Consider the following 278,154-nt stretch of genomic DNA (forward strand, 5'->3'; position numbering starts at 1 on the left):
TGCATCCTTAATTTTAGACCACGTTCATTACATACAGTGGATGTTGTAAAAAATGTAACCATTAACATATAACCAATACAAATAGTAAAAATAATTTTGTTCGATTATTTAAAGGAATATATGCAAAATCAACAAAAATATATTGCCAATTTGGCCATGAAAGACCAAAATAAAAGGTTAAAAGGTCACTGTTATCTCAATCCATGTATTTAACTTGCTGTAACGAGTATTACTAGGTGATTGGCTGTGACTCTAGTGAAATTCACTTATTACCAAATATATTTGACAAGCTTAAAAAATGTCATCTTTTTAACATTATTCTTATTTTTTGTTTTCTTTATTTCTTTTTCTTGATTTAAAAAAAAGCGCTTTCAATTTTGTCTCTCTCATTTTTCCTTGTTATTATCAAGTCAATGTGTTCAATCTTGTCTCATTTTTGCAATAATTAATGTTTCCTTGATCAACTCACCGTCCCTCGACTGCAATTTAGTGGATATAATATATAGTTCTGTACCTATCACTTTACAATTGTGGGCTCCATTTAATATGGGTAAATTAATAATGAGCTTTGGATATAAGGAGATTCATCCTTCATAAACTAAACCAGAATTATGAACATATTTATTGATCTAAACCAAATTTGCAATTAATTTGCTTCAAGCATATGATTTGTGTTTAACATTTCATTACAAATATATAATACAATCCTACGATATTATGAAAGGCTTGCACTCAATATGGGGAACTTGAGAGTCTAGAAACTATTAGTGTCACTAAATCAAATAATCATTAATGTTTCTTGCAATTAATGCATCTACTTGATCGTTGAGCGTTGATCATATACATGTTGTTAACATAATTTTTCTGCAACAAGTGCTATATTATGTTCATCTAGGAAACACCATAAATGTTGTGCAGCATGGTAATACAGTAATTTTCCTTTTTTTCCACATTATATTTGATTTTGATGATAGTATTTCATCAATTGATTGTACAACTAAAATTCAAATACAGCTCACAATTGGACAAATCAGCTAAATCCAATGCTGCAATACAAGAGTGCACTTGGCCCTATTATTTTTACAATTATTTTCAAACCAACTTGACTAATTGGATGGAATTAAGAACATTTCTAGGTGTGCCCGAGCATCCTATTTCTGTGATACAAAGAAGAACCTTTGAATCTTTTCTTGTTCTGAGATGCAGAGGATGAGATATAAACAGAACCAGGCAGGAATGTGTAGACAGCAAGTGGGGCCCTCACCTCATGGATCCCATCACTCAATACAATTGAGCCAGATATGATTGGCTGCTGTGAAATCTTTGGACCAGTTACCTTCACAGTAAATGATTTCTTCTCACCAACAGAAGAGAAAGAAAGGGTAGATGGTGAAACAGAAACTGTGATTGTGGAGAGGGGTGAGAATGAGGCAATTATATAAGTTGAGTTTGGTGAGCCAACATTGGTGACTGTTCTTGTGAACTCAGCTTTGATCTCTTGGCCATCTTCAAGTTGAAGGGAGAATGAGGGGTAGTTTAGATCCCAAGCTTTGCCTGGCTTTGTGCTGCCACAGCTGCTGTTCTTGTCACCGGTGATGATCCTCAATGTGGTGCTGTTGTAGCCCTGTTTGCAGAGGAAATTTATGTAGTCTGCTTCCGATGCGTCGAAGATGAGGCCAGGTTTTACTGCTTTCATAGGATTTATCTGACCAGACCCGTAAGCGAATTCGAGGTCTGCGTGTTTCTTTGAATCCAGGACAGCAGCTGTTCACGAGGGAGAAAAAACTAAGGGTAGTTTGATAGAGAGATGAGACCTAGGACTTGAGCTTGTGCAGTTTTAGGACATAAAATTACTCTATTAGTCCATGTAGTTTGTTGAGTTTTCCCGTAATATCTCTAGTTTAACTTTGTAAAATTACTAACTTTGTCAACAGAGGTTGATGAGGTTGTCATCCCTCAATTCCCATGTTTTCAAAGTAAAAACCCTCTCAAATCCATGTTGGGAGAGGCTTCAATGGCACACGAAATGACAAAATACCCTCACTCGTGGGAAGCACGCAATGCACGGGTTGCGTTTTTTAAACTACTGGGACGAAAGTGAAAATCCGAGCAAACTACAAGGACTAAAAGTAAGGCACACTACTCATAATTAGAAGAGGAATGCAGTGAAAATGAGTACAAGTGTATGTAGTTAGACTGTTGATACCTGTGGTCATGAGGGCAGATTTGATTGCAGCAGCAGACCAGCTTGGATGAGCAGCCTTGAGATAGGCAGCAGCACCACTAACATGAGGGCAGGACATGGAAGTCCCTGAGATTATGTTGTACTTAACGCTCCGTGTGTCCTTGTAGAAGGTCTCGGATGGTGGTGCCACAGGAGACCAAGCAGCAAGTATATCCACACCAGGGGCAGTGAGATCAGGCTGTGTACATCAATTAATCCACAGCCTCAACATATACACATATCTATAGGAAAATGAGTAATTGAGATTCATGGAATTCATATTTTTTTTGTCACCTTGAGAATATCTGGGGTCAGAGGGTTAGGTCCTCTAGAAGAAAATGATGCAATGGATGGTGCCATGACATCCTTATCATGCTCAGGATCAGAAACCAGAATTGTTGCAATGGGGTTCCTGAAACAGGTTGGTTTCACTCTCCATTCATGAAAATGAAACTTAGGACATGATTTAGAGCCAAGTAAAAGATAACAATGCTTACTCTGTTGATCTTATATAGTTCAAAATTTTCTGTCCATCTTCTATTGTGATCTGTGTTGAGGGTAAGGGGTAGTTAAATGCAACATCAGTGGGAAAGTCGACCATAATCGTACCCACTCCGCCGGCTCTTCGAATGTCAGAACCATCCGAGAAGGAATCACAGTAAACAATCTTCCCCTTGATTTTGTCTGATCTCAGGGTGTCAGGTACACAATCGCCTGCAAACTCTGAGCTTGCACCTTTGGAGATGTTTGCAGCATCTCCTCCCCATATTAAGGGATATGACTTTCCATTTAGGTCGAAATTATTAATCGAAAATCCCTTCATTTGGAAGGTATGTTGTATTAGTAAGATGATACAGCAGTAAGTATTCGTACCATCTCAACTAACCATCTAGTATGCGTCTCGTCTTTAGTACCGTACATGGTCAGTTGAGATGGTACAAATATCTATCAGTAATGTAATTCTAGAGTTTCAAACTCACAGAGTAAACTTGTCCATTCCCAAGAACTGCTTTTGCAGTAAATCTTCTGTCAATGGTGCTGGCAGCAACAGTCAGAATCCAAGGTGCATAATTGCTAACAGTTGCCGGATAAGGCCCCCTGTTTCCCGCAGAACTTGATGTCAATATACCGTTTTTCATGGCGTGGAAAGACCCGATCGCTATCGGGTCTTTTAGGTATTGGATGGGATCATCAGAGCCAAGTGATGTTGATATAATGTCAACTCCATCAGCTATTGCATCATCAAATGCTGCAAGGATATCTGCAGCAGCACAATCTGACAACCAGCAAACTTTGTACACAGCGATTCTAGCACCGGGGACACCACCTCTTGCAGTTCCATTAGCAAGCCCAAAGTAACTTGCTGCCACCTCCCGGCCTGCAGCAGTCGAAGCAGTGTGGCTTCCATGTCCTATGGAGTCTCTTGGTGAATGGAACTCGCTGCTGTCATATTCGCCTTCGCTATTGTAGAACCGGGCTCCAATGAGTTTGCTGTGGCATTTTCAAGTGTTACATTAGTTGTCTTGTGATCAAAGATGAGCCAAAGAACAATCAGCTGCACACAAGAGCGCTTTATGTTTATTATGTCAAGATCTCTAGAGACTCCCTTTACGTAGTGCTCGAACTCTCCTCGAGTAGTGCTCAAATCCCTTCGAGGGTAAAAATTTCCAGAGGAAAAGAAGGAGGAGGAGCAACAACCGGTTTTATAACGGGACAGCTGATGATGTTCAATGCTATGTTATGCATGAAAATAAATCTTTTCCGGAGCAAGAGAGCTCACTTGTTGCATGTGAAGTTGGGGCCTTGGCATACACCCTTCCATTTTGTAGGCGGAGGTCCAAAGTCTTTGTCACTGAAGCTATCAGATTCCGGCCAGATTCCTATGAAACCGAAGACAATTAGAAGGTTTTGGAATTTTTCAAAAGGAGATGATTGTGAATTTTTCTTTAACTTATCTCTCAAGTGTTACCTGTGTCTATAACCCCAATAATAACTTCTCCTTCTATACTTGCTCCAAGTTGGCCTTTGCTGAAACCTATGAAGTCCCATGACCTTGTTGTGTGAAGCTTTAGCTTGTGGTTTGGAATGACTGAAACTACACCTTCCATTTCTGCAATCCATATGTTTCATATTTTTCCTTCTTAGCTTTGAAAATTGAAATGTCTTGAGAAAACAAAAATGCTCGAGAACTTTCGAACACATTTTCATTCCTTTTGTAGCCACTTGTTTTTGGTAATCTTACCTGACAACTTTGCAACTTCTTCATCTGATAATCTTGCTGCAAATCCATTAAAGCTCTTCCTATAACTATAGATCAGTGACTCTTTTGCTGACAAAGTGCTGCAATTGGGGAAACACAAATTCTCAAGATATTTCAAAATGTATGTGTGTTATGACAAAATATGCCACTTTGAAAAAAACAAAAATAACCAACTAGCATTTAATCTAGTGGTATGTTTCTTGCCAACATTGAAAGAAGTTTCAAGTTCGAATCTCTCCTCCCCAACTTATCAAAAATTTAAAATTGAAGAAAAAAAAACACCCCCAATTTGGACTGAACTTTAAATAGTGATGTTAATAACCTTCCAAGTGCTCTTTGTAGCATTGAATGGTGTGTTGAGGCAACAGAAAAGCCTCCCTGAGGCCGATCTCCCATGTACACAATGTGAACCTATACACAAATAAATACAAATTTCATCAGAAAATCAATCAAAATGCAGTTCCAATTCTCATATTAAAAATAATTTGTGTACCTTTCTCTCTTGGCCATGGCAAGCTACCACAAATGCTGCAAGCAACAAAGCATATGGAAGAAAATGCAGCATTGCCTTGGCCATTTGGGGCCAACTAACTCAATGTGTACAAAGTTGATATGTTTGATAAGATCCAATTAGTTTGGTATTTATATAAGCAAAAACATTTGAAGATTGTAATGTCCACAGGCGGCAGATTCCCCTTGTACGCACAGCTCAATTAGCGAAGGCCAGTTCTTGCTAGTTCTGTTTTTTACAGTGTTGCCAAATGACGGTTAAAACTACAATGTTTGAGGAAGCACATTTGCCTTGCATTGCAGCTCACAAAGTACCCTTCAAGAAGCACATTAATTATAAGGCAAATGATGTTTACCTTTTACATCAATTATCAAGGCAAGTTTTTAATTGACACATGAACTAAGGGTCACTTTGCACCTCTCTGATTTTGGGTTAGTGATAGTTTAGTCCCTATCTTTTAATATTTGACAAAAACAAAGTTATGAATCCTTACATCAATTGACCTAGTTTTCACTTATATGAACGACATATTGATGACACGTAGATTAATAATTTGATAGACAAATGTGTTAATGGCATAATAATTTGGAGCTTTAAGGTTGTTTCTCCAATTGGAAAAAAAAATAAAACAAAACAAAACTTGTTACATTAGCCAAATGACAAGTGAAATTGATCCTTTGTTTAATGTTGCCAAAGAACATACCCCTGATTCCTTTGCATTATCCTGTTAAGATTGTTGTCACTTGGTCATAAAGAATAATATACAGATGCTCTCTCTCTCTCTCTCTCTCTCTCTCTCTCTCTCTCTCTCTCTCTCTCTCTCTCTCTCTCATATTTTCCTTTGTTATTACCACTTCCTAGTTTTGACCTTGTTTCATTTTTTTCTTCTTTTTGCAAGAATCTGTCCTTCCTTAGAAATACAGCGACCCTCCACTGCAACGTAGTGGATAGATAGATCCCTACCATTTACTGAGTAATATATTGTGGACCCCATTGAAGAAGGGTGATAATAAACTTGGGAGACGAAGAAAAGCAATTTTTTTTTTTTTAGCCCAAACTTCCTTTTGAGAAAATGTGATTTAGTAGTTTATTGAAGCTACTTGGATTATTGTATACTTTTTATTTTTCTTTAGCTATTTGACAATCAAGATTTGTAGTGATCTAAGGCCTCTAAGAAAAGTTATCTTGATCATATCCAATGTCATACATGGAGATGGAGTTATCACAACTTCTCAACCTTTTGAAGGAGGAAAACTTTGCCCCCTTTCACGAAACAAATGTCTCAAAAATGTTACATCATGTAAGTGGCACATGAGCCATATTTGAGACACCGTGTTTCATAAAATGAATATGGACAAGTTTTTCTCCTTTTTTTTTTTTGGTTACAAGGATGACAGAAGCCAAGGAAGAAAAGCTAAACAGGCACAGCCCTATCATAGGCCCTCCCTAGTTCATCATCCCGCAAAGTGCTGGTAAGATGATCAGGAGCAGAATCATAGTGGTGTATACCCAAAGGGAGCTCATGCCCCATATTGGCAAGGAGGTCCGCAGCTCTATTTTGTTCCCTGTAAATATGAGAGATGTTGCAACTCCAGTTGCGACGCATTAATTCTTTGCAGTCCTCAATCAAACAGAATAAAGGGTGGGATTGCTCACAGGTTTTGGTTATCAAGGTGACAGTTGTCATTGAATCACTCTCAATCTCAAGGGATCTAATGTTTTTAGCCCAAGCCATTTGCAAGCCTCTGAATAGACTCCATAACTCAGCCTCCAAAATAGTTCCAAACCCGATGTTAGCTGAAAAACCACAGATCCAAGTTCCATTGGCGTTTCTCAGCAGCCCACCAGCGCATATTAAACCAGAGTTGATTTTGCAGCTACCATCCACATTCAATTTAACATTTCCAAGGGAAGGAGGCTGCCAAAGGACTTGGATAACCTCTCTAGCATGAATAACATTAATCACCTTATTGATGTCATACCAATCACAAGCAAACTGAAGAATAACCTGCATGAGGTGGGGGGGAGCTTCATAGCCAGTATTGAAAGTGGAGCAGCATCTCCATTTCCAACAGTGCCAAAGAGCGGTGGTGAATACCAAGACCCAAGGTAAGTTGTGAGAGACTTTAATCTTGCTCTTGAGATTGATCATAATCCAAACATCAAAGCTAAGATAGAAGGTATGAGCCAACGAAAGGGGTATTTCAATGGAGTTCCAAACCTGTTGGGCATGCTGGCAGTCTTTGAATAAGTGCTCCATAGTCTCAGGGAGGGACCGGCATCTATGACAATTTGGATCAGTAGTCAACTTTCTTCTCTCTCTCTGGACATTAGTGAGGATTTTGCCATGACCAATAAGCCACAAAAAGGTCTTTATCTTTGGTGGCAGATGCAGTTTCCATATGAAATCCCAAGCCCAAGGCGCAGAATTTATCTCATCAAAGAAGGATAAATAGGCAGATTTAACAGAGAATTAGACAGGCCCCAGATAGTACTATCTGGTCTTTGAGTCTCAGAGCCCGTATGAATACTGCAAATTCTGCCAACAATTTCACTAGGAAGCAGTTGGTTGAGCCAATCAATCTTCCACCCACTTTCAGACATAAAGTCCCGCACAGTCCATTGTAACATGTCTTCAGAAAGAGGGATTATGGAAAGGCCCTCGAGAGGGCCACAATCAAGCCAATTGTCCTTCCAAAAAAGGATGTCATTACCTGCTCCGACTCTCCATTTTAAACCTTTAGAGAGAATTTGAGTGCCAAACAGGATTCCTCTCCAAGTATTAGAGCAAGCAGCTTGAACAGCTTTATTAATATTCAGAATATGGTTGCTCTTAATATATTTTTCCTGCAAGACTTTATTCCAGAGACCTTGGCCCTTTTGCAAAAGTTTCCAGCCCACCTTAGCAAGTAAAGCTTGGTTCATTAAATGGGTTTGTTTCAGACCAAGACCACCCATGGACTTAGGTTTACACACAGAATCCCATTTAACAAGATGAACTTTGGCTTTTTCCTCATTGTGCCCCCATAAAAAGTCTCGATTGAGTTTGTCAAGTTTATCACAGATACTGATAGGAAATTGAATCGTTTGCATGGAATAAATAGGAATGGAGGAAGTAACAGATTGGAGATACACTAACCTTCCTGCCATGGAGAGGGTGTGACTTTTCCAAGAAGCAAGGCGTTGTTGAACTTTTGAGACCACATGACTGTAAGTGTCTTTGTTCACTCTGGAGTGGACAAGAGGGACTCCAAGGTAACTTCCCAGAGAAGTAGTAAGCGGGGAGCCACTGATGGAGGCAATTTGGCCAGCAATCGCAGGGTCAGTGTTAGGGGAACAGAAAATCTGGGATTTTTCAAAATTGACTTGTTGTCCAGATATCCCGCAGAAAGTTTCCAGGCATAGGTGCATAATGGTGGCTTGTTGGGTATTAGCTTCCCCAAACAAGATAAGATCATCTGCAAAAAAGAGGTGTGAAATAGCAGCTCCTCCTCTAACAACTTTGATTGGCTTCCATTTCTTAGAATAGATGGCACCGTTAATGATGTGAGACAACTTTTCCATGCAGAGAACAAAAATATAAGGAGAAATAGGGTCTCCTTGTCTAATCCCACAGGCTGGCTTAATACTCCCAGTTCTTTCACCATTAAGAATGGCTTGATACTTGACAGTTGTAATGCATTGCATAAGAAGCTCCAAAACTTTACCTCTGATACCAGCTTCCCAGAGCACATCCTTGATAAAGTGCCATTGAAGTCTGTCGTAAGCTTTGGACAAATCAATCTTCCAAGCAATGAAACCTTTTTTGGCTTTTGAGTTCCTGAAAAAGAAAGTAGAATATGGATCAATCATACTAACATGAAAAAGAAAGTAGGTTGGATTAGCGTCAACACATGAGTGCCGCGATTTTGGCATGATAAATTTTTGAACTTGTATTTGTATGGAGAAACTGTCTTTTTCATTTTCTACAAGATTGATTATATTGTAATTGAATTTGAATCAACAGAAATTGATATCAAATTTATTATATTTTAAAATAAAATAATAAAAATACTAAAGTCAGTCATTCACGTATGTAATTAAATTTACTTAAATTATTTTTGAATAGTGAGTTCTCCATGCATTAATGATCAGCATTAAGCCACGTGTGTGCGCGAAGACTCATGTTCAATCAAACATTAAAAACAAATAAAATATTGAGATGGGCCACCAGATATGGGAACCGTCCATGGTAGACGTACAGCTGCGGGCCCACACGAATATGGAGCCCAGTCTTTTCTTGTGCCTTCCCATCTCGATCGGAGCAACCAACCCAACTTGGGGACTGTGGGGAGTGCAAATGTGGGCCCAATCCAAACATCAAATCCCCCCCAAGTGTTAGCCGGTGGACCCCACAACCTCCACCACATCCCTCGGTGCACGCGACCTCATCGCCCAGCCATTGACAGCTTCAACGATGGCCCACCCTCCACGGGGAGGGATCACATCTTTCTCGTTGATGCCCCTACCCTCATCAACGCACCCACAACGAGCGTGGCTTCCACGTCCGAAACAGAAACGCGTTGACGAGGGGAGTACTGCCGACGTCGTTTTGAAGAGGGTGGGGGAGATGCGAGGGTTTGGATAAACTACGGGTTTGGGCCCACCATTTCTAGGTGGACCACACCACACACAAACATAGCCCCAGCCAGCCAGGCTCAACGAACTCCCTGCCTACTCCGAACACGTAACACGTGTGACCTTTCCTAACACGTGTGCGTACGGTCCGACCCGGAAACAAAAGGTACCCGAAAAAGAGTTTCACGCAGTTAGCTTCCACCACCTCCGCCAGTAGACTACTACACTCTTCAACGCCATCTATTTGCATGAAGATAACTTTATCATGCATTATTTTATTATTTGGTTTTTATAAAAATTATTTAATCAAAAAGAAAAAGAAAATGGTGGATTGGGTTGAGGCATACAAGTTTTGAGAGAGGAAATCAGAACCAAATAAACGAAGGGGACAAAGCAAAACAACAAAAACCCAATAATAATATTTTTGTTTTTCTTTTCTAAATTCTTTTTTTATTTTGAATTTGCAGCTGTTTCATCAGCTCTGATCAAATTCGGAACACTAAGAAAGAGCTCGCTCAACTCACTTCACTCACTCACTCTCTCATGGCGGTTTTGCAATCACTGGGTTTGATGTTGATGATGAGTTGTTGGCTGGCCGATGGGTCGACCCATGAACTGCAACTCCTGCTTGTCGTAAATTTCAAGAGAAAAATCTCTCAGCATCTGAGCCTTGCTCGCGCCACTCCCGCTACCGTTACTGTTGTTACTCGACGAGCTCACGCTCGGTGCCATTGTCGTCGACGACCTCTTCGCCGCCCTCGACCCCACCGTGCTCGTACTCGCCGCCGAGTTTGACAGAGCCGGCGACGGAGCCCGAACCTCCACTCCTCCTCCGTTATTCGCCACAAAACTCGATATGGGCCGGGTAGCCCCAGCCACGTTGAAAACCGGCGTCACTGTCGGCGACAGGGCCCATATCTGCGGTTGTGGGCCGGACGGTCCCGCACCCGAGCCCACAGGGCCCATCCAGAACGCATTCGCCGGGACCATCAGCCCGGCGCCTCCCACGGCCCAGACCGGAACCAGGCCTTGTGGCGCCGCGGGCCCTACCGGAGCCAGACCCGACGACTGCGAAACGGCATCGTTCTTCACGTCCACGAACTCAGAATTCGAGGGGCGTTTTCGCTTCTTGGCTGTGGAGGAAGGCGAGGAGTTGTCGTCGGCCGAAGTGGAGGCCGTGGTGGGGATCTTGAGGGTCCCACCGACGGAGACGGCGATGGCGGGAACGGTGCCGGTGCCGGTGGCCTCGATGATGGCTTGCTCGGCGTGTTCTAGGAGCCACCGGACGGTTTCGCCGTCGGACTTGTGGCCGAGTTCCCGGGTCAGCTGGAAGATCCGGGCCGCGCACGTGGCGGGTATTCTGATCCTCCGCCCGCGTCCCTCGACTTTCGTGTGGCGGTCCTTGGTGGAGGCCCGTCGGGTCGGGTTGGAAACGGGTACATCCACGGACATGGGCATTTGCATCGCCACTGGGACCATGCCGATGGAGTGAGCCTGTGGCGGAGGGTCGGAGTCAATGGGCTCCTCCTTCAGCTGCTGAAACGTCGTCGTCTCGTCGAAGTCGGGTTGCGTCGAAACGACCCTGTTTCCTTTGTTGTTGTTGTTGTCTTCGGGGTCGCCGGTGCTGGTGCTGAGATCGGAGGTGCCTCCGTCGTCGTCTTGATCCTCCAAATACGACGTCATTTTCGGAGACCAAAAATAACAAAAAGAAAAGAGAGTCAGTGACGCAGATGGGTTTTCAGTTCGAAGAGGGAGAAGAATTGGACCGTTTGGTTCGAGAGAATCTGCGGGAAAATGATTAGGGTTTTGATCAGCTTCGTGAGTTTTGGAGAGACGAAGTGAAAGGCGAAGGCTTTATCTCCATAATCCATACACGGGACGGTAGAGAAGGAAGCATGAAGAAATGAAACTGTGAAAATATAGTAATATAACGGAAAGACAGAAATTAAAAAAAAAAGAATTGGGGATGAAATAACAAATAACAATAAGGGAGCCCCACTGCCCCACTATTTGGAATTTTACAAGCACAATGAGATCATGATGATCGTAGGGTGGAGGATGGGGCCACGTTTTAGGGACCTATTTGGGTGGGCCACGGCTAATGACGTGTCCCAATCTGTGGTGGTGGACCACTGAGGCCCCAGCCAATCGGATCAAAGAGATGGAGTCACTCAGAAAGGTCTGGAAAAATGCTTCAGTAGATTTCATTGGTTATTGGTTGGCACTTAGCAATTTGGCCTCATCGCCCCATTTACTGTGGTCCATCAGCCTATTAGTATTACAAAGCCTAAAGTCCTTCTTGCCTTTTTTAAATTTTCCTTTTGAGCCAAATGTTAGAAGGACCATAATTACTTTCAACAAAATAATAAAAACGACCACAATTAAATATATTTTTATTATTATTCATCAATGGAAAGTTGAACTCCAACTAAGACAGACATCTTTTTAATATTAGAAATCATAAACCAGCTTCTCTAAACGTTAAAACTATAAATCAGTTTCTCTTTACATTAGAAAGATAAATATTAGTAAATTAAAAGTTAATTAGCGTATAATAATTTAGAGATACGATATATATCGAAAAATAAATCACTCCATCTTTTTTATTATTTATAAAAATGATAATTTAAACTGTAAATTAATCTAATATATTAAGAGAGAATTTAAACTTAATGCGAATGAACAAATTCACTACACTTACCAACTAGTCTATACCATATCTGCATTACCACTCCAACTTAAATATGTCATTTGAGTCACAAAATATGTTAGACCTATTCTTTGGCAAGATGGAGTAGTGGTCGAATGGGTAGAGCCAAAAGTGGGATTTTATTTATTGACCGTTAAATCTGTTTGAGTGACTGTGTTGACTTGCCGGCCAAGAGTCAAGTTGATGAGCTCTCTTTTTATCCCCCCCACACCTAGTTAACATTGTTTTCAGTGATTAATACGCTAATTACATTTCTTACCCCTTTTAGCGGCTCACAACGCCATCATAAATTCATAATTTTCCCAGAACGGAGTATATTCATAAGCTAATTGTGCACAAATCTGGTTCCTTTGTCAGCGTCGCCATCCCAACTCTTGGGCTCTAGCAGTCTATTGACATTAAAATGTCATTTTGTAAGCTTCAGACACAGTGATATTTGACCACACTGCCACGGCTTTGACTGGCCTCATCATATTTGTCTCATACCCTTCCATTCTCACAAGTTACAAACACAATCCGCACAAGGTAAGGTGCTTCTATTAGAAAGCCCCTTAGCTTCACAAAATCGACTCCGCAAAAGGTGAGAGGATTTCGCTAACGTCAGTTGTCCACACATAGAGTTTACCTGTCGCACAGGATATATCCCATTCCTGTTACATAGAAACTTTTCTACCACAATACATCAACATGCATCAACAGCCAAGAGCCGACCCTCTCACACATAAACAACTGACTCGAGCATCGCTCTAGGTAAGCTGGTTGTGTGCAAGACTCTCTCAACTCTCAACCCTAGACCATAACTCGTAATCATAATGAAATAGTATACTTTTCATCAGAGTCGGTGTCAGCCCTCTCCCTTTTCAGAGATGGGCTTATGTCAATGACTTTACTCTGGTACAATCTGATAATCATGGGTGATGGGGGATGAAGATGCTCAGTTTGCTCACAACACTTTCTTGGTTTTTAACAATCGTGAAACTAATTTTTATTGAACAATTTATTATCAAAAAGAAAAAAAATAACAATTTTAACCTGTCAATACTTGCTGCGAAACAAACTATTTGCTTTTAACATACAAACTTAATGGAAGCCGGAGATGTAAGATGTTCTGCTTTACGAGTTACAACTGACATCTAATAACATAAATGCCTACTTCTTGGCATTTACAGACTTGGATATGTTCATCAGTGACCGTTGGCAACCACTCCATTCTCATTGGAGGTGACGGCGGCAGTACAGCCTCCTTCCTTCTTGGCATAGAATCTACGGTACTTAGAGTCAACTTCAGTAAGATAGTATGTGCCTGGAAGTAGAAGGCTAATGTCCTGGTTTGTCACAAAGTCTTTGCCACCATACCTGTGCTCCATGATCTTCATAACTTCAACAAACTTCTCGGGCGGGAACTGCATCAAAGACACATGTAGAATAAATAAATTGCATCCCACAGTGACTTTCATGTGATGAATTTGCGCGAAGCCCCAGTGGTATTATGCATTGCATCATCATGACATGCACCTATCTTCAACCCTGATTTTACCTCCACTACGATATTACCACTTATACCCAGGCAAGGTGATGAAGCAAGCTAAAGGTTCAGGGCAACGGAAAAATGATCTCCGTGTTCCCAAGGATTTTAAATTTTAATATAGCAATTTCAAAACCGAAGTAGCAAGTTGTATAATTTGTTGGAATCACACTGTAAATCCGGATTATGATTTAAGGAGGCAAGCATTTATTTGAGAGCAAACAAGTTTGTTCGTCTCTGAATGATATGTCATGAAACTATGCTTATGGAAAAGGGATGAAGAAACAAGTACCTCATGTCTTGACTTCAACTTTTCTCCAACATTCAACACTGCTGCAATGTTCTCCAAGCTAAAGGGATGTTGACCGGCATTGAGGCGCAATGAGAACATAGTAGCAGTTGAGCCACTTCCATAAGAGAAGAGTATCACCCGCTTGCCATCCTGTTATCAAATACAATTTATGAGACCATATATTTTCAGGTGAAGAAGTCGAGCCTTTTGGATAAGAAATTTAGGGCACTTACCAATGAGCTGTGCTTATTATGGAGGAGCGATACAAATGCCGCATAAAGAGATGCAGTGTACATGTTCCCAACTTGCTTTGGTACCAAAGTTGTTGGTTGCACCTTAGCATCATATAGGGGCTTTGCAACTTGCTGGGATACCTGTATTTAAATATATGAAATAAAGATCATCAGCAAGAATTTAAAAACTATGCTAGCAGTTAGTTTGGTAGCTCTATAAGAAGGTTTTAACTATACCTTTTCAAGATCCCGGCTTTGGTAGCTCTCATCACCAGGTAGGCTCGCAAATGGGGCCAGCTTTTCTTTAGCGGCCTCATCAATGGAGCTGCGTATGGAAGGAAATGAAATAAATCACCAAGCAAACATACATTAAGAATAAATTTCCAGAAGTAAGGCATTGTGATTTTTAAAGAGATCAAGGAAAAACAAGAAACCTGGCATTCCTCTCGGAGTCATTGAATACCAAACGGGCAAAGCTTTTTTGTACAAGCTGCAATAAGTCATGGAAAAAATTATTTTTTTAATGGAAAAGAAAACATTCAAGATTTCAATTGTAAACCAGAAAGAGGGATCAGTTGCAATATCTGAAGTCCTAAGAAACTATACCTTGTTATAAGGAGAATGAAATACGAAATACTCAGCATCAGCCAGAGAAAATTGTTTGCCTTCCAATTTCTCATACCTATAGGAGGCAAGAAAACAATTAGACAATTACATAGGGACAAATAATAGAAAACACAATGAAACAAATTAGAATCAATTCAGTATTTAATAGGAACTCACTTTTTACACAATTCCTTGTAGCAAGAATCGAGAGCCTTCAGATAACATGTTTGAGAAAGTTTTCCATCAACAACCTGCAAATATGAAAATTTTATGATTATATAGTGATAAAAAGAAAAGTAAGGCATCGCTCAAATTTAAATATTGCTAGCCCTAACTCAATTTGGATCCTAAGAAACAATCAGGAAAAATAAAATAAAAAAGCAACATATGACTCATGTATATGTCAAAAATAGTAGCAAGGATTACCGGATATTCACTAGCAAGGTCGGGCTTGTAAAAATCATAGACATGAGCCATATGACTTCCCCTAATTTTGCTTTCAAAAGCAATAGGAGCATCAGGTCCAATCAGCAAAGCAATAGCAGCTGCTCCACCAGTTGGTCGGGCCGGTCCTTCGGCATAGACCTGATAGATAACACCTCCAATAAGATAAATAGAATAAAAACTGACATAAATGGCTGTCTAACTCTGATGTTGAAGTGAATCAGTATCTTGATTTGTATTGCACATACAACACGAGTTTGACTATCAAAATTAAGAAAACAGAATTGCATCTCTGATTCAGAAGTATTTGCTGTTATTGACATTAGCCCAAGGTAATGTAAATGTTCATACCGCACTGTCAGTGCACACGACAAGCCCATAGCGTCCATCCCACGAGCTACTCTCCACCCAATTCACACAGTTGAATAAAGCTGCAGTTCCCCCATAGCATGCATTAGTTGAGTCGACACCTTCAATGTCAGTATTTCCATGTTTCTGCATGTTTAACATGAGAAAGAACGTGTCAAAAAATTTCATGGACATCAGCTCCAGATAAGGCATAAAATAGCATACCAAACAAAACTCTTATTAAAAGCAGAATAATGACAGAACATACAGGTAAACCTAAAAGGTGGTGAAAAACAAGCATTGCGTTTTGAACCAGGAGCCAAAATCCACCCAAGCTAGTTGTAAGTTGTTTTGGCCAACTATGCCTTTCACCACTTGATAAAACCAATTTTTGCCTTCTAATCTCAGTTTCCATATACTAAAAGGGTTGACATATTTTGAGCCAACGTTAACTGTTTGAATAATGTTTATCACTTGTACCTCATCTGACATTCTAGTCCTCTAACATATTTAACTTTTCACTCATCATACTCCATCCACAGAAAAACAGAATCAAGACAAAATGTATCTAAAATCACAAGGACAATACCTCAAAAATTGTCATCAGGAAGGTCTTAATAGATTTGCTTTTGTCTATGACAGTTTCGCTGCCTACTTCCAGCCGACCAATTTGTTTTGGATCAATCCCATATTTCTCAAGAAGGGAGGTAACCACTGTCAAACTGAAAATTCAAACCCAAAAGTTAATGAGTATAGAGTCTCAACAAGATGCTCCCCGGAAAGGAATTGATAGCAATTATGATCATCATGTCCAAACTGGGTTAGAAGGTTCCCATTGTTAATGCAGGTTTTCACTTTGAATCATCAGCTTTCCATGGTTGAAGTCAGACAGTTTTCGTATCGGTGTGCTCTTAAAACCTTCTAATTAATACTAAATGAAATGGCAATGAGGGGAGTAATACAATGTGTTAAGTTACAAAAATATTGATGATTGGATGTAGAACTAGTACCTCATGGAGATGACATCTTCCACCTCTGAACAAAACGCCATGCAATCTTGTCCAAGTCCGATAGTGTACTTTCCTTTGCTTGCACCATCGTGAGCCTCCAAGGCTTCCTATTTTTCATAAAGAATTAAAAAGTTGATTAGTTGATGGAAATCTAACTAGTTTGGTTTACAAGACTTCATGATGCACATATCAATATAAGCACTGCAGGGAATTGTAGCTTGGAGTAAGATAAGCTTCTAACACCCTACTGCTCCTTGTGTTTGCGTATGTTGGCAACTGAGATACTATAAAATGTTCAAATAATTTCTGGAAATTCAAACCCAGAAAGAAAAATCTCTCACTTGAAGTTTTTTTTTTTTTTTTTTCCAGAAAAAGCATGGACATATCTAGACCTTTTCTTTTTCTTTGTTAGTTAATGCATGAGCAAATTCATTAGTATATATATTTTCCTTTGGTTCAGAAATTAGTAGAATTAGATAGTCTACAAAGTAGCCTCTGTTTCCAATCAGAGCACACAAATGTACAACAAACAAAGCTAAAAAACATTACGCAGATCATCAACATACAGTTAAGTTATTAAATGAAAAGAAGAATTTAAACAGAGTGTAATTTTTGTCCTCCAATTCCAGATCAAAATGTCTAATGATAATACTTCACACGTTAACAGAAAAAGAAAAACGGGTCCAGAATACTTCGAAATTAACTCTAAGAAGATCATCAAATTTTCTAGTAGCTCAGAATCGTTTTTTCTTTTTTTCAAAACAAATAAAACAACTACTTAACCAGCTGAGCTCTTTTCTCTCTCTCTCTCTCTCTCTCTCTCTCTCTCTCTCTCTCTCTCTCTCTCTCTCTTTTCCTGATCAACAAAAACAAGCGAATAACAAATCCAAAACGATTTTTTATTTCCATTTCCTGATTTTCTCACTTCTCCAAGCAACGAAAACAGAAATTCCACAAATAAAATATATATATATAAAAATTGAAAATTTTGAAAAAATAAAAATTGAAAAAAAAAACGAAAATATAGAGTGTGCGAGGGATCGTCACCTGCTGAATACAGGTAGGAGGGAAGTAGATGTCGGCGGCGAGAATTCCAACGTTCTTGGCCATTTCTTTCTCTGGTGCTTCTTCTTCTTCTTCCTCGCGAGTCACTTCAAATGAAATCCCTCACCAAAATATCTGAGAGATCCCAAAATGCCGTCCGCTGTCTCTAGCTGTTGGTCAAGCTGAGGTTAGGAAGAGAACGAGAGAGAGAAATGGGAGTCCTGCACAGAATCCAAGGAATTCGCAGAGAGAGAGAGAGAGAGATGTGTGGAGGAGTGGAGGTGCTTTACGTTTGGGAGGCTTCGCTGGGTATATATAGGGAAGAGACCTCGCTCTCTCGCTCCCTCTCTCTTCAGAGTTGCCAAAATGCAGACTTCGTGAGCTTCGTGCACATTTGATGAGATGGAGGGCGCCTTCTATCTTTGACCGCCAACTTTTGTTAAATTTACTCCCCTTGCCCCTATGTCACGATGACAAACGGCATCCCACGGTGATTTTTGATTTTGTTAATTCACAAGGCCTCCTCAAATCATTTCTCACCCCAAATGGCTTTTTTTTCTTTTTTCTTTTCAAAAAAATACAAAGTAACTCATATGCAGATAATCACTTTTTTTAAAAAAAAAAATGGGGGATTAACCCCTAAACACATAAAAATTAAATGACAGAAACTGTACGAGTTTTAGAAACTCTTAATAAATCATCATCAAAGGTAGCATCAACGTAGCTAGGAATCTCACCAAGCACTTGAGTTACAAATTTCTTATCAATTTTTCTTTATTTTTCTTTTAACAAATTGAAACGAGCTGCAAAGAATTTTTTAACTCGAGCAAATTAGAGAATTTACCTCTGCCAACGAAATTAAGTGTCCTGCCAGGAAAGCCGCTAGACTATCACCAATCTTTTGTAACTTTCTTCCAACTTATTTTCAACTTCAACATTTTTCCTTTTTTAAAAAGACAACTGTAACTTCTAAATATAGCCAAAGTTGAGAATAATGGGAAGAAGTAACAAGTTGGGGGAAGAAATGTTCCAACATTGTTAATATTATAGGACTCCAAGGGTCCCCAAAAATAGTTGTTGCTTAATAGTTGTCAATGTCATGACCTAGCCTCAACCCAATGGAGGCTCCATAAAAGCACATTAAATACCAATGGGTGATACGTGTTTGCAATGCATATGTACTCATTCCTTTAACTCAAAGCGTATTATCATAATTTTTCTCAAAACTTAACATGTGTAATGACTTTTTCATAGTTTTATTCTCTATTTGTAATTATGAAAATAACCTCTCTTCTTTCCTTGATTAATAAATCCCTTTTTTCACAAATTGAAGACCATACTGAAGTTTATCATTAAAAAATTAGGCCACTACTTCACACACCTACGGGATGACACCCAATTTTGAGCCCATTAAGTTGCCTCCCTCTCTTTTCCTCTTCCTTTTCCTTCCATATATTTTGGAGAAAAACATCTATATACCATACTTTTAATGTCATGTTAATAGTATCTTAAATCAATCATTCAGTGTTACGTGAGAAATTTAAAATACATGTAGCGTCTGATTGGTTCGAGATACTGTCAACTGCTGACATCCCAAGTGCATGGAAATTCTTCTCCCTCTTTAAGTTGGTTTTGTGGTTTATGGAAAATTGAGTGCACATAAGATATAGGGAGACAATGCAATTCACATTCAAACATTTTGGAACCAATGACAATGGAGACATTGTACCTGAATGCACTGGCACAACTACTCCAATGACTTAGGTGGGCTGTAGCACAGTGAAGTTTTTGGAGAAAAAAAAAATCAAGCCTATATAAATGAGTTGTTTTAAATATAGCCCACTATTTATTAATCTATTAAAATTTTAAAAAAGTCAAATTCTTTATCAATTGAGTTGTTTGTGCCAACTAGACCCATTATACACCTGGACTTCCATGTCACCAACTCGTCCCATTGGACACCTGGGCTTCCACGTCACCAATCATGGTATCACAACCTCTAGTATTCATTACACTGTAGGAAGGGTTTGGTGGACAAAATTACCCTTGTGTCCTTTAGTGTTTTTGATTTTTTGTGTGAAGATTTATTTGATATTTTCATTGACTCGAAGATTTATTTGATATTTTCATTGACTCACATGTGGCCAGCCAAACTTTTTTGTGCCTGACACCTCCGACTGTAGACAGAGACACCCTCAAGTCTCAACTACCGCGCTGGATTCCCTGGACCGTCGGATTGTGATTCCTCCCAAAACATGCACTATTTGCACAAGGAATTAAACTCTTTTGGGCGATTTGTGTCATCATAAATTAATAATCCTAAATTCCAATCAAATACATCATTACATGGTATGGTGGTCCCCACAAAGTTGTGATTCATTTACATTATTAAATCTGAATGGGGTCTCCGCCGATGATCTTGTTGGTTGTCCACATACCAAATATAATATCTTTGGGCTTGGCCTACTGCGATTTTTGTGCAATAAACACTAGTGTTTGGTTAGACAACCAAATTTGACTATTTATAATCATAAAATAGATGATACAATAAAATGATCTGTTTTATTTTTATATATAAAGCAAAAGATAGAAAATGGTAAAATTTTCAAAAATATCCTTGGTTAATGCAAACATTAAGAATTGAAATTATTAATTAAATGAGGTTAATATGGTAAATTCACACTTTTTCATATTTAAAATATTAAAATTAAAAGAAAAATCATATTGTTATGGAACACAACTACCCATTATCTTTTTTAATTCTAAAATAAAATAAAATTTTTTTAAAAAAAACCTCTCACAGGCGCTGAAGCGCATGCGAAGAGGCTAGTAAATTTATAACGTGCAAGAGGAGGAATTTTTCAATTTCAACTTGCTCTTTTATTTATTTATATAACAATAAAACTCATTTGCCTTATTACTTAATTCTAAAAATTATTATAATATTTTGTTCCACTTCCATCATCTTTTGGAGTATACTTTCTCTTTATCAAGATATCTAGTTCTTCAATTTCGGCATGTTTATCGGGAAGCAAACTCTGTAGCAGATGCTTTGGCAACGTTAGGCCATGATCATCTGACCCAACCTTCCATTTGGTTCCCTAATTTTTCTTTTTCAGGTGGTTTGTAAAGTTTTATATAAATCTTCGAAGTTTATAAATTCAATATGTGAATTCTTGTTCTATTTTTTTCTTTTCTTTTTAAATTCCAAATAAAGTAGTTCCTAATTCGTGGGAATCATGATGTGATTTACTTGGCTTTTGCAACCGCGGGACAGTGACTTAGTGCCAATTTGTACGTCCTCCTTGGGTCCTGGCTAATAATCCACCGTTGGATGAGTAAAAAAGCGATTAATTATCGGGTGGGGCCGTCCCCATAGTAGTTGGACTGGGCATCAGAGCACGTGGGTGTGCAGATAAGTGACCCGCTGTCGTACCACGTTTTTATTATTCAACACAATATAAACAATTTATAAATAAAACAGGCTTTTAAAAAAAATTAAAAGTTGTTAAATAATTATATCGAACAAATAAAGACACTACATACGTGCATTATTAATTGAAAGTCCCTCATCATATCTTATATCTTAATAGTATGTGTGAGAGAAACTCTCATATTTTATAATTTAAATTATAATTTATATTTTAAAAAATAATATTCAATAAGCTAGTGTTTGAATATTGTTAGGGACTTATCACAAAAACTCTTTTTCCAGAAAAAAAAAGATTCAACAAGGCTATTTTGGGATCCCGAGTCTCTACATTTAGCATTCGTACATTTACACGCATTTAAAGAGATGTTAACCATTAAATTGATCTAATGAATTTTAATAAGTCCACATCATCATAATTGTATTATACCAAAATTCACCATTTGCACCTTATTATATGTATATCTTTAAAATTAAAAACTCCCATCAAACATCAACCACCTTCCTCCCTAACCCAACCCCCTATACTGCCTGCCAATTGCCGCTACTTCTCACTCTCTTTTCTTCTCTCTCACACACACCTTCACTAGCACCTTTAGGACTTTCAATTGCAGTTTAATTTTTGAACTACTTGCTTGCTGTTGAGATAATAATTCCATGTTAAATACTACGATATGACTATATATGGCGTAGAGAGAGGTGGTGGCCATGGATAGCAGCAACCGGTTGGAGTGGTTTAGGGTTCGGCCGAGTAGGGGTTGGGTTGGGGGCTGAGACTATTATTTTGTACTTTTAATTATATTTCAAAGGTATTAGATACACATAAGGTGTAAAAACATGCTGAGATGTGGGCTTGTTAAAATTCATTGGGTCAATCTAATGGTTAACATCCCTTTAAATGCGTGTAAATGCACGGATGCTAAATGCAGGGACTCGAGATTCGTTATTTTGATATGAAAAATAGTAAGGAGAATGCTAGCAACTTTCTCTCTAACCTTCTCCCTTTTCCTAAGAAAATGTGGCACTTCTTTCTCACTCAAAACAATATTTTTAATTTTAAAAAAAATATTAAATTGAATTTTCATATATGCCCTTGATAGAAACTAAAAGGTCAAAAATCCTTTGAGTTTTCACAGCCCGATCCCAAGCCACCCTGCCCCACCCACGAGTCACGACACAGCCCAACATCTCACACTCTCTCTCTCTCTCTCTCTCTCTCTCTCACATTTGTGCAATGAGAAAAAAAAATCCAAGATTTTTGGTCTCTCTCTAACCTCCAAATAAGGGTAAATTTGAAAAACAAAAACTAACTTATTTGATTATTAATGACATTGTTTTAAGTGTAAATAAAGTGACATATGTCATGACAAAAAGAGAGAAGATGTAAAAGAGAAGGTTGCTAGCATTCTCCAAATACTAATGTTTCAATGTTAGTTTGTAATTTCATAGCTTGGAAGAGTTTATACCATAATTTGCTCAAATTCATCAATATATATTTATCATAAAAACCCATCATATTAGTTCATCATCTTAACCATTACCAATTTACCAACGCACCAAGTTTTTTTATTTTATGTTTTGGTCAAAAGTCTTCCAATGCTTGTGGTCGTATATGGTGGACTGACAATCACATATATATAAGTGCTTCCATGAGAAATGAGACCCCATTGTCTGCAATAATATACCTATAAACAGATGGATAGATGCTTTTGTTTTTTCTTTATTAAAACCTCTAAATTTGATTGAATAAATAATTATGCACTATTCCATCTTTTGCATTTTGTTACTTGGCATATACCCATCAATTTCCGTGTATATAATAGGCTTTCTTAACATCAATTAAGTCGAGTTCACATGTAAAACGGAAAGTTTGGGCAAATAAAAAATCTTTTTTGCTCGATAGGGACAAGTAAAGGAATTAAATGATGTGAGTCTTATAACGAATCTCACACAAATCAACGATTTACAATCATTTACGATCTTGTTTAACGAAATTCTTCATTGATAATACAAATTACCGCCATTTTTTTTTTCTCTCATGAAGTCACAAACTCAATAATCTTTTAAACTTACATGATATAATTTTTCTTGTTTAACATGTACGCCTGTTAAATATTGAAACAAAAGAATCATTCGGATGCTCGATTTCAACCTTGTTTAATTAGATCATAGAAAACCAATATTGGTTTGGTGATTATAATTAATCAAGCATGCCAAAGTTGATCAAGTGAAACAAAGAAATGGACATCTTCCTTCCACAAGGATCCAAAAAAAAGGTTTCTGTCTAAGTTGGTAGGTAGGAGGAAATCAATAAGAAACTTAGTCAGAGTGATACTGCTGCTGCTGAGAGTCTGGGACTGGTTCACATACAGTGACGACTTTGACGCAAAACTAAAACGGCTGGCTTTAATGATTTGGTTGGTAAAACACGAGAGAGAGAGAGAGCTTGCTAAAAGTCCACCTTGCAAGCTTTCTATTGTAACAATATATAAGTTAAGAGTAGATAGTCAAGACAATGTGTTTGGCCCTTGAGCAAAATTTGAGAACAGATTGATCGCTAAAGTCACCAAATTAATTGTTTTTTAATCCAAGGTGAAGGCAATGAGTAAGGTGCAATCTCGATGAATTAGATAATAAAAAAATCTTCAAGTATTGGGTCTGATATCAGGCAGGTTAGGCTTAAAGAATAAAACTTGAAAACGTGCACGTTTGAGATGCTTTGACTTCATCAGTGTGATATCATATCATGCTTGAAGGGTAAACAATGGAGGCTGGTCACGACTCAGTGAGTGTAGCTGACTTTAACACTAATTAATCATCTAGTTGGACTGCTTCCTTTTTCTTAATTAGTCTGTCATTAATTTACTTTAATTTGGTTCGTAGTTAGGAGTTTATAGTGATATGGTAATATGATATTTGTGATAATAATTTAAAAACGATTTTAGATGTATATATATATTTTTTAGAATAATCGATAGTAATTATTGATAATAAAAAAAACAAAGCTACTAAGCAATTATGGTATCAAGTATGGGTAAATTTTATCCAGTAACTAAGCGCAACAAGAAGTTAAATTGATATGAAGATAATCACACACAACACACCCCAGAAAAGATTAAAAGTACATTTGAATACTTTATTAACCAGTGTGTATCTTAGTGGGTTTATACATAATAATCGGACGGTTGCTCAATTATTTAAAGTTTTTAGAAATAATTAAAAGAAACTTAAAAAAATAAAGTGTTTCAATTGCCCTACATGTGATTTTGGGTTCTTAGCTTAGTAAACAATTGGAAACACGACAAAAACAAATGCATAATATTGCATATGGCATACCAAAACAAATTTCGACATATATCTAATTATTTAAATATGTAAATTTCATAGTATAAGGCCATTTGGAAACGACTATCTATGCCAGATCTGTCGTCACTCCTGAAAGTTATATAAATTAAATTAGAAACATATTTTGTGGAAAACTATGTGTAATTACTGTTATTATTTTTTGTTTATAGCCACCTAACCCATACTGAAATTTGGTTTCCAAGTCAAAGCATGCATGCTCTCCACGACTGAGCAAATGCCTTACGAAGCATAAGTAATTGTGATGAAATTACTAATACATGTTGTAGACGTCACAAATGACTGCCCTTTTGTTTTCTTTTTCTTGGAAAGTTAGACTAATGCCACCCGAATTATAGGTATAGGTGAAACTTGGCGACCATAAAACCATCTTCAACCATGGGGTTAGAAACAAGAACGGACTCAGGATTTGAAAATAGTATGGGCTAAATTTTCTTTACGTACAAATGTATTGAAAACTCGAAGGTATCAGTGAATTTTATTAAAGACAAAACAAAAAAACAACACCATAGACAAAATGAGCCTTGCCCCTCAAAATGCTAGTACATGTAGATAAAAACATACTTAAATAGTTAATTATCTAATCAAAATCCAAAAAATGTCATCAATTGTAAATAAGAAACTAGGCCTTTATCACATCTTCAATCAACATGTTAACATCTAATGAGAGAGAGAGAGAAAGAGAGAGAGAGAGAGTCCCTGGTTGGAAAATGAAATTTTGACATTTGAGGTCAAATTCCATCATCCATGTATTTGGCGAGGTGGAAATTTGGGCCAAGCAATATCTTGGGTAGAATTTCAATCTGGATATTGCATGGATTGGTAATTTTTGTTTTGGATATTACATGGACTGGTAATTTTTGTAAAGCCCAACATGCCAATAATGAAGGCCAAATGCAGAGCAGGTCCCACGTGAAAGATTTTTGTTCGCCACTCTTCTCCTTCATTCCAACATGTGGAAGGCTCACATCAAAGGGACGTTGGAATCCAACGGCTCCCTTTGAACAACTTGTTCTTTTTTTGCTTTTTGAACCAATGCTGCAAATATTTTTATTAAACCAATGTTTTAATCGTTTTCCAGCTTAATTTTTAACTTTAAGTGAAAAAAATACCATGTTTATGAAATTTCAATTTTTTAGGTTAAAATGTTTTTGAAAATTAAATCATTAAGTTTTAAACAAAAATAATATTAATAAAAATTAATCACAAAAAAAAATTAATTAAGGGTTGACCATTCTTAAACAATTTAATAAAGTTGCAGATTCATTTGAATCTGCAAGGTTAGAGAAAAAAACAGTTTGAGTCTTGAAAATACATAAATTGTTGTATTTTAGAGGGTAAAAATTTGAGTTTAGCCCCATTATGATTGGAGATTGTTGGAGTTTAGCCCTAATATGATTGGACATGATTGAAGATGAAAACGAATACAAAAAAATTTAAACTCAACCACAAGTTTATAATTAGAAACAAAGATTCTAATCGTCACACATATCGTATATTTGTGAACGTAAAAAAAAATTAATTCAACGGCAGTGAGTTGGCTATTCCCTTTGGTGCATCAAATATCATGATTCATTCTGGAGTGTAAGAGTATACAATTCATGAGCCCCACTATAAATATTGGGAGCAAAAGATTTTTTTTTTTTTTTTTTTTTGGTCTGAACCATGAGGTGGTCCTGGATAGGCCCCAATTATGGGTGGCACCTTTAAGCCTTAACCACAACCCAGACTAATCCCCACTTACACCGAGTCGGCCTGTAAGGGGTAAAGTGTTGGCCAAAGTAGTGACTCCGTACGAGAGCAGGGATCGAACCCCTGACCTCTCTTAAGGAATGAGAGTGCCGAACCACTCACACCAACCACCTTGGTTAGCAAAAGATTTTATGTATCACAAGTTAACATAAATATTTATTTATTTATTTATTTATATGAATCGTCCTTTTCCTAATATTTTCTTTTTAATTTTTAATTATTTCTTGAACGTCGTTTTCCTAAGATTAGGTGAGGGGGTAAAGGTTCACATCATTTCATGATGATTAGTCTTAAAAGTCTTTTATTTATTTTCGTCCAGAAAAAAAAAATCTTAAAAGTCAAAAATAAATTTATGGTGAAAAAGTCATGTGTAAATTCAGGAATTAAATATGGGTTTCTGAAGTGTCGACGTGTTTTCTCATGCTTGACCCAAAAATGATAAATTTATTTACTTGGAAAATCTTTTTCTTGAGACCCAATATCTTGAAAAATTGAGCGTAAGCCTACACTCGGCCCAGGCCAAGTAACTTTTCCTAAATCCAACCCAAATAGAAATATGGCCCGACCCATTTCAGTGCTATACCCACAAATCAATAGAGTACTTGTTGCAAAGCCCAGAACATGTGGAGCTCTTCTAGTTTTCCCAGCTTCATCATTTGATTCCTAACAATTGAATTCGATTTGAGTTCAGGTTGTGCTTTACATAGCTAGCCCCGACACCACGAGCGATCTTCTCTTGCCATCTCGCTAAACAATCTGATGTATTATGTTGTCAAACTATTAGTCGTTTAATAACCGGACATGTCACATTGTCTACCACTCCTCGTCACATAAATGAACAAAAGAATTAAGTAAAGTTTACTTTAAATCTCAACAGTCCTTTGATTGAGAGCCATGTATCTCCATCTCTCCTTCTCCACAAAATCTGCATCCGAAAACCTTGAAACAAATGCCCAGAGCCTGTAAATATCTTCAAAGTTTGTCAAAAACCCCAATGCAGCAGTAACCACACTAATCCCAGAATGGCGTTCATCTTTTCTCTTGTTTACCACATTGCTTCCTTCCACTTGATCACTTGCACATGTCTCCAACTTTGTTTCCCTCTCTTCCTCATGCTTGTCTGAGAACCCAATGTGATTCAAAATGCCATTACTCAGAGAAATATTGTTTCGATCAGCGAGCTTCTGAACGATCAATGGATCAATCTTTTCTCCTTTCCAATCAAACACATTGAATGCCAGACTAGGCCCCCGTTCGAATTTTATCTTTGGTCCATATATTCTGACCAATTGATGCCCATATTGTGAATGTGGATGCTGCAGGCTCATCAATGCATTCACCAGCCAGTTGATCAAGTACCTTGCTCTGCTACTAATGAGTACTAGGCCTAATGAGTCTGCATGATCCAAGCCCCTGCATTCGATCTCTGCGCTCTTAGGTTGGCTAGACTCAAAATGATCTCTGTCTAGTTCCATGATTTCTGAAAGTGATAGTGCCTTTTGCTTTATGGAGACTTCTTCAATTTCATGGGACTTTGAGTTTTCAAGTTTGGACTGTTTTTTATCAGTTTCTATGTCCATAGAAATTGAGTCCTCTGAGTATTCAGATGGTTTTGATGCTGGGACAAGGCTCACAATTCCTATGCTTGAAGCAAATGTTGAATCCTTTAACACTGAAGCACTGGATTTCTTGACAAACAAGCAACCAAACCCAGATGGGTTTTCCCCCAAAACTTTGAAGAAAGAGCAAATGAGAAAATCAGGCTGAAATAGAGAGAGGCCTAAAGTGTCCATGTCCTTAGGCCCCAATGAACATGCATCGAGCAACACATGCCACCCATTTTCCTGTGCTATGCTCATCCACATATACGAATACCGGGCTCCGGTCATCCTTGACTGAAGTGGGAAAACAAACAGCCCCTGCTTCTTCCTCGTCTTCTTCATATTGCCAATCCGTTTCCTCAATTTTCTTGACTGAATTCTCATATTAGGCCATGAGAACTCCGCGGACATGACCCGCCCTCCCCTTTTCTTGGAGCTCTCTGTCATCACATCCACTGCCTCACACTTGTAGTCATAAACAGTGAGAAGACTTGGATTTTGCTGGAAGGGATAACAGTCTGCTAGAAGTTTGAAAGCTGATGATTGATTGGCAGTGAAGACCATGGTGTAATCACATTCAGAAATATTCATGTAACCCATGATTCTTTTCCTCATTTCAAACTCCACCTCTGATTCTTGTCCTCCATAGACAACCTGGGTATGCAAGTTTACTGACTTGTATGAAATGTCAAAAAAGATGGGCTCAGGAGAGTGAAGCAATTGAGGAGGAGGAGGAGAGGATGATGTTGAAGCAATTGTAGGTGTTGGGTAATTATATTGTGTTTGTTGCTGAGAGTATGAGAAGAGGCCATGGCCAATGTAATCAAGACACACATGATTGGAGAGGGTGAGATGGTAATATTCATGGGCTCTGATGTGGTCTGCTTGGTCAGTTTGGGAGAATTGTGGGTAGGCTTTGATGAAGTAAGAATATGACTCTTGGAGTGAAGGGAGGGATTCATGATTGGTAAATTGGGTGTCAGGGCAGAGAGAGGAAGCTGTTGCAAGAGTGAAGTCATACCTGAAAGTGGTGACTACTGTTTCTGTAGACTTGGGAGTTGATGAAGGATTGGAGGTGGAAGACCCATGATTGCCAAGAAAATTAGGTGCTGGACAGCAGCCATGTAAGCAGGTCTCTGGGGCTTCTCTAATGCAAGGTGAGAGCATTTTACCTCTTTTTCCTTCCTGGCCCTTATTTGCTTCTGGTGCTTTCTGATGGGTTCTTCACATTCATTTCATTGGGTATTTTTCAGTGTATAAATGGGAAAAAGTCTTGCTGATTGTGTGGGCTGTGGACACCTTGTCTAAGAAGGCATTCAGTGGACAAGTCATTGCATGCACTCAATTGACCTTGTCTTCCTGATTTCACTTTCGCTGCTTAGAACTTATGACAGAGTAAGACTTTCTATTATCTTATCACACCTATTTTGATCACCTATAGAGTTGCAATATCGGTAGTTGAGATTCCAATTAAATGGTTTGAGATGGTAGGGTTGAATCTCAAATTCAAAGAATATAATAGCAATTCAATTGACCATGACATCTTTGTAGCTCGCTTCTTGAAGTTGGAAGATTGTTTCAAATTCGAATTTTCTCACCCCCACTAATAAAATAATATAATAAGACATCGTTCATAACATTTAAACTTACGATTTATTTTCAACAAAATAGAAATTAAAGGCTTGTTTGGAAGTGATTCTAGAAGGACCAAATGCCTCTCTATAGAAGTGATTATTGGAAAATCTAAAATCAATCTCAAACGAGCCCTAAGTATCATTGGACTAAATGCATAATTGATTGACCGTCACAATCTGGTTACACCTTTTTCTTTTTTTCTTTCCATAATGAGCCTAAAGTTTGGGTCCCTCCTAACGAAGAATGAAGTGGCTGTGGTGGCTCCCTAAGAGATAACGGATATCCTGGCATTCATCAACATTTTGTCCTTTGAGATGCTGGAAATCGAAAGCAAACAAGGAAAAGAGGGCAAGGGAAGATTAGCTTTGTGATTGTGGCTGGCATCGCAGGCCGGGAGCTGCTTTGAATTATTCTGAGTCAGAGCCGCCACCTAATAGCTTATCAATACATTGTAACCAACAACACTACACTACTACTAGTCGTTGTTGTACCTCTTAAATTGAGTGATATTTTTCCAAATTCTGCCATGCAATGCATTTTCTAGTGTTCCCACCATCATGCCAAATTGTCATCTGTTCCCATCAATAGAAGACTCTCAAGTCTTCGAGTATTTAGTTTTTGGATTTATTTGAGAAGGCCTATATGTTATAATATACTCGACGACTTGAAGTGTCAGAAGCTAAACTGGGAGTGTTAATAGTATTACCGTTTGAGAATTTACGAAGTTTCAGAAGAAAAAACAATAAGATAACTTTGGGAGAGGATGTTGAGGTTGGATTAGCAAAGTTGATTAGTTTGCTTAAGAACACTATATATATTAAACAAGGACTTTATTGTTTAAGAAAAAAATTAAAAACGATTACAAGTCTTATCACGGCATGGATCTGTAGATTTGCTTTGCTGGTCAAACTTTGGGAGGAACAAGAACAATGGACGACGTACGATTGACGGGGATGGATGGATATATAGAAAGTTGGGGAGGCATATTTATATTGCATTGCGTGGAGTTGTGTGTAATGCGTTATTAAATCATCATCCTTATTAAACTGCCTAATAAGATGAAATAGACGTCTATTTTCTGGATTTGTTATCTCAATCAGGACACTGATGTGATGACCTATTTCTAATTAATCCAATTCATGCTGCTATGATGCTCTTAGACGCCAATGTCCAGGCAAAGACAAAATTGGACTTGTTGAGAGTTTTGTATTTGAACCCGAACCACACCCAGAAACCTTAATCTGGCTGTCACTGTAGCATGCAAATGGGCTTTCCTCAAATATACGTACTTATTACATATTTCTAATACGGGCACTAAGTTTTCAAATAATGTAGATGAGTTTTTCTTCTTGTGCTTGAAAAGTGATTATTCTAGACATCGAATGTCCTATTTTCTCATTCATCTTATCTTCAAAATTTTAATTTTTTTTTTTACCTCTTTATAAATAAGTCACACTCCCCCAATAAAGTGAAAAGAAGAAACTTCGAAGAATCAAAAGGAAATCCTAAAATGAAAATGAAAAAATAAATAAATTTCAAAGTTTATTCGTCTGTATGTGTGTTTTTCTTTTTAGAGACGAAAAAGAAAAGAGAATTTCAGTACAATAGTTTGTGAAATGGAAATTAAGAACCGTTTGAAATTGTTTTTAATTGTTTAGTTACAAAATAAAACTATCCATCCTAACTTCCGATCCAAAAGAACCATTAAGAACTATTTTGGCCCAACTTATCATTGATGCTTTTCTTAAATAGGATTAAGGTGTTTGATGAAATGCCTCAAAGGTGAGGTATAAGGAAGAAAAACTTCTAAATCTACTAGCCACACTCTAGTCTCCTTTCTTCTTGCCAACAACCAACCACAAGGAAGCTAAGGGGGGGAGGTGGCCACTACCCCTCCTCCCCTCCGCCCATCTTCCCCTTTCTCACCTCATCTCCCCTTCTTTTTCTCCCATCTTTTCCCTTCCTCTTATCTCCTCTTCTCCTTCCCTTCCCCTCCCCAGATAGTCTAGATCTGTTTGGATCTAGGTCTGTTTGTCTATTTGTTTTGTTTGATTGTTTTTGCAATGTTCTAGGTGACTGGTGTTGTCTTTGTCTTAGCGGAGGCGACAGTAGTGACGTTGGATTGTGTCTCTCCTTGGGAGAGTTGTGATACCTGGTGGCTGATGTTTTATCTCTGTTTTAACGACGGTAGCAGCAGCGACGCTGGTAGTAGTTGTTGGGATATGGTGCTCTTCTTTACTTTGTGCTGACCAAAGAACTATGCTTGGTCATAAGAGGTTTTCTTTGTCAGGTTCTGAGTTGAAGTGTAGTGCTTCTCATGGGTCCTTTTACTGTTGTTTCTGTGTTCCTCCTTCGTGTTCTCTCCTGGTTTCTGCTATGGTATGCCTTGCAGTTTGTGTGGGTGTCAAAGGACTATGATTTTGCTCATAGAAGGCTTCTTTTGACAGTTGAGATATTCTGTGATCCTCTCCTGTGGGTTTACTATTTGGAGTTTCTATGGTCTTCTTATGTGGGTCTACTGTGTTAGCCTCTAGTTGCGGTTCTCGTCAGAGGTCTTTGTGTTAGTTTTCATTTTTGATTTGTTCTTTTATTGTAATGGTCCAAAGTGGCCTGAATTGGACTCTCCTGTTAGTCCATGACATGTGTGGTGCTCTTTCCTCCCTTGGGGTTTGTCCTAGGAAGGTTTTAATGATGCCACTGTATCATGTCGCTCTTTGTACGTCTTTGGTTTTATGAATGAATTCTCTTTCTTTAAAAAAAAAAAAAAAACTTCTAAACTGCCACTATCATTCTTGAATTTGATCAGTATGTGTGTGAACACGTATGCAATTAACTATATGCTTTTGTTTATTATCAGCAGGATTGAGTCACAGGTATTCTGTGTAAACAGCAGTAATTGCTATCGAACCTGAAGAAACTGTTCTCTGACGTCTTCAATTCTATTTATCTGCTTACTCTTAAGTGCATATATTTGCACATTACAATCAGGACTGCGATAAATAAAACGATATAATATTTACAAGTTTATTTTTACACTGGTTATATAATTCAATCACAGGCTATATATCCAACAACTAGGTATTAACCTTACCACAAATATGTATAGTTGTCACATTTGTGAGTCGAATCGAATATGAGTCTTTCTCCAACTGGTTATACTTAGGCATATAGTTTTCTTTAAATATCTTTGCATAAATTAATCTAGCCACAGAATGGTTAGACACCAAATCAAGTAAAAGAATATTTTACATCAATCAACTATATGGCATACATTAATATACAAACAAAAAAGCAAGAAAAAAAATTACGAAAGTGTAACAGACACGTTTTGTTTTGTTGAGAAGATGATGGATTTCATTAGAAAATCAGAGTATTACAAGGATAAAACATGTATAGAGTGGCATCGTTAAAACCTCTTCGAGTGGGACAAAATCCCAGAAGAGGAAAGAGTACCACACATGGCGAGACTACAAGAGAGTCAAGCAATAGTACACTCAGAAGAGTCCTCATTTAGACAATCCTGGAACCAAGTGTAACAGACACTTGAATTGAATTGTGAGTCTTGTGTTATCAAAACGGTAAAATTATAGCCTTGCACGCAAAAGTTTCTGTTTGGACATGATATTGTTCCTACTGTGTTTGGTCCCACTTTCTCCTCCGGCGGTGAACAATTTCTTAAGGAACCATATGTTTGGTAAACTCCTTGCGTTAAATTCAACAATGTTAATTTAAAGCAAATGACTTTCACCGCGCATCTGTTAAAATGGTTAATATATCTGCGTCAAGTTTGGTGTTCATATACTCTTTCTTTTGGCATAAATTTTGCTTGAAGACTCAAGCAAATTGATATATGCATATATGGCATTTTTCACAATAACAATATTATGAGAAGAAACTAATTAAGCTTTGGATGGGAATGGCGAGAATCAAGCTCTCGTTGTCATGTCTGTTTGGGTAAGTTCTCTACCACTTAAACTATGAACACCACAAAAGAAGTATCTTTAATTAGGTTCAAACTCTCCTATACTAGCAATTAGATAGCAGAAAACATCCCAATTTTACACAAAAAAAAACTAGCTGGTGGTGGTGGAGAGACGCCTAGTGGACAAACGGATACATATGTGTAATTCATAAAGGGTTCACATAAAGTTGGCATTTCTGCGTTCTTTAAACTATAATTAGGCGACTCACACATGCATGCACTCACTCGCAATTGCCAAGGTAACAAAACAAAACAAAACAAATTCAGATAAAGAAATTAATAATTAAACCCAAAATTCAATCACATATATTGATTCTGTTTTCTAAGCCATACCTTCCGAATGGAACACTATCTTTGGACCGTCAGAAGATCAATCACATTGAGCAGAAGCAGTCGAAGGGCAACTCTCCTTTGGCGGGTCATAACTTAAAAGAACACAAAATCCATGATTAATAATATTGCCTGCCAATGGAGAGAAGCCCTACAACTAATCCGCTCATTGTCTTCTTCACAAATCTACACCAGTTGACGACTGACTGAGTAAGGGTGCAAGCTGCTTTATATACACCTCTTCTTTCCAAGCTTTTTCAGGCTTTTCAGGCTCAGGCAATGGAACAAGGGCACAAAAAATAGCATATGCCATGGATATACTTCTGTGCGCCTCCTTTTATCTCAAAAAATCTTTTTCTTACTCATGTTTTATAGATTCTGTTTGGCTCTCTCTCTCTCTCTCTGTCCATTATTTCATGTTTTGGAGATGGAGATGGAGGAAGAAAAAGAAGGGTCGTCAAGAGATGCTTTCTTTTTTGTTTGTTAGGCTGAAGCAATACCTGGTCATTGAGGTATATCCTATGTTATATTCTTTCGATATTTATTTTCTTTTCTGGTTTTTTCTTTTTCCCAAAGGGTTTTCTTGGTGTTTAAAAATCCATATAAGCATCCGACAGAATATAATTCCCAATAACTTATGTTATCTCTAATTGACTAGTTAATCAATAAGTTTTAGAGTACTGCTAAACGAACCCTAAAATTAAATGAGTACACCATATGATCTAAGTACACCCTAATATTTTAATCAAAATGTAAAATTAACTAAGTACACCCTATTTAACTACAAAAAATATCCCTGATACACCCTAATACAATCTATCACACAACACCCTAATACCAATCCTAAACAAGATTTCTCTTTTACATGAATTCGTGCCCTCTTTTCAGATTTTGAGTTTGCATCAAATCTTTAATTTCATAAGTTGCTGTAGATTTACTAGCTCCTCAATTCAAAGCTTCATCATCTTACTTCTATTTTCAGCGGAACACCATATCTTTCATCACCAATCATCTTTTGTTTCTTTATTTTTGGTCGAAGGTAGATGTGATTTCATAAAAGGCAGAAAGCCAATGAGGAGATACATCTAATGATAAGCAAATACCAAAATGGAAAGGCAAGATAAACAATTGGAAAGAAAATGGGGCTACAACTCCAACCAGTGAAAAGAAGAGAGGGCCAAATTGATTTAGAGAGAAACATAATCAAAGAAGTGACCCCAATAAGCCAACGTCAGTCTTCAAACCAAAATACAGTTACAGTTCTTGAGGTGGACATGGAAGGCCATCATTGTTAAGCACTAGTAATCTTGAACGAAGGAATTCGATGAGAAAATCTATATAGCTCATTAGGTGGTACTTGAAACAAGATAACCCCCATGATTCACTTTGCTGAAACAAGCTAACAAATCCTTTTACTGGCACCAAGCAACACGAAAGTTTATTTGCGTTTGATTACGGTTGAATATGGTGAGTAGGGTGTATTTATTAAAATTATTTTTGTTTCACAATTCAATATATCCTTTTTGGTCATTTTATATTAGGGTAAATTTGTAATTCAATAAATAATTTGATAGTAAGGTGTACTCAGTTAATTTTAGGATTCGTATAGCAGCACTCTAAGTTTTATTTTGGGTCTACTATTTTTAATAGTTATTTCCTTGAAATTTTATTTATTTATTTAAATATTGAATTGATTAGATACAAGCAATGGTTTTTTTTTTTTGCCATTTTTTTTTTTGGGTTTCTCAAAGTATCCCCAGGCATGACCTAGGCCTAATCCTCCGAGGTATTGTCGGGCGCATATGCGCGGACCTCTCCCAAGAAAGTTTTCTGCATCCACAAGGGCTCGAACCTGAGACCACTTGCTTATGCAACCAAAGCCCCTTCCACTCTGACCAATCTTCATTGGTTTTGTTGCAGAATTTTCAATTGTATGTTTAAAGAAAAAAACCGAAATATACAATATTATAGATATGGCTAACTATGTTGGGGACAAATGGGAAGTCCCTTTGGTATGCCAATCATACATATATAATAAGACCCAATCGATCTGCATGCAGTCAAACAATGCTGTAATAAGACCCAATTGATCAATATCCATCGCTAGCAAGTCTCTCATCCAGTATTCTTTTCCCCATGTACCTGCACCGTAAAAAAAATAATACATAAATACCATCCATTAGGCCTCAACATAATAACTCCATAACATAATTAGATTGAGTCTTAAGTAGTAGGGACTACTTTTTAAATGGTTAAAAGCGTTTTTTAACAACAAAAAGCACTTCTAATGACGTAACTTAAAAGTGCTTCTAGGTTTTTAATAAAAATCTCAATGTTCTTCTAATAGAAGCGACACTACTCGAAAAAGCACTTACAAGCAGAAATGCTTCGTTTAAAAGTAGTTTTAATCTGATTATGAACTGAAAAAAATTAAAATTAAAATTACCTTCCAAGCATCATTACGGTGGCTTGAGGATTGGTTCCGGGGGAGTAAATAAACGTCGAACCATCAATAACACGAAGAGCATCGATGCCAAGAACCTTGTACTGATCATCAACAACCCTCCCAACTTGGCAGCCTCCATGGTAGTGCCATATGGTCATCACAGTGTCCTTGCAAAACTGATCCAAAGACCTTGAGGCATTGGCATGCTTGGGCAACAAGTTAACTGGGCTGTTTGCTGTAATGTTGAGCAGAGCTGCTAAAGACAGATATCTGAATTTGGAGAAGGGCTTTGATTCAATTATTTTCTCTATGGTCTCAATGCCCTGGATACATCTCTCCAAGTCTAGGGGATCTTTGAAATAGTTGAATGTGACTGATGGGTTGTCGTTCGGGTTTCGGGTTCGGAGCTCCAAATGGCCCGTGGAAATTGGGCCCATGACTTTCTCGAGAATGAACCCTCCCGTGAAGGCTGGGGCTTCAAGACTGTTCATATATTCCACTGCCTTGGCTAGGGCTTCTGGGGTCCTTTGCTTTGGTGGCACTGTTGACAGCTGTCCAATCTGCCAAACATGGGCAAAAAAAATTATCCACAACTATAAGAATTTTTATTATTATTTATTAATACACCCAAAATCTTATCAACACTACTCAACATCCAATTATGCTTTTATTGAAAATTAAAATATAATCCAAAAGAAAGGGAGTCTGCGACCTGATCAGGGATACCCCAACCTCAAGGACAAGAATGCAACATGGGTGTAATTCAGGGACCATTACTACAATTTAGTTTTTATTTTATTTTCAATCAATACAACTAGGGGTAAAATTGGAACTAAAAATTAGGAGTTGGGTGTGCTGATCAAATTTTTCTGTATATGAATGAGAGAGAACTTGGGCTTGGCATGGCCCAATTGAATTGAGAATTGATATTATTACCTTGGGAGAGAACATTCCAAAGTCTCTGGTTGCAGAAGAGCCAGCGAAGTTTTCACCACTGGCAGCTTCAATGTAGCTGCCAAAGTGGGTGATGCCAACCACTTGGATGAGTGACACCTCGACGGGTATGGGTGAGGGCACGAAAATTGCGTTCATCGGATTGTCAGACATGCCTTGCCCAACCAAGGGCTGATCCACCACCACTGTGATGTTGTGGGCCCTGAGGTGCTCTGCTGGGCCCACCCCACTCAACATCAGAAGCTGTGGGCTCCCAAGTGCCCCAGATGATACAATGATCTCGTTTCTAGGCCCACTCTTGAGGTAAGCTCTGTGCTTGTTCCCTGATGCATCTCTAAACACCACCCCATGGGCCAACGGCCTTGATTTTCCTGTTCAATATTAGACATACAAATCTAAAACCGTAATTTGCAGGAATGATGAGGTTCTTGGTAAGCAGTATCCTTTATCATTTTCCTAAAAATGGAGAAAATTAACATGATAAATAAAAGAAGGGAAAATAGGCACAAACCCTTTGTTCTAAAGAGGATCTTGTGGACAGTGGCATGCAAGAGCACAGTAAGTCCTGTGGGGTTAGCGTACTGTAATAAATCTGCGGCAGTGTGTCTATGTCCCTCGAGATCAAATATGGTCCCTCCAACTTTGGTCCCGTAGATATGGTCATAAGTGAACCCGTTGTAGGGCAACACCCCGACTTGCACCAGACCATCACGCACAGCTGACTGCCACGCCTGCATTGGTGGCTGAAACGCCACGAGCCGCTCCACCCATTGGTATGATTCGTTTACTAACCGCGTATCCCATCCTGCTTCCCTGAAAATGGAAAACATAATTCTTAATCGTTCGTTATATTAGAGTTCATGTGAATATGTCAATGTTGAAGATTGTAATAAACTTTCTTGCCATTTGTGTCTTTGCAATGAGCACATCAGAGATGTTATCTGTACCCAATTGTGTCTTGGTTGGCCAATTCTAGTAGTTTATTTTTCAAAAATTTTGTAACTTTTTTTAAGAATACAGGATAATCAGAATAACAAAATGTAAGAATTATGAAATTAGAGTAGAATTACGGTACATAATTAAAGAATGGGCATCGATCTTAGTTAAATGAAGTATGTGTGAGCACACAATTAATTTCCTTTTCCTATTAATACTAAGGGCATAACAATAAACAATGTGTCAAGAAGACAAGTGAATATCATATATGTACATAGACATCATAAATTATACGTATATTTATACCTGGCGTAGTCAGTGGCAGCCCGTGAGTAAAAACCGGCATTGAGGCAGCTTCCGCCACCTAACACGCGGGCCCGGGCGTTAATGACACCGTCCTCAGAGATGAAGCGCTGGGAAGGGGAGGTGGGGGAGAGGTCAGAGAGTGCACGGCCAAAGGCTGACAAATTAGTAATGTTGGGGTTGCCATACGGTGCGCCGCCTCGTTCAAGTAGCAAAACGCTGTAGTTTTGGGATAGAGTGGCGGCCAAGGGGCAGCCGGCAGTGCCACCACCCACTATAATGTAGTCATAGTATGATATGTCCGGAGCTGTGGTTGCATTGTGCATGAAGCTGAAGTCTGGAGCTGTAATTACAGAGAATAAAGATTATTTACCTACCTTATAAAATAGTGTTACATATTTGGCTCTTTTACTAGTGGAGCTAGCTCAGCTAGGGGTCAATTTTATCATTTTTTACTAGTGTATTTATTTAAAATATTTTTGTTTACTGTTCATAAAATACAGGTTTTTTTAAAGCAAATATATTATTCTTGTATTTATACACGTAAGTATGTACACATTTTCTCGAATATTTTGTAACAGCACACGTATTATATTCGAATTATATGTATTGTACTTGTTTTGTATTTTACTAACTATACTCATTATATTCCACAAACAATTAATGCCAACTTTTTTAGGTACCCGCTTTTATTTCTGCTCAGTATGTGCAGATGGATCAGGTAGGGAGGGACTCATTGTTGTAGAACAACAACTGCAGAATCCATGGATCTCTATTATCACAGTCATCACAAACACAGAGATCATTGCTTTCATTTCATGCAATTACAAGACTCTTAATTAACTAATGAATTTCACAATATTCACAAATAATTAATAAGAAATAAAAATAATAAACTGGTATACCTCTTTCAGCTCCACAAAAGCCATGAAAGAAGAGAATCCCAACGAGGGCAGCACCAAACAATTTCCACCACCCAAAACCCATTATGTATAATGTAATATATCCCACTTTCAAAACAACTCCTACCCAAAGAGCTTTTGTGTGTTTATGTAAATGGGCTTGCTTGCTTTGCTCTACAAACCTTAAGCAGTTCCTTATATATATATATACACTACAAGTTTCAGGGCTCAACGATCTCAGCAGCGGTAAGTACTGAAAGAAGCTCACAAACCCAATGATGTGCAGAGAAAACGGAGGAGATCAAAAAAAGATTCAAGAAAATGCACAAGATTGTGATATAGGAGCTAGAAATTAGCTCGGTCAATTTATAGACCCAAAAACTCGAAAGAGAAAAAAATGTGAGCAATGTGGTAACACTGGGTGTTGAAATTTGGGCTAGAAATTTGGACCAGTGTCTGCTTGCTTTCAGCGAAATGTACTATTTGCTGAGATGTAGAGTGTTTTGGGGGGGGGGGGGGGGAGAGAGAGAGAGTAGAAACGGGGAGGGAGGAGGGCAGTTGGGTTTTGTTTAATTGCACCAAACAACTGCTGGTGGACTCAATTCTGGGGCCTTTTTGAACTGAAGTGTTGCATTCAATAGACGGCAAAAGAAAACGCTAGAAAGCTACAGATCAAGAGGGTCCAGCCACAAACGGAAACAGCATGGTGCCCAAGGTTAAAAGCCAACTACATTTAACAGGGGCCAAAAGCAAAACACTGCTAGTGCCAAAGATAAAACAGCTAAAGGAGTTACATGAGCATTGTAGTTTTCAATTTTGTCAATTTTATCCTTGTAGTTTTCAATTTGAAGCAATTCAAAGACATATTTCAATTTCTGTCAAAATTCCTCTCAATTTTGTTAAGTTTTGACCACACGTAGCTGGGTATTTTAGTTAACTCGAGTCAAATTTCTCCCAAATTCCATCCAATTTGCCCTAATTTCAACCCAAAAATGTAAATTATTTTGAAACCCTAAGCCCCAAAATCGTGCCTAAAGTGAATGGGAAGAGCTCCAAGTTGTGTTTTATTGTTATATGGCTCGAGTGAACCTCCACATGAGGGGCACATGATCAAAACTAAATGAAATTTGGAGGAATTTGACATAAATTGAAAAATATATTTGAATTGCTCAAAATTGAAAACTACAAGGATAAAATTGACAAAATTGAAATTACATGAATCAAAGTGCTAAAACAGACAAACTATAGAGACCAAAAGTAAACTTTTGCATTTTCTAACTTTTGCCTTTTCTTATATGGTACAAGTGATAGTCTAAACAAAGGAGAAGAGAGGTTTCTCACACACAAACATAACTAAGACGCCATGAGGTTCGACCTGAGATCTTTAGTCTGCAAGTCAAGACCCTTTTCACTAGATTAGACCCTATTGGCGCAACTAGCTCATTTTTGTGTTAATGTTTGGGAGCACTTTGAAAACAATGATAGTGCCATTTTTAATTTCGCCGATATTTTAGTTAACATCATTACTTAATTAATTCATTGTCTATATACTATAACTTTTATCGACCGACCTCCTATTTTCATAAGATTGGAAAGCAAAAGTAGCAGTCGCAGTTGCAATCACTGTGGAATGACTTCAAATGCCAGAGTGGCTTTTTGAAGATGATCAAATAAAATTGAGAGGGATCATGGGGACTTATTAGCCTGACAAAGAAGTTGAACTACTACTTGTACACAAGTAGTTGAATCTTAATGTCTCATTTAAGAGTTTAGAACTACAACATATTGGTACAATCGACTAAGGAATTGACTGACCCAGTCGCATAGACACCGGCAGGTGAAGCTTAAATGAAAGAAAAATATGACCATAGAGAGCGATGAACTCATCTGACGCCTGGGCAGGTGGATTCGCTCCTACCACCACCCTACCTTAACAAAAGCTAAGTCGCATACTGAATTACTGCTTCGCTGCCTGTGGAATGGAACCCCGTACCCCACTTTCACTAGTACATTGCTTATAATGATTAATCATTTAAAAATAATTAGATTTGACTCCAAAACATCGGTTTTGGAGTTTATTAAAGAAAAAAAGAGAATCCAACATTTGCTTTATGTAAACAAACATAGTACTAACATGCACACCAATTGGTATAGTCCAGTTACAAATGATTTTGATTTACAAACCATCAGTCTCATATTCGAATCACTATGACATCTTGGTAATGTGTGCGTGAGAAACCATCTCATGTATCGCTTGTATTTAGTAAGTGAGAGCTTCCACTTACTAACATTTTTTGGACTAGTTTTCTTCTCGACTCTTCTTCTCCTCCCAACCCAAAGCCTACACAGATATGCATTTCTCCTTGGTTCCAGGGGACCCCCTTCGGTTAATAATCCGGGCCTCTCTCCTCACCATTATGTTGTGAAGAGGTTTTCCCTCCCAACTTTTGTTGGGTTTTGTCTGCTCCTTGCTATTGCAAGGGTTTATTTCTTCCCTCTATTCTTGAGGGTTTGTTTCCCAGTCTTTTGGGGCTGGTTTTTGGCTGATCTTGCTAGGTTTGCTACTTGTGTGGTAGATCTAGTGTCGATCTCTCTGTTTTGGAGGTGGAGCTACTGATTTTGGTGGATCTACTTTTATTGTGCTTGGGGATTAAGGGGGATTAGGAGATGCTGTGATATTCTTTGGAATATCCTGGTGGAAGTTCAGCGGTAATGCCCTCCACTCTTGGGGTATTTTCTGTCCCATGAAGTTTGAGAGTTTGTTCTCTATCTTGATTTCTCTTAAGCACTGGTTGTTGCAGAAATAGGATCCTCATCATCTGTAACTCCTTGTTAGTTGGGTTTAAAGTTGTATATTTTTTTTCTATCTTGTAATACTTGAGCTTAGTTGGTGTTGTTGTTACAATCTGTATTGCAAGAACCTCCTTCCAGAGCTGTGTTCTTATTGATGTAATATGGGTTTGTGCCCTATTTCTTCAATTGAATTGCTACTGTTTCACCAAAAAAAAATATAGATATATATATATTTTTTTGAAGTGCACATTTGCCACCGTTGAAAGGATATGGACCATATAAAACCGTCTCCAATGGAGGTGTAAACATGAAGTAGGTGGATATTTAATAACCACATTTTTTCTTGGTTAATTTATGCCGAAAAAAAGCAGATCATGTGGTGATTTGTTAAACATCCATCTGTCTACAAATGAAATCATGCTTGCATAAACAGAGATTTTTATACAAGAGTTTTCCGAAACAGAAGGAAGAAGACTTTAAATGTCGAGAGCCCTAAGAAGAATTTTTATCTTCTTTTTTTTTTTTTGGGTTTTTAAAGGGTTATTTTTAGTTAATTGGGTAGGTTTGGAGCGATTGACAAGAACACATAATTGCATCATCGTCAAAGGACCCCACATGCATACCATATTTTCCGGTGATTTATTAGCAGTGTTCACTTTGGATGAGCGACAAAGAAGAAAAGAAAGTCCATTTTTTTCGATGGCTCTTTTCTTCTTTTTCTTTTTCAAACATCCCTTCGAGAGAATCTTATATGAATCTTATAATATAATAGACTCTCACCACGTGTGTGTGAGAATTATTCTCATTTTTAAGATGAAAATGGCAATAAAAGGGTAAATAATTCCTATGGGAATACTTTATACATTTACTCTTCATCTTTTTGTGGCTGAACCAATCATGGCCTAAAAATGTTGTACCAAGTTGATATTTTAAAAAAAAAATGGGATCACCAGGAGAAGATTCTTCAATCATTTTTCATTGGTAACCCTTTTCTTTCCTAATTAAGCATTTGCCCTTTCAGACCCAAAATAAATAAATTAAATTCCCTTAAAATAGTTTCTATTACATCCTGTAAGCATTTCACGTGATTGCAAGTATAAAAATGGGGGAAGCGAGTACAGTAGGACACAATTGGGTTTTATAGAAATTGGAGACCATAAACAATGACCTAGTTTTCTATCAATATACACGCGGCTGAAATATAATAACACTTCGACGAAAAAATTGAGGGGGTTTTGAATTGGGAAGAGATTGGGCATTTTTCTGATGCCAATAAAGATGAATCAATAGAGAGTGTTGTATGTAAAGCAGGTGGCAATAATGGAAATAACGCAAATGAAGAGGGAAGGAAGTAGGGTGACATTCAGGAGCTTACTCTCCCCCAAGTATCCAGCCAGAGTTATGGTGGCATCTGCAACTACTCGAGCGAGCGTCCCGGCTTCTGTTGAAAGTAATCCACCATTGTAAGTTCCGCGGGAAAGCCTCGATGACATGACCCTAGAGAGAAGTGACAAGTTGACCCCTGCATAAACGATGGTTGCACATATGAGTGTATGAGAGAGGACTTCTTATGTGCTGCATAAACCATTTTGGAAAAAAGATTTACTGACGAAATTTAGTGCATTTGATATTACTTTACATGTTCTAAGGAGTTTTCAGAAAGAATGGTTCTTCGTGAAGTCGTACTGTATGCGAATCTCAAAGAAAAGGGGCACAATTAATCCCTTAAAAGGCGAGCATAAGGGGATATTGTCTGATAGTAAGACAACAGCTGAATTTTATTACTACTAAAATCATGAAGGTTTTAGGCAATACTTCTCCAAGTGAGAACAGAAGAATTGTATGTGTGACTCCTGCTACATAAAGACAACAGCTGAATTTTATTACTACTAAAATCATGAAGGTTTTAGGCAATACTTCTCCAAGTGAGAACAGAAGAATTGTATGTGTGACTCCTGCTACATAATAAACGTTATTCTTCAATTGCTAAGAGCTCGTTTAGTAATATCTCTGTTTTCTGTTTTCCATTTTTCGTTTAAATTCAAAAAAACAAATATAGGGAGACAGAGAAGAGGAGGAGAGAAATTAGAAAGGTGAGGAAGAGAGGAGGAATTTTAAACTAAAACGTTAACAAAAAACATCATTGTTCGGAGTTTTATCTTTTATGTAGCATTTCCCTTCATTTCTATAAACCAAAAAGTAATTGAATTGAATAAAAATATATCACCTTCCAGTACTTCGGCTGAAACAAACATGATGAGCCCTGAGCTGACATATTGTACCACAGAGTATGGATTAAACATATGGAAGCTCATAACTATGCCTATGCAAACCACTATTTCAGATGCTAATAAAATTTGCCTGCAGTCAGGTCAACAAGAACAAATCCATCAGTGAGCAGGACAAATATTTATGGAACTTTCAACTAGCAACTATAAAAGAGCACTGTACGTAAAGAAAGATTGAAGGTATTCTTCCTGTGAAAAATTACCTGTCTTCAAACATGTTGCTGATGTAGCTCCCAACAAGAATATTTACCGGAAGAACGGTTAGCCCAAGACAGAAAAGAAAAATTGCGACTTTGCTAGTATTCCAGCTAAAGTAGTATGTGGTAATAACACTAGATTCTGAAAGTAAAATCTCCATTGCATACTTGAGCATGAAATATATCAACAATTGAACCTGTTGAAACCACAGAAAAGTAGAAAGGGTTTATGTCCCAGAGATTTAGCAATGCAGGCAGAAGTGGAGATATAACATTTCAAAGATTTAGCACTAAAGATAAAATAACAAAATACACAATAAGAATAAAAAATTGAAAGCATCAACTAGAGTTAGGTGAAGGCAGACCTCCAACTATTTTCATGTTAACACTGACGTCAAAGATTCAGATACATTTAATGGAATAATTGAGCTGTGAAACTCATTGAAACTCAAAATCAGTGAGATACCTTCACAGAGGGTGTGAGTAGTCGATATGCTGATAGAAAAGAAGTGGCTGGTCGACGGGTCTCCTCCGGTGCTTCTTCACTTTCATCTATATCTTGGTCACCGTCTTCATCTTCTTTCTTGTCATCAGAACTAATGAGCAATGGTTGTTTATGACCTTTCTCGAGTGCATCGTTTTCTGTTGTTCCTGTCAATTACATGACAGATAATTATTAGCTCCCACAACTGCAACTACATGGTTTGCATCCGAGAGATGCAGCAGGAAATGGCTCATCACTACTCTCATACAGCATAATTCACAATCATGGGTACGTGGAATAGACCCCCTGTAAATCACACTTATGTCTCGGTAAAATTATAATTATAAGTCTCATTGACCCACCATAGATTTTGATACTGAAATCAACAAACTTGAGTTCAAAGAACTGCCCACTTATCAAGGTCTAAACGTCTGAGTCGGTGCCACAGACCAAGTCAACACCAAACTTAACTAACATTTTTTTAAGGGTCTGAATATGTCAAGCATGTTGAAAACAGTAATGTTCAAGGATATTTATTATCCATACCAGCTTATGAAAATCAGTAGCAGCAACTTTCTTTCCTATGCACTAACAATATGATTACTTTGAAGCTTCAAGGTTTCCCTCAAAAGTCAAAAGACCTATATCCTTATTATATAAAATTTTCTTTCTAAAAGAAAAAAGACATCATTCACTAGACTTATTATTGTCAGAAGGACACCAGAGTGATAACTGATAATGTGTTTGTAATAACATTCTCAATACGACAAAAGAATGTTTGCCGAAATAAAATGAGAACTATTGCAGTCAAATTAGATTAAATCTATTGCCTCCTAAGAAGATTAAGATTTATGGAAAAGACACAAAAAAGCATATGTTCAAAAGATAAACCAACCACTGATATGAGTCAACATACCACGACTTGATTCCTGTTGTATCACTTCATCTTCACGAGAAGGTTCTTTGAATGAGATGCACAACCATATCAAGTATAAAAGCCAAGCTATAGCCATAACCCAGCCAGGCAGAGTGTTTTGATTGAATGTAAGCTTGTAAATCTTGAAATCAGTTTGAAGTAAGCCAGCCAGGGCAGGACCACATGCCATTCCAAGGGCACTAGCACTAACAAAAGCTGCTGAGGCCTGCATACGGATTTTCAGTGGTACACAATCACTGATATAACGCCTGTTAACAGCTCTAGCAGAACCGAATCTGAAATATAGAAAGCACAAAATTTTCAATTTATCTGATTATGTACTAAGAAAAAAGCTTCAAAGTCTTATTGCATTACACGACTCCTAGTTCAAAGTTCAATCTGAGTCCTCAAATCATAACATAATGATCTCTCATTTTTCATCTTTGGGTCACAGAAATGAGCTTCAGGTCTCCTATAAATCAAGAAACATCTCAGACTTCTTGGCCTAGGCAACAAACAAGGTGTTGTATGTAAGATTGTAACAAACAACAATCAGCTCTAGCTTGTTTGGTAACAGAAAATCCAACCCTGTCCAAAGAGTCCGCAAAATGAAAATTTGCCTACTAGACCTCTTTGTTTTATTTTGTTCCGTATTTCATGTAAAACCAAGTGTTCTTTTTGGTTTGCCTGATCAATCTACCACCTGACATCAGTAGACAATTCAATGGGTGGACATGTCCAGGCCTCGAGTCTTAAGACATTTTATGTTTACCTTGAGCAGTTAGTACATCTAAATCTATAAAAAAAATAAGTCACCCTTTTTATACATCGAATCTTGCCTCAATTCCATTTGAAAGCCTTGTCTACTTCCAGAATTAAACCAAGTTCACATAACCTATAACAAATTTTTAGACATTGCACATGCTTCCAGAAAAGTCTACTTTGATCTCAAATCGAAAGATGGAATACATCAATATTTCTCCAAGTGACCAAGAAGCCAGAGGGAGAGAGTTAAAATACTAAAACCTATGTGTCAAAAGAACAGAGCTAGAAGAAATTATACCACAAGACTAAAATCTGACCACGTTTTGTGACAATTGTTACTGAGTCAGCTAGCGTCAATTTCTACAATTGAAAATGAGTAGAGGAGTTGCAAGTTTAGGTTTTAATCGAAGCTGAGCAATTTAAAACTTCCTAAACCACCACTTTCAATGAAATACTATTGCCATATTCAAAATAAGAATCAGAGGAAGAAGTAGAAGAAGTAGAAGAATTACTTACCCACACAAAAGACGACCGATCAAAAGAACCCATATTGAATTAAGATCATAAGCCATAGCATACAAGGTATTTCCCGCAAAGAGAACAATACTGCTAAATACAAGGGGCTTGAAGTATGACTTATTTGACCATGCACTAAAATACACTGAAGAAAACACCTGTGCAACAGCCATCGCTCCAATCACAACACCACAAACAGTTGCTGCAGCTCCAAGGCTCAATGAGTAGTCATCTGCTGTAGGGACAATAATATATGTATTGACCATATAAAGAAACGTGTTCACTAAGTTTAAGAGAAGTGACATAAAATGGTATCTCTGATCATCAACACGCTCCTCAACAGGAGTAGGCAGCTCATCTTCCTGCACAATCAGTGCATGTTGTCCCAAAAAGCTTAGGAAGTTTGTTGAATGGGTTAACCTGTCCACAGCTGCTCTTACTGAATCAATGACAGGATCCTGCAAGTGAACCCTAGTAAACATTATCATATATTACCAACATCTTGATTTCTTCTGACTCAAACAATAACATCAAGTTTCATGCATGAAAACATTAAGAAAGAAAGAAGAGATCAAGGCATCAACTATTAATGAAACCTGGAGGGGAAGAGCAGCCTGATCGTATATTGATAAGTAGCTTCCCTGTCGGTCCTGAAGTTCATGAAGATTACGAGATATAGCTCCCACAACAGCCCCTATTCCCTGCAAGATTGTTAGACAGGGAGATATCATTTACACAGAAACTACAAGTTTGCAGTTGCTAATAATATGCTGAAAGTAAGTTTTTAGTCGCTACGTTATGTATTGTCATTCTTTCATGCCCCCAATATTCTAGAGCTGCACGTAAGAACTTACATAAATGGAAATGGCAAGAACTGCATCTAGAAGCCTGTTCAAGTTTTAAAAGTTCAAAAGGAGAAAGGGGGTGAAAAGGCCTCTGATTAAACATATTACCACATGCTTGAACACTTGCTGCAGCTGTGAGTAAGGATGATTAGCACGAGTTTTGACATAGTAGTTAGTGAATCTATAGCCAAACCGTTTATCAAACTTCTTCAGTATCTTACGCAGACCAGTAGCATTAACGTCAACAAAAATGAGAAGCTTCAAAAGATCACGGGCCACTTGTCTATAACCTTCTCGTAGTTCAGATATTTGGGATATATCAGGTTGCTCCTGAAGAGCGTCATGCCGTTCTCCAAGCTTGGCTATTCTGCTCGCAAGTAGCCCTTGTTGTTCCAACAGGAAAAGGACGATCGTCTCAATCTGATATTGTAATAACAAACAAGAGAAACACATTTGTTATTCACCTCTCCTGAATAACAGCAGAACTCAGATTGTCCAGAATAAAAAGACCATATAATGCAATGAACTTCCTGGTGATACATACATGTACATATCTATTGATCATCCAAAAAGAGGACATGGATATATGTGTATATTTATAGAGAGTGCCCAGGTGGATTATAACAAGGACACAAATTATCTATAGTTTTTAAAAAAAAAACAGATGCAGATATTGACTCTAAATGCGATTGTGAGTGCTGGAGTACAGACATATATTCACCATTATAGTATTCATAAACAAGCATGGATGACCCACACACCTGATTATCCAGCATTCTTGAAAAGTCCTTTAGGACATGCCTCCGGTCTAGTGTTCCATCTTGAATTTGTTGACCATAGTGTTTTACTTTCTTTTTCATAAGTTTATAATTGATGTAATACCTGGATGAAACAAGGTATGGGCAGACAACCATAGGAATTTAGAATATAAATGGAGAAATATTGTACAATGGCATTGACATGATAGGCAAATCTACACATATTCATGTACAATACCAATCCTTTTTTATTAGTGATACCATATATATATATATGACACATATTGTTTCTTACCATATTAATGGTACCATATATCTGGGTAATAGATATGCGACACCATCCAAAAACACAAACCCCAATGCTCTCTAAGTCGTTTACTGTTATTAATGATGACACATATTGTGTGTATGAGTGTGTCAACCAAAAGAATCTATATGCCCACACAGATTACCCCCATAAAATCATTTATCCTCTACACCATTGGTTATACGACAGATAATCTAATGGTCTAACAACAAGAACATCCATAAACAAATAACATATGACGTATTAACGCTTATTTAACAGCACTGCAGGATTTTCAATTAAGAATCAGGTTATAACACAACAACATGCTTGTCATCAAAGATTGCCATCATTTAGACCCTTTCTTTTATTCCTTTACCCCTTCCACAAGAGAAAACTCAAAATTTCTGTCACAATGAATCCTATACTAATGATGCATACTTCAATAAGTGAGAATAGACCAAACATACCCCTGCCATTCTTGAATTTGTCTTTCCTTCAGCTTTTTCCCAAAGGCAACCATTTCTGACTACAAATTAATAGCCACTTGCATTAGCAAAACAAGAAGATGAAGTGAAAACTACCACAAGAAAGAAAGGAGAAAGAATACAACTTCTCTGAATTCAATAACAAGTTGTTTCATTTTAAAAGAAACAAGGAAGATAAAAATGCTAACAATTATAATTATTATTGTCCACCAGAGAGGTTGCCTATACAACCAGCATTTTTCTCCCAGCCTGAGCAATGCTAATGAGGATTGTACGTTAATTCTTCTGGCTCCAAACCCAAGTGATAGGCCAATAACTTATATACATCATTCAAAACAAAACAAAAAAACGAAACTTTTTTTATATTGTATAATTTGAAGTATCATTGTCATACTAATCTGAATGCAGTGGAGCAACTAAACTCAGCTCAGCTCAAAATATGCACATAATATATATGTATATATAGATGAGTCAAGAAAGATTTGTTCCACGGAAATATAGATTAGACCACACAACATTTCCACATAATTTCACCTGACCTCTCATAGGGCTATTCTCTTTCTGTTCTATTTTTTTCAATCATATATCCCCTCTTTTAACCGCATATCAGAGAATTCAATCGCCTTGTGCCTCTGATAAGGTGCATGCATAAGCCACCCAGACATAATTTACAATAAACCTAACATTCTTAGAGTGCTTTAAGAAATTTTCATTGACTCTAGTGTAGATTATACTCTCCTCATGCGCACCCTATTATCATAGACCGCCCACTTTGACCAAGTCTACACTCCACACAAACAAGCCTACGGCCAACTTTAAGTATCAGGACATCAGCTGATACGGATGTCACCAGCTAAACTTAACTTATCAAAATAGACAAACTAATAATAATAATCACAATAACTAATTTTCATAAAAAATCAAGATAATATTGAATGATTTATACTACTTCCAGCAGAAAAATTAAGCTTCTGAGTGAGGAACAAAGAAAAGATAAGCGGCTCTTCTAAAAGAAATCTCAGAAGCAACAATTCCAACAGAATAATGAAAAATATATATATATAGCAGTACAAAAAAAATATTTTAAAAAAATTTCAAATAATGCTCTGTTTGATTGCCTACAAAAACTCGTAAAAGAAAGGAATACAGATTCGAGCTCAACTCCAGCAATCTCAGCTTCCAGGCTCCGAATAAAATCACAGCGAAACTAATTCACCGAGCGAAGTATAACACATGGCTTCGAATCTCATTTCGCTCGTATTTTCTTCCGGATTCTCGGCAACCAAACAAAGCAAGAATCCAGGAATAAAAATACACATATATACAAGTTCATATAATACATATTGCGAGAAAATAGAATTACCGAAAGTGAATTTCGAACACCGGTTGATGAAGAAACTTAGATGACCATCAACGAACACCGCCTTGAACAGAACAAAGCGAGAGCGCCTAGCACGGCATGCTTCGGACGCAGAAAGCAAGTACAGAGCAACGAAAGCGTTTTTCGAGTGGTTCGAAATCAGAAAGATAAGAGCAATGAAAAGCAAAGTGGAGAAGATGGAGAAAGCTCGGAGAAAAAACTCTGCGAGAGAGAGAGAGAGAGACAGAGAGACAGAGAGACAGAGAGATGCGTATAGGTACGGGAGAGAGTCGTGTATTACACAGAAAGATCGGATCTTTGTGAATCATTTGGGGCATAATTGTAATTTGAGAATAATAGCAAATGGGTAGAACACATAAAATAATAATAAGTGGCTGCACTTGCACAGGGTGGTATTGGATTGGATGCATGGAGAGCCCAAATTTATTTCTTTTTCTTTTTATTTTCTTTGTCGGAGGGGCCAAATCTAGGAATTATTGTTTGTACTATTTTTGTATTTCAATTTATAATTATGGGAGTGATTCGGATTGACTCATTTTAATATTATGTATATTATTATTATTTTATAAATATATATACGTGGATGTAATAAATAAAACAAATAAGATTAATGAACTGTAACACCACTTGTCAGATCATGTTGATGAATTTTCGTATTTTACCTTTGTGTGCTCTAAATGCTCTTAACTAATTGAGCTAATAGTAAAACAATTCAAAGGATTTAAAAATTCAACGCATATATATAATAAGACCATCCATATTTTAGAATTTTCAATGTACAAACAATTGATTCTATTTTTGTAATTGTCATGTTTTGTCCCCATTGAAAATATGTGGTCATAACCAAGGTGGTTGGTGTGAGTGGTTCAACACTCTCATTCCTTAAAAGAGGTCAGGGGTTCGATCCCCGCTCTCGTATGGAGTCACCACTTTGGCCAATACTTTATCCCTTACGGGCCCATCCGGTGTGAGCGGGGATTAGTCTAGGTTGTGATTAAGGCTTAAAGGTGCCACCCATAATTGGAGCCCATCCAGGACCACATCATAGTTCAAACAAAAAAAAAATATATGTGGTCATCAGTTATCATTTTAGGTGTCATTTTTTTCCGTACGTTCCCATTAATTTTGGTCCTTCTATTTCCTTGCAAGTTGCTTAAACAATAATGATGTGAGATTGGGTAGAAAAATAATGGTGTGACATGTTTTTCCTCGTTTTCCTGCATAATATAATCTCAACATTTTCTTCGCCAAAAGGCATAAAGGACATGTGACATGTAGTAGATAAGAGCCAAACCGATTCATGTGCAGAAAACTCCCCACCAATTATTTTTTTTTGGGTATATAGGCTCAGGCCACCGAGTGTTTTTGAGCCCATGATGAAATATTTCTGTTTAAGTTTCAAAACGTTATCTGGTGTTATTAATATTGCATAAATTATAATAATTATATATATTAGTCCCGATCTCTTGGACTACAGGGGTCCAAAAGATTTATGGTCACTAACCGTTGGATGTAAATTCAACGATTCACTCACTCTTGCACTCATTTTAAAAAACTTTTTTGAACTGTTAGATTAATATCCAACGATGGGTGACCACAATCTCTTGGACACCTGTGGTCCAAGAGATCGAAACTGATATATATATTATCATAAGTCCTTAAATATTACTAACATTGTTCATATTATATAATATGTGTATTTATATTTAAATGTAACACCAACAAATAGTGTTAATTAATATAAATATATGTCGTTTTTTAGAATATCAACTTAATATATGGTCACACTAAAAAACTCATCTTGATTTGATTCATTGCAAGCCCAGAAAAGGCAAATGATATTAGGGGAATGCTAGCAACCTTCTCTCTAACCTTCTCCTTTGGATCTTCTCCATTTTTTGCTTGACATGTGTCATTCTCCTTACACTTAAAACAATGTCATTAATATATTATACAAGCTAACTTTTGCTTTCCAAGTTTACCCTTATTAAATATATTCAATTTATCCAAAAAAAATTCACAACTTTCTTACCATCTTATTATTATTTTTTTCACGTAATTTTTTTTTTTAAAAAGAAAATGTCTGCTTTTAAAAAATAGAGGAAATTTCCCTTTTTTTTCTTTATTTTAACACAAAGGGTTTAGATAGAAAAAAAAAAAAAGTCTAAACTTGACGTTAAAAAAAAGGGGCATTTTCTCTTTTTAAAAAAAGCAAACATTTTCTTTATAAAAAAATAATTAACGTTAAAAAAAAGTTAATAAGATGGTAAGAAAGTTGTGAAATTTTTTTGGATAAATTGAATACATTTAATAAGGGTAAACTTGGAAAGCAAAAGTTAGCTTATATCTATATTTATATATATAAAGCAAAAGGCAGAGAATGGTGAAACATTCAAAATACCAGAAAATGCCCTTAGTTAATGCAAATATTAAGAATTGAAATTGTTAATTAAATGAGGATAATATGATAAATTCACACTTTTTCATATTTAAAAAAATAAAAATAAAAATAAAAATCAAATAATGGATCCTATTTTTATGGAACACAACTACCCATTATCTTTTTTAATTCTAAAATAAATTTAAAAGTTTAAAAAAAAAGCCTCTGCAGGCGTGGAAGCGCGTGTAGAGAGGCTAGTAATATATTAATGACATTGTTTTAAGTGTAAGAAGAATGACACATGTCAAGCAAAAAATGGAGAAGGTCCAAAGGAGAAGGTTAGAGAGAAGGTTGCTAGCATTTCTCATGATATTATAAGAAAGTGGAAAACAACGTGGCAAAACGACAGCATTTGCTTCCCTACTACCACTTTTAGCCATTTCCTCACGTGCTCTGCAACATAAGACGTGCAATATTTTGAAAAAAAAAACAGATATGCAATAAAATAGTAATAAAAAAAAGATAATGATATGCTTGCCATTCCCAAAAAGGGAATTTTAAAAATACACATATACTTACAAAGAAAATGGGATTTATGGACCAGCAAATAGTGAAAGAGGAGGAGGCAATTTTATTTTTTCTTTATTTTCAAGCTTTTAAAAAAAAAAATTAATTAAAGAATAGTAAAAATTGACGTTTAGCAAGTTAGTACAAAAAGGACTTCTTTCATGCGTTTGCACTGTAGTTTACTTTACAGGGCCGTTTGGTTCATGGGAAATGAGGCTTGGAAATGGGAATTCAATTGCTTTCCCATGTTTGGGAAGTCCAGGCATGGGAAACGGATTCCTAGCACATGGGAAAGTAGGGGGGAAAGTGAAGCCCCCTTCTTAACTTGGGTTTTGTTTTCCCTCTTCATGGGAAAGTTTGGGAAAATGAGCCAACATTCAATGCACAATTTTCATGATTATTTTGTCCCTATGAACAATTTATAATTACAACGTATCATTAAATACATTCTTTTTTTTATTTGATTTAATATGGGTATAATTGGAAAATTATACAAATTTAGTTTTCCATTCCTACTCAAAACAAACATGGGAAAGGAAACAAAGTGAAATCTCCCGGTTGCTTTCCCAACATTACCAAACGCGGGAAAGGAATCTTTCATTCTCATTCCTTGGGAAATGACATGGGAATTGATTTCCCCTCAAATCCATTCCTTGAACCAAACGGGCCTACAGGCATATGAATTTTTAACTATCTATTAGTGAACGATAGTCGTTCTTTTCTGGTAATTGATAATCACAAGTGGAGGTTTTGTTTTTTAAAGCAGAGATAAAGTGGAAGTTTGGCACAATTGTCTTAAAGGTAAAGTTATGATTATTACGATTATTTTATCTTTTAAGTGGCTCATTAAGACTTTCGTAAGTATTGTCATTATGAGGGCTTTCCCATTTGGGATTGCTTTTTTTTTTTTCTCGTCAAAAATCTGCTTCCCTTTAAAGTTAAGCATTTTAGGATGATTGGTAAAAATATAATATCCCGATTATTTTAAAAGCAATGACCTTTTAACAGCAGCTTTTAGATGTAGGCTCTATGTTACTTTTCAAAGTTGTTTTCAAAAGAATGAGATATGAGCCTTTAATGAATTTTTTTAATTCCCAAAATACCGTCATTCATTTTTCAAAATGACACCACCTCCACCTCCACATCCGACTCCACCACGTCCACCACCACCTTCACCACCACCACCACCACCACCACCACCACCATCGCCATAACTGCCACCACCATCACTATCACCACATGATTAACGCATAACACTTTCAACATCATGTATATTTTAGTCATTACTCATAATTATAACAGTTTTATACTAAAATTTACCAAACGGTTTTAATATTACTTTTTGTACTAACAGCACTTTAAAAATATTGTTTATCCAACATGAAGCTGCTTTACTTTACAACTAATTATTTTCAAAGCACAATAAAAGTAACTTTTTTTAAAAGTGATAACAACCCCAAACTAACCCTTATAATTACCAACCAAACCAAACTTTTGGTCTTTTGACAAGTATGACAAAGGTTAGCAGCCTTTTGTTTTTTCGGATTGAAGGTTAGCCGCCTTTTTGTATGGAAGTATCATTTGGAAAGAACTTTTTTTTGGTTGAATTCGCTAATCAAGTTAATACATTATCAATATACTTTGTTTGACCTATTACACAATTTTTCTTATGATATGAACGGTTTACTTTTTAGGTCGTCATTGAAAAATCGTTTATGCAAATTTTCACTCAAGTTATCTAACTATGGCCAAATAAATAAACGAACACAATATTTTCAATAACAAAAAAATATTCTCAATAATAATTATGTGGCTAAGCTATTTTTGATTTGGATGAAATTTTATATGAATGATATTTGAATGAGCACCTAAATATTGAACTGGTCTGGATTATGAAATTACATCGTTGAGTAAGCTCAAATGAGTAATAAACAATGTATTAACTAACTAGTTAGTTTTATATATATATGTGTGTGTGTGGGATTTCCCATTAAATCAAACAAACGTAGTAAACCTAATTAAGCGTCCTCCTTTCTTGTTCTTTTTTTTTATTTTTTATTTTTACAAGTTAAAAAGTGCCCACCTTTGTAGGCATAGGTACATATTGTATTGTGCCTAGTGGCATGTATGTACATAGTTAGATAGCTAGGTAGACCAATTCAAGATGAAATTGGGGAGTATGGATGTATATGCACAACTAGAAAGGTGGAGTCTAGAGATGGAAGGAGATGGAGCTGATATCTATTTGATTCAGTTCAGTTAAACAATGGGGAGAGAGAGATAGAGTAAATAGTGAAAATTCATATTTACAGTTACACCCATTCAACTTGAAGAGGTCTTTAACCAATTTAAATTTGGAAGGAATGTAGCCAAAAGGGGCAATGAGAGGTAAGCTACCTTAACATTATCCATAAAAAAATTTCTGTAAGAGCTTTCGAGCTCGATCATTAGCATAGCATATAAGTATGTTGTGTGGTATTCATAGGTGAACCCGTAAATGTTAATGAAAAAGATTATGATGGATTGGCGACTACATGATAGGTGGACCCTAAGTTAGCCTTGTGTTAGGGTAGTTAGATCATCTATAATTGACTCCCTAAACCACTTCCTTAGACAAAATTTAGGGAGAAAGTTAGAAACCTCACCTCCAACCATGCTCCCTATCCAACTCCTAAAATAGGGAGACCTCTAGGAGCTCCTAAATCTGAGGAGAGAGAAAGGACTCTTAGTGGCTCCCTATAATTAAATGCTGTTTTACTTTAATGCTATTTTAAGTATTTATTTAATGTCAACTATTTATTATTATTATTTTATATAAAGAGGAAGCATTTATGCTAAACTAAAAAAAGAAATAAATCATTTATGATTCTCTAAACTAGAGAGCATGGTTGGAGTTGAAATTTTATAAGGAGCTCCTAAAATAGCTTTCTAGTGTTTTTAGCTAAATTTTAACTAAAAAATAAGGAGCATGATTGTGGATGCTCTTAGAGCTTTACTCTATAGGGTGAGAAGGCCTTTAGCTAGCATCCGCACTGTTTATGTTTTTTCCATTATAGCCGCCCAATACTGAATAATGAAGAAAACCATATTATTATTGCTGCTTAAAATTCAAGATTGTTGCTTCTCAGGTTGTGTATGGATTCTTGCATGGCACTTAAAGTTAATTACCAGAGCCGGTTATGGGTTTTCTTTTTTTTGGTCTAAATCATGAGGTGGTCCTGGATGGGCCCCAACTATGGGTGGCACCTTTAAGCCTTAACCACAACGCAGACTAATCCCCACTCACACCGGTTATGGGTTTTCTTTGGTCCAGGGTAAATTATCAATTAATTAATTTTATTAAAATTATAATAATTTACAAAAAGATAAAGAAGAACACTTTGAGGCCCGTTAAAACCTTATTATATGGATGGAGCTTCTGTAGGAGAAATTATACAATAGTACAGTACTACCACGTGGCACTTGACAGGTGGTAGTACGCACCTATAAGACGACGACATATGGACAACAACTCCAACAAAGATAATTAACGTTTTGTTTTATATCAACGTTAACGTCACCGTCCATGAAATGAAACTTCCCCATCTTTATCCATCACCAGCGGCTTCCATTTCTGCAAGATTCATTTGACTCCTTGAGGAGTGGCTATGTTGGTGCTGGTGCCATCAGATTTTCATAAACCCTCTTAATTTCTTCTCCGTTTTTTTTATTTCATAAAATTTTAAGAAATTATTTTCTTCCCCCAGTTTGTTCTTGGGTGTTAGTAAAGGAAAACATTGAATTTCTTTTTCTTTCCAGGCAAACGGGGGTTAATTTTAGGATCTTTGCTTCGAATTTGTTCTTGAGTCCATCGTCTTTTGCAATTGCTTGGGTTGGTGTTTGTTAAATGGTAGGCTCAAACAATATGGGTTGCGATTTTATGCGTGTATAATTAAAAATCTAAAATAAATTTTTATGATGTTTTTTATGTTGAAAGAAATTATGAGAGTTAATGGTTTTTTGAGAGATCCCAGTGGGTTGAACGAAAAACTCCATAGCCATGGCTTCTCGAGAGATCCAAAGACGGACGAAAGCTATGCAATATTTGAGGCAAAAAAGACAGACCATAGAAGCATCCAGACCAACATTAAACGGACGTTAGTTCCGCTTTTTTTCAGTAGTTGTTATCTAAGTGTCACCATATTATAGGTGCGTACTACCACCTGGCAAGTGCCACGTGGTAATACTGTACTATTGTATAATTTCTCCTTCTGTAGGTGGGGATTATCTTGGTGGGGGTAAAAATCTTTGTAGGTGACAATTATTGATGATGTAGACTTTAGTTCATGTTATTTAAATATGCATCACGTGATTAATTGATAAGACGTTGTTTATAGACTGAAAGCCTTCAAAGGTTTCAGATCAAGATTTGCTGCATAATTGAAATTTAAAAAATAAAAAAATAAAAAGCCACACAAAAGAATCCAACGTTGCAAATATAATATATTTAATAAACTAGCCACTTGCAATTAGAAAATAGTAATAGCCATGTTGTTGTTGTTTCACAAATAGATCAATATACTGGCCTTCAACCTGCCTTTCTCAACAAATAGATCAATATAAAGATCTAATTACAATATGGTGCATTTTTGCTCACCACTTTAACCATAGGTGTACCCTCACCATCCTCCTCAATGCTTGACACGTGTCCATAAACATAACAATAGTTAACTTTTGCTTTGTATTTATGGAATCATAGTTATGTCTATGGACACGTGTCAAGCATTGAGGAGGGTGGTGAGGGTACACCTATGGTTAAAGTGGTGAGCAAAAATGTTCCATAATATAGGTATATATTAAAGGTGCATGGGCTGGTGTCATCGGATCTGAATAAAGTGTGAGTCGAAAGCTTAAGCCATTATTAATTACATGAAAATTCCCACTAAGCATATAAATTATAATATTAATAGCACATTAGTATTAATAATAATCTTTTTTTAATTTTTAGTGAAAGCGATAATATTTTATTAAAAGAGGATAATAACAAGTACAAAAACTGGACTATGGATTAAGTGAGTGTCTATACACCAATGGGCTCAGTCGTTGGACTAACTAAGTAGCCTTATCGCTCACTAAGTAGTATTAATAATAATCTTAAGATAAGAAGAAGCACCTATTTGTTGTTTTGCAATAGGTAAGTAGTATACGTTACGTTGTTTATTGTACCTGTCAATTTTGATAGGCAAAGTGCAATTTGGTGCCTTACATTTAGAGCCAGAATGTTACGCAAGTAGGCACCATCGCTGTCCAGCCAAATAAAAATATACTCAAGGAAATACGACCTTTCGCAGCCACCCTGTAGGTGGTGAGTAATTCTTGATGCGTTATTTTTTTTTGGGGGTTTCATGATCCTCTGGGATTTGGTAAATCATACACAAAACCCACCTACTGACTCACAAGACTGAAATTAATTAACTAAATCAAGACGTGATGATTTTTTTTTTGGGTTTCATGATCCTCTGGGATTTGGTAAATCATACACAAAACCCACCTACTAACTCACAAGACTGAAATTAATTAACTAAATCAAGACATGATGACCCACAAATTGAAAGAGCATGGCAAATTGTTCATGTCATGTGGTTGAGTTTAAGTTCCAACTGTGAAGTTTGCTTCATCATGTGTCGTAATATAATTTATTTGACATTCAACTTTGATGGCTGGAAGGACAGTGACAGGATTTTCTGAATGCTCATTTTTATCGTTCCCCCTCCCTCATCATTTTCTTGCTTCTCAAACACAAATGGTCATCAAAGCCAGAGCCAATCTCCAACTATCCCTTTTGGGCCAGAATGCGAAAAAGACCAATTAAATTATGAAATACAAATTTAAGAATTGTCTTGCTTGATTTAGAGTTTTATTTATGAGTGGTGCTAAACGAACTCTAAAATTAACTGAGTACACCTATCATCTAAGTACACCCCCTAGCTAATATTTTCATCAAAATATAAACTTAACTATGTACACCCTATTTAAGTACCAAAAATACCCCTAGTAAACCCTAATACACTCTATCACACAACCCTAATACTATGTATAACTCTTCAACATCACACATATCTATAATTAATTTCCCAATAAGCACCCATGTTCATGTTATAATTCTGAATATCGTAATAAATATTTCTCCAGGGGATATCTACTATGACCTACCATTTTTAAGGACACAAAATTATGGATTTTTAAATCCCAGCAATATCTTTCTGTGTCTAAAGAAATTCTATGTAAAACCACTATAAAAGAACAGTTGGTAGTTCCATATGGCACTTGCCGCTAGTCCAAGAAAGTTACAAATTTACTAGGACCAGTTACTTCACATTTTGATGTTGCTTGGCTTCATCCACAATGTGTTTCAGACCGGAGACTTGCTCAATGTTGTGGTCATTCTTTTGGAATTTTTCATTCTCTTTTATTCCAGCCATCCTACTTGCAAATATGCAATTGCGCCTCTGTCAGTGCTCACTGGTCTGTTTATTGTATGAAAACTTCTCTACGTTTGATTAGTGTTGAATATGGTGAGTAGGGTGTACTTATTAAAATTATATTTTTTTTTTCACAATTTAATATATCCTTTCTAGTCATTTTATATTAGGATAAATTAGTAATTCAATAAGTAGTTTGGTAGTATGGTGTACTCAATTAATTTTAGGGTTCATTTAGCAGCACTCTTTATTTATTTATTTAATACAAGCGATATTAGGGGAAGAGGAAAATCAGACTTGGGAGCAAAAACTCTGAGACAGAGAGAGAGAGAGATGCGTATAGGTACGGGAGAGAGTCGTGTATTACACAGAAAGATCGGATCTTTATGAATCGTTTTGGGGCATAATTGTAATTTTGAGAATAATAGCAAATGGGTAGAACACATAAAATAATATTAAGTGGCTGCACTTGCACAGGGTGGTATTGGATTGGATTGGATGCATGCAGTGCAGAGCCCAAATTTATTTCTTTTTCTTTTTCTTTTCTTTTGTCGGAGGGGCCAAATCAACTCAGGAATCATTGTTTGTACTATTTTTATATTTCAATTTATAATTATGAGAGTGATTCGGATTCACTCATTGTAATATTATTCTCATTAATTTTGTTCCTTTGTATTTCCTTGCAAGTTGCTTTAACAATAATGATGTGACTTTTGGGTAGAAAAATAATGGTGTGACATGTTTTTACCCCGTTTTCCTGCCAATATAATGTCATCATTTTCTTCGCCAAAAGGCATAAAGGACATGTGACATGTAGTCGATAAGATCCAAACCGATTCATGTGCATAAAACCCCCACCAATTATTTTTTTTGGGTATATACGCTCAGGCCACCAATGATGCAATATTTTGATAAAAAACGAACAGATATGCAATAAAATAGTAATAAAAAAGATGGTGATGATATGCTTGCTGCCATTCCCAAAATGGAAATATAAAAAATACAAACGTATACTTACAATGAAAATGGGATTTATGGACCAGCAAATAGTGAAAGAGGAGGAGGCAATTTTCTTTTTTCTTTATTTTCAAGCTTTTTTAAAAAGACTTCTTTCTTGCGTTTACTTTACAGGCATATGATTTTTTAACTATCGATCAGTGGAAGGTGGTTCTTTTCTGGTAATTGATAACTGGATTTTTTTTAATTTTTTTTAGCAGAGATAAGTGGAAGTTTGGCACAATTGTCTTAAGGGTAAAGTCATTACGATTATTTTAGATTATTTCATCTCCAAGTGGCTCATTAAGACTCTCGGAAGTACTGTCATTATGAGGGCTTTCTTATAATTACCAAACCAAACCAAACCTTGGTCTTCTGACAAATATGACAAAGGTTAGCAGCCTTTTTTTTGGGGTCGAAGGTTAGCAGCCTCTATTTTTTTGAGTCAAAGGTTGGCAGCCTTTTCGTATAAAAGTCTCATTTGGACAGATTTTTGTGTATGACCCAAAAATGAAGAAGCTTTTTGTGTGTGGTTGAATTCGAAAGTGTAAAGCTCAAGCGCTAATCAAGTTAATTAATATAATTTGTTCGGCCTATTATACAATCTGTCTTATGACATGAACCATTTAGGTCGTCATTGAAAAATCGTCCTTGCAAATTTTCACTCAAGTCGCAAAGCGTTTAGCTATCTAATTGTGGCCAAATGAATAGACGAACGCAATGTTTTCGATAACAAGAAAATTTTCACAATAATAATCACGTGGCAAAACTATTTTCGATTTGGTAGGCATAGGTACAGATTGTATTGTGCCTAGTGGCATGTATGACATAGTTAGGTAGCTAGGTAGACCAATTCAACATGAAATTGGGGATTAGGGATGAACACGCACAGCTAGAAAGGTGGAGTCTGGAGATGGAAGGGAAATAGAGCAGATATCTGTATGATTCAGTTAAACAAAGGAGAGAGAGAGAGAGAGAGAGAGAGGGAGTGTATGGTAGCGAAAATTCACATTTACAGTTAAATCAATTCAATTTGAAGAGATCTTCAATCCGTTTAAATTTGGAAGGAATGAGGCCGGAAGGGGCAGTGAGAGATAAATAGAACTACCTTAACATTATATATCAGATTTTTTTACTGTAAGAACTTTCGGGCTCGATCATTAGTATATAGGTCTATTGTGTGGTATTTATAGGTAAACCCGTAATGTTAATGAAAATGATGGTAGTTGGACTGGGTACTCCATAATAGGTGGACCCTAAGTTATATTATGTTGTTGGTTCCTAAGTTATTAGGCTTGACACTTGTTTACCACTCAGGTTGTGTATGGATTCTTGTATGGCTCTTAAAGTTACATGATGGTTGGCACAATTCTTCTTTCCATGAATGGAGTTTCTGTAGGTGACAAAAGCAGGTAGGTTGGCTGGGGATACAGATCCTTTTGGTTGACAATTATTGATGTTATTTAAATGTGCATCACGTGATTAATTGATGATGTACACTTAAAGTTCAGGTTTGCTGCATAATTGAAAGAAGAAAAAACCACACAAAAGAATCCAACGTTACAAATATAATATATTTAATAAACTAGCCACTTGCAATTACAAAATAGTAAGGAAAATGCTAGGGAGACTAACTTGGGATACCAACTTGTGTACCAACTCTCTAATAGAGTGTGGGACCTATTATATTGGTGAGCTCCACCTCTATTAGAGAGTTAGTACACAAATTGGTCTCCCTAGCATGACCCAGATGGTAATAGCCATGTTGTTGTTGTTTTAAAGGTACATGGTTGTCGGATCTTAAAAAAGCATGAGTCGAAAGCTAAGCCATTATTAATTACATGAATATTCCCACTAAGCATATAAATTATAATATTAATAGCACATTAGTACTAATAATAATCTTAAGATAAGAAGATGCGTCCATTTGTTGTTTTGCAATAGGTAGGTAGTAGTACTATTTTCTCGTTTCACACTAAAATTCTCATGTTTTCTTGAAGCATTGCACCATATATAAGTACGTGGAATTCATTATTTATAATCAGTCATATATATTTTTTATTTTTTATTTTTGTGAGAGTTCGATTATTTTTTTATTGGTATAAGTCTAGAGATCATTTGTAGGGACGTTTTTTCCCCTGATACGTTACTTAGTTTATTGTACCTGTCAATTTTGATAGGCAGAGTGCAATTTGGTGCCTAACATCTAGAGCCAGAATGTTATGCAAGTAGGCACCATCGCTGTCCAGCCAAAGAAAAATATACTCAAGGAAATTCGCAGCCGCGTTGTTAGCGGTGGTGAGTAATTATTGGATAGGAATTGCCCAATCTTGATGATATTTTTTTGTTTTTTTGTTTTTGTTTCATGATCCTGTGGGATTTGGACAAGACTGAAATTAATTAACTAAATCAAGACATGATGACCCACAATTTGAAAGAGCATGGCAAATTGTTCATGTCATGTGGTTGAGGTCAAGTTCCAACAGTGAAGTTTGCTTCATCATGTGTCGTAATATAATTATTTGACATTCAACTTTGATGGCTCCCCCACAACCCACGCCCCCCTCATCATTTTCTTGCTTCTCAAACACTGAAATGGCCATCAAAGCCAGAGCCAATCTCCAACCATCCCTTTTGGGCCAGAATGCAAAAAAGACCAATTAAATTAAGAAATACAAATTTAAGAATCATCTTGCATTATTTAGAGTTTTATTTATTTATTTAATACAAGCGATATTAGGGGAAGGGGGAAATCAGACTTGGGACCTCGGATGTAGTTTTGGATCACAGAGCACAGCATCCTAGCAACAAGGAGGAAATGAAAGGAAAACCTAATCAGAAGCTTAGCAAAATGACCATATTGAATTATCAAGAAAACTCAAAAACAAATTTATAGATGATTAATTTGTCACAACATCATTCTTTTATCAAACTACATTCAAGAAAAGGGGTTGACCAATGCCAGCTTCCCCTTGCTACTTCCACTGGAGCTTTTCTGCCTGGTGTAATAAAGGCAAACAAGTTCCAGTAGAAGTAGCAAAAGGAAGCATAAAGCATTGGAGAGACTAAGCTAGGTAAGAGAAACTACAAAAGGACACTTATTGCAAGAACCCTAAAAAAAATTGGCTGACTTTGTCAAGCTCAAAAGATTCTGGTTTTTTACAAGTTGTACAGCTTTGATAAGGTATGAGAACTCCAAACACCGTCTCTCTGAGATGAGTCACTGCCCTTTGTATAGTTAGAGAAGCAAACTTCATGTATACTAACTTTATCAGTCAGCTGCCCAACAACCTAACCTTGAACCAAAATTACCTAGGGTAGAAAGCAGGGTTCAGATTCTACAATCCACAGGTAAATCAAGATTACTTCACATCAAGGGTCCATTTTGAAGACCTTATTCCCCCAATCTACACCCACTGTACATGCTTGGACACCAGAAAATATACATGCATAAGAACCAGCTTACTCAGGTAAATGGTTCATCCATTTTGACCGGTAGCTTTTCGCCCTTTCAGGAGCTACAATCTCGAGAGCACCCAGTACACACTTGTGGTACGAAAAATCTTCTTCTGTCCTGTCTATTCGTACCAACATAAAGCAACGTGCATTCTCATGCTTCGGGTGTTGCCCAACCTATAAAAGATGAGAAAGAAAAGCATCATGGAACTGTATAGGGGCAAAAGGATGGAATAATTTATTCATATCTTATGTAGAAATTATGCTAACAACGGCCATGTATTTATCAAATAATTTCTGTCTGAGTTGCCTTCTTTTAAGTCTTATCCATTGGTGCTTAAGATGCATTGCCTGGAAAATGTCAATGCTCTGAATCTTTCCATTTAAGAACCGCCAACAGATAATTGTATTTGGTGAGCAATGTTCGCATTATCAAGCAATTAATATCCGTAAGATTGGCTAGACATACATATGGACATTTAAATCTAGTTGAACGCTCAAAGCAGACCAAAAAATAATGTTTCTTTTTCCAAGTACCTTGCACCATGAAACAAATGTATAGACAAATTCAAACTTAAGGTTCATACCAAATCAATGATACTTTTCTTTTTTCAATATAATGTACCTTTATGTCTTGAACTCCACTTCCCATCTTATCAACTTTGTGAGGATGAAAATGTAATGCCATCTTCAAGATTGACTTGTCCCCTTCAGTTAAACTTTCATTGATGTCATACCTACATCACACAAAATACATACATATGAGCAACTCCACTTTTTTCCTTCTTTCATTTGAAACCGCTGGATTCCATATAATTCAGTGTTAATATGAGGTATGCTCTTAAAGATTGCAAGTTGGCAAACAACTTCATGGGGGTTAACTTACTTGCGCAAAATACGCTTCAATGTCTGAGACCACTTCTGAATATCGTTGATAGTCAAATACTTTCTTATGACTGATTTGAAGACGCTCTCTGACTTCTCAAGCCCAATAGATGTTACATCACATTTGTCTAGTGTATTGTTCCAAGCTTTAGACGTTTCAAATGCATTCTCGCTACTGGAACTAATTTGGCTGCCCAGTAGGTCGTAAGGATTCAATGGCTTTGATAGATTGAGCCCCTGATGATAAAGGAAGGGTTTGAGAAATATAAGACAAAGTATCCATATGAAGAAATTGATAACAATCCAAACATATTTAAAAAATAGATTGATACAGAGAAAGTGCTAAATTAGATAGTATGTTGCTTTATCATATTAAAGCAAATTGGGGACTAAAATATAACTTAAAAATGAAGATTATTAACATGAACACTCAACAAAGCATGCCATCAAGGCCTCAATATAAGATGTTTAGCATCACTGGGAAATAGAAAATTAAGGCATCAAACTAAATTACTGAAACCTTTAATTTCAACCATAGTTAAAACTCTAGAAGTTTGGATAACTTCACAAAGTCCAAAAAAGCAATGCATAATTCATAAGTCATCATTAAAATGCGAAGAATGGACGTGAAAATAAAGCTAGGTGTCACTTTAACAAGGCATATGGTTTTATAAATCAAGGATTCTGATTGGAATAATAGACAAGAAATTTAGGGATTAACAAACGGTTTTCAAGATGTGATTATACTGTGTAATAAATAGCTCAAAATTATACCCTATTATCCTCTGCTTTTCTTGAACCCAGGCCAGAAATACAAAAAAAAAAAAAATTAAAAAAAGTTCCTCAAGACGCCTTAGTTGGCAGAGCTACTTGATTTTTCACAATTAATTATAGCATAAAAATAGTAAGAACAGTCTAAAATCTACCTCCTTAGAATATAATATGTCGAACTGTCTGCCAGTCCCTGAAGGAGGAGTATTTCCCCATGCCAATGCTTCCAAACTCCCATGAAGTTCATCCACAACTCCACCCTTGGCAGCTTTTATAAAGCAAGCACCAGGACTCTACACGAAATTCCAGAATGATTCCATGAATTATATGGCTAAAAGTGGCCTTATTTAAACAAAATCAAAAATTACATAGATGAATAAAAATAAGCATGATACTAACTGAAAAACACGCTTGCACGAATGGCGAGGATACAGATGCGTGTCCTTTCTGTTGGGCAATGCCTTTGGCATTTAACCCAACAAACTCGCCGGTTGCTGACAAACAATCAGCTACAAGAATCAAATGTTGAGGAAGTATGTCCTTTCCAATGTCATTGGCTGCGGTCTCTAAATTCTGCACTTGAAAATGCATTAAAGTAATCAATATATGAACATATCCCATTAAATGTTTCCAAAGGAAAGCAAATAAACAGAGGAAACTCACATTGAGAAAATATTTCCACCCAGCATCTATTCCATACGCTATGCAATAATCATGGACATTATCTGGATGACTTCGTGACCAATCAATCAAATCCATAATCTGGAGACAGTTATCCATAAGCATACTCCAAAGCCTTCTCCTGCCAGTCTTTCCCGACATAGAAACCCTTAAGTAGAGTTCACCAGAAGAACCATGAATCTTTTTTGATACCCTGGGGTGATCATTCCATAAAATATCCACCTTTTTCACCTCCAGGAATCCTAAGGAACAAAAAGAATGAGCACAACCACAAGAAGGGCATGTCTGTACATAGTATGTTTAAGAAATTCTAGACTATATCCTCACCAATTTCTTCAAGATTCAACCATATAATGTCCACACAAAAAGTACTGCAGTTGCTAAAAAAAATTATACAGAACGGCTATGCTTTGAAGATAGCTCTATTTTCTCCAAGAGCCTAAATGTTTCAAATATAACCCAAGCTTTAAGTGATGCATGCCCCAGAATGGCCTCAAATTTTTTAAAAGGATTTTGGATTACTTTTTTTCCTATGAAAATTTTCTAGAGGCAAAGGCATTTCCTGTCATTTTCAACTACAAATGATGCATTTAGAGAAATATAACTAAATTCATGCAAGTTATCAAGTATGAAAATATGTAAATGTAAAGCAGGATGAAGAGGATCCTTGGTGCACAGCCAACCTTTAACAACTGTTCCAAGAAGGAAAGGTATCACCAAGTCTCGAGCTATATCCAGCTGTTCAGAAGAATTTTTGGAGTTTTCTGGCATAGTGACAGTGATGCAAAATGTATCGTCATCTCCATTACATGTCTGAGCTGCAGAACAACCCCTGCACCATTTATTGGCCAAGTTAAATGGGCCAGTGAAGCTCCATGAGATGGATTCAGTTTTAAGACATAGAAATTGCACTAGTATCGTTACAAATAGGTGTGGCTAATTCAACTCCAGATCATGCCTAGATTAGGTATCTTGAGAAGTATTGGTTTCTGCCTAATGTGAGGCAAGATGGAGAGGGCATGCTGCTTATGGCCAATGGATAATGATGGGACAACATTGTGCACACCATAAATTGATGTTCCATGATAGGATCTTAATCTCCATTGAAGGTTACTTTAATTGAATGCCTTTATTTGGGGACATTACTAAAGAATCCTTTCAAGGTTCCAGTAGTGCTAGATGTGTGAGCATATGTTCAGATCACTTATTGTCATACACTATTGTATAAAACAGCTTAGATAGCATTAAACTTTATGGTACTTGGCAGAAAAATGTTATCTTAACAAATTTCAGAACATGCATGAAGAAAAATAAAGAAAACACAAAAATGCAATTTGGGATGAGATTATATCACATATCTTTCTTTTCACATCAGATAAATTACCTCTTTGAAAATGGCAAAAAGAAGTTATCCTAACTGAAATTTAGAATCATTCATAATTCTATTTAGTGGTTCCAGCTAGTCAGAGGATTGTCAGGGGCTTGCATCATCTGAAGATATCATTGATTGGTACAAAAGTCATACAACCATTAAATGAGGACGGCATTTGTCTTCAGGAAATGTGTGCATCCTAGTATCTCAAATCTAAGCAGTAACACAGAAGGAATCCATATAAAAACTGTAAATGCCACCCAGTTGTAAAAGCAAGTAAAAGACCTAGAAAATCAACAGCTTACTTGCTTGTAATCAGCAAACTGCGAAGAACAACTTTTAATTCAGGTCTGGCTGAATTGCACCTTGCATAAAGGGAATCAACAACGGAATGCACCTTCAGCCTCCTTTTCCTCACAATTTCCTGAATGGAAACAATGTTATACCACATAATGGAGCAAGTAAAAACTGAACAATGTTATGCATTACAGTTTATACTACCTTGCATATATGAAAGTGGGTAACCCATGGGCTGAAACGCTTTTGGCTATTACTTTGTGAGGAGAAGCTGATAAACACATAATACAGCAGTTAAAAAAAGTAAAATATTATATATATATATATATAAACAAAACCAAACAGAAAAGGAGAAGCAAAAAAAAAAAAGCAGATGGAAATGAGTGGTTTCTAACATTATCATGACAGTAGAAACAATGTCGGAAAATGTCAGTCCCTCCAAATGATTCTTAACTTCTAAGGCTCCATACTCAAAACCATGCCTCCGTCTTCCAAGCTTCTCAGATAAAAATAGAGACATAGTTTGCTTAGCACTACTTTTCTTTGAACCACATTCCAAGATGTTCTGTACAATTAAATCAGCTCAGAAAAGTCAGGTATTTCCAATGACAGTACAGTTGAATCAGTGTTGATTAATTGTCATTTTCTAAGCATGGTTGTATTATGTAACTAAAAATAACATACTCCGGGAAAAAAAAAATTAAAGCAATTAATAAACTAACTGTTGAAAAAGAGAAGGGATAGAATAATTTGCTTCAGAAAAGGAGACCTAACTGTTGTCTTTCTCCTAGTGTATGCAGATCATTTATTTGTTCACTGTCCAGTAGCTTATAATTGTGGTTTTTATTATTCAAAGAGACTGGAAGGAGTTGGGTAATTCCAGAAGTCCCATTCATTGCTTAGTGAATGTTTTGTTGCTTTTGGTAGAGGTAAGAAGGCTAGTGTGTTGTGGGGTTGCTGCAGGATGGCTGTTTTGTGGGTGATACGGATGGAGAAGAACAGGAGGATTTTTTTTGGTTTTTTTGACAAATATAAGGGGGAAGGGGGTAGAAGAGCTTTGGGAGAGAGCAAGGTTGTTGTCGTCTCTTTGTTCTTCAGTGTCAACAGAGTTCAGGGATCTAACATTCTTTTCTATTTTGCTAAACTGGAAGGCTGCTATAGGATAACTTGGTTGTTTTAGTTTTTGGTTGTCATTCTCTTGTATAGAGCTGCTCTTTGATTCTTGGTGGATTTCTTGTTCACCCACTTTATGTACTTTTGTTTGAATAAATTTTGTTTCTTCTCAAAAGAAAAAAAAAAAAAAAAAAAAAGGATACATATACGCATAAGGGGGGAGGAAGCACCTTCAGATTTAGCAATGGAGAAGTTTCAAGAAGACTAACTGGTTGATCTAAAGCACTGTATGCAGCTTCAGACAGGGCACAAGCAGACAATGAGCCGACAGGTTGGCCACCTATACCATCACAAGCAGTAGTACTCTTGGCATATGAGGTACTGGTGCTATCTGATTTGTCCATATCAATATCATAGGAGAACTGAACAAGCTGGTTCCCATATGCATTTCTCACCGTTCCATCATAAGCAGTGTACAAATCCCGCATTAAAAACATTAGCTTTCGAGTCAAAGTCCCTGGAAGATCAGCATTACCACTAAAAGAACTATCTCGACTTGTAACGGAATGAACAAAACATTCTAACGGATTTAAGCCTGTCAAGAAAGAGCTTTTAACCACGGCAGATGGGATGTAGGACTCAACACATTCATAAGTTCCCTCAACCTTCTGAATTAAACTGCATGCCTTTTGATTATTCCATGCAGCACATGAGAGCTGGTTCGGAATTCTGAATGATAATGGAATCAGTGAGTGTTGCAAACCAAGGCACATACTGTGCTGAACTAATTTCTGCAAATTACCCTTGCTTCCAGCCTTAAGCATAGTCAGCAAAGAGTTGTCCTTACCAGCATATTTGTGTGCTAAACTTTGAATATCCCGAAAAATGTGTTTGAAAGCATCATGAACAACCTGACTAAGGGCAGCAGATTTCTGCTTCTCATGACAAAAGTATTCTGCATCAAAAGTCAGAGGACTTCGATTCTCTTCTGCACATCCCATGAGAAATTCCTGACAATTATCCACCAACAACTGTTTAAATATACACGCCTGCTCCGCTTCTTGCAACCCACATAAGATTTCCTCCATCAAATTATTCCTTGAACCTGAGTCAGAAGCAAGGTACAGGTCCGCGAGAGAGACACTCAAGCCCCTCATCGACAACCACTCACAAAGAACTTCCTGAGCAGCAAACAAGAAGTCAAGTACCTGACCCTGGAAATGATTAACAAGGCTCTGAAATAGATTGCCACCTGTGTCTCGCAACCAAGAAGAACCTTCAGAAGATAACAGCTCCCCATTTTTAATATAAACACCATCTGAAGCAAAATCGTAATCAAAATCTGAAGGTAGGAGCATGCTGAATACTTGCTTTCCAGTCCAAGCATGGCTATTAAGTGAGGGTGCTTTAATAACTGCTGGTGATGGCAGTACATCCCAGCAGAACATTTCCAACTGTTGCATTTCAAGTAGATTCAAGAGAGTGCCATCCTCCATGATCAAATGGGCCGCAGTTAAGCTATCCTGACTAAGTGAGAGCAGGTTCCTACCACTCTGCCCATTAATCAATTGCTTATCTAAAGCAACAAGCTCTCGAAGCTCAACTCTGGCATCATTTGATTGAGGAATATAACCATGAAGGCAATCACCATCAAAATCACCACGAAAAGGAGAGCAACAGAGTGGGTTTATTGATACAACAGAGGTTATTGGAAGGATCTTGACGGATAAAGCTATTAGGGAGTGTTGATGTATTGATGGAGGCCTATTTATCAGCACGATATCTCCATCACTCAAAGGCCGGTAAATAGTATCTCCCATCTGCAATTCATCTGTTCGGCGTACCCAAACCAGACTACCTTTTCTACGCACATGCATCTCGCCTTTCACCATAAGGCGTAGATTGCAGGAGGCATCCAACTTTTCGATATTCCATCTGTTCAGATTCTCAGAAATCTGCAGCCTCTCTGCAATTTGACATGGTATGCCAATTTCACTGAGCTTGATGTTTGGATCACCAACAACAACTGTGCGGAAACAGTGGTCACTTCGCTTCCCTAGAACAACATCTTTGATCCATCTCAAGCCAGACGTTTTTGAAGGATCGTCTTTAATATTTTTTTGCTGAGCAGAAATAAAATCTTTGCTTGGTTTTTCTGAGTTTAGCTGCATGTTAGAAGTATGACCATAAGCAAGAACAGTTTTGCCTTATCTACACAAACACAGGGAAAGAAAGAAAAAAACTGAGTTGCTTGCCTTGGAAATTTTCAGGCAGTCCAAAACACGAGAACCCAACTCATTAGCTACACCTTTGAAATCAACAAGCTTTCTATAAGCCCTGGTCCGTTCATCCTACAAATTCATACAAGCAGACATAAGAGGAAAGCAAAAACAAAAGTCGTGAATAATTTGGTAATATATTAACTAAATCAACAAAGACAAGTACAGATGTGAAAAAGACTCACAAACATCAACCGCTGCCCATTAGAAAAAGAATGCATAACTTCTGTCACACGATGACAATTTGGAGTTACAAGGAAAGAACCCATAGAAAGTGAGTTTGTCTTTGGTACAATCTTTTCAATGAATTTTGGATCAACATCCTTCAACAAATAATGAACCTGAAAGCCAGAAAGAGAGCATCATGTTTATAAAATATCTGTATAAGAACTACAAAGTGCGACACTAATGTTACGCCCATCTGCTTGATATTAAAAAAAAATGGTACTCTAGAGAGAGAGAGAGAGAGAGAGAGAGAGAAACTTGAACAAGTATGGTTTGGAAATGAATGAAGAGAAAAGGTAAAAAACTGAAATACTCTATTTGGTTTGCAACATCTTTTAACTAAATGATTAGATGCTGTGTTAATATCAAGTGCAAAGTTGAAGTCTTGAAGCACCATTATTGAATAACCACTAGCAACAGTGTGACCATTACAAAGAGAACAAAAATTATTTCTGGAATTTGTAATCTGGAGATAGATTGGTATGTTTACTTCAGAGGTTCTTATGGTAACAACTGTGGTATAACATTTAGTTAAGATGCAGATCTCCCATCAATTTGATTTTAAACCTACATTGCTTGCTTAAGCATTCCAGAGAAAAAATGACCTTGGGTTTTTATTTCTTACAAGGAATAATATCTTAAGGAAGAGAACCTGATATAATAACAAACAAGTCAAGAACTTGATAATTCTGTATCCTAACGGTATACCTAAATGCTCTAAAATATACTCCACCAAACAAAGATGTAGGCGTGCGTGCATGCATTACATACATTTATGTAGGTTTACATAGGTACACATCATGCAAATGCATGCATCCAACTGATTTCGGAGTTTGATGAATTAAAGAAGAAAACAAAATCTGAATTTAAAGAAACTTTATGATTGAAACAACATAAAAATATGCACATCAATGTTATTTTATAAGGTCATCCAATTAATACATGCATGTATAAAAAGGCCAAGATACCTGAGCGTGAGATAGAACTCTTTTGTTTGGTTTCATGCAACTTTCATCTTGCTGTGCATCTTTTGGAATAAAGTCCCAATAGTCAGCAGGTAATATTCCATTTGCTTCCGCAATTATTGCACTTCTTTTAAAGAGTTCCCTCGTAGAAACTTTGAATTTCATTCTTGGATAGTTTATCGAACTTCCCTATTAATGGAAAAGTTCAATGAAACTACAATGGTGCAGAAAGAAATTTAACTAAAAGAGACAAGCAAACTCACAATACAATATTTGCAACCCTTGAGCTTCCTATGACCAACTACAGAACCAGCACCCTGATACATGCATAATAGGAGATAATAAATAAGTGATTAAATAAATACTATCAACAACAAGCAGACAACAGGCACTCTTGCATAGCTTAGAGTAAATTTCATATTACAACAGCATATATCAACATTTATGATATGTAGCCATGTCACCTCTGAATGGTGTTTTCAAACGTATCATGATACATTTTCCAACATTTTTTTGTTCATAAGAAATCCCCTTTAACCTTGAGTAATTTCAACAAACTCCACAACAATATTCAAAAGTAACCAAAAAAATCGCCTTTAACCATTTAACTATTAAGGAATATAAATTGCCACAAATGTTCAATAGGGCTAAATTACAAGTCACATTTATTCAACAATCTCAAGGATCAACACAAAGAGTGCGGTAACTGACCTTGGCCCTTAGATTTTGCCTGATAGATTTACATCCTGGGCAAATCTTGTTTAAAATTTGGGCAACTTCTGAAAGATAATAGGGATGGAGAATTGTGCATGGAAACTTGATATCCCCAAAATGACCTAGAAATTAGAATAATTGATCAAAACCAATTCCAATGCTGGTAACAAAGATGACTCATCAGGAACTATGTTAAATGTCCATCCACACCTTCACAGCATTTTAATTTTTCAGCACCACAAGTAGAGCACTGAAAAGATGGATTCGGAAGTCCCAACTTAGGATCAGTGACCTCGGTGACTGCATCAATTTGTTTAACAGATATATTCTCCTGTTACAGAATTACAATATTAAAAAAAATTATCTGATATAGCAAATGCATCACGCTGTATTTGAACTATGAAACTAATAACCCCTTCACACTTATACTGATTGACGCATATTAATGACATGCTAAAATGTTCAAAAACAACATTCCAGAAGTAGAATCCGTACATTAAGAATGCCTATGAATATGAATAATGCTGGACAACATAAAAATGGAAGTTGAAGGCATCATATAATAAGAGTTTCACTGTCAATGCAGCTTAATGAGATGATAACATAGTTCAGAGGCTTTCCACAATGTCCTTATTGTAATTAAAGTAAAGACATACTATTTATGGGCTGTAATCCTATGATCAGAACCGTTCAGGTTTTCGGTTCTCTTTCAAATATTATGCATGCAAAAAGTCAAATAAATCAGAAACTGTTTAGTGATTTGATTATCCACTTTTTTGTTTCAGTTTTATCTAACGAACTGCGTTTGTTTGCACATTTTAGATGACCAAACAACTTCCGATCAAGTGTAGAAAGAACAAAAAAACAAGCTTATAATCTTAAAACAAAATACAATATTTTTGGAAAAGGGTTTGTCATCAAGTTAAGTTGTATTCATACTCTATTTGGTGTCCAAAGTATGTTTGTCATCAAGTTAAGTTGTATTCATACTCTTATTTAATGCCTTCAACTTTCGTTTTAATGTAATAATCCTGCTTGTGGAAGAATAGATGTGTGTGTGCGTGTCAATTTTCTTCCTATATATTTTCTCTTTTCAGACCAACAAAAGAAAATACATCTAAGGAAGCACTCAAGATAGGGAAAAATGCTTACTATATCTTCCTGAGTTGAAACATTTAGATGTATGCCAGTTATGAGACCAGATGGCACTCCTTCTTCTTCATACAATTCATTGTCCATGGGGCTTGATTAACTTTATAATTACAAAAAAGAAAGTTGTGAACCTGCATAGATAGCCAAGAGCGTTAAACAAAGACAAGTAGATAAGAAAAAGAAAATGTAAATAACCATAAAATTTTACTAATAAGGAAAAAAGGCTTAATGTGGAAATGCACAGAAATCCCCCCAAATCCCCTTTGTCCCTAACTCTGTATTCCAGTACTTCTACACATAGTTTAGGTAATAACAGTGTGTTCATTCACAAGTCAACCGGATTTGGGGGGGGGAAGTAATATGCCTTTATCTTTAACTGTGTGTTACATACATAATAAAGTATCAAAAGACAAGCTTTTCGAGAAATAAAGGCTGATGTCAACAAACAGGCGCTTCAGTGGTCTACACACCATGTATTTCACAATTTGAAAAAAGATTTTCAATGCTACTGTTTTGCACCTAGGATATATAGATATAGCAGTAATTAGAGAAAGTATAACCAGCATTCTAGGAAAATGATGATGGCAATGATCCAATTTGGAATTATCCTGTAAGAAACGTATATGTGGGAAACATATAGCAATGCTTAAAACAGGTAATAAGAGAACATCAATAAATAATTTGGTCTGCTTTGCAGACACATTCCTATTAGGGGGGAAACAAGTTGCACAGACAAATTAAATTGGATAGCATCCATGTCAGACACGAAATTGAATAGAATCCTATATAATGCACTGAAAAAAGAAAAAACAAGAAAAGAGAAATAACGGCTGCCATGCAAATATATTCTTTTAAAACACCATGCTTATGAGTTCATGGCTCATGAGCAACATTTAGCATTACATCATCAATGCATAGATGCTAATTTTAAAAAAATTGCAAGGCACTCAAACTCCTAGACATGTCCAAGTCCAGCACTACACAATGTGTCATGGAAAACTCAAAAAACGAAAAACACGTGGAATTAGTAGCAAACTCAGATAATCAGTTGGATAACAACTGCAACCACCAATGAACCGACACAACGCACATCCTGCTTTAGTAACCAAACCATAATAAATAAACTATTGATCAGATAAAAGACAGATCATGCATAAAATTCTATTTTTAATATGTTCAGAAGAATGCATTACAAAAACCATGACACCGTTAGAATTGTAAGGATCATTGTAACCTCACGAAACATTACCCCGAAGAAAAAATAATAATTGATCAGAACATTGACCGCATACGATCATTAACCTATAAGCAATAGCAGAACAGAATACCTTGCTTTCAGTAGCTTATATGTATTAGGCACCAGTGACTGTATCACAAATCCAGCAACCAGTGACTGTATTAGGCACCCTAAAATCTAGCATTCTATCAATGAATCTTAAAAAGAATCTGAACTTGGCTATCAAATAGGGTTGGTTTTCCCTACTTTTTGAATCTGACTCTGAATGTGCAGTGTCTCTCTACTAACCCTGATCATCCTCTCAAAAGCTTGCTCATGAGATGTAGGGAGATGATGAGAAACAATGATTTCAAGCTAAGCCACATATACACGAAGAGAGAGAGAGAGAGAGAGAGAGAGAGAGAGAGAGAGAGAGAGAGAGAGAGAGAGAGAAGTTGTGTTGCTGAAAGTTTAGCCACTCTTGGCCTAAGCATGAATTTGGGATGCGCTATATTGGATTCTCCTCCTAGATAGATAGGAAAACTCTTGTTTGAGGATATGTGTAGGGTGCTTAGACCAGAATAGTTAAATTTTTCTTTTGTTTGGGCTTTGGCCCTCCTTAGTACCAAACAACAACAACAATTTTTTTACAAATAACATAAGATTTCAATCCACATTGTGCCAAGGTTCATTGTTTTCCCCCTCCCCCATGATCAAACACAACATGCAGAGCACCAAAGGAAAATTTCCAATGCACATTGCCAAAACCATTAAATTCCACACAAAAAACCCATAACCCATGATGTAGAAAAGGCAAGAGAGCACCTAAATCACCCCAAAGAAAAAATAATCAGACTTGTATAAAAGAAGAAGAAGAAGAAAAAACCAACAAAGTTGATAAGATAAACAGACTGGCACTAAAAAACCATGAAAAAGAACATGATCATCCACAGACAAACATGTAGCAGCAATCCCGCAATAAACCATGAACACAACTCTAAAAAGTTTCAAAATTTTCACCGGCTTCTTCTGGTAAAGAATGTGGTCTTTATATTTCAGCTGAGGCGCCTCAGTTGGGGCGAGTGAAGCAGAGAGAGGGCAAGCAAAACTGAACCCAATGGTTTGCTCTGGAACTCAAGAAGGCACCAAAGAAAGCTGTGCCAACAGAGCCAAGAGCAAAAAAGGCAAGAAAGCGATGCAGGGGAGAGGACGAAAAACGCTTAGCTTACTCTATTCAGAAACGCCGCCGGTTCGCTTCAACCAACCAAAAGACACAACGCCGAGTTCAAGGACTTGAAGGAGACCGAGGCCGACTGAGAGGTTTTTGGCTTTCTGTCAGATAACAAGCCCAACGTTTTCTCAGTGAATTACCACACTGACCATGTTCTTTTATAAACCACTATGCTCCACTATCTGACAGCAAAGACCCGTCGGAAATTACCATTTAAAGTCAATTTGTTTTGGGCCAAATTCCTTAGAAGGTGAGGATTTAGATTGCATAGTAAACTTGAGTTTAGTTTATTTTTAATTTGAAGTCAGGGTATTATGAATTTAAGAGTTTCTCGCAATGGCATGATTTAGGGTTTAAGGTTTAGGGTTTAGTAGCATAACTCGAATTTTGAGCCTGACTTTTGGAAGTGGATCACCCGCTATAGGTTTTCTTTTATTAATAACGGTTTTCCCTTTTTTATGTCGGATTTCGCATTTGAAAGTTTTCGGTTTCTGAACAAGCGTCCGACTCTTTTCACGGAGTCAATTAGGCATGTATCGCATGTCTAACACACATAGTCAAGTGCGGCATGTGTTTTGAAGTGAATATATTTTCTTGACAAAGATTATCGAATGTGTTTGGCATATTGTGTTGGACAATTGTAGACAAAAATGTGGAGTGTCACTGCTTTTTTCTTCTTCTTGCGAATTCAATATTGCCCTAGAGGCCAAAAAGAATCTCTTATCTAGTGTGTAGTTACAAAATAAAAGATAAGAATACTTTAAGGTCAAATAATAACCAAGAAAAATATTGTTAATGACATTAAAAACATAAATTTAATTAATGTTAAATTGGAAAAGACACAAAATAATTACCAAGTTTTTATTTAAATGTTATTCCTCTTGTTTGGTTGAGCTTATAGTATCATGCCACTATCTATGCCTTTTGATGTGAGGAGTAAATTCACTTCTCAATATGCTCAATATGAACCATCCAATTGAGCCAACGTGACTCAACTATTAGCTAGAGTTGACAATTATTATACTGTTTAATTTAAGTGTTGTCCTAATCCATGACAGAAAAGGCAGCACCTCACCTATCACAATTGCCATACGAAGGCTGCTACAATTTACAATTGCATCCATAGTTAATATTTTCCTGGCATTATGAAATATGAATACTCAAAACATCAAAGTTTGATCCATGTTGCTAAATGAAGCATGGAACCATCGATTTTTCCTTTTGCTGGTAGATAAATAATCGAAGTTTTTTATTTATTTATTTATAGAATAGCGATAGTGTTTTATTGAGGGAGGATAAATAATTAGTGCAAAAATCGGACTACGTCATTGAGAATTAGATATACATGAGAGCTCAGTTGTCGGTCTAATTAGGTAATCTTACCCTCTCAACCATAAACGGGAAAAGAAACATTGCCTGCCATCGATAGATTACCCCCATTCCCATGTTGAATAAAACAACAGTGTATCACAAGTTCCCACCACATTTTTATCATGACACAAGACACATTAATTATTGTAAAGAATTTATTGTGTCAACATTGAATGCTCATATTGAATAGAAATAAATGAAATTAAATCATTTAAAACTAAATTCAATGCATTGCAACCAACTTATTGAAGAAATCTTGTGATACCCAAAAAATAAAAAATAGAATAACAATATGGTATAAATAAAATAATCAGCATTTGTGTTTAAAAATAATTTTAAAATGCTTCTTATTTGTTTAAAAATAATGACAATGAAATAGGATGCATGTTATAGAAGTTTGGTAGATTTGTAATTTGCAACACAGGAAAGGGCAACTCTGGTTGATTTAGGTCGTATGCCACGGGAGTTAAAACTTAAAAGACAATAGTCAGAGGGCAAAGACGTCAATGCACGTGGCAGTGAGGTTCCACGCCATCAGTGGGCCCCGGCAGTACTTTCGTCATAAATTAGATTTTTTTTTTTAAAGCATACTTTTGCGATGAAAGTTGGCTTCTGAAACTGAAAGGGCCCCTTCGACCAAAATAAAATAAAATAGAAACTGAAAGGGCCCCACACGCACGTTTTATATTGCAACTCCATCCTAGAAGACATTGAAAATCTAAATAATAAAAAAAAGAATTCAGTAATAAAAAATTAATAAAAATATTTATGGAGAAGTATTAATGACAGTTGGAAACGGTGGTCAGGGCTTCATAATGACCCAACAGAAGAAGGTTGAGACGGCCAACAAGGAAAATAACGAAAGTTAGCCACGTGGCGATCATGCAGTGGTTACAGATATAAAGAGGAATCCTGAGGGCTCAGGTAGGTGCAAAGCAGATAATCTTCTCTGCTATAATTGGCAAGGCCTTTTTAGAATTTTGTCAGACAATTATAGAGGGTAGATTTTATTAGAAAAGCAAAATATAGAAAAAAGAAAGAGACATGAAATTGAAAGATTTGTTTGTCGATACTTTTTGTTCTTTTTGTGAGCAGATTTGTGCGAACTGTTGAGATGCTTCTTGTTAATTAGGTCAGTTTTAATGAATTGCACATCATATTTGGAATTTATTTACCATCAAATATTGTGAAATACTTTATTTCGCATGAACATTACTCAAGTTGGTTAGAGCGAATATACTTCTCATTGTGCACTCGACTTCGAATTCCCCTCCTTATAGTTTATATTATATTAAAATAGAATATCATTTATATCAAACAAAACAAAGAAACTTTATTTGACTTCCTTTTTTGGTTAAATTTGCCTTTCTTATTTATTTATTTTTGAAACAAAGGGATAGTATTTATTGAAGAAATGGTGTCAAATGAATTGTACATTCCTAATTAGTCTAAGTCAACTATTTGATTCTACAAGATTATACGCTCATAATTACATTCCTAGAATGGTTTCCTAGACTTTGTATATATATATTCTTCCTATTGTTATACATTGGGATATCAATGAAATATTATTTCGCCCAATCTGAGATGGTATCCGAGCATTCGATCATGACTGTCTCTTGACCTAACCCTAGCAATCACTTCCGCAACAGCAGTCGTCATACAAACCCATCACTAACCTTCGCTCCAAACATTGAATGTTCTCACGACATGGCCATCTAAATGTTGAGGTTCACATTGATCTACATATGGATTCTTTACCTTTGTGGGAGGCAATCTAGTCTTTTGGAGAAGTAAAAAAACAGAAAGTAGTGTCAATATCAAGTGCTGAAGCAAAATATCAAAGTATGGCACATGAAGTATGTGAGCTACCCTGGATAAGGAATTTGTTGGGGGAATTTGGGTTCAAACCCAAACATGACATGCAACTGAATTGTGACAACAAAGCCGCAATAGACATCGCACATAATCCAGTGCAACATGATGGAACCAAGCATGTTGAAGTTGACAGACATTTCATCAAGGAGAAACTCGAGGCAAAGATTATTGAGGTACCATTTGTTAAATCTAAAGATCAACTTGCAGATATCTTTACTAAAGCAGTCACATGCTTGAGAAATACAACATAGTACAAAGCCACAAAAGTGTTGAAATGGGTACAACATCTCCACAAAATGAATTGATCTCGAGAGAATTAGGCCAAAATTTGCCATATTATTTCTTGGCACTAATGGTTTATAACTAAAATATGTTTTTATGTGATACTGCTAGTATGTCACGGCCCGACTTAAGAGTAAAGAATATTCCTAAACTAGGTTGTGAACCATACCATAATTATAAGAATAAAATCCAACAATCATGATATGAAGAGAAATAGATACACAAAGAATACAAATTTACTTAATAAAACATAATTAGAGCCGCAATACCTCGGAATTAAATATACACTAAGATTAAGAAGATGAAGAAATTTTTTTTGAAGAACGTCCCAAAATGTACCATGCATATAAACTTGAGAAGGTAGGGCCAAGGATGTCTACATTTGTTTGGACCAAATAAAAAAGATGTCTATATATGTAATGTGTTGTACGGTTTAGTGCTGTGGAAAGCTGTGCACGCACCAAGAAGAACATGGAAGACGTCAAGGATCTATTTTGTTGTTTCAAAAGTGCCAAACTTTTCTTCTTCTGCTTTTTTGGTTTTAAAAAGAAGTGCCAAACTTGGTTGGCATACAACCCTCTCACTTACCAAACATGCACGGGGGAACATAAGGACACAAATATGACAAGAGACCAAATTGTGTTAGTTTGGCCTCATACAAAATATTTGTTAAATGGCACAATTCACATGCTTACCTTATTTTGATAGGGCTAATTTTTGTAATTTGCTAAGTGAATTTTGTGCCAATCAATGAGAATGACATAATATGAACATGATGCATCATCTTAACAAATTAATTATGAGTTTAGCGATATATTTATTTCTAAAATTGAACGTGTCAGTTTTATATATTCTTGTGACTTGTTTGTCCTCATTTCAAAATTGTCATCCTAACTTAGATGCAATTGCATAATAGGGAGCCAATTAACCCCAACTTGTAGCTTTGCTGGGTTGCCCTTTCAACATCCTTCTTTTCCTAACTTCATCTTCATGTGCCTCCATATTCACCAAATAAAATTGGCGATGATTAGTCATTCCCCCAAGTGCCACAAAGAAATCAAGGAGTTTCACTATTATGTCTAATATAAGGGCCTAAATTATAATTTAAAAAACCCTCCATGAAATGGACTTTAGAAACACACAAAAAGTTTATTTACAACATAACAAAGAGGCTTCGAACATCTTATAAATTACAAAACTACCGTTAATTTATTAAAACAAGCCCAACCCTAAAATCTCATAAATAAATAAAAACTCAAAACACTCAATAGGGCATCAAAGTGATGTAGAACAAATGACTGAATGAATTGAAGAAGAATTGGAGTGAAGAGTGGAAAAAGAACGCAATAGGAATTTACATATTTGGTGTTCGAGCTCCAATCGGGGGCGCATGATACCTCGGAAAATGGAATGACACTACGAGTCCATTGGTGGATTTTGGGCTTCTGAGATCATTTGGGCTTTCCAAAGAGCATTTAAAAGTTATGGTTAATTTTCAACTTTTCGTGTATTTACTGTTTATCTTTCAATAACTCCTCAGTGCAGTGTAAAGGGTGAGATTGATGTATTTAGATAGCCTTCGTGTATGGTTGGTCTCAACTCATCTTTTATCAAATAATAGTAGAATTTTCTTGTGGATTCCAGGTTTATGTTCTTTCCTAGGTTACGCTTGTAACCTATTCGCTTGTTCTACTTCACAAAGTAATTTAATAATAAAAATTAAATTCAAAAGGACCAATTGCCCTTTTTTGAGTTTGTTTATTAAAATTAAATAGTGTAAGATTTATTTATATAATTAATGCTAAGAATGAATATATAAATAAAGAAACAAAGGAAATTTAAGAAGAAGAAAAAATAATTTAATAACATGTAATAATGACCCTCTCCGCATTATGTTTTGCAGCTTGTCTTTTTGATGTGACCAAACTTCGTTAAAAAATAAAAAATTGCAGTCGACTTTAGGTCAAATTAAATGCCTTGAATAGCATTGACTCACAATTTATATTTGTTTATATCAATTTTATATAGTTTTATTTTTCTTTGATAGTTCACTTTTACATACTTTGGCCATTTTATATGATTTTAATTATAGTGTTAGGTTTCTCGAGCTCTTAACTTACGGCAGAAAAGGTTGTTCACATAGGCATAGAGCTCATCTTTACTTTGTTTAGGTCACCAAGAAAAAAATAACAATTAAAATAAAAAACAATAAACATAAACGATTCCTCCACATAGACACGGGACGGGAGAGATCGATTTCAATGTTTTTTTTTGCTTTTTTCTTTTTGTTGATGTCAAGATTGACTTGGTGTTTTGGCGTATTCAAATGTGAAAAAATAGAATATAATTCAATCCTCAAACCTTGACAAAGATGACCAATTTGTTTACTTATAGTTTGATGCCGGGTCAAGCTCCAAAAGTAGAACATTCATGGTAATAGTTCAATTCTTCTTACTTTCAATCACGATTTAAAGAAAAAAAAAAACTATTTATATGTCAAATACTTGACATTCTAATCCAATTATTGCTAAGGCATAATCTTATTACAAATTTGAGTTATGAAAATCTTAACCCTAGGTTTTTTGGGGGAATCTTTCCTGGCTCATACAACTTCTATTTGCCACTTTTCAACTTTTCCTTTCCTTTTATTTTCCAAAACATTGACTTGATTGCAAGACAATCTTTGGAAAACATTCATACAGAGTTTCCCTCACGCTAATAATTTTGATATTCTAGATGCATTTTCTTCACATTTGAAATTCCAAGTTCCAAACCTATTCAAAGTGAGGCTGTTTTGAAGTCCAAACACATTGGCCTTGGTCAACTCTTTTCTTTTTTAACTTTGTTGTGATGGTATTATTATCCATTTCGAATATAAAAAAAGCTACAGACACCAACTGGTTTTGTGAAACACAATCCTCATCCAAACAAAAAAACACCTTATAAAAACATTGATAATATGAAAAGTTCCATTTAAGGCAAAGCCCATATACTCGTGGGTGGACAGCAAATTAACAGCTTAGATTCTTCATTCTTCTTCCCTTCCTCATCTACCAACATAAATTCCCGTAAATAATATGGGACCTGAAACTTAGATTTGCTACACTCCATACATACCCTACCTACCAAACCCACTTGGGGGGCATAATCAAATGATGTATGTTATGTGGTTTGGTCTCACTGTCACCAAATGCTCCATGTTATATTGACAACATCATTTCCATCTGGCCATTAGATCACTTGTGGGTCCCCCCCTGCTGGTCCATCTGATACCTTCAAATCCAACCCTATTGCCCATTATGCCTCCTCTCCCACTAAAATATTCCACTTTCACAATCGAACTTATATAAAATAATTATAAATTAAAAAAAAGTATCAAATTATTCAGAGAAGCTTCCTTGCATTAAAATATAGGGCAAAATGCATGTAGGGCAAATGCTGTCTCCACTAAAATATAGGGCAAATGCGTGAGAGCTTATCAATTGGCACATGATAGTGTTTGCTCTGTGTAGGGACATATAGGTAATTATAAGATGTCTTCCAAGGGACCAAATTGAAATTCAGGGACACGTGTCAGCTGCCTGTGGTGAAAGGTGTAAACTTTATTTGGCTAATTATTGTGGGAGCTTAGCGTAGATGCGTCTGTTTGCTTTTAAAAAGGGAATTTTGCATACTATTTTACTTACTGAAATCAAAACAGGTTTTCCCGGTTTCCGGTTACACAGAAAAAGGTGAACTTTTGAAACAAGTGAGAAGCCGAGAAACTGGTTTGGACTTTGGAGATTTTTGCTGTAACGGGCAGTTCTACAGTGGCTCTTCAACCAGGTAACTCTCTCTCTCTCTCTCTCTCTCTCTCTCTCTCTCTCTCTCTCAGTTGCTGCAAAATGTGAGTTCTTTCATGTGTTTTCTTTCTTGTTAGTGTTTCAGAAAAGCTTGAGCTTGAGCTTGCATGGTTGTTTTGGTGGGTTTGTTGTAGTGTAAAATTTTGAATTTTTGGGTTATGGGATTTATGCTTATACATGGGGTTCTGCTTTTCTTTCGTATCTTTTTTCTTGGGCTTTCAATTTTACTGGTCAATACATATTATGCTTCGTTTTGAATGGTTAAGGTATTTTGACTTTGGGTTAGAAAACATATAAGGTGGTGGATGAGCCTATGCCTGTTTGAACTGTAAATTCATTTCTCGATTGTCAAATTTGAGAGGTGGACTTGTTTCAATAGCATTGATGCTTAACACCCAACAGAAAGAAACTTCATGTGGGATTAATGCCCAGAACTAAATGGGATTTCAGAAATTTATCTGAAATTTGATCAGTTTATGTTATGCAGTAGGTGATTGATGTCGAATGTTGTGGTTTGTGCGAAGTAAAGAGCTTATGATCTGAAACCATATCGTGCATCATGAGTATATGACTATATGACGTGGGAAGCTTCTTTTGGATGTAGATTTTGAGCATGGGTTTTTGCCAGAGGACCCTTTTGCAAAGGGTCTTAACTTTGTTCTAAGAACCAGGCTAATTACTATGCTGAATTGTGATATTGAGAGTTAAGGATACTATTGGGTTATGGACACAGTCAACAACAACGATACTAGCCAGCCTTCAAACCAATTCTGCAATTCTTACAGAGTGGCAAGCCTTTTTGACACAATTCTGGAAGCATCCCAAGTGGCAGATTTGAAAGACCGGTATATTCTGGGTGAGCAATTAGGATGGGGACAGTTTGGTGTCATTAGGGCATGCTCAGATAAGTTTACTGGTGAGGTTTTAGCTTGCAAGTCTATTGCCAAAGATAAATTGGTCACACATGATGAAGCTCGCAGCATCAAGCTTGAGATTGAAATATTGTCTAGGTTGTCTGGGCATCCGAATGTTGTAAATCTCAAGGCAGTTTACGAGGAGGAAAATTATGTGCATTTATTGATGGAGTTATGTGCTGGAGGGGAGCTTTTTCACCGCCTTGAGAAGCAGGGAAGATTCTCAGAAACTGATGCTCAGGTTCTTTTTAGACATCTGATGCAAGTTGTTAAGTATTGCCATGAGAATGGCGTTGTTCATAGAGATTTGAAACCGGAAAACATTCTCTTGGCTACAACTTCTTCATCCTCACCAATTAAGTTGGCAGACTTTGGTCTTGCAACCTACATCAAACCTGGTGAATTTTTTTTCATCTCATCTTCTTACATTTTTATATTTAGGTCTTTCTACCAGACTTACATATCTATATCATTTTTATTCACCTGGATGTTTTGTATCAACAGGGAAGAAATTGCATGGGACTGTTGGAAGTCCATTTTACATAGCTCCTGAGGTGCTTACAGGAGGTTATGACCAGTCTGCAGATGTATGGAGTGCTGGAGTTATTTTGTACATTCTTCTTAGTGGGATACCTCCTTTCTGGGGTAAGACTAAGTCAAGAATATTTGATGCTGTAAGAGCTGCAGATCTATGGTTCCCTCCGGATCCTTGGGGTCATATATCTGTGTCCGCCAAGGACTTGATTGCTGAAATGCTTTGCGTCGATCCTTCCAGGAGGCTCACAGCTGCACAGGTTTTAGGTACGTCATTGTGTCATTGTTAAATTTTATAGTCTGTACCCTGTATCTGTAATAATCACTTATGGTGTGTTTGGATGAGGAAAATAAACTTGGAATTTTGATAAAAATCAGAATTTATGAAATGACATGTGCTAATTTCCTTGTTTGGGTTCGTAAACATAGACATTAATAAATTCTATGTGGAAATAAACTTGGAATTTGTGGCTCATGAATTCCAACTTGAAATTCTACCTGAGAATGTGTCATTTCCAAAATCCCACAATAATGAAAGGTTTTAAAGATAAACTTTAGATTCTGTAATGAAATTCCATTATGATGCCTAATAGTTTTCCCAAACAAGAAAGTTTATAAATCTAGAACTTTGAATCTCTTATTTTAAATTTCATCTTTTAAACATTCCTTAATACTCTTAAACTCCACAGATCCAAACACACCGTAAAAGACTCCATATCATTTCTCTGTATTCAGAAGCTAAACTTGTGGTTTAGGATATGATTAAATAAAATTTGCTTTATAATTTGAAGTTGAATTTTTGGACAGTAGCGACACAATTATGTGCTTTGGACTCTAGTGCTTATCATTGATATTATTGTTAATTTTTTAATTTTATTTTACAGAGAGGGGGGAGTACGGTTATAATCAACTTTCCTGCAAGTTATTAAATTTACAAATTCGTCAATCTTGAGTTTACAGTGCATTTAAGCAGTTTATTTTTCAGTTTGATTAATCCAACACAAGAATTTAATCCTCTAGAAACTGTCCATGAAAAGTCCACATCTTCACATTGCTCGAATATTGATTCTAGACCTTTATTCCAAGTTCTGTTCTTAATAGTGTTTGGTAATGCAGCTCATCCATGGTTGCAAAGTTGTGCATGTGCGAGTAAAGAGACGTACAAGCAGGACAACCAAGTTTGCAGACAACTGGAAGTGGGTGGAGGTTCTTTCTCTACCCCATTTATTGATAGGAATCAGGACTTTAGCTTCAGTGATGGGTCACCCACAGCTGGTGATGTGGAACTGTGGCAATCACCTGCATTCACATGCAAATCATCTTTCTCTACTTTCCTAGTAGGCAATAGTAGTCTTTGCCCTGCATCTGGAGGCTTTTCTTTCAGCAGCTGCTATGAACCAAGTGCAGCTGAGTTTTCTTCACCAGTTCCATCAATGCCAAGCTTTACCTTCTTCAGTCCAAGTTCTTCAGTAGCGCAAGGAGATATATCATTGAGATTTACAACCAATATGTCCATGTTGGATGCAAGTTATGGAGGTAAACATTTCCTTTTTCCTGGCTCATTTGTTTATTCAAGAAGGCTGGCTATAATAGCAAAATAATAGATTAATGCTGATAGCTTTCGGCATGTCTCATTGTTGTCTTAATGCAGTACTTATTCAAAAATCTGCATTATATATTTAGCTCCCTTGTTTCGGGAAACTGATATATAGCTATCCTTTAAATCTTTCATTGGTTTCTTTCTGTTTGGATATGCAGAGTCAAGTGCAGAGAAGCTGTTAATGCTGTCAGATTGCTCGCCTGTTAAGCATGACGGTGAAGAAATAGAGCGCAAAGAATTCCGGAGAGGTGGAACAAATGGGTCGTCTAGGGTTGCTGGGATCCACAGTAAGAGGAACCACACAATTGGACATGGTGAGCTTGATCAGCTAAATCTTGTTATGACCGAATCAGTCATCCGCTGGGCGTCATGCACACAAATTCCCACAGTCCCATCTCTTAGATTGTCACTTGTCTGCTAGAAGACCGGTTCAAGTGTCTAGACCAGCCATGAGGGGCACATAATTTATAACATAATGATATGCCTAATGTAAAATGGGACATACACAAATTCGTGAAGGTCTGTTTGATCATCAATCTGAAGAGCTGAACTCTCTGGTGTATGTATAGAGGCATCTTTGCCTTAAATTTTGTGGTGCAAAAGATAGGGTGATGATGCTTTTCTAATTTTTAAAGTAATTGATTTTCTAAATGTTGTGTAGAACATTCAAATGTATGTGACAGACTATAAAAAGAAAAAGAAAGCAAAAAAGTCAAATGGCCTCTGATTAGTTATTCAAGAATATTTAAATTTAAATTTCAGTCTAAGTACATACCATTTGGTTTAGTAGGCTCACTCAAATGTTAAAACACAATTAAGAAAGAAAAAAAACAGAAGATCTTGATATATTAATTTATGCTGTGCTCGTTAACAAATCAAGCAAAAATTATAAAAATATGCGTCTGCCGGGAGTCGAACCCGGGTCTATTGCTTGGAAGGCAATTATCCTAACCGTTGGACTACAAACGCAATACAGGAAAACAATCCCCCGTTTCTTATATAACTGACAACAGGTTAAACTTCAACAGCCTAAACAAGCTATCAGATTTTCCAACGCTTAAAGGTAAAATACCTTACCCAAACCTTAAGAAAATTAGTCAAACAAACACCAAGAAGTTACAATTTTCCTATATTTATGTTTCTTCAGTTTTATGACAAACCAACCACAGTAGTAGCTTCAAAGGAGATGATGGGTTCAAGTTCAAGCGTTTATATATATATTGGGCTCGTTTAGTGTCTAGGATTGGATTGGATAAGTCACTTAATCTAAAGTATGTTGAAGGAAGAAATGAAGGTATAAATGATTTTCCATTTTAGTGGGATATTTTTTTGGGCAAATCATTTTGGTGGGATTAAGAGGGACAAGTTATAAGGTGGTGTTATCCAGATCCAAGTTTTTTTCATGAGTTTCCATTTCTACCTTCAACTGGGTCAAAAATTTTCATTTCTTCCTTCAGCATACTTTAAACATAGGGAGTTATCCAATCAAATATTAGGCACCAAACGAGCCTACGAGGAACCCCTTTGCTTCCTTCTCTCTAATAAGCGCAGTTGGCAAGTCGAAAAAACATTTTGCAGAAAAGAAGAGCACCAACCTTGCACATAGACTTAAACCCACAACATGCATAACAAGTATGGAGAGGGTACATTCAAGGACAAAAAGTTGGCCCAGTAATCCAGCAATTGATAAGTAATGGAATAAAGAGCGTAAAATATAGCTTTGCAGCAACACATGAGCACTATCATTCTTCTCTTATGGTACAAGATTGGTAGCCCCTTAAAGATGCACACTAACTTTATTGAGACTAACATGAAAAACGACCCTCGGCTCGATTCGGAGCGTCAGGAAAAGAGCCAGCTAACAAAGCTGCCCTTGCAAAATTCAAAAATAGCAGTGAAAAAAAAATATTTGAATCCTTTCTAGTAGTACGCTATTACATTGTTGTAGCTCACAGTACGGTACTGCAACTCGCTTTCAGGATGCAGGGGCATATTCTTGGATTGCTGTGGCAAGTTTGTTTCTATCCTCCTCTGTTTTCAACCTAATCAAGAAGGTACGCGCCACAGCACTACCATCATTTCCATCACTTTCACCCTACAAAAGCCAAGAGAAATTGCAATCATTGTTGCCTTACATGAATTACAAGTTGTGCACAAGTCAGTTAAGCCCCACTACTGACCGAGACAGGATGATCTATTTTTGTTTTTAAAGATTTATTTCACATATATGCAGGTTAAAAAGAATACAATTCTCTAAAATTCTTTAATCAGACACGTACAATGGTTTTTTTTCCTTCCCAAAACGAATCAAAAACATAACACTGATACACAAAAACAACTATTTCAAATTTCCCTACAGAATATGTGCGTGTGTATTTCTCTCAGATCTACGAGGATTAAACCTAATCAACGGATCAGCTAACCACCCCAGAATCCCAGAGAAAAGCAATCAAGAATAACTCCTAACTGCTACTCCGTGTTTTTCCCTTTTTGCAGCCAAACAGCTTATAATGGCGTTTTTTGAGAGCTAGGTGTTTAATCCATAACCCTGCCTTACTTTTTTTCTTTGTACAGTTAAATTGACCAAACATTCTAATTGAATATCCAAATACGAGCATTGTATTACCATAGTATGGAATATTGCAACAATGGAATTCTTCTGTAGATTCGTCTTGATGCCTGAATATAACAAAGCATTAAGCTGCACTTTCCCCACCTGCCATCGTAAATAGTATACAAAGTGAAACTTCAGTTGAAGACGAACTTCTAATTCAAGGAGTTCATCATGACGCCATTAGATAAATAATATGCCATACTACAAACAATGAAAAGGGGACAACAGAAATAGAAAAAAGGTATGCTATTTACATGTGTTCAAGGAACGGGAAAGAATTTCACCAAAAAAAAAAAGGAATGGGAAAGAAAGATATAGAAATGAAGATTCCTTGCTTTCTCAAATCAAAGAAAATCTACTAACTAAACACCACACTCACTTCCTAAAGCACAGAATAAAATTAAAAGAACAAATGTTAAAGTGTCAAACTGCATTTTAATATTTGAAACCATATATGTGTATAAGGAAACATACATCATTTCGAACAATGATTGTTGGTTTTGATTCTTTTGTACCCTTGCTGACACCCTCTTTGCATTTAATAGATAGCTGCCCCGTGCCTTTATCTTTCCATGCATCTTTATCTGCTGGATCACTTGACTGGACATATTCAGAAGAAAAAGGGTATTGAAAAAGTCAGTGGAAATGTGAAGTTACAAATGGTGCTTGGCACATACAATGTCAGAATGCCAGATTTTAGAAAAAATGTGTTGCGGCAATCAAGAAGATAGCCAAAACATTGAACAAAAAACACCATCAAAGGTATCGTGCAGATGTGAAATAGACATAAATAGCATCACAAAAATTTCCAAAAGATGGAAGTATCTCAGACCACAAATACAGCCAGTTAAGCTTGCACGAGAAACAAATGACATGCATAATTATTTTAATAACTTCACATGAGTACATACTAAAATTCCTAACACATTACCATATACAAAAACTTACAAAACGTTCTAGGGTTGCTATGTAACTTAAATCAATCATCATGATGCATATTAGCCTGATAGGAGCATTATAGTTGTTGACCCAGGCAACATAGCCTCCGATACATGAAGACAGACTCATTTTGTAAAGGCTACAACTGTTCCTCCTTTTTATTTCACAGCGACAGGTAGAACTTAATTTTGGAAAATAAGCTATGTCCTTATTCCTTTTTTTTTTGGTGGGGAACACAGTAGAATACTGATGCCATACGGCACAAATTAGCATTGCTAATTGCAACCCAACAGTTTAAATTATTTATAGCAGCCAAAAACTTTAAGGATGAGATATTTCACCCAAAACTAGGGACAGCAAATACGAAATGCATAACTTAGTCCTGATGCTGCAATGCACATGTGTAAGTCTACCAAAGCGTATTGTTTAAAGGCCATATTCTGCACATATGGATGTCTTAAATGATAACACCTTCATATACCTCATACTTGGAAAATCTGAAAGAAGTATCAATGGACCGATACCAGCACACATTATTATAAACTTTGAACAAAACAAAGACTACATGTTAGATACAAGAAAAAAAAAATTCAATACGAATATTTGGAAATCACTCCAAGTAAGAAGTTTAATTAGTCCCAGCATACAAAATAGTTAAAATAATTCTTATCACACATACTGGGGGAGAGCATGAATAATGAATAGAGAACAATACAAAATTTCATATCCACACCTTCACATAAAGTTTGCACTTGACTTCATGAACCAGGACAACACCCTTTTCTTCAGACTTTTTCACAGATGGGCTGCTAGGTTGCTCCAAGTCATTTTCTGAACCAGAAAAAGAACATTCAATACTTACACAGAATCAAGAAGACCATATCCAGATAATTCCTACAATTATCAGTGAAGGTAACCTTCACCATTAAACGTTAACAGCTATAAACATGGCGGGTGTAGTACAATGCAAACCCTATATGTCCACAAGCTTGGACCATGAACCTGACTAAAGACATCCACCATAGTCATGAAAAGCTTCTTCATACTGTAAAAAAAAATCCAATAGAGCAGACACAAGCATTTGAATATGATATGTAAACTCCTGACATTGCAAGAGTTTCCTTTGTCTGTTGATAGTCTTCAAAACTAAGAAAAAAATATGATTGTCTCAGGTTTACTAAATGAGGTGGCTATTCCTTTTCTAATTGGGTGCCCACGAAGCATGTCAGTGTTGGAGGGCTCAATGCGTCCAACAAAGACATTGACTGACCGGTCTCCAAGCTTCAAATCACAGGTGCACCAACTTAAAACATATTTTGTTTCACCTCATGTTGCTGCCCTTCGAGTTTACAAAATTAATTGACAAATTAACAACTGATTAAAATGCTGAGCCCTGGATAAAAAGGAACCAAAAATGAGGTGGCATTCAGTAATCACAAATATTTATAGCAAACCAAATCCAAACCAAACATTGGAGGCTTAAAAGCTTCACTCAGAGAATGTTTCTATATAACAAGTTGAGAACTTGTTCATCAAGAAAATAACTACATTTGGATAAAGATAAAAGAGCAAAAACTTTATTGTCTCACCAACATCTGCTTCATCTGACGCATCATGCTTTGTGGGAACCGAACTTTGAGTTCCTGGTATCAAATAACCAAAAAAAAGAAGTCAAATACACATCGAACTCACAGATGTAACACTACTCTACTCAAAAAGAGGACGGCTGGTAAATATTCAAGGGTGTCAGTTTTTCCTTAACCTTTTAATTAAGATGCAATATGTTCATAATACTACCAACAAATCAATGACAGGCAGAAATCAAGTAATGAATTAAATGATATCAAGCTACTTGCAGCCATTATCAACTGAAGACATAAATTTCTAACTTTATGAGGCTTTGGAATCCACAAGTTTATCATAAAACTCCGGAAAAAGCTGTAAAATTGCAGCGTTCTCTCCAGGCGGGCATAACCTATATTACTTATACTATGTTATTTCTATGCATAAAAATGATTCAACTGCAATTTGAACTCCTTGACTTGGGTTTCTGCTGTAAATCCACATACTTTTTTAGCACTGAAACATTATTTTAGCACATAATCTCAATTTATAATTGGATCTACTACTAAAAAAATCAAGACCATTAGCACCCTAAATGAAAAATGTCAATAAAACACCTACCAAACAAGGCAGGGGGCTGACTGTTGGAGGACAACCCAGAGCTTTGACTGTAGGAAAATAATCCAAAACTGGGAGTGCTGGAGAATGTTGCAGAACTTTGACTATTGGAGGACAACCCAGAGCTTTGACTGTTGGAGAATAACCCAAAACTGGGAGTTTTGGAGAATGCCACAGAACTTTGACTATTGGAAAATACTCCGGAGCTTTGTGTATTGGAAAATATTCCAGAGCTTTGAACACTGGAGAAAACTGGGGAGATCTGGCTGCTGAATACTCCCGAAGAGCTTTGGCTGTTGGAAGATACTCCTGCAGAACTTTCGCCAGTAGGTAGTTCACCTGTTGAGCTGTGGTTGTTGGTGAAGACTCCAGTAGAACTTTGGCTGCTGGAGAACACTCCAGAACTCCATAAAGCGGGTGAGCTCTGGCTGCTGAATACTCCCGAAGGGCTTTGACTGTTGGAAGATACTCCTTCAGACCTTTGGCGGAAAGGGTATTCTCCTGTGGAACAGTGGTTGTTGGAGAAGACTCCTGCAGAGCTTTGGCTGTTGGAGTATAATCCAGAACTTGCAAAGTTAGCAGTTGTACCAACTGGTGCGAACAGGGGTTTTGGCTGAAAATATTTATCCTTATTCGTGGACTCGGGCACCATTTTCTTTTCAGCAGTTGGAGCCCCTGCCAAATTTTCTCCTTTTCCAGCATTTACTTTAAGCCAGTTAACGACGTCACTGAATTTTTCCTGAAATAAGAGGGTGAATACACAAATAATAAGTGGACAAAACTAACTTTGACATACATTTACTTGAAGATAGCCTTTTTTCTTCAGAACAGGAGAAGGGGAAGGGAACTGATGGTAGTACAAGAGGAAAAAAGGGGCATGCAGATGAAAACCTTTGCCATCACCACCCAACATGCCAAAGGAAAAAATTAGGAGGGAAATAGAGGTCTTGAACAAGCAATTATCAAATATGGTCCAATTGGCTTCTGTAAACCAACTCTGTTTAAAGCATCATATGCTTGCTAAGAAGGTAGAAGTACCTAAACTGGATACATAACCTTCCAACAGATATAAAGTTCTAAGGAATTACCATAATGTTTGAAGCATGAGCTAGGTAGTCTCGGAGACCATCTTCCCAAAGTTCATCAGGATGATTTTTCAGTTGCATTTGTACCCAACTGTACAAAATGAGGCATACTTTTAGAGAGAACATTTTCAATTCCGAAAGGTCCACAAAACATAAGACAATCTGACTATCTGACTAGCAGAAATAATTTCCAAGAACAAATAGGACATTTAAAAACTGTAAAAACTTCAATATAGAACAAAGCATATCAAGTCACATTGATATAAGGAAATACATACGCCATATCTGATAAAGAAGAACAGCGCCAACAAAAAGAAACGAATTTAGTTGGAACCATAACAAGAAATTTTAACATAACTACATACTATATGATGAAAGCATAGTTGTAGAAACAGAAATAAGGTGGACCTTGCAAATTGGGTGTTGAGAGCTCTCACATGCTGCCGTGATGACGCAGCCCGATGTGCATTCAACACAGGTGTATCTATCGACTGCTCTTGAGAAGGCTCTGCCCTATTAGCATCACATGAGGATCCTGCCATTATCCTTTTATTCCGGAACTGCATATTGTTGAAAGAGAAATATAATAAACACCAACACAACAACTGACATTCCAACAGAAAGCCTAACTTATACACTTCCCATAAATACAGATTATACATATTTTCCTATTGAAAGGGGAAACTTTAATATTACTACAAGTCAAAGTTAATAAGCCTGACATCAATAAAATCTGCTCCCTGGTCCTTCTAGTTCTACCATAACCATGCCATCCTTATTCCCCTCTCCAAGCCTCAATAAACAGAATGGAAGCACAATTGTCTTTCTAAAGTCTGCATGTCTCCCACATCCTTTTCTTTTTTTCTTTTTTCAATTCAGCTTACTGTCTTCACGCTTACTTTGAGACAAAATGAAGGCAGCACGGTGGAAATTACATGGTAATGACCTACTGACCGCTAGGTTCTATTAAAATTCCAGCAAGACCAGTCTCTCATATAGGTTAACTAAATACTGTAAGCACCCCCCCACCCTCCTTCCGGTTCTGAGTTCTGAATGGTCACTGATTATCGAATTCTATTCAACACTAAAAGCCTGAAAGGGTACTCGAGGCAGAATATGCAACCCAAAAACCTAACCTAAAACTATTATACACCAACTAAATAGATAAATAAAATCCTAAATCAAGTGAGAAATTTTATCTGCTTTATTGTCTTGATACCGCTTAGTTTTAATTTACTATTCTTGCTTTGTCACTTTTTGTAGCCCCAAAATCCTTGGTCAGTTCAGTTATTGACCAAAAGTGAAAATATTTAACAAATAATATCTTAAGGCAATCTGAAAAACTGATAAAAATCCCATAACTTAAACTATAATGCAAACACTATAAGCTAATTCCACAGAAACTGCTCTACTTTAGTAGCTTAAAATTTAAAACCTTTGAAATTTATTGACACAAAAAGAAAAACCCAAATACACATGGCCTCCAATATGCTTCAATACGCAAAATAGAAACTCGCAATTAGGGTTTTCAGAACCTTTTAATAAAAACGAACAAGAAAACAACAAAAGGTGAAATTTTTGAAAGGAAAAGTGCAACTCACGGCCGAGTCAGGATTGGAGTCCGATAAGGCGAAACGTTTCGTCCCTTTCGTCATCATGATTCGGGCTTTCCAAGTTCAAAAGCGAAATAGGGTTCTTCAAAAAATTTCTGCTTTTGTCTCAGACTAGACTCTGCAAGCAAAACGAGAAAAACAAAAACCTTTTCCTTCTATTTTTTGTTCCTTCAGTAAAAATATTTTAAAGAAGAAAAAAAACTAAAGCTGGTTAGAGCCTTTGGATCAGGTGGGGAACGAACTTTTAATTGGGACCTTTGGATTGGGTTCCCACTATAGCATTTCACGTGGGTCTTTGTTTCGATTGGGAACTCTCCCATCTGTTTGCTGTCTTTTTTTTTTTTTTTTTTGGCTTATTATCACAAAACGTCCCTGACGTTTGCGAAACTATTAGATTGCATCCTTAAAGTTTTTTTGTATCACTTATGGTCCCTAACGTTAATATAGGTGCTCTTAAATAGTCCCTCGGTCAAAAAGTCTGTTAAATCCAGGGATATAATGGTCAAATCAATCCAAAATTATAAAATATATATATATATATATATTTTTTTTTATTTCCTTCCCTTCTCTCTTTCTCTTCTTCTTCTTCTTCTTTCTCTCTTTCTTTTCTTTTCTTTTCTTCTTTCTCTCCGCCAAATTCCTCATCTCTTCTCTCTCTGTCTTCAATACAGGAATATCTTATCCGCCATTTCTTGAACTCTCAAGTTTGAACCAAAAGCTGCCAAATCTCTTCATCTTCACTTCTTCTGCATCTCCAAATACCACATTTGGAATATAGACTCTCATTTCATTTTAGTTTAATGGGAAGTCATAAGGGCATTTAACATTTGGGGCCATATCCTTTGCAGGGTTGCCAAAATGAGCCAAAGCTAATGGGTTCCTCCCCTCTAGAATGTTGCCCCTATTTCCCAGTTGCCTTTGATCCAAAGGCTTACTAAGGAGTTTCCAGAACTGGTCTGGACCTTTCTCGCCTCCCTGCATATTAGGCCTGATTTCTGGTACAGTTAAACCATCCCAAAAATCACATGTTTCACCCCCAGAACCCCAAGGTTGTGCATTGATCACAGTCCCGTCAACTTTACAAAAGAAGACGAATACAATATTACGGTGGGGGTTTTTTAGTTATCTTTTTTCTTCACGCCACGGGGGAGAAATAACAGAGGGGATGGGGGGAGCGAATGGGTCTCTGTCTGGATTTTTTTGTTCTCTTTTTCTTCAGCTTTTTTCCAAAATAAAAATAAAAATTGAACAAAGGTGGAAGAAGAGGCCAATAGAAGCTGACGTCGTGACTTTTTGCCCCAAACCAACCCCAGCACATTGTAGCCAAATCATTCTCAGATAATGAAGAAGAAAAAAAAGATAGAGGAGAGAGAAGGGGGAAACGCCCAGTTTTCCAGCTAAGAGAAGAAGAAAAAAATCACCCATGACAAGAGGAAGAAGAAAAAAAGAAAGAGAGAGAGAGAGAGAGAGAGAGAGAGAGAGAGAGAGAAGAGTAGATATCTGGCGGAGAGAAAGAAGAAGAAGAAAAGAAAAGAAAGAGAAGCAGAAGAATAGATATCTGGCAGAGAGAAGAGAAAGAAGAAGAAGAAAGAAAGAGAGAAGGGAAGGAAATTAAAAAAATAATTTTGGATTGATTTGACGATTATATCCTTGGATTTAACAGATTTTTTGACAGAGGGACTATTTAAGAGCATCCATACTAACGTTAGGGACCATGAGTGATACAAAAAAACTTTAAGGATGCAATCTGATAATTTCGTAAACGTCAAGGACGTTTTGTGATAACGGCTGCTGTCTTTTTTGTAAGCAACTCGAATTCAATTGCAATTTCACTCTTTTATGCATTTTGTGCTTTAAAAACGTCGTTATTGAAATGAATAATAAACATATTAACTTTGATAAATCGGGCACCTTTAAATTCCTATATTTAGGTCAAAATTGAACAAAGAAATTACAGAATACTACGATAGTATGATCACATCGTACAACATGTACACATATTATAATATAGATAGACGACATAATGGAGGTATGAATATAACTTAAAACTCGTATTCAAAGTTTAAATATAACTTACTATTTTGGACCTAAATATTAGAATTTGAGTATGAGATTGCATTGGAAATGGGTGGTGTGGCAATGCTAAAATGTAGCTCTTTCAACTTCTTTAATGTTGTGCTACTTTTTTGTTTTTTTATAAGATATTTACAAACATACTTTTTACAATGAATAAAATTAATAATCAAAATCAGATATCAAACTCATAACAAATATATATCATCATTGCCTCACATGCTAGAACTTGTACTAAATATCACACTACAAAATGATTTTTTTTTATAAATATGTGGCATTTGTGAGACTTTTGATATTAAGAGGTAAAATATTCATCACCATATGAAACACTTAATGACATTGATAGATCCCTCGATTTTTTTTTTCTTGTCCTTCTATGCTATTAATTAAAATCAAATGAACCATTGGAGTATGTACCACACTATAGCTTATTTAACTTTGGGTGTCTAAAAATAAAGAATTTGCGCACCCACCACCCATTGGTGTGCTCTAGATAAAGAAAATTGAAATCATATAGTAACACAAAATCATAAGCAACAATATCTTATGAAAATTTGATTCAATTTCTGAAATGCTTTGAACTGGTGAAACCATTTTCACCACAAAATTTACATGATTTCTAGAATGGTATTCCTGGAAATTAGTTTCCTCACCCAAAACAGAAAAATGCAAGGTACATTTTCTACCACTATTGTGGCTTCAACTCATTATGTTTTGGAAGAAACTAATTCCCCATCCATTCTAGTTGTCCCCAGCACAATTGTCATGATTTTTCTCCCTTGATGACTAAACTAGCCAACATTCCCCTCACTTTCTCTTGTTAAGTTGTTACCTTTCTTGTATCTTCGAGTATGCGTGGAACTATTTTTCTATAAAAAAATATGAAAAAAAAACCTAAAAACGTGAAGAACAAGAATAAAGAAAATGGCAGCCTTCATGTTCACACCAAAGACCTTTCCTCTTCAACTTCTGATCTTTTTTCGTTCGGCACTGGACTCTTCCCTGCTTTCAAAGATCTTCCATGTTTGGCAACACCACTTCTGCCAGGGGCTTTGTGTTCTGGCAACATCTTCATCATGATCCCCATGGCTATAAGCAGCAAGCCTGTTCCATGCTGGTCTGTCAAGGGCTTTGTGAATATCATGTATGACAGCAACAATGTGACTGCCTTTCTAGCAGTTGTAATCTGCATAACACATATATGAAGGGTATTTGAAAAATTGAAATCATGAACTTAGCTGCAGCTGAAAATTACCATAATAGATATTTAGACTTTAAGAAGCTTAGGAGGAGAAAATTACCATGGCAGTGGTGGCAGCTCCAAAAAGGGCAATGAGAGATAGGACAGATACTTGGCCGACATATGTGGCCATGGCTTCGAACACTAACACGCCGTACACATAAGGATGCTGCAAAACATTGACAGAAGCATAATAAATATAAGAAACTAGATATAGTCAACAAAGATTAGCCTTCAATTGGACAGCATAAAGAGTATTGGCAGTCCAGATGCAACACTAATATTATTTTTTACTTAACCACCATGTGAAGTTCATGTGTGGATTTTCTATCAGAGGGAAAGCACTTAATAATGTGGTACAATTGTGATTGATCCATATTTCTTAACAATTTTCGCCTTGGATCAAATCGAATCATCCGTCCATCATCTCAAAGTAAAACTTTAGTTCAAAAAAACCTCAATGCAAATGAGAGATATCCCATTTGATACTCCCCATATTATATATGTATGATCAATGTCAGAATTATATACGTATGATCAATGTCAGAGAATTAATCTGAGATTCGTCAACTATCAAGTCATGGATCTCCATGATGAATTCCATATTAGATGGGCATGGTGGGCATGCCATTAATGACTTGACTACAATACTACTCTTTGTGAAATCAAGATTAAGTGAAGATTAGACATCACTTACCTCATAACAAGAATTCCAGGCCTTAAACAGTTCTCCTGTAAGAATCATGGGTGGAAGTAGAAATGGCAAGCCAACAACTGTTGAGCAGAACAACATCTCTGTCTGTAGAAAGCAAAAAGTATAACAGAAAATTATAAAGACAAAAAGTTAACAGTTTTATCCAAAATTTTATATGCATTTGACGAACCATGAAATGACTTAACAGGAACTGAAGATCACCTGTGAGGTATCCGGATTTACGGTAAAGATTGCTTCTTGCAGGTTACCCAAAAAGGCATCCATGACTAGAGAACCTGATATCATTATCACACCAGCCATGCTAAAATTAGGAGATGTTTGTGCATCTGCTAAGGTGAAAAGGATCAAACCAATTACTAGAAACATTGCTGAGATGTATTCATGAATTGCATATCTCCTTCTCAATCCAGGAACAAATGCACCCATCAACATCACAGGCAGTACCTGAATTTTCACAATCACAGTATGTCATAAATTAGGGAGGCCTAATTGACTTTGCAAAAAATTAAAAAGGCTCACAAAGCAGATCATGTAGATTTATTGACAGTTTACCTTTGTTGATTTGAACATTATCTGTGCAGGATAATTGAGCCAAGCCAACGATCCCTTGGTCAATCCTTGAGAACCCATAAGAACGGCCGAGAGCTTCACATATGTCTTCCATGGGTTCACCATTTGCTTGGTGGTGAAACCTTGGAGGTATATGAGCGCGATATACACAAATCCTTGTACAAAGGTGAAGTACCATCCATAGCTGCAAAATTGGAAAAGATAAAGTTAAGTATACATAAGACCAGAGACAGATGAAACAACAGAAGAAAGAAGCACCAAACAGATTGGGATATAAGATTGAGCAAGGCCACTAACCTGAATTGGAGACGATTATACACGTATTCCTGAGATTAAGGTAAACATGTTAATTAATATATAAGAAAGATAAAGGCTGTTTTTCAAGTTGGAAAGAAAGAAAATCCATGAGTATTACTATTAATTCTTTCTAAAAGCAGGACAAGGAATTTAAGACCACCCAACAGAGAACAGGAAAAAGACACTTGAGAGGCATAACCAGGAAATGGCAATGAAGGTTCGTATTTACCAAACATTCTACCAAACTTTGTTTGGTAGCAGAGAAAAGTCTATGACAGAAAAAGGAAACTAAGATTTTTCTTTTGCCTTAACATTTCTAAAGATAAAAAACCACTGCAGAACCATTCAGAAGAATATACAAACATGACGTCTAAGATTGTAAATTCCAATTAACTTTCTTTCCCAGGATCTCCTAAACAATCACAAACTTTAACAAAAAGAAACTTAAAAAGAAATAAAGCAGATAGAAGAATGTTTAGAGTCCAGCCAAGAACAACCACAAACTTTAAAAATAGAAAGAATTAATTAATCTCAAAACAAACAAAAATGATCAAATGAAGTTAAAACAAACCTCGCAAATGCCATTAACGAGGTAACCAAAGAAGAACCCAGAAGAGCAAATGAGGAACTGTTGCCACCTGGGCCTATCAGAGAGTGAAATCCCAAACAGGAACCTAGCTTGATCCTGGTTCTTCATCTTGTCGAAAATCAACAGCACCCCACAATCTAATCAAAACCCAACAAACTTCAGACACTGATCAAAACCAAAAACAAGAGCTTCCAGCTCTGCATGCTGTTCTTTACTGCAAAGCACAACTTTTTATGAAAAGGGTCGGTTTCTTACACGAAGAAGAAAAGTATCAGAGGCAGAATTAAACCCTTTTTCTAAGACAGAGAGAGAGTTCGAGATTTTTTTAATGGGGTTTTAACTCTCTATTTCTCTCTCTCTCTCTCTCTCTCTTTGATAGGGAAGGTAGCCACCTAGCAATGAAGCTCCAGAGGCTTTGAAAGCAGGAAGGTATTAATAAGCAGCCTTTGGATTCACACCACCAATCACGGTATAATTGGAAGATTTTATAGTGTTTGAGTTTACCGGCAATTAAATATCTTACGGAGAAGTTGGGTTGGATTTGATTTGGTTTGGTTTTTGGTCACTGGTTTGTTATTAATTTAACAGAGGTGGCATTGGTGGGTCAACTTGTAAAATTAACCTGACGGTTACGTTGAGAGCTGGAGCAAAAAAGACCAATGACTAAATGGGGGTTAATTTTCTTGTCCCTTTACCTAACCAAAAAAGGTGCTCAGTCATTGAAAAATATGTGTTCACAGGTCACCAGTAAATCACTTTATCTGTTAATATCTTGTTAAACATGGGTTTCAGTAAGCATAAAAAAATATTAGCGTATTATTTGGTGAACAAAATTCTATAGGATTGTGTGGCTCGATACAGGTTGGATGATTCACCGCTAATAGGGTTAATGACCTAAATGGTCCCCAAACTATTGCTCCAGTATCATTTTGGTCCACCAACTAAAATTTTCAATTCAAACGTCCTTAAACTTTTCATAATGTACCAATATGGTCCATCCGTTACAGATTCCGTGACTTCTGATCACGCGATGGCCACGTGACTGAGTTTTTGAAGGGTATATACGACTTTTTGCGAAGCTAACACAAAACTCCCGGGTTATTGATTTCAATGGCCCCCCAACTATTGCTCCAATATCATTTTGGTCCCCAAAACTCCCATTTTCTTCTTCTTCTTCCTACTCCCTCCCAACTGCCACTAAATTGTTGCAAGATTCATTGTTAGCAATTCAGCAAGTTTCAGTCTTTATGTCGGCCATGGATGATGGCATTCCAAGCTTCGCAAACATACACGAATCACATAAAATCTTTGGGCGGAAGCCGTAAAAGAATGTCGAACACAAGCTCCGGTGGAATGTATAGGGTGGTTGTTGAAAGCTTGGGTTTAGGGTTAGAATTTGGGGCCATTTCAATTTGTGCATCAATGGATTCAACACTCAACATACTCTTAGAGTCAACAGAAAAATCTAATTTCTTAACAGCTCTCCACCTATAACAAGAACCCTAACAATCAAATTCAATTTATTTTATTTATAAATAAAGAAGAAAAGAAATTAAGCACAATAACAAATTGATACATTATGAAACGTTTAAGGACGTTTGAATTGAAAATTTTAGTTGGTGGACCAAAATGATACTGGGGCAATAGTTTGGGGACCATTTAGGTCATTAACCTTTTTACATGATGATACTCACCTAAAAATACGGTTTTGTCCCTCGATTTCACGGAATAATAAACAGACTTTGACGAATGGACCATATTGGCACATTATGAAAAGTTTAAGGACGTTTGAATTGAAAATTTTAGTTGGTGGACCAAAATGATACTGGGGCAATAGTTTGGGGACCATTTAGGTCATTAACCCCCGCTAATAATACTTTAAGTTTTTTAAGATAAAATCTCACCTTAATGGTTTGTAACTTAATTGAGTTTGCACCAACGTTATTAGATTTTGTCGAAAAGAGGGAAACATAATTAGTGATGTGTTTACGCTAATTAGCTATTTAACAAATTGGGTAAATTACTCAAATGGTCCCCAAACTTGTACGCGATTTACATTTTGGGGCATGAATTAAATTTTTCGTTCAAATGGTCCATCAACTCTATATTAATTACTCAAATGGTCCCACCGTCTAATTTTCTGTTAGATTTAACCAAATTTTAGGGTAAATAATGACCAATTTGCCCTCATATTTAACGGAAATATTGACAGAATGTAACGGTGGGACCATTTGAGTAATTAATATAGAGTTGATGGACCATTTGAACGAAAAATTTAATTCAGGCCCCAAAATGTAAATCGCGTACAAGTTTGGGGACCATTTGAGTAATTAACCCTTAACAAATTTTATCTTTTCAGCTAAAACACAATATCACATTATCAATCAAGGTAGAGGGGACATCCAAGGGCTTTAGGAAAACAAAACTATGTTCATCAAAGAAATTACTTCATTAGAAAGAAGAGAATCCAACCCAAACTAAAAAGTGCACACAATATCCAACAAAATGGGCAACAGAGGGAGCAACTTTGTTGCAGGATCGAGTTCTCCATCGACATGTTGAGAGCATGAAACAACGAAAAGCAGCCATTTGACATCTTCTATCAACACATAATTAAGTCTTTAAGTGACTCTTATAAGATAATTTTTCTTTTAATTGCAACACAGTGGATTATTATCATATCAGATAAACAAACAAACTTACATAACATTTTTCTTTCTGTTTCCATAAAACTGCATTTGAACAGAGAAAATAAACTTAGGGTAAATTACTCAAATGGTCCCCAAACTTGTACGCGATTTACATTTTGGGGCCTGAATTAAATTTTTCGTTCAAATGGTCCATCAACTCTATATTAATTACTCAAATGGTCCCACCGTCTAATTTTCTATTAGATTTAACCAAATTTTAGGGTAAATAATGACCAATTTGCCCTCATATTTAACTGAAATATTGACAGAATGTAACGGTGGGACCATTTGAGTAATTAATATAGAGTTGATGGACCATTTGAACGAAAAATTTAATTCAGGCCCCAAAATGTAAATCGCGTACAAGTTTGGGGACCATTTGAGTAATTAACCCAATAAACTTACACAATATTAGTTTTTCTGTCAACTTTCTTTCGATTGAGTGGTAGATGTGTCTCCCCTTAGTAGAAGGAAGACTCACGCTTTGATTCATATGGAGTTGTCCCCTTCTATTGAGGGATCTCTCAAATAATTTTATTTGAGAGACACTTTTATATATGATGAGTTTGATCTCTAATCAGCCTCGTTGTGTTAACATAATATAGTAATGGGTGTATAAACCGGTTATAAAAATAATTTTGTACATATCGTATTGTTTGTTAACTTAAAAGAAAAATTAAAAGGTCGTTACATCTTTTTCCCATGTTGCCTAACAAAAAATTAAATAATTTTGCTTAGCCTATTCCTCAATATATATATCTAAAACACCCTTAACCTTATCCATCTGTTTGTGTTTTTTTGTTCTGTCATGCATGTTTGAGACACACAAAAGAAAGAAAAGTGGGTAAAAAATCGAATTTTAAATAAATTTTAAAAAATGATATTGATCATGATGAAGAGAAGGACATAATCCAAACAGTTGCCAACAATTTCAAAATTTCATTCTTCTTTTGTTCCATGAATATGGTTAATTTTGGAAGAACCAAATGATATATGTAGTTCCTTCTTGTCCTCAATCTATATAGTTTCCTTCCACTCGAGCTGGTTTTAGCCATTCTAGCCAATGACCTCCATGCTTCCAATTGACCAAACAACCTCCCATTCATCTAACTGAGTGGCGATTTTCACACTCCCATTTTATCTGTAGGTTTTCCTCGGTCTCATTAACGATTAAAGCATGAAACAAGTAGAGGAGCGTTAAAAATTAAAATGGAAGTGTGAAAATCGCTACTCATAACAATCTAGATTAAGATATCAAGTAACAACTCTTTCATCAAAGAATTCCAAACCTCAACTTCCAACTCCAAACCCACCTCTTGTTTCTCTTCCACCAACTCCCTCCAATTCCCACAGTACTTGTCCATATCATTCACGTAAACTTTCCTACCATTTTCCACCTCCCATCCCAACAACAACTCCTGTGACTGCCCATTGATCCAATCCTCTGCCAACTTCATCACCACATTTTCGTCGCTGTTTTCAACCATTCGATCTCTGCACAAATCCAGCACCAACTTCTCTACCTTCAAAGTTACCGATTTGTTTGATGGGGCACTACTTGATTTGATCAGCTGCACCAGCTCTCCTTCTTTTTCTTGGGTGCTGTTAACAATTTGGGCTCCATGGTTATGTTTTGCACCCACCAAGGGTGATGTGGGTGCTTCGTCTTCCACCTCTGAGTCTGACATTATTTCATCCATTCGCTTCTCTAAGTCCACTGGTTCCAATTGAGCTAGGCCTTCAAACCGCCTGATCTTTTGCATAAGTTTTTGTTGGGTACCTGCACATTCATCATTTAATAATCATAACTAGTAAAACTAAGCACTTCTACATTTTCTAACATAAGTTTTAAGCATTTCTAACCATAAGACTTTCCACACCGTCAGCTAATGGGTCATTTTTGTATATCTATCTTTCTTATCACATGAACATGTGACGTTATGCGAAAGATAGACATATAAATGCTCTAAATCCATCGATGGATGTTTTTTTTTTTTTGGGAAAAGGAGAGAAGAAATGACATACCTTGCATGCGGGCAAGGCTACAACTGAAGGGTGAGCTAGTCTGATCATCTTCGTCTTCAAATGGACAATCTAGTACGGACACTGGACTAAACTGTTCCTTCTCCTCTTTAATATTCAGCCACTCCTGTAATTTTGTTACAAAAACAATGTATTAGAATTAAATAGAATATTTGTGCTCTGTGATGTTACCACATATTCTGGCCCAAATTCCTCTTGCCCTTTTATGGTGACCCAAAACCTTATTTCAAATTAGAAAAATGAAAATTTTGGAGAAAAAAAAAACCATTATTCATTTTTTTTTTAGTAAACCTTGACGGAACAAGGGAAACTTTATTGATAAAACGAAGAATTACAATAGGGGGTACAAGATGCCTGACCCTGCCTCAACAAATCACATAATAGGACGTCCTGAATAAGATATCAAGGGGCACCCCAAACCAAATAAAATTGTCTACATTATGCAGACCCTAAACCATTATTCATTTTTTTTTTTTATATAATATAAGCTACGGAGAATTTCTCACACACATTATCAAAGTACCAACTATTATTCTAATTCTTCTTGACCGAGAGAGCAAACCATAATAAATTGTCTCACCAAATAAAATTAATGAATATATAGTGCCTACCCAACAGGAACAGGACATAAAAATAATAATGGCAGTTAGATATGCCCAATATTCCGCCAACCCAACCAAACATGACCAAACCCCTTTATCACCGACGGGCGGACCCTAAAATCCCAACCTACCCATGCGAGTTACAATTACTCCGCCCACCAACTAGTAAATTACATAAACCTCGTTTTAAATTGAAGAGGTGTGATCTAGTAACCCGTGTAGCACCATACTAGGTAGTCTCGCGCTTAACGACGCCGTATATCCCGCTAGTCGACAAGAAGAGCGGGATCGTAGGCGTCCAAAATGCTCGATTTAGCAATTTAATCCCATAGCTATGAGAAGCACCTGATTCAATTCCCTAGATATACCTCACACGTGAAATTCACACAAAACGCAATCCCTAGGCCCACCCAACTGAGCCAGCTCCGTATTTTCCCGCTTTACCAACAATTTCAAATTTCCCACCCCGTCCTTCACTAATCACTAATACCTCCCAGCATCTTATGACTTATTACTTAGTGAGCCCGTCCCCTCAAACCGAAATTATATCTGCATTTTTGTAAATTAAATTAATTACTAATTTAGACTAGTTTGTATCAAATAATAAATTAATTCATATAGTTAGCAAATGTTTGCAATCAAGACCCTCACATCCACTGTGAAAATGAAATTTACTTAAAATTCTAACGTGGCAAACATCTATGGAACCACGTGGTTCTCACAGGTTCGGCCACATCAACCACCAGCCGGCAGAGAGAGACAATCCATGGAGTATTTTATACACGCGAATCATTAAATTAAAACCCGTTTGGGGAACGTACCTTTGCGTTTTGAGGTGAGCAGGTGGTGGTGGTTGGTCTTTCGATGGAAACGGAATCCTCGCCAACTCTCTCGCTGACTTTGTTTTTAACTGAACTCGTCCTTTCACCCTGCACGACGTCGTTTCCGCTCGAACTCTCGGAGCCTAAGGTAAATTCACTCTCACCCCAACTGCTACACTTACTGTTACTGTGGCTGTCAGTTTTACTCTCACTGCTTCCGGTACTGGTGGAGAGTCTAGAGCCTGTGATCGCGGTTGTGGCTGTAGTTTGATCGGAAGGTGCAGATTTTTCCTGGAGAAATTCACGGAACAATCTCAACCGTCCGTTGTGCTTCTTCTCCGCTTGTTTTTCTTCCTTGCTCTGTTTTCTCCAGAAGCTCTTTCTCCGCAGCCGCCGCGAGAGGCTTCGCGGGAGAAGCAGCACTCCTTTTCTCACGGACGGGGAAGGGTGCTTGACGGAGTGAAACGGCAGGATTTTAACGGCGTTAATGACGGCGTCGCAAGCGGCGAAGGCTCTGGAACGGCTTCTGTTGAGTTTAGGAGTTTGTTGGTTAATCTTGCGAATGGACGGCTGACATGAGGATTTGAGATCCATGTCGAGGAGGAAGCGGAGGGTGGTTGTGCAGCAGTGGCGGCGAGGGAAGGATTTGAATCCGTTGGATGAGCAGGAGCTGAGATCGTCCATCAGATAGTCTTTCAGAAGCACCGGCTTCTGCTGGGTCGTAATGGATTTTCTGGAACCCATTATTAATAATATGATTTTACGAAGAAAAAAAAGAGAAGATGGGTAGCTTTATTTTTCGATAACAGGAAATGGGTAGCTTGGAAATTCAGAGAAAAAGAGCCAGTGAAGCTTGAAATGGTGCTTCTGAACAGAAGAAACAAAGGAAACCAGAGAGAGATGAGTATCGGAGAAGCTAAAAGCTATGGGGGTAAGAAGTGGGTTATATAGTGGGTGAAGAAAGAGAGAGGTAGGTTCTGATTTGTGAGGTGAAGATCTCAAGGTGAAGGTGGGGGAGACAAAGGATCCAGAAGAGAGAGAGAGTTTTGCAGCAGATGAAGAGGAAGAGGGAGAGGAAGAACAAATTGAGAAGGAGCTTGGATGGTTCTTGGGGTGAATTTGAATCTAAGTTTGGGGTATTATATTGCTATGAAGTTTTGAACTTGAATGGGCAGTGAATAGTTTATGAGTATTTTTAGATGTGGAAAATTAAATGCCTGCTGCTTCTGGTTTTTGGGGTTTGGACTGGTATGAGACCAGAAGTTGACCTTGTAATGATTTTGATATTCTATTCTGTCTTTGATCTTCCATGGCAGAATTTGTCTACCTCTTCACACGCTTTGCCACTTGTCCATCCCACGTTCACCCTCTCTAATTTGTTTTTGTCTTTCTTATTACGGTAATCAGTGTACATATAGCTTACAAAAATCAGAAAACGCCTAATGAGATAGAAACCGCACAAAGTTAAATATCATCGTGTGAATTTGAATATATATATATACTGTTCGAACAAAAAATAAACTTGAATGTATACAGTAGCGCATGCGTAATATAAAAAAATTATCATGCACAAAATACTTCACTCGTTATACTGGTATGACATTATAAAATAGATAGTATGAAAGAAATATAATACATACCACGTCAAGTACCTTCTAATCAACGGAGTCGACAATTAGATGGTACTAAATTCAAAGTCCTTTAGGCACAAGCCACCTAATTGTAAATCCGTTAAGTATTAGTTAAGCTTTCCTATAATGTATTATGTTAATCAGTCATAATTGTTGGCCTTTAGTTACAATTGTTTGGATTATGATGTTTTTCTCCATTTTTATAACCAAATTAGAAGGGAACAAATTTTGACATTCATCATAATCCTAACCCAAAATAATGATAATACAAATCATATGTGGCTTTTGGCTGTGACAATGGGGCAAACAAAAAATTAGAATGCAAGGACTTTGCCCTTCGAGTGTCGAATTGGAAAATATTTAAAGTGGCTTTCCTTGTACTGAAAAACTGATGGGCTAACTAACTGAAAATCGACACAACATAAGCAATGACTGGGTAAATAATCTGGAGAATGAGGTGTACACGTGTGTGTGTGTGTTTGGGTTTGATTTAATTGGTCGACGCACGCGTGCTTGGTTTGGTGAGGATGATTTCAAAGTCAACTTTGAATTCAAACCAAATAGAAAAAACACCCAAAGGTCAGTTAGCTTAGCTGTGTTGTGTGAGTTGTGGAGTGAGTGACATTTTACCCAGTAGAGTAATGGGAGATATTTATGAGCTCTACTGACGCCAGCTGCAGCTCTTTGCAACTATCTTTAATGACCCAATAGTCCAAAAGCGTGACAATAAATTTTATGAAATTGAGTATGATATATGTTGGATCAAAATATGAATAGTATTACATTGAAAACGATATTTGTTTATAAAGAGATTAACTAAGTGATAACTCTTTTTGAATTGTACTGAGATATTTTGAGGTAAAACATCATAATAATAATAATGGATATTGAATTTAAATGGCTAAATTGAGGATAATATCGGTACAACTCACCCGGCTATAAATTGAGGAAAAATACCACACGACCAATTGGTTGCTAGAAGATCCTCGGTGTTCTCCAGTTTTTCGCGGATATATGTCGATCTACTTCACTCTTTGCAAACCTATTGTCCCTCTGAATCTTGCACTCTCGGTGAGGCAAGTATTTCCACCACCATAACGTTCTCAACTTCACTGTTGACTCTCTCAGTGAGGCAAACAACTCCTCATTTAGAAAAGTTTTAGCTAAAATCACATTCCTCAACAACTTCCATTTTTGCACTAAGGAAGCTCAAATTCGAATCCAAGCTTCCAACATTCTCATCACCATTTCATAAACATAGTGTAAGTATATGAACAACTACCTATAGTTTTTTTTTTCTCACCTTAAGAATGGATCAAACATGAAAGAACACCATATTCTAGCCCATCGCAACAAGCTCCGATATGTAGTTTCTTCACTTCTACAATTCGCTGGTATAACATAAGTCATATTCTTCTAGTTCAAATTATGTTAACAAGTCATATATGCCACATAACTAGGCTAGTTTCGGTTGTGCCCCTCATTTTGTGGGATATTGCGCTCTGAGATGTTGTTGCTTGGTCATGATAGATATACTGTTCATTGATGCATTGAGATTGTGGAGTGACTAAATGACAATCTCTTTGTCATATCTCGGAGAAAGATTAAAAGAACATATGTCGCATGATACAACTTTGATAAGATTTGACCTACTCATATTTTTCCTCAACTATAGAGTTGAGATGTACAAAATCTGACTAAACTGTTGACGAAATATTGTTTAAAAAAACAAAATCTCATTTTGAAACCTTATTTGTGAAGATAATAAACTTAAAATTTTGAAACTAAGAAAACGAAAAACAAAAGAAAACTCTGATATATCCAATCCAATCTAGTCCGCTAAGCATGACCTAAGGGTTTAGTGAACATGTGGACCGGCTGTTGCAAAGGTGGAAAAAGAAACAACCCCAGCCTACAACAGTAAAAATAAAATAAAAAATAAAGCACAGGGTCAATTAATCCCAAAAAATAACAGCACCAAAAACAAAAAAGTGGAATAGCCTAGAGCCGAGGGAACAGAGGAAAGAGAAAGCAACTCAACTGAGAGAAGGAGAAAGGGAATACATGGACTGAGCAAAGTGACACGTATTGGTTGGTACAATGGAAGGCAGCTCACAAAAGAAGCACACATACCAGGAAAAAGAGGTCTCCATCAAACATTAGACATGATGCTTTCTTTTTATATTAAGTAATTCCAAATTAGGTAAACTTTTGTACAACCTAAATATCTTTCATACCAAAAATATCTACAACACACCAAAAATATCTTATCTAGAGCCACAGTAAACATTTCCGCTTAATTAAAATCTTTATGTCCGACTCACGCATGAACAAATAAATACATATGAATCGAACAAAAGACACGCTAAACCCTATAGAGATTGACTAAAACAAAAACATCAATCAGATTGAGAAACTCCACAATTTGGGATCAGCTTCAGTTTCCATGTCATCCCAATTCAAGTAGCCAGCTAAGCATTGAGGTGGAGAAAGAAGAAGCCCTTCAGCCATGTTGTCAATCAACCTTGGCATATCAAACATTTCCTCCTCATCCAAATAAAACAAGTTTAATCTGCTGCAGCTTTTTCCCATATCCACAATAGCCTGCTTCTTCTTCTTTTCTTCCACCACAACCATTCTCTCCTTCTCATCACTGCTGTCGCTGGAAACTCCACCAAACTCCACTGGCCTGAACCCTTCAGCGGCTTCCGCAGCTGCCCTCTGGATATCCATGGCATCCATGGATGCCGCCACCGGCAGACGCCAACCCGAGTCAGCAAAGTTGAGGCAGGCAAGCTTCCCTTTAAAAGCCAATGCAGCCACGTCATGGGCACGAGCAGCCATCTCAGCCGTAGGATAGGTCCCGAGCCAAATCCCGGACTTCTTCTTGTTGGGCTGTCTCAACTCACACACCCACTTGTTGTTGTCCCTCCTCCTCACACCCCTATAAACCGGGTGCCTCGTCTCTTTGAAAACCTTCCTTCCCGCGCGCTTCTTTGGCCTGCTCGACGCCAGTATGACGTCCGAAGTGCGCAAGGTGGTCACGCTTGCGTCGGATAACGAACTCGACTTGGGCTGGTCGGCCGAGTCAGAAAGCTGGGCGAAGATCATATCCATGAGAGAGTGAGCTGAGCTGTATATTTGAGTGGTGTTTCTGAGAATGAGGGAGAGGGGGATTTTATAAATTAAGGATTGCGGGGCAGGTGGGGCCCAAGAGTCGGAGGCGCCAGGTGGAAGCGTGGGGTGGGCTACTGGAGTGGCAAGTTCCCAAAAAAAAACAGACGAAGGCGATTGGAGCGAGAGAAAGTTTGACAATTAAAATGCCAGGTGGGAGATAAACATGAACTGAACTTACTATATAAAAATGGTGCTTGGCACACGTGATCTTTATTACTAAAATTGGCATTTAAAGTTGAGAACAAAAATGACGTGGGGTGTTGCTCATCGAGGCAGCTGCTTTTGGGTCAAGTCTAATTCAAGTCTTTTTTTTTTTTGGAATATATACAAGCAACCATCGTAGGATATTTTCCAAATAGAAAACGGACAAAAAATAAACAAAATATCATTTCGAAACCTTATTTGACAAGATCATAAACGAAACGAATAAATTTACTATTTTAAAAATCTCCAAATAAACTTTACAAAGGACTTTTGCATAATATTTCATATTAGAATGAGTCACTTTCTTAAAAACAAGCCTGCTACCTGGATGAGATATATTCCACAATCCCATGATCATATTCCACAATATTTTTTTTTATCTAAACTTTGCACACGACAAATATGGACCACCCATATTATAGGAACCTACAAGTGGATAAGACAACAAGAGATACGGATTTTAAAGAAGTTACCCAAACCAAATAAAAGAAAAAGAAATCAGAAAAAGCAACAGGAACTTGTGGATGGCAAGTCACAGGTCTAATTAACCCCAAAAATAACACCACCAAAAACAAATTGAACACTCGCAACGGTCATAATCAACAGGAACAAGGAAGCCAACAAAGTGAACATCCAAGTAGAGGTGTCAAACAGGCTGATAAACAAGCCGAATTCAGTCCATTGAGTCTGGCACGAGCGCACGATCCTAGCCTAAATTGTGGAAAATAAAGTTAAAATATACGAAAATGCTTAAAGTTAGGATTTAGGGTTTCCACCTTCAAATCGATTGAGAGAGACGTACAAATAATGTGGTTCGAGTCTGAACAAGGAAGTTGAAGTAGAGGATTCAAAATCTTGGAACGAGTGCGAATATTATACCTCAATGACGGTACCAAGAGAACAAGGCGGTAGGAGCATTTGGGTCAAAATTAGGAGCGTTGTGGTCTACATAATTGTCAAAAGATTTGTCATCCTTCTCCAGCAGCAGTCCTAATGTTATAGCCTTTCAGCCACGTGTTTAAAAGACTAAAATAGACCTGCAACATCAACAAAATGGACAAAATCAACAATAGAGATGACGGTAAGGACTAAGTGGAACACCAAATCTTAATCAAGGAGGGAAAGTTGGTCACTTTGACTTTCGAAGGGTAATATAGAATTTAACCGTAGTTTCGGGAGTACTACAATAAATTAGCCTAATTTTAAAATAAAGAATGAATAAACCAAAGAAGAAAACAAGGGTCGACAAAAAAATAAGAAGAAGAAAACAAGGGAAAACCCCCCCCCCCCCCACCCCACAACAATAAAAAAAAAATCAACAACAGGGTCAATTGGCCCCAAAAAAGAAATAACAAAAAAAGTGAATAGCCAAGGGCCAAGGGAACAAAGGAAAGAGAAAGGCAAAGAGAAAGCAACTCAACTGAGAGAAGGACCATCGTCCACGTAAGTTAGAATACAAGGACTGAGCAAGTAACACGTATCGGTTGGTAGGCAGCTCACAAGAGTAACACACATAACATGAAAGAGTCAAAACTTTCTCTATCAAACATTAGATGCTTTTTATATTCAATAATTCCAAATTAAGAAAACTTTCGTACTTTTTTTTTTTGGCTCTGAGGAGACTTTGTTCATCCTAAATATCTTTCAAACCAAAAAAAAAAAAACCCTAAATATCTATAACACAACTAAATATCTATTAGAGCCACAGTAACATGCTCTAATTTACAAATAAATACATATGAATCGAACAAAATACACACTAAAACTCTAAAGATTGTAACAAGAAAAAAAAAACCCCCTACAATCTTTATCAGCGACTCACACATGAACAAATAAATACAGATTGAATGAAAAAAAACATCAATCAGAAAGAGAAACTCCACAATTTGGGATCAGCTTCAGTTTCCATGTCATCCCAACTCAAGTAGCCAGCTAAGCATTGAGGTGGAGAAAGAAGAAGCCCTTCGGCCATGTTATCAATCAACCTTGGCATATCAAACATTTCCTCCTCATCCAAATAAAACAAGCTCAAGCTGCTGCTTATTTCCATATCCACGCTAAAATTCTTCTTCTTCTCTTCCATGACAACATTTATCTCCTTCTCATCACTGCTCCCTCTGGAAAATCCACCGAACTCCGCTGGCCTGAACCCTTCGGCCGCCTCAGCAGCTGCCCTTCGGATATCCATGGTATCCATGGAAGCCGGCACGGGCAGCCGCCATGCGGAGTCAGCAAAGTTTATGCAGGCAAGCTTCCCTCTGAACGCCAATGCCGCCACGTCATGGGCACGAGCAGCCATCTCAGCCGTTGGATACGTCCCGAGCCAAACCCTTGACTTCTTCTTGTTGGGCTCTCTCAACTCACACACCCACTTGTTGTTGTTCCTTCTCCTCACGCCCCTGTAAACCGGGTGCCTCGTCTCCTTGAAAACCCTCCTCCCAGCGCGCTTCTTCGGCCGGCTCGACGCCAATATGACGTTTTCGTCGGAGGAAGAAGCCGGTAGGGTGGTGACGCTGGCGTCGGAGAAAGAACTCGACTCGGGCTGGTCGGGGGAGTCAGAAAGCTGAGCGGAGAACATGTTCATTAATAGAGTGATGTGTATATTTTGAGTGGTGTTTCTGAGAGAGAGGTGTGTGTAGAGCTAAAATTGAGAGTGAGGGAGAGGGAGCTTTTATAGATTGGGGATGGCGTGGCAGGTGGGGCCCAACACTGGACACGACGACACGGACTGTGTGGAGGCGCCACGTGGAAGCGTGGGCTACTGGAGTGGCAAGTTCCCAGACAACAGAGACAAATGGGAATGGAGCTTCATAAAGTTTGACTTCAAAATGCCAGGTGGCAAGTAAACACGTAGTGAACTTACTAAGTAAAGTTAGTGCTTGCCACACGTGATCATTATGACTGAAATTGGCACTGGCACATTTTGTTGCGTCCACGTGGCTCCCACTCCGAGCTCAGCTCACTGAGAGACTGGAGCTTCTGCAGTATGTTTTTTGTTTGTCTTTGTTTTGTCGTGTCATTTAAAAGTCAAATGATTAAGGAACAAATTGAAATTCGCACGAAATTTATAGGGTAAATTTACACGATAACAACTTTGAATTAAATTTGAGTTAATTTGCTAAGATACGATTACTTAATTTGTTGAGCTTTGGGTTAACACGCTAACTCGTTTGTTAACCTATTGCAATAACTAATTTATAACTCGTCATATTTAACCTATCTATTTTTGTTTCTTTAAATTTTTATACAGTTAACATTAAGTTTGTCTTTCTACAAAATGTTTTTATATCAAATTTTTATACTCGTTTTGTCATTTGAAATAAATATGGGAGGACACTAAAAATTCTTATTTTACGCATCTTTTATTACTAATTCAAATTTGAACTTTGTATTGCGGTCATAACCCACATTTAACACGAAAAACAATCGTCAAGAAACAATTAACAATTGAATGTAGTTGATACTTGCAAGCAATGGCGGACCTAGGAATTTTTATAAAGGTAGGCTAAATTTGTTTATTATAGATGAGATATATTATAAGCCTTTTTTTTTTTCTCTTGAAACAAAAAATGTAAATAAAATTTTATAAATCAAACATGTTCACATTACAAGCAAATATAACATAAAGAAGTACAAAATATAAATAAATACCAAATCAAACACATTGTCCAACTTCAAAAATCATATATGCTAATTAATAATTCAAGTTGCAAAAATAAAATATATATCAACAGTCTCCAAAAGTTTTCACCCTAACCCTAAATCATAAAAACTTAACAACAACAATTAAAATTGAATATATAATAACAATATAATAATAAAAACTTACCAAGATTGAAGAACCCACTAAACATAGGTTGGTACAATTTTTTAAAGGAGGAGAGCTATTTCCTCTAAGCTCTCAAGGTTCAAATATGACGTTTTGGGTGGCTAGAAGAAATTTTTTTATGTTTGCTCTCTGTGGGTGTGGCCCAATATCAGTACGATTAGAATAGCTCAAGTTGGTAGAGCCATAGCATGAATTCTGCTTTTAAATCAAATTTATATAGGTTTGAGTTGATGTTATTATTTCCTATATGCTGTAGGAGTGGGCTAATATTTATTAGAGTAGGAATAAAGCTTATAAAATTTAAACCATGTTCAATACTTTATAAATCTACCCCTAGGCTGGAGCCCACTTCAGACTAAGCTTAGGTCCGCCCTTGCTCACAAGTCAATCACTACTAGAACAGCCCAATATAAGCCATGAATACACCCATAACCAGTACTACTGTCTGCCATAAACAACCCATGGCCAAAGGGCATTGATACAGATTGACCACATATCATGTCTACCTTGCCATTACTTTTTTCCACATCATAGGCCAATCTTTGGCCAAATTTCAGGTGGGTCCCACTACTTACATCTTGTCCTTTTGGCAAGTTATAATGCTATTTGTACCACATTTACTGACCACCTCCAATATATTGGTGGACCCCACCAGTGTATGTAGGACCCATCTTTATTAGAGAGATGGCCAACAATTTGGCCAATAAATGTGGTCCAAATAACAACACCCTAATAATATTATTTTCAATTTAGACCAAGAATTCCCCACTGTGGGCAAAATGTGTACTTTTTTATTTTAAAAAAAATTGATGAAAATAAACACGGATACCAATAACAAATATCTTCTTTTGCTGGATGAACAAAAGGACCCTCTATAAAAACAAAAATAAAAAATAAAAAATAAAAAATAAATCCCTGAAAAATGGAGCATCAAATTCCTGAGTTTAATTTTCATAAAAAATAGGCGTCATTTCACAATTTCCATAATGTCATTTACAAAATTCGATATGCATAAATCTAAACACTAAAATCTTCAATTGCTAGAAATTGAAATGATAGAAGTCTAAATTCTATCATTAATTCTATGTAATTTTCAATTCATTCATCCAAACACATGACAATATATATATAGGCGAGTGAACCTTGAATCTAGAAAAACAAAAAATAAATGATTAATTAAAAAATATAAACATGGGAAGATAATACAAAATATGGGATAATGACAACATTATAAGTCATAACTAATTAAGTCACATCAACCCGGCAGGATATGTGATCAATTAGATAAAAAAAGAAATCAGAAATAGCAACAAAAACTTGTGGCTAGCAAATTTTTGTTCTTATTAGGCGGAAAATCCATAGACCACGAACAAGTTGAAAAGCAGCCACAGATTTGATTGACGCCAAAATGAAATTGAAGGCTCACAACGGTCATAACAACCGGTAACATGGAAACCGACAAAGCGAACTCAGCCAAGGCCCAAGCCAATCACCATCAACAGCGAATATTTCAATCCACAAACGTAGTTAGAATCCCACCATGCAATTATAACTTTGAGACAGCCATTTTCTTTATCAATAATTCGAATAATTCCAAATGTAGTAAACTTTTTCTACACAATTCTATAAATATCTATCTCCATCGAAAATATCCAAACACATAATTGTGATATTTTCATTACTAAACTATTCACGCTAGTCTTTTTCGTTACAAATAAATACATGAAAATTAAATAATAGACGCATTTAGATTTTAAAATACCAGGTGGCAGTTAAACACGCAATGAATTTACTAAGTTTGGGTTTGGTACGTGGGTCCCACTCCCAGCTCAATCTAATATATATATATATATATATATATATATATAGGCGAGTGTCTCCACACTAATGAGCAACTAGTACATGAACTAGGCTATGTCATCGGGGGATTAGGCGAGTGTCTCTACACTAATTGGTTAAGTTGTCGGGCATTATCAATGAATTTCTTTGTACTTTTAAATTTCCTCATCAAAACACACATAGAAAAATGACTCCCTTTAATTTTTTTTTTTGTCTAATTCAAGTCTCTTTGTGGAATATATGCAAGTGTTACAACGTTGAATGGAAAAATTAAACAAAATCTCATTTTGAAACCTTATTTGACAAGATAAACCAAAATTTTCGAAATAGAAACGAATCCACTAAAAAAACAAAAGGAAAATAAAGAATATCGGTGTGAACCCTAACCAAGCAACAAGACTGACATGTGAACCCTACTCAACTAATTTAAAGAAGAGAACAAAAAAAGAAATTGCAACAAGAACTTGTGGCTAGCATTCTTTTGTTCATAACAGTTCAAACCAACGGCAGCCACAGGGTTGATTAACCCCAAAAACAAATTGAAGACTCACAACGGTCAGAACCAACAGGAACAAGGGAAGCCAACAAAGTGAACAGCCAAGGGCCAAGGAACCCATTAAAGTTAGAATCCCACCATTTAATTACATCTCTGGACTTCAGAATTGACTTGTACGAACAAGGTTTCTCTATCATCAATTACATTTGGATACCTTTTATATTCGGTAAGGATAGGGTTTAGGATATTGCTTAACTTCTTCGCGGTAAGAAAATGCTCATTTTTTATGCAAATCACAATTTGACATATATGCAACAATAATTCACTAAATAAAAACTTATGCACTGATATCACACCATTATTTGCTTAAATGTAGGAGCTCCTACATACATTTTAAAGAGGGAAGTATTTTCCATTCAGCATTTAGTTTTAAATACTTTTAAAATTTTAAAGTAAAAATTAATTATGGTTATCTCATGTCATGAACATATGTTAATTTTTTAAAATGGTGATAATGGTACACCTTCTCGATAGGAGAAATTATACAATGATACAGTATCACCACGTCAGCTTGTGATACTCCCACTCAAGATCTACCATGTGTCCTTTTTGAAAAGAAAATTAAAAAGAATTTACACCTGGACTTTGTCTTACAAGTTTACCCTTCAACATTAATTATCCTAACCCCTCTCCCCCCTCTTCCCTGTGCTATTGACGCCACCTAGCCGTCTAAACATCTCCCTCGCCACCCAGTCGTCTTCCCTCCTCCCTCACCACCCACCCGGCCTTTCCGTGCCTCCCATTCTTAGTAAAAAGTTAAACGTATTTAGAAAGCCCAGAAATTTTGAAAATCAGTGCAAACCCATTAACACATAAAACAAAAATCTTCAAAATCTCCTATGACGACAACCCACTAGTGAAAGAAGGGTATGTTTGATGTTGATATTATTGGAGGGGGACTGCAGCCAAGCGGCGGCAGTGCAAGGTAGGTAGATTGCCGAAAGGGGAAACTGCTACAGTCTTCTTGTTTTCTTTTTCCTGTTTTTACAGTTCTTATTTTATTTTATTAGGGGTAAAGTTGGAAGATAAAGTCTAACAGTGAAAAAAAGTTAATTTTCTTTTCAAAAAAGACACGTGGTAAGTTTTGAGTGGAAGTATCACCAGCTGACGTGGTGATACAGTATCATTGTATAATTTCTCCTTAGGTTAAAGTGATGAGAAAAAAATGCTCTCACCAAAAATATCTATCTCGACCACAAAAATCCACAAATTTATTTCCAATCTGTCCTCCAACAACGAACGATGGACGTTAATTTTTTTTCGTTACAAATAAATAAATGCATCAGAATCAAACACTAATCGCTCGCACAAAATAATCGACTAAAATAAACGTCGATGATTAAATGGAGAAACTCCACAATTTGATATCAGCATCGGTACCCATGTCATCCAAATTCGTGTCGCTGTCTAAGCGTTGCGGTGGAGAAAGAAGAAGCCCTTCAGCCATGTCAAGAAGCAACCTGGGCATGTCAAACACTTCGTCCTCATCCAAATAGGAGAAGCTCAAGCTTCTGCTTCGTTCCAAGTTCACACCACCCTTCTTGCTCTTCTCTTCCACCTGCACCACCATTCTCTCCTTCTCATCACTGCTGCCGCTGCACACTCCACCAAACTCCACCGGCCTAAACCCCTCAGCCGCCTCCGCGGCCGCCCTTCGAATATCCATGGGATCCATGGAAGCCGGCACGGGCAGCCTCCACGCGGAGTCAGCAAAGTTGAGGCAGGCAAGCTTCCCTCTAAACGCCAATGCGGCCACGTCATGGGCACGAGCAGCCATCTCCGCCGTCGGATAAGTCCCGAGCCATATCCTGGACTTCTTGTTGTTGGGCTCTCTCATTTCACAAACCCACTTGTCATTGTTCCTCCTCCTCACACCCCTATAAACGGGGTGCCTCGTCTCCTTGAAAACCCTCCTCCCGGCTCGCTTCTTCGGCCGGCTTGACGCCAATATGACTTCCCCGTCGGACCAAGAAGGCCCCCGAGTCTTGAAGCTGACGTCGGACAAAGAACTCGACTCGGGCTGGTCGACCGAGTCGGAAAGTTGAGACACGTCCATTTGAGTAAGCTATATGCAAGAATGGTTTGGTGCTTTAGCTTTGTTTGAGTTTTTTAAGCTGAAATTGGGAGTGAGGGGGAGAGGGAGAGAGGCTTTTATAGATTGGGGATTGCGTGGCAGATGGGACCCAAGAGTGGACACGACGACACGGACTGTGAGGAGGCAGGTGGGGCCAGGTGGAAATGTGGCTTATCAAGCTCCAACCACAAAACAGAGAACAGACAAAGGGGGATTGGGGATGGGGTTAAGCAAAGATAGATTTCACCTGGCTCTGCCACGTGCCGGGTAACACACACTGAGCTACTAAACTAACAAAGCTAAGTAAAGTGGGTGCTATTGGCACGTTTTGTCATTCACGTGTGCGGTACATGGCTCCAGTCCAAATCCCAGCTGGGATCCTGCAATCTTTTTTTTTTCTTTTTCTTCTTTTGTCTGACTTACAAGAGACCGGATTTTTTAGCCAACATTACTCATTTAACTTTCAAAAAAAGAGAAGATAAAAAGGCAAACACATGATTTCCGATGAACAATGAGAATATTCTCAACAATAAGTAAAAGGTTAAAGGATTTCCAATTTGGCCCCTTTTCTTTTCTTTTTTTTCCTTCTGCGGAGATGTTCCTTAAATAATGAGTTAAATAAATAAATAGTTTGGATCACTTAGTTGACATAGTGGAGCCTAGTGCTTGAGTGCTCATATAAGTTTATTTAACGGATCGGTTGTGAGGTTACTCAGGAATTTTTTTTTTGTTCTGAAACCATGAGGTGGTCCTAGATGGGCTCCAACTATTGGTAGCACCTTTAAGCCTTAACCACAACCCAGACTAATCCCCGCTCACACCGGGTCGGCCCATAAGGGGTAAAGTGCTGGCCAAAGTGGTGACTCCATACGAGAGCAGGGATCGAACCCCTGACCTCTCTTAAGGAATGTGAGTACCGAACCACTCACACCAACCACTTTGGTTTGGTTACTCAGTATTTTACTTTAAGGGATGAACCTGTTTTTTTTTTTTTTTTTCATTTTCTAGACAAGTAAAACTAATCAAAGCTTGTTAAGTTGAATTTTGGTTTCGCATGGGTAGTTAACTTGAATTATCAGAGAAATTTTGATTAAAATTAATAGTAATATGGGAAAGCCATTGCATTGACAGAAATCCCTTTTTCTCTTTCTTTTCATAACAAGTACTCTAGTTTGGATTAGAGGATCTCGATCTAAATTCATATTTTGAAAAATAGATTTTCAATCAATAGATTTTCAATTCTATTCATTTTTCAAATGTAAGGATAGAATACTTATGACGCCCTTTTGGGTTTCTTGGGTTTTGGTTACTCACGAGTCCCGACTCTCTTGAGGAATATGTAAACATTTTTATTTATGAATGAATTCACTTCTACTTTTGAAAAAAAGAAAAAAAAGTAACAATGCATAGTAAGAGTAAAAGTTGAAAAGTTGAAAAGTTGAAAAGTTGAAAAGTTGAAACGTTGATGGTCTACAGAGGGGGAGAGACTTCCATGGAAAGTAATAACACTTTTTGTTGTGGTCCAACAATGGCGCAATGATATGCGAGATAACATTGTATTATTGGGCAGGAATATCAAAATGGTATTATCCCTATCACAAGAAAATTTTCCTGATAAAAATGATAGAGAGTGAGAGAAGGTGATGATCAGACCGAAGGCTATAGGAGAGAGAAAAGGAGGTGAGAGAGTAGCATTTAGTCACACCAAAAGTAAGTAGGGTATAAAACACAAAAATATTTCCATTTAAAAAATAAAAAAGCCTACACAAATCATTCTGATTTTACTCATTTTATGACTACATATAAAACAAACGAAAGGTGTCTAATAATACAAACGTCGACCAAATAGAGAAACTCCACAGTTTCAAATCAACAGCAGTTCCCACGTCATCCCAATTCATGTAGCCATCTAAGCATTGAGGTGGAGAAAGCATAAGCCCTTCAGCCATGTCATCAAGCAACCTTCGCATGTCAAACAATTCCTCCTCATCCAAATAAAACAAGCTGCCGTTCCCCTCCATTCCCGCACAACCCTTCTCCTCACTCTCCACCGCCTTACTCTCCTTCTCATCAAAACTGCCGGAACTCTGCTTGCCTAAATGCTTCAGCCGCCTTCCTAATCTCCACGTCATCGGTGGAGGCGGCACACGCAGCCGCCAAGCGGAGTCAGCAAAGTTAAGGCAGGCAAGCTTCCCTCTAAACGCCAATGCAGCCATGTCATGGGCACGAGCCGCCATCTCAGCCGTCGGAGACGTGTGTGGTGGCCAGAGACATGTGAGGGACAGTGAAGGGAGAGACAGAGGGCAAGGGAGAGAGGTAATAAACCATGCAATGTAAATAAAATAACCCAATATCGTTAGAATCCCACCATATCGGTCATGGATGTCCGTGGCTTATATCGAGCTTTTTTAGTAGCGATTGACTTTGTACGTATCAACTACATTTAAATGTCAATCGTTTATTGACGATCTTTTTCATGTTCAATGTGGGTTAAGACTGCAATACAAAGTTCAAATTTGAATTAGTAATAAAAGAGATGCGTAAAATTAGAATTTTTAGTGTCTTCCCACATTTATTTCAAATGACAAAACGAGTTTAAAAATTAGATATAAAAACATTTTGTAGAAAGACAAACTCAATGTTAACTCTATAAAAATTTAAACTTAAAAAAAATAGATAGGTTAAATGTGACAAGTTATAAATTGAGTTTTTATCAAAAATAGCTAAAATTTAACCCATACTTTCATAAATGTATGTTATTGGAAGAAATTTTGGAGCTCTTGCATACATGATAAGGAGGGAAGTATTTTCCATTCAATAATTCTAAATTTAGGAAACTTTTGTGCAGTATATAACCCAAAATATCTATCTCGACCACAAATATCCAAAAATATATTTCCAATCTGTCCACTTACAGCGAACAACCAAGGTTAATCTTTTTTGTTACAAGTAAATAAATGCATAAGAATCAAACAATAAATAAATTCTAGTAATCGACTAAAATAAACGTCGATTATTAAATGGAGAAACTCCACAATTTGACATCAGCATCGGTGCCCATGTCATCCAAATTCATGTAGCCACCTAAGCATTGCGATGGAGAAAGAAGAAGCCCTTCAGCCATGTCATGAAGCAACCTGGGCATGTGAAACACTTCCTCCTCATCCCAATAGGACAAGCTCAAGCTTCTGCTTCTTTCCAAGTTCACACTACCCTTCTTGTTCTTCTCTTCCACCTGCACCACCATTCTCTCCTTCTCATCACTGCTGCCGCTGCACACTCCACCAAACTCCACCGGCCTAAACCCCTCAGCTGCCTCTGCGGCCGCCCTCCGAATATCCATGGTATCCATGGAAGCCGGCACGGGCAGCCTCCACGCTGAGTCAGCAAAGTTGATGCATGCAAGCTTCCCTCTAAACGCCAATGCGGCCACGTCATGGGCACGAGCAGCCATCTCCGCCGTCGGATAAGTCCCGAGCCATATCCTGGACTTCTTCTTGTTGGGCTCTCTCATTTCACACACCCACTTGTCATTGTTCCTCCTCCTCACACCCCTATAAACCGGGTGCCTCGTCTCCTTGAAAACCCTCCTCCCCGCTCGCTTCTTCGGCCGGCTCGACGCCAATATGACGTCCCCGTCGGAACAAGAAGCCCCTCGAGTGGTGACGCTGGCGTCGGACAACAAACTCGACTGGGGCTGGTCGACCGAGTCTGAAAGTTGAGAGAAGAACATGTCCATTAGACTAAGCTTTATGTATGAATGGTTTGGTGTTTTAGCTTGTTTGAGTTTCTTGAGCTGAAATTGGAAGTGAGGGAGAATGGCTTTTATAGATTAGGGATTGCGTGGCAGGTGGGCCCAGGTGTGGACACGATAACACGGAGTGTGAGGAGGCCGGTGGGGCCAGGTCGGAATGTGGCTCAGCAAGTTCCCTTCACAAAACAGACAAAAGGGGATTGGAGGAGAGATGGAGGAAAAGAAAATAGATTAGACTTGGCTCCGCCACGTGGCGGGAAACACACACTGAACTAACTAGTCTAAGTAAATTGGGGCGCAAGTTTAAAAAGTATAGTGGGGGGCAAGTGGGGTTTTTAGGTTCAATATCACCATAATTTTGACCCTATTTGTATTTTGATTCCTTAATTTTTAAAATTGTTTCCATGATTTTCAATTTTAGTTTTATTAGGAGAAATGGTCATGTTGTCAGTTTTGTTAATTTTTTATATTAAATACAGGTACAAAATGGTTTTTTATTTTTTGTATTAATTTTAATTTTCACAATCTGACTATTTCAACAAAGTCATGGTCAATCTCTACCCGACACCGAGCCAAATAACCCACCACCCCCGCAACAACTGATGGTGCTCTCACAACCCATACCCCCGCTCAAATCATACCCACCATCCAGTGATGGCGAGGATACGAAGAAGGTTTTTCAGTTTTTATTTTTATTTTTTTTAATGAAAGAAATATTCTGATGATAAAAATTAAAAATAATATAAAAATACTATTTTGCCCCTGCATTTAAGTGCTTCTGAAATGTGATATTTTATTACTGTAACTGGCTCCCACTCCCAAGCTCAGCTGAGGTCCCACAGTGCTTACTCATAACTCAAAATCTTATCAACAAAGCAGAGAGAGAGAGAGAGAGAGAGAGAGAGAGTAAAAGTCGAAAAGTTGGTGGTCTAGAGAGAAGGAGGTGAGAGAGAGTGGTAGTCACAGCAAAAGTAAGTAGGGTCTAAAACATAAATATGTTTCCATTTAAAAAATAAAGTAAGTAGGGCCTACAAATTACAATCATTCTGATTTACTATAGAATGTGGGATTTCTATAGAGGTCGATCAAATAGAAAAACTCCACAGTTTCAAATCGTCAACAGTTTCCACGTCATTCCAATCCATGTAGCCATCTAAGCATTGAGGTGGACAAAGCATAATCCCATCAGCCATGTCATCAAGCAACCTTGGCATCTCAAATATTTCGTCCTCGTCCAAATAAAACAAGTTGCTGCTTCCCTCCATTCCTACACAACCCTTCTCCTCACTCACCACTGCCTTACTCTCCTTCTCATCAACACCACCATCCTCCGCCTGCCTAAACGCTTCAGCGGCCTCGGTGGCCGCCCTCCTAATCTCCGCGGCATCGGTGGAGGCAGGCACAGGCAGCCGCCAAGCCGAGTCAGCAAAGTTGAGGCAGGCAAGCTTCCCCCTAAACGCCAATACAGCGACATCATGGGCACGAGCCGCCATCTCAGCCGTCGGATAAGTCCCGAGCCATATCCTGGCCTTCTTGTTGTTGGGGGCTCTCAGCTCACACACCCACTTGTTGTTGTTCCTCCTCCTCACACCCCTATAAACCGGGTGCCTGGTCTCCTTGAAAACCCTCCTCCCCGCCCGCCTTTTCGGGCAGCTGGACGCCAGTATGACCTCCTCATCTGAAAGAGAAGCTCGCCGGGCCGTAACGCTGGCGTCCGAAAACGAAGACGTATCCGGGTTTTCCATAGAAGCTAAATCAGAGAGCTGGCTGTAGATCATGTCCATTTTTGCAAGCCCTTAGTGTAAAGCTTTCCGACTTTGTGTTTTAGTAGGGTTGGGTTTTTTCTGGGCTGAAAATGGAGAGAGTTCGAGTGTGGTGGTGGCTTTTTTATAGATTTTGGGTTGGGCCATGTTTATGCGAAGTGGACGCGCGAACACGGAGCGTGATGATTTGGCGAGACGCCACATGGAAATCAGCGGCCTAATGTGGGCGTGTTCACACTGGAAAGCAAAGAGGATTGTAGAGAAAATAGATTAATTTGACTTTGGCTTTGGCTTGACTTACTAAGCTAAGTAAAGTGGGTATTTAGCACGTGTGATTTTTTGGTTACAAAATTTGTCACGTTTTTTAATGCAACGTGTGCAATGTGTGTGAGGTGGTGCCCAACTCAAATCCTGCAATAAATTTTTCATCGTCTTCTTCGCTTTTGTTGTCTCACTTAGAGGAAATCACAAGTATTTGTATATCTTCGAATCGAATGCATTCTCCTCTTTTTGTTCTGTGGAAAGGACGGCGGTATATGTAAAATCATATACTTCAAAATAGAAAATGGCAAGGAAACTCTTTTTGGGGTTAGTTTATGTATCGTAAGGAGGCTAGGTCAAAATTTGTAAATATAATTTCGATTACAATAATTATTTTTTAGATATAAACGATAGTCAGGGAGAGAAGAGTCGAACTTAAAATCTCATATGAATGAATAAAATAGTCTTAACTACTTGAACTGCAAGACCTTACTTAATACAATATCATAAACTTGGGATGAAAATTTGAGAACTCGGAGGAAATATTCAGATAATTTTTTAGGCAATAGAAGAAATTTACTTATTATCAAGGGCTTGTCCAATATAGGTCCCTACAATTTATATTTCCTAGACATATACCCATCATTCTATAAATCTATGTGTAAAACCCAATTTCAAACTTAAATGACCAGTAGGATATAATAGGTCATAGTATTCCTATGTTTTTACATACTTGCCATCTGACTTCATATTTTATTTATAATTTATTCCAAGCATTTCATTAACTGCCATAATTGTAATTAAAACTCCCTATTAATAGCATAGCAATCACCCCATTTCTTTTTGTTGCCATTCCCTCTAACATGTCGCCCCCTCAAATTGCAAACCAAAAAAAAAATATGTAAATTACATATAATGTACATATAAAAAATATAAATATAAATATATATGTATAAAAATATAGGTATATTATTTACCAAAAAAACAAAACAAAAATAGGTCAGTTACTTTGTAATTGAAATTTCTGTACATTTTTCATAAATTATAAATAGGTACACAATAATTTATAGAAAATAGGTATGTCGTATAATTGAAATTTATGCACATTTTTTATAAATTAAAAATAGGTACATTATTTAGAAGAAAAAATAAGCTCATTATGCTAGGTAAAATGTTTTACTAGATATACATTATTAGAGAAAAAAAAAATAGGTACATTATTTAGAGAAAAATATAGATACAAAATTTAGCAAAAAAATAGGTTCATTGTACTAGGTAAATTGTTTTACTAGGTATATTATTAGAGAAAAAAAAAGGTACATTATTTGGAGAGAAAAAAGTAGGTTCATTTTAAAAAAAAAAATTTCATAAACCAAACAATAAAAAGATGATCAAATTAATGTTTTTCAAAAAATAAACAATAAATAGATTATCAAATTATTTTTCAACATAATTAGAATGTACACTATTATTCATAAAACTATAATAAACTAGAATACTAGTCGTATAATTCATAAAAGGAAAACAACATTAATTCTTAAATTTAATATTGAATTTAAATTACTAATAAATTAAATAGATTACTAGTCGTAATTCATAAAAGGAAAACAACATTAATTCAAAAATAGATTACTAGTCGCAAAATAGATTACTAATACTTTAATATGGAATTTAATATTTAATTTCAAATAAGTTTCTAAATTAATTCCTACATCCATTACAACTATTTGGAGATCTTTCCAAATTCAACGTGTGTCATTAATTACACCCCCTCATAACATATTAACTTGTAAATAGGGGTAGTTTTGGAATCTGAAAAAATACAATAAATCAGATTTTAAGTTATATTAGGTAACTTGCTTAGTTGGATCCTAGTCATCGGGTATTATTTGAAAAAATTGAGTATTTTAAATAGAAAACTAAAGGAAAGGGTTGTAGGTGATTTAAAATGAATTTTATGGATCTAAGCTCAATTTACTATATTATCAAATGTAATTTCCATAAAAAAGAATGTAGAGATTTGTTTGTGGAGTAAGAAGTTTATAAAAAAGCCCAAATATCTTTAATGGGAAATAGGAAGCAGCGGGCAAGTGCATTTCAAGTGGGAGACAGTAGGGACCCACAAACCGTACTAAACCAAAGAAAACTTCACCACGAAGGAGTTAGGCCGGTCCAGTTCAAAGTCGGAGTGACGTCATCCTAGTAGCACGACTTGCATAATACGAGGACAGCTGTATGGTGACGTCGGTAAATCGGTTGACAGCTAAACGAGACCTTCGGCCACGGGACACGTGAACAATGTGGATATTTTCAGATATATTTGGGCTTTGGGCTGAAGTCTATAATGCCACCTTCCCCTTCATCCGATGGGTTGAGAGGAGAGAGAGAGAGAGAGAGAGAGAGAGAGAGAGATTTTGGGCCTTTTAAATCAATTTTGGTTGGCTTTAACTAAATTTAATTATCGTTTTACTTTCTTCAGTGATATACATGAAAGGGGGAATTCAAACTCGGGCTAAAACAAAATTGGCAAGAGATACACCCTTTAGATAAAGAGTGTTTATGTTAATTAACCAACAAATCAAAAGAACATAATGATGCAACCGCCTTTACAACAAGAAAAAAATAACACACAACTTTGATGTGATAGTTTTTACAAAATAAAATCAACAAACATTGAAAGCTTTAATATGTTATGGCAAGAAACCATGTATTGCCTCTTTTAATGATCAACATGTTTTTCGTTTTGTCTTTGGGAAAGATTCTTAATCTAATAGCTTGTAATAATTTTTTCTTCCTAACATTCTTCTATTTTATGAAAGAAGATGGGGTATTCAAACTTGAAATCTCTTTCAACGTTAAAAAAGAAAAACTTCTAAACTAAGAGCTACTAATATCCAAACATTTACTTAAGTTGTTCTTTACTTAAATTTTATTTTTTTATTTTTTTGTCAAAGTCGAAAGATTGTATTCATAATTCAACCGTGAGGACGGTCAGCCACAAGGGTCAATACAAATACAATAGTCATAAAGGTTTATATGGAGCGGTCAAACGGCAACAGACATCCGTCCACTCGTAGCCACGCATAATGAAAGAAATTTGGGGAATGCTAGCAACCTTCTCTCTAACATTCTTCCTTTTTTGCTTGACATGTGTCATTCTCCTTACACTTAAAACAATGTTATTAATATATATATTTTTAACAATTTCACAACTTTCTTACCATCTCATTATTTTATTTTTTTAACGTCAATTTTTTTTATAAAAAAATGTATGCTTTTAAGAAAAAGAGGAAATGTCAATGTTTTTTTTTTTTTTTATAAACACAAAGGGTTTAGATAGAAAAAAAGTCTAAACTTGACGTTAAAAAAAAATTAAAAAAATGGTAAGAAAGTTGTGAATTTTTTTGGGATAAATTGAATACAAATTTTTTGAGCAAGTCCAGCAGTGGAGGCTGGGCTCGGGCTGGGGGGGTTTGGGTGAAAAAATGATTTCCAGCAGCGCAGGCAGGAGGTAGACCCCATCCGACTCGGCTGGCCCGAGGGGGAGTTCAGCCTGAGTTCAAGCTCGAGTTTGCTGACGTTAGAAACAAATTTTTTTAAAAAAAATCTTAAATTTTTTTTTTAAAAATTCAGATTTAAAATAAATAAATAAATACTTAGTCATATTTTTCACTTCATACATCAAAACTTTGTACAAATTTATCTCCTCATATCTTATGTGAATAGTTGTTGCCATGGAAATTGGTGGAAACACCACAACTTTTTGCAAGGGCAGCCACTATTCACATGAATAGTAGCTGCCATAGCCCCCCCTTGCCATGGCAAAGGGTTCACTTCTGGAAGTGCTCTAATATATTAATGACATTGTTTTAAGTGTAAGGAGAATAACACATGTCAAGGAAAAAAAAGAGAATGTCCAAAGGAGAAGGTTAAAGAGAAGGTTGCTAGCATTCTCAAGAAATTTTAGCATAAACACCAAAGGATAGCAACCTTCTCTATTTCCCTCATGACATGTGTCATTTTATTTACACTTAAAACAATGCCAAACAACCTACCTTTTGTTTTCCATATTTACCCTTATTTGATGTATTGAATTTACTTTAATTTATTAATTTTTTTACAGCTTTCTTAATACTTTGTAAATAATTATTATATTAATTTATTAAATATTAAAAAAATCAAAATAAAAAACCTATCCCAAGTCGTGCCCACCTTCTTTTTTTGGTGAAAACCAAGGTATCCCCCGCGCGATTGCGGGGACTAACCGTCGAGGTACTGTCGGGCGCAAAGCGGGGACCTCTTCCAACAAAGTCTGTTCTATTCGCAAGCGCCTGAGATCGAACCCAGGACCTCTTGTTTAAAAGATCCAAGTCCCTTCCACTTGGACCAACTCCTGTTGGTGTGCCCACCTTCTTCACCAAAGCCCAACAAAATCAATCCCTCAAAGAAAACCCAACTGCATACACCAATTGTACTAATAATCAAATAACAAATTTCCATGAATCAGAAATCTTTCAGCCAAACCAACATATAAACCCCAAGCTTGGCATCTCCTAAAATTAATTGAAGTAGCGTTTGAACAAGGCGCAAAATGAGACCAGAAGCGATGCTCTGACAACGAATCTGTTTGCAGGCAAAGAGTAAGCCGCTCCAGCAGTGGCGGAGCCAGGAATTTATGTGTTGGGGGGCCAACATATATTCCAAACAAGACATTAAAAAATTTCACTTTTTCAACCTTAACAATGTTTGGAAAAATTAAAGGCAGAAAATAATTGTTTATTCAATTAGGTATCAAAATAACATTCGTGTTCTTTCATATCTCGAAAACCATCTATAATTGAGTGAGTGCTAAACTTTTGAAACTTTATTTGTTTGGCTGTTTTTATTTTTTTATATTAATATATTGATGGGACATTTAAAAAACCAAAACTGGCATATGGATTCACACCCTTCAGTCAAGTGGTGAATATTATATATACTTAATTTGGGAAGAGAAACACATCTTGAGGGGGCCACAAGCAAAATTATTATATATAATTCCTAAAATCTGTAGGAATAGAGGACCAAACATCAAATATTATCAAACTTTTGGGGGCGGCCCAGGCCCCTTAAGGCCTTCAAATACCTTCGCCACTGCGCTCCCGCATCCATCGGGGACGGCGCCGGGACGCTCCCCTGAGCCGAGACCATCGCAGCCAAGACCAGCATCTGGACGAAGAAAAAGGCTCCGGAGATGCTAACTTGCGTCATTGGTGACTTGAACTTGGTAAATGATTTTTTCTAAAGTAATGAAGGAGGCTTTGAGAGCGTTTATGCATTGTGAGAAAAATGGAGTAGAGGTGCTAAGGAGATAGTAGTCAAGATGGAGGTGCTGCGCTTTGGGGAAGAAGGTGGGGACGACTTGAGATAGGTTTTTTATTTTGATTTTTTAAATATTTAATAAATTAATATAATAATTTTTTACAAAGTATTAAGAAAGCTGTAAAAGATTTAATAAATTAAAATAAATTAAATATATCAAATAAGGGTAAATATGGAAAACAAAAAATAGGTTCTTTGATATTGTTTTAAGTGTAAAGAAAATGACACATGAAATGAGGGAAAGAGAGAAATTCCAAAAGACTAGCATTCCCCAAACGCCAAAAGCCTGAAAAAAAGAAAGAAAAGAAATAAGTAGCAGTTGTAATCTGTAGTCAGCTTGTTTTATGTGAAAAGCTGTGTTGAAAGAAAGAGAGAGAGATTTCACCAAAAAAATAGAAAGAGAGAGAGAGAGATACGTGGGCCATACTTGTCTTGTCTCCCACAGCAAAGAATTTTACACTTTTTTGCTCCATTCAAAATTTAAATAATGTTCCAAGGATTTCAACTGTTTGTTTTTGCTAAGAAACGATTTTTTTATATTTATTTTGGATTTTAATGTTTATGAATTAAAGTTACCCAAGAAGACGACAGATATTTGCTGACTTGCAACCACGTGGCCGACTTGCAACCACATCCTTCATTTCTCCTTTTTATAATTTGGATGAATCATGAGCCACGTATTTAGTATACATTTTTATATTAGTACCAAGTTTCAGTGGCACTAGTCTAGAATAGTGTCTAATCACCATAGTTTAGTTTATGGATAATTTCTTTGGGTTTTCGATTAAAATGGTCTCTTAATTAATTTAATATTAGATGTTATGTAGTGTTACTTTTTTTTCTTGATCAGATTTTCTTCCATTCGGGAGGTTTTCAAAGACAAGGTTTTAATAAAGCCACACTTGTTACATTACTAAAATTCAGTTTTTCTTTTTTTACTATGACATTGTTATTTCAATGAAGTTATCTCACTTTAATGAAGAAAAAAGAAGTAAGATATTTTTATGTCTTGTCATTCGAGAATAAAATTTGGAAAAAATAAGTGGGCCAACCTGACTTTTAATCAATTGTTTGTTGTTGGTAAAAAGTCCAAAATACTCCTAAAATTGGAGTAAGTGATCCAATTTAACGGAAAATGTAATGAAAGGACTAATTTGACACCAAATAGAAAATTGAAGGACTATTGAAATGAAAATTTTAGTTTGTGGACCAAAATAATACTGCAGTAATAGTTGGGGGACCATTTCGTTCGGAAACCCTAATTTCTTTAGTACTTTAAGACGGTTAAATTAATATTTTGTTTTGTTATGGAAAGATTGGAAGGATTGAGATGCGATCACAAATGTTTTTTTTGTAAATTTCTATTTGTAGGAATTTCCATTTGTAGGAATTTCCAATTGTAGGAATTTCCATTTGTAGGAATTTCTATTTGTGGGAATTTTTATTTGTAGGAATTTCTATTTGTGGGAATTTTTATTTGTAGGAATTTTAATTTCTGGTAGTTTCTATATTTGTTTTGTAATATAATAGTGTGTTACTTGCCGACCTAGATTAACCAGATTAGGCACCCTTTTGAGGTTTACATGACTTGTAATTAAAGCTTAGCATTTTTAATAAGATTATCTTCTTAATATAAACCCTAAAATACCAACTCTAAACTCAAATGTCAAATTTCTTAATTTTAAACTCTCAAAGTGAAGCATAGACTATTAGCACATAAAAGATAAGCACAAGGTCCCTATTTCGTCAATCTCATCCCAAGAACTGAACCAATAATGGATGCCGTGACCTTATAATGAATTAGGTGGTCCTTATCCATCGCTTCACATCAGCGCTGCACATAATTTCTTCTTTTTTTTTGTCTTTTATATAACTCACTATTTTGCTTACAATATACAGATTCATAAACTAATAAAGCATATTCAGGCATACCTAATGCTACTATAATCAATAGCTCCATAGACGACTTTCTGCTCCGTCTGAATTGCCGGACGAGTCGGGATAATCAGACGGTCTCGGTGGAGACAGAAGCATGCCCTCTGCCATGTTCGCCAGCAAATTTGGCATCCCGAAAAGCTCTTCTTCATCCATTCCCACAGACGACGCCAAACTAGTACTACTCATCATCGTCATGTCGTATTCGTACTTCTTCTGCCTCTCTGTGACCTTAAGACTGTTATCCGCCTCCTCATTCCGTTGCAGTGCTGTTGCCGCAGCAGCAGCGGCAGCAGCACTACGAATGTCCTGTGGAGACATGGATGCTGGCACAGGATACGAGTCCATGGAGCTCGGAAAGTTGAGAACAGCATCTGCGCGCTTGAGAGCGAGCGCGGCCGCGTCATAGGCTGCTGCAGCCATCTCCGGAGTTGGGAAAGTCCCAAGCCAAATACGTCTAGTCTTACGTGGCTCTCGAATCTCGGACACCCATTTTCCGCCCCGACTCCGGATTCCATGGTACCTAGACTGCTTCCTGGAGGGGCTTGATGCCATGGTGGTGGGCTTTTGGCGATTTCTGATTCTGTATACCTATGCTATAACAGTACTTCTGTGGAGGAGAGGGTATTTTGGTAATTAAAAAGTTCTGGTCCTGGAGAGAGAGTGTGTGGGATGACTTGGTGCGAAGAGTGCGGTGAAGGATGCTGAGGAGGACGGTCAAAATTTTAGGTCAGGCATGATATATATAGATATCTTCGTATCTCTGAATAGATAGGTAGGGATGTAAATTGTAAAGGGTTGTGGGGACTTTGTATGGAAGGAAGGTGTCAAAATATGAACTGAGAGAGAGAGAGTTTATGCACCCTGGCCAGTTGATATTTGTGGAAGCGTTAAAAACTGATGGTGGCAATTAAAAATGATTTTTATATTTGTGAGCATATGCTAGTGGCTAGCTAAATGAAGATGTTGATGTTTATTCAAATATGTTGTAAGTGGTGGATGCCCACATATTGACAGTGAAGAACAATGTTGGAAGGGAAACACCAGGTTTCCAGGTTTTCAGGTTTTCAGAGAGTTGAAGAGTTATAGTCTCAGTTACTATTTACATACAACAAGAAATAAATATTGAGGTAATCTTCAAACACACCAATCAGAGGAGAGAAAAGTGAGAAATTCGATCGAAAATTCTACAAGTTCTACTATAATTTTCAATGATATTTTCATATTCTGTCTATTTTATAACAATATATAATTTGTCGGGGATATTTTGGCCATGGTGTGGCTTGAAAATATGTAATGATTTCGGCCAAAGAGGGGCCCCTACTATTTTATGCATGGCTCCCAGCACGTTGGGCCCCTCAAATGATTTTGTACCTAAATTTAGCCATTATCCTTTAAATGGAATCCTCAATTGAATAGGACCTTTGGGGGTAATAGCATTATAGTATTACTAAAACTAATATCTAATTAGGGACAGGACAGGAGGGATCTTTGTTTCCTTTCATTGGGTATGTGAGGGGCTATCTTTTTTATAAAACTAATATCTAATTGGGGTTTCAGATGTACATATAGTTGGATCTTTATGTTAAAGAAAAATAAAATAATAATATACATCCATCGTTGTCTAGATTTTAATGTGAACTCTGTTCATGTGACTGTAAATCCACTTATAGTTAGTGTGACTTAAATTCACTCATAATTGGAGTAGATGCATCGTTATACATGACATATGAACTCTCTCAATGTGACTATAATGCTAAAAAATATTGTTATAAACTTTTTAAAATTCTAATGTGCCCTTTATTTATGGTGAAGTTTAGCAAATCTGGTGCTAGATTCTAAAATTGCACAAAGTTTATGGATTTCGAAAACATAGAAGCTTTCAATGCATATAAAATGAATGAGAATTCAAGAAGTGTGTGAGAGACCTCAAAATTTTAAAAGTTGTGGTTTGGAATCCAATACTAAACTTGTTATTTTACCTCAAAAAGTTCAAAATCAAATATTGTGGGAAATCATGCTTTCACGCTTTCAAACTCTAACTTTGGTAAACTTTGAATAAAATATAAAAAAGTGAGAAGATTGGAAAGGAGAAAAAGAAATTTGACAAAGATCTATGTAAAAATTAAAGATTTGTGTTTACTATGGATGTAAGAATATGCATTTGTGATAAGTTCGATACTTAGTTGTGATTAGCCTCATTGTAATTACGTAACTTTGTGGTTGGTGAATTGCCCATTTAAATTTTTTAAAAGTATCATATCCTTTGTCAAAAAACAAAACCAAAAATCAAACATAACGTTTTAGGATTACTAGCTTCAATTCTTAATAATTTTATGATTAATATCTAGTAGATAAAACCCAATCCCATGATCATTCCGCAATCTTTTGACGTGTCGGTGCAGAATGAAATTGGTCCCCATGATAAAGATGGACACTTGATCAAGTGGTTGACATAGCGAAAGATGTGGGGTTTGAAGAGTTCACGTCATAAATCTTACCGATCAATTGAAGAAAACAAAATGAAGTCAGAAATTGCAGCAAGAACTTGTGGCTAGCAATCTTTTGTTCTTAGCCAAAAAAACAAGGGAAAACCCCTTGTCCCCCAACAGTTCAAAACCAACCACAACCACAGGTCTAATTAACCCTCAAAAAAGACAACACCAGAAATCAAATTAACGGTCAAAACCAACAGGAACATAGGAAGCCAACAAAGTGAGGGGTTAGAGAGTCAACTCAGAGAAGGGGAGAAAGTCAGGGAATATTTCAATCCACATGTATAGATAGTTTAGAATCCCACCATTACATCTATGGACTTGAGAATTGACAGATATTGTATGGTGGAAGGCAGCTCTCTAAAGTAGGAACGAGCCAAAGTTTCTCTATCATATTCAATAATTCCAAATTTAGAAAACTTCTCTACTGTACACACTCCTAAATATCTATCTAGACCAAAAATATCTTTCAAAGGTCATTCTCATAAGAGCGTCACCTAGGTCTCAAAAATCATTTTCAGCGCATCAATCCAGTTTGAATCAATGGTGGACTCTAACAACCCTAGTCAGGTCCGAAGACAAGAACAGTCCGAGTTGTTATCTCAGGGGCGATGACATCAGCGTTGATGTCACCCTAACTTCATCAATGTAATTTTTGCTTAAAAATACAAATAAAAATTATGAAATGTATATATTTTTTAATACATACCTAGTAATTTTTTATATATTTATTATTATTAATCTCATACATATGAATAAAATTAATCACATATGAATAGTAATTGTGTTTGGGTTGCCATGACAATGAGTGAAAAAACAAAATAAAAAAAAGATAGGGCAATCACTATTCACATGAATAGTGTCTCTCCTTACCCTTTTCCTTTGCTATGACACCATGATGGAAGCGCTCTAAAACAACTGGCTAAGCTCGTCTTTTTCAATACAAATAAATACATAAAAGTCAAACACTAAATTTTAAGAATCGACTAAAATAAACGTTGATTAAATGGAGAAACTCCACAATTTGACATCAGCATACGTGTCCATGTCATCCCTATTCATGTAGCCACATAAGCATTGCAATGGAGAAAGAAGAAGCCCTTCAGCCATGTCACCAAGCAACCTCGGCATGTCAAACACTTCCCCTTCTTGTTCTTCTCTTCCACCACCACCACTATTTTCTCCTTCTCATCACTGCTGCCGCTGGACACTCCACCAAAGTTCTCCGCCGGCTTAAACCCCTTAGCTGCTAAGTAAAGTGGGAAACACACACTGAAGTAACAGTGGGTACTTTTCACACGTGTGTCATTGGCACGTTTTTTGTACGGATGTGTGTGTTTGAAGTGTGCGGTACGTGGCTCCCAATCCCAGCTCAGCTCAGTTGGGATCCTCAATATTTTTTTATTTGTCTTCTTTAGCTGTTTGACTTACAAGAGATCGGATTTTTTAGCCAACATCACTCGTATTAGACAACATTTAGTCATTTAACTTTCAGCAAAAAAATAGATAGACACATGATTTCCTATGAACAATGAAAATATTCTCAATAATAATTAAAAGTTTAAACGATTTCCAATTTGGCTTATGTTTTTTTTTTTCTTTCCCGAAATGTTCCTTGAATAATGAGCTAAATAAATGAATGGTTTGGATCACTTGTTGACATTGTGATTAAGTTGCTATCATCATATTAGATATTAACTTAGCAAGAGGTTAGTGCTTGAGAATTCATATAAGTTTATTTAACGGATCCCTTGTGGGTCTATTCAATTAATTTTTATTTTTATTTTCAATTTTAATAGAATTTTGACGAAAAGGATCACATTTGCTAATATATACAAACACAGTGACTAAGATCATCTACAATCATGCTCCCTATTTTTTTTAGTTAAAATTTGGCAAAAAAACACATCAAAGTTATTTTAGGAGCTCTCTATAAAATTTGAGCTCCAATCATATTTGCTAGTTTAGGGAGTGATAAATATTATAGTTATTTTTTAATTCAATATGATTGGTCAATCTCTATAAAAAATAATATAAAAAGATAGTTAGCATTAATTAAAATTTTAAACTTTGCGTAAAACAAAGCAGCATTAAATTATAGGAAGCCACTAAGAGTCATTTCTCTCTCATCAGATTTAGGATCTCCTAGAGATCTCCATATTTTATGAGGTGAATAGGTAGCATGGTTGGAACTTGGAGTTGTATTTTTTCAATTCCTCCCAAAAATTTGTCTAAGGAGGTGATTTAGGAAGTCCATTGTACATGCTCTAAATTGGTCAAATTGATAACACGCAAACTAAATTGGTCGATGAGGTAAAACACATGGACCATTTTGACATTTAAGTCTAAAATTAATAGTAATGTTTATATCATATCTTCGAACCACGAAGCCCATAAAGCATAGTAATCCCAATAAGGCCATAAAGCACCTTCGGCCATGGAGTACCTTCATCCCATGAAAGACACTACAAAGCGGATGGTGGCCAAGGATACGTGGCAACCACGCAGGCCATGCCCAAGAGCCCCACATCGAAATACCACGCGAAGGTATCTCATACATTTGCCTATAAATAAGGTATTTGTCCTATTACACGGGGAATGACAATTTGATTACCCTAATCATACTTGCTTACTCATTTTTTATATGACTTAAGCTTTGGAGAACCTTCTATTATACAATAAATACTATTACACAGGCAAATTCTACTGAACCCATTAAACCCAAGGTTGGCCATGAGGATCCTTGGTTTTGGTCACGGAGCTGTATTAGGCTAGCCCATGACCTTATTCCTCATATATATGGTTTGCCACCACCGAGACACAAAGTAATTTCGGTCATTCTGGTGACAACAACTTGACCGGTCAAAGTCAGTTCGGTTATTGCTTGTCCACAAGAATTCGATCTACAAACCTATACATATACATCAAGGGATTTGATGCACTCGTTTGGTGCTTATCCAAAAAACACTAAAAGGTTTGGAGTTGAAATAGTCTAACTTTTGACCTCTTCTAATATTAGAATGAGAAATACAACTCTACCAAGATCTATAACTTTGGATTTTGCTTAGATTTCTTTTTCTTTTTGGGGCCAAATGTCACCACCAAAACACTTGTGACATGGCCAAATATGAGTATATGATCCCCCAATGATGTACTCAGCAAAATCAATAATAATTGTTAAGTTTACTCTAAACTAAGTCCTAGACCATAAGGTCCCCCCGCTGAAAAGTTAAAGATAAAGAATCAAGTTGAACCAATGAAGGCTAATACATGATCCTAAAATAAAATCATGATTGCTGAGATATTAGGTTCCTAAATTAACAAGTCTTATTAAATGATGCGACTGCTTTTACCAAAAACACAGAACATTGATGTGACTGTTTTTATCAAATAAAAACAAACAATACCCTCTCTCTCTAGTTAGAGAGAAAATCCTAGCCGTCTTCATCCCTGGGGGAGGGGGGAAGGAGACTACACTTCCTTCCCTCTCCTTCCCTTTCCCCTTCTCTTCACCCTTTACTCTTACCATCTTCTCGGTGGTGGTCTCGGCGATTGCTCTTTTGTTTTGGTTGTTTATTTTGCAGATTGGAGTTCCTCTAGAAGATCTACAACAACGTTTTCGGGTGGATTTACTTTCGTTGGGTACTCTTGTTTGTTCCCGTGATGACTAGGTGGTTGAGCCATTTTTATTTATTTTCAGTCTCTTGTGTTGTAATAATTACATCAACTCTCATGAGTTTAGTGTTTGTTTGTTGTTTAGTCTCTACTTGTATTTTTTATGGCCTTCGTAGTTGATAGTCTTTGTGTCTAATTTATGAATACAATTACGCCATAAGCGCAGTGCAAACAGAATGACTGTCCACAACATTGAAATCTTGTTCCCCTAAAACACAATATGTTCTGGGCAAGAAACCATGTATTTCCTATTTTCATGATTAACATGTTTTTCGTTTTGTCTCTGGGAAGGATTCTTGATCTGATAGCTTGTAGGTTTATTTTTCCTCAACATATTTTCTTTTATTTTATGAAAGACGATGGAGCATTCTAACTTAGAATCTCTTTTAAATAAAAAGAAAAAAAATTATCTTTCAATTGAATTGCCATTTTTACGTATCCCTTCTTCATCTTCCTTCTTCCACTTATTTGTATATGGAAGAATAAAAGACATACATTTCGTTAGTCACTCATCTTTCACGAAACTTTCATGCATATTCATTGTTTTGATCTCATTTTGTTATTACTAGAAAACATATTCCCACTGCTTTTACATTTTTTCAAAAGCTGATGTACTCATAATTAACATTAACATTCTCAGATTTTAATAATCTTCTTTTTGTGAAACGGTTACCGAACGGGTCGAAATTAATGTTTATTTACATTCTTCTTATTTTGAAACCCAAAAGAGAAATAAGTAGCAGTTGTATTCTGTAGTCAGCTTCATGGTTTTATGTGAAAAGCTCTGTTAAGAGAGAGAGAGCGATGCATCATCACCTACGTACTGATAAGATAATTGTGAGGAAGAAGAAAAGCGTTGGGAGGCGATGTCGGCCATACTTGTCTTGTCTTCCACAGTTCAAATAATGTTCCAAGGATTTCAACTGTTCGTTTGTTTTTTTGCGTTTGAGAAAAGCCCACCCAAAAAATAAATAAAAATACATATATATATATATATATATATATATATATATTTCTTTTGGCTTTTGGATTTTTAATTTTTTTAATGAATGACAGGTACCCAAGAAGACACACTCTAGGCCCCCCCATGTTTTCTCTTTTTTTAAGATTTCAGATTACATACACATGGCAGACTTGCAACCACACCTTTCATTTCTCCTTTTTATAATTTGCATGAATCATGAGCCACGCAATTAATATTTTTATATTAGTACTAAGCGCCAGTGGCACTAGAATAGAGTTTAATTACCACAGGTTTTAGTATTTTTCTATGCGATCTCAATCTACTTTTGGGAATTTGCATTTTGTGGCAATTACCAATTGTAGCAATTTCTATTTTTGGAATTTTCTATTTTTGGGAATTTCTATTTTTGAGAATTTCTATTTTTGGTAGTTTCTATTTTTGTAAACGCCCTATTTTTATTTTTTTATTATTATTCTTATTATTATTATTTTGGTTTCCTTCCTTTGTAATAATATAAGTAGATGGATTTTCTTTTTCTTTTGGTCTGCTAATTAATATACTAGTGTGTTACTTGCCGACCTAGATTAACCAGATTAGGCACCGTTTTGAGGTTTACAAGACTTTCATTTGATTATCTTCTTAATATAAACCCCAAAGTACTAAACTCTGAACTCTCAAACCACTTAAAAGATGAGCACAAGACCCCAATTCGTCATGTATACACTTGACAAAACACAATATAATTGTAGCATTGTTTTAAGGACCACAAAAGACAAGTGACGTGACTGACGCAAAGCATCCCAAGATTGAACCAATAATGGATCTTCTGCCTTAGGAGAAAACTTTACCTTATAATCAATTGGATGGTCCTTATCAGCACTTAATTTCCCCTTTGTCTTATATGACACTTTATTTGGTTTCATAGCAACCATAGCCAAAAACCTGTTGCCTCCATCCAAATCTCATTGGAAAAACTTACTTGTAATCGGAATATCACTGTTTTGTTATTTTCGGCTAAAAATTTGTTGTCTACATTCAAATCTCATAGACAGAAGTTTCTGTATTAATTGTATCTTCAAAATTTTAAAGACAAAACACAAAAAGAAAATTGAACAATTGCATAAGAAACCCCGCTCTGTTTTAATAATATTTACCGTGAAAGCGAGAAAGAAAGAAAGAGAAAACACAAACAAAATATAGCACCAAGCATTTTGAATATATAAATATATAACGAACCATGTCATATATATATACACATATTCATAAATTAAGAAAGCATATGTAACGCTAATAATCAATAGCTCCATAGACGACTATCTGCTCCGTCTGAATTGGCGGACGAGTCGGGATAATCAGACGGTCTAGGCGGAGACACAAGCATTCCCTCTGCCATGTTCGCCAGCAAATTTGGCATCCCGAAAAGCTCTTCTTCATCCATTCCCACAGATGACGCCAAACTCGTACTACTCATCATCATCATATCGTATTCGTACTTTGTCTTCTTCTCTATGAGCTTCAGACTGTTATCTGGCTCCTCATTCCCTTGTAGTGCAGCTGCTGCTGCAGCAGCGGCAGCAGCACTACGAATGTCCTGTGGAGACGTGGATGCTGGCACAGGATACGAGTCCAAGGAGCTAGGAAAGTTGAGAACAGCATCGCCGCGCTTGAGAGCGAGCGCGGCCACATCATAGGCCGCTGCAGCCATCTCCGCAGTTGGGAAAGTCCCAAGCCATATACGTGTAGTCTTACGTGGCTCTCGGATCTCGGACACCCATTTTCCGCCCCGACTCCGGATTCCATGGTACCTAGACTGCTTCCGGGAAGGGTTTGATGCCATGGTGGTGAGCTTTGGCAATTTCTGATTCTGTTTATACCTGTGCTATAGCAGTACGCTTGTGGAGAAGATGGAGGGGTATTTTGGTAATTTAACAAGTTTTGGTGGTGGAGAGAGAGAGAGAGAGAGAGAGAGAGGAGAGGGTGGTGAAGGAGGCTGAGGAGGACGGTCAAGGGGTTTGTAGATTGGTCAAATATTTGGCGCAAAGTTACTGAGTATTTGGATTTAGGTGAGCCATGATATGTATATATATTGTAGAGGGTGTGTGTGGGGAGTGTCCGACTGTGTATGGAAGGAAGGTGTTATTGGAAGAGAGAAAGAGGAAGGGGCCCGCTCAAAATTGGTAGCTAGCATGCACCCCGGCCACTTGATACTTGTGGAAGCTTTAAAAATGATACAATTTGAAATGTTAAAAATGGCTCAAAATTGAAAAATTATATGGAAAGCTAAAAAAATTATCATGTGCTATTACTTAGATGTTGTTATCCTTCATTTAGTAACTCATCTATATCTATTTCGTTGTTAAATCGTATTTAGTTCAACATGAAAACTAATCATTATGCGTAGTCTAAGATTTAAACCTCAATATATTACGAAATTCAAAATTTTTGGAATCTTGAAATACATTCCAATTCCAATCCAATATTTATTTAGAATTTTTGTATTTCAAAACTCTTGAATGTCCTAATTGATTTGGACTAGTCAAAATATGAAATTTTAAGATCAGAACCGGTTGGAATTGGAATTTCCAATCCAAATTGCACCCCCGAGAGTTGATATATGGGTGTTAATGAATATCCTGAAATCAAATAACACATAAGTTGCATTCGTAAGTTTTCTATGATTAATTCGTGTGAAATTTTGGTAGTGTGGTGGTTTGTCTTGATTTACTTGATTTGATTTGATTTACCATGCAAATTATTATTATATTCTGCAATTCATATCATGGCGATTGTAGTTATATCTACAGAAGATTAGATTAAAACCCAAAACTATCCATATTCAAAGATCCCTTATATCTATAACAGGTTATTGCTGAAATTGCTATGTTGAACTTGGTAATTACCAAGAGGAGGGAGGAAGGGGGCCGGAAAGAAATTTGGAAGCATTTAAATTCCAATCACTAAACAAAGGTCAATTGATTTGACATGATTAAACACAGAGCTTTTCTGTAGATTAGGAGCTCTTCCACCAGCCCAAAAAATAAGGAGCTAGCTAGTTAGCATCACTATTCTGATCAAAATTAATTAGAATTAGCTGCAAGCCAGGCTATAGCTATAGAGAACATGTGATCTCTTATTATATTCGGTGAGGGTATAACACTGTTTTATTATTTTCGGCTAATATGTTACGTGAAAGTGTTATTACGTGTATAATATCATTATTAATCGGAAATAACAAAATAATGTTATCTTCATTTTATGGAAATATGTGAATATGTTGATATCTACTAAAATATAATTTGTTGGAGATATTTTGGGGATGGTGTGGCTTGACAATATATATATAATGATTTTGGCCAAAAGATAGGCACTATTTTATGCATGGCTCTCAGAAAGCTGGGCCCCTGTGTCACATGATTTTAAACCTAAATTTAGCCACAGTTTCCTTTAATGGAATCCTCAATTGAAGTCCTTCTGTTCTGGGTAATAGCATTTACAGTATTACGGGAACATGAGGGATCTTTCTTTCCTTTCATTGATTTTAAAACTAATATCTAATTAGGTTTTGAGATGTACTATTGTTGGATCTTTATGGTAAAGAAAAAGAAAAGAATAATAGACGTCGTTGTCTAGAGATTTTAATATATTATTAATAAACTGTAAAATTGCACGAAGTTTCTGGATTTCCAAACACATAAAAGCTGTTTTTTTTTTTTTTTTTGGGTCTAAATCATGAGGTGGTCCTGGATAGGCCCCAATTATGGGTGGCACCTTTAAGCCTTAACCACAACCCAGACTAATCCCCACTCACACCGGGTCGGCCCGTAAGGGGTAAAGTGTTGGCCAAAGTGGTGACTCCGTACGAGAGCAAGGATCGAACCCCTGACCTCTCTTAAGGAATAAGAGTGTCGAACCACTCACACCAACCAACCTTGGTTACACATAAAAGCTTTCAGTCCATATAAAAAGAATGAAAATCAAATTACAACGGTCAAAACCAACAGGAACAAAGTGAAAAGCCAACGGCCTAGGAACCCAGTAAAGAGAAAGCAATTCCATGAATCCACAACTTTTCTACTGTACATTGTACACAATCCTAAATATCCATCTCCACCAAAAATATCTTTGTCATCTACCGTTTATATTCAGCAATAAACTTTTCTACTGTATATTTTATAGGTTATTATAAATAAACTCAATCCTAGGCATGTATTTATAAAAAAACCCACACACTATTTAAATATAAAAATACACCCAAAATCAACCCCAAAATCAACAATTGTATATTTTTTGGGTGTATTTATAAATGAGTTTTGAGTGTGTGTAATGATGGGTTTTGGGTGTGTTTATAAAGTGTTTTGGGTGTTGGGTTTTTTTATAATTTCAGCTCCCATTTTGGGTGTTTTAGTGAAACCCCCTATATTTTACTCATAAACGAACGACTGACGCTGCTAATCCTTTTCGTTACAAGTAAAATAAAATATATTAGAATCAACTAAAATAAAGTTGATTATTAAATGGAGAAACTCCACAATTTGACATCAGCATCCGTTCCCATGTCATCCCAATTCATGTAGCCACCTAAGCATTGAGGTGGAGAAAGAAGCAGGCCTTGAGCCATGTCATCAAGCAACCTTGGCATGTCAAACACTTCCTCCTCATCCCAATAGGACGAGGTCAAGCTTCTGCTTTTTTCCATTTTCACACTAACCTTCTTCTTCTTCTCTTCCTCCTGCACCATCATTCTCTCCTTCTCATCACTGCTGCTGCTGGACACTCCACCAAACTCCACCGGCCTAAACCCCTCAGCTGCCTCCGCGGCCGCTCTCCGAATATCCATTGCATCCATGGAAGCAGGCACGGGCAGCCTCCACGCGGAGTCAGCGAAGTTGAGGCAGGCAAGCTTCCCTCTAAACGCCAATTCCGCCACGTCATGGGCACGAGCAGCCATCTCCGCCGTCGGATAACTCCCGAGCCATATCCTGGACTTCGTCTTCTTGGGCTCTCTCATTTCACACACCCACTTGTCATTGTTCCTCCTCCTCACGCCCCTATAAACAGGGTGCCTGGTCTCCTTGAAAACCCTCCTCCCAGCTCGCTTCTTTGGTCTGCTCGACGCCAATATGACGTCCTCGTCGGACCAAGAAGACCTTAGAGTCGTGACGCTGGCGTCGGACAACGAACTTGACTCGGGCTGATCGACGGAGTCAGAAAAATGAGAGAAGAACCTGTTCATTAGTGTAAGATATGTATGAATGGTTTGGTGTCTTAGCTTGGTTGAGTTTCTTGAGCTGAAATTGGAAGTGAGGGAGAGGGACTTTTATAGATTGGGGATTGCGTGGCAGCTGCGGCCCAAGTGTGGACACGAAAACACGGAGTGTGAAGGAGTATAAGGATGGAGACATGTGGGGCCAGCTCCAAATGTGGCTTTACTACTGAGGGATTCATTGCGGACTGGAGGAAAATAACATTGCTTTGACTTGCTCTACCACGTGGCAGTAATCAAACGTGGTTTTATTTCTCAAAATTGACACGTTGTGTGTGTGTTTGAAGTGTGCGGTACGTGGCTCCATGTGGGCTACTGCAATATTTTTTTTATTTCATCTTTCTTTCGCACTAATTACAACCTTACCGGTAATATAATTTAATACGCCATATGTTATAATTTATCTATATATTAATATTAATATTGTCATCCACTAGCTACTATAACAAAAAAGAGAGTGTAAATTGACAAAAAAAAAGAAAAAAATAGAAACATACAATTTCCCACGAAAGAAGTGTAATCAGATAAAATAAAAATGGGAAAATAAGTTCCCTTGATTATATGTCATTTGCCAGTAAAAATGTTGAGTTTTCACAAGCAGATGTTCCATTACATTAATTAAAGTTTAATTTAGATTTTGTGTCATAACTTAATAGATTTACGTTTACTTTGATCCAATACCAATTAGAACTTGACATATGTCTTTCATATTGTTTGATTTCGTTGACCTTTTATTTAATCATGTTTATTTTTATGTGACCCACAAACTTTACCTTAGTCCGGTCCAGGTGCATTGTTTGCATGAAAAGTTGGGATGACGTAATCCCATTAGCGCACGTCATGCGTAATACGACGAACGTTGTATTCGGCAAACCGCTTCACAGCTAATCCGGCTCCGAGACTAGGTTTTTACCCACGGGACACGTGAACAACTTGGATATTTTCATATATTTTGCGGGCTTTGGGCCCGAAGTCTAAAATTCCACCGTCCCCTGTATTTGTTGTGTGGTAAAGAGCTTGGGATTTTGGACATTTTATATCAATTTCAGTTGGCGTGAAACTAAATTGTATTATCTTTCAGTTTTTATCGGTTAAAAGAGTGGAGATTCAAATTCGAGAACTCTTCCGATATAAGGAGTCTTTCCGTTTCCTGTGCTTGAAAATAAGGAGTCTTTCCGCTTCCTGTGCTTGAAAAATGTTGTGGTTACAATTTCTCTGAACTGGGTGATTATCTAATGTGTCAGGCAAATTCAATTGACCCATTAAAACCAAGTTCATAGGAAACCTAAAATTGGCCATGAGTCAGTGAGCTGTATTGGCGTAGCCCATAGCCTTATTCACCAGATTTTATTATATTGGGCTTGCAAAAATTACACAGAATTCATCATTAAATTTCAGCAACAAATATATTTTTGTGGGATAATGATAGGGAGATCAAATATTTGATCCATGCCAACGTGTGCTTGCCTATATGAACCATATATTGATACATAACTCGAAATTTTAAACTAGTTTGTTGCCAAACCAAAAAAAAAAAAAAAAACGACACAAGACAAATAAAAAAGAAGTATTTTCTGGGGTGAGGAGAGCCCTAAGTGCAGGAGCAGCTTTGAAATTTTAAGAGCATGTGCAAAATAAGTAAATGAGTCTCCCAAAACAAAGTCTTCAACGAAAAATATTTTAACAAGAAAATTGGACCATATATGTTATTAGTAAATTTACAAAACTAATCCCCGCTATAACTTAGGATTACATAGATATTTTATTTTTTTGGGGGGCCAAATGTCACCACCAAAACACTTGTGACATGGCCAAATATTTGTATGATCCGCAATGATGTACTCAACAAAAGCAATAATAATTGTGAAGTTTATTCTAAACTATGTCCAAGTCCAAGACCATAAAATCATGATAATTCAACCAACAAATCAAAAGAACATAATGAGTGTGGCCATTGAGGAGACGTCTTTCGTGAACCACTAATTCCCTCTTAAGCATTTTCTGGGGCTGGAGAGATCCAGGGGCCCAACACACATGCATATCGAGTTTCCTTCTGAAATTAAGAAGCCTCATTAAATGATGCGACTTGTTTTACCAAAAATGAAAGAACATCGAGATTTAGCTCAATAAAAAAGGACATTAACGTACAAATAAGTGTTATTAGATTCGTGCCATCGTGGCATTGTGATTAGAAAAAAAACCAGAACATTGATGTGATTGTTTTTACAAATTAAAAACAAACAAAAAAAGGGGTGACTGTGTTGAAAATATTGTTTAGATTCAGAGAAATTGTAGAGGAAGAAGATAAATTTTTTTATTTTAAGATCAGTACAGCTAGCTATGCTTATATATTGTCCCAATTAACAGTAACTAATAAGCTGTTACACTAACTCCCTCAACTATTTTCTAAAACTATTAACAATCATGAGTATACTTGTCAGGAGCTTGCATTTGACAAGTGTCCTATTCATACTATCAACAGTCCACAACATTGAAAGCTTGTTCCCCCTAAAACACAATCTGTTTTGGGGAAGCATGATTAACATGTAATTTTTTTTCTTCTTCTATTTTATAAATAAATAAAGGAGCATTCGAATTTAAAATCTCTTTCAATATTGAAAAAGAAGAATTTCTAAACTAAGAGCTATGGATATCCTAACATTTACTTAAGTTGTTTTTTAATTGAATTACCAATTTTTTTTTGTCAAAGTTGAAAGATTGCATTCATAATTTAAGCGTAAAGACCGTCAACCACAATGATCAATACAAATACAATAGCCACAAAGGGTTAATACAAATATAGAGGCGTCAAATGGCAACATCAAACTCATACGGTATACATGTACTCTCATAGCCACGCATGATCATAGAAATTTTGTCATAAACGCTGGCAAAAGCCTGGAATACCCACCCATCGACCTCATTGCGCAAACCTACAACTGCAACATTAAACTCTCACAAGTAGATACTAAATTTATAATTAATCGAATTATCATTTTTCAGAATCCTATTAATATCATCCTTATATAGAAAAATTTAAAACATGCATTTCGTTAGTTGCTTATCTCGTATCAAATTTTCATGCAAAATCATTGTTTTGATCTCATTTTGTTATTACTAGAAAATATATTTTCACTGCTTTTGTTTGTAATGAAAAAAGCTTGGCTCCTTAATATTGAGGAGTAGCTCCTTACGATAAATATGGTTTTGACACGTGTCAAATTATTTTAATATTCTTTTTTATTTTTGTTGAAACTTTGTCAATGTTTTTGGAATTTGACAAGTGCCAAAACTCCATTAGTTTTAAGAAGGAGCTCCTCCTAAATTTTAAGGAGCCAAATCGTGCTCATTTTTTAATTATACTATTATTAACATTCTCATATCATAAATTTCTTTTGTGAAACGTTACAAGACGTAACCTATTTTATATATTTTATTAGTTTGGAACCCAAAAAAGAAATAAGTAGCAGTTGAAATCTATAGTCAGCTTCACGGTTGTACGTGAAAGGCTGTGTTGAGAGAGAGAGAGAGAGAGAGTGAGAGAGAGCGATGCATCACCTACTGATAAATAGCGAGGAAGAAGAAAAGCGTTGGGAGGCGATGTCGGCCATATTTGTCTCCCACAGCAAAGAAGTTCACACCTTTTTGCACATTGAAATAATGTTCCAAGGATTTCAAGTGTTTGTTTGTTTTCAGCATCTGAGCAAAGCCCACAAACATATATTTTATATTTTCGGATTTTTATTTCTTTTTACGAATGAAAGGTACCCAAGAAGACTATCAACACACTCAAGGTTTCTTTTCCCTTTTAAGATTTCAGATTTCATACACGTGGCCGACTTGCAACCACATCCTTCATTTCTCCTTGTTATAATTTGCATGAATCATGAGCCACGCAATTAGCCCACAGAGAATCTTGCAAAAGAGTATACATATTTTATATTAGTATCAAACTTCAGTGGCATAGCTTATGGATAAAGTTCTTTACTACTTTTATTTTTATTTTATAAAGAAAAGGCGATGGTATTTTATTGGTCTCCTCACCAATGGATTCGGTCGTCAGTTACTCTTACTACTTAAAGTTGGAACGATTGAGATGCGATCCCCAATTACGTGATTTATATTTGTGGTAATTTCCATTTTTAGGAATTTCCAGTTTTAGGAATTTCTATTTTTAGGAATTTCCATTTTTAGGAATTTCTATTTTTAGGATTTTCCATTTTTAGGAATTTCTTTTTTTAGGAATTTCCATTTTTAGGAATAGCGTGTTCCCTGCCGACCTAGGTAAACGACCATTGTATGATAAGTATAAATATAAAAAAACCATATTTTCTTTGAGGCAGGGGGCATTGTCTTCTCAGTGTGGACAGGCTGCTGAGGTCAAACTTGTTGGAATTGCTACAAATTTCTTCGTGCCTATTTGTGTGGGTATATAAAAAGGGCCTACTTGATGATATGACAATTGACGAGATGTTATTGTCCTCAAGGCTCAAAGCCAACGAACAAAGCGTATTTATATATATATATATAATATACATTTTGCCTCTTCACATAAAACAACTAGAGAGAAGACTCATCAAGAATATACTTGTATGCTTGTTGGAGGTGCAAATATATATACTGAAATTCTCCTAAGAAATTTGATTATCTTCTTAATATAAACCCTAAATTCCTAACTCTAAGCTCAAATTCCTTTTACTTCTAAATTCTAAAACGTTATTGCTTTAGATTTAAAAATAGTATGGTTCGAACCCTCGTGGTATAATTTGTGTGTGTGTGAGAAATTTCCCTCAATTCTAATTTAGATTATCGTTTATACTAAATATATATATAACATGAATAGTATGATCACATACAAGATAAGTAGAAGATCCCTTTCGTAGTGTCACACTAAACAAAAAACACACACATATATATATAATTGTATAATTGTTTTAAGGACCACACAAAAACCAAGTGACGTGACACAAAGCATCCCAATAGTTGAACCAATAATGAATAAGATACTGCTTTCCCTTTTCCAGTAAGAAGATATTTCTCCTTCTTGCAAATCACAGTTTGACATATATGCAGAAATAATTCATAAAAAATACAAAAAGAAAAATTTCTACACATATGTTACACTGTTATTGGCATAAATATAGAAGTTCCTACTTACATGATAAGGAGGTTATTTTCCTAATGGATACGGATCTTCTGCCTTGAAGTTTTGAGCATTTCTCACCTGCCTTGCGAGAAAGCTTTAGCTTTTAATCAATTGGGTGGTCCTAATCGATGGTTTCATATCAGCACATAATTTTTTATTTATTTTTTGTCTTATGCAAGTCAGTATGTCGCTTACAAACTTGGGTCCTCTGTCTCTCTGTAAAGGCACACTGCATTGGTTTGATCGCAAGCAACCATATATATATGGCCAGAAAAAATCTGTTGCAGAAAAGAGATACTTCATTCAATTCAAATCTCATAAACAAGAGTTTGTGATATATCATCAAACTATTTTCTTACAATAATAAATAAAAAAAATAACAATATTGAAGATGAAAACCCGCTGAATTTTAATAATATGTATTGGGAGAGAGAGAGAGAGAGAGAGGAAAAAAAAAAACTAAAGCAAAGCCACACCCTAGGACAGCTATTAATTGTACATGGGAAACGAAATATCACCGCAAATAGCTAATGAACTCTACGTTTTGAATATGTATTATTAATTAATAAAGGATATTCAAGCATATATAATAATTAATCAAAAGCTCCACAGACCACTTTCTCCTCCGTCTGAATTGCCCGAGGAGTCAGGATAATCAGGCGGTCTCGGCGGAGACAACAGCATTCCTTCTGCCATTTCGGCCAACAAATTCGGCATCCCAAAAAGCTCTTCTTCATCTATTCCCACAGATGACGCCAAACTGGAACTATTCATCATCGTCCTCATGTCGTCCTCTTGCTTCCTCTGCCTCTCTCTGTTCTTCAGACTGTTATTTGCCTCCTCATCCCACTGTAGTGCAGCAGCGGCGGCGGCGGCACTGCGAATGTCCTCCGGTGATGTGGATGCTGGCACTGGATAAGAGGCAATGGAGCTCGGAAAGTTGAGAACAGCATCGCCCCGTTTGAGAGCGAGAGCGGCGACGTCATAGGCGGCCGCAGCCATCTCCGGGGTTGGGTAAGTCCCGAGCCATATCCGCCTGGTCTTACGTGGCTCACGGATTTCGGACACCCATTTTCCGCCTCGGCACCGGATTCCATGGTACCTAGTGTGCTTCCCGCAAGAGCTTGATGCCATGGTGGTGGGGAGTGGAGGGTGTTTTAATAATTGAACAAGCTCTGGTGGTGAAGAGAGGGAGAGGAGAATGTGGGATGGCTTGGTGTAAAAGGGTGTGGTTGAAGGAGGGGCCTGAGGAGGAAGAAAGGTCAAGGGGTGGGTATGGATAGGTCAAATATATTTGGCGCAAGTGAGTATTTTAATTTTGGTCAGCCATGATATATATAGATAATTTCGTATATATAGTTAGGTAAGGATGTAAATGTTGAGGCTTGTGGGGATTATATGTGGAAATATATTAATTGGAAGACACACAGAGAGAGAGATATAGAGGAGTGTTATGGTTGAGGTTTGTTTTTTAAAATTTATATATATATATATATATATATATATATATATATATATATTTTAAAGGACTTCTCTTATTAATAGAAGCGATAATATATTAAATTCACACACTACACTGATGCTAAGATTCTAACACTTCAGATTTTAGGAAAAGAGGAAGGGACCGCTCAAAAGTTGTGGCATGCACCCTGTGGCCGCTTGAATTCTGTGGAAGCTTTAGGGTTTTTGACACTTTTAAAATAGTGGCAATTAAAAATGATACAATTTTGGAGAAAGTGTGTATGCCAAGTGTGGCAATTGCAGTGTGTTTTTGTTCCTAAACCTTTTCTCTATTCATACCCTTTAGTGGGAAACCTCCACGGGCCTTACTCAGTCTCCCATCACTTGATCATTCATAAACTCTACCAAAAACAAAACATGGTAAAAAGTTTTTATTTATTTATCAAAAAGCAACTTCCCTATATAACCTTCAAACAACATAACTAAAAGTAAAACATCAACATGACAAAAGCAGCCCCAACAAATACTAGCCCACATCACTACAAAGTATAATCTTAAATAAAGCCCACGAAACTCAAATTAACTAAAATTCTAAAACAAATCATGAGCCTAAATGAATTCTACTACTACCACTTGAAGAAGCACTTCCGTCAAACCCACCAATGAATCTACCCCTTAAGTGAATATGTAACATGTGACAAAAATATGTCAATCAAACATTCATGACTGAAAAAAAGGGTGGATTGTAGAAAACCCATTCAAATGCGAGGTAGAACTGAATTTAGAGAAGATGATAAATTTTAGAGAGATAATTTTGGAAGAAGGATTTGATTGAGGAATTTGCCCAAAAGAAGTGATGTGGAACTTCAATGAGTAAAGAGTTGTAATCAAACACCATAAGATGCATTCATTCTCAAGTTTTCTGAATTTTGGTAGTGGAAGACATTTTTGTCATCCACTAGCTAGTTTGTCTTGGTTTACTTGATTCGATTTAATCATCCAAATTATTTCCCGATTGCTCTGTTAAATTTGGTAAGAAATTTGGAAGCATTTAAATTCCAATCACCATCCAAAGATCAATTAATTTGACATGATTAAACACAGAGCTTTTCTGTTGATTAGGAGCTAGCTGGCCCTAGCATCACTTCACTAGTACTAAATGAAAATGTTGATAATTACTCAAATATAATTTGTTGGTGAGTCGTCACTCGTCTCTACATTTTGGCCATGGTGTTACTTGACAATATATAATGATTTTTGCCAAAGAGAGGCCCTACTATTTTATGCATGGCTCCCAGCCTTCCAGCACGCTGGGGCCCCTGTATGCCCCTCACATGATTTTGCACCTAAATTGAGCCACTTTCCTTTAATGGAATACTCAATTGAGTAGGTTCTTTTGGGTACATTACAATATTACAGGGAAGGGAGGGATCTTTCTTTCCTTTCATTGAGTATGTTAGGGGCGATCTTTTTTAGAGCACTTCCACCAGTTTGCCCTTTGCCATGGCGAGGGGGGAGGGGGCTAGGGCAGCTACTATTCATGTGAATAGTAGCTGCCCTTGCAAAAGGTTGTGGTGTTTCCACTCATTGCCATGGCAACAACTATTCATATGAGATATGAGGAGAGAAATTTGTATAGAGTTTTGGTGTGGGAAGTGAAAACTATGACTAAGTATTTATTTTTAAAAAAAATCTGAATTTTTTTTTGTATTTTTTGTAGTTTTTTTATAATTTTTTTTTATTGCTGACGTCATCGCTGATGTCAGCAAACATGGGCTTGAACTTGGGCTCATCTTGCCTGGTTTTGTGGGCCCCAGCAGCTGCCCTGGCCAGCCCTTGCTGCTGGAAACGATTTTTGGGCCTAACCTCCCCCCACCCTTGTTGCTGGAACTGCTCTTATAATTAGGTTTTCATATGTACTATTGTTAGATCTTTATGCAAAGAAACAGAAAAAGAAAAGAATAATATACATAGTTGTCCAGAGATTTTAATATATTATTAATAAACTGTAAGTTGCATTAATTCAGTAGTGTCGATTTCAACAATAAGTGAAGTAGATATTTAGTGTGACTTCAATTCCCTTATGACTCTGTCGTTCATTCGTATTATAACATGCAGATTAGTATCATTACATGATGATGTGGCTGAAACACTAAAAATGTTCTCAATTTTAAGCTATGTGTGAAGTTTAGCAAATCTGGTGTTAGATTGTAGAAAGTTTTTAGATTTCTAACACATAAAAGCTTTGAAAAAGAAAAACTTTCAATTCATATAAAAAGAATGGTGAATCCACCACCGCCAAACTTGTGATTTTATCTCAAAAGAATCAAATCCATGGTTTACTCACATATTGTCAAAAATCATGTTTTTAAGCTTGAATCTTATTTTCAAACCACAAATTAAAAGAAACCCAAAAACTTTCAAACTCAAACCTAGTAAACTTTGAAAAATATGTAAAAAAAGGAGAAAAGAGGAAAGGAAAAGAAAGAATGAAAGAGATTTGACAAAGATCTCCATCAAAATTAAAGGTTTGTGTGCAACATGGATGTAAGGAAGTGTTGAGGCTCAAAAAAGTCACGAGAAGCCCAAATATATTTAAAGCCTAATATAACATATAATGTTGGTCATGCATTAATCTAAGCTGTATTTTAGGAATTAATTCATTAAATAAATAATAGTGCCTATGCCATGCGAAGCCAATAATACATTTTTCATATGTTAATCACCTATCAAGCTCACATGAACCCAAGTCATGTGGTTTACGGGGCTTGTACGAGAGATTGTGGTGTGGAAGGTTACGGAGGTCCACAAGGCCCACGGAAGCTCTTGGATAATGGAGACTTTGGGTTAGTTACTTTGGAGCACCAAAGTCCAAGTTCATTACTTAGAGTTCGCAAATGTGGGTGAGCAAATAAGATATTTTTCAAGCACTTCCTTTTATCCATAGGAAATAGTCATTTTCCAAATGCCTAGATTTACCCGTTGGAAACAAGCCTTTTCCAGCACTCCCTATTACCCGCTGGAAACAAGCCGTTTTCAGCGCTTCCTTTTACCCATAGGAAATAATCAGTTTATGGTACCTAACTTCACCTGCTGGAAAATAGCATGCCCCAGTGCTCCTTTTTAACCATTGGAAATAGGCTGATTCCAGCACCTCCCTTTACCTATTGGAAATAAAGGAAAACCCTTACTCTCTATAAATTGGGAGGCATTTGCTAGGCAAAATCAACCTCTCTTGGTTGCTGCAAGTCTTTCAGCAACCATGAGAACTCATCTTCCTTACTCACTTCGGCTGCTGCAAGCATTCCAACGGCCATCCCAGCCATCAACCCCCATCCTTTGGTTGTTGCAAGCATCCCAGCAGCCATCGACCAACATCTCTTGGTTGCTCAACCACCCTAGCAACCATCAAACCATTTTCCTTCATCCCTTTAGCTACTGTAAGCATTCTAATGGCCATCACATCCATTCCTCAACCATCACAACCATGTTTCCTACTTTCTCACCCTTGAAATCCTCCATCTTTCCTATAAAGCCTCACCAAGCATAACTCCAAACTTTTCCTTCCTCCTCATACCCTTCCAAGCCTTCAAGCCTCAAGCTTTCCCCTCCATCCCCCCACATTTAGAACTCATAAATCTCTATAGAATCATAGTCACAAACACCATAGCCTTCAAAGTCTTAAGTTTTTCTTTCCTCAATCATGCTCTTTGAAACCCCATTTATTTGACTGTTATAAGCATCTCAACAACCATCACAGCCAAACAATCAAACCACCATAGCCATAGCTTCAAACAATAAGTTCTCAACACCCAAACTCAAGCATATCAAACACAAAGCCAAGCACAAACATTCTCATTTGCTAAACTTGTGGGTCTGTCACGCCCCGGACCCGGGGGTCGAAGGAAACCCCGCGCCCGGTGCGTGAGAAAATAAAATAAAATAAAATAAAGATAAATACAAAGAAAAGCCGAAACATGGGTTTGAAATAAACTTCTCTTATAAAAATAGCTCCAAAATCTTATAACTTTACAATTAATAAATAAAGCTCTATCACTCTCATCTAATTCAACTTCAACCGATTTAGTCCTCGTCTTGTCTACTAATTCATCTGAAAAATTAAACAGGGTGAGGGATGAGCAACCACCGCTCAGTGAGTAGATTATGTACTATGCCAGTCAAGCAATGCCGTTTTACACACTCTATAAAATATAATGAAAAGATACACCAATCCAGATCATATCACATCATCCCTTCATATCTTGGTTATCCTTCATAGCATGTAACCAACCACGTGACCCCTATTGGCTTCACTGCCCTATGTCCCCGTGTGGTACATCTATCCCTCGGATATTCCAACATTGAAGTTCTCATGTTCCATGAATAATACATACTTCATAAATATTCCAATCAATATATGTATACTGTGAAAGATTGCACCAAATTAGACATGCTTGACTTTGAAATAGAGAGATATTTGTAAATAGAATAAATCCACGATAATTCATGGTTTTCATATTTTATCACAAAATAAGAACTTTTAGAACACATTACATAAACCACTCACCTCGCTAATGAGAACTCTTTAAATAAATTGGCAAGACAACCCATCTACCTATCTCCTCCAAGAATTTCCTCACTATTATCTCTCCCTCTACGTTTTTCTTGGTTCATTTGCTAGGCACACAATGTCCTATATATATAAAGTATATGTCGGCAGTAAATGTTAGAAATGTGCCCTAAGAGCCAATACATTTGATGTAATCTCCTTAGAATACATTTCGTATATGATAAATAAAGGGCAATATTATTTTGTTATCTTTTATGTCGTGTAAAGAAACAAAAGTCCAGGGTGTACTAAATAAGAGATAAAGTAATCTAAAGAAGTTTAGATTCGGGAGACCTTTAATCTCTAACTGTAGTATCCCAAAATGTTCCTAATCATAAGGTTATCAAATGGGCATTGATAAACCGTCAAGATTGGCACATACTATGTATGCTCAATGATGAGGATGGTTGGTCTCAAACCATTTGTGTAGTTGACACTAATACAAGTATGTGGGTGCTCATTAGTGAATGAGTACACTGAACGCGATCAACCGCAGTTCTCGTATGGAGTATTTATCTATATGTCAAACGAGAACTTATAGTTGCAATAATGCAAATTAGTCCTTAGACCTGAGGCATCATGGTTGTCTTGTGATGCGTTATTGATCTTTGATAACTCACAAAGGCAAGTCGTAAAAGATTTTCCTTATGTGTTATTGAGATCTCTTAATTCATCATGGAGATATGTGAATGTACAATAAGGAATCTCTACCTTTGATAAGAAAAGGAGAATGTTTCAAGATATGATTCAGTGAATCTTCGGCCGAAGTACTTGAACATGATTTAAAAAGTGTTTTAATTATGTTCTATTGAATCATATGAGGTTAATCATATTAGGGGTTTGACATTATCAATCCGTACCCTAATAATATGATTGGAAACATTGTATAAGAGAAGGACCGTATTGCATTGCAATTCCAACTGAATAGGTTCTTCATCTATTCTAATTAGCTTGGGTAGCCATGATATATTGCTAGATGTCACTCTTGGCTTGTGGAAGTCCTAGGACTGATTGTGATCAATCCAAAATAAAGGAAGAATTAAAAAGGGGTTTTAATTCCAGTTGGTTAGAAAGAGTTCTAATGTTTTCCCACTGCCTTGCTAAATTAGAACCTAATGGATCGCACACCTTAAATGGTTAACTTTGAGTAATACAAATGAGAATGAGGAAATCAATTTGATTGATTTGATGTGGATGATTTACTACGTGTAAAAATATATTTGGGCCTCGGTAATAGTTAATGAGAAGCCCAAATGGTTGGGTATCAAGCCCATGGACTTAAGACACCTAAATTATGGCTTAAGTGTCATAAGGCCCAATTTTGGAAGCCCAATGGGGTTTGGCCGAAAATGCTTAAGTAAAGGTGTATGGGAATTGTTTCCATAAGCTCATTTTACACACAAACACAATCCAACATCAACCAAATAGGTTTGGGAGATCAAAGAGAGATAGTTGTGAGTTTTCAAGAGTGAAACACAATCATCTTTCAAAGGGGTTTAGATTGAAACCAATCTTGAGGATCTTGCACTAGCATCCTTGTATTCTCAAGATACTTCTTCTCATCTCAAGGTTCCATTGGTGTGGAGACTTAGAGGCCATATACTTTTGTGGCTCACAAGGAGGAGAAAGATCAAGAGGAGATCAACAAAGGGAAATCATCAAGAGAAGACCAAAACACAACTTGGTTCATATTATAGCTTCAAGGGTAATTAGAACTTATCTTTTCTCTTGAATTTTCATTTATGAAAAACATATCAATGTTCATGGCTTAAGATACTTGGAAGAAGTTTTGTTTTGAATTTAAACAACCACCATATTCTTCCGCTGCAATTAATTTGATTAATTTGTATGTTTAAGTTCAAATCAACTTCTTAAAAATGTTTTAAAACCAACAATTGGTATCAGAGCCATAGGTCATGAACTTGATATGTTTCTTGGGTTTAGAGATGCATATGTGGGTTATAAATTCATTTAAAAGTATAATGGTTATACTTGATTTATTTTGATATGATTGAATGTAAATCAAATGGAGTGAAAGGGGTTGTTTGGGATTTTGAATTTCCGGATTTATGTTTTGATGATTGATGCTCTCTTTGTATGCATATATGTATGTATGAACATTTGAGCATAGTTGCATTAAAACCCCATGTTTTTAACTTCATGAAATATATGATATTAAGAGCATGAGATGGTTAAAATGGAATATGGATTTTTCCGGAAATAGCATGAACATTCATATAAGTTCATATGCATGTTCTTGGTGTTCTTGATGTTCTTGTTATGGGATCTTTTTGATCCATAAGTTAGGTGACTAATTTTGATGATTGTGTTTAGTGGAATTTTCCACCAAAATAGGTCAAAAGATGATGATGGTGTTTTATTATAAAATTAAAAGTTTTTCAAAATGTTTCCACTCAATAAACATTTACCCACCACACTAAAATTAATAAGATTACTTTGGTGAGTGTGTGGGGCTATCTAGATTTAAATTATGATGATTTGATATAAAATGCAAAAGTTGTTCAAATTATTCCCATCACTAATTTTTTACCCACCACACTAAAATTAATTTTGATTACTTTGGTGAGTGTGGTTGGCCTACCTAGTCACATTCATGATTATTCACCTTGTTGGAATAATCATGATCACCACTTTGTATTATACAAATGCATGCTTTAACCCCACACCCTAGTGGATCAACTTTGGATCCATTATTAATTGTTGAATAGTTTTGGACCTAATTACTATATATGATAAGTGTAACTATGTCCAATAGATTTCCACAATTACTTTTGCTATTGTAGTAAAACGTTTTTCACTCCATGGTAAATTTATTTTGAATATGGTTACCACTTGAATTAAACCCACATATGTATGCAACCCAAGAGCATGTATTTACATTGCTAGTTTAATTGTTTAAAGCGTTTAAATAATTAAAGGATGGTTATGGACTTAGACCAAACAATTGAGCTATGTGATTGGCCGCTTATTGGATATGTATTCGTTTTTGATTGGCTATGTAATAATGAAATGGCTTTCATGCCTCATTTATTTGGCTATGTAATAATGAAATGGCTTTCATGCCTAATTTATTTTTTATGCGCGCGTAATTAAAATGAATCACCTTCCAAGACCATGATCCAACATGGTGGCTCGTGTTGGATCAACAAGAAAGTCCATAATCATCCTATAAGCCCAATGCAATTTGAATGTTCGGTAATGACAATAATTAACCAATTAGTAGCACCATATATTCTCGCTATCTTAAGCAAATGGTTTCTAAAATATTTGGTGGGAGTATTATGTGCTACTAATATGTTGCATTGGGAACCATTTAATGAGATTAGATAGGTAATTTTAACAGGATTAAAATTGGATTAAAATGAGACCAATTTAACTACCCTCAAAGCAATATTAAGTTGATAAGCGAAATGGCATTTTTGAATGCTATTTTGTGGCCTTCCACCATGGTAGTCTCTTATTGGGTGGCACATTTACACTTTGTTGTACCTCAGTGAGGCAACATCCAGTACTTGTAACCATCCAAGGGAAGCCTATTACACATACCTGATGTAGTGCGGATAGATAACGAGTGTGGCCAACAAATCGTTAGGTTGAGGTCATGCTTGAAACCCTATACCCACAAGCATGGTGGGAATAACTTAACTAAAGACGAACGAAACCAACAAACTGTTAGGTTGAGGTCTAGTTCTCTAGAGGCCATAGTGATGGGTATTCACATGAATGATGTGATTGGATAAGAGTATCCTCTCATTAGTAAGATAGCAATCCAACAAACTGTTAGGTTGAGGAAAACTATATGAAAATGAGACTCCCATCCCCACTAAGAGTTTCAACGGAAACTCTCGGATTTCAAGAGGGATATGAAATTTGCCAAAAATAGTGGGAGCTACCATCATGACTTAAAGACCCTAAGTTTTTGGTAGAAGATTAATCTAAACTAAAATTTGTTTACGTTGTTGCAGAATTTTCAAATGGCCGTTAAAAACCCAATCTCATCGATACTTAACAATTACATCCTTGATGGCACGAACTATCCGGGTTGGCTTCGCAAAATGAAACTTGTCCTTAAAATGGATGAGATTGATTATGTGTTGACACAAGCCCCACCACATATTGCTCCTGACGAAGAAGCTACTCAGGAAGAGATAACTGCTTATGAGAAGCATGTTAAGGATGATAGTAGAGGTAAATGTTACTTACTAGCATCCATGAATGATGAGCTACTAAAACAACATGAAGATATGGAAGATTGTGCTTCCATATTGCTTCACCTTAATGAGCTTTATGGTGAAGCTACTCGTAGCTTGCGATTCAATACAATATGTGAACTTGTCAACACAAAGATGACAAGAGGGACTCCGGTTAATCAGCATGGTCTCAAGATAATATCATTGCTTGAGAAATTAGAAAAATTGGATTGTCCATTTAATGCTGAAGTTCAACAAGATTTTTTTCTTTCGTCCCTCTCATCAGATTTTTCCCAATTTGTTATGAACTATAATATGGGAAAGATGGAAAGTTCTTTATCTGAGCTACTCAATATGGCTATAGTCGCTGAAAAGAATATCTCAAAGGATAAAGGGCTGAAAGGGACAGTTGCGGTGTTTGAAAAGAGTTCTTCCTCCTCTTCCAAATCCAAACCGAAAGGTAAGGATAAGGGAAAGAAGAAGAAAGGTTTTCTAAAACCCAAGCAAGGAAAAATAACAAAGAAAGGCAAGGAACCGAAAGGAACTTGCTTTCACTGTGGAAAGGATGGACATTGGAAGAGAAATTGCAAGGATTACCTCGCAAGCTTAAAGAACAAGCCTTCGGAAGGTAACACTCTTGTTCTTGAATCAGTTTTTACAGTTAATACTTCTACCTGGATAGTTGATTCAGGAGCTAGTCAACATATTTGCAATTGTGTGCAGGGACTAGTAGGAAGTAGAAGACTCGGAAAAGGAGAAATGGTGCTAACTGTGGGTAATGGCACTAAGGTAGCTGCCAAAGCTGTAGGCACCTATCGTCTCAATCTACCTTCCGGGGAGACCCTGAATTTGAATAATTGTTATTTCATTTCTGGTTGTGTAAAGAACTTAATATCTGTCTCTATGCTTTTAAGAGACGGATTTGTTGTTTTGTTTGACAAACTACTTTGTTCTATTTCACATAATAATCGAATTATTGCTTATGCAAATTTGATTGATGGTCTTTTTCATTTAGAAATGAATGGTAGTATTAACTGTATAGATAAAGATGCACCTAGACCTAAAAGGCCTAGAGAAGTGGATAACTCAACTAAATTGTGGCACCTCAAACTTGGACACATTGGCCAAGATAGGATTCACCGGATGGCAAAAGATGGATGCCTTGGATCTTTAGACCCTGCTCCTATGCCTACTTGTGAATCTTGTCTACAAGGTAAAATGACCAAGTCTCCTTTTACAGGAAAAGGAGAAAGAGTTACAGAGTTGTTGGGGTTAATCCACACAGATGTTTGTGGACCTTTGTCTACAAACGCAAGGGGAGGTTATTCATACTTCATTACCTTTACTGATGATCATTCACGGTTCGGGTACTTATACTTAATGAAGCATAAGTCTGAATCTTTTGAAAAGTTTCAGGAATTCAGAAATGAAGTTGAAAACCAAACAGGCAAGAGTATTAAAATCCTTAGATCCGATCGAGGAGGTGAATACTTAAGCACAGAGTTTCTTGATTACCTCAAGGAACATGGCATCTTATCACAATGGACTCCACCAGGGACTCCACAACATAATGGGGTTTCTGAAAGGAGAAATCGAACCTTAATGGATATGGTTCGTTCCATGATGAGCTATACTGATTTACCTATATCCTTTTGGGGATATGCACTTGAAACAGCAATTCATTTGTTAAATAGAGTGCCTTCCAAGTCTGTTCCACAAACTCCATACGAAATGTGGTTTGGGAAGAAACCAAGTCTTGGTTATATCAAGATTTGGGGTTGTCCAGCATATGTCAAAAGACAAGATGTGGATAAACTAGATGCAAGGTCAGTGAAGTGTAGATTTATCGGGTATCCCAAGGAAACTATGGGATATTACTTCTATCACATCGACGAGCAAAAGGTGTTCGTCGCAAGGTCAGCTACCTTCCTGGAAAGAGAATACGCTCTTGATGGGAAAGGGGGACATGAGATAGAACTCAAGGAATTGTCCAAAGAGCTAGAAATCAACACTGAACTGAATGCAATCCCAGATCCACAAACTGATATGACACAAACTCCGCGTAGTTCAAGTAGGGTTAGAAGAATGCCTGAGAGGTATTACGGTTTCCTTCATGAAAACGAAGGAGAGTTAAATCTCCTAAGTGATTGTAAGGATATTGAAGACCCTTCGAACTACAATGAGGCAATGTCAGACATTGACTCACAGAAATGGCTTGGAGCCATGAAATCCGAAATGGATTCTATGTATACCAACCAAGTCTGGACTCTAGTTGATCCGCCTCCTGGTATTGTACCAATAGGAAATAAATGGATCTTTAAGAGGAAGATAGGCTCAGATGGGAAAATAGAAACCTACAAGGCAAGGCTAGTAGCAAAGGGCTACAAGCAGAGAGAAGGGATTGACTATGAAGAAACCTTCTCTCCTGTTGCTATGACAAAGTCTATTCGGATTTTGCTTGCAATAGCTGCATACCATGATTATGAGATTTGGCAAATGGATGTGAAGACGGCTTTTCTTAATGGCCACCTTCAGGAAGAACTATACATGGATCAACCTGAAGGCTTCATTTCTACAGCTGATAAGCATAAGGTATGCAAGCTACATAAATCCACTTATGGGTTGAAGCAAGCTTCTAGGAGTTGGAACATCCGCTTTGATGAAGTTGTCAAATCGTTTGACTTCATGCAAAACATGGATGACCAATGTGTGTACAAAAAGGTCAGTGGGAGTTCGGTAGTATTCCTAGTGTTGTATGTAGATGACATACTGATTATTGGAAACGATATAGGAATGCTATCTTCAGTGAAGCTGTGGCTCACTAAATCATTCGCAATGAAAGATTTAGGAGAGGCATCTTATATACTTGGTATAAAGATTTATCGTGATAGATCTCAGAGAATAATTGGATTATCTCAATCCTTGTATATAGATAAGGTGCTAAAGAGATTTCATATGGAACAATCTAAGAAAGGGTTACTTCCAGTTAGACATGGACTTCACCTTTCTAAGAACATGTGTCCGAAAACTCCTGAAGATATACAGCAGATGAGTAAAATCCCTTATGCATCAGCAATAGGGAGTCTCATGTATGCCATGGTTTGTACAAGACCGGATATCAGTTATGCTGTTAGTATAACAAGTAGATATCAGTCAAACCCAGGATTAGATCATTGGGGAGCCGTTAAGTGTATCCTTAAATACTTACGAAGAACTAAGGATATGTTCCTTATTTATGGAGGAACATCAGAGTTACAAGTGGAAGCGTTTACCGATTCTGATTTCGCATCTGATGTTGATGATCGTAAATCCACATCTGGGTATGTCTTCATTCTGAATGGAGGCGCTGTTAGTTGGAGAAGCTGTAAACAAAGTGTTACGGCTGACTCCACCACTGAAGCTGAGTACATTGCTGCCTCAGAAGCGGCAAAGGAAGCTGTTTGGATGAAAAAGTTCATTACCGAACTAAATGTGGTTCCAACCATAATGTCACCAGTGCCTTTGTACTGTGACAATAATGGGGCGATAGCTCAAGCCAAGGAACCAAGGTCTCATCAGAGATCCAAACACATTGAAAGAAAATTCCACAAGATTCGAGAACTCATTTCAAATGGTGATGTGTGCATCCTAAAGGTTGCATCAGCAGACAACGTAGCAGATCCACTCACTAAGCCTATGTCACAGTCACAACTGGATAGACATACAGAGAAAATGGGTATTAGATACATGGCTAAATGGCTCTAGTGCAAGTGGGAGATTGTTAGAAATGTGCCCTAAGAGCCAATACATTTGATGTAATCTCCTTAGAATACATTTCGTATATGATAAATAAAGGGCAATATTATTTTGTTATCTTTTATGTCGTGTAAAGAAACAAAAGTCCAGGGTGTACTAAATAAGAGATAAAGTAATCTAAAGAAGTTTAGATTCGGGAGACCTTTAATCTCTAACTGTAGTATCCCAAAATGTTCCTAATCATAAGGTTATCAAATGGGCATTGATAAACCGTCAAGATTGGCACATACTATGTATGCTCAATGATGAGGATGGTTGGTCTCAAACCATTTGTGTAGTTGACACTAATACAAGTATGTGGGTGCTCATTAGTGAATGAGTACACTGAACGCGATCAACCGCAGTTCTCGTATGGAGTATTTATCTATATGTCAAACGAGAACTTATAGTTGCAATAATGCAAATTAGTCCTTAGACCTGAGGCATCATGGTTGTCTTGTGATGCGTTATTGATCTTTGATAACTCACAAAGGCAAGTCGTAAAAGATTTTCCTTATGTGTTATTGAGATCTCTTAATTCATCATGGAGATATGTGAATGTACAATAAGGAATCTCTACCTTTGATAAGAAAAGGAGAATGTTTCAAGATATGATTCAGTGAATCTTCGGCCGAAGTACTTGAACATGATTTAAAAAGTGTTTTAATTATGTTCTATTGAATCATATGAGGTTAATCATATTAGGGGTTTGACATTATCAATCCGTACCCTAATAATATGATTGGAAACATTGTATAAGAGAAGGACCGTATTGCATTGCAATTCCAACTGAATAGGTTCTTCATCTATTCTAATTAGCTTGGGTAGCCATGATATATTGCTAGATGTCACTCTTGGCTTGTGGAAGTCCTAGGACTGATTGTGATCAATCCAAAATAAAGGAAGAATTAAAAAGGGGTTTTAATTCCAGTTGGTTAGAAAGAGTTCTAATGTTTTCCCACTGCCTTGCTAAATTAGAACCTAATGGATCGCACACCTTAAATGGTTAACTTTGAGTAATACAAATGAGAATGAGGAAATCAATTTGATTGATTTGATGTGGATGATTTACTACGTGTAAAAATATATTTGGGCCTCGGTAATAGTTAATGAGAAGCCCAAATGGTTGGGTATCAAGCCCATGGACTTAAGACACCTAAATTATGGCTTAAGTGTCATAAGGCCCAATTTTGGAAGCCCAATGGGGTTTGGCCGAAAATGCTTAAGTAAAGGTGTATGGGAATTGTTTCCATAAGCTCATTTTACACACAAACACAATCCAACATCAACCAAATAGGTTTGGGAGATCAAAGAGAGATAGTTGTGAGTTTTCAAGAGTGAAACACAATCATCTTTCAAAGGGGTTTAGATTGAAACCAATCTTGAGGATCTTGCACTAGCATCCTTGTATTCTCAAGATACTTCTTCTCATCTCAAGGTTCCATTGGTGTGGAGACTTAGAGGCCATATACTTTTGTGGCTCACAAGGAGGAGAAAGATCAAGAGGAGATCAACAAAGGGAAATCATCAAGAGAAGACCAAAACACAACTTGGTTCATATTATAGCTTCAAGGGTAATTAGAACTTATCTTTTCTCTTGAATTTTCATTTATGAAAAACATATCAATGTTCATGGCTTAAGATACTTGGAAGAAGTTTTGTTTTGAATTTAAACAACCACCATATTCTTCCGCTGCAATTAATTTGATTAATTTGTATGTTTAAGTTCAAATCAACTTCTTAAAAATGTTTTAAAACCAACAGTAAATCACCTCCTATTGGATGGTGTAATGGCGGTTGACTGATACTTGCCAACCAAGTTATATTCTAGCTATGCAGATAAGATTGTTTCCAACTCCTCCAATCCTATTCCTTTCTTTTTGGTGAGTTGGCTAACCTTGCTACTTAGCATGATTTTCACTTTGACACGTATTGAATTGGCAAAACTACACTAACAAGAACCATTAATACATATCCATATATATATATATATATATATATATATATATATATATATATATATAGTAAGATATTTATGTAATACACACGCATATATATTATAATAAGATATATATAAAAAATAAAATAAGATGTAAATATTTATTAGTACACAAGACAATATATATATATATATATATATATATATATAAGTTATAAACTAAATATGTAACAAAATATTTAATTTCCTGAAATATATAATATATATATATATATGAAAAAAAATATGGGGTTTCACAGGGTCTTTAGCTCCCACACTCCAAGCTCTCATGCCAAGCTTATATAATCTCAGATCAACATCAGCAAGTCATTTTCAACTCTTCGTCAGGCTGCCGAAAACATCAACACAAAACACGGAGCTGTTGGAAGAAGAACATAGTACTCCCTCGAGACTTGCTTCTCTCTCAGGATGCTTTATGCCTAGTTCTCGCTAACTTAGAAAAAGGGGCAACGAAGCCTTGATTCACCACTCTATAGCGGTCTAAGAATCAACAAGCCTGAATGAGTCTTCCGATGGAAAAAGACCCCAACAGGAAGATTATAATGAGTTTGATACCCAGTTGTTGAAGGAAGTTGAGGTTCCACCCCAAAACCAATTGGCAATGGGGGGAGTGGCCCAAATCCTTATAAATTCAGGCTAGGTCCCTTAACTTTCCAATGTGTGACAAATACTCTCAACACGCCCCCGCACGTGTGGCAAACTTTCAAGCTTAACACGTGGACAACACATATTGAGTGACATGGGAGCACGTGTGGCCGTTGGGCCCAACAAATGAAGCCTTGCTCTGATACCATGAAGGAAGTTGAGGTTCCACCTCAAAACCAATTGACAATGTGGGGAGTAGCTTAACTCCTTATAAATTCAGACTAGGTCCCTTAACTTTTTAATGTGGGACAAATACTCTCAACAATTGTGACTAACGTCAATTCGATGACGTAACTTTGTTGTGGATGAATTAGCCCATTTAAAAGTAACATTACTATCGTTTGTCCCAAAAAAAAAAAAAATCAAACATACTTATTAGGATTACTAGCTTCAACTCTTAATGATGATATGATTAATATTTAGTTGATTCATACTATTTTCAATATTAGCTGTAGTATCCAAAAGCTTATTATTCATTGCGAATATAATCACACGCAACTTGTTGATGCTCTTTTTGGGATGGTCAACTTATGTAAAGATTGTTGGATATTTAGTAGGATGAGAATGTCATGAACCTTCGGTACATAAGGGTTCTATAGGAGGAGACAAAGAAGAAGCAATCGTCAAGCTTCGGGCACCATTGTAATGCCTGCCGAAGGCTCTCCGATGCTTAAGTAAGCGTGTATATGTGGTAATTTTGGTAGAGTAACAGAAAAGATAAAAAGTAGTTACCTCGTTTTAGGAGCCTGTGCCCTTTTTTTTTATAGAGAGGTGGAAGTGGGAGTTTGCACAAAGTTTCGATGTGGGACTTTGTGAAAGTTGTTGTGGTGGTGACACGTGTTCGCGGGTTAGGTTCTGTAGTTGAGAGCTTCGGCAACTACCTTCGGCAGGCAGTTGCTGCATCAGAATGGCGTTATGGCGTCGTCAATGTTATCTTCGGCAGGCCTGTGAGTCTGTTTATGCTTCGGTTCCCAGTGCCGAATGTACTTATTTGAATATGGTATAAACAGTAGTCCCCTAAGTTGCTTATCAAGAAGTGGCTTCTGGGTTGGGAACTTTGTAAATAGTCGAATAATCAAACTGAGTATATTCAGCATGATGGATGTCGTAGGCAAGTCCCCAGTCCCCCAAGTTTGCAAGCTAGGAGTTGCTTCAGCATAGGAGTAAACAGCTATGGGTGGAAATGTGGGATGGACTGGTGCAAGTCCATACGCGATCGGCACGTTGCATGCCGATTGGAAGGAGTGCTGTCATGCGCAAGTCCTTGAGCAATCGGCACAGAACATGCCGATCGAAAGGTATGACGTCATGCGCTTGAGGCTCGCAAGTCTTTGCGCGATTGGCATAGAGCAAGTTGATCGGAAGGTGTGACATCATGCACTTTGTCTTGCGCCATTGGCACAGAGCATGCGGATCGGAAGGTGTGACATCATGCACTTTGTCGTGCGCGATCGGCACGGAGCATGACAATCGGAAGGTATGACGTCATGCCCTTGTAGCACTCACGTCCTTGCGCGATCGGCACGGAGCATGCCGATCGGAAGGTGTGACATCATTTGCTTTATCACAAGCATGTCCTTGCGTGATTGGCACGGAACATGCCGATCGGAAGGTATGACATCATGTGCTTTGTTTTAATTGGTGTTGTCCCATAATGCGGATTTTACTTTCCCCATAATTTGGCATACATGGAATTCAATTGAAGGTGCGTCTCTTCTGAATTCTTTCACATTTCAACTATTGTTGGCACTTTTTTTTTTTTTTTTTTCCATTCAGTTGGTCTTTCATTCTCAGAATTTAATCATATCATGGTTATCAATTACAAGAAAAATAAAGGAGTGAGTTTCTGGATGTATGGTCATAGTTTTTGTTTGTATACTTTGGAATGAAGTAATGTGGAGACTACATGCACCTTAAATTTGTAGAAATTTTACAGGGAACCTTGAAGTACTCATACTTATTAGAATCATATAATATACTAAAACACTCATGCTTATTGTCATGCTACAGCAGCACTTCCTACCTTTAGGATAAGATTTGTGTTTGTGGAGTTTGATGTTAATTTTGCAAGCCTTGCAGAATGGACATGTTGCTGATACCGCTACATTGGGGGGATTACAACAGCTTAGTGTAGGGGCTTTTTCTTTCCAGCAGCTTGACGAATGGGCCTGAGCTGCTGTAAAGAGCAAATGGCTGGAATCGCCCCTTGTGTCTGAGTTCGAGGATCAGACCCCAAGTGTGCTTCGAATGGGTAGCTGAGCCTTAGGAAACACCTTGGTCTTCTTCACCAATGAAACTAACAGTCGCTTGCAGATAAATATTGTGACTTGGCATGAGAAGCTTGTGGCATGGGAGCTGAGCATTCGTGGGTTTAGCATGAGAGAGAGAAGGCTTGGGTTTCCTATGAGAAATAGAGGCCCGAAGTAAGGGGAAGAGAGATTTTTTGGGAGGATTTGTTGAGGAGAGAGAGGAAGAGATGAGGAAGAGGAACGGGTGGCTTGAGTAAGTTTCCGACAGCTTGACAAAAGTTCTGTCAAGTACTGGAACAATTCTTCCAAGAGGGAAAATGGGGAAGAGGGATGAATAGTGCACGAAATTGCTAGGTTTTGAAGATGAGAGGGAAGCTTGCTCTCTAGATGTGTCTTATGAGAGAGAGAGAGAGAGAGAGAGAGAGAGAGAGAGAGAGAGAGAGAGAGAGAGAGAGAGAGATGAAGAAGATGGGGAACAAAGCTTGAAATTGAAGGATTCCAAAGGGGATGCTTGCCTTCGATTGATTCTCATGGTTGATGGGAGGCTTGAAGAAACCAAGGTGAGTTGTTTTGCTGGGTAGAAAGTGGCTCATTTTATAGGTGATAGAAACCCTTAATTTTGTCAAGCCTCCCTCCTTCTTTTCTTCACTTTCTTCCATTTAATCTTGTTTGGTGAAACTTCCTCAGCCTGAACCCATAGGCACGCAGCTTTTTGGGGGTTCCAAGGTCCTCAGGCAGCAAGACTTGTTTATGTGGGTGAGGAGCCACCCACTTTTCCTTCTTGTTTTCTCACCAAAGCTTGTAAAGGAAAGAATGGGTAAGGGTACTGGTCAAAAGGTGATTCCATCAGCACATGGTTTTGCTTGGTTTTGGTGGTTTGGCTTCGATATAGTTTTAAAAAAGATGCTGGATATTTCCATGATGTTGGATATAAGACGCTAGGCTGTTTTGTTTCCAGCAGCTTGTGAGTTTACTTAAGCAGCTGGAAGTTTTGGCTGATGTGGGATTTTTCAAGTGTTGTAGGCCTTTTCTTAAGGTGATGGGCTATTGGGTTTTCTATCTCATGCTTACCCATATGTTTGGGCTCAAGGAATGGGCTTGAGTTTTGGTGCTCCCAAGCAGCCCAAAACTTCCACTCCTTGGACCATCAATAGGGCTCGTGAATACTCATAACCATTCATACCACAACCCACTCAGCAAGCCCCAGGCATTCGCGTGGTTTGGGCCCACTTAAGCTTGTAGCGTGGCGTGTTGCTTATTTGCTTGGCGTGGCACGTGTTCAAGCGCATATGACGAACTCTTGCGTACCCAAGATGAGTTTTTTCCCAAGTTAGGTGCCTTGCTGGGTTAGAAATATATTTGGGCCCAGCCTTAGATTTTTGGGCCTCAACACTTAGAAAATGTGCAAGAACTCAAGAACAAATTGATGAAGTTTAGATTGAATTGGTAGAATTTGTGAGCAATCACATGTAGCTTAAATATTTATAATTCTAGGTTAATGCTATAGATGTGGTAGGAATAAAGATTGGTTAACTATATAATAACTATTGAATCTTCAAATTTTATGAAAGAAACAATTTTTGAGTGTATATATATTCATTAATAAAGAATTATGGTTCGTTTTATAGTTAAAATCGTTGTATAGAATCATAGGAAACAAAAAAACAAATGTAATAGCATGGGAAGTTATTAGACGACGGATTGGCAATACAACCGTAGTCTCCATAGTCAATCAACAACGGTTTTTAGGCATGAATTCACATGCCAACAACATGGGAACTAATTAGACAACGGTTTTTTACAATAAAACCGTCGTCTTTATAGATAAACAACAACGGTTTTTATAAACATTGTCGTCTTAAACAATAAACAACAACGGTTTTTATACAAACCGTCGTCTTATAAGATAAACAATGATGGTTTTTGCAAAACAACCGTTGTCTTATAAGGTAAAAGACGGTTGTTCATAAAACCGTCGTCTTTCCAGCTAACAACGAAGGTGAAAACCCGTCGTAGTTTGACATTCAAAAGATGTCGATCGATTTAACGACGATGGTGGATCCCCGTCGTCTATTGTAGTAGTAGTAGTGTTTCAAAAGATTAAGGAGATTAGAACTAGAATAAGTTACTAAATTGTTCCCTTTTTACTTTAGCTAAACCTGGTTGTTATTCCACTACTTAATGCTTTTGTATTAGTTAATCTTCAAGTAGTACTTTACAGTTGCTATTTTGGACAATATTTTGTGAGCTATTGTTTAATTACAGGGAGATTCACTATTATACCCAATATAGGAGCCCAAATTATAAAAAAAAATCATATAGAACTTTAGAAACTTACCCAAAGCCCATTTACAACATAACAAAAAGACTTTTAACTTCTTTTAAATTACAAAACTGCCATTGATTTCTTAAAACAAACTCAACCCCAAAACCTCATAAAAAAAAAACTCAATCACTTAATAGGGTATCAAAGTAATTTAATAATCAAAATTAAATTAAATAGGACCAGCTATTATTTTTTGGGTTTGTTTTGGATTTGTTTATAGAAATTAAATGGTGTATGATTTATTTATAGTTTTAGTGCTAAGAATGAGTATATGACAAAATATCTCTTAATTATAATGCACATCTCATAAAGTTATCCAAACCCGACATCAACTATTTTCTTTGAAATCCCTCTCCCCTACTGTTGTCTCTGTTGACAACATCGATGTCCCCCTCCCTCGGATTGATGGCAAGGGAGACTATTGACTTTGTTTAATGACCATAGCTTATAGATAGGTTCTTTAGTACTTTAAGTTGGAATGATTGAGATGCGATCCCAACTAAGTGATTTCTATTTTTGTGAATTTCCAATTGTAGTAATTTCTATTTGTAGGAATTTCCATTTGTGGTAATTTCTATTTGTAGGAATTTCCGTTTGTGGTAATTTCTATTTGTAGGAATTTCCGTTTGTGGTAATTTCTATTTGTAGGAATTTCCATTTGTAGGACAGCCTTGAAGTTTTGAGCATTTCTCACTTGATTCATAAGCCTTATGAGAAAGCTTTGGGTGGTCCTAAATCGATAGTTTCACATCATCAGCCCATAATTTCTTTTCTTTTTTTTGTCTTATATAAGTCAGTATGTCGCTTACAAACTTGCATCCTCTGTCTCTCTGTAAAGGCACACTCCATTGGTTTGATCGCAACCATATATATGGCCAGAAAAAATCTGTTGCACAAAAGAGATACTCCATTCAATTCAAATCTCATTAAGAAAAAAAAGAAGAAAAAAGAACAATATTGCAGATGAAAAAGAACTCTAATAATTAATAATTAAGGCAAATATAACTGTAATAATTAATCAGAAGCTCCACAGACCAATTTCTCCTCCGTCTGAATTGCCCGATTCGGGATAATCAGGCGGTCTCGGCGGAGACAACAGCATTCCCTCTGCCATCTCGGCCAGCAAATTTGGCATCCCGAAAAGCTCTTCTTCGTACATTCCCACAGACGACGCCAAACTAGTACTATTCATCATCGTCGTCATGTCGTCCTCTTGCTTCTTCTGCCTCTCCTTGAGCTCCAGGCTGTTATTGGCCTCCTCATTCGACTGTAGTGCAGCAGCAATGGAAGCAGCAGTAGCGGCGGCACTGCGAATGTCCTCCGGTGACTTGGATGCTGGCACTGGATACGAGGCAATGGAGCTCGGAAAGTTTAGAACAGCATCACCGCCTTTGAGAGCCAGCGCGGCCACGTCATAGGCGGCCGCAGCCATCTCCGGGATTGGGTAGGTCCCGAGCCATATCCGCCTAGTCTTACGTGGCTCACGGATTTCGGACACCCATTTTCCGCCCCGGCACCGGATTCCATGGTACCTAGTGTGGTTCCCGCAAGAGTTTGATGCCATGGTGGGGGGGAGGGGAGGGTGTTTTAGTAATTGGACAAGTGCTGGTGGTGAAGAGAGGGAGAGGAGAATGTGGGATGACTTGGTGTAAAAGGGTGCGGTTGAAGGAGGGTTGAGAAGGAAGGAAGGTCAAGGGGTGGGTTATATTTGGCGCAATGTTAGTGAGTATTTTGATTTTGGTCAGCCATGACATATATAGATATTTGCGTACATATACTTAGGTAGGGATGTAATTGTAGAGGGTTGTGGGGATTATATGGGGAAGGTAAGATATTAATTGGAAGAGAGAGAGAGAGAGAGAGAGAGAGAGGAGTGTAAGTGTTATGGTTGAGATTTTAGTTAAGGAGGAAGGGGACCCGCTCAAAAGTTGTAGCATGCACTTTGGCCACTTTGAATTCTGTGGAAGCTTTAGGGTCTGTTTTGTATCCTATTTGGATTAAATTCTATAAATTTACAAACAGATTTTAAGTTTAAAGCCACAAAAATTTATTTGGTAGGCCAATTTTTAAAAATTCAAACAAAAAAAAAACTCAAAAATACCCCCATTATTAAAAACAAAAAAAGAAGAAATTTTATAGTTTTTTTCTCTCTCGGGTATTTCTTTCTCCTCCCTCTCTTGTCTCTCTCTCCTTCCTCTCCCGTCTCTCCCTCTTCCCGTCTCTTTCTCTCTCCTTCCTCTCTCATCTCTATCTATCTCTATCTCTATCTATATCTCTCCACCCTCTCCCACTCTCTCCTCCTCTCCTATTTTTTTTTTTTTTTGTTAATTTCAATTTGGAAATCTAGATTTTCTTATTTTAATTTCAAATTTTTTAGATCTTAAAAATAGTTTGAAGTTCAATACCAAACAAGTTTTGAAATCTTAAAATCACTATTTGAAAACTCATGTTTTTAAAAAGAATCATAGTTTTTTAATTTACTTTTTTGAGTAAAATACCAAACAGAACCTTAGGGTTTTTCACACTTTTACAAAAGTGGCAATTAAAAATGATACAATTTTGGAGAAGGTTTGTGTATGCCAAGTGTGGCAGTTGCATCTATTCATATCCTTTAGTGGGAAATGTCCACGAGCCTTCCTCAGTTTCCCACTTGATGATTCATAAGCTTTACCCAAAAAAGAAAAAATATGCAATATGATACAAAACTAACACGCTAAAAAATAAAACAAAAGCTGACAAAAGCCGCATCAACAACTACTAGCCCACATCACTACAATTAAACATAATCTCAAACAAACTCACAAAACCCAAAAAATAGTTGACAAACCCACCACTGCATATAGCCTTTAAGTGAATGTAAACTTGTGACAGATCTCAGAAAAATAGTTGACATCGATGTAACAACATTTTTTTTTAAGGACATTTCCTATTGAGTGGGAAGATAATATATTAAATTCACACATAATATACGAATGCTAAGACTTGAACTCAAGACCTTGCCTGAAGGAGCAATTACTCCCAAACCACTACACTAATGGGTCCTTTGCGCGATGTAACTGCACATAACAAGGAACAAATATAACAATCGAACAATCATGACAAAAAATAATTGGGTAGAGTGCAAAAAAGTCCTTCAAATGCGAGGTAAAACTAAATTTAAAGAAGATTAAAAGTTTTAGAGAGAGAGTTGTGGAAGAAGGATGATTTGATTGAGGAATTTACCCAAAAGAGTTTATGGGGAACTTCAATATGAGCATAGCTCAAAATAAATCATCACAAGATGCTTTTGATTCAAAACGCCCTAAGGGACTTATTCACTAACCCAAAAGAAAAAAGAAGATAGCATAGTGTAGGAGGAGCAGTGACTCTTCTTCCTCCTCCCCTCTTTATTGAGTTTTTTCTTTGGAACTGAGAGAGAAAAGAATGCCAATAGGGTTTTTTTTTTCTTAACATGATAAAAAGTTGATATATGAGTGTTAAATAATACCTTGAAATCAAATACTATAAGATGCATTCATTCTAAGTTTTATGGGATTAATTCCTGTGTGAAATTTTGGTAGTGGAAGACATTTTTGTCATCCACTAGCTAGTTTGTCTCGGTTTACTCGATTTGATTTATCATGCAAATTATTTTGCAATTCATATTATTATGGGATTGTAGTTATATATATAACAGGTTATTGCTATGTTGAATTCGGTAATGGCCAGAGGAGGGAGGAAGAGGTCCGGAAAGAACTTTGGAAGCATTAAAATTCCAAACACCAACCAAAGAACAAGTAATTTGACATGATTAACCACAGAGCTTTTCTGTTGATTAGGATTCTAGCTAACTCTAGCATCACAATTATGATAATATGCAATTAGAATTAGCTGCTAAAATGAAGACATTGATGTTTACTCAAATATATTCTGTTGGTGACTCAACACTATATGTTGGCTATGCATATGGCTCCCAGCACGCTGGGGTCTCTGTGTGTCCCTAAAATGATTTTGCACCTAAATTGAGCCACTTTCCTTTAATGGAATCCCCAATTGAACATGTCCTTCTGGGTAAAAGCATTATAATATTACAGGGACATGAGGGATCTTTCTGTCCTTTTATTGGGTGTTGTTTATACCATATCTTTAACTTTAACCATGGTTTTGGTCACATATTGTCGGAAATCATGTTTTTTAGCTTTAACTCTGTTTTCAAACCACAAATTTAAGGAAACCCGAAACTTTCAAACTCAAACCCTAGTAAACTTTAAACAATATGTTAAAAAGGAAGAAGAGTGGAAAGGAAGAGAAGGGCCGATATATATTTGTAATGAGTTCGATATCTAGTTGTGACCAGTTTCATTGTAATAACGTAACTTTTTTGTGAGTGAGTTGGCCCGTTTAAAAGTATATTTAAAAGAGTGTTGCTAAATGAACCCTAAAATTAACTGAGTACACCCTACTACCAAAGTATTTATTGAATTACTAATTTACTCTAATATAAAATGACCCAAAAGGATATATGGAATTGTGAAACAAATATAATTTTAATAAGTACACCCTACTCACCATATTCAACCCTAATCAAATGTAGAGAAGTTTTCGTATAATTTTAAGGGCCTTTGATACTTCAAAGGCTTAGAGCTTCCTTATAAACATGGCGAAAGACAAGTGTCGGCATTTCTCCGTGTACTTAATTCTTCCTGACGCAAAAGATGGGCAGCTGTATTTGAATGAAAAAGTTTGTTCCAGTCTGACTTCTTAGCTCAACATCATCCATACAATAAAGTTGAAGTGGATGACTTTAAAATCCCAGGGTTTAAACTTTTCTTCTAACTTGGAAGCATCCAAAATTTTCAAAGATTTCGAACTAGTGATGATGCATTTCACTAGTAATTTGATAGAGATGTTTGATTCTCTTTCACACATTTCGAAGAAAATCACAAGGATTTACAAGAATCAAGCTTTGAATTGAAAGAGCTAGCAAGTCTACTCCCACAACATTTTACAAAATTAAAGATTTTGATGCGAACCCAAAATATGAAAAGAGGGAACGAATTCATGTAAAAAGAGAAACCTGGTTTAGGATTGGTATTAGGGTGTACCAGGGGTATTTTTGGTAGTTAAATAGGGTGTACTTAGTTAATTTTACATTTTGATTAAAATATTAGGGTGTACTTAATTAATTTTAAGATTTGTTTAACAGCACTCTATTTAAAACTATCATGTCATTTATAAAAAAAAAAAAAAAAAAAAAAAAAAAACATACCGTATTAGGATTTCTAGCTTCAACTTTTAATAATTATATGATTAATATTTAGTTGATTCATACTATCTTTAGCATTAGCTGTTAAACTGTAGCATCCAAAAACTTAGGAATATAGAATGATGGTTGATTGCGAATATAATCACATGCATCTTATAAATAAAAAAAAAATACAGAGAAAAAAGGATGGCCACATGCAAGAAAACCTTTTAATGATCAGTTTATTTTTCTACCTATGTCGGTGATGTGACGAGTTTAAAGGTATACCCTTTCTTTTTGGTGCATTTATATACTGATTTCGTTTCTTAGTGCAATGTTATTTTTGCTAGAGAATGAGAGCTAGGATCGTGCCATGTGTCAATAGATTAGATGTGTTTGCAGCTATGAACTTTTAATCACGAGTTTAATAGAATTGAAGACTTTCCTCTCATTTAAATTCCGTTCTCTCTCTCTCCCTTATTCTTTCTTGTGTTTTTTTTTTTTTGGTCAAGTATTCCTTCTTGTGTTGAACTAGGTTAACACATTAGAGTCCAAAGCAGACCCGAGTTTTCTTGGAGAATGAGGACGAGAGTCCAACTCTTTTCATACATGGGTCTCTTTCCATCCAATTTGTATGGATATGGTGGCACAAACTTTAGCTAAATTTACTTTGTTCTTTGTTCAGATTTTTCTCTTTGGATTGAAAAAACTACATACGGGCTCTCTTTGAAATGATATTTTTGTTAAAAAAAGAAAATTTGAGAAATCTTTCCATATGAATACACGGGATAACTGTTAACCGTCGTAGCACTTGAGCTTTGAGTCCTAATTGGAAGTTTATAGTGTACATTTCTTTGTAGAAGCTTACACTGCATAATATATATTTACATATTCGCCAACTTGATCATCTTCCTCAAGGATCCCAGGCAAGAGGGAACCCTAGGAGAGTTGCCAACTTTAACTACTATCTATATACGATCCATACTAGATCTGACTAATTGCCCATTCTATTTTCTTTATAGTCTTGACAAACCATTTTTGTTTCGGTAGAGTCTTTCAGTATCATGTTTTAGTCATTTACCCCATTATTTAGAAAAAGTGAACCACCAATTCAAGTACCACTTCAATAATTAGACATCCACCCTATGATCGCAACGATCCAATTACAATTAATTAGAGGGGATAAGATAAAAACTTGACATAGCTGTTTTTTGGTCTGTATTTCTTTTTTTCTTTTGTGTGGTATCGTGGATAAGCATAAAAATTTGACCTAACCGTCGAAAGCGAAAGCAAAAGACAATCGTGAGGAAGAGAAGACTGGTTTGACTTGAGTTTAGTGTGCCAGGTGGCAGGTGACTAAGTAAGGTACCAGTGAGAAATTGGCATGTTTTGTTTTTGGATGCCTTGTGTGGTGGGCCTTGTGGCTCCCACCCGAGCTCGTTGTTTTCTCCTTCTTTTTGTCACGCTTGGAGGAAAGGAAACCCAGCCACATAATTTTAGTATTGTCCTTTATCGACTTTTAATTTGGTTTTGAGCCTCTTAATTTTTTAAACCGTGCAACTTTTGATCCCTACTATCAAATTTGTCAACTTTTTTACTTTTTATTTTATCGAAGTAAATGTTATTTGCGTTGCGTGTACGCAAGCTGGAAAAACAAATCGTTAATATGACAAATTTGAAAATTGTCTTGTGACAGTTGCCTTTTAAAGTTATCCAAACCCAACATCAACTATATTTTTTTAATCCGGCGAGTCTCCGTCGACGACATGGAACCCCTCCCTCCCACATTGATGGCAAGTAAGGCCATTGGCCATTGGCAATATATGGAAGCTATGGGTTATTTATTTTTTAATAAAAAAAAAATTAAGGGTGAAATAGAGATTTCAAAATAAATTTTTTGATTTTGGGTATCGATATTCAAAGATTTGGGTCCTAATAAAGTTTTCCAAAATATAAGCGTGACTGATAGGAATTTTCAAATAAACAAGTAATTGAATGAAAAACATTCCAAGCTTCAATTTGTTTTAATTGTAATGCACACTATTGAAAGAATTTTAAATACTCCATCCGGATACATTATTGGGCTTTAGGGCTGAATAGTCCCACTGTCTCCTCCGGACGTCATGGGCTGAATAGGTCGAGGAAGCCCATTCTTATATTGCAAAAAATAACAAAAAGAGCCCATTGAAAAAATAACAAAATAAATAAATAATCCTCATTTGTTCTAGCGCCTTACTAACTTCTCCTTGTACCCTTTCATTTAGTCTGCTTTTATTTTTTGGGGGGGTCAATTGAAAGTTTATTGAAAAAGAAAGATCAGATACAAGGCTCAAAATAGGCAAGACCCAACAAGGACGAAATACAAAAAATGGCCCAAAACAAAACAAAGCCCCTTTCACGTAGCCTTAAGACTCTACTCTTTTAGCACAACCAAATGTCAGCTATCCTCGTACGAACCTCAAAATACCAGAGGCCAAGGCCATCGACTTTTCCATTATTGTTCTTGAGAAAATAGGTACGTCGCCAGCCAGCTATCTAAATCACACTAAGAATTTGAGAAATATTTGTTCGAAAAATTGCATAGTGATGCTTTGGATTGGACAGTCATTAAGTGTTATATTACTTGGTGCGATCAATGGCATCTTTTGCATTCTAATGCGAAGGAAGTTAGTCAAAGGTTCGAGTATCATTATATATATTTTTTAGTACAAGCGATAATCTAACTACATAAAGGGAGGAGAATTTCTCTCACACACACTACCACGTAAGTACAAAACCTGCCATGGCCTTGGCTCCCCAGAATTGTTCTTATACATATTGGATTATATAGCTGCATCTCATATTTTGAAGAATAACATACTATATAAACATTGTAGTGGCCCCCCAATGCAATTACTGTTGGATGGTTGAATGCAAACCCTATACTTCATAATAATTTCATTGAAAATTATATATTACATGTTTATAGTTCCACTTTACACAATTAATATAGAGTAAAGAAAGAAAAATAACGCCATATTAGCTTATTAGTCCTCCAATAATACTCAAAATCAATGCCCTTTTTATAGTATATTATTTATTGTTGTAGGATTGAATTTTACTTTTAAAAACTTTTGTTATGGTTTGACCCCCCACACATACTATCCTAGTTTCGTCTATGCTACCACGGTGCTATGGTGGTTTGAATATGAGATTACTAGTCTGTAAGTTAAATGCCATTTTCCATTGGACTTGACCCCATTAATTGGCCCAATAGAGGACTAGTCTTCAAGTATCATAATTTGAAGAGTGGCACTTTGGTCCCCTTTCTCCTTGTTGACAACCAACTGCAAGGAAGCCAAGGGAGGGAGGTGGCCACTACCCCTCCTCCTCTCCGCACATCTTCCCTTTCCTCTCCTCATCTCCCCTTCTTTTTCTCCCATCTTTTTCTTTCCTCTTATCCCCTCTTCTCCTCCCCTTCCCCTCCCCAGATAGTCTAGATATGTTTGGATTTAGGTCTATTTGTCTATTGGTTTTGTTTGGTTGTTTTTACAGTGTTCTAGGTGACTAGTGTGTTGTCTTTGTCTCGGCGGCGGTGATAGTAGTGACGCTGGATTCAGGGACGGTCCTATGACTTGTACAACCTGGGCTATAGCCCAGGTGAGTTTTATTTATTTATTTCTTATAGTTAGTGTTAATGTTAATCCCATTTATAGCAGAAATATTAATTTGAACTAATTGGATAATTGTAGTGTTACCCTTAGTTGACGTGTGTCTATCTGACTCTATCTTTGTGATGATAAATTTTCATTTTTGAATTTTCTTATGAATTTTCATTTCTTTGAATTCATTTTTGTTCATCATGGTAGACCTTAGTTGGCATTGTTGGTGTAAAATAGGTCTTTTAAACAAATAAAATAAAAATGATATGTTCTTACATTATATATATATGATCAATTCCATAAGCCTAAAATCTAACAGTTCAATAAGGTAACTCTAGCCCACCCCATTTTAAAATCCTGGGTCCGTCCCTGGCTGGATTGTATCTCTCCTTGGGAGAATTGTGATACCTGGTGGCTGATGTTTTGTCTCTGTTTTAACGGCGGTGGCAACAGCGACGCTGGTAGTAGTTGTTAGGATGTGGTGCTCTTCTCTACTCTGCGCAGACCGAAGAACTATGCTTTGTCATAGGAGGTTTTCTTTGTCAGGTTCTGAGTTGAAATGGAGTGCTTCTTAGGGGTCTTTTTAAAGTTGTTTTTGGAGGGTGTATTCAATTAAGATTTTAATGGATTATTTTGAAGCTGAAAAGTAGAGTAGTATTCAATTAGGATTTTTAAGTAAACAATAAAAGTCTGGTGGTATTCAATTAGGATTTTTAAATAATCAATACAAGTCCGGTGGTATTCAATTAGGACTTTTAATAGATAAGAAAAAGTACTGTGGTATTCAAAAACTTACTGATTTTAATGAATTTCATTAAATGGTGTATTGTGTGAGACTTTTGAGTGTGTGATATATATACCAAATCACATAACAAATCACACCCTCCTATGCATGATTCTCATATATGCTCTCATACTTTTTCTTCCCCATTATTTTTTCATGCCTTTTACTGTATATAAAAAAAAATTCATAAGAGAGACGATAAAGGGTCCACATCACAGCACAGTCCCCCTTTTTCCTCCTTTCCCTCTTCCTTTTTTTTTTCTTCTAATTTTTTCTTTCTTTCCTCCTCCCTCCCCTGACCCCTCTTTCTCCTTCGCACTCTCCTCTCTCCCTCAGTGTTTAGTAAACAACCACCAATTTTAGATGATGAAAGTTGCAAACCAATTTTGTAAAAGCTCTTCCGTTGGTTATTCAAATGGGAAGATCCAAGTAAAACGAAGGTCTTTATCTATTGAACAAAGCGCTACTACGTTCAAATTATGTGTAATGGCATGGACCGTTAAATATCATATTAGGTATGGAATCAAAAAACTGATTTATTTTGGTTCTAGTTTCTTTCATCCGTTAGCCTTACAACATCATCTTATATCTACAACTTTAATATTTTAATTGCTATATAAAATTACTTCAATGTCATTAGAACATTTTATTGTCACTTATTGAGTTATTTTGAAATATTTTCTATGAATTCAGTTTTGGTTTCGGTTTAACAAGTTTTGTCTTCAATGGGTGTATTGTTTTTGTCAATTAATAACATTTTTATAATATTATAAATATTATGTTGCAAAATGGGCAGAAAGGTTTATGAGATTTTATTGGTTAATGTGGTGAGCAAAAATACTCCCATAGAAATAAAATCCTGTAATTGTAATCTATTAAAATCATAAGTAAAATCATGTAATTGCAATCTATTAAAATCATAAGCAAAATCATATAATTACAAATCCGGTTGAAATCCATTACATTAAAATCATGTAATTACAATATGTTAAAATCTTAATTGAATACACCCCCCTTTGTGTTCCTCCTCCGTGTTCTCTCTTGGTTTCTGCTATGGTATGCCTTACAGTTTGTGTGGGTGTCTAAGGACTATGATTTTGCTCATAGAAGGCTTCTTTTGACAGTTGGGATGTTCTGCGGTCAGGGATGAATCCAGGATTTCAAAACTCCATGGGCTAAATTTATCTTATGTATGCAGGAAATTTCAGTAGTGAGGGCCATATCACACCAAGCCGGACTTTACAACACGTGTGAGAGAAAAAAGAGAAATGCAAAAGAAAAAAAACAAAGGAGAAATGACGGGAAAAAAACAAGAGAAAAGCAACCAAAAATAAAAAGAAATAGGAAGAAGAAACTGTGGGGAAAAGCTCAATTTGTAGTAGATCTAAATCATAAAAAAATGGAGAAACAAAGACAAAAAACAAGAGAAAGGCGAAAAATTAAAAGAAATAGAAAGAAGAAGAAAGAAAGGAGGAAAAGAAGAGAGAGAGAACATAGGTATTGAAATTTTTTTTTTTTAAAAAAAAAGGCATGGGCTATAGCCCATACAGCCCAATAGCTAGATTCGTCCCTGTCTGCGGACCTCTCTTGTGGGTTTACTATTTGGAGTTTCTGTGGTCCTCTCATGTGGGTTTACTGTGTTGGTCTCTAGTTGTTGTTCTCGTCGGAGGTCTTTGTGTTAGTTTTCATTTTTGACTTGTTCTTTATTGTAATGGTCCAAAATGACATGAATTGGACTCTCTTATTAGTCAATGACATGTGTGGTACTCTTTCCTCCTCGGGGATTTGTCTCATGAGATTGTCCTAGGAAGGTTTTAACGAGGCCACTGTATCATGTCGCTCTTTGTACCTCTGTGGTTTTATGAATGAATTCTCCTTCTCAAAAAAAAAAAAAAAGTATCATAATTTGAAAGACGTGTTTGGTGTTTATGGAATTATATAGATGTGGAGAAAGTAATTTATGCATGGCTTGACCTAATTAATTGATGTATGAAAAAGATGCGCAATAATTAATAACCCACCAAAAGAAAAGAAAAAAGTGCAATAATAATGTTGAAGTTTTACTCTAAAACTATGTCCACCAAGACCATGAGGCCCCCCATTCTTGACAAGCTAAAGAAGATAGTCAAATTGAACAAATGAATGCTAATTCATGTCTAAAATCATGATAAGAACTAACAAATCAAAAGAAGATATAATGATTGTGATGATTTAGGAGGCGTCTTTTGTGGACTACTTTTGCTGAGTTTGAGGACCTCTCAGCGTTTTGTGATGGGGTGCCAATGATCCATGGACCCCCAAAACATAGATTTCGAGTTCTTTTTTTTCCTTTTCTCAGATTATGAATGCTTCAAGGATGTGACTGTTTTTACCATGAAAGCCTCTGAATCACATTGAAAGCTTGTTCCCCTAAACCTAGATCGATGTATGGGGAAACAAACCTTCTATTGTCAATTTCATGATCAAGTAAAATGTTTTCACTTTTCCTTTTACCCTTTGGTTTTTGTTTTTCACCCAATTCGATCGCCAGATTGTCCACTAATTATCATAACAAGATAAAGCATGTTCAGGCAGAGATACGATCTTCTACATGTTTCTTTTGTTATAATTTCAAGTTTATTTTGAATTTGATGCTTAAGCGTTTCGGATTTATATTTTAATATTTTGGAGTTTGTATTAGAAAATAAATAAATAAATAGAAGTCAAAATTATTAGAAATACAATGAACACCAAGTACAAAATCCGAATCCTAACCCAACTAACATTAGAGCATCCACAGTGGGGGGTGTATATGGGGGTGTATGTTAAATATACACCCCGAGTCATCGGAATCGTCTCCAATGATGAGATGTAAATGTATGTAAATATACATCACCACCATGGGGATGTAAAATAAAATGTATATTTACATCCATTTTTACATCCTTTGCAGGCGGGACCCACTCGAGAAAAGAGAACAAAAATGAAGAAAAGTCAACATAAAAGGCTAGGACCCACGGCTACACCCCCGAATTTACACCCCCCAACTGGAGCAAAAAATATATTTACACCCCCCGGAGGTGTAAAGGGGATGTAAAAGTGGCTTTACACCCCCGAATTTACACCCCCCACTGTGGATGCTCTTATGATTTAAGATGTACCCGTGGTTGACACTACGGAAAAGATTCCTTTTGTTGCCAGTTTTTGTTCTTCTTAATAAAATTATTCAAATGCTGTCGTTTTAATTGAATCAACATTTTTGGATTATTTCTTGATGGGTGCTCATGTTATACTGTAACTGTAGTATATAATTTTAATAACAGAATATATTCATGATAAGAATTCGGCTCTTAGGGGTTATAAACTTACCAGACTACTCGTTTTGGCAAAATAAAAATATACCTTTTAAAACCCGAAACTGGAAAAGATGTACAAGCTAGACCTACTATACATATGTGCTTCATATGAAAAGCTTGGCTGATAGAGAGAGAGAGCGATGCATCAACTACCCATAATTGTGAGGAGGAAGAAAAGTGTGGGGAGGCGATGTCGGCCATACTTGTCTTGTCTCCCACAGTCAAAGAACGTACACTTTTTTTAGCTCATTCAAATATGTTCCAAGGATTTCAACGACTGCTTTATTTATTTATTTATTGTTTTTTTTTGTTTTTGCATCTGAGAAAAACCCACAAACATACTTTTTTTCCCATTTCTATTGTTTGTGAATGAATGAATGAAAGGTAACCCAACTACACCTTTTCCACACTGATCAATTGGCCCCCCCACACCACATCCTTTCAGATTTCAGTATTTTCATGGCCGACTTCCAACCACGTTTTAATTTGAGTGTTGCTAAACGAACCCTAAAATTAATTGAGTACACCCTATGATCTAAGTACACCATAATATTTAAATCAAAATATAAAATTAACTAAGTACACCCTATTTAACTACCAAAAATACCCCTAATACACCCTATTTAAATAAATTTAAAAACTAATAATACATATTTACAAATGAAATAATTTAAAAGATTTATTTATAAAAATAAAATATTAAAAAAAACCTACCCAGCCCCCCACAAGAACTCCATCAGCACTCTGTATGTATTGATTTAAGATTAATGATGGAGCAGGTGTTTCTGGAGTAAATCAAGTTATCCACAAGCTTTCCAGAAGGGCACTACGACCAAAGTTATCAATTGTCTTCCTTTTAGATTGTGGGTTGGATTCAACATGCTCTACATTATTTTTCTTGCGTTTACCTAGAGAAGAGTTAGAGCTAGCTTCGTCTTTCTTTTTATGAAACGAAAAGTTGCACGGATTCTTTTACTCCGCAGATTTAGTGTTGCCTTTCTCCTGAATGCCTGCTACTTTCTCAGATGAACTCTTAGATCGGGCTACTGAACGTACTTCATTTCCAAACGAAGATTTTTTGAACTTCTCAACTGAAAGAAAAAATGTCTAAATTAATTTTCTCCCCATGATAGGCTTTTGGAGTAGTATTTAGCTCAAGTTATGCTGATATTTCTCCTATTTGATGATTGTCATTCAACATCCTTGCTTCTTGATGCTCTACTTTGGGCAATACAAGGACTGGAAAATTGACTGGAAAATCTTTTCAATTGACTGGAAATAATTAAAATGTTTTGTTTGATTAGGGTTGAATATGATAAGTAGGATGTACTTATTAAAATTATATTTGTTTCACAATTCAATATATCCTTTTTGGTCATTTTATATTAGGATAAATTAGTAATTCAATAAATATTTAGGTAGTAGGGTGTACTCAGTTAATTTTAGGGTTCGTTTAGCAGCACTCTTTAATTTTCCCTTTTTTTACCCTCATGAAAAATACGTTTAAAGCTATAAAAAAAATTAAAATCCATGCGAAAGTGTATATAATTTTGTCCAATGCATTATATGTTCGGTTTAATATATATATATATATATATATATATTGTTTTGATATGGAAAGATTGAGACATGATCTCAAATTCTCAATGAACTAATTTCTATTTTGGGTCTACTTTTTTTTGTTTTCTTCCTTTGTATCATAGAAATAGTATATTGCTTGAAATTTTTTCGCTTTAGGTTGTGGAACCTTTGCTCCACTGCCAATATAATAACATCATAGAGCACTAGCCGACCTCAAGATGAACCAATTTAGCCCCTTCTGAAGGAAAAACTTTAGAAAAGAGACTTCCAACTCATTTCCTTGGCACCCTTTATGAGACATCGATTGAATACATCGATTCGTTATCGTGGTTAACGGTTAATTTTGAGCTTTGACTGAAGACTTACCAAAAAAAAATTAGCGTTGACTTTTAGTTTCTCTTTTGGGAAATTATTAAAACATGCATGTACAAGTCCAAATTTCATGAACGAGAACTCTTCAAATGCAAAATTTAGTAAGTGAAAAGGAAATTTCATGGAGGAGGCTTAGATTGCTTGGTAATTAAGATCTAGGACCATCTCCTCGTTATGCCATAAATATGATGGTGATCTATAGTTGCCGCATTATCTTCTGACTTGGCTTGGCTAGGTGTGTTCACATGCTGCTGAGGTCTGACCAATTTTACAAGAGTTGCTTGCTACAAAATCACTTCGTGCTTTGTGCTTATTTGTGTGGGGCTTGTAGAAAAAGGGCCTACTTCACCATGTCCAGATCTGACAATTGACAAGAGATGTTTGTCTCCTTAAAGAGGTGAAATCTTCACGTAGGCCCTTATGGTTGGGGTTACAGAATTGAAACTCAATCCTTCAATACTTGACACGTCAATACTAGTAATGAAAATGTTTTAAACAGATGATTATCAACAAAGAATCCCAAGCCTCTGTATTTAGAGTAGAGATGATACATTTACTCGCATTTCATAAAATTTGGACAATTCAATTAATTCAATGCTTGTGAATATTCCACCTCAGCTACAATAAATTTGTTTCTTTTTTAAAAGAAACTGACGATGTTTAGTGCCTTTTGACAGAAAAAATAAATAACAATCTCTTTGACAATAAATTCTCTAGTTCGCCTACTACCACTTTCTTGGTTCTTTCTCTGTATGGTTTTTTTTTGGTCCGAGTTCTTCCTCTGTATTTGTAATCTATTCTTCTCCATCTTCTTTTTCTTTTTTTGGGTCTTTTGGCTTCTTCTTCTACTTTATTTCGGAGCTTCGGCTTACAAGAGAGCCAACCAAGATGTTATAGACTCATAATTGGTTCTAGGTTTTCAGAAAATTATGACAAGGAATTTCCGTGCTAGGAGGCAATACATCCAACTGTTCTGAACAACAAGTAGGCTCTCCTAGTCCATCCCCTCCTCCCAAGTTCAGGTGTCGTACCACGGTGTGATGGATTGTTAATTTGAAAAATTGTACTTTCTTCCTCTTTCTCACGTACGTCTTTAATTCCATGGTTTGCTGACGATGGTTAGTGTAACCCATCATCAAATGGGAAAGATTTATGTAAATGTTTTATTTTTATTTTTAATTTATATTTCTTTGTTGACCACAATCAAAGTAAAGTTGGTTTATGTATTAATTCATGAATAGTTCATTAATTGACAATTTATTCATGATTGAGTACTTGGAAAAGTCAAATACAATGATCTCAAAAATGCTGAAATTTATTTTCTTATGATTTGACAGATTAATTTCGGTAAGGTCGGATTATGGTTACTTTTAAGAAACGACGTCCCAACCATATATATATTCAAGTAGTGACTTTTTTCTTCACAAACACTACTATTTTTTTTTCCCAACACATAACATGATGGTCAGTTTCAAGGATTGTGAGATGAATATGATCCTCTATATTATATATATTTGTACTGGAGTGGTCAACCATTTTCTACTTTTTAGTTAACAACTAATGTTGCATATATGAATTGGATCTGAAATTTGGGATAATAACTGATGTTTCTACAACTAATTTTAGTGTGTTTATGGTCAGAACGGTATTGTTTAAGTGTTTAGGGTTCTTTTAAGACCAAATGGTAGCAATTCTAGAGATTTTTGTATGTCAATTTTATGAGAAAACATATATTTGTTGTATATAACCTCATTTCACAAGAGGAGGTCATGTGATTACACGTGAAAGGATGTTGTAAAATAAGGCTGTAATCAGTTGGACTTGGATGCATGTAACTTTTTTTTCCTATTTCTTATACACATGATCGGATTATTGACAGATCAATCACGCATGTAAGTAAAGTTTTGTTACAAATAAGTATTGGTAAAAATGATTGTATACAACTACTTACTAAGTACTGTAATAAGTGAAGTGAAGTGGCTAATTAGTGTAATAAGTGAAGTGAAGTGACTAATAAGAGCATCTCCAAGGGAGATGTCAAATACCAAACATCAAATTTAAATTTGATGGTTGATGTGGCAATTTGACATCTTACATAGCTTTACACTTCACCCGATATGTCAAATTAAATTATTATTTTATTACATTTTAGTGTTGATTTATTTTTAATTAAAAAGAAAAGAAAAGAAAAGAAAAAATAATAAAATATTCATTTGACATCTTGCTTTTGGGATGTCAAAAATAACATCTCAACCTCCAGCCTTCATTCCACATCAGCTTTGACACATCGGTTGGAGTGATGTGATATGTTATTTCTAGCCGTTAAATGTTTATGTGGTACTTTTGACACATCGGTTGGAGATGCTCTAAGTAAACTTTTTTACACATTTTGAAAAACCCTAGCCACTAAGAGAGAGAGAGAGAGAGAGAGAGAGAGAGAGAGAGAGAGAGCGCTTCAGATTGATTCGAGGAAACTATGGCGGTAGATAGGGGTTTTAGAAAATTTATTTTTTGGGAGTGATTCTTTTCAGATCATTTTTAGTTTTTTGACTAGCTCAAGTCACCAGGAAAGCTTTGTCCATGTCTACCGTATTGCTATTGGGATGACTCCCTTTACATTGTTTTTCCTTTATACTCTTTTTGTCCGTTTGATCTAATAAAGTTCTATTACTTTTTATAAAAATAAAAATTACACGTTACCAATACGGGAAGTGAGAGAGAGATGTTCATGGTTGAATAATTGCACCCCGACAATTGAACAGTGTAAAACTCTAATTAAAAAGAGAGAGACAATCTCTCGTTACTCAAACCACATGTTTACTTTCAAATTTCAATCTTTCATCAAAGGATATTGACACTTTATGGGCTTATGGGACCCAATGAGTTTTGACTCATGATACTTTCATATTCCAACAAGGTCGAAAAAATCCCTAAAGTTTATCTGTCTAGTGAATGATATGATTAGACAATTAGATTGAAAAAGAAGAATTATTAACAACACAGAACATTATCTGTACTGTATGTATTTAATTACTATTTACCAATTCATGAAAATTATTTATGGTTGAATATTTATATGAAAACCATAACCAATAATAAATTGACAAAAAAAATATAATGAGAGCACAATCTTAATAATACTAAAAATTCCCAGGAAAAAAATCAAACACCTGACAAAACTATTTTACAGGCACTCATAATAATTAAGCAAAAGCAGGCACCCAACCTTCTTCAAACCCAATTCACTGCCTCACTTTCAAAATTATCGTAAGGTCATAACACATGTGCCTCTCTCTCTCTCTCTCTCTCTCTCTCTCTCTCTTCCTGTTTGTTTTTTTTTATCTTATAATAATCTAAATTTATTTCTTAGGTTACGTTTGCAAATTGATTGATTAATAAAAAGGATGAAGCTGCATCGTTACTTAATAGCTCCAAAGGAGACTTTCTCCACCGTCTGAGTTTCCAGGCGAGTCGTCGTAATCCGAAGGCGGCGAGTCGTTCATTCGCGGTGGAGACACCAGCATTCCCTCTGCCATGTCCATCAGTAAATTCGGCATCCCGAAAAGCTCTTCCTCGTCCATGAAGTCTCCCACAGAAGACGACGCCAAACTTAAACTATTACTCACCGTCACATCGTCCTTATCATCCTTCTGCCTCTGTCCCGGGCTCTCTCTGGAGTCATCATTCTTTCGTAGTGTCGCCGCTGCAGCAGCTGCAGCACTACGAATATCTTGTGGCGAAGTGGACGCTGGCGCTGGATATGACCCAATGAAACCAGGAAAGTTGAGAACAACATCGGCACCTTTCAGAGCGAGTGCGGCCACATCATAGGCGGCCGCAGCCATCTCCGCAGTTGGGAAAGTGCCAAGCCATATTCGCTTGGTCTTGCGTGGCTCCCGGATTTCAGAAACCCATTTCCCGCCGCGGCACCGGATGCCGCGGTACGTGGGGTGCTTCCCGGAAGAGGTTGAGGCCATGGTGGTGGGCTTTGGTACTGTGTCAACCTCTAGTGCTCTTGTGGAGGGAAAGGGTGTTTCAGTAAGTTCACACGTATGGTGTTGAAGAGAGTGAAGAGAATATGGGATGTGTGGAGGAGGAGGAGGAGGCTGAGGAGGAAGGGGCTGGTATGTTGGGGGAGGAGGGTGAAAGTCAAGGGAGGCTACAGTTGGTGTGGATTGGTCTAATAATATTTGTCGCACGTTAGTCAGAGAATTTAGAGAATTTGGAGAATTTGGATTTGGGTCAGCCATGGTGTGTATATATAGCTAGCTGTGTGTGTGTGTGGATATATATGTAAAGGTCGTGTGGGGATTTTAGAAGGAAGGTAAGATATTAATTCTATGTCTGCGTACGATTTATATATGTGTGTGCTTAGAAAGGTAAAAGCGTGGGGATTTCGTGGGAAGGTTTCGCTCAAAAGTCGCGGCATGCCCTCAGTTTGAGTTTAACAGGCTTTTTGGGTTTTTGAAATTGACACTTCGTGTTGAGAGTACCATGGAAAATTTAATGCTTTTGATTTTAGAAAGTTTTTTGTGTGCAAAATTGCTGTGTGCGCTTTTTGCTGAGCACACGCATTTGCCCCAAGCTAGCAATTAGCTGTTCCGGATTTCTAAGTTCGGCTGATGGGGAAAGAATTGGAAGCATCCAAGATCAAGTCACCAAACAAGGATCAATTTGATGACATGATTTAACATAACATTGCGAGATTTGCCTAATATTAGGAGCCTTACTATTCTAAAATGCAATGAATTATTAGGTTGTTGCCCAATCAAGTGCACCACACAGAGATATTAGCATTTTGTTGGTGATAAAAAATCCGAGCAATTTACAGTAGCAGCTATTATGGCAGAAAAAACTTGAATGAAATGGGAATAATACTATTTTGCTATCCCAATTAATCATAGATTGTCATGTGAAAAAATTATTATATGTGGTATGCCGTGATTAATAAAAAATAGCAAAATAGTTTTATCCCGTTTCACACAAGTACTTCTCCTACTATAGCCGCATGTTCTCCTGCTCTCCTTGAACATTCTTTTTTGCTTCCCAAATTTCTCTTGGGATTCCATTAATTTCATGTTTTTTTTTTTTCCGTCTTAAGATCACCAAAAAACCTATATTCACGGTTCTTCACATACAGTTGTTCAGTCACTTGTCGTTTTTGGTCATGGTATTGTGGCTGACAATAAATAAATAAATCGCTTGGACGCTATTTGGCCAACAAGGTGCCCTTATCTTTATACATGGTTCTCCCAGCACACTAGGGCCCTGGCTGTCTCACACATGATTTTTATACTTAAATTGGGTCACTTCCCTTTAATGGTATATCATTAATCGAATTGGTCCTTTCGTGTAATAGCAAAATTAGCCCTATAAAAATTGATATTTAAATTAGGTTTTTTTTGTTGGTTGTTATTGATACTTCAAAATATATAGTGATTTTTTATTATTTTTATAGGGTTATTTACTCAAATGGTCCTCAAATTTATACTCGAATTGCATTTTGGTTCCTCAACTAAATTATTCGTTCAAATGGTCCACCAATTATTTATTAATCGGCACATTGGTCCTACCGCTACACTCTGTCAATATTGCCGTTAATTTGAGAGTTAAAATCGTCAATTTATATTAAAATATTAATTAATTAATTAATTAAAACAGAGGTAGAGGGAGAACACAGAGGGGGTGGGCAGTAGGTGTGGGCTGGGCTGGGTGGTGGGAGTGGCTCTGCCTTCTTCTCTTCTCTCATCATGGAGAAAACAAAAATTTCTTCATTCTCTTAAAAAGAAGAACATATAAAAAACAAGTGATAAATAAAAACAAGAAATATCCCCTTGATCTCATCTCATATTTATCCCACAGAGCAACAAAAGAAAAAGTTTTTTTTTTATATTTTAAACAAGAGGTCCTGGGTTTGATCCCAGGCGCTTGCGAATAGAGCAGACTTTGTTGGGAGAGGTCCCCGCTTTGCGCCCGACAGTACCTTGAGGGTTAGTCCCCGCAATCGCGCGGGGGATACCTTGGTTTTCACCACAAAAAAAAAAACTACTTTTTTCTTTTTCCATTTTTGCAACTCCAGTGAGAGGAATCCAATATCATAAATTGATCAAGGTACCCATGTGCCTTCTCCCTCAATCCTTTGCTCCCATTTCTTACCATTTAGCGGGGCAACAAGCCGGCTCCACCATTGAAACATGTCATGAAGCTCAACGCGTGCCACCACCTTGGCCATTGAAGTCGAAGAAGTCGTGTCTGAACGAAGTCGCCGTTGTTGTCTTCTCTCCCGTGCCGACTGGTTGTCTCCCGATGCCATTGTCATTTGGTTGTACAGGGAGGGAAGAAGAAGAAGAAAAAGGGAAACGAAAACTCCACTCTGAAAAAGTTGCATTTACCCTTCCTATTCTCCTCACATGCAGTTCACATGACTAAAACTCACAAAAAAAATGTAATGGTGGACCAATGCGCCGATTAATAAAGAGTTGGTGGACCATTTGAACGAATAATTTAGTTGAGGGACCCAAATACAACTTGAGTATAAGTTTGAGGACCATTTGAGTAAATAACCTTATTTCTATAATGAAAAAAATAATTAAGGAAGAGATGAGTGATGAGTGCAAAATGACTTTTTTTAAATAAAAAAAAATGAAAAAAATGTTTAGGGCAGGGAGAGGCTACCCCCACACCCAGGGCCAGGGCAAACCTTAGACCTTTACCAGGAAGGACTGTTGGCAATGAGACTCGAACGCTAATGGAGCGTCACATATAAAATGATTATTTTGAAGTACTAAAACAAATATTTTTTTATATATAAATATTTATTGATCAAATTCAACATGTTATAGCATGTAACACTAAGGAACAAAGTTTACCTCTCTTGGACTTGAAAAAGAGTTGGGTGGTTACACTTTTGAGGTACCTCCCTATTTCGGCGGGCCATTATTTGTTTGGGGATTTATGTATGGTCTCTAGGCTCAAGATGATAGTTGTTTGTTTTTTTGTTAAAACTCGGCCCACCGTATAATTAATACGTATAACAAGTAAATTTTGTGCCTTTAGGTGAAGATGAGCCACCCATTCCCGGCGCCGGCTGGCATCTTTGTAAGAGTACAATGTGTCGAAACGGGATCCTGCCATGGTCCTCAGAGCTAGCGCAATGTCCATATCACCAGAAAAGGAAACCGGTCCAAATCCACCGCTGTACCGGCCACTCCATGGCCTTCACCTGCATATTAATTAGATCACAAACGATGATAAGATTGAGGAGAAGATTTCTAAAACTTTAGGAAGGTAAATTGGAAAAAAGGAAGAAAGTAAAAGTTAACTGGCAACCTTTGGTGCACCACTAACAGTTCCGACAGGCAATGCAGCCCGCAGGGCATCCCAGCAAGTGAGATCATCGTGCAGCTCTCCCGTAACCTGCACGAGAGATTGTGACATTTTCACTGAAAGCATATTCTAAGTAATTCTATACCAAAAACAGATTGTAAAAGTAATTTTTTCCTCAACTATGGAACATTTAGAAACCACAACATTTGGATCTGAGTGCACATTGTGATCAAAGGAAGGAGAAGAGGTCGGAGACTATTAGAATTCCTTGGTTTTGGAACTGTTTGAGGCACATCATAATTTGGATAACCCAACAGCAGCTGCACATGTGATGGGGCTGCAGGTAATTTAAATACTTTCACCATTGCCCGGCGAAAAGTCTATATTACCCCTAAAAGATAAATCATATACTTAGGGAAATAAAAACAATTTAACAAAATGACTAAATGCAAAGCCTAGAGGAATTTAAGGATACATAATTTAATAATAACTGAATCCATGCATAGTTCAAGGACAGTTTGATAATTAACAACATCCCGATTTTTAGGATTGTTCTTTGAGTTGAAAATGTTATGTCATTGTCTTAAAAAAGAAAAGAAAAGAAAAAGGATGAGGGTCCGACTCCTTTCATGAATGTATCAAATTGTTTTGTCTTGTTCGGATTTTACTGTTTGGATTGTGCATTTACTCCTCCAGCAAAATGTAAATAATTATTTTTAAAAACAATCCAATGGGGTAAATACGAAAAAAAGAAATGCTAGTAAATTTTCAAAATCAGTTAGGAATACGATTTTACTTGGATTTACAAATGCGGATAAGATTAAGTTGATAGACTCTCATTATCTAATTAGTACTAGTAATCCTGCTAGACACAGGACGTTTTGAACTATAAATACCTCATCAAACCCACCTAATTGTGTACGCTTAATTCCATCGATCCCTCCAAGTTGTTTTCTCTTCGTTTTCTCTGGTTCAGTTTTTATTGCTTCAAGTGCCCTAGTTTTCTTAGCTTTCTTAGATTGATTTTTAAGTGAAGGAGAGAGAAATAGTTAGAAGAAGGTAACAATGGCTGGGGGCGGTATAGCTCCATCGACTGGTGGAAAACAATACCCTGGTAAACTCACAGCTAGGGTTCTTATAACATGTATTGTTGCGGCTACCGGGGGTCTGATTTTTGGGTACGACCTTGGAGTTTCAGGTATGTAACATTTTTTTTTTCCACAACTCAGTTTTATTTTATGTATATATGCATCCTTTAATTTCTAGAATTACCATGTACTTATAAGAATATACATGACATCAAATTTGATTTGGTGATTATGCAGGCGGTGTTACATCCATGGACTCTTTCTTGAAACAGTTCTTTCCAGCGGTTTACCAGAAAGAGTCTTCGATCAAACCTTCCGACGATCAGTACTGCAAATTCGATAGCCAGACACTTACACTTTTCACATCTTCGCTATATTTGGCTGCTCTGGTTGCATGCATTTTTGCATCAACTATAACCAGAGTGTGTGGTCGCAGGCTCACAATGATCTTGGGTGGAGTTCTTTTCTTGGCTGGTGCCTTGGTCAATGCCTTTGCTAATGCTGTTTGGATGCTTTATGTTGGTCGTCTACTTCTTGGTTTTGGTATTGGATGTGCCAATCAGGTACCCGTGATTATGATTTTCTTTTTTGATACATAGATTATACTTTATGAATTTCAGGTTATTCGCGCGTACTTTTTACAAACCCTAATTCGTTTTTTTAATTCCTTTTGAGCAGTCTGTGCCGATCTATGTCTCTGAAACAGCCCCATCTAAATACCGTGGTGCTCTCAACATGATGTTCCAATTGTCGATCACAATTGGAATCCTTGCTGCTGGTGTGCTTAACTATTTCTTTGCCAAGATCAAAGGCGGTGGGGGATGGCGTTTGAGTTTGGGAGGTGCTGCAGTCCCTGCCATTATAATCATAGTTGGAGCATTGTTTTTACCTGATACACCAAACTCCTTGGTCGAGCGTGGCAAGCATGAGGAAGCCAAAGCTCAGCTTCTTAAGCTCAGAGGAGTTCCTAATGTTGATGAGGAGTTTAACGACCTAGTTGCGGCCAGTGAAGCATCCAAGTTGGTAAAACACCCATGGGTTAGCTTGTTGAGCAGGAAATATAGACCCCAGCTTGTGTTTGCAATCGGCATCCCCGCCTTCCAGCAACTCACCGGCATGAACGTGATCACGTTTTATGCTCCTGTCTTGTTCAAAACAATGGGGTTTGGAAGCAGTGCTTCTCTCATGTCAGCTGTCATCACCAATCTCGTTAATGCCTTAGCTACATTTGTCTCAATTCTCACTGTTGATAAGGTTGGAAGGAGGAAGCTTTTCTTACAGGGTGGTTGCCAAATGCTCCTCATGCAGGTATGTTAAAGAATACAAGTTCCTTTTTTATTTCCCTCTTTGTTTTATTTTCTTCTATTTTTATGGTTTACTTCCTTCAATTTCATACAAAAAAAAATCACAATTTAATGTTTTTTTTTTCTTTTGTTGTCATTTTTAGGTGGCTATTGGAATTGCTATGGCTGTTAAATTTGGGGTCAGCGGCAACCCTGGAAAGTTGACACTAGGGTTTGCAGTTCCCTTGGTGCTCTTAATCTGTGTTTACGTTGCTGGATTTGCCTGGTCTTGGGGGCCTCTAGGATGGTTGGTGCCCAGTGAAATTTTCCCACTTGAAGTAAGGTCTGCTGCTCAGGCTATCAATGTCTCCGTCAACATGATCTTCACCTTTGCCATAGCCCAAGTCTTCACAGCCATGCTCTGCCACATGAAGTTTGGCTTGTTCTTCTTCTTCTCTGTCTGTGTGGTGGTGATGAGCATTTTCATCTACAAATTGTTGCCCGAAACGAAAGGAGTTCCAATTGAAGAAATGCACACTGTGTGGGAGAATCATCCATATTGGCGGAAGTATGTTGTTAAAGATGAAGGCATTGCCATGGGCAAGGGCAAGGGAGGACAGAGTGCTTAAAGTTTGTTTTTGTTTTAGATTTTCTCTATGTTTTATAAATTTTTGTAAACTTTTTAGGTTTAATTTCGGTCTGGAAAATTTTGTTGGATATTGGATTTCTTTTTTGATGTGTCTGATTGGATTAAGCTTATTTATTTTAAAATTGATTTATCTTCAAATTGTCAATTGTGCCCTAGATGCCCAAACTTATATAAGGCTTATGCATGTGTATCCGAAGGCCCAATTTATTTCAACCACATGAATGATAGATTCAAATCTTCATATTTTGATAATCATAAATATTATTAGAGGTGTTAACTTTATCTCTAACTAATGTTATCCCAATTGATCATACGTGATAATATTTCATTGGTTCATATATATATCTAGTCGTTTTGAAACTCATTATTATGATAAGAAATTTTAATTTAGGGGCGAGCCCATGCTCTCAAATAAAACTCCTTTGTGAGCCTTTTATCAAACTCATAGGGATGAAAAACTACCCATTAAAGGGGTAAATACGTTGCAAGTCGTTCAAGTGGTTAAAAATATTTAACCGTGCACCTATTAAAAATAAAGATCTGTCATGATGGTCAAATCAATGAGGGCGGAATGCATGTTGCCCTCGAATTATTTAGAGTTTTGGCATCAATCGATCAAGTTAACCTCTCTTGGACTTGAAAAAGAGTTGGGCGGTTACACTTTTGAGGTAGTAACCTATTTCGGTGGGCCAGTATTTGTTTGAGGATTTATGGATGGTCTCTAGCTATGTTGCACGGACACGGGTACGGCGACACGGGAACCCGACACGGCGACACGGCGACACGGAAAATCTCAAAAAAGTAGGACACGGCGACACGGCGACATCGAAAATCTTAAAATAATAATTAATTCTCAATATTTCAATATCACATAATTCCATAAAACAAAATAAATAACTCATGTTCATCATCCATACATAATAATTAATACACCACAAAATAAAACATAAATGATCTAACTCTCAATCTTCTTCAATCATCTATGTCTTCATTGTTGTTATTAGAAAACAACACGCCCTCTAATTCCGGTTCATCAAGTGAAAGGTTTGCAATTTCAAGCACACCCGCATTCTCCAACAACTAAATTAAAAATTAAAACACATCAAAACAGAGAAACAAAATTAAAAATTTGTGAAGCCTAACCTGAGTTTGCAAGAAGGAATCGTCCTTCTTGGTCACGATTTGCAAGAAAGAATCGTCATTCTTGTTGTGTTTCTCTTCAAAAAAAACAGAAGAAATAATCTTCACCTCACCACCAAATCTAACTCTTCCACTACTGTGAAGAGGGATATAAGAAAAGAAAATAGAGATAGAGAACATAAATAAAAGAATTTGAAAACAAAGGGAAAAAAAATTAAAAAGATACTTACCTTTGCAAAAGCTGGAGAAGAGGAGGAGCTGCGCAGGAAAAGAGTTGCTGCGTATATGAACTGAAGGCTGAAAATGTGAGTGAGATGAGATTCATTTAGGTTTAAAAAAATTATTTTCCATTTTTAACCCATATTTTTAAAAATATTTCAAATCAGTCCACCAAAGTTTCAAAAATCACGTTTAGACCCCAACTTTTATTTTCAAAATTTCAATATGGTCCCTGCCGTGTCTTGACCGTGTCGGAGCCGTGTCTTGACCGTGTCGGCGGCGTGTCTTGACCGTGTCCCAGCCGTTGACCGTGTCGGAGGCGTGTCGGAGCCGTGTCGGAGGCGTGTCGGCGTGTCGGCGTGTCGGACACTCCGACACTCCAGTAGTTTGGCGTGTCGGTGCAACATAGGTCTCTAGGCTCACGCTGATTATTGTTGTTTCTATTTTTTGGTTAAAATTCAACTTATCGTATAATTAATACGTATAACAAATAAAAGATTATCATATTATATGCCACATCAGTTGGCTTGTTCTATAACTTAGTTATATAGGCTTGTCATGGCAGAGCTAGATGTAGGGCTGAGGTTGCCATGACTCCTATACCCATCCAGCTCCGCCACTAGGATACTTCTGCGTCCCCTTATTTGGGGCTGAATCTTGTGTATATATCTAAAAAACTATATCCTTATAACTTCCATTTAACTATCCATCCTCAATTCATGATGCTTATAAGTTATATATACCTTGAACTCTATAGATGGAGGTGGGGTTGTTGGGGTTGATAATGGATGAAGAACCTGAAATGACGCTTTTACCCCCTCATTTTGATGGACAAATTGATAGAGTTGAACAGTAGGACCCAGTTGGAACTATTTGTCGAGTTAATAGACCTAATTGGCACAAAAAAATAATCCGAGACCCAATTAAAACTCGAGGCGAAGTTCGAAGACGTTTACAATTAAAAACCCTTATAATAAAGTTCTTTACCCTAAACGACCCCCTTAAGGTAAGGAACAGGGCCAAGTAAATATAGAAGAGTGCTACTATTTCCACCCACTTGTCCTATTTTCCCACCCACCTTATTTTCAAAATTTTAAAGATAAATTTATCCCTTTATAAAATTACTTCTAAGGAATTGAAAAAAACATATTTAAAAATTCATATAAAGTTAATTAATTTTCTTTCACAACACAATATATTAGTTTTTAAAAAAAAGGAAAAGAAAAAAAAAGCACGCTCAGGAAACTTGCAAGATAGGAGAAAACAATCGCATATGCAAACCTGCACAATTGCAACATCAAGGAAGCAATGCGATGAACTCATCATTCATCAACTTATGGCAATTCCCCTTTAGAATAAAATTTTAAAAACGAAAAAAAAAAAAGAAAAAAAAAAAGGAACCCTCCCAACCCAACCCCGATGGCAATTCCCCTTCATGGCCCTCGCTGCCGCCTCCCTCTTTGTTTATATTCCTTCCTCCATCTCTCTTTCATGTACAAAGAACAATCTTATTTAACATCTGTTGTTCGTTTTCAAACTTTGCCCTTTTCTTTCTTAACATCAACAACGTAATCTTAATCTCAATCCTTCAATCTTTTCATATGGGTTGTCTCCATCTTCCTTAAAATTAAAAGAATAAAAAAATTGAAAAAAATAAAAGATTGTACAAAAAACAGTAGCCATCACGAACCCAGCACTACCTCCCCTGGTCGACGTCTCCCACCACGAATCTGTCAATTATATGAGCGGATGGGATTTGCAAATAAGACTTGCAGGTGGGTGGGATATGGATCGCAGGTCCAACTGAACCCCATTCAACTTATGGGTAGATCCACAATGAACTTATATATTCCTTATTTTCTAGAGAGAGAGAGAGAGAGAGAGAGAGAGAAAAGAAGAAGATAAACAAAGAAGAGGAGGAGGGGGGGGGGGCGTGGGCGGTGGTTGATGATTCTTTTTCTTTTCGATTTTTTATTTTTTTTTAATTGTTTGAATTAATTTAAAGGGCATTTTAGTGATAATGGTGAGTGGGAAAATAAGATTGTGTTTTTTCAAATTTATATGGTGGGTGAAAAGATAAGGTGGATGGGAAAATAAGATAAGGGGGTGGAAATAGTAGCACTCAATATAGAATAGTCAGGTACATAACATGAATTGCTACTGATATGGATCAAACTAGCTTATTACCATACCCAGTATTTAGGTGTATGTACCTGTATGTACTCTTAACACTGGACTATCTGGTTTATGTACTTGATCCTCTGGGTACCCTGTGTTGGAAATCAAATCTTGTAATTGAAGGATTGTAAATATTGTAATTGTCTTTCCTATATTAGACCCCAAGATTTATGGGTCAAACCTAGATTGTAGCCTTAATTAGGAATCATGCTAGAATAGGAGATTGTAAACCTAGTATATAAAGGATAGTATTATGTATAGCAGCATATCAATAACAGAACGATTATTCCATCTCCTTTAATCTTTACATGGTATCAGAGCACTGATCCGGTGGCTAGTGATTTACATCTTTATTTTCTTTTGAAACTTTTGAGGGTTTCACTCCCTTGTCTTCACCATGGGCAATTCCAATGTCCTTGCTGGGAATCATCCACATCAGCCACGTGATAGCAATAACAATACATGCTCCAATTTTTCAGCACATAAGGTCAACATGTCTTCCAGCAGCCCTTTCTCAGACAACCCCTTCCTCTCATTTGGGGCCCATCCTCAACGTCCTTGTTGGCCTCTCAGAAGAGCAATGCAAACAACTCGCTGCCGCTATGGTAAATTTGTCCCAACTTCCCTATGGAAACCCAAATTCTTTTTATAATGCAGCAAGTCGATTTCACACTTCCCACACTCCATCTGTTAATTCTATGTTTTCTAACTCTTGGATTCTTGACAGTGGAGCTACGGATCACGTCACATCCGACTCTTCTCTTTTTATTCATAGCAAATCCTCTTCTATACCTTCCGTCAATTTACCCATAGGTTCATCTGTTCCTATTGATTCCACAGGCACAATTCTTTTTAATAAAGACATCACCCTAGAACATGTTCTTCATGTCCCTAATTTTCGTTTAAATTTAATGTCTGCTAGTAAACTCACCAAATCTCTTCATTGTTGTATAATTCTCTTTCCTGATTTTTGTGTTATTCAGGACTTGGCTACGAGGAAGATGATTGGTTGGGGTAAGCAAAATGGAGGCCTATATTATATGTCGCCATTGACCAAAGCACCTGTCTCTTGTCATGTCATGCACACATCCACCATATGGCATCATCGTCTTGGACATCCTTCCTCAGCTCGCCTTCAGTTGTTATCTAAATCTTTTCCATTTATATCTTCTTCATTTGATCATTCTTGCATTGTTTGTCCTATGGCCAAACAAACTCGGATTCCCTTTTCCTTAAGTAGAACATCAACTTCTTCACCGTTTGAATTGTTACATTGTGATATTTGGGGTCCACATCGTGTTCACTCACATACTAGTGCACGTTACTTTCTTACCATTATGGATGATTTTACTCGATGCACTTGGGTGTTTTGATGTCACTTAAATATGAAACACAAACTTTGCTTAAATATTTTTTTTCCTTGGTCAAAAATCAATTTAATGTCATTATCAAAACCCTTCGCACTAATAATGGTTCTAAATTTCTTTCTTTGAAGGATTTTTTTTGTCTCCCAAGGGGTTGAATTTCAACGCTCTTGTGTTTATACATCTCAACAAAATGGTGTAGTTGAACGTAAACATCGGCACATCCTTAAAGTTGCGCGTGCTTTGCGCTTTCAATCGCATATTCCCTTGTCTTTTTGGGGTGATTGTGTTTTGACTGCTGTGTATTTAATCAATCGTTTACCCACACCCTTATTATCCGATAAATCCCCATTTGAATTGCTTTATCACAAATTACCACATCTTGATCACCTTCGTGTTTTTGGCTGCTTGTGTTACGCCACCAACGTCCATACCACTCACAAATTTGACCCTCGTGCACGGTGTTGTATTTTTCTGGGTTACCTTGCAGGGCAAAAGGGTTACAAACTTTATGATCTTGACACCAAACATTTTTTTGTGAGTCGGGATGTCAAATTTTTTGAAAATATTTTTCCTTTTCAATCCCATGAACACACCCCACCCAGCTCTCTCAACCAACCAGTTTTACCTATACCATATCCAGATGATACATTTTTTCCCCCACCTAGTCCTACTCCATCACCTACACCTGCACAAATCCATCTACCCGATCCCACTACACCTACACAAAGCCATCTACCTGGCCCCACTCCACTTCTACAAACCCACCTTCATGGACCCACTCCACCACCCGATTCTCCCATTCCAACCTCTAGTCTCCCTACTTTGGATATTGGGCCCTTGTCTAGCCCACTATCCCCAACCCATGTTGGGCCTCCTTCTCATCACAATCATACTGTGCCCACAGATGCAGTCCCCCCATTTATTACTGACCCAATTCCTCCTTCTTCGCTTGATGCCCCGAACCAACAACCTCCACGACACTCCACTCGTTTGACGCACCCATCGCGTTGGCAAAATGATTATTTTATGGGCTTCTCTTCTACCTCCCTTGACTCGTCATCCTCCTCGGGGCCAACCCATTCTTCAAGTACTCGTCATCCTTTATCTAATTTTATTTCCTATCATCGTCTTTCTCCTTCGTATCGTGCTTTTCTTGCTAACGTTTCAGGAACCTATGAGCCTACTAATTATGCTCAAGCTGCTTCTGATCCCCATTGGCAACTTGCCATGAAAGCCGAGTTGGATGCATTGCAACTCAATCGTACTTGGACACTTGTTCCTTTACCGCCTGGTCACAAACCCATTGGCTGCAAATGGGTTTATAAAATTAAATACAATTAAGATGGTTCTATCGAGCGCTACAAGGCTTGCCTAGTCGCCAAAGGCTACACCCAAATTGAGGGTGTTGATTACAGTGAGACTTTCTCCCCTACTGCCAAGATTACTACTCTCCGCTGCCTTTTATCTATTGCTACTGCTTGTAATTGGTTTATTCACAAACTTGATGTTCAGAATGCCTTTCTCCATGATGACTTATAGGTGGAGGTCTATATGGTCCCTCCTCCCGGTCTTTGCCGACAGGGGGAGAGTCAGTCTCTTTATGGGCTTAAACAGGCATCCCGTAATTGGTTCTCCAAATTTTCCCATGCTATTAAGAAAGCAGGCTTTCAACAATCTATGGCTGACTATTCTCTTTTTACCAGGGTTAATGGAGATTCTTTTACAGGTGTGCTCATATATGTTGATGATATTCTCATTACAGGCAATAATCTTCAAGAAATGGAACGTCTTAAATCTTTCCTTCTCAAATAGTTTCGCATCAAGGATCTTGGTGACTTGAAGTATTTTTTGGGCATTGAATTTTCCCAATCTAAGAAAGGTCTTTTTATGTCACAAAGGAAATATTCCTTAGACATCTTACAAGATGCAGGCTTGACAAGTGCACGACCAGAAAAATTCCCAATGGAGCAAAATGTGAAATTGAAACCCACAGATGGTGATCTTCTCAACAATCCGATGAGATATAGGAGGTTGGTAGGAAGATCAATTTATCTTACTGTCACAAGGCCAGACATTGTTTATTCAGTTCAGATTTTGAGTCAGTTCATGCACCAACCCAGAGAACCACACATGGAGGCCGCACTTCGTGTTTTAAGATCATTAAAGGCACACTTGGTCAAGGTTTGTTTTTCCCGGCTGTGAACAATCTTGAGTTGAGAGCTTATTGCGATTCAGATCATGCAGGTTGTCCAACAACAAGGAGATCAACAACAGGTTATTGTGTTTTTCTAGGAAATTCTCTTGTATCATGGAAATCAAAGAAACAATCAACTGTTGCTCGATCATCTGCAGAAGTAGAGTACAGGGCCATGGCAGTCACATGTCATGAAAGTACATGGTTGCGCTATATATTGCGAGACTTAAGAGTTACACAGAAGGGTCCTGCACTTTTGCATTGCGACAATCAAGCTGCACTACATATAGCTGCAAATCTAGTTTTCCACGAAAGAACGAAGCACATTGAAATTGATTGTCACATTGTGAGAGAGAAACTACAAGCTGGTGTAATTTCTCTTTCCTATATTTCTTCACAAGATGAGTTGACAGATATATTTACGAAGGCCTTGGGAGGAGATGCCTTCAATTACTTAAGTTGCAAGTTGAGACTTCACAACATTCACTCTCCAACTTGAGGGGGAGTGTTGGAAATCAAATCTTGTAATTGAAGGATTGTAAATATCGTAATTGTCTTTCCTATATTAGACTCCAAGATTTATGGGTCAAACCTAGATTGTAGCCTTAATTAGGAATTATGCTAGAATAGGAGATTGTAAACCTAATATATAAAGGATAGTATTATGTATAGTAGCATATCAATAACAGAACGATTATTCCATCTCCTTTAATCTTTACACCCTGAAATATCATATTGTCACAGTGTTCCGTATTATTCCACACTTTGAGATTATACATTGTAATTCTATTAAGCTCAATTAGTTCCTTGTACCCAATAATATTAATCAGATATGGGTATATGTAGGCTAGTTAGTATGACGGTTGTACGATATATACGGTGTGGATTCACGTTTAACTAGACCAATACCAATTGAGTTTGACATTATGCTAGATATAACCTATCATGGTATATTATTATCCAATCTATATATAGAAATAAAAAGGTAGAGAATGGTAAAATATTCAAAATACCACAAAATGCCCTTGGTCAATGCAAACATTAAGAATTAAAATTATTAATTAAATGAGGATAATATGATAAATTCACACTTTTTCATATTAAAAAAATTAAAATTAAAAGAAAAATCAGATAATAGATCCTAATTTTATGGAACACAACTACCCAATTTTTTATAAAGAGATTTTCTATTTAAACCCCACACTTCTCTTTGTTCACCCCCATGTTCTAAGTTCACCCCAACTTCTAATTTAAAATTTCACAATTTCTAAGAAAACCCCACTATCTTCCCAAATTACCCTTAAATACACTCCAAGTTGAAAAAATAAAAAATAAAAGAGTTTTTCTATTTAAACCCCACTATCTTCCTACTACAAACTATAGAAAAAAGCATATATCTAAGCCGAATAGTGGGGGAAAAGATGAAGAAGGCCCCTATTTTTTGAGAAGAAGATGAAGGTCCATGTGCTTGCCGCAAGACAGACAGACTCGTTGACTATTACAGTATATTGTTCACTGTCAATGGAAAGAGATCCTAGACCAAATAAAGATTTCTAAATTAGAAATTGTGGGGGTCTTTTTGCTCCAGCAGCCTGACGAATGGGCTTGGGCTGCTGTAAGAGGAAAGCGAACAAAAGAACCTCCTGAAGTCTAAGTTCGAGCACCAGACTCCCAAAAGAATTTTTAAAAAACTTGTTGAAGCCTTAGAAAAATACGTTTGGGTTCTTTTCACTAATGACCAGAAGAATGTATTAAATTTGTTGATGACTTAGCGTGAGGAGCTTGTGGCATGGGAGCTAAGCTTTCACGAGTTTAGCAATTTGAGAGAGAGAGCAAGACATGAGCTTCCTACAGAGGACAGAAATTAAGACTAGGGCAGAGGAAAATTAGAAGGATTTTATCTCAGGGGAAGAGGAAAACAACGGAGGAAGAAGATTGGGTAGCTTGAGTAAGTTTCAAATCGCTTGACAAAGCTTGGTCGAGCTCTGAAAACTGGGTTGGTTTTCTGGGTAGCTAAGGTCCTCTTTTATAGCCACGAAGAACCCTAATTTTGGCTTAGTTTTTCCCCATCTTTCATTGTTTCGTCCCACTATAACTTCTTTGGTGAATTTCTCCCTTTCAAAGCGCATGGGTAAGAAACCCTTCATGGTTCCAAGGGTTTGACGCAGCTGGACCTCCCCCATGAGGGTGAGGCACCACCTGCTTTTCTTATCAGTTTTCAAGATGGAACTCACAGAGGGAAAGAGAGATGGAGGGAGTTGTTTGTCCACTGGGTATTTCTTCTACATACATGGGTTTCCTTTGGTTCTTGCGATGGTTCCTTGTTGCTCACATGGGAGTTCTGATATGGGTGGAGCTCGATGTTGAATTTCTTATGAAACGTTGGGCTGGGCTTCGTGTATAGCATTGGGGTTATTGATGCTCTTCTTTCTAGCGGCCCGCATGCTTTCGTCCAGCTGCTGGAAGTGGCTTATTTGTTTTTGGGCATTCTAACTACCGTGGATTTTCCTAAGTACTACAGCAGCCTATGGGATATTCTCCTAAGGCATTGGACCCCATTCTTCTCTCTCATGCTAACCCATGTATTTGGGCCGGGGGAATGGGCCTGAGTTTTAGTGCCCCCAAGTGGCCTAAAACTTCCATTCCTCGGTCCCTCAATGGGCCCTATGAGCACTCGTACCCGTCCATACCACAACCTTCTCAACAAGCCCCGGATAATTACGTGGCTTGGGCCCACTTGAGCTTGTAGCATGGCATGATGGCATCGCGTGTTGATGTGTCGCGCTTGTGCCCGAGTTTTATTGCACCATATTAAACCAATATCGAATTAAATGGCACCGAATAGGTTTATGGGTGCGAATTTATGAAGCCGTTGCATTTTTGGCATGCTTGCTTGGCGTGATGCGTGGCCCATGGCTCGTGTAGGCGTATCCTACAATTTCCATTATGCCCCAATCGGGTTCCTTTTGCGATTAATCATTTGCGTCGGGCCGAGAATAAGCTTGGGCCTAGCCCCCTGGATTTTTGGGCCTCAACAGAAATTAAATGAGGAGATATTTATTTGCATTGTAGACAAGAAGGTGCAACTTACCTTGGCAAGAACAAATTTCACTTACACGAAGGTACAATAATCATCTACTGTTTACTTTTGAGCAAATAAGAAGTTAAGTCAATATAAAATTTTAAATAAAAAATCAGAACAACCAAGCAATCAACAAAGGGAAGAGAATAAGATCATTACAGCCAAGCAATCAACAAGCCTTTCCATAAGCTCCCATGCATATAATAAAGAGGTAGGCTCCTCAACGTTTTACATCTTTAAATAGAAGAGTAATATGGCAATAGAATGTAGAGGAGTTTGTATTTTTCTAAAACTTAATATGAATAGTGGTGGTGTGTGTGAATAGATGTACTAGGGTTAAATATTAAGTTGGATAACCTTTTTTTGTCTTTTTACACAATAATAAAACTTACAACTTAATGATTTAAGTATTTGGGTGAACAAAGAGAAGTGCGGGATTTAAATAGAAAATATTTATTTTATTTATTTTAAAATAAAATAAATTTATTTTATAAAAAGCCTCTCGCAGGCACGGAAGCGCGGGCGTACAAAGAGGCTAGTATATTATAACTACACAGATCTATTCTACTGGTTCGGTAAATTATAACTATCATGTGTATTCCATTGATAGTTATGGCTAATATTTAGTTCAAGGATAAGTCATAGTCCAAAAAGCCGGAGTTTTGCTAAATACAAATTATGTATCCAGTCCATGGAGATTATGCATAACTAATAGTAGCCAATTAACAAGTAACTAATATTATTGCATATTCAGTCATTGATCAGCGGACCAATAGCTTCATTCCCTACTCCACACACCACTTATCGCTTTATGTACTCCAGTAGTGATGTGCAGAATTGCGAGCTCACTCACTCCTGTATGAAGCTTGAACCATTCAAATTCCATAAAGCATGCATCACTGCTACCTCTGGCATTGAAGACAATAGAATTGAATAAGAGAAATTTTCAATTACCATAAACATAAAATATTATTTCCTCAAATTGAACAAAAGCGCAATCTGCAGCCCATACAACAGTCAAGAAGCCAAATGCACCCAAACCAACTTTTCAGCCAGACTTAAGAGGGAAACAATGATGCCTTTCATGAAATAACTCTGAGGTTTGCAACATTCATTTATCGGTTTTGTAGCCATCTATTTTCTCACTCACAATTCACATGAAAACCTCCGAGCAACATTGTTCTTCAAGTTTCAGTTGTAAATAGAAACAGTGCCATGACTAATGCCTAACATCTCCCATTTCCCTACAAGACCATATAAACACACAGCGAGAACAGGGGAACCAAGACTGATAGGAATCAATCTTAATCAAGGCATCAGTTTCCAGGTGTGGCCCCTCTAGACTTAACCTCTTATTCCTTCAGCTCTACCAGCCTATGGACGACTTCTTCAGAAAAACCTCACAATGACATAAATGGAGGCAATTATTGAAGCCTGACAAATTTAATCAGGTTACTTCAGTTTCTGATCTGATGCCATTTACTCTGTACCAAGAACCACCTCCGGGAAAGACAAAGGGAAAAAAGCACTGGCACTAAGCTCGTTGCAACTATTCTTATCTCTCAAACCACCGTACACCATTACTATTCATTTCAAGTTGAATACTATTGACAAGATGCATTTGTTCTCCATTATTATTACAGTCAAGGTAATTAATTCTAGTCTTAACGGTGATTCTAACCATATACTTGTACATAAGGGTAGCCAGGAGGTGGCCTGGAGGTCCTTAGCAGATACATATCTCTTCCCTTTCAAATTTTGCAAAGCTATTTGTATCAGACGTCCTTGGTGCAGATATTAATTTCCACTGCTCCTTCTCACCTTGTTTTCAAACTACATGCTTTGATGCGGGTAGATGAAAAGGGGTGCTCCAGTGTTGTACAAATTATTAGGCAAGGCTTTTTATGTTTCCTAAAGTTCTTTGCGCCTTCAGTCATGAAATAGCATGTCACAGAGTTTTGAATTGAAAGGCAAAGGAGCTACTATCTCATTGGCATTTGATTTGTACTTGCAAAGTGTGATTTATCTCTCTCTCAAACCATTAACTCAAGAAACCAACAACACTTTGCAACAGTGACTCGTACAACAAAGATTCATAATACTTAGAATAATGCTAATAGAACCCATTAAACACCAAAAATTCAGATTTCAGAATGCAACATGGCTCAGCATCCAGTAGGGTTATCAAAATTACCTAAGCAATAAAGATATATACCCACCCATATGGAACAAGAGAAAAACTTGCTGGAAATGTAAATTTCAAATGGACCCAAAAATGCGAATCTTTCCTTCTTCCTTTTTATAAAATCTTACAGAAGAAAGATAAAAGAAGAATAAAAAATCATCATTTGGGACCAGAGAATGAAACCCATTAACTCAATCGAACCCGTGAGCACCAATGTGACTAATAAATTCAAGTTGAGGACTTTGCCTCTTGGATGGTTCAATGCAACCCAAAACAACAGCAACACAGCAAAAAAGAACAATAACAAAAGAAGAGAAATAAATTTGTGCATTAAATGAGCAAAACCAAAAGCAGTTACCTTGAGGATTCGAGACAGCTTTCCAATGAGATGCTGTGATGATCTGTTGATTTGTAACTATAGCACATCATCAAGTGACCTGTTAATATGCTTGAATTAGGCATGCTCTAATCATAAGTGATTTGTCAATCACCAAGTGACTAATGGAATGGGCTATAATGCTAATAAATAAATAAATTCAATTAGTTGTCGTCATTCTGCCATTATTTCTCCAGATCACTTGTAACTGCTACCAATTGCAAATAAGGAAACAAACTCCCAAAAATTATAAAGAGATTGTTTTCTAAAAAAAATCATCTGTTGTTGAAGTTTCAAGGTCTCACCCTCTTATTGGAAATGGAGATGCAAATTCACCCATGAAGGAAGTAATAGACTCATAGTGACACAATCTTAGTTCAAAATTCAGAATTAAGCACGTGCACAAAACCGGGATGGAAAAATAACCATTTTGTATGATCGCCATAACGAAGACATAAAGTAAATAGTCAATGTCAATTCATAAACTAAGAAAAAGATCATAACATGAATACCACAATAAAATACTAAACAATCAAAGTTTCTGCCGGACAGACCCAACATGGACAGCCATACTTTGGATGTATTGAATCCCGCTGCAAAGATTGTTCACCGTCTCTAGACCACTATGCTGAATTACTCTGTTGCTTTCTTACTTCTCTTAGCCGTCTTCAGCTTTGCTTCTCCGCTCTTCAACTTCTCATGTTTACTCTTCCTCTTCTCCTTCTTTCCAACAGACTCTTCGCCCTTGACTGGCAAATCATCTGCTTTCTTCTTTGTAGCATCTTTTTTCTTCCCTTTCGAAGACAGCCCATCTTTCTTATGCTTGATAGTGGCATCATCTTCATCTACCATCTTAGCCAACTTTTTGAACCGTTTCTCAACAGGAACATCATCGTCTCCATCTTTCACCTTAGTCGACTTCTTCAACTGTTTCTCATTGTTAAACTCACCGAGAACCTTTTCCCCATTCAATTCAGCATCATCTTTCACCTTAGCTGACTTCTTCAACCTTTTGTCACCCTTAGACTCACCAACAACCTTTTCCTTCTTCCTCTTCTTCTTCCCCAATTCACCACTACCCGGTTCTTCGTTCTCACTTTGCTTACCTTCTCCAATATCCCCATCACCAACCAATTCATCATCGTCAAGCACCTCACCAGCATTGCTATCCATATACCTCACTTCATGAATTCTACCCTTCTTCTTACTCACTTTCTCACTCTTCAAACCCTTACTCTCAGACTTAACAACCTCTTTCACTGCCTCCTTAGCTTCCTCATCACTCTTAGCTCCCTCAATCTTCAATGTAAAATCCGGCACGGCCTGGTAAACCGGCAATGCAAGCGACTCCAGAAACTTCAAGTGAAATGACCTCACATCCCTCCACTTCTTAGGCACAATCTCCACAATCCCATTAATCGCCGCAACCACGTTCTCCACAATCTCATCAACGCTCATGGACACCTTCGCTACCCTCACCACGCTGCACGTCCCGGTACTCAAGAACAACAAGGCCGACTCACATGCCCTGTCAACCTGCTCCTTCCAATTCTTGTGCTCCAAGTCCACAGGCACCGGAATCTTCTTCTTCTTAAAAAAGTGCTTCCCCAAATACTTCGGAAGCAAAGGCACAATCCGCCTATCAACCAAAAACATATCATACGAATGCAACAGCTTCCTCTTGGCTTCAAAGGGGACATAATCAGTCTTGAGCTTCGAAAGCTTCAAAATTTTCGAGATGGGTATATTCTCAGCCTTGATTTTCTTCTGGATGAAGTCCTTGGTGAGATTGGACTTGGGGCCATCGTCGTATATCAAGCAGAGCTCGGAAAGCTGGGAATGGAGGGGATTTGGGAGAGGGACTTTGTAGGCGTTTACGCGGGCCTTTGGTGGGATTTTCTTGAGGGTGAGAACGAGATAGGCGAACTCGTCGGATTCTAAGAGATCGGGTTTCTCGGTCTGCAACTTGGAGTTTCGCCATTTGATGAGGGCATTTACAGCTTTCTGCACCGTCGGAAACGACCCCACGGAAGCCATGGAAATAGGCTTAGAGGTCCACCTGAGCCGATTGAACGACCACAAGGAATGCCCTCCAACTGCTCGCTGGTTTGCCTGAGAGGAAGAAGAAGCAGCGCAGCTCGCCTGAGGACGAAGAAGAAGCTCACGCTTCTCGTGCTCCTTCAGTCTCACTTTTCCTTTCAAACTCTGTCAAGAAAGCCAGACATAGAGAAGAAAGAAAGAAAGAAAGAGGGAGAGAATGGTGGGAGGCGGCTGAAACAAAAGAACGGTGCGTTGAGTGGGAGAGAGGTAGGGTTATTATTCGGGCTTCAACTTAATTAAATGTGAAGTTGGGCTTTAAACTTAAGGGTGAAGTTGGGCTTTTGACTTAGGGGTAAAGTTGGGTTTTGGGATCAACTTATTAGGGTGCATTTTTGCTCACCACTTTAACCATAGGTGTACCCTCACCACCATCCTCAATGCTTGACACGTGTTCATGCTTGACACCTATGGTTAAAGTGTTGAGCAAAAATGCTCCCAACTTATTATTCATGCATGATTAGACATTTCTCAATTTATTATTCACGAATATATTCGGGCCATGAATCGAATGGACTGTCCCTGGTGTTATCGAATACCATATTGAGTTAACACAATTTGTCAGCCATTATGAATTAGGTTAATAAGCTAACCTGGTGATAATAGCAATTAATCTACCCATAATGTTAGGAATAAGTAAGCAGTCGAAATATATTTTCTTGTCCTATATCAATCCAATTCAACGGTTATTAATTATCATAACAATTTGGATCCATATCCATCGTTACTACCTACGTATGATGTCTGTAATTGCTATTATATTACTTATTAATAACTTTATATATCATTTGAGAATGTTAACTAATATATCCAAAATAAAGATATATATCTATTCATGTTTGCGAAGATGGTGTTTCCTCCCTTTTTAATATTTATACTGTCCAAGGTAGGTTATATGATTTATCTTTATCCTTATTCAATTTTGCATAGCACATTTGTTTCTCAAGAAGAGATGGGAAACACGCTCAATTTCATTTGATTGAATAGTTGACCCAACTCCTTGTTGTTTGAAGGTAACGCGTTAAGTTAGGGTGAATATACGAATATATGTAGCTGTGAAGTACAGCAATACCCTAGGACCTGCAAATAATTATCCGAATCTGAGTAAATAAATTAACCAAATGATATACCAGAAAATTTTGTGTAGGGTTCAATGAATACAATGAAAGGTATAACCCAAAGCTATTTGTCCAAAGGCATATACCAAACTATCATAGCTGACATTGTCCTCCCTAGGAATATGACTATATATGTATCAGTATCCGTAAACGGATATTATATTAAAGTAGGATATTGCATTAATAAGTGAATAATGCGATATATTATAACTCAGTAATAATTATATTTACCTCATTTGGTCCTGTATAGTTATTCATATTCGCCAGAATGGAGGTGCTGGCTACAATAAACCAACGCACTACATATCCGTAGTTTAGTCTCTATACCAATTTGTTTTGTGTCGTGTGTGTAGTGCTTCTAGATCCTCTACCACACTTTCCATAATAAGTATATTAGTCGTGGCTATATTAATATTGGTTTATACTAAGACTTACTGATGGGTTCATTAATTAGCAGGGGGCTCATATATTGTTATTAATAATATATACCTCATTTTTGGGTGTTCCGAGTACACCATGTGGCTGGTGTACCATCCAATGGACGGAGGACATATGGAATATTTTCAATGCAGCCCGCCACATGTCATAAAAAGAAATACAGTAAGTTGGACAATAATTTCATATGTCCTATGTTTATTGGATGATACACCAGCCACGTGGTGTACCCGGAACATTTAAAAATTTCTCCAATTTTTGATTCATCCATGTAAAATTATCCTCCCAGAAATTTATCAATGGCAACAACCGGATAAGTTTCAACTAAAGCTACACATTTCTCTTCAGTTATACAATATATCCATGTATTCTAGTATTATTAATTGGGGGTGAAAGTGGAAAAGTTGACAGATAAGTCATCCTTACTCACCTTGGTTATATTTAATCTCTTCAACAAGCCTTGGTAATAATTAAGAGAATATACAACATTGGTGTACTTGTAGACAGAGAATATACTCCTCCATGATCTGGTCCCTCCACTTTGAAGTAGGGGGAATATATATTTTGTTTTTGTAAAAGAGGCAATTGTTCTGCCAAGAAAACTGTGGTTTAATAGGAGCTTTTGGGCTTGCAAAGCCTGAATAATAATGTTCATAGCTTCTGTGTCGTTAAGGCAATCAGCTTTTATTTGTGATACACTATCAAAAATGGGTGTGGATAACCCCATGATGGCCAACAATTCTGGTTTGCGAGACAAGGCATCCGACCCTGCATTTTGGGTACCATAACGATAATCAATCTCATAATCATACCCCAGCAATTTCAGTAACCACTTTTCTTGTGTTGGAGAGGTGATTCGCTGCTCCAAAAAAATTCGATGGTCTAATGATCCGTCAAGATCTTGAAATGGCGGCCGATGAGGTATGATCTCCAGTGTTGAACTGCAAATATAACTGACCTCATCTCCTTGTCATACACATATAGGCTCTTGTGCTTATCTGAGAAGCGATTTGGATGTTTGTCCTGGGAAAGAATGGCACCAATTCCCACATTAGATGCATCACTCAAGCACGAATAACTTGGAAAAATCCGGCAGGGCTAGCACAAGGGTAGTCATGAGAGCAGCCTTGAGGTTCAGAAATGGTGACTCGGCTTTTATTGTCCTGGCAAAATTATCTTTTTGCAGCATATATATGAGTAAGTGGCCTGGCTATCGGGCCAAAACCTTGTACAAACTTCCTGTAGTATCCGGCTAGTCCCAAAAATCCTCTCAACCCCTTAATGGTAGTGGGTTTAGGCCATTCCTCGATACATTGCACTTTGATTGGATCCACTGCCACTTTAGCTGCAAATATGACATGTCCCAAATATGCCACAGAGTTTTGAACAAATAAACATTTTGAGAACTTCACCTTCTAATAATAATTGGTTCTTATAAAATTTTAACACTCTAAGAACCAATTAGAAAATGACAAGTTTCGAACCAAAAAAATAAAATAAAAAATGACATACTAAAATGAGTTTTTGAATAAATACTTGACCAAAGAGTCGTCACCTTAAATTAGCTAACAAAAATATTACTTGAATACATTAATTAAAATCAAAGTTTATCAGTCCTCTCAATAACAATATAGACTCTCATTAGGATTTTAATTAGATTAACAAATACAGATAAGATTAAGTCGATAGACTCTCATTATCTAACTAGTACTAGTAATCCTGCTAGACACAGGAGGTTTTGCACTATAAATACCTTATCAAACCCACCTAATTTTGTACGCTTAATTCCATCGATCCTTCCAAGTTGTTTTCTTTTCGTTTTCTCTGGTTCAGTTTTTATTGCTTCAAGCAGTTTTCTTAGCTTTCTTAGATTGATTTTTTAGTGAAGGAGAGAGAAAGAGTTAGAAGAAGGTAACAATGGCTGGGGGCGGTATAGCTCCATCGAGTGGTAGAAAACAGTACCCTGGTAAACTCACCGCTAGGGTTCTTATAACATGTATTGTTGCGGCTACCGGTGGTCTGATTTTTGGGTACGACCTTGGAGTTTCAGGTATGTAACTTTTTTTTTCACAACCCAGTTCTATTTATGTATGCATCCTTTAATTTCTAGAATTACCATGCACTGTTTATAAGAATATACATAACATCGAATTTGATTTGGTGATTATGCAGGCGGTGTGACATCCATGGACTCTTTCTTGAAACAGTTCTTTCCAGCGGTTTACCAGAAAGAGTCTTCGATCAAGCCTTCCGACGATCAGTACTGCAAATTCGATAGCCAGACACTTACACTTTTCACATCTTCGCTATATTTGGCTGCTCTGGTTGCATGCGTTTTTGCATCAACCATAACCAGAGTGTGTGGTCGCAGGCTCACAATGATCTTGGGTGGAGTTCTTTTCTTGGCTGGTGCCTTGGTCAATGCCTTTGCTAATGCTGTTTGGATGCTTTATGTTGGTCGTCTTCTTCTTGGTTTTGGTATTGGATGTGCCATTCAGGTACCCGTGATCATGATTTTCTTTTTTGATACATAGATTATACTTTATGAGTTTTAGGTTATTTGCACTCCCAGTTTGCTATTTCGCGTACTTTTTACAGACCCTAATTCGTTTTTTTTATTCTTTTTGAGCAGTCTGTGCCGATCTATGTCTCTGAAACAGCCCCATCTAAATACCGTGGTGCTCTCAACATGATGTTCCAATTGTCGATCACGATTGGAATCCTTGCTGCTGGTGTGCTTAACTATTTCTTTGCCAAGATCAAAGGCGGTGGGGGATGGCGTTTGAGTTTGGGAGGTGCTGCAGTCCCTGCCATTATAATCATAGTTGGAGCATTGTTTTTACCTGATACACCAAACTCCTTGGTCGAGCGTGGCAAGCATGAGGAAGCCAAAGCTCAGCTTCTTAAGCTCAGAGGAGTTCCGAATGTTGATGAGGAGTTTAACGACCTAGTTGTGGCCAGTGAAGCATCCAAGTTGGTAAAACACCCATGGGTTAGCTTGTTGAGCAGGAAATATAGACCCCAGCTTGTGTTTGCAATCGGCATCCCCGCCTTCCAGCAACTCACCGGCATGAACGTGATCACGTTTTATGCTCCTGTCTTGTTCAAAACAATGGGGTTTGGAAGCAGTGCTTCTCTCATGTCAGCTGTCATCACCAATCTCGTTAATGCCTTAGCTACATTTGTCTCAATTCTCACTGTTGATAAGGTTGGAAGGAGGAAGCTTTTCTTACAGGGTGGTTGCCAAATGCTCCTCATGCAGGTATGTTAAAGAATACAAGTTCCTTTTTTATTTCCCTCTTTGTTTTATTTTCTTCTATTTTTATGGTTTACTTCCTTCAATTTCATACCAAAAAAAATCACAATTTAATGTGTTTTTTTTCTTTTGTTGTCATTTTTAGGTGGCTATTGGAATTGCTATGGCTGTTAAATTTGGGGTCAGCGGCAACCCTGGAAAGTTGACACTAGGGTTTGCAGTTCCCTTGGTGCTCTTAATCTGTGTTTACGTTGCTGGATTTGCCTGGTCTTGGGGGCCTCTAGGATGGTTGGTGCCCAGTGAAATTTTCCCACTTGAAGTAAGGTCTGCTGCTCAGGCTATCAATGTCTCCGTCAACATGATCTTCACCTTTGCCATAGCCCAAGTCTTTACAGCCATGCTCTGCCACATGAAGTTTGGCTTGTTCTTCTTCTTCTCAGTCTGTGTGGTGGTGATGAGCATTTTCATCTACAAATTGTTGCCCGAAACGAAAGGAGTTCCAATAGAAGAAATGCACACTGTGTGGGAGAATCATCCATTTTGGCGGAAATATGTTGTTAAAGATGAAGGCATTGCCATGGGCAAGGCCAAGGGAGGACAGAGTGCCTAAAGTTTGTTTTTGTTTTAGATTTTCTCTATGTTTTATAAATTTTTGTAAACTTTTTAGGTTTAATTTCGGTCTGGAAAATTTTGTTGGATATTGGATTTCTTTTTTGATGTGTCTGATCGGATTAAGCTTATTTATTTTAAAATTGATTTATCTTCAAATTGTCAATTGAGCCCTAGAAGCCCAAACTTATATAAGGCTTATGCATGTGTATCCGAAGGCCCAATTTATTTCAACCACTTGAATGATAGATTCAAATCTTCATATTTTGATAATCATAAATATTTAGAGGTGTTAACTTTATCTCCAACTAATGTTATCCCAATTGATCATATCATACGTGATAATATTTCATTGGTTCAAATATATCTAGTCGTTTTGAAACTCATTATTATGATAAGAAATTTTAATTTAGGGGCGAGACCATGCACTCAAATAAAACTCCTCTGTGAGCCTTTTATCAAACCCATAGGGTTGAAAGTTACAAAACTACCCATTAAAGTGGAAAATATATTGCAAGTGGCTTTTAGTTCAAGTGATTACAAGATGGGTATTCTTGGGTAATTGATGGTCATCACCCAGATCCTCCGTCTTCCCTTTCAATCTGGTTTCACCTACGGGATACTACGGTCAACCCAAAATGCGATCTCTCGCGTACATCTTGGAAGGTATGCAGAGCTGCCTCAATGCCACGGCTTGGGTGCCTGCACCACCTCCTTCCTGTTTGTGAAACCCCATATATATATATATATATATATATATATATATATATTATATTTTGAGAAATTAAATATTTTGTTATATATTTAGTTCATAACATAGATAGTTAAATCTATATTGTTTTATGTACTTTTTTAATAATATTTATATCTTATTTTATTACATATATTATTCTAATATATATATATATATATATATATATATTACATATATACCTTGTTCTATATATATGTATATGTTTTAAACAGTCCCGTTCTCCTGGACCCTTGTGGTCCAAGGAGTTTGTGGTCACTCACCCTTGGATCTAATCTAAAGGTGTAGAAAAAATTAATTTTAAAAACCATATAAATATTTATATTATTTTAACTTACCCAAAATACGTTTTCTGAAAATAAAAAAATAAAAAAAGAAAACACCTCTTTCTTTTTTGTTCTGTCGCTCAAGAAGCTTGTAGCCGCTGCCCTCCTCCTCAAATTCTGCCATCGCAGTGGAGGGAGGTGCGGCTTCAATTACACAACCTATCGTCACCGATTCCAAAAAGTGTGACCAACGTGTCATTGAACATCCACGAAACTGTCATACATATTCATCTTTAGTTTTTAGATACTATTTTCCTCGGTTACAGATAGTAAACCACAATAGATTTTCTTCTACTGTTGTAGTTTTCTTCTGGGTTTGATTGCAATGGCGTGCAGCAGTGTTCAAGGTTGATTGTCCTTTGTTTTCATCGATGGGAATAAATCTCATGGTTTTACAGCTTTCTCTTCTGACAATCATCAAAAGATGAACTCAGCAATCAATTTATTGATTTGGGTACGAGAGATACGGCCTCAGAGACCGCCCAAGATCAAGACTTGTTGATCTTCGACTGCAAAAGTGTTGTCGATTTGGGCTCTAGTTCTGAGTAATCATGGATGTTTAATGATGGGTTGGTCACCCTTTTGGATGGAGGAGGCTGTGAACAATCATGGATGTTCATGAGCGACAGAACAAAGAAGAAACGTGTTCTTCTTCTTCTTTTTCTTTTTTTCTTTTTTCAGAAAACATATTTTGGGTAAGTAAAATAATATAAATATTTATATGAATATTTAAATCAGTTTTTCTACACCCTTAGATTAGATCCAAGGGTGAGTGACCACAAACTCCTTGGACTACAGGGGTCCAAGAGAACGGGACTGATGTTTTAAAATAGTTCTTGTTATTACGTGTCAAAGTAGAAACCTTTGAAGTAGTAAGGCTAGCCAACTCACCAAGAAGATAAGAATAGGATTAGAGGAATTGGAAGTCACGCAAAGGCATTCTTCCTTATCTGCAACTATATTAATAACTATCACTTGGACAGTAAGTTTATATCAACCGCCAATACACCCTCCAATAGGAAATGACTTACTACCGACTTGTTCCTTGCATATATATAGGATGTTAAGTTGCACAACAAATGAAAACAAAGAAAAAATGAGAGAGAGAGAGAGAGAGAGAGTTAAGTGATGAAATTCTTGGAAGAGATATAGGACTAGCTTGTATTTTCTTAACTTGGAGCAATGCCTTGGAATCGAGGTAGGGATTTCTTGGGGAGCCTTTACAGAGATTGTGTTAATTAAATTTCGTGAACACTATATTATGCATGATATTATCATTTGATTATTATTGACATTGGGTGTTTAAGTGTTGTTAATTAAATATATTATTTTATTAATATTGACATAATCATATGTTATCAGTGATGGTTGGAATTCTTGGGTTGATGGAAAATAGGGTAATGGAAATAGTCTTTTGTGTAGTTGAGTCTAACTCTCGGTAGGTACCAGGTCTCAGGGATCCTACAGTGCACATGGTTTTTATTGGGTGATTCGGGACTGGCGACAGGGAGTTAGACAAGATGACTAACAAAAGGGGAATTGTGGGATGATTGAAATGGGTGTTAGTTCATATAAATGGGCATTCGGGACCAAGTGGTATAAGCATGGTATGGGACGTGCAGGTCTGCTTGTTCAGTTATATGAATTAACGGGATTAGATGAAGAACATTCATTCATGCATTACCATTATTAATGTGATATTTGGCTATGTGATTGCATGTCACTTAATTTAGTTATATCAATCTACTGTAATAAGGTCTCATGTCCCTACTGAGCGGTGGTTGCTCACCCCTCACCCTGTTTAATTTTTCAGATATATTAGTGGGCAAGACAAGGACTAAACCAGTTGAAGCTGAATTAGATGAGAGTGATAGAGCTTTATTTATTAATTGTAAAGTTGTAAGATTTTTGAAACTATTTTTATAACATAAGTTTATTTTAAACCCTTCTTTGTATTTCTTTTTTTTTTTTTTTTTACTCACGCACCGGGCGCGGGATTTCCACCTACCCCAGGTCCGGGGCGTGACACTGTTCCATGGTTCCAATTTCTTTGCCTTTAGGCTGTTTTGAGAGACACTGGCTATGGTGGCAGATCTGTGGTGTGGTTCTGTTTTTCAGTTGTTTTTTTCAATTTTGCTTTGTACGGTTTTTTTATTGCATTTAGTTTTGTAATTTTCATTTTCGTTTAACTGTCGATTTTCACCATTTGGGACAATCTCGTTGTTCTTGTTCATGTGTTATTATACAGTTTAGTTGGTTCCTTTGAGCTTCCTTACTGGGTTGCTTTATTTTGTAACTATGTGGTCTCCCCTGTTTTGGGTGAGGTTTTCGGTTTTATGGAAGAACAATGCTTGGCTCCTGATGTATCAGGAGCCATTCCTCCTAAACCATGATGTGGGCACTTTAAAAAACCAACACGTGTTTTGTTTGTTTGTTCTTTTTTCTTTTTTTTCCTTTTTCCTCTTCCCCCAACCTTTTGGCTGGTTTTAACTTCAGCCTCCCCAAAGCCACAACCACTCCTGTTCCGAATCCACCCTCATCACCAACCTTGCCACTGAACCGATAAGGCAGCCCACCGACTTTCTTTTTCTTCTTTCTCTCTCTCTCATTTCTCCATCACTTCTACTCTGGCTGCAAATTCAAAAACCAAAAATTAAAAGCACATAATGATTTCAATCCAGGGTCTTGGGCTCCAAAATTGGTCGGAGATTTACATGGGAGGTTTACATGGTGAGGTTGGTGATGAGGGTGGATTCGGAATAGGGGTGGTGGTGGCTTTGGGGAGGCTGCAATTAAAACCAGCCAAAGGTTAGGGGAAGAGGAAAGAGGAAAAAAAAAAACACGTGTTGGTTTTTTAAGAAGCCCACGTCATGTTTGAGGAGGATTGGCTCCTGATACATCAGGAGCCAAGCATTGTCCTTTATGGAATTATCATCTTTCTCGATAAAAAAAAAAAAGTGATTACAAGCATTTACCCTGGCAACCGAGGTTATAGATTCGATTCTCCCTCCTCCAACATCGCATGTATCAAAAACGGAAAACACATTTATTTTGTTGGAAGAAATTAACTTGATGGGTCAACATTTAAGTCGGTTTTATGTGCCAGATCAATTCTCATGAAGAAATTGGAAGAAGAGTGCCCCTAACAGTAGGGTTTAACAATTCATAGAGATACGGCAAGAAAAATCCCCACAAAAAGATAGAAAACAAATATGTCACAATGGTCAAATAAATGAGGTTGAATATGCATTGTGCATATGATGGAATATATAACAATCCAAATTAATCGCCATTGACAGTTGAGAGACTTCTCTTTTTTCTGTGGACAAATTTACATTTACATTACCGACGGTTGACGTGGCTGACTGAATCTCTGAGAAAATTCCACAAAACCTACGTACGTACCCAGCCAGGTATCCCAAGGAGTACAAAGAACGGCTTCTAGAAAAATCATTATCCATTAATTTCATGTAGCTGTGAAGAATTGTCTGCATGACCTCCATATTGATATGTGTTTACTTTGAACAAGTATTTATTTATAAAAGTTTTTGTCAAGTTTTTGTCCTGAAGTCAAAAAGTATATTTTTTTTTTCTGGGTCAATTGACAATTTGAACATGGATTATTAGATTTTTCTCTGCGTGTTTGCGTATGATTAAGATGGTCTTTCTATCAAAGTTGGAGTTTTGGACCGCATTCGTACCTCTCAACAAGCCTTGACAGCAATTGTGTACAAAACATGACTAAGCCACACATACACACTAATCTAGAATTAGCAAAAGGATTAAGAGAATTGTGATTTGCACTCCTCTAATAGCTTTTCGGAGCACTCGATATTAAATTTAATTACTAGAAATTAAAGCTTGTACAATAACAAATTTCTATTTTTATTTTTTATGAAATTATGATTGAATTTTTATTATCCAAGAGTTCTATTTGGTGGCACATAATTATGACACGTAAAAATTTCTCAGAAACCCTACCTAAACCCCCAAATAAACGGCATGTACTATGAGCATATAAACATGCAATTAGTGTCAACTATATTGTTTGTTACTAGTCTTAGCCCCCACATAATTCAATTTAGCCCACTAAATCATAGAAATTGATTCGCTAATTCAACCCGAACTTCAGTAATAATGAAATCATAGAAATAGATTACAAAATTGGATATCAATAGAAGTGAAAACAGTTGTAGAGTATTTTTTGTGAGAGAGGAGGCTAGAAAGAGTATCGATCTCTATTCAGTGACTAATAATGAGTTTCTTTCCCTACAAGCTCACACGTCAACAAATTCTTGACTTTGTCACTGCATGCAATAATATAAACGTGAGTTTCCCTTTCCACCTGCAACAATTATTCTGCTATATATATATATAAGGCGTCGGCCAGTTTCTTTTACTATAAATGTGCCAACCATACGGGCCCTCAATTCCAATTTATGTCACATCAAAGCCAAAGAGTCGAAGACGATGCTTCCAACTCGAAATGGCATGCAAAATGGAATGCATGCATAATGCCTTGCTTTGCCCTAAAGCATTTGCCACCGCCCAACTAAGCTCCACCATCCCCTACTGGCCTTTCATTTTTCAAGTTTAAACGCCGCACCCCCAAAGCTACCTAGCTATCATTAGCATATGCACCAAAGACAACCTTCGCCTGGTACTTCCAATAATAATTATCTATGTTTGATGTAACATCATTGGGAATTTTTATTCTGGGTTTGGTTTCCAATTTGATTTTATATTGTGGCAGGTCATTAATCAAGGAGAGTTGCATGGATTAGGCTCTTAAACTAGGATTAGGAGGCAGATAATTAGGGATGTTCTTTGTGTTGAAATCCTTAATTAATTTATCTTATCTAATGAACATGAGATTGTGAATTTTATAGTCCTGTCCTGTCTTATTTTTCGTTACAATCTTATCTAACTAACCTAACTGACATTGGATTGGTGTGTGCGTGTGTTTTTTATTTCATGGTTGGCCACTACTACTAGAACTTGGGGGCTTTCAATTAAGCTAAGCTGACCCAAGTTTTGCCTTAGCCTGAGATTCACTTTTAAAAAAATAATAAAAAAAGGAGTTGGGTGCTCATTCTTTTTCAGTTGGGAGACAACCACAATTTCATCAATTGTCACTATATTCTTCACTTACAGTTCAATTAGATTTTTAAACCTATAAATCTTCTAAGACATACCAAGTCGTACTTAGACACATAAATAGGTTATGTACCCGAGTTTGAATCTCCATTTCCGTAATTTAAATTAGATTAAAATAGAATATTATTCGTATAAAAAAATAAAAAAATAAAACCTCAAAAAAAGACAAACAATTGTGCATGCCATAAGAATTTGTCGACACCTAATTTGACTGGCTGTCAGGGGTTAAGAAAAGAAAATGTGAGGCCTATTATTTTATAGAAAAACGTTAAAAGAAAATTATAGCATTTTGAAAAGTTGGTAGAGTTAAGAAAGTATAATTGGTTGAAGAAAAAGTTAATATAATTATGGAAGGCCTTGCTTATAGAAAGATGGGGAAAAAACCTACTTCTTTTTTTATAATTATGGAAGGAAGGCCTTGCTTATATAATGTGTTTATCAAATTTTGTTCACTAAATAATCGATTTACTTATTTATTTTAAGTTTCACTTCACTCATAATCTCATAATTTTATAACATGTAAAATACAAACAAGCAGGGACGTATGTGCATATTGGGTTGTATAGCCCATACGGAATTTTTTTAAATTTTTAAAATATCATGTAGTCTTGACAAAAAATTAAAAATAAAATACCATGTAGTTAAATAGCAACAGCCCGACCCAAATTAAAAATATGAAACCCTTATTGTTTTACATAAATTGTTAACATGTTCTATTTACACTTTATAATGTCGTCGGATCATCATCGAAATCCTAATAAGTGAACAAAGAACATTTTAATGATGGATCAACACGATGTTACAAAAAATCAGTTGAGATTTAAGCAACTCTTAACTCGTGCTGTTGAGTTTGTTTGTAAGGTAAATCCAGTCCAATTTATTTTGAAATCATGAATCCATCCCTGCAAACAAGTGTATCGCGATACATTATTTGGTGACTAAATTTACTTACTCTAAAATTATTCGAAGAAAGATAATTATTTGGCTCTTCTAGCCAAGTGTTGCCATGGGGGAAGATCGGTGTACCTTCAGTAGCCTAGACTCCTGGTCATTGAACCCCAAACAGATTTACCTTATGTAGCCTAGCCATTGAACCCCAAACAAATAGATTTATTCTTATTACGTTTTCATAACATCCTTTTCTCTTCATTAACTAGTAACATCCCCTTGATTAAAAAATAAAAATAAAAAAAACCTAGTAACATCCCCTCTTTAAATTTATTTAATCAGACAAGTAACATCCTCTTTTAAGTTAGGGCGAGGACGCCACATCCCCTCCTTCCCCCTCCCAAATTTTAAAACATAAGATTTTTTACAAAGCATGTATATATCTTTGATTTGTTACATGCTTTGATATATTTTTAGAGATAATAATTTTGTTATTTATCCAGCCACATCCTATATTCATAGTAGATATCAATGTCATATTATAATCTTTTCATCTTAGCTTTTAGTGGTCATATATAATAATGATATTGTACCGTATTCTTCGATTATATCGTTGATCATATCTCTAACAAACGATAAGACCTATATTTTAAAAAGTGAATTATATGTGAGTCTCACTTCTATAAGACAAAAAACATATGTAGTTTGCAATTACGGTGGAAAAAAAAATACATTTTACCGGCCTTGAAAATAAAAACAACGAATGTTTACAACCCTTTGAACTGTTGTGAGTATACGCTACAACCAAATGAGATTTTAAACAATGTGGGTTTCGGATTGTGTTATTTATGAATAGCTCCATCCATTGATGTTTTTTTAAGTTTTAGAGCTAGTTTTGATGTTCCGCAAGTCAAGTCTGTCTCTTTAAAAATAGGCAGAAAACTGCCCGACCCTCGTCACTTTTTGTGTTGACCAAAAAGGGTCTTCAATCGGAAACGTTCTTCACGCCTCTTTAATACAGAACCATTTAATGAATCATAAAATATAAATAAATAAATAACTAAACTTATTAATATTAATTTTGACTGGTATTAATTAGGAAAAAGAAATTAAGCCTTTAATTGTGGCCATCGCATTCACTTCTTTTGGTCCATTTTGGAATTTTGCAACTGCACAATATCCCTGTTGAGCCTGCAGGCCCCAAACAGTGCCATGCTTTTGGTCATAAAAAGACGCTTGAAACTCCCAAGTATTTCAGTTTGAAACTTTTGCTGTACCTGTATCCAAGTCTCATCTCACATTAGCCGTCCAAAACAAAGTCTTCATTTTTTATGTTTTTTTTCCCAAATCCAATGATTCCAATAAACCCCTCAAAACCTCGCCTTTAAAATCCCATACACTCTTCTACACATACATACCCAATTGAACTATCAATCTCTCTCTCTCTCTCTCTCTCTCTCTCTCTCTCTCTCTCAGAATCTAGACCTATGGACCAGTTAGCTCCTTTGAACCTTGAAAGCCCAAAACTTGAGCAAGAAAACCAGAAAACCCATCTGTCTCTGGCTCTCATAGAAGCCAAATGCATAGCCAACATAGCTTTTCCAATGGTTTTAACAGGCCTGTTGCTCTACTCACGCTCAATGATCTCCATGCTCTTCCTTGGCCGCCTTGGAGAGCTTGCCTTGGCTGGTGGTTCGCTTGCTATTGGCTTTGCCAACATCACAGGGTACTCTGTTCTCTCTGGCCTTGCCATGGGCATGGAACCCATCTGCGGCCAAGCTTATGGAGCCAAAAGATTCAAACTTTTAGGCCTCACTCTGCAGAGAACTGTGATTTTGCTTCTCTTAACTTCAATACCCATTGCACTTTTGTGGTTCAACATGAAGAGAATTTTGCTTTCTTGTGGCCAGCAAGATGATATTGCAACTCAAGCCCAATCTTACATTTTTTATTCTCTTCCTGATCTCATTGCTCAAAGCCTTTTGCACCCTCTGCGGATTTATCTGCGAAGCCAATCCATAACTGTGCCTCTCACATTCTGTGCAACTCTGGCTATTCTTCTCCACATTCCCATGAATTACCTTCTTGTTTGTGTTCTCAATCTCGGAATCAAAGGCGTTGCACTAAGCGGGGTTTGGACTAATGTCAATCTCGTAGGATCGTTGATTTTTTACATTGCAATCTCAGGTGTATACAAGAAAACTTGGGGTGGTTTCTCCAAAGAGTGCTTAAGAGGGTGGAAAAGTCTCATGAATTTGGCAATTCCAAGCTGCATTTCAGTTTGTTTAGAATGGTGGTGGTATGAGATCATGATTTTGCTATGTGGGTTGTTACTTAACCCTCAAGCAACAGTTGCTTCAATGGGAATCTTGATTCAAACCACAGCTTTGGTTTACATTTTCCCATCTTCTTTAAGCTTTGGTGTGTCGACAAGGGTGGGAAACGAACTTGGTGCAAACCGTCCCGAAAGAGCGAAACTTGCAACAATTGTGGGCCTATCTTATAGCTTCATTCTGGGATTTTCGGCATTGCTGTTTGCTGTGACTGTGAGGAACATTTGGGCAAGCATGTACACCCAAGACACAGAAATTATTACATTGACATCAATGGTGTTGCCAATTATTGGCCTGTGTGAGCTTGGGAACTGTCCACAAACAACAGGTTGTGGTGTTCTGAGGGGAACTGCTAGGCCTAAGCTGGGCGCAAATATAAATTTGGCTTGCTTTTATCTTGTGGGAATGCCTGTTGCTGTGTGGTTGGGTTTTTTTGCAGGGTTTGATTTTAGAGGACTGTGGCTTGGTCTTTTGGCAGCTCAGGGCTCATGTGTTGTGACCATGTTGTTTGTTTTGGCTAGAACCAATTGGGAACTTCAAGCCCAGAGAGCCAAGGAGCTAACAGGAACTTTCACTATTGATGATCAAGATGATCAAGATGCTGCTGATGAAGCTTATGAATCTTTGAGTTCATTACAGAAGGCCAAATGTGACAATTCACTAGTATGATTCTGAGCATTGACCAAGTTGGAGAGTAGGTTTTCTGATAAGGACTTAGTAATATCTGTAATGGGAATTTTGTATACAATTTTGTTTCTTTCTTCTAGAGAGATAGACTAATTCTGTTGTAAATGATATGTTGAGAAATTAGGGGGTTGTTGCTAGAAGAGTTATTTTAGTTCAATATATGAAGAGAATATTATTATTTTTCTAGAGCCAGTGTTTATTTCTTTTGACAGACTCTTGTGGAAGTAACATGCCTTTTCATTTATAAATGTTTTTAATTGATATGGTCAAATAGGAAACACATTTGTTGCTTTGTTGCCTTTAAACATTGTTTAGTGGAAGCAATTTGTTTTATGTTTTGTTTCTTGATTGGATATGGAACAAGATCAATGTTGTTTGTTGTTCCTTATCTCAGACTTTTCTTGTGGCAGTTTGTTTTTGTATTTTGGCTTAAATGCTTTGGGAATTTTCTAATAATTTCATTTGCATCCATACATGGGTTGTTTTAAGTTTTGGATTTTAAGTGGATGTGGGTCGGTTACTCTTTTGACTGCCGACTACATAACCGACCCATCCTCTCATTCGGGTAACACGGCTTAACCCTCTTTATTAATGAAAACAAAAATACATTTCACTTGTTCTTTATACTCTTTGTTTAATGAGTTCATTGAACTGAACAATAGAAAATGTTAGAGAGACCATATTTTTGTTCTTTGTTTCATGAGTCTAATGAATTGGACAACATTTTATATTAAATTGATAGAACATCAAAGATAACACCCCCACTATTATAAAAAGACTCAAAGGGCATGGACATTCCTGTTAAAAAAAACAAACTCGGAAAAAATCCAATTCATCAATAAAGGTTCAAATCATGTGAAATACGATATGACTAAGGGCAGTAACTAGTTATTACTTTGTTAGATTAGTTATATTTCCTCACGCTCAAGGATGAAAATATTGGCCAATATACCCCTTTTTTTAGGTGGCAATACAAATATAGGGGGGTAAGCCTATTTCTTCCCCCTTATCGGCGATATATCCCTGATAACCCCCGATATCCTCGATATTTACCGATATTTCCCGATATTTCCCAATACCAGACAAATAACCCAGAGATTTGTCTTCAGTTTTGAAAGAAATCATAGGTCCCAGCCACTGAATCAATGTCAAAAACCAAGCTCTAATACTTAGTAGCTTCTCCTTTCTTCTCTCCTCAATCATTTCAGCTATCTTTGACTCTTCCCCTCCTCTATCTGGTTGTTCGGTTTCTTGTGTGTTTGATTTTATTTTTCGCCTAATCTTCTATCTCTCATTTCCTTTATCATTAAGTCTAACTCTTGTAATATAATGTTGGGTTATGTATTAATCGGTTGGGTTGGGTTATGTTTGAATAATGTTGTCCTTGTTGTGTTAAGTCAAATTGTATATATTTTCAGGATTTTCATCGCACATTATATACATGTAGATTTCATCATATGCATATCTTATACTCAGTATATTTTGAATTTTATTTGTTCAATACATTCATTGATAATGTGCTTAATATCTATGAAAGTTTCACTTCAAAATTCCATGTTTTTAAGCCAATATATATCTTTTTTGTCGATTTTCCCCAATACTTAAAACGACATTGATATATCCCCTAAAATATCCGTAAATAGAAGGCCCGATAATATCTGTATCGCCGATATTTTCATCCTTGCTCACGCTTAACTTTGTTACTGCCTTTAATGACCATTTATCGTATTGAAAAATAGATATGTGGACCAAGTCAAGCATTTAACATATAAGTCACTATTTGAGACTCACTTTAGATGATACTTTTTTTTTCATGGAAGAAAGATAATTCAAACTTAAATTTTCTTCTAATAGTTGAAAGAGAAATATCTATAGACTAAAAATTAGTTGGTACAAATACATTGTAGCTTGAAAAGGCTTTATAGAATAGGGGTACGTGGAACCCTAGCCCCTCTCTCTAAAAAAAAATATCTTAGAGTCGTTTTCACTTTGAGGGGGAAGGAGCCCAGTGTTCTTTCTCCCATCTCTCCTCTTCTTTCCTCCCTTATCCTCTTCCCCCGTTTTGTTATGATTTTCCTCTAACCATCACAGGTGGCCGCATCTCAGCATTGGATCTCTATATGCATTTCGGAGTCAGATCTCCACTACCATCCTTTTTGCGGTTTCCATATGTTTGAAATAAGTTGTAGAGACTCTTCGGGTTAATTTTGATGTTTTTTTTTTTCCAAGTATTAATTTTGATGTTAGATTGCTCTGTTATTGTAATGGTCATTTTGTGGCTAGTTTGTATTGGCCCTTTAGGGCTAGTGGTTTTTTTAACTAAATTATAAATGCAATTCAGTAAATAGAATCATTGGCCCTTTTAATTGGACCAGTATTCTAATTTATTTGTTTCGGTCGTTTTTTGGGTCTAATTGGAGCATTAATGTGCACACGTGACATCCATAGATAGACTCACACATCGGAGTAATTAACGTCAAATTAATTAGGCAAAGAATGATCGAACTTACCAATTGCAAAACATATAAAAGGAAATGATGAGAGCCAAATTGCTTGTATTTGGGGGGAAAGTCTACTTGGAATGCACAAGACAAGGCCCTTTCCCTTATCAGTTGTATATGAGTTGATGAATGTACCTAACTCGTCCACAGTGTCCCGCCAGCCAGCACACTCTTATACCCGTTTAAACATTTTACACGTGCTTAACTAAGTCCTTTTTGCCAAATTTGATTTGATTGCCTTAGTATTCATGTATCCCTATGTTTTTTACAATTCCACTGCCACTTTACCAAATTAAGTCAATGGATATGCCAATTCAGTTAATAGGGACTTCGACATATATCACATCATATATATTTCTTCTATTTTCCCTTGTTTTAATGTTGGCATCTTATATATTTCCTTGACACACGAGTTGGGCTTGTAATCTTCTGCCATGGAATAACATGGCTGACCTTAATTCTATAATAAAGTTCAATATAAGGTTGACCAACTCACTACTTTATCATTCTTGTTAATATGCTCATTAGAACCAAGGTCTAAAATATCGATGATATCGGAAATATCGGTAGTCCAAAAACACGGAAATATCGGGATAGTATCAATATAGATAAAAATTGAATAAAAACCACGGAAATTATAAGAAAAACTTGGAAATTTTTATTGAAACTTTGGAGGATGTTTATTTAGTCAATTATGTATTAGTTTATCACAAAAAATTGGAAGGAAATGCATTGTATGATAGGTTAACTGATTTAAGTTGATTATATAACGAGCTGACAAACAATGTGAGTGTAGAAAATATATAGTAATTAATGAAAGAAGATTAAACACATCATAATAATTTATATATAATGATTTACTACAATATTTTTACAGTTTATATATTGCATGGTAAGATACATGAGTGACTTAGTACCACACAAAGTTATTATGAGGTTAAAAATTTTCACTATCTTCATCATTTCTATGTGTAGGGTAAGTGCATTGTGAAGAGCAGTCATCAAATGATAAACCCCCAAAATAGTTTTGCATGTAATTGTTCAAAACAAAACAATATAAATATACATATTTTAGCATATTATCACAAAAACATAAGCAACATGGTGGTTAAGGTGTTGGAGGAGTGAAATGGTAAGGGTTTGGATCCCTTTTGTGTGTTTGAGTTTTTTTTCATTACATTGATATTTTCAATATTTTAGTGATATTTTGACAAAATATTACTAAAGTGTGAGCGAAATTATCGACATCGATATTTTCCGATATTATCGATATTTATACAATATGTGTATGGATACGTTCCAAAATATCTATGACCCGAAAAAACGATAATATCCTTGATATTTCATCGATATTATCGATATTTTAGACAATGATTAGAACAAGGAAAACATTGGGAATTAGCTGGCTTGAGAGAATAAAAAATATATATATAAAAACGTGTGTTGTATCAGGTGGGAGGAACCAAATATTTATAACAAGGTGAGCGGAACCTAATATTTATATCGGGGTGGGCGGAACCTGATATTGGGTAAAGATGTTTTATTAAAAAAGAAGCACTATAAGAGTACACAAAGGATGGGGTGAAACTAGTGGCGGACCTATTAAGGCGCAAGGAGGTGCAGTTGCACCTCCCCTTACCGAAAAAACCATTATCAGTGCTTCAAATTGCCCATTTGCTCAACTGGTGGACAAATTACCTTATTTCCATTTTCTTTGTCCTTTTACTTTCATTTATTTTTATATTACTATATTTACTTAAGTTTACAATGTAAATAAGGAAGTACCCTCCATTTGGATTCAAATAAAAATACTAGAAAATCAAATTTCCACCAAATAAAAATATGAAAAATCGGTTTTAGTGCAAAATACGATTTAGGCTAAAAATGATGGCTAATTAAGTCAATATATACTTCATACTAAATCCCATAAAATCAAGTTTTAAGGAATAAAAGCTGCCAAAAATTATCTTGAGAAAATGATTATTCTGAAAAATCATTTTTCATACTTAGTCAATATTGCACCTCCGCTAAAAAATTTCTAAGTCTGCTAGTGGGTGAAACCATCTGAAACCCAACATGAGACATTGCTAACTTGTTTTACTTCTTGTAATCAAGAGGAAATTCCATTGTCAGTAGAACTTGTTTAGTGGAAGCAATTTGTTTTATGTTTTGTCTTCTTGATTGGATATGGAACAAGATCAATGTTGTTTTTGTTCCTTATCTCAGACTTTTCTTGTGGCAGTTTGTTTTTGTATTTTGGCTTAAATGCTTTGGGAATTATCTCATTTCAATTGCTTCCATCCATGGGTTGTTTTAAGTTTTGGATTTTAAGTGGATGTGGGTCGGTTACCCTTTTGACTGCCGACTACATAATCAACCCATCCTCTCATTCGGGTAACACGGCTTAACCCTCTTTAATGAAAAAAATGAGTACATTTCATTTTTTCTTTCTACTCTTTGTTTCACGAGTTTATTGAACTGAACAATGAAAAATATTAGAGAGACCATATTTTTGGTCTGTTTCATGAGTCTAATGAATTCGACAACATTTTATATTAAATTGATAGAACATCAAAGATAACCACCACTATTATAAAAAGACTCAAAGGGCATGGACATTCGTGTTCAAAAACAAACTCGGAAAAAATCCAATTCATCAATAAAGGTTCAAAATCATGTGAAATATGATATGACCGTTTATCGTATTGAAAAATAGATATGTGGACCAAGCCAAGCATTCAACATATAAGTCACTATTTGAAACTCACTTTAGATGATACTTTCTTTTTCATGGAAGAAAGATAATTCAAACTTAAATTTTCTTCTAATAGTTGAAAAAGAAATATCAATAGACTAAAAACTGGTTGGTACAAATAGATTGTAGCTTGAAAGGCTTTAGAGAAGAGAGGTTCGTGAAAGCCTAGTCCCCTCTCTCCCAAAAAAACATTCTTAGAGTTGTTTTCACTTTGAGGGGGAAGGAACCCAATGTTCTTCCTTCCCCCTTTCCTCTTCTTTCCTCCCTTATTCCTCCGTTTTGTTATGATTTTCCTCCAATCATCACAGGTAGCCGCATCGCAGCGTTGGATTTCCACATGCATTTCGGAGTCGGATCTCCACTACCATCTTTTTTTGCAGTTTCATTATGTTTGGAATAAGTTGCAAAGACTCTTTGGGTTTTCTATGTAGTTTTCACTTCTCCTTTTGTGAGAGCTTTTAACATCTCATTTGTGAGAGTTTTATTTGTATTGTTATGACTTGGTTTTTTCAAGCTTTATCTCTTTTGATTATTATGAGTTTGCAATCTTAATTGGGATACCTATGTTAGAGTTTATGACTTGGTTTTTTCAAGCTTTATCTCTTTTGATTATTATGAGTTTGCAATCTTAATTGGATACCTATGTTAGAGGTCTTCCAATAGGCATAGTCAGATGTCTTCCACATTTGTATTTGGTGTCAAAGTTTGTCCCAACATCAATTTAAAAAAATTTATATTAATTTGTCTCCAAAAAAGAAGCATTTTTCTAAATGAAATTCACCATTTCATGAATAATATGGCTCTAATTTCTTTTTCTTTTTTTTCTTCTTGTGTTTACAATTAGCATGATTTATATGATTTAATGTATACTTTTATTTCTAGAGAAACTATAGAAAATTTAAGTACCAAAAAAAATAAATTATCATTAGATTTTAAGCTAATAACTTTAGCTAGCCCACCCATTGAAAAATTCCTGGTTCCGTCTTTGATCTGTTTCAGTAATTTTTTTTGTCTAATTGGAGCATTAATGTGCACACGTGACATACATAGATTCACACATCAGAGTAATTAACGTCAAATTAATTAGGCAAAGAATGATCGAACTTATCAAATGCAAAACATACCAAAAGGAAATGATGAAAGCCAAATTATTTGTATTTGGGGGGAAAGTCTACTTGGAATGCACAAGACAAGGCCCATTCCCTTATCAGTTACAGTTAGTATATGAGTTGATGAATGTACCTAACTCGTCCACAGTGTCCCGCCAGCCAGCACACTCTTATACCGGTTTAAACATTTTACACATGCTTAACTAAGTTCCTTTTTGCCAAATGTGATTTGATTGCCTTAATTCTAGAATAAAGTACAATATAAGGTTGACCAAACCAGTACTTTATCATTCTTGTTAATATGTTCATTAGAACGAAGAAAACCTTGGGAAATTAGCCGGCTTGAGAGAAGAATAAATAATATAAAAAACATGTGTTGTATGTGGTGGGAGGAACCAAATATTTATAACCAGGTGGGCGGAACTTGATATTTATATCGTGGCGGGCAGAATCAGGTATTTATATCGAGGTGGGCTAATTTTTCTTTTCTTGTGACATAATAGTAAAATTAGGTGTAGGGATAGCCTAAATTTTTACTTTGAGCAATTTTAGACTTGTTTTATTTTTTTTAAGAAAATTAATATTACTCCCAAAAAAGAAAAAAAATAACATGCTTGATGTTAACACCAAAAATTTTCTTTTCTCAAAAGATGGGGTGAGCTAGAGCCTAAGGGAGCTTTATACTTGGCTCCGCCGGGTAAGACACATTGCTAAATTTTTTTTTCGGGTAAAGATGTTTTATTAAAAAAGAAGCACCATAAGAGGACACAAAGGATGGGGTGAAACCCAATATGAGACATTGCTAACTTGTTTTACTTCTTGTAATCAAGAGGAAATTCCATCTCTAGTAACACTACGGGCACCAATTTGTTTATCAACTTTATGATACCATGTTTTCTTGATTACTCATGTTTTAACTTAATTATTTAATCTAAAAATAAAAATAAAACTCAAACCATTTAAAAATAAAAACAAATTAACCTTGCCAATTCCTAGATCTGTCGTGATCAATTCTTTCCCCAGATATGCCATTGCCATTGAGATGTAAACCCACCATATGAACTACCAATTTTCCCTGGTCATATATGTTGGGTCTTCGAATGCCATGGCTTTGGCTATATCCCTTACGTGATGGTTCTTTGATTTTTGGTTTCTTCTCTTTGTGGCTGCATAATGACATTTTTAAGGGCCTATTTTTTTAAAAAAGTATAAGTGATAGTCTAAATGAAAGGAAAGGATTTCTCACACACACTACTATGATGCCATGGAGATTCAAACCAGTCTTGTTTTCTTTAATCACCACCCCATCGAATTTAGCAACATACTTTTTTACATGCAATTATGCTACTCTTTTGGGATTTAAGCCATTTCAATTAAAATTCAAAGATACATACAAGTTCTTAATTATTTCTGGGGACTATAATGATCTCAACTTTTTGTTTACAACATATACAGAATCTGAACTAAATTATGTAGATGCAAACTCATAATACCATATATAGTAAATTTGACTTTTCCCCTTCAATTAATATTTTTTAACTACAACCCATCATTTTTATTTTATTTTTTCAAATTTGACTACTTGATCATTTAGTATTTTAATTTTCAAATTGATAGCTTATTTATTTCCTTTTATTTATACCAATTTCCAAATTTAATAATTGTTATGGTTTGAAATTAATTTGTTCAAAGGGAAATAACATGTTGCTCTCTATAGGTCTTGACCTCTTGTGTATTACGTACATGAATTTACCTACATTTTTTCTTAGCAACCTATGCCTCTAGGTAGGTAAATTAATATACAACAAACTAAGGTAAATCCTTAGCAAAAAAAAAACCTATGGGTAAATAATTTACCTATACGCATTTATATGTATATTGTAAAATAATTTATCTATACTTATTTATAGGTATATATTATATATATTGTAGGTATATTGAACCTCGCACATTTATAGGTATATTTCAAAATTAATTATATGTATAATACAAAAAAGGTAAAGTATTGTTCTTTAAAAGTGTGGCACATTTTGTAAAAATAATATGCATACCAAACACTAAAAAAAAAAAAAACATAATGTACCTATTTTTATACGTGTGTGTATATATATACCTTAAAACAACTTTTTTTAATCATAAATCAAAAGCCATGTGCGATGGCACCACTTGCACACCCACAGGGCGGCCCTGCCACATACAACAAAAACACACTATATATTTAGTTCTTAAACATGTGTGCGTGGGAAATACGTGCACACATGGGTTCCCTGCCTCCTTTTATCAGAAGAATTGGGATCTCTGTGCTGATGACATCTTCGCCATGGTTCGTACGGCTTTTCATGAATGTTCTGTCCCTGAGCAACTCAATGATACCCTAATCACTCTGATCCCCAAGGTTGAGAACCCCCAATCCATGGTGCAGTTCAGACCCATCAGTCTTTGTTGCACTCTTTATAAGGTAATTTCTAAATTACTGGTTGCTCGATTAAGGCCTATGCTGCCTAAAATCATCAGTCCTAATCAGGTTAGTTTCATCTCTGGAAGACAAATCACAGATAACATCCTCATTGCTCAGGAATTGATGCATAAGTTCAAATGTTCTAAGGGTAAGAAGGGCTTCATTGCCTGGAAAATTGATCTATCTAAAGCCTATGATAGATTAAATTGGAAGTTTATTGAAAAGGTCCTTGGTGAAATAGGCTTGCCCAGTAATTTCATCCAGCTGGTTATGAGTTGTGTTTCTTCTGTCAAATATCAAGTTTGTGTTAACGGCGAGCTTTCCCAACCTTTTATTCCAAAGAATGGTATTCGACAAGGAGATCCCCTATCTCCCTACCTCTTTGTGGTTTGCATAGAAAAGCTATCTCATATCATCTTTGATGCTATCAATAAGGGGAAATGGAAACCTGTTAAATCCTCCCAAACTGGGCCTGCTGTATCGCATTTGTTTTTTGCTGATGACTTAATCCTTTTCGCTGAAGCTAGTAAGCAACAAGCTAGGGTGATGAAAGGATGCTTGGATTTATTTTGTCAAGCCTCTGGTCAAATTGTCAACTTTGACAAGTCTGCTGTATTTTGTTCTCCTAATACCAGCAGGGCGTTGGCTCAAGAGATCAGTTTCATTTGTGGCTCCCCTTCAACAGACAACCTAGGAAAATACTTGGGGATGCCCATCTTGCACTCTAGGGTAACTCGATCCACTTACAGCAGTTTGCTTAGTAAGGTTCATTGCAGGCTTGCCAATTGGAAAAGTAAGTTGCTTTCTTCAGCTGGGAGGGCCACTCTAATCCATGCTGTCACATCTGCTATTCCCATATATTCTATGCAGACCACAAAATTGCCTGTTAGTATTTGTGAAGATTTGGACAGGTTAAATAGGAACTTCTTCTGGGGAGGAAGTGATAGGAAGATGAAAGTCCACCTCTGCCAATGGAATCTACTGTGTAGACCTAAAAACAAAGGTGGTTTGGGTTTCAAGAAGGCTAGGGACATGAATCAAGCTTTGTTGGCTAAAATCGGTTGGAGGATGCACAACAAAGATAATGGCTTATGGGCTCAGATTTTTGAAAAGAAATACCTCAAGGGTCATTCTATTATTGATCCTAATTTGAAAACAAGAAATTTGTGCTCCTCAACTTGGAACAGTATTCTTTTTGGAGCTGAGCTGCTGGCAAAGGGAATGATCTGGAGGGTTGGAAAGGGTGATTTGGCCAAATTTTGGACAGATAAATGGCTATTTGATACACCTCTAATGCAACATAATGGGGTGTTGAATATCCAAGATTTGAATTGCAACGTTGACAACTTTTTTAGGAATGGTTGGTGGAATGTGGACCAGCTGAGGAATGCTCTTTCTGAAGATTTGGTTCAAAAGATCACTGCTGTCCCTGTTGGGTTTGGGAACTCTGTACATGATGCTCAAATCTGGGGTATGTCTTCAAATGGCTTATTCTCTGTTAAATCTGCATACTCTATTTTTTTTAGAGAATTGGGAGATGTTGATCCCTTTTGGAATGACTTGTGGAGAATGAAAATCCCTCCCAAAATTCACATATTCATTTGGTTGGCTTATCAAGGTAAAATCTTGTCCAATGAGCAAAGAACCAAGAGGAATCTAAATTCTGATCCTTCTTGTCATTTGTGTGGTTGGCAAACTGAATCCGTTATTCATATTCTTAGGGACTGTCCCAGGGCTAAGATGGTATGGAATTCTGTTGTTAATTTACATTCCTCTCCTCACTTCTTCCTATCTGAGCTAAAACCTTGGTTCCTAGGCAACTTGCTCTCTAAGGTTAATGGACCTGATGGTATTGGTTGGAATATTGTTTTTGCCATTACTTGTTGGTATATCTGGAATTGGCGTAACAAGCAGATTTTTAACATTGCAGTGGATTTTCCTTTTAATCCTAGGAAAACCATCTTTACTGCGGTTGTTGAGTGGGTTAAAGCCGCTATTGGCTCTGGCAAGAAACCTGATAGAGTACTTGTCTTTTTGGCTTGGGAACCTCCTACAATTGGTCAACTTAAGCTGAATGTGGATGGTTCTAGAAGGGCTGCCACTAATATTATTGGAGCAGGAGGTGTTATCCGTGACTCCTCAGGTGACTGGATTGCCGGGTTTGCTGTGAATTTGGGCCAAGGTCATATCTTGGAGGCTGAGGTTTGGGGCCTATATTTTGGGCTAAAACTTGCTGTTGAAAAAGGTGTCACTAACCTTGCTATTGAAATGGATGCTGCTGTTGCTGTCTCACTTGTTCAACAAATCAATTCATTGCAATGCCATCCTCTTGCTGCTTTGGTGCATAGTTGTTGTGATCTCATGCGACAAATTGGAACTTGTCACCTTGTCCACATTTACAGGGAAAAGAATTGTGTTGCCGATTGTTTGGCAAACTGGAGTTATAATCTGGATTTGGGAATTTGCTTCTTTGATGAGGCTCCTGTCTGGGTTAGCTATCTGTTGATGGATGACTTACTTGGTCTTGCTAGGCCTCGACTCATGTGCGGGGCTTAGTTGTTTTCTGGGGGTTTCCCTTATTTCACCAAAAAAAAAAAAAGATGTGGTTTATGAAAGGCATGCATATGCTTTCTAGGTGCCTTTAAAAATCACATTATAAATCATTGCTTGTCCTTAAAGTTAATATTTTAGTATCAACTTATCTTCCAAGGTTGTCAAACTAATTTTTTTTTTTTATTTCTTAATGATCAAGTTGCATGGATGGATGGATGGATGGATGGGTGGGATGGGGCAAGTAAGCCAAAAACTTTGAACAAAATAAAGTCATTGCTTATGATGATTAATGCATATTATATAATTGATATTTGGATCTGATTTAATTTAGATACTCATGCAGTTCATGCATGCATTTACTCGTTTGAGGTCAGAATCAAACACAGAGGACGAGGATGAGGCATGCATTTCGGCCATTAACATAGCTATAAAAACCTCCAAAAGTCAGCCCCGCAGACTAATATTTTGGCAGCAAATTTGTAGCAGTCAGGGTAGTTGACCATGCTAATTTCATGCCGCCGAAAAAAAAAACTATCATTCGATTAAGAAATACAATGTTGTTTGATAAACTAATGCAACTGTGAAAAGAAAGTAAAAAATATGGAAAACATCGAGCGTCAAGTATTTGGGCTTATATCAGATTAAAAAAAAGAGATAATTCCCGCTTATAAAATCATTGTAGGCCGAAGAATAGGCCCATTATTTTGGGCTTCAAGGTTTGAAGCTAGTTTTCTCTTTTGGGTCAAATTTTGAAGCTAGTTTTGTTGGCTTTAATTTGTCTGACATATTTGACCAAAAAAAATAAAAATAAATTTGTCTGACATATGATGTTCTTTATAAAAACTATAAATAAAAAAAAGCCAAAACAAGATGATAAAATCTCACCTTGCCCTAGACCGGATAGTGAGATCGAGTATTCTTTTTTCTTGATCGGATTTTTCTCTTTTCGGACTTTTATTGAAGAGTTGGTTGTAATTTTCTTAGTTATCAATAAAAATTCATTTGCATGAAATGACCATCCAGAACTTGTAACACCGACAAACCCAACTCCTCATTAACATAAGGTTCTATCAGAAAAAGATAACCAAGAAGGCCTTAGGTTTCAGACTGGTCTTACAGTAACAAGCCTTCCTTGAAACAAAATGACGTGTTAAGATGATTATGGAAGCTCTAAGTAGAACATCAGTACCCTTCAGCTGGTAGGTAGAGTAAGGAAAATTCCTTACGGAAAGCTGGTAGATTGTAGCTCTCGGCAGACAACTTTTATTAATTGATTATAAATGGAAGTATTGCCTTTTGACTTTTCAGCATTATTTTATTCTTATTATGACCTCTTAATTCTAGAATCCTGGATCCGCCACTGCCTTCTAGCCGTATGATTTATAAAGTATTAAGGAAGCTGATACCTAATAAGTCTGTGCCATCATGCACAGGGCAAATGTCATACTAAAAAATCAAATTGCATTAAGAGGAAGACAATGATACAGAAAAGGACTTTGAATGGTCCCATTTTTTCGTTTTCTTTGGTTCAAAGCTAATCTATAAAAGCTGCAACCGACATGCTAGAACCCTTCAATTTCATTCAGTTCCCTTACATGCTTTAAGTCAGAGTATGGCGTGTGTACTTGTTGTCTAAAGGACTGACCAAACACATTTACCCAATTTTTCTTTTGGTCAGTCCTTCTTTTCGAAAGACAGATTGTTTGATGTGATATAAATAACGTGTTCGATATTATTATTGATAATATGTCAATGCCGACATATATTAGCTATATCTTATTGACAATATCAATACAAAATCAATTTTTATTTACAAAGAAGAAGAACAAAAAATTTCTGCGCATTTACCTTATAGCAAGTTACATTAATCTTTTTCGATGCTTGATTTGATACTCTGTCCCTCTTTTTTCTTTTCTATAATGATATTCAGTCCACTCATTTATTCAATGTCTTCAAGATATGCCCAATTGGGCAAATCAAAGGGTGACCACTTTCCTTTTCTTTTCTTTTTCTTCTTTTTGGTGGCTTTCACTATCACTTCTCTGGTGCACATATGACCATTGTTATTGCCATGTGCTCACTAGTTCTTCTGACTTCTAATTGTAAAGTCATGGGCCCTGACCGACAGGCCAAGTGTTTTCTTAGCTAAATTATTCTACAATTTTGTCTGTGTTTCTCCAAATTCTAAATCAAAGAGAAAACCTCAAATTTAATTAATACAAATGAAAAAGATAACTGCAATGAATTAAGTACTCTACATGTTGTTGCATGGTTTTACTGAATTTTATTAAGATTTTTGAATCTGCAGATAATCTTGTTTAAAGTTCCTTATCAAAACACGTTGGTATCAAACTTCCACTATCATCATGTTCATATCACACCCTCAGAAGTCAAACCTGCCTTTCTATAATTTTTCTGTATGATTGATCAGAAGGGTATCTTTAATTTTCAAAACCTGCCTTGTGATTTTCTGCAATTTTTTTTTAAAAAAATTCTGCAGCAGAAGTGCAGCCATACAGGAAACAAGGGATCTTCTTCATGTTCTGCATATTTTAATGTCAACAGGTCATAAATAATTGAAAAGATGACTAAATGGTCCCAATACAGAAAGATTTCATAATCATATGCGGATATAAAATTGCTATGAACTGGAAGTTTTATTATTGGCATTCTGCTCCCAAATTCCGAATGCATACATTTGATAGAAAAAGAAAACAATAAAGTTCTTCTAATGGAACCACATAACAACTTCCATTAACAGCTTCCATTTTTGTGAAGAGCACCATCTCTTCTTTTATCCCCATATCCTTTTTACTTCTCCCCCATAAGTTATATACAGATTTGCATAGAGAGCCAACCCAAAAACTATATAGAAATGAGATACACAGTAACATCATAGAAACCACCTAAACCTTCTAGCAGGAATGAATGGAAAAACAGACCAGAACGACCAACAAGTATTTTTATATCTGTTTTAACAACGCTGTTGTCAAAGAAAAAAAAATTGGAGGGTGGCTTTAACTTCTAAGTAGCCCTTTGATTGCAAGCTTCATGCTTTAATCAAAAGTCTCCCATTTTGTTGTAACCACAACTGACTCAGAATGCTTCTGTGGTTGCTGCTGCGCTGGAATTGTGCGAACAGATTTTTCTAGCTTCGATGGCGCTCGTTGTTTCTGAACTGGCTTTGAGTCCCTTGACATGTGGCCAATCGGGTTTTCTTGTTTCTGCAATTGGATTTTAGCTTCATTGCTGCTAGATTTGGAACTTTGATACCTCAACATATCCAGAATTCCTATGTACTTCTGAACTCTTTTCACCTTCAAGTTTATCAATCAACAATCAGAAAGTTTCCTACATTTAGTATATAATATGATTAATGTGCGAGTAAAATACATTTAAAAGAGACTATAATCCTACAATACCTGCAGTCTTCTCTGCAATTTTAAATCTCCCTCTGCAACAATACCATCCAGTTTAATTAACTTCATCATCAGAAGTTCAGTCAAATTGTCCACATCAGTCTCTGCAACTTTCCCACCTGTGGAAGCTGTTGCTTCCAAAGCTGTGACCTATTAAAGTAACAAAGAAATTAATAAAAACCTGCAATTCAATTTCTCCAAGAGACAGCATACCTTGCAGTTTGTCAAATTTTTATTTTAAAAATTCAATTCAATTACCTGGCCAGCAAGCTTGTCCACTTCCAAGTTGATCTCTGCTAAGGATTTGGAAGACTTCTCTGCATTTGCATTTCTGAGCAACTCCACGCACCTCCTTTCTCTACTCACAATGTCCTCCTCCAACACAATTTTTGATCCATCTTTAACTCTTGCCAAATCAAGATATTCTTTGGAGTCTCTCTCTTTGTTTTTGAATATCAGCTTCTGATCCAGATGAAGCAATTTAGTCGGTTCTGCCAACATTTTCTTCAACTCCCCTGCAATTCAAAAACCAACTTTCATTAAAACAGGAAAAATAAAAACTCAATCGTTTCTTTCCAATCAAACCAATACAAAAGTTTCAAGGATTGCAACTAGTACCAAAGCTTGCTTGGGGATTTATACGAATTTCGTGGTACAAAGTGCCGTACTTCACTCTAACTTTGATTGTGGGGATTGAAACAGAACTGGGATTCATCTCTGCATTGCGCTTTTGCACCAACATTCCTCCTGGCCTGATTTCCAAGTCTTCAACATTGGGACCTCCCTTGCCATCCACAGAGAACTTAGTTGCTGGAGAAAACATTTTGTTCATCTTTGACTTCATTGGCTCCATCTACACCTCTTCTTGATCTTCTTCTGAGGCTAAGTCTAAGAAAAAGAAAAACAAGTTGAACAAGAAACTTCAAGAGAAGTTGAGAGTCCTCAATGTTCTTCCCTTGAATTAGAGGTAACCCAGTAGAAAAGAAAGCACCTTTGGACCCTACAAAAGCTAGATTGTGGAATCAAAGAAAACCCAATAAGGAAACAATTGGAAAGAGATGGTGCATGAATACAGCTTGGACCAAGTATTATATTGGTCCAAATTCAATGACAGAAACTATAATTTGAAAGCAAAGAGTTTCAAATAATACTAACAACAGCCATTAACGAAGAGAAGATGACCAGAAGAATGATCAAATATTTGTCAAGAGAGAGAGAGAGAGAGAGAGAGAGAGAGAGAGGGGAAAATGAGATCTGTTCAAAGCAGTATAGAGTAAACCATGGAAACTAAATAAAATGGAAAAGAAAAAAGAGAGAAAACTAATGGTCAGCAGAGAAAGAAAGTGAAGTGAGTGAAGAGAATAAATCTACGTATACAAAGCAGGAAAGAAAAAAAAAATGGAAAATCCAAATCAGATTACGTGAAGAGAATGACAAAAGAAAAATCTCTGGCTTTTTGAGAATGTAAGGTAAAATTTTATTATGCTAAAAGGGGCAATAACAATAAGCATTTTACATGCAGAAGTAAGTGGGATCCTTTTAACCCCTTTTTGATAATTATTTTTCTTCAAGAATTGTCGTTAAGTATGTTCATGTAAACTCGCAATCCAACATCAAACAAAAGGGTCCCGAGGAAATTAATGTAGAAAAGTTCATGCTAAAGCAGTCTCTGTCACATTACTGGAAGGGCCAACATAGAATTGAAAAGCAGAACATGTCAAGGCCAACTCAGCAGGAGAAAATCCCAGCCAGTTGGCACTTGTTGTCTGGTCTGGTTGCCCAATGTGGTTGGTTCTTCTGAGGGATATTGCTGTCATTTTCTTCAAGGAAATAATTGGTTTTTTTCACTTTTATGAGCAAATTTAATATTCTTCTTTTTGAACAGATTGTTATCTGTCATTCTGCACAGCATATCATATGCCGTCTTTGAAAGCTCATTGGTTAAAACATCATTTTTCTAGTTTATCAAATTTGTTATAGCCAATGCCAAGGTTTAAATATTCTAGGCATCATTCGGTGAAAGCACAATCGGGCTAAAAACAAGCAAATCAATGGCGTGGATATAGGCCAATGCCTTCCCAGCTTCCATTCAAATCACCAATGTTTTGCACTAGGGTGAAGCAATTCGCTTATATTATATGCATAAAAAGTTCACACATGGTGATAAGCATTGAAAGTGACACCATTGGTTGTTAACTTTCTAACGCAAATGCAATTGCAAATAACAATCCGAAATTACCAACTTTATGTTTTTGTTTAATCATCCAAAAACTTGCAAGGCGCCTTAACTCAAGTAATCAAGAGCATTTATTCCTGAACCTGAGGTCCTATGTTCAATTCCCCTCTCCCAATATCGCTTCTATAAATAATAATAAAATCATCCAAAAACTTATTTTCCCTAAACATATGCTTGACAGCCAGGGAAATGCCATTTTGATTTTGCATGCTTATTTTTCTGTCAAAATGTAAGGAAATTAAACCCTTGACCAAGCATAATCCTAGCCCATATTTTCCCATTCGCAGTCGCAACTTGAGCTAACGGCAAGGTCTCCCATTGTGGATGCTAATGCTTACTTGAATTGCCTTCGGTTTTTTCACTTGGTATTGCAACCCTTTCTTTTTTCACCTGAAAGTCATTATCTGAACGTAGCAACCCCCTTTTGCTGCTAAATATTCAGCATCACCCCATATTCTTGTTGCTATGCCCTCCCTGTTTCTTTGTAATTTTGTAATAATGCTTTTTCGCTTACTGAGGTTGAACTTCAAAAAAGATGAAATAGATGGTACTCGAATAACTCAATGCCATTGAAGTCAGATGTGAATCAGGTTCAACATTTTCGCTAAAACAGATGTTACAATTGGAAACAAGAAGTAAACTTGGAATAGCAGTGCTCCTTTTATCTCATTCCAAGCACTACAAAGCGTTAAAAATGCTGTTGCGGCTGACAACCTCACTCTTCCTTCCGAGCCTTTGATCTTGCAGGCCTTGGAGGTTTTATTACGTAACTCAGTAGTATCAATGCTATCGGAAGAATGGTTCCGATGAAATGCACACTTCCATATGAGGCAAGTGTTTCACGAAGGCTTAATACCTGTACCGTTTAAGACAGATGCATGAGATACTTAGCATCAGAGGATGGTACATTTTTGTGTACATGTGTGCATGTGTGCATTTGCGAGAGAGAGAAACTGAGAGAGAGAGAGGACTAACAATGAAACCAACGCAGGAGTAGTTCAGAACCAAGAGAGTGTAAGCAAAGTTTATGAACACCAGTATGTTCTTAACAGCATCCATGTTTTGAGGTACAGCTTGTTGCCATCTGTAAATCACTGTTTGCAGAAGGAAGTTGAAAAGAATATAATTTAATTATCTTAACAAAATAATAATTTGACAATAAAGTTGTCAAAAAAATAATAATAATTTGAGAATAAAAGCAGCAAAATCAATACCTCTTGAACCAGCAATCATCAATGCTGACTGAACAAAGAATATGATGTACCCAGGATAGAGTCCCTACATTGTTCAAAGAAGAATGAATATGATACATAAATTTAAATTTAAAACAAGCAAAATTCAAACTAATGCCATAGATAAAGATATGAAACAAAAAAACCTAATCTGACTAATTAATCTAAGGGAAACTTAATGGGTGATAAGCCCTAAAGTTTGAAACTGGGCTTGATGACACTAGATGGTGAAGCAGAGATTATGTCACTGGATGGTTGATAATCAAAAGAAATCCCATTTGGCAAGGGATGGGATGGGGCCCCAAAATAATCAGCACCAAGTACATCCCTATTAGGGAACACTACGAAGTATCAGAACCCACACACTACTCATACGAGCAAAACTGAGAAACTATATGATTTTCTTTATGAGAACTGTCAACTGGTTAATTATCTAATCGGAGTTAATTGCTTTTCCTTTTGATTTTTTAAAAAAATTTATAAGAGATGGACACCTATGTTCATTTGATAGAATGAGTGCCCAAAAACCATTTAAGAGAGGCAGAGAACATATGCATGCATGTGCAGAAGAACTACTAGTTGAAGATTTTGCTTGAAAAAAACATACTAATAATTGATTTTCTTAATATCATACACGGCATAATCACCTAACAATGAAAACATAAATGGGGCACAAAATCAGCAAAAGATATACACACATTGAGGATGATTCTAAGACAATTCATACTTACATGCCAAACAGCACTGACGGTCTGTGTAGTCAGCAACTGGAAGAAACCAGCCTTCTTGCCAGGTTTAACAAGCCTTTCATAAACATCTACAGAACCATAATATATCAGATAAAGCATCTATTTTAAATAGTTATCTCTTGCTTCATGTGAATAAAATACTGATAATTTCTGATGATAAAGAAAACAAGTGACAGTCCTTAACAGACCTAAAAGTAGTCAACTTTCAGCCATAAATTTCAATAGACGCAAAACTCAAGAAACAGTGACCAAATTGTCCAGTTTAAGGATCACTCATTTTCTAACTGGACGAAAGCTATGCGTAGTTCAAACTTTAAATATTTAATACCTGGACTAATTATTCATATAGTTCTTTTCTGAATCTTTTTTGTGGTGAAAAGTTCTTTTCTGAATTTGCATATAGAAAAAGTTAAAAGAAAAACCCAACTCAAACCAAAAGAGGTTTTATAGATTGGAGATTCAAAAGTAGTTTCGAGAAAATTTATAAAAAAAATCTCTGTTACCGACAACAAAGCAAAACTTAGGAAGCATGAGAGATGCTCACAATGACGTAGCCAGGTGCTGACTTGTATGTTCCAAACAAGTGGTAACTGAACTGAACTCTTTGCAAACTCAACGCCTAGAATATCAACATTTTTTGCACGATCCCATCGCGGCTTTGGCGGTGAAGATTCTGTCCAGCCAGTGAAACCCAAACCAGAAAGAATGATAGAAGCTTCTGAAATTGACCAGATGAAATAATATTTCCACCTTGCTGTAAATCCTGACATATACTGATAGCCCAACCGTTTCCAGAAACCCCATTCCTGGTATATGGGATCAGTAAATCTTGACAGAGGAAATTGGGGTACCAGATACAAATACAATGCCATACAGAATGCAGCTTGGAGCAGAGCTCGAATTGTTGCTCCATATGGTGATGGAGACAGTCCTTCCTCTGAGTGGCTCCAAATCTGAAAATGATATTTAATAAGTGAGAAGTGTCAATCTCAGGAAAAACAAAACTAAGAAGAAAGTCACACATCTGGAACATCATAAGCGCATACCCCCTTTCCTTCAGTCCAGTCAAGATAATCCTTCATCTCATAAACTGGACCAGCAAAGTGGCTACCACAGCAGAGGCAGTAACCGAAGTACTCGATCAATGAGGGTAACTTAATCAAACGGTTTTTCTTCTGAGACTCACGCAGTCCTTCCTCTTTCAGTAACCCATCATTGTAATTTATTGCACATGAGATGACCTTCAGTGTTAACACCATTAAGGCTCCTAAATATGAGAGGGAAAATTCAAAATTAGCTGACTGGTATAAACAACAAGGGTTATAGCTTCTCCAATATGGCTATAAAAAAAAAGGCCACTATATGCATTTTCATTTTCAGTCATATTTACAATTCATTAGAAGAAGCCCAATATTTTAGTAACAAAAGAGAAATGGACTTCATCAGTTACAAAACACACAACTAATGGTTTTCTTATAGGAGAATGGCACTCATCATAACCCAGTAAAGATAAAACATTAAGGAGGAAACACAAGCCGGCTAGAAAGGCTGATATTGGGCTTACCAGTTGCATCAATTCCTCCTTCCTTCCATGCGTCCCCACTCATGTAAAATACATGGCTACACATACAGACACATGTTTACGAATGATCAAGAATTCTGAAATAAGATTTTTCAATACATCTCTAGATACATAATTATAAAGACTATCGCATTATAGATAATGTATTATCACTTGAAGACCATTAAGCATTAAAGGAACAATGTTAGCAACAATGACAGCAAAAAATCCCTACGCCCTCCACATGTTGTTAATGGTGCAACTGTGCTTTCTCCCAGAGCATAAGGTGATTGAAATTAGAAAATGCAAAATGCATCAAATGCATCACAAAAAGAGTTCAGTGACATTAAAATGAGACAAGTAAGCTCTGTAAAACTTAGTACATTAAACCCTTTAATGACTGCTAAAAAATAATCAAAATTGTCAAGAAATTAAAAGAAAAAAACGAGTTAATTCAAGTGCATGACAGTTACATACATACAGTATCAAATTCAATCATTAATAAAAATAAATAAATAATGACACTACACATCATACTATAAAAATACCAATCAACCAACATGAACTGTTTTTTGTTGCATTCATAACCTCAAAAATAACGTTTTATACAATCACAAGCTTTAAACTTAATAAAAAAGAATTTTTTAAGAAAACCAGCGTCACAAAATAACACTATCCATCAAATTTTCTCCTAAATTTCGATTACCCAACTCACAAACAAAGAACACAGTTCCTCAAATTTAAACATCGAATCAAAGATTAGTTTTTTAAGAAACGTACCAGCCGATGAGGTATCCAAAGCTCAAGATGAAGGTAATTATACCACAATGGCTCCGAGCGAAGACCATGGAAGCATAGCCGAGTAACATTGGGACTAAGAAATGAAGGTTGGAGGAGAAACCGAACGAGAGATACGAGAGGAGAGCGCCCGAAACGGCGGCGTAAAGGTGCTTGGCGGGTGGGCTCGGGACGAGTCGCCAGAGGAAGCTGACGGGGATGGTGGCGACGTAGCAGAGGAGGAAACGGAGCACCGCGACCGAGATACCGATCGCGGCGGCCATGGATTCCATCTCCAGGCCCATGGCTGGTCTCGCCTTGTTTTTGGCTTCTCTGGTAAAATGAATCTGCGAAGAAGAAGAAGAGTTGAACAAGGAAATGAGATGCTCTACTGGTTTTATTTTTATTTTTCTCGAAAATAAAAGAGAAGGAAATTGGAATTTGAGGACTTATTTTGATGAAATGACGTAAACACCCTTGGAGACATCGTTATTGCTGGTGGGATTCACTCAGTCTGGATTGGGTGAGTGAGAGTTAGTTGGTTGGCTGTTGGAAGTGTAAATACAATAATACCCTTGGACTTTGTCCTTTTATATATTCCATAACTTCTTGAAGTCATCGAACGTTATTAATGCTCTCATTCGTCTCTAAACATTTCTTTAACAGCCCCCTTTGTTGTTATCAATGGCCCTTGCTTTGCTTTGTTTTTGTTTTTTTAACAAGGAAAACGAGTACACTACGACCCCCTTGGAGTCCTTACACCAATTGCATCAACTAACGTTACAAAGTACAACTTCTTTGGGAAACTAGAAAACCACATATTCTGACTATTCCTAACGTTCCCAATATGAGCAAATTCATATGCAGCTCTATTCGCTTCTCTGAAAACATGTCGAAAGTAGATCTCTTCAAAATCTTCAGCAGTTAACTGGATATCTTGAAGGATTGGAGCTATATTCCATGGACATTGACTTTTTTTACATAAGGTCTGTATAAGAACTTGAGAATCTTCTTCAACTTAAACTGCCGAGCTCAATACACCACATGACGAAAGAGCTAGAGCCTCAGCGTGTAAGACAGAACAATAGCCCTTGCTTGTTAAGGTTGAACAAAAATGACAGGCTTAAGGGGATGGTGTCCTAACACATCATTTTACTCCATATTCTTTAAATTCAATCAATGTCATTCACATCCTCTTATGTCACACATTAATGTCATCTTCGACATCAATTTTAGCATTAAAAATTGAAGACAATATCGTCAAAATACACTCACCCATGAGTTGATGGAGGTGTTGAAGAGGTCACATAAGTGGCTAGGATGTCTAGGTAGGGTTTCAGTAAGGACGAGGGCGGATTAGGGTTGGGGGGATGGGAAGGAAGGTCAAGGGAGTGTGAGTGGTGGTTGGGGTGTGTTGAGATATACATTACGTTAGTAAATTAGGTGCACAATAACTTCTTAACAAAACATTGATCACTAACCATATAAATCAAACAAATAGAGATATCCAAAATGAATCAATGGGAAACTATATAATATGTAACATTGTGCATAATTTAAAATACTATTTAATATTTGTACATCTATTTTATGTCTTTATATGTAAAGTAAAATTTCTTAATGGTTAAATTTTCAAATAATCCAATTTGTCTTCATTTAAGAAAAGAAATTTTGATTCACAAATTATTCATTTTAAAGAATATAAAACAAAAGGTAGAGAATGGTGAAATATTCAAAATACTAGAAAATGCCCTTGGTTAATTCAAACATTAAGAATTGAAATTATTAATTAAATGAGGATAATATGGTAAGTTCACTTTTTTCATATTACAAAAATAAAAATAAAAACAAAATCAAATAATAGATCCTACTTTTATGGAACATAACTACCCATGTTATCTTTTCCTAATTCTAAAAATAAAAGAAAAAAGAAAAAAGAAAACTAATTGGCACATGCGTGGGGCTAGTTTTAAAGAATAAGAGTGTATTACAATATAAATAATTTAAAAGCAAAAAAGAATTAAAAATTTGATCTCCAATCTTTTGTCAAGATGAAAAGTCTATTAAGATGCGTGTGAGCACGGTTCAAGAGATTTCTATAGTTTTGATAGCTATATCAAGTTTTTTTTTTCATTTAAGATATTTTTTATTGAGCAAAGTTATAATATGCTAAACTCAGACACAATACACATATATTAAGACTCGAACCCAATACCTTTATAAAGAGCAATTTCTCCAAACCACTACACTAATTTTAATAACTACACCAGTTCACATATACAAAGTACAATGCTGAACGACTGACCATCATAATCTGAAGAATTTGTCCACAAAAAAAAAATCATAATCTGAAGAAATGAATGCGATTCCCACGACAGCCGAAATGGTCAGATCCGAGAACCCAAAAGATGTCTACTGGAGTGGACCCGACAATCGAACACCCAACCCAATAGGCCCATGCTGGCCCTTCCTTCTGCTTTGCTGACTATAAATTGTTTTCATGTTCGAACCCAACAATTCACACTACGAAACAGTGAAGAAACCTGACAGCGGCAATGGCGAGATCAAGAAAAACCAAGCGCGAACGACCCGAAACTTCATCTTCTTCCCAAAACGTAAGTAACCCATAAGACCTGTGATTTGAGCCTATATTGGGTTGTTTTGATTGGTTTTGATTGGGTTTCTTTTTGGACTGTAATTTCTTTTGATGGGTTTTGGTAGTGTTGTCAATTGTGTGTATGGGATTGTATGAAGACCAATGAAGGTTGGTTGCGTTGCGAGTTCCAAAAGGAGTGAGCCTTTTTTTTTTGGTCAAGAAAAGGAGTGAACTTTTTTTCTTGGTCAAGAAAAGGAGTGAGCTTTGTTCTTGAATGAATGTAGTTTGTTCTGCTTTGTGATTTGTATGTGCTCATTCAATTAGGAATTTAGGATTGAAACTTTTTTGTTGGAGCCATTTTTGGTGTTTCATGGGGTTCTCAGAGATTTTGTGAGAAGAGAAGAGAGTAGGTGATGTGAATATTTTACCATGACACTTACTTTACAATGAATGACCGCAACTGGTTTTGTTGTGCGAATCAAACCTGCTTTGATATTAAGCATGATATATGGAAGCAAGGCTATGAATGTTTTATGGGCCTACTGTGTTTCCACTCTCCGATTTATTTAATTCTTTGGCAATATATGATGATAAAGCAAGCAACATTAGAGCATATAGTTTAGTCTGCAATCTATGTTTTTCCTTTTCTTGTTTTGCCTTTACAAAACAATATATTTTAAAACCATGAGCAGATAGCTGATTGGAGGCATCTTTCTTTGTGTGAGTGATGTTTTGTATACTCTTAGAAGTTTGCCTGAAAAGTTAGTATATCAATTCACCATACTTCATACTTGAATGTACTGCAAGATTCTTCGTAGTTTTCCAATCTTTAAGGGCTTAATATTCTCATTTGGTGTATAAGGCTGTTGATTTAATGATTAACCATCATATTTTGGTCGGGATTCTTTCTTATAATCTTCAGCTGGTACTTAGCCCATTTTTGAATCTTTATGTGTACGTTGAAAGATTTGTTTTTAAGGCTCTCTCTCCACATGTATTGTGTATGTGATACAAAAATTTTCCCTTTTTCTTTCAGTCCTGAATTTTATTTTATAATTTTGGATTACTGAATATCTCATTTGCCAATCCAAAAGTGTTGTTTGTCAACTGCTTTGGTAAACTATCATGTAAAATTCGTAGGACCAAATGTATGTTTGTTGATTTTCTTTGGAAGCATCTTTGCTGAGTAAACAACATCTATACACTACAGGCTTAGGAAGACATCTTGATTTTATATTTGGGATGAGCATCCTGCCAAAAGAAATGTAATTTCTTATACCGGTTATGGACATATGCCTTTAGCTTCTTCTGTTTTTCTCTTTATACTTTTTTTTTTTCTGAGTTCTCTTTCGTGACAAAAACTACAAAAACAATTAAAATATCCAACGATCGAATAGTTATTTAAGAATTGAAGAAGCTTATATCTTGGATTGTTAGTGTTTTCGTTTTTGAAAGATATGTAACACTATATCTCTCATGTATGGCTGTGCTATATATCCCTTTCTTTGTGAAAAATGTTAGTTTACTTGCAGATCAAATTTATTTATTGTTGTTATGCATTTTCAGGATAAACAGCTAATACTGAAGTGTAAGCCAACAAAGCACATTGATGCTGCAGTTTGGTTGAACACAAGAGAGAAGCAGCAAAACAAGGGAAACAACCATTTTTCTCTAGAAATGTAAAACCCTCCCTCCCCCGCCTTGTGTGTGTTTGCCCTCGTGTTTGAACTACTAAGATTCTGCCACATAGCGCCTAATTATATAAAGAACTCATTGCATGCTTACGTACCTGGAATGAGAATGGAGGGGATCATAATCATTCCCATTCCAAGTCATTCCTAATTTTTCAAATTACAGAATAAACTTTTTGGAGCCAAGCAGTTATTCTTACATGTATATGTTATGTGTTTGTGGTTTTTGTCACATTTTTGTAGTATTGTTACTGTTGTAGGATGAATTCTAATTCGACCACGAGAAAACGAGGAAGGGGTCTCAATAAACGATTTTGGACAACCAAGGAGGATTCTGCATTAGTCGAATCATTGCAAGAATTATATCATGACACCAGCTGGCGAGACGATAATGGTTTCAAAAATGGTTACTTAGGCCATATAGAGGCTATGCTGGAATTTAAACTGCCGGGTTGTGGAATACATGCGTCTCCTCACATTGAATCACGAGTTAAGACGTTGAAGAAAAAATATTCTGCCTTATGTGAGATGTTAGCTCAAAATGGTTTTGGTTGGGATGACGAACAAATGATGCTGGTTTGTGATAGAAGAGTATATGATGAATGGGTGAAGGTAAATTTGCACATATCCTACTCGTTATTTCTTTTATTGTTCCCTGAATTATTGAATAAATGTTCTATGATATGTTTTTATTGTAGAAAAGAAAGGAGGCAAGTGGATTGTATGGGAGATCATTTCCATTCTACTATATATTTGGTGAGATATATGGAAAGGGTCGTCCCATTGGTGCAAATGTTGGCAATGCTGATGATGAAGAAGAGGAAATTAGACGGGAGGATGCAAACATTGATCAAACTCTAGGTGGAGACAATGATTTTGACGAAAATGTGAATCTGAATGTTGATAAGAATATGGAATCAGAGTCTGAAGGGATGGAAGAGTTTGATGTATCATTTAGTAGCCAACAACGAAGACCTGCACAAAGTTCCCCAAGTGTTTCAGGTCATGGACGCAGGGTGAAAGCAAAGGTAATGGAGGAGGTAAGGAAGGGTTTCGGGAGTATGGCAGCTTCCATAGAAGCAATGTCATCAAAGATTGATGTTCTGATTAAAATTCTTTCACCTGATAAGAAAGTGGGTGAATTGCAAGCTAAACTTGACGGTGAGTTGAGCAAAATTGAAGGTCTTACTGGGTTGCAAGTCTTTCGAGCCACAAATATTTTGGCCACCAATCATGACCTGCTGAGAGTGTTTTTCACCATGTCTGAGGAAAGGAAAAAGATATATGTTACAAATCTGCTAGAGTATGGCTTATGATTGAAAATCATGTTCTCATTTTTTTAAAAATGATTCTAGCCAAATGTAAATAATATTTTGCTATGAACTATATGATCATAACTTTACTGTGGTTAATTATTAATGGAGATTATGATTCTTATTTTTGTCATAAGTCATGCTTGTTAAGCATAGTTTTTACTAAAACCTTTGTCGAGTTTGTATTGTTTTGATGCATCATGCATGTATTTATGTCATCCAAATTGTGAAAATGAAAGTGCTTAAATGCCCAAGTACACCCAGAAATGGCAGAAATGCTCTACTTTCATGAAATTTGGAAAAGATTTGCAGGCTAAACGGTTAAAGGCTGTTTACTTTTGGCATGTACCATTGGAGTTCTCTGCTTTTGTTATTTCCCGAGAGCTGTATTTTCCATTTTGTGGAAAAGAAGGATAGCGTTGTTATCTTTTGCTAAGAAATGAATAAACATTGACTAGATAGTCTTTCAGTAGGGTCGGTATCACATTGTCGGTGACTGGGTGCTCCTTTTTATTTTTTTGGTTTTCAAATTTGGTGCTCTTTGTTTTGTTTTGTTTTTTAGCTTTTTGGTTTTAATCTTAAATCCTATAGGAGTCTTTTGGTTAATAGTTAGGGTTTTTTGTTCTAAAGCTCTTGGTTCAAAGTATACTGGTAGCTCAAGTATATGATAATGGAGAAGATAATGGTTATTTAGTTTTGTCATTTGGTTGTACTTTAATTTAGCAAATGCTTATTTCCTTCGTTTTCTTAACATGGTATGTGAGAACATCAATGCTAAGACACTAATCTTCTTGCAAATGTGGGTTAGTCGTGTGTCCATTGTCATTTGAGTTTGATTTTCTCATCGTAATTTAGAGTAGTTTAGAATATTACTTAAAAAAACAAAATGTCGTATTTTTAAATAAAGATTCTTGCACCGTCCAATGATGAACTAAAAGATGACAAGAAAAAAGTTTATAAAGGGAATCCCTTAATGCTTAAGATAATTTGCAAAGTTCACCAAAAGATGATTACGTTAACATCATCACAATATACTTTTTTTTTGTGTGTACTTTTATATGGCTACTTCATTAACAAAATTAAAAAAGAGTACTGCTAAACGAACCCTAAAATTAACTAAGTACACCCTATAATCTAAGCACACCTTAATGTTTGAATTAAAATGTCAAATTAACTAAGTACACCCTATTTAACTACCAAAACTACCCATGGTACACCCTCTTTAATTTTTAATCTTTTAAAGTATTTAAAATCATAAAATAAAGTAAAATAATATTTTAACCACAAAAAAAAAAAAAAAAAAAAACTCTCTCTCTCTCTCTCCTCAACGCTGCAGCTCCTTCTTCTTCTTCTCTTTTTCTCTCTCTCTCCTGTGCGACCACCACTACATGGAATTGTAGTTCCCCACCACGACCACCATGGTTTTTTTTTTGGAAACATCTGAATTGGGACTGGGGTTGGATTGTTGCATTTGAGAATTGGGTTTTAATGAGTTGCCGTTGGAGTTGAATGAGAAATGGTGACTCGGGTTGTTGAGGGGGGTGGCATAGAGAATAGGGTCTAAGGGTGGAGTGGGTCGGGAAGGAGAGAGTTTTATTTTTATTTTATTTTTATTTTACTTTATTTTTTGGTTCTAAATACTTTAAAAGATTTAAAATTAAAGAGTTGACTGTAGTTATAACAATGAACATGTGTGAAGTCTTAAGGAAGGTGAATATATTGGGGTACACAATTTAATATATTCTTTTTGGTCATTTTATATTAGGGTAAATTAGTAATTCAATAAATAGTTTAGTAGTAGGGTATAGTCAGTTTTTTTTTTTTTTTTGGGGAAAGAAGAACTCATTGATAAAATTAAGAGGATACAACAATGTCATCATTTACAACTGAATCCAGCCAGAAGGGAACCTCTTCAATCCAGGTTACCATATTATCACAATTAAGAGCATGCCTTGCTAGAAAATGAGCAACTTGGTTACACCGTCTTGGACTAAAAGAGATAGTAACTTCTTCAAAATGTTGTAGACTCCTCTTAATATCATCAATAAGATGCCCGTCTGATGCCCACGACTCTTCCTCATCCTTCTTTACATCATTTACCACCCCTTGTGAATCAGACTCCATTAAGAAAGAAGAAAAGCCAGCATCCCGAGCAAAATTCATCCCGAACTGAAGCGCCATGATCTCTGCATGTTTAGATGAGGTGGCATTGGCAAGAGGAAGGGCCATAGCCGCCATCACTTCCCCTTTGTCATTCCTAACAACAGCACCAATTCCACTCACACCTGTTTCGGGAATAAAAGCAGCATCAACATTCAGTTTATATCTACCAACAGGAGGAGGAGACCATTTGGATGGTTTTTCTACAATTAACTTAGGTTCCCCTTTCACAAGACTTTCATATTCATCAGCCAAAAAAATAGCTATGTTGAAAATCACATTTTGTGCACTAGAGCGACCTTCAATAACAACTTTATTTCTGTTTTGCCACAGATTCCAGCAGATATATAAAAACAAGCGCATTTCATACTTCGAAAGATACCTAGTGGCAATTTCAAATAGATCCCCATAATTGGAAAAGTGTAGCCCTGTAAAGACCTCCCTGAATAACACTTTTTTTCAAACTTTTTAGGCATTAGGACAGCTCCACAAAGCATGAATTACAGTCTCAGAATTCACATTACAAATGGGGCAAGAATCATAAGAAATTATCTTTCTTTTCAACAGATTAGATCTACAAGGAAGATAATTTTTAATAGCTCTCCAATTAAAATATAAGAGTTTTTGTTTTAGGGTTTGTTTAGCATCACTCTTAAAAAAACAAATGAAATAAAGGATAGGACAGCACACGCAATCGGCAAGGGCAATTTCGGAATAACTGGAAAATCCTAGGACCAAGGGTTGAATAAGGACGAAGGAGACAAGAAGGTTCATATGCCCTACTGCAAAATCTCCTCGAAGCTGTACGTGACTTGTCCTAGGCTGACGCGTGCCCAAACTCTTACCGGGACATCCGGTTAAACCAAGCCCAGTAACCGGCACAGCCGGTCTCCACTCGCAGGCATCCTCACTCTTAACAAAGGTGCCACTTCCCGCTCACCATAGCATACATACCAACCTTTGCTGCTACCTCACGGCCATGGCGGTTCTTCCAAACAAGTTACACGCCACCTCTTCGCTTTCTCGAAGCTTCAATCGATTCTGGGTTGAGCCAATATCATGAGCTCTTAAGCTCTTTTAATATTTGGCAACAAAATCTGAGCTTTTTCAACTTTTGCTTCAAAGTTCATGCTGCCTTGTGGGTGAGAAAATAGACCCAGCATTTTGTTTTATTTACTTTGCATTACTTTGTTTTGGCTTTGATTCTTTTACCAAGAAAGTAGATCCATTTGGTTTCCGAGAAAATGTTGGAAAAGAACGTAAAAGAGAGCTTTGATTTTTGTGCCTTGTTGGGGCTGAAAATTGGACATTACCTTATCTGCAGGCTCCATTTGTGATGAGACTGTTGTTTCCCTGACTATTTACTGAGAAAGGTTAAGGCTTTACTTAGTTTCTCAGAAGAAATGACGGAAAGGAAGAATTTTGGACATGGGTTTTGCTTCTTAAGCAACTTCTGTGCTTGCCCTCTTTATATCCATGGAGAGTTTTCTTTGGGGATGGGTTTAATTGTTGTTCTTTGCCCCTTTTCCCGGAAACCAAACAGTCTTATTTGTTGGTTTAATGCTAAGTTTGGTTCTTTGCTATTGTTTATGTATGTGCATGAAAGCTTGAAAAGTTCTATGTTTTTGTTTCATAGTAAATGTGTAACTCAGCTCTTGGTTATATTATTGGTAGCTATCCATGTGGAAAACTATGTTATTCAGTACCTGAAAGCCATGTACTTGTCTACTAGATACTATAAAATTTTCAACCACGAGGGAAAAGGGTGTTTAAGATCTTTTTTTTTTTTTTGAACCGCCTGTGACTTTCTCTCTTTGCATAAATTCAGGTACCTTCAAACTCTTCAGTTATACTTGTTTCCTCCAAATTGCAGCAGACATCGCATTTAAAAACATAAATGCACCCAGATGCCGCCTAAAAGGAAGCAATATCAATGGCATTTCGGGGCTGCACCTCAGCCAGCATTGAAGAACCACCATCCACTTTTTAATGGTGGAGAACAGGAACCTCTTACCTCAAGTCAGAGGCATAAGAAACCTAGAATAGACATCAAGAAAGAGGCTAGTCTTAACAAGCATGCTATTCAGCAGCTACTGCAGAGTCAGGACTCTGAGGAATTGCAAAGAAATAAATTGCAAATACAGGAATTGTTTCATTATAATATGTCGCAGAATCAAGATCAGCCAAAGGTTTTACATCCTTCTCTGCAGTTGAAGGGTGTTGACAAAGAAAAGCAGCAGCAACCGATGAGGCATGTAGTAACACAACAGGAGGTGGTGCATCAAGCATCTGTTATGCACCTCCCTGATGAAGGTGTTTGTTCACGCCGGCTAATGCAGTACATATATCATCTCCGAAACCGGCCAGCCGTTAGTAGTTAGCTTAATTGATAATATACCGTTGATATTTATTCATGAATTATAATCATTTTGCACTTCCTTACATGTTTGTCATGACTGCTTCATCTTTGTTTTTCAACTTATATAACTTGAACATAATCTTACTCTCTTTTACCCCTCTTTTAGGACAATAACTTGTCCTATTGGAGGAAATTTGTGGCAGAGTATTATGCCCCAAGTGCTAAGAAAAGGTGGTGTCTGTCCTCGTATGATGAAGCTGGACGCGATTCCCTTGGTATTTTGCCCCATCTAACGATGGTCGGTTTTCATTCTGTGGCTCCATTTGTTGATTTTTGTTACTTATGACTCCTACTAGATGCATAAATGTAGATCCCCACTTGTAATATCTCTCAGCATGCATGTCTTGATATGAATGCACCTGATTCTTCTTCTTCTTCTTATCTTTTCTACAAACTGAAAGTTGGTAGTTTTGCTGCTGTTGTCTTGTCAGGTACCATGGCAGTGTAACATATGTGGTTGTAAATCAAGAAGGGGATTTGGTAAAAAAAATGTTTGCACTTTACTAAATCTATTTTCTCTGAATATCTGGCTTTATTATTATTTTTATTATTTTTATTTTTTATATCCCTCAACTTCTATTGGTCCTTTACCACTTGATAGAGGCATATTTTGAAGTGCTTCCAAGGCTAAATGAAATCACATTTGGGAGTGGTGTGATCGATGAACTCTTGTTCCTCGATTTGCCTCGTGAGATTAGATTTCCTTCTGGAGTAATGATGCTGGAATATGGAAAAGCCGTTCAAGAGAGTGTCTATCAGCAACTTCACGTTGTTCATGAAGGTCGACTTCGTATAGTATTCTCTCATGACTTGAAGGTGAGTGCACTTTGTATAAGTTGGTGGGTTAATTGCATACTGTTTCTAACTCTTTATTTATCTTGTTTACTACTCGTCTTCATATAAGTTTTCCTTATTTATATCCCCGTTGATTTTTCAGATATTGTCCTGGGAATTTTGTGTATGTTCTCATGAAGTTTTCTTCCGTCGAACTGCAGTTGCACCGCAGGTATGAATCTTTCTTGTTTTGTGCTTTGTGTATTTTTGTAAGCTTGTAAAAGAGTCCTATTTGGTCATTGCTCAACGTAGGGTTCAGTCATCTTATGATTCCTTTCAGGATCTACTTTCTTGTAACTTTTGTTCTTCAATTATGTCGTATTCTAGGTTGTTCAGCTGGTTCATGCCGTACAGGATTATAAGTGCTCTATTGATGATAGAGGATCTGATGGGATTTTGTTCCAAGATGTACAAGCAAATTGCAATACGTAAGAATGGATGGTTCTCCTTTTCTAGTTATATTGAAGACCAGTTACCTATTATTGTATAAATTCGTGTAGTGATGAAAAGTACTTGAGATAATAATTTTGCTTCTCATGTTATTCTAGAAACCTCATCTTTAGGGGAGAGAACTGTATACTGCAGCTAGTGTGTAACTATTATTGGGCCTTTTATTCTTCCAGCTAGAATGCTGTCATGATAGGTAATGATAATGTAGTTCTTTATCCTTTAAATTACTGTAGGATCCTAGCAGCCGGAGGACAACTTGCAAAGACTGTGGATCAACAGCTGGTTGATGATTTGGGATTTTCCAAGAGATACACCCGGTGCTTGCAGGTATTGATCATTCATTTTGCGTTAGTTTGAAACTAATGTCCAATTTTTTAACAGTTTCTTTTGCATTCTTAACAGATAGCTGAGATTGTCTACACAATGAAAGATTTAATGATTTTATGCCAGGATAATGATACTGGCCCAATTGGTAAGTAGCAAGTCATGTGTTCCTGTTAATGGCTTCTGCCGTGTATTTAGTTTTCAGTTTAGCAATTCAATGGTTTTCCACCTCCATGGTGGTTATTCTGCTCTGACAAACGATGGAACAACTGCATTTTTTTTGGGCTTCAATAATTTATATTCTTTTACATATGTTGTTGAGTAGCTCCTGAGATGGCTCTTTGCACCTCCTTATGCATGATAACTGTGCTTGTTTGTCAAGCACATAACTCTCTGAGTAAAGGCTTGATTGTTTTTCTGTTTTTTGGAGATAAATTTTTTCAGATGGTGCTGTGAATACTTGACTTTGTTTTTCATAATGTCAAGGAAGATTTTCTTTTTGTTGGTAGGAAGGAGAGACACTCGTGTTCCTTATTGCCCCTCAGATGGAAGTTAAAATATATATATATATATTTTAACTGTTGCTTGAGTTCCTATTAACATTGTATTTCATCCCTAGTTGAGGTAATTGCTTACAAGTTTACTTGTAGAGAGCCTGGAAAGTTATTGCAGAGGAGCTGCCACGACCAAGCTCCAGAAACAGGAAATAAAAGGAAAGGAGCAGCTAGAGAGTGCACGAGATCCTCCAAAAGACAACAATAAGTTGATGGCTGCATCTTGTGGTTTTAGAAGTAATACAAATGAAAGCTCACCTATGAGTCACAAAGGACTTTCAACTAGCGCAGAACTGGCAGCATCATTGCTGCGTGGTTCTCACCACAAATTGACGGGACAAAGCAACTTGACCTCCATTGTGAGCAGAGCTAGCCAGGAGCCGCACAACCACGACACCTCTTCTGAACCATTTCAGGGTCCTAGAGCCTCAAATTCAGGACTGATTAAAAGCTCAGTGGAAAATGGCTTGTCAAGTTTAGATTCATCTATGAAGCAGTATGCCATTCAAAAACTAGTACAGGAAATGATCAACAACAATAGCCAATCAGCAAATAAGCATGATAGGGAAGAGCCCATCTGGGGGAGTGGTAAAGGTTCAGTTATAGAGTTGCCTTCAGGAGTTTGGGGCTGCCCAACAGCTGCAGCTGCTCGAGGAAATGTGTTCGACAGTATTGCAGGAAGGACCAGTAGCTCGATGGCAGCCTTCAATAGGAACTCATCCGAAGTCCATACCAATAATTGCTTCATCAATGGAGAATCAAATTTGTCTGGAAAGCTTTATTTACCGGAATCAATACTTAATATTTCTCATGGCTATCATGATCATAATACCATTTATGGAAATGGCAATGACATGGGTTATGGTTGGAAGGTCTGAATAGTTCTTCTTGGGTTGGTTTTATTGTGAGATTCTGAGGTATGATGGGTAAGTGCGTAATGCAGAGTTTGTACAAGACTACAGATCTCCAGATGCAGATTTTATCGTTTTGCTAATATTACCAGATATGGATACTGACACAGTTCTAATGTCATTTTGAGTATTAGTTTATGATCAGTTTCAAACATGTGTACGGGCTCCTTCCCAACCCAAGCTCTTGTAATATGTATCAAGCTACATGCTGTGATCTTTATAGTATTAGTATTTACAGCCTGAGCTGGTTCAGATTTTGCAATCAAATCCCTTTTTCAGTTCATATTTCTTTTTCTTTATGCAAGAATGGACTGGAAATGGGGAATAGGTTGCAACTGGTGTTCTGAGAAAGTAAAATATGATAAAACACTTGTTGATAATTCTGCAGTAGTTTAAGACAAACAAGGGTTTTCCCTTTGACTGTAAATATGCGGTTGTGATCATTTCTCAAAACCAAATTCTATTCTAGACAGAAGACCTTGGCTATGGAAACAGATACAAAATCTTAATACTATCACTAATTAAACGAAAGAGCAATACGAAAGTTCAACTGTAAATATATCTATCATTAATTTCTCAAAATCCCATACAAGGCAGAAAGCCCCTCTGACTATGGAGACAGACAGACATACAAAATCTTAATCCACTGACACTAATTAAACGAATCAAACAAAGAGAGAAGGAATTTACACGTTTCTTTGCTTACACACACATGACCCCAAGGAGACATTCACTACATCTAAATTGGCTTTCTGCTGAAGATGGCCTAATTCTATAATACAGAACTACCTAACTGAAAAGGTTAAGCGCAAATTAAAAATGCTTTAGCCTTTCTCGAAATTCACTAGGGTACATAAGTACAGAGTCTAAACAGAGGCCACCTTTGGTGTGGGTGCAATCAATCTGGGTCATAGAGAGTTTAATCTTTGTTGATGCATTGGGGTTCTCCACAACAAAATCCCCAACATGGTAGTAGTTCCATTTTCCAGGTTCAGTTAAAAAGCATTGGGACGAGGCATAGTGACCTTCTGAAGTCCATAGCTGAAACCTCACTGGTTTTATGTCCCAACCATGGACATGCTCGGTATTGCAAATTCGGCGACCAAACCTCTTCTGCGAAGACCGTCCTAGCTGCAGCCTAAAGAATAGGCTGTATGTCCCTGCTGGAAACGGGAACTCAACCTCCCCATCGACTTCAAACCACCATATTTGCTGAAGATACGCAACGCTGCAAAATCTGTGTTCAAGAAAAGAAAACTCCAACTTAGTTCCCCGAATACTTTAAGTGCAAAGGTAAATAGGTAAAGCATCTTATTCCAGTGAGGCAACCTCAATCAGAAAATCAGAACCAGGAGGATATGCAATTCCAAAAACCCAAGAACCAGGGGGCTTGGGACATCATAGCCACAACAGAAGTAAGCAATCCACAACCTTTCGGTTTATTTCACATGATCACATTAAGATGCATTGTTTTAGTCATGAGGCCCAAATGAGCACCAGAATAAAATTAAAAGAAAAATACACATCAATCTTGAATTGTATACCCTTTGGGATTCATTCTGTAAATGCTTTTAGACACACTATGTAGGATGCAGTCAACTTGAAGGGAAAGCCAACCAGCAAGCCACAGTACAAACAGATTCATAAAAAGGTCTGTTAGCATTCAAAATAAGCGCAAATCAGGTTGAAAAAATCTAGATTTTTCCTAATATGAGAAGCTTTTAATTTTTGAAGAGTTTACTGGCAATTTAAATTAGCTGAAACTGAACCCTTTCTTAATATCAGATGCTTCATAACTTCTGACATGCTTTTGTGGCAGTTTTAATAAGCTCAAACTCCAGTCAAGCAGTAACTATGTACCAAGAAAATTTTGTATTCTCATGTCCTAGCAATGATAAGAATTAAGAATCACATTATCTATATGGCAGGTTGCTCTAACGATTTGTTATAATTCTTCTTGTAGCCCATTTTCATTAGTTTCGGTGGACAAAGTGAACATATATGTTAATAAACTCCTTCCTCCTCCCTCCTCCCCTCCAAGAACAGAAAGCAAGTACTTGAACATGCAGATATTATGTTGATCCAAACCCTTATCACTGATCATTAGATTGATCAAAACAGGGTGGTTACCCCGAAAATACGAAATTGCCCAAAGTAAATAATTTTTGGCATGCTTGACCACAAAAACTTAAAAGTCATTAACACACCACATACGATCACAACCACAAACTTCCATAGCTCAGCATCATGCATTAAAATCGAAACATCATTAAAAATTCAGAAAAGGGATAACCTAAATAAATAAATAAACCTACTTGGGAAAATTCCAGCAAGGAAACTCGACGTAATACTTGGACGTTCATCAGCAATCTATAACATACAAAATTTCCCATTTCACTGGAATTTCAATGAGAAAGGAAAAAGAAGATCAGTAATTCTCACCTAGATTCTTCAGTTTGAATATGATTCCAATATCTTCGATCATCAATGCCAGTGATTGCTAATCCCTTTGAAGAAATCGACAAGCAAACAGATCCTGTATTTTTATCCAGCCAAACTGTCTGCACCCAACACAAAAAATTTCAAACACCGCACACCAAATCCAAAGCAAGGAAACAAAACATAGAAACGATAAGATAAAGATAGTAAAGCTTACAAAGTCAAAAAATAGTCCCGAAACATGAAAATATCTAAACTTTCATTACACAGTTTTTCTTCTTTCAATACGATTTCAATACGATTTCCTCGCTAAGACAATTCAAGTCAAAGCCTCCAATTTCTATCATTTTCCCACGCTTTCTAGATACCCAAACAGAAAAAAGGGAAACAAAACAAAAAGGAAAAAGGAAAATCGAAAGATAACCCACCTTGGTACCATCATCGAAAGAATTAGGCTGACAAAGCCTCGTATAAACATCTCTCTTACCCAAATTTTCCAAACCATCACCGAACACTTTTCTAACAATAGTTTGATAATTGGAAGGCAATTTCGATTCCCAAATGAAGTCAGCCCAAGAAGCTCCACGAAAAGCCCGATTGAGCTTCGCCAATTTGCAAATCTCCGGTGGGTCCAAATAACCCAGAATCAGCGCCGCGCAGCTCTCCGGCAAATCGCCAAGACTGGGGTTTGATTGCAAAGGCAAAGCCCCAACTGGGTCTGATTTGCAAGCAGAGAAACTAGCACCCATAGCCAAACAGAGCAATCAGAGAGGCAGAGACAGAGAGAGAAGCTCAGAAAGCTGTGAAGAATTAAGCTTTGTGAAGAAATAGAGAGATGGGTTTGGTGGGAGAGGACATGAAATCTCGATGCATGCACTAAAGTATTGAACTTTCGTTGAGGGACGAGTAGAGCCCAAGATGTGAGAGATTGTTTTGGTTGTTTGTTTCCCGAGTAAAGCAGGGGAGGACAGCGATATCTGATGTGGAAGAAATATAGAGCACGAAGAGAGACTATTGTATTGTCGCCATTTTGATTTTTTAATTAGAAACAGTGGATAGCTGTGGACTTGTCGCTGGTTCACACAGTAAACCGTTTCTGGTTTTAAAACATTTTGGATTGGTTTCTGACTTCTCTCTTTTTCTTTTTCTTTTTCTTTTTTGGATAAAAGGTTTCTGATAGATTGGACGATAAGGTTGATGGTTAAAAGGTAAAATCGTATCTGGTAATTATTATTATTATTATTAATTTACTTTATTTAGAACATTTTCATTTCTGTTGAAGATTGTTTTCTTCTAGTTAGATTCTTTTTGGCTATGCGAGAAAATCCTTTAGGATACACTTCCATTGGTGGCATCGGTTGAATAACTATTAGATTCTTATCCCGATCAATTCGGTTTATCTGAAAATATGGTGTTTGTTTATCTTTTTTTTTTTTTTGCCAACTGTTTACTGTTTGATTACTATTTTTGATGAAAACTGTTTGATTACTATTAAATTGTTAAAATTTGGCTAATTTTTGGTAAGAAAAATTCGAATCATTGATGAGCGGCTCATGTACGAATGAATCTACTTGTTGATTTTAAGTTCACAATGGTTCCATTTTTTTCTTAAAAAGAATGAATTAATTGTTATCAATGTTAAGAAAATGAGACGAACATTAAAAAGTTAGAAATTAAAAATTAAAAAAGATAGTTTGACATCCTGGTTTGGAAAAGATTAATGAGCACAAAACAAAACTCAAAGATTTTATTTTTATTTTTATAAAATTCTTGTGTAATAAAGAATGGAAATTCTCAGACATTCATTCACGTGTGCGTTATGATTCTCAACAGTCAAGGAGGGGGAGCTCCCAATAGAACTATCCACCTCAACAATCGCATCACAATTTTCCTAGGAAAGACCTACAATATTCTAAATTAGCTAATCAACTATATCTCCAAACCCTATTAACTATACATTTTCTAATTGCTTTTCTCCTTCAAACACATAAGCTCTTGAATATTTTTTGACAAAAACAATACAAGGGTAGCCATTAATTTTAATATTGGAAATTCAATAATACCAAATTGGGAGCACTAGAATCCCATTATCCATAATCACAAATATTTAACAAGGAAAAAAAGAGTCCTCGTCCCTTATATTAATCGCCATTTAAATTAAATGAGAGGTTGAGGTCTTTGATTTGGAATTCAAATAAGTGTCAAATACGTGGACAATTGATCCAAAACGATAAAGTAAACAAGGAAATATACGTGGACCAAAGGAGATACCTACGATTAGCAAAAAAACACATTGACCCTCAACGTGGTTCTGAGTCAGCTTTGAGGAGGTGGCATGCTAATATTTAGCCGTCTTGCAATGTGTCCCATTGTTTTCATGGTTAGGGTTTCTCTCAAGAATGGATAAGGGATCAAAAGGCCAACCTCGGCCATGGTGGAGCAGAGTAGGCCAATTTTTTTCTTTAAATATTATATGATAAGATTCATATTTTACAATTAGTTAGGTATCTTTGGCACCGTTGTCAGTTGGTATCTTGGCATAGTTGGCATTGCAATCTATATATATTGCAAGCTTTGTTTAATCATAAACATTGACAAATTTTTGGATCAAAGGACATATAAATCCTCTCAATTATCTTTTATTAGGTTGAAAGAAATCATCTCAGTTATATCTTTTGCCGATAATCATAACATAACATATCGATTTAGTGTAATTAAACAAGCGATATTTGAGGAGGATGAAACGAACATAGAATCTTGCATATAAGATTGTCGGTAAAACTAATTATAGATTAGCATATTTGAGTATCTTGTCCGATTCACAGATAGCAGTAAAAAGTAGCATATCAAATATTTGACAACAACATAAAAAAATTGCTAAAGGATCTTTCATTGGCTTGTGAGTTGAAATGAGCATCTTCAAGTTTACAATCATATGCCTGGGAGGTAGCTCCCACTTGGGTTTAATATTTAGAGTTGGACCGAGTGGTCTCTCCCACTTGGGTAGGAACTAGTCAGCTAAGCATAAGAGATAGCTATTTAAATTCGAGACCAAAGAAGACTTGTTGAAATGCACAAGGGGAAGACTGCAACACCTACCAGAACTTAGCTGCTTCTAGTGGTTTTCAATGGGGAAACTGTCTGCCAATACCATGACATATGCGGTACAGAAATATTAGGTTAGCTAGCACGAAACCCTAATGCTTAATTTGTATCAATAACAATAATTGAAGTAATCATTTGGTTAAGAAATGCTATTTCAAGAATTGGCGTGGAGTATACGAAAAGTATTGTGTGAACCAGAAGAAATTTAACCCTGAAAAGGAAAAGGATTTGGTCAGTCCAAGTAGACGGGGCAAATAAATGGTTTGATGTTAACATGCATCTACTTTTAATAGCTCCAATGCTAATTTAATTAATTTGTAATCAATGGTTAATATCCAGTCAGTCTTCATCGCTTGGTTTCATGTGTTTTTAATTAAGGTCACATCGTCATATTCATCACTTGGTCAATGCATGGCTCACGACCCTATCAAGCATACCGGAAAGACATGATGTAAATAAATAGTATGATCTTTCTGGGGGTTTATTAGATTTTTATGTTTGATTTGGGCACAAAGTTACAGGGATCCCTTCTCAAATCTATGGTTATGCCGTATACATATTCAAAGGGTTGCATTTCCCATTTAAATATGCGGTCCGAGTGTGAAGAAAGAAACTGCAATGAATTAATGTAATGAAAATTAATTAATTAATTAATTAATCATATGTCTTTGTCATGTATGGTGATGATGTTAAATATGAAAGTCATCTTGATTTATTTATGGCCCTTGATTTAAATAGGATTTGCTGTTAAGAATCGCATGGTCATGGAGCGCAGGTAAATCATATACAGGATCTCTTACCTCCTTCTAACTATCTTCTTGACTTCTTCCAAGTATATATAAAACTTAATAAAAGAACCCTAATAGAGAACAAAGAAACCTGATGGCCGAATTGAGTGGTACAATTGATGTAGATATAACCCTATAAAATCATATAAAGGTAACTGTGTAAGATCTCCTTTGATGTTAGCAAGCAGGCAACAACTACCATTCCATAGACTGATATACGACTTTGCTGAAGAAGAAGAAGACAAGAACATGAGCAAATGGGAAACGACTTGAACAAATTGACACCCATAAAAAGAGGTCTTGATATCGACATTAGCGGCAAATCTGAGGAGAATGGGGGCCCATTGACAGCTAATTGTTCATTTAACTTCGTACATATTGATATCATAACCCTGGCTAGTGCCACACAACAATGTCATGTAGATTAATTTGAGAACCTTTGTGGCTCAAATTTAAGGATCGTTTCTACTTTTCGGACATGTCAAACGTCAAAATGCATTTTCGTTTTCAACAAATAATAAGATATTTGCGAAGGAGTACCATATACAACTGGATGCTCACACGCCCACAATAATGAAGTCAGTCACAAATAAGTATCCGACTCACATCCATGTGTGAATGTGAGTTAAACTCGATACCTTCTTCAGCCAAACGAAAATAACTTAAACTACAATTAAAACAAACATCAAAATTTTACTTGGGTGAGTTTTTTCCTTACCGTTGGAAAATAGGGTGTAAGAAACAAATTTAAATTGCCCTAGCACACCCCATATATATATATATATATATATATATATATATATATATATATATATATTTACTTTAAGCTTGTAAATCAACTCTGCCTAGCTGTCGTCTTTGCTCCACCGGAAGTAGGTGTGCTAATGTGACAAATTTTGAGCTCATCCTAGTAGCCTTCAAGTTGGCTTTAGCCTTTTGGTTTATGTCAATTTCGCATGGTCCACCACAAACAATGAAATTAAAGAGGAGAGGATTAATCATAATATCAAAATAAAATAACATTAATGATAGATAAACTTTTTAACTCTACACTGTCGAGAATATACCTAACAGCACGTAGCACCGTCGGATATGCTGACTTTGTGACGAAGCCCATATGTTGACCTCAAAAAACAAAGCTTAAGGTGATTAACTATAATAATATGAGATTAGATATAAAATACAATTAGATAAGAGAGTGTGACATCATGATATCGTATAAAGTGATCAGCCAAGTTGTGTGTTGATGCCTTTAAATTTGCAAACCCAAACGAAAATCTGCCTTAAAATAATATAATGAGATGTTGACAGGTAACATTCTGATATTATCAAAAAAATAATTTAATTTAATTTTTTTTGGGGTCAGTGATATGATATGATCAAAGTTTAAACCTTTTAGCATTTCATGGAGCTAATTTGGCAGCTCCATGCCCAAGCAAGAAAAGCCAAATCTAAGGCTAAACTTGGCTCACAAAGCTCATTATGCTTCACGCTTTGAAAAGCCCACATGGATTGGGCCACTCCTATTTTTATGTGAGAGAGCCCAGATGAGATTGTGCCAGAATCTGAGAGAGAGAGAGAGAGAGAGAGAGAGAGAGAGAGAGAGGTGAGCAAACACAACCATATTATATATGACAATGGAATTTGAGAGAGAGAGAGAGAGAGAGAGAGAGAGAGATGAGCAAACACAACCATATTATATATGACAATGGAATTTTCAGCTACATGGTCCATTATTACTAGTACAACAAAAGATTAAATAGATCACATGACTTGACTGACTTACAAAGAATTTCGAATTACATATAAAAGAATGAAAGAATAAACACAAGTTGACTCAGAATGCCTTAATTCTAAAGAACACTGACTGCAAAGAATTGAAATCAAAATATCAACCTAGTCACTTTTTGTTTTCTTCTTACAAAATAAATGGCTCTGACTCTACCGGACTGACGATCTTATATCTGCAAGGAAAGAATGAAAGAATAATACTAATGACAGATTTCCCCTACCTACAAAGAATTCTGTATCCCTTTTCTTTTCTGTATGCAACAATGGAATGAAATTTTTGTATGAAGAAACTAAAATCCGCGGCTATTTTAACTTGGTTGAGAAAATGACGATGAGCTGCCTGCAACATCAACTGGTGTCCATGCTGAAACTGTGTATAGAGGCTGATCCATCCAACCTAGAGTAAGTGCTGCTGCTCCATCTTGTCCTTGCTTCTTCACATTGTAATTCTCACCAGCATACATCTTCAACAGAAACTGGCTCTGAAGCATTTCCCTCTCCGTTATCCCCATGCATCGAAACCCTCCTTGCTCCATCAGCTTCCTCCACTTCTCAAAGCTCTCGTGCCTCTCCAACCTGTCGCTTCCTTCGCAAGCAATGACATTCCTGATTTCTCGTGCAAACATCTCCTCTACTTTGATCCTGGCCTGGCTTTCCAAAGGCAGGCTAGAACTAATCAAGTCAAATATGGCAGAGTAGTGCTTCAATGAGTTGGAGACTCTTGTCTCCAGCCTAGGCTCATTGTGCTCAGCCTCTTGCTCTGCCATGAGGACTATTGTCGGGTTTGTGCTTCGGATGAGTCCCAAAAAATCTCTCAGAGCTCCTCCAGTCCCGTCATAAAGAGTCTTGTGCAGTTGGAAAACACAATTCACTGCCACACTTTCTTGCTCCTTCACATGAAGCATCCAAAGCCTCACATCTTCCAACCTGTCCACAACGGGGTGGAATTCGAAGGGCAGGTTCAATGCCCCAGCAAATCCAGCAAGCCTATCTCCTGTCTCGTTGAGCTCTTGCTTCGACTCCCCTATACCGGTTATCCTAATGTGGCTTGGTGGATTGGCCCTAGAAGCTAAACTCTGGAACAAACTAGGCCACTGCAGCCCTTGCTTGATGTCGAAATCTATGATGTGAACCCTGTCCTTCCCTTCAAAAGCTCTCAGCAGTATCTCATTTGAGGTAAAATGAAGAAACTTTGGAATTGGGCTAACCTGGTTTAGAAGCCTCAGTGCAATGCCAGAGTCATCATCTCCTCTATCAAACTCTCTAGGAGGAGTGATCTGAAACACATGTGGCCAAAGCCTAGTGACTCTCAGAGCTAAAGCTTCAGTGTAATAAGCCGTAAGCCGGCTTATCGTGGTTCCTCTTGGAGAAGCAAGTTCTCCCAACTTAGCTATGAAATGGTTAATTGCTGCAATGTTCTTCAACCCAATTGCCTCCACACAAGCCGTAAGCAAGCTAACAAGCTCAAAACCCTGGTGCTCTCCTTCACTCTCATCATCATCATCATCCTCTGCCTCAACCCCTGCACCTCCATGTGGGATATAAGGATCTCTAGACCCATTACCAACTTCATGTTCAGAGGCACTCTCATTTAGCCTCAAACCCAAGCTTTGGCTATCCGACGAAGCGCTCGATGCTGCTGCTGATGCTTCCCTTCCCAATCCACGCCTAGTTTCGGCGTCCTTCTCACCAAGATCAGTGATCTCAGTCACAATTGAATCCAACCAAGGATTGTTTGACAATGGCAAAGGCTGTGAAATGGCTTCAGCTGGAACATAACAAACCCTCTCTTCATCTCCTGAGCATGTCAAAGAGAATGGAAGTTGAGGAGGAGGATCAAGGCCTGTGGTGATTGACTGAACTGACCGAGGCACATGGAAATCAGGCTGAAACCAAAAATTCCCAGCACCCAATTGGCCTAAACTCAAACCATCACCACCTTCATCACCTTTGCCATTATCAAAGCAACCCTTTTTTCTCTTTGCTCTGTTTATGCAAGACTCATCATCATCCACTGAGCCCTGCTCTGCAAACCTCTTCAAGCTCTTACCTCTCTTCTTCTCCCAAAACTGATCATTAACCTCCTTTCTCGCCTCCACAAACGCCGCCGTCTGAGCTGCACTTGTCACAGGACCGCTGGTAGCCAGAGGAGGCAGCCTGATGCTCTGCTTCAGAGAACAACTGCTGGTCTTCGAATCGATCGATTTCTCCACCGAAAGCCCCACAGGCCTAATGGTTTGTGACCTGGAGGTGTCTTTCCGAGGAAAGCTGCATGGTAAGTCCAATCTCTGTGTGCTCATTGCTGGTAACTGGAAATGGCAAGCTTGTAACTGTGCTGCTGCTTCACTCCTCAATCTATGCCTTGGTGACAACAATGTGGAACTAGAGCACCCAGCCAACATCCTCTACGATGTTCCAATTTTGGTTTTTATCTTGGTTAATGTTTGTGCAACTAAGATTCACCCACCCAATGTTTTTTCTTTCTTTCTTCTTTAACTCCCTAGCTATCTCTTCTTTTGGGTTTCTACAGCTTAAAAATGTGAAAGAATGGTGTTTTGTGCAGAGAATTTCTATGATCTTCGAATGTATATGTGATTGAAAGAGAAATCCAGAGAGATAGACTATGTGAAACTATATGTGAGTGTGTGAAAGAATATTTCTACAGAAAAATCTGAATAAAAACAATAGGAATCCGATGAGTGAATAAATCAATCAAAAGGTGTGTATAAGTTTGAGTGTTCCTATATGTGTGTTTTTATGCAAGAAAGAATCAAAGAAACAATCAGAGTATATGCTAAGAACCCAACCCCAGAAAAGAATGAAAGAATTTGAGACTAATCAAAGAATAAATTCCTACAAGAACAAGATCATCGGATTCCAAAACGTTCAAAGAAAGCTCATTGGGGAAAGCAGTGATTTTGTTTCACCATGGAGCTAAAAACAGAGTGATAGGGAAGAATGCAGATACATACAAGCTCAAACTGGTGGATCAAACTCTGAGAAATTTTCAGGCCCAGATTAGCATTCGGAGCCTCCATGAAGATCACCACCATGGCTGAAGCAGAACCAGAAGCAAAACCCAGAAGCCCTTTAAATGTGCATGCATGAAAAAGCTGATGATCAAACAACAAGAAGAAGCAGACAACTCTCTCCTTAGCTAAGCACTCTCACTCTCTCTCTCTCTCACAACCCAAAGAAACCAAAAACCATAGAACCCTTCTGTTTTTATATACTATAAGCCTTTTAATTCTTGGCCCCCCTCTCTCTCTAGACCACTTCCAGGACTGTCTCGATCATGGGTTTTTTTCCTTCTTAATTTAATTTAATTTATTTAACTTGAGTGACTGATTTGATTCACTAGCATTGAAAAATTGAGGGGTGAAAAGGGTGTTGGAAAAGACTTCAGGAGGGGAGTTGGGTTTGTGGGCCGTGGGATTTTGATCAGAGGGTGGAGAGTGGTGGGCTATATGACCGTTGGGGGCTTGTCGGTGAAATATGACCGTTGGGAGGGCGTAGGGGGGTTGGTGGTGTACGGAAGGGGGGTTTTTTTTTCTTTCTTTTTGGGTAGTCTGTTGATATACACGTAGGCCGCACGTGCCTGTCTGCTGCCTTTCCTGCCTTCGGTTCTCTCGACCGTTCGGTTGCTTCATCATTGGGCCTTTTGGCTTTGTTTAATTTTCCCCTTAATTAAGTATGCTTAACTTCCTTAACTTCTTTCATGGGCCCTCTGGCCACACAGATTTATGCCACGTGGTGCCAAAACCATCTACATTCTACCAATTGGTTTTCTTTTTTCTTTTTTATTTTATTTTTAGAATTAAGAAAAGATAATATAAGTAGTTATGTTTCATAAAAGTAGGACCTATTATCTGATTTTGTTTTTAATTTTAATTTTTTTAATATATAAAAAATGTGAATTTACCATATTATCCTCATTTAATTAATAATTTCAATTTTTAGTGCCCGTTTGCATTGTTTATTTGGGGTGATAAGTGATTTTTTTAAAATTTCGGTAAGCCCAGCTCGTTTGGTAAACTATGAGTAGGGATGGCAAAAATCCCCGCGGGGACGGGTCCCCGTCGGTTCTCCGACCCTAATGGGGGGAGATTTCGGGGCCAAACGGGTATCGGGTACGGGGATCCCTGAACTTGAAAAATCCCCGACGGGTATGGGGAGGGGATGGTATTGGCGTCCCCATCCCCGAACCCGACCCGAAAATATATATGTTTATATTTAAATAAATAAATATATAATTATAATATTTATGTTTAACCCTAAGTTAACCTCCCTCTCCTAATTCTTCCTAATCTTCTCTGAATTTTCATATCGATGTGTGTTTTGAATAGTTGAGTTGAACTTTATAGTTAATTTGAATGTGTTGAATGATAATTTAATATGAAACTTAATGTTAAAATGTATGATAAATATTTTTTATGCAAAAAAAATCAGGGATTCGGGGCGGGTATGGGGGATAGTCCCCCGACGGGGACGGGGATGAGGATTCCCCGAAATCTATTAAATGGGGATTGGTTCGGGGATGGGGGCGGGAATGGAGAGCGGGGACGGGGATGGTATTGTCATACCCGGCCCCTACCCGGCCCATTGCCATCCCTAACAATGAGAAAATCACTTATTGTTAAAAATTGCTGTGAGAGAAAGCTATAAGGGAGAGCAGCTAATGAAGTGCTTTCATTTTCTGATTATGCAGGAATCAATTTCGAGAGAGGCACTGAGTTTAATGATTATGCTACAATCTTTTTCTTATTATGCAGGAATCAGTACTAATAACACTTTTAACAAAAAGTTTACCAAACGTCAAACTGCTTTATGTCACAGTTGATTTCTATCACAGCAAATCTGACTGCGATTATTTTCACAACACACAGCAATGCCAAACTGGCCCAATATTTGAATTAACCAAGGACATTTTCTAGTATTTTGAATGTTTCATCATTAGATTTTCTTTGTTTTTTCTTTTTTCTCTCTAAATAAGCACTATAGTTTATGACCCAAAAAAGAAAAAAATTAAGCACTATACCATGCTGTCGGTTTCACGTGCCAAACCTTCGCACTTGCTAAAACAATATTGGGCTCGTTCAAGGATAAAGGAAACTTTGCAAAAATAGCTTAAGTGACCAATAGCAGTTACTCATGATTTGAGGTCATAGGCTCGAAGTTCCCACCTTAATATTGTTTATATATAAAATATAAAAAAATTAGCCTAACCCATGTATGTTTGCACGCGGTTTATACAAAAGCTAGGAGGACTCATGATATGGTGGGATGAGAGAGAGTTGGGAAAAAGAACAAAGACATCAAGTACATGGACGTATGGAGAGCAAGGCAAATAAATGTCACTAGAATCTCCACTTGCATAGAAATGGTACAAGCCTAGGAGTAGTTGGTTTGGCTTTTACCAAGCCATATCATTGATCTAGTTGAAAGAAAATCATTCCCAAATATGCCTTGAACAAAATTGGATCCGTATAGGCTATGATTCTGCTAACTCCCAAGAACTCTTTTGATTTGAAATGAAAAAAGTAAAAGTGTAAAAAAAAAAAAGACTGTTAAAGTGGTGTTGCTAAAACCAAAAACACATCAGCAAAACGAACTTGCCGCGAAGGCGAGGCTGGGAACCTGGAAACAACGATCATATTCTCCCACACCGAAAGTATAATGTCTTATGGCCCTTTCGTTTTACCCTTTACCCTTTACTTTCTACCTATTCTACTTTCTACTTTCTAGAGGATTTTGGATGCAGATTTTAAATTTTTGTTTTTTCAATTGGAAAAATAAGATAAATCAGTCTTGGGATCAGATTTCCATTTCTGGTAAATAACAATTCACAATATGAACAACATAACTAGTCATATAGTGTGAAATAAAATGTGATGTAATTTTATTTCATTTTAGCAGATACTTTTATAGGAAAGATTCAAGTTGGTTCAGACTAGAGGTACCTTAGCTCTATCCCAACCCAACTCAGTTTTCTAGTACTGGAATTGGAAATTTCAGCCATACCCTCAATCCTGGTTTGTAATTCCCAATCCTAGCTTATTCATCATCGGGGTTAAGCTCGAATTGGCTTCTTAGCTGCATCCGCACGTGAATGCAG

General features: G+C 36.8%; 27 protein-coding genes, 1 non-coding gene and 8 pseudogenes across 39 annotated transcripts; 6 read left to right on the plus strand and 30 right to left on the minus strand.

The window, feature by feature from the left end:
• Positions 1-946: 946 nt before the first annotated feature.
• Positions 947-5,070, minus strand: LOC110748089 (subtilisin-like protease SBT4.3). The gene is made up of 10 exons (XM_088252981.1): positions 4,978-5,070; positions 4,807-4,895; positions 4,467-4,564; positions 4,194-4,334; positions 4,005-4,104; positions 3,205-3,715; positions 2,722-3,041; positions 2,519-2,636; positions 2,207-2,423; positions 947-1,764 (listed from the first exon to the last, which is right to left on the minus strand). Exons 1-10 carry the CDS (start codon positions 5,059-5,061, stop codon positions 1,133-1,135), a joined length of 2,310 nt encoding a protein of 769 aa, XP_088109107.1. The 5' UTR covers positions 5,062-5,070; the 3' UTR covers positions 947-1,132.
• Positions 5,071-6,464: 1,394 nt separating this feature from the next.
• LOC148294494 (uncharacterized) lies at positions 6,465-8,907 on the minus strand. Its single transcript, XM_088252985.1, has 2 exons — positions 8,703-8,907; positions 6,465-8,453 (listed from the first exon to the last, which is right to left on the minus strand). The coding sequence occupies exons 1-2, from the start codon at positions 8,845-8,847 to the stop codon at positions 7,426-7,428; spliced, it is 1,173 nt and encodes a 390-aa protein (XP_088109111.1). The 5' UTR covers positions 8,848-8,907; the 3' UTR covers positions 6,465-7,425.
• Positions 8,908-9,069: 162 nt separating this feature from the next.
• Positions 9,070-11,550, minus strand: LOC110747933 (transcription factor TCP9). Its single transcript, XM_021947993.2, has one exon. It carries the CDS (start codon positions 11,293-11,295, stop codon positions 10,171-10,173), a length of 1,125 nt encoding a protein of 374 aa, XP_021803685.2. The 5' UTR covers positions 11,296-11,550; the 3' UTR covers positions 9,070-10,170.
• Positions 11,551-13,295: 1,745 nt separating this feature from the next.
• HMGS (hydroxymethylglutaryl-CoA synthase / HMG-CoA synthase / 3-hydroxy-3-methylglutaryl coenzyme A synthase) lies at positions 13,296-18,194 on the minus strand. Its single transcript, XM_021947807.2, has 12 exons — positions 17,828-18,194; positions 16,781-16,887; positions 16,360-16,492; positions 15,774-15,917; positions 15,405-15,563; positions 15,156-15,229; positions 14,979-15,054; positions 14,807-14,862; positions 14,610-14,697; positions 14,373-14,513; positions 14,140-14,289; positions 13,296-13,725 (listed from the first exon to the last, which is right to left on the minus strand). Exons 1-12 carry the CDS (start codon positions 17,888-17,890, stop codon positions 13,507-13,509), a joined length of 1,410 nt encoding a protein of 469 aa, XP_021803499.1. The 5' UTR covers positions 17,891-18,194; the 3' UTR covers positions 13,296-13,506.
• An 8,596-nt stretch (positions 18,195-26,790) lies between these two features.
• LOC110747650 (uncharacterized) lies at positions 26,791-29,453 on the minus strand. The gene has a single exon (XM_021947797.2). It carries the CDS (start codon positions 29,135-29,137, stop codon positions 27,233-27,235), a length of 1,905 nt encoding a protein of 634 aa, XP_021803489.1. The 5' UTR covers positions 29,138-29,453; the 3' UTR covers positions 26,791-27,232.
• Positions 29,454-35,783: 6,330 nt separating this feature from the next.
• LOC110748136 (Glucose-methanol-choline (GMC) oxidoreductase family protein) lies at positions 35,784-39,961 on the minus strand. Its single transcript, XM_021948168.2, has 6 exons — positions 39,462-39,961; positions 38,560-38,899; positions 37,829-38,130; positions 37,300-37,688; positions 36,364-36,923; positions 35,784-36,059 (listed from the first exon to the last, which is right to left on the minus strand). Exons 1-6 carry the CDS (start codon positions 39,541-39,543, stop codon positions 36,008-36,010), a joined length of 1,725 nt encoding a protein of 574 aa, XP_021803860.1. The 5' UTR covers positions 39,544-39,961; the 3' UTR covers positions 35,784-36,007.
• A 3,305-nt stretch (positions 39,962-43,266) lies between these two features.
• Positions 43,267-51,450, minus strand: LOC110748146 (SPX domain-containing membrane protein At4g22990). 2 transcript variants are annotated; one of them, XM_021948184.2, is made up of 11 exons: positions 51,158-51,450; positions 49,777-49,831; positions 49,024-49,144; positions 48,371-48,682; positions 48,014-48,118; positions 47,418-47,875; positions 46,137-46,432; positions 45,203-45,387; positions 44,743-44,933; positions 44,479-44,612; positions 43,267-43,773 (listed from the first exon to the last, which is right to left on the minus strand). In XM_021948184.2, the coding sequence occupies exons 2-11, from the start codon at positions 49,827-49,829 to the stop codon at positions 43,535-43,537; spliced, it is 2,094 nt and encodes a 697-aa protein (XP_021803876.1). In that variant the 5' UTR covers positions 49,830-49,831; positions 51,158-51,450; the 3' UTR covers positions 43,267-43,534. The 2 variants fall into 2 exon arrangements, with proteins under 2 accessions (XP_021803876.1, XP_021803871.1); XM_021948179.2 differs by having other exon boundaries at positions 49,777-49,835.
• A 12,774-nt stretch (positions 51,451-64,224) lies between these two features.
• On the minus strand, positions 64,225-78,078 carry NRPD1A (nuclear RNA polymerase D1A). Of its 4 annotated transcripts, none has more exons than XM_021948001.2 (20): positions 77,726-78,078; positions 75,490-75,620; positions 74,548-74,668; positions 74,335-74,459; positions 73,887-73,940; positions 73,627-73,812; positions 72,619-72,774; positions 72,410-72,505; positions 70,385-72,319; positions 69,437-69,606; positions 69,246-69,312; positions 69,050-69,168; positions 68,056-68,204; positions 67,355-67,614; positions 67,091-67,264; positions 66,847-66,984; positions 65,922-66,157; positions 65,661-65,772; positions 65,046-65,212; positions 64,225-64,380 (listed from the first exon to the last, which is right to left on the minus strand). In XM_021948001.2, exons 2-20 carry the CDS (start codon positions 75,574-75,576, stop codon positions 64,293-64,295), a joined length of 4,440 nt encoding a protein of 1,479 aa, XP_021803693.1. In that variant the 5' UTR covers positions 75,577-75,620; positions 77,726-78,078; the 3' UTR covers positions 64,225-64,292. The 4 variants fall into 4 exon arrangements, with proteins under 4 accessions (XP_021803693.1, XP_021803707.1, XP_021803700.1 ...); XM_021948015.2 differs by having other exon boundaries at positions 77,935-78,076; XM_021948008.2 differs by lacking the exon at positions 77,726-78,078 and adding an exon at positions 76,818-77,671.
• Positions 78,079-85,157: 7,079 nt separating this feature from the next.
• On the plus strand, positions 85,158-89,008 carry PEPKR1 (phosphoenolpyruvate carboxylase-related kinase 1). Of its 3 annotated transcripts, none has more exons than XM_021947741.2 (5): positions 85,158-85,292; positions 85,797-86,621; positions 86,728-87,024; positions 87,874-88,293; positions 88,516-89,008. In XM_021947741.2, the coding sequence occupies exons 2-5, from the start codon at positions 86,033-86,035 to the stop codon at positions 88,776-88,778; spliced, it is 1,569 nt and encodes a 522-aa protein (XP_021803433.1). In that variant the 5' UTR covers positions 85,158-85,292; positions 85,797-86,032; the 3' UTR covers positions 88,779-89,008. The 3 variants fall into 3 exon arrangements, with proteins under 3 accessions (XP_021803433.1, XP_021803441.1, XP_021803447.1); XM_021947749.2 differs by having other exon boundaries at positions 85,800-86,621; XM_021947755.2 differs by having other exon boundaries at positions 85,168-85,292; positions 85,914-86,621.
• Positions 89,009-89,254: 246 nt separating this feature from the next.
• TRNAG-UCC (transfer RNA glycine (anticodon UCC)) lies at positions 89,255-89,326 on the minus strand. The gene has a single exon. It is a non-coding gene; the product is annotated as a tRNA-Gly (tRNA).
• A 694-nt stretch (positions 89,327-90,020) lies between these two features.
• LOC110747863 (Pleckstrin homology (PH) domain superfamily protein) lies at positions 90,021-96,955 on the minus strand. The gene is made up of 9 exons (XM_021947942.2): positions 96,778-96,955; positions 95,585-95,736; positions 95,180-95,267; positions 94,095-94,830; positions 93,500-93,553; positions 92,644-92,741; positions 91,446-91,571; positions 90,984-91,073; positions 90,021-90,452 (listed from the first exon to the last, which is right to left on the minus strand). The coding sequence occupies exons 1-9, from the start codon at positions 96,832-96,834 to the stop codon at positions 90,333-90,335; spliced, it is 1,521 nt and encodes a 506-aa protein (XP_021803634.1). The 5' UTR covers positions 96,835-96,955; the 3' UTR covers positions 90,021-90,332.
• Positions 96,956-99,407: 2,452 nt separating this feature from the next.
• On the minus strand, positions 99,408-102,791 carry LOC110747612 (UDP-galactose/UDP-glucose transporter 2-like). The gene is made up of 8 exons (XM_021947763.2): positions 102,532-102,791; positions 102,259-102,413; positions 101,688-101,716; positions 101,373-101,574; positions 101,022-101,264; positions 100,803-100,904; positions 100,167-100,274; positions 99,408-100,051 (listed from the first exon to the last, which is right to left on the minus strand). The coding sequence occupies exons 2-8, from the start codon at positions 102,382-102,384 to the stop codon at positions 99,806-99,808; spliced, it is 1,056 nt and encodes a 351-aa protein (XP_021803455.1). The 5' UTR covers positions 102,385-102,413; positions 102,532-102,791; the 3' UTR covers positions 99,408-99,805.
• A 3,094-nt stretch (positions 102,792-105,885) lies between these two features.
• Positions 105,886-109,706, minus strand: LOC110747550 (GAR2-like protein). The gene is made up of 3 exons (XM_021947705.2): positions 108,433-109,706; positions 106,992-107,115; positions 105,886-106,746 (listed from the first exon to the last, which is right to left on the minus strand). Exons 1-3 carry the CDS (start codon positions 109,174-109,176, stop codon positions 106,208-106,210), a joined length of 1,407 nt encoding a protein of 468 aa, XP_021803397.1. The 5' UTR covers positions 109,177-109,706; the 3' UTR covers positions 105,886-106,207.
• Positions 109,707-112,226: 2,520 nt separating this feature from the next.
• LOC110747897 (dehydration-responsive element-binding protein 1E pseudogene) lies at positions 112,227-113,469 on the minus strand (annotated as a pseudogene).
• Positions 113,470-114,978: 1,509 nt separating this feature from the next.
• Positions 114,979-116,064, minus strand: LOC110747873 (dehydration-responsive element-binding protein 1E pseudogene; annotated as a pseudogene).
• Positions 116,065-120,785: 4,721 nt separating this feature from the next.
• Positions 120,786-121,772, minus strand: LOC110747921 (dehydration-responsive element-binding protein 1E). Its single transcript, XM_021947985.2, has one exon. It carries the CDS (start codon positions 121,722-121,724, stop codon positions 121,008-121,010), a length of 717 nt encoding a protein of 238 aa, XP_021803677.1. The 5' UTR covers positions 121,725-121,772; the 3' UTR covers positions 120,786-121,007.
• A 1,766-nt stretch (positions 121,773-123,538) lies between these two features.
• Positions 123,539-124,220, minus strand: LOC110748099 (dehydration-responsive element-binding protein 1D-like; annotated as a pseudogene).
• Positions 124,221-124,534: 314 nt separating this feature from the next.
• On the minus strand, positions 124,535-125,529 carry LOC110747886 (dehydration-responsive element-binding protein 1F). The gene has a single exon (XM_021947960.2). It carries the CDS (start codon positions 125,479-125,481, stop codon positions 124,759-124,761), a length of 723 nt encoding a protein of 240 aa, XP_021803652.1. The 5' UTR covers positions 125,482-125,529; the 3' UTR covers positions 124,535-124,758.
• Positions 125,530-126,479: 950 nt separating this feature from the next.
• On the minus strand, positions 126,480-127,346 carry LOC110748163 (dehydration-responsive element-binding protein 1E pseudogene; annotated as a pseudogene).
• Positions 127,347-133,064: 5,718 nt separating this feature from the next.
• On the minus strand, positions 133,065-135,732 carry LOC110747640 (ethylene-responsive transcription factor ERF027 pseudogene; annotated as a pseudogene). Its single transcript, XR_015836037.1, has 2 exons — positions 134,814-135,732; positions 133,065-133,167 (listed from the first exon to the last, which is right to left on the minus strand). The product of XR_015836037.1 is annotated as an ethylene-responsive transcription factor ERF027 pseudogene (transcript).
• A 7,387-nt stretch (positions 135,733-143,119) lies between these two features.
• Positions 143,120-144,021, minus strand: LOC110747849 (ethylene-responsive transcription factor ERF027-like). Its single transcript, XM_021947936.2, has one exon. It carries the CDS (start codon positions 143,785-143,787, stop codon positions 143,245-143,247), a length of 543 nt encoding a protein of 180 aa, XP_021803628.2. The 5' UTR covers positions 143,788-144,021; the 3' UTR covers positions 143,120-143,244.
• Positions 144,022-145,752: 1,731 nt separating this feature from the next.
• LOC110747909 (dehydration-responsive element-binding protein 1B pseudogene) lies at positions 145,753-147,251 on the minus strand (annotated as a pseudogene).
• A 5,066-nt stretch (positions 147,252-152,317) lies between these two features.
• Positions 152,318-153,673, minus strand: LOC110753290 (ethylene-responsive transcription factor ERF027-like). 2 transcript variants are annotated; one of them, XM_021954165.2, is made up of 2 exons: positions 152,974-153,673; positions 152,318-152,637 (listed from the first exon to the last, which is right to left on the minus strand). In XM_021954165.2, the coding sequence occupies exons 1-2, from the start codon at positions 153,491-153,493 to the stop codon at positions 152,456-152,458; spliced, it is 702 nt and encodes a 233-aa protein (XP_021809857.1). In that variant the 5' UTR covers positions 153,494-153,673; the 3' UTR covers positions 152,318-152,455. The 2 variants fall into 2 exon arrangements, with proteins under 2 accessions (XP_021809857.1, XP_088109613.1); XM_088253487.1 differs by lacking the exon at positions 152,318-152,637 and having other exon boundaries at positions 152,675-153,673.
• Positions 153,674-174,527: 20,854 nt separating this feature from the next.
• LOC110753266 (ethylene-responsive transcription factor ERF027 pseudogene) lies at positions 174,528-175,309 on the minus strand (annotated as a pseudogene).
• Positions 175,310-191,685: 16,376 nt separating this feature from the next.
• LOC110753279 (ethylene-responsive transcription factor ERF027 pseudogene) lies at positions 191,686-192,892 on the minus strand (annotated as a pseudogene).
• A 4,052-nt stretch (positions 192,893-196,944) lies between these two features.
• LOC110753265 (sugar carrier protein C-like) lies at positions 196,945-198,896 on the plus strand. The gene is made up of 4 exons (XM_021954130.2): positions 196,945-197,094; positions 197,222-197,547; positions 197,663-198,292; positions 198,432-198,896. Exons 1-4 carry the CDS (start codon positions 196,962-196,964, stop codon positions 198,894-198,896), a joined length of 1,554 nt encoding a protein of 517 aa, XP_021809822.2. The 5' UTR covers positions 196,945-196,961.
• A 10,768-nt stretch (positions 198,897-209,664) lies between these two features.
• LOC110753281 (uncharacterized) lies at positions 209,665-213,954 on the minus strand. 2 transcript variants are annotated; one of them, XM_088253372.1, is made up of 3 exons: positions 212,231-213,954; positions 211,640-211,718; positions 209,665-209,995 (listed from the first exon to the last, which is right to left on the minus strand). In XM_088253372.1, exon 1 carries the CDS (start codon positions 213,692-213,694, stop codon positions 212,291-212,293), a length of 1,404 nt encoding a protein of 467 aa, XP_088109498.1. In that variant the 5' UTR covers positions 213,695-213,954; the 3' UTR covers positions 209,665-209,995; positions 211,640-211,718; positions 212,231-212,290. The 2 variants fall into 2 exon arrangements, with proteins under 2 accessions (XP_088109498.1, XP_021809842.1); XM_021954150.2 differs by having other exon boundaries at positions 209,665-210,004.
• Positions 213,955-217,224: 3,270 nt separating this feature from the next.
• LOC110753262 (sugar carrier protein C-like) lies at positions 217,225-219,173 on the plus strand. Its single transcript, XM_088253777.1, has 4 exons — positions 217,225-217,357; positions 217,480-217,805; positions 217,940-218,569; positions 218,709-219,173. Exons 1-4 carry the CDS (start codon positions 217,225-217,227, stop codon positions 219,171-219,173), a joined length of 1,554 nt encoding a protein of 517 aa, XP_088109903.1.
• Positions 219,174-227,649: 8,476 nt separating this feature from the next.
• Positions 227,650-229,500, plus strand: LOC110753291 (protein DETOXIFICATION 49-like). The gene has a single exon (XM_021954166.2). The coding sequence runs from the start codon at positions 227,782-227,784 to the stop codon at positions 229,294-229,296; it is 1,515 nt and encodes a 504-aa protein (XP_021809858.1). The 5' UTR covers positions 227,650-227,781; the 3' UTR covers positions 229,297-229,500.
• A 13,828-nt stretch (positions 229,501-243,328) lies between these two features.
• Positions 243,329-245,457, minus strand: LOC110753257 (BAG family molecular chaperone regulator 1). Its single transcript, XM_021954121.2, has 4 exons — positions 244,728-245,457; positions 244,368-244,624; positions 244,113-244,259; positions 243,329-244,007 (listed from the first exon to the last, which is right to left on the minus strand). Exons 1-4 carry the CDS (start codon positions 244,960-244,962, stop codon positions 243,747-243,749), a joined length of 900 nt encoding a protein of 299 aa, XP_021809813.1. The 5' UTR covers positions 244,963-245,457; the 3' UTR covers positions 243,329-243,746.
• A 1,436-nt stretch (positions 245,458-246,893) lies between these two features.
• Positions 246,894-251,078, minus strand: LOC110753288 (lysophospholipid acyltransferase 1). Its single transcript, XM_021954163.2, has 8 exons — positions 250,668-251,078; positions 249,891-249,946; positions 249,373-249,593; positions 248,871-249,279; positions 248,309-248,394; positions 247,560-247,623; positions 247,321-247,439; positions 246,894-247,201 (listed from the first exon to the last, which is right to left on the minus strand). Exons 1-8 carry the CDS (start codon positions 250,967-250,969, stop codon positions 247,061-247,063), a joined length of 1,398 nt encoding a protein of 465 aa, XP_021809855.1. The 5' UTR covers positions 250,970-251,078; the 3' UTR covers positions 246,894-247,060.
• A 1,900-nt stretch (positions 251,079-252,978) lies between these two features.
• LOC110753277 (uncharacterized) lies at positions 252,979-256,400 on the plus strand. The gene is made up of 4 exons (XM_021954146.2): positions 252,979-253,279; positions 254,827-254,939; positions 255,212-255,563; positions 255,650-256,400. Exons 1-4 carry the CDS (start codon positions 253,220-253,222, stop codon positions 256,265-256,267), a joined length of 1,143 nt encoding a protein of 380 aa, XP_021809838.1. The 5' UTR covers positions 252,979-253,219; the 3' UTR covers positions 256,268-256,400.
• Positions 256,401-258,118: 1,718 nt separating this feature from the next.
• LOC110753261 (uncharacterized) lies at positions 258,119-258,787 on the minus strand. Its single transcript, XM_021954126.2, has one exon. It carries the CDS (start codon positions 258,785-258,787, stop codon positions 258,119-258,121), a length of 669 nt encoding a protein of 222 aa, XP_021809818.2.
• A 448-nt stretch (positions 258,788-259,235) lies between these two features.
• Positions 259,236-264,156, plus strand: LOC110753286 (putative transcriptional regulator SLK2). Of its 2 annotated transcripts, XM_088253322.1 has the most exons (11): positions 259,236-259,566; positions 259,749-259,797; positions 260,253-260,793; positions 260,950-261,081; positions 261,275-261,323; positions 261,445-261,659; positions 261,781-261,849; positions 262,005-262,105; positions 262,361-262,454; positions 262,530-262,599; positions 263,102-264,156. In XM_088253322.1, exons 3-11 carry the CDS (start codon positions 260,332-260,334, stop codon positions 263,881-263,883), a joined length of 1,974 nt encoding a protein of 657 aa, XP_088109448.1. In that variant the 5' UTR covers positions 259,236-259,566; positions 259,749-259,797; positions 260,253-260,331; the 3' UTR covers positions 263,884-264,156. The 2 variants fall into 2 exon arrangements, with proteins under 2 accessions (XP_088109448.1, XP_021809850.1); XM_021954158.2 differs by lacking the exon at positions 259,749-259,797 and having other exon boundaries at positions 259,237-259,566.
• Positions 264,157-264,461: 305 nt separating this feature from the next.
• LOC110753287 (F-box protein PP2-A12-like) lies at positions 264,462-267,413 on the minus strand. Of its 2 annotated transcripts, XM_088253323.1 has the most exons (4): positions 266,784-267,413; positions 266,359-266,477; positions 266,216-266,286; positions 264,462-265,157 (listed from the first exon to the last, which is right to left on the minus strand). In XM_088253323.1, exons 1-4 carry the CDS (start codon positions 267,102-267,104, stop codon positions 264,730-264,732), a joined length of 939 nt encoding a protein of 312 aa, XP_088109449.1. In that variant the 5' UTR covers positions 267,105-267,413; the 3' UTR covers positions 264,462-264,729. The 2 variants fall into 2 exon arrangements, with proteins under 2 accessions (XP_088109449.1, XP_021809853.1); XM_021954161.2 differs by lacking the exon at positions 266,216-266,286 and having other exon boundaries at positions 264,462-265,153; positions 266,784-267,407.
• Positions 267,414-271,926: 4,513 nt separating this feature from the next.
• LOC110753283 (GRAS family transcription factor) lies at positions 271,927-275,522 on the minus strand. The gene has a single exon (XM_021954155.2). It carries the CDS (start codon positions 274,439-274,441, stop codon positions 272,348-272,350), a length of 2,094 nt encoding a protein of 697 aa, XP_021809847.1. The 5' UTR covers positions 274,442-275,522; the 3' UTR covers positions 271,927-272,347.
• Between the last annotated feature and the right edge of the window lie 2,632 nt (positions 275,523-278,154).

The sequence above is a fragment of the Prunus avium genome, chromosome 5 (genome assembly GCF_965620075.1).
Source record: "Prunus avium chromosome 5, drPruAviu1.hap1.1, whole genome shotgun sequence".
In the NCBI taxonomy this organism is placed as follows: domain Eukaryota; kingdom Viridiplantae; phylum Streptophyta; class Magnoliopsida; order Rosales; family Rosaceae; genus Prunus; species Prunus avium.

What these genes read in the sequence shown, in the direction of transcription:
- LOC110753287 (XM_088253323.1), bottom strand. Translation starts at nt 267,104, where the DNA reads ATGGGTGCTAGTTTCTCTGCTTGCAAATCAGACCCAGTTGGGGCTTTG. An exon ending in CTTTCGATGATGGTACCAAG is followed by an intron (nt 266,478 to 266,783) that starts GTGGGTTATCTT and finishes TGTTGGGTGCAG; the next exon opens with ACAGTTTGGCTGGATAAAAA. An exon ending in CCAAGTAGGTTTATTTATTT is followed by an intron (nt 265,158 to 266,215) that starts ATTTAGGTTATC and finishes CTTTTCTTGAAC; the next exon opens with ACAGATTTTGCAGCGTTGCG.
- LOC110748089 (XM_088252981.1), bottom strand. Translation starts at nt 5,061, where the DNA reads ATGGCCAAGGCAATGCTGCATTTTCTTCCATATGCTTTGTTGCTTGCA. An exon ending in GCCATGGCCAAGAGAGAAAG is followed by an intron (nt 4,896 to 4,977) that starts GTACACAAATTA and finishes ATTTGTGTATAG; the next exon opens with GTTCACATTGTGTACATGGG. An exon ending in CTACAAAGAGCACTTGGAAG is followed by an intron (nt 4,565 to 4,806) that starts GTTATTAACATC and finishes CCCCAATTGCAG; the next exon opens with CACTTTGTCAGCAAAAGAGT.
- LOC110747849 (XM_021947936.2), bottom strand. Translation starts at nt 143,787, where the DNA reads ATGGCATCAAACCCTTCCCGGAAGCAGTCTAGGTACCATGGAATCCGG.
- LOC110753281 (XM_088253372.1), bottom strand. Translation starts at nt 213,694, where the DNA reads ATGGCTTCCGTGGGGTCGTTTCCGACGGTGCAGAAAGCTGTAAATGCC.
- LOC110747886 (XM_021947960.2), bottom strand. Translation starts at nt 125,481, where the DNA reads ATGGACATGTTCTTCTCTCAACTTTCAGACTCGGTCGACCAGCCCCAG.
- LOC110753288 (XM_021954163.2), bottom strand. Translation starts at nt 250,969, where the DNA reads ATGGGCCTGGAGATGGAATCCATGGCCGCCGCGATCGGTATCTCGGTC. An exon ending in CAGCACCTGGCTACGTCATT is followed by an intron (nt 248,395 to 248,870) that starts GTGAGCATCTCT and finishes ATGGTTCTGTAG; the next exon opens with ATGTTTATGAAAGGCTTGTT. An exon ending in ACTCCTGCGTTGGTTTCATT is followed by an intron (nt 247,202 to 247,320) that starts GTTAGTCCTCTC and finishes TAAACGGTACAG; the next exon opens with GTATTAAGCCTTCGTGAAAC.
- LOC110753291 (XM_021954166.2), top strand. Translation starts at nt 227,782, where the DNA reads ATGGACCAGTTAGCTCCTTTGAACCTTGAAAGCCCAAAACTTGAGCAA.
- HMGS (XM_021947807.2), bottom strand. Translation starts at nt 17,890, where the DNA reads ATGGCCAAGAACGTTGGAATTCTCGCCGCCGACATCTACTTCCCTCCT. An exon ending in ACCTTGCTAGTGAATATCCG is followed by an intron (nt 15,230 to 15,404) that starts GTAATCCTTGCT and finishes TCATATTTGCAG; the next exon opens with GTTGTTGATGGAAAACTTTC. An exon ending in GACTCCGAGAGGAATGCCAG is followed by an intron (nt 14,698 to 14,806) that starts GTTTCTTGTTTT and finishes TTCCATACGCAG; the next exon opens with CTCCATTGATGAGGCCGCTA.
- LOC110747550 (XM_021947705.2), bottom strand. Translation starts at nt 109,176, where the DNA reads ATGGGTTCCAGAAAATCCATTACGACCCAGCAGAAGCCGGTGCTTCTG. An exon ending in GCTCACCTCAAAACGCAAAG is followed by an intron (nt 107,116 to 108,432) that starts GTACGTTCCCCA and finishes ACAAAATTACAG; the next exon opens with GAGTGGCTGAATATTAAAGA. An exon ending in TAGCCTTGCCCGCATGCAAG is followed by an intron (nt 106,747 to 106,991) that starts GTATGTCATTTC and finishes ATGAATGTGCAG; the next exon opens with GTACCCAACAAAAACTTATG.
- PEPKR1 (XM_021947741.2), top strand. Translation starts at nt 86,033, where the DNA reads ATGGACACAGTCAACAACAACGATACTAGCCAGCCTTCAAACCAATTC. An exon ending in CACAGCTGCACAGGTTTTAG is followed by an intron (nt 87,025 to 87,873) that starts GTACGTCATTGT and finishes TTGGTAATGCAG; the next exon opens with CTCATCCATGGTTGCAAAGT. An exon ending in GTTGGATGCAAGTTATGGAG is followed by an intron (nt 88,294 to 88,515) that starts GTAAACATTTCC and finishes TTGGATATGCAG; the next exon opens with AGTCAAGTGCAGAGAAGCTG.
- LOC110753283 (XM_021954155.2), bottom strand. Translation starts at nt 274,441, where the DNA reads ATGTTGGCTGGGTGCTCTAGTTCCACATTGTTGTCACCAAGGCATAGA.
- LOC110753257 (XM_021954121.2), bottom strand. Translation starts at nt 244,962, where the DNA reads ATGGAGCCAATGAAGTCAAAGATGAACAAAATGTTTTCTCCAGCAACT. An exon ending in AAATCCCCAAGCAAGCTTTG is followed by an intron (nt 244,625 to 244,727) that starts GTACTAGTTGCA and finishes TTTGAATTGCAG; the next exon opens with GGGAGTTGAAGAAAATGTTG. An exon ending in AATTGCAGAGAAGACTGCAG is followed by an intron (nt 244,008 to 244,112) that starts GTATTGTAGGAT and finishes ATAAACTTGAAG; the next exon opens with GTGAAAAGAGTTCAGAAGTA.
- LOC110747933 (XM_021947993.2), bottom strand. Translation starts at nt 11,295, where the DNA reads ATGACGTCGTATTTGGAGGATCAAGACGACGACGGAGGCACCTCCGAT.
- LOC110753265 (XM_021954130.2), top strand. Translation starts at nt 196,962, where the DNA reads ATGGCTGGGGGCGGTATAGCTCCATCGACTGGTGGAAAACAATACCCT. An exon ending in GTACGACCTTGGAGTTTCAG is followed by an intron (nt 197,095 to 197,221) that starts GTATGTAACATT and finishes GTGATTATGCAG; the next exon opens with GCGGTGTTACATCCATGGAC. An exon ending in GCCAAATGCTCCTCATGCAG is followed by an intron (nt 198,293 to 198,431) that starts GTATGTTAAAGA and finishes TGTCATTTTTAG; the next exon opens with GTGGCTATTGGAATTGCTAT.
- LOC148294494 (XM_088252985.1), bottom strand. Translation starts at nt 8,847, where the DNA reads ATGATTGATCCATATTCTACTTTCTTTTTCAGGAACTCAAAAGCCAAA. An exon ending in CTGGGAAGCTGGTATCAGAG is followed by an intron (nt 8,454 to 8,702) that starts GTAAAGTTTTGG and finishes TCTTTTTTGCAG; the next exon opens with ATGATCTTATCTTGTTTGGG.
- LOC110753277 (XM_021954146.2), top strand. Translation starts at nt 253,220, where the DNA reads ATGGCGAGATCAAGAAAAACCAAGCGCGAACGACCCGAAACTTCATCT. An exon ending in CTTCATCTTCTTCCCAAAAC is followed by an intron (nt 253,280 to 254,826) that starts GTAAGTAACCCA and finishes ATGCATTTTCAG; the next exon opens with GATAAACAGCTAATACTGAA. An exon ending in TATATGATGAATGGGTGAAG is followed by an intron (nt 255,564 to 255,649) that starts GTAAATTTGCAC and finishes TTTTTATTGTAG; the next exon opens with AAAAGAAAGGAGGCAAGTGG.
- LOC110748146 (XM_021948184.2), bottom strand. Translation starts at nt 49,829, where the DNA reads ATGGTTGCCTTTGGGAAAAAGCTGAAGGAAAGACAAATTCAAGAATGG. An exon ending in CAAATTCAAGAATGGCAGGG is followed by an intron (nt 49,145 to 49,776) that starts GTATGTTTGGTC and finishes TGTTTCATCCAG; the next exon opens with GTATTACATCAATTATAAAC. An exon ending in AGGCTGCTCTTCCCCTCCAG is followed by an intron (nt 47,876 to 48,013) that starts GTTTCATTAATA and finishes GTTCACTTGCAG; the next exon opens with GATCCTGTCATTGATTCAGT.
- LOC110748136 (XM_021948168.2), bottom strand. Translation starts at nt 39,543, where the DNA reads ATGGGTTTTGGGTGGTGGAAATTGTTTGGTGCTGCCCTCGTTGGGATT. An exon ending in CTTTTGTGGAGCTGAAAGAG is followed by an intron (nt 38,900 to 39,461) that starts GTATACCAGTTT and finishes CTGTAATTACAG; the next exon opens with CTCCAGACTTCAGCTTCATG. An exon ending in TTGGAATGTTCTCTCCCAAG is followed by an intron (nt 36,924 to 37,299) that starts GTAATAATATCA and finishes CATGTTTGGCAG; the next exon opens with ATTGGACAGCTGTCAACAGT.
- LOC110753262 (XM_088253777.1), top strand. Translation starts at nt 217,225, where the DNA reads ATGGCTGGGGGCGGTATAGCTCCATCGAGTGGTAGAAAACAGTACCCT. An exon ending in GTACGACCTTGGAGTTTCAG is followed by an intron (nt 217,358 to 217,479) that starts GTATGTAACTTT and finishes GTGATTATGCAG; the next exon opens with GCGGTGTGACATCCATGGAC. An exon ending in GTATTGGATGTGCCATTCAG is followed by an intron (nt 217,806 to 217,939) that starts GTACCCGTGATC and finishes CTTTTTGAGCAG; the next exon opens with TCTGTGCCGATCTATGTCTC.
- LOC110747650 (XM_021947797.2), bottom strand. Translation starts at nt 29,137, where the DNA reads ATGCTCTCACCTTGCATTAGAGAAGCCCCAGAGACCTGCTTACATGGC.
- LOC110753261 (XM_021954126.2), bottom strand. Translation starts at nt 258,787, where the DNA reads ATGCGCTTGTTTTTATATATCTGCTGGAATCTGTGGCAAAACAGAAAT.
- LOC110747921 (XM_021947985.2), bottom strand. Translation starts at nt 121,724, where the DNA reads ATGGACGTGTCTCAACTTTCCGACTCGGTCGACCAGCCCGAGTCGAGT.
- LOC110753290 (XM_021954165.2), bottom strand. Translation starts at nt 153,493, where the DNA reads ATGGCATCAAGCTCTTGCGGGAAGCACACTAGGTACCATGGAATCCGG. An exon ending in TTCAGACGGAGGAGAAAGTG is followed by an intron (nt 152,638 to 152,973) that starts GTCTGTGGAGCT and finishes TTTCTGCAACAG; the next exon opens with ATTTTTTCTGGCCATATATA.
- LOC110753286 (XM_088253322.1), top strand. Translation starts at nt 260,332, where the DNA reads ATGCCGCCTAAAAGGAAGCAATATCAATGGCATTTCGGGGCTGCACCT. An exon ending in ATCTCCGAAACCGGCCAGCC is followed by an intron (nt 260,794 to 260,949) that starts GTTAGTAGTTAG and finishes CCCCTCTTTTAG; the next exon opens with GACAATAACTTGTCCTATTG. An exon ending in TTTTGCCCCATCTAACGATG is followed by an intron (nt 261,082 to 261,274) that starts GTCGGTTTTCAT and finishes TTGTCTTGTCAG; the next exon opens with GTACCATGGCAGTGTAACAT.
- NRPD1A (XM_021948001.2), bottom strand. Translation starts at nt 75,576, where the DNA reads ATGGACAATGAATTGTATGAAGAAGAAGGAGTGCCATCTGGTCTCATA. An exon ending in CTCCATTGCTAAATCTGAAG is followed by an intron (nt 69,607 to 70,384) that starts GTGCTTCCTCCC and finishes TTAATTGTACAG; the next exon opens with AACATCTTGGAATGTGGTTC. An exon ending in GGTGGAAATATTTTCTCAAT is followed by an intron (nt 67,265 to 67,354) that starts GTGAGTTTCCTC and finishes TTTCAAGTGCAG; the next exon opens with AATTTAGAGACCGCAGCCAA.
- LOC110747863 (XM_021947942.2), bottom strand. Translation starts at nt 96,834, where the DNA reads ATGATGACGAAAGGGACGAAACGTTTCGCCTTATCGGACTCCAATCCT. An exon ending in CTCATGCTTCAAACATTATG is followed by an intron (nt 94,831 to 95,179) that starts GTAATTCCTTAG and finishes CTCTTATTTCAG; the next exon opens with GAAAAATTCAGTGACGTCGT. An exon ending in CAATCATTGTTCGAAATGAT is followed by an intron (nt 91,074 to 91,445) that starts GTATGTTTCCTT and finishes TTACGATGGCAG; the next exon opens with GTGGGGAAAGTGCAGCTTAA.
- LOC110747612 (XM_021947763.2), bottom strand. Translation starts at nt 102,384, where the DNA reads ATGAAGAACCAGGATCAAGCTAGGTTCCTGTTTGGGATTTCACTCTCT. An exon ending in TAAATCCGGATACCTCACAG is followed by an intron (nt 100,905 to 101,021) that starts GTGATCTTCAGT and finishes TGCTTTCTACAG; the next exon opens with ACAGAGATGTTGTTCTGCTC. An exon ending in GAGCTGCCACCACTGCCATG is followed by an intron (nt 100,052 to 100,166) that starts GTAATTTTCTCC and finishes TGTGTTATGCAG; the next exon opens with ATTACAACTGCTAGAAAGGC.